General features: G+C 29.6%; 14 protein-coding genes and 1 pseudogene across 26 annotated transcripts; 5 read left to right on the forward strand and 10 right to left on the reverse strand.

Moving 5' to 3' along the window:
- Nucleotides 1–77,324: 77,324 nt before the first annotated feature.
- Nucleotides 77,325–119,828, forward strand: LOC103568812 (putative uncharacterized protein DDB_G0291812). Of its 3 annotated transcripts, XR_008403877.1 has the most exons (12): nt 77,325–80,344; nt 81,142–81,389; nt 81,481–81,658; nt 82,919–83,202; nt 83,282–83,739; nt 85,144–85,255; nt 86,909–87,091; nt 87,200–87,442; nt 88,244–88,467; nt 88,937–89,313; nt 89,420–89,665; nt 119,410–119,828. XR_008403877.1 is itself a non-coding variant. In XM_053739991.1 (9 exons), the coding sequence occupies exons 1-9, from the start codon at nt 77,599–77,601 to the stop codon at nt 88,322–88,324; spliced, it is 4,533 nt and encodes a 1,510-aa protein (XP_053595966.1). In that variant the 5' UTR covers nt 77,325–77,598; the 3' UTR covers nt 88,325–88,680. The 3 variants fall into 3 exon arrangements, 1 of the variants encoding a protein (XP_053595966.1); XR_008403878.1 differs by lacking the exons at nt 88,937–89,313; nt 89,420–89,665; nt 119,410–119,828 and adding an exon at nt 88,569–88,680 and having other exon boundaries at nt 88,244–88,486; XM_053739991.1 differs by lacking the exons at nt 88,937–89,313; nt 89,420–89,665; nt 119,410–119,828 and having other exon boundaries at nt 88,244–88,680.
- Nucleotides 119,829–119,963: 135 nt separating this feature from the next.
- Nucleotides 119,964–135,175, forward strand: LOC103568796 (protein qui-1). The gene is made up of 10 exons (XM_008545768.2): nt 119,964–120,223; nt 124,904–124,983; nt 125,487–125,609; nt 126,970–127,112; nt 127,911–128,068; nt 130,076–131,790; nt 131,875–132,133; nt 132,257–134,170; nt 134,728–134,994; nt 135,069–135,175. The coding sequence occupies exons 1-10, from the start codon at nt 120,115–120,117 to the stop codon at nt 135,080–135,082; spliced, it is 4,782 nt and encodes a 1,593-aa protein (XP_008543990.1). The 5' UTR covers nt 119,964–120,114; the 3' UTR covers nt 135,083–135,175.
- Nucleotides 135,176–137,200: 2,025 nt separating this feature from the next.
- LOC103568800 (ATP-binding cassette sub-family C member 4) lies at nt 137,201–147,750 on the reverse strand. Of its 2 annotated transcripts, XR_008403869.1 has the most exons (16): nt 147,405–147,750; nt 147,193–147,303; nt 145,667–146,183; nt 145,054–145,245; nt 144,677–144,985; nt 144,133–144,609; nt 143,745–144,050; nt 143,462–143,668; nt 142,888–143,395; nt 142,279–142,509; nt 141,936–142,172; nt 141,587–141,849; nt 141,070–141,509; nt 140,854–140,983; nt 140,507–140,772; nt 137,201–138,976 (listed from the first exon to the last, which is right to left on the reverse strand). XR_008403869.1 is itself a non-coding variant. In XM_008545774.3 (15 exons), exons 1-15 carry the CDS (start codon nt 147,479–147,481, stop codon nt 140,650–140,652), a joined length of 4,128 nt encoding a protein of 1,375 aa, XP_008543996.2. In that variant the 5' UTR covers nt 147,482–147,750; the 3' UTR covers nt 140,291–140,649. The 2 variants fall into 2 exon arrangements, 1 of the variants encoding a protein (XP_008543996.2); XM_008545774.3 differs by lacking the exon at nt 137,201–138,976 and having other exon boundaries at nt 140,291–140,772.
- Nucleotides 138,338–140,084, reverse strand: LOC103568802 (bifunctional 3'-phosphoadenosine 5'-phosphosulfate synthase 2). Its single transcript, XM_008545775.3, has 2 exons — nt 140,052–140,084; nt 138,338–138,976 (listed from the first exon to the last, which is right to left on the reverse strand). Exons 1-2 carry the CDS (start codon nt 140,082–140,084, stop codon nt 138,338–138,340), a joined length of 672 nt encoding a protein of 223 aa, XP_008543997.1.
- A 696-nt stretch (nt 147,751–148,446) lies between the features above and the next one.
- LOC128667267 (ATP-binding cassette subfamily C member 4-like) lies at nt 148,447–154,945 on the reverse strand. Of its 4 annotated transcripts, none has more exons than XM_053739948.1 (15): nt 154,821–154,945; nt 154,017–154,132; nt 153,840–153,950; nt 153,244–153,754; nt 152,965–153,156; nt 152,230–152,538; nt 151,689–152,165; nt 151,301–151,606; nt 150,990–151,232; nt 150,406–150,913; nt 150,098–150,328; nt 149,529–150,019; nt 149,012–149,451; nt 148,796–148,925; nt 148,447–148,714 (listed from the first exon to the last, which is right to left on the reverse strand). In XM_053739948.1, the coding sequence occupies exons 2-15, from the start codon at nt 154,094–154,096 to the stop codon at nt 148,490–148,492; spliced, it is 4,254 nt and encodes a 1,417-aa protein (XP_053595923.1). In that variant the 5' UTR covers nt 154,097–154,132; nt 154,821–154,945; the 3' UTR covers nt 148,447–148,489. The 4 variants fall into 4 exon arrangements, with proteins under 4 accessions (XP_053595923.1, XP_053595920.1, XP_053595921.1 ...); XM_053739945.1 differs by having other exon boundaries at nt 154,017–154,151; XM_053739946.1 differs by having other exon boundaries at nt 154,017–154,210; nt 154,758–154,827.
- A 345-nt stretch (nt 154,946–155,290) lies between these two features.
- Nucleotides 155,291–163,839, reverse strand: LOC103568798 (ATP-binding cassette sub-family C member 4). The gene is made up of 15 exons (XM_014439360.2): nt 163,127–163,839; nt 162,953–163,063; nt 161,486–161,996; nt 160,734–160,925; nt 160,367–160,675; nt 159,816–160,292; nt 159,428–159,733; nt 159,140–159,349; nt 158,566–159,073; nt 157,135–157,365; nt 156,828–157,064; nt 156,479–156,741; nt 155,962–156,401; nt 155,746–155,875; nt 155,291–155,664 (listed from the first exon to the last, which is right to left on the reverse strand). Exons 1-15 carry the CDS (start codon nt 163,192–163,194, stop codon nt 155,530–155,532), a joined length of 4,128 nt encoding a protein of 1,375 aa, XP_014294846.2. The 5' UTR covers nt 163,195–163,839; the 3' UTR covers nt 155,291–155,529.
- Nucleotides 163,840–164,217: 378 nt separating this feature from the next.
- LOC103568797 (ATP-binding cassette sub-family C member 4) lies at nt 164,218–170,302 on the reverse strand. Its single transcript, XM_014439358.2, has 15 exons — nt 169,674–170,302; nt 169,497–169,607; nt 168,895–169,411; nt 168,620–168,811; nt 168,198–168,509; nt 167,644–168,120; nt 167,256–167,561; nt 166,943–167,188; nt 166,360–166,867; nt 166,052–166,282; nt 165,722–165,958; nt 165,391–165,653; nt 164,874–165,313; nt 164,658–164,787; nt 164,218–164,576 (listed from the first exon to the last, which is right to left on the reverse strand). The coding sequence occupies exons 1-15, from the start codon at nt 169,751–169,753 to the stop codon at nt 164,352–164,354; spliced, it is 4,275 nt and encodes a 1,424-aa protein (XP_014294844.1). The 5' UTR covers nt 169,754–170,302; the 3' UTR covers nt 164,218–164,351.
- A 5,395-nt stretch (nt 170,303–175,697) lies between these two features.
- On the reverse strand, nt 175,698–178,725 carry LOC103568804 (major royal jelly protein 1). The gene is made up of 3 exons (XM_008545778.2): nt 178,191–178,725; nt 176,857–177,260; nt 175,698–176,233 (listed from the first exon to the last, which is right to left on the reverse strand). The coding sequence occupies exons 1-3, from the start codon at nt 178,554–178,556 to the stop codon at nt 175,747–175,749; spliced, it is 1,257 nt and encodes a 418-aa protein (XP_008544000.1). The 5' UTR covers nt 178,557–178,725; the 3' UTR covers nt 175,698–175,746.
- Nucleotides 178,726–183,365: 4,640 nt separating this feature from the next.
- Nucleotides 183,366–194,329, forward strand: LOC103568803 (uncharacterized). 3 transcript variants are annotated; one of them, XM_053739756.1, is made up of 6 exons: nt 183,366–184,218; nt 184,296–184,426; nt 184,528–184,649; nt 187,628–188,427; nt 188,520–188,805; nt 188,890–194,329. In XM_053739756.1, the coding sequence occupies exon 6, from the start codon at nt 190,954–190,956 to the stop codon at nt 193,438–193,440; it is 2,487 nt and encodes an 828-aa protein (XP_053595731.1). In that variant the 5' UTR covers nt 183,366–184,218; nt 184,296–184,426; nt 184,528–184,649; nt 187,628–188,427; nt 188,520–188,805; nt 188,890–190,953; the 3' UTR covers nt 193,441–194,329. The 3 variants fall into 3 exon arrangements, with proteins under 3 accessions (XP_053595731.1, XP_053595730.1, XP_053595732.1); XM_053739755.1 differs by having other exon boundaries at nt 188,520–194,329; XM_053739757.1 differs by lacking the exon at nt 187,628–188,427 and having other exon boundaries at nt 188,520–194,329.
- Nucleotides 194,330–212,008: 17,679 nt separating this feature from the next.
- LOC103575080 (putative ankyrin repeat protein RF_0381) lies at nt 212,009–213,785 on the reverse strand. Its single transcript, XM_008554698.3, has 2 exons — nt 213,620–213,785; nt 212,009–213,384 (listed from the first exon to the last, which is right to left on the reverse strand). Exon 2 carries the CDS (start codon nt 213,308–213,310, stop codon nt 212,102–212,104), a length of 1,209 nt encoding a protein of 402 aa, XP_008552920.1. The 5' UTR covers nt 213,311–213,384; nt 213,620–213,785; the 3' UTR covers nt 212,009–212,101.
- Nucleotides 213,786–217,728: 3,943 nt separating this feature from the next.
- LOC103575081 (putative uncharacterized protein DDB_G0282133) lies at nt 217,729–245,018 on the forward strand. Of its 4 annotated transcripts, none has more exons than XM_014439391.2 (17): nt 217,729–217,807; nt 218,151–218,263; nt 219,385–219,442; nt 222,148–222,205; nt 222,735–222,816; nt 223,698–223,798; nt 223,877–224,039; nt 224,711–224,886; nt 236,126–238,343; nt 238,972–239,175; nt 239,257–239,500; nt 240,305–240,859; nt 241,208–241,425; nt 242,290–242,492; nt 242,565–242,740; nt 243,284–243,448; nt 243,533–245,018. In XM_014439391.2, exons 1-17 carry the CDS (start codon nt 217,744–217,746, stop codon nt 244,021–244,023), a joined length of 5,289 nt encoding a protein of 1,762 aa, XP_014294877.1. In that variant the 5' UTR covers nt 217,729–217,743; the 3' UTR covers nt 244,024–245,018. The 4 variants fall into 4 exon arrangements, with proteins under 4 accessions (XP_014294877.1, XP_014294878.1, XP_008552926.1 ...); XM_014439392.2 differs by having other exon boundaries at nt 236,126–237,716; XM_008554704.2 differs by lacking the exons at nt 217,729–217,807; nt 218,151–218,263; nt 219,385–219,442; ... (3 more) ...; nt 223,877–224,039; nt 224,711–224,886 and adding an exon at nt 231,485–232,464.
- Nucleotides 245,019–249,433: 4,415 nt separating this feature from the next.
- On the forward strand, nt 249,434–250,768 carry LOC103575082 (poly [ADP-ribose] polymerase-like). The gene is made up of 3 exons (XM_014439422.2): nt 249,434–249,514; nt 249,608–250,625; nt 250,694–250,768. Exon 2 carries the CDS (start codon nt 249,638–249,640, stop codon nt 250,604–250,606), a length of 969 nt encoding a protein of 322 aa, XP_014294908.1. The 5' UTR covers nt 249,434–249,514; nt 249,608–249,637; the 3' UTR covers nt 250,607–250,625; nt 250,694–250,768.
- Nucleotides 250,602–252,183, reverse strand: LOC103575087 (lipase 1-like; annotated as a pseudogene).
- Nucleotides 252,184–253,903: 1,720 nt separating this feature from the next.
- Nucleotides 253,904–263,534, reverse strand: LOC103575083 (uncharacterized). 2 transcript variants are annotated; one of them, XM_008554707.3, is made up of 8 exons: nt 263,312–263,534; nt 261,442–262,208; nt 257,807–257,951; nt 257,582–257,719; nt 255,850–256,085; nt 255,278–255,483; nt 254,449–254,925; nt 253,904–254,357 (listed from the first exon to the last, which is right to left on the reverse strand). In XM_008554707.3, exons 2-8 carry the CDS (start codon nt 262,183–262,185, stop codon nt 254,057–254,059), a joined length of 2,247 nt encoding a protein of 748 aa, XP_008552929.1. In that variant the 5' UTR covers nt 262,186–262,208; nt 263,312–263,534; the 3' UTR covers nt 253,904–254,056. The 2 variants fall into 2 exon arrangements, with proteins under 2 accessions (XP_008552929.1, XP_008552930.1); XM_008554708.3 differs by lacking the exon at nt 263,312–263,534 and adding an exon at nt 262,950–263,295.
- Nucleotides 263,535–265,562: 2,028 nt separating this feature from the next.
- LOC103575084 (uncharacterized) lies at nt 265,563–271,433 on the reverse strand. The gene is made up of 8 exons (XM_053740125.1): nt 271,299–271,433; nt 270,432–271,194; nt 268,421–268,565; nt 268,206–268,343; nt 267,158–267,414; nt 266,871–267,076; nt 266,160–266,606; nt 265,563–266,071 (listed from the first exon to the last, which is right to left on the reverse strand). The coding sequence occupies exons 2-8, from the start codon at nt 271,164–271,166 to the stop codon at nt 265,726–265,728; spliced, it is 2,274 nt and encodes a 757-aa protein (XP_053596100.1). The 5' UTR covers nt 271,167–271,194; nt 271,299–271,433; the 3' UTR covers nt 265,563–265,725.
- Nucleotides 271,434–280,038: the final 8,605 nt, after the last annotated feature.

Consider the following 280,038-nt stretch of genomic DNA (forward strand, 5'->3'; position numbering starts at 1 on the left):
TATTATGCTCCGGATGAGTTTCTGTGACCCAATCTCTTAATTTTTTTTCCTATATGAAAAAACTAACTTCCTTCTCACTAAATAGGTAAGAAATTCAAATTTTTTATTTTCGATATGGTTACTGACTTTTTTTTTACGCTTTCGATGGTTAAGCCTTTGCAACGGTGAGTTTTATTACTACACCCGATGTAATTGAATTATAGTATTTTTCAAGTTAAAAATAAATATATCTGAAAGCTTTAAAATCTCTGTAAATTAGTTCTCCATTTTATGGCCTTAAACAACACTAAAATTTTTTTTCCGCCAACAAAAGAAAAAAAATTGAAAAATATTATCGGCATAAAAATTTGAACGTTATTTTAATATTTACAGAGTAATGTAACTGTCCAGTAAGATTTGCAGTTTACTCAGTGTGGCATCGGGCCATCTCAGATGTAATATACGAGTCAAGGAGAGAATACTCCAGCAAGGTAGAACGAACGAATCGCGCAAGCACTAGAGAGCGGATTTATCGCATCCGTCGGAGCATAAACGACAGAGATAGAGTGCGAATGAAAAAGCGCCAACGCGTGTGACACACTGAGATAAAAAAATAAAATTACAATATATATATATATGGTAGAGTGGAATAAAATGAGACAGCAGTTTTTAATAAAAAAAAATTGTTTTTGTAAATTTTTATCTCAACGCTAGAAAAATTATGGGGTAAGTTCGTCACTCCAGCTAGTGTAACCATTTCGAAATTTTGACACAAAAAAATTTTTGTGTTTTTTCATCTAAATTATTTTATTACAGCGGTGTAGTGGAGCTACTTAGCGGTGTTATCTAATCAGTGTTAAAACGGTATATAGGGGAAGGGGGGGGGGGTGGACTCCTTAAGAAAAAAGTTTTAATGTATGGTTTTTTTTTACGCTTTTACATTTTCTAGTCTTTTGCCATGTATTCGTAATCAATATGCTCCGAAAATAAAAAATTAAAATTTGAGGCAAAATGGGCCCTCTAAAAAATCTACTAAAATTCGACTATTATTTTATTTCATTTTAATAGTATGTCACACATCAAGGGAGGAAAGTAGGACATTCCAAACCGAGTGTATAATCACCAACCCGAGTCGAAGGCAAAGATCGCAAACACTCGGATTGGGATTTCCTACTTTTCGCTGTGGTGTATACGATTTTTTACTTAATCTGCACCTGCAAGTTTAACATTTTGTCCCTGTTTTGTGGGAAGAATGGCGCATGTACTGTTGTTTATCATTTGCTTTCTCATAAAAGCAAATAACGACTTTCTTCTCTTTAAACAGGACAAGAATTTAAACTTTCGGTGTAGGTATGGTGAAAAATTTTTTTTTACAAAATTTCGGAAGCACCCTGTTTTGGCCCTATCCTGCTTCCTATATATCAATATACATATACGAAACAAAAAATACGATAATACAAATTTCAATATATGAGAATGGAATTCTCTTGCTGACGTATGTCGTATTTGAGCGGAGAAAATAAAAAGATGTCTATTTTCTATGATGCATCTACAAAGTAGAAGAAGGATTGAAAGAGTTTGAGATGCTGTAGAGAAAGAGTGAATGAGTGGATTGAGGTAAAATCACGGTTGGACGCCTCACAGAGCAATTCGTTTAAAAGCGACCTTTCGATTCACAAAAATCTCAATGTCGGTTGAGTTCTCAAGAGAATGAGATAGTGAGAGATGATCTGAAGGACATACACCAGATGCCAATGGCATATAACACAGTGATGGCATTTATTTTTTTTTTATTTTTATTCCAACTCTTTCCGATTCTATCTCGAAAACTTTCTTCTGTCAGACTCATTTTATTTTTTATTTAAAAAAATTTTTTTTTTCATTTTTATTTTCTATCGATGAAAAGAGGACTGTCGTGCATTTTTATTTCGCCCGCATCTATATATATCCAGATGAGAGTAAAGCTGAGGATGAGAATCTCCCGTGGGCCAGGCGAGAAATTGTCTAGGGGACACTGACGCTCATCGACATTCCATTTCCTTTCAATTCTCAATTCGATAATCCCCAAATGCGATAATATCATTTTTTTGCTTTACTTTACTCGAGATTAATTTAAAAAAAAAAAAATATCATTGCTATTTTTAATTTTAATTTCTGTCTAGTATCAGTTTTTTAAAATTTATCCTGAGCTTTTTTTAAAGCCGATTGGTAATTAATACACTGTAAAAAATCGAGAGTAAATCCGGATTGTATTTCAATTCGAATTCACTCCGTCACTCAAAGTTCCGAAGTTTTAAAAAAAATTTCATCGCATACGAAGTGAATAGAAATAAAAAAATCCAGTTAGCGATAACTCCCACTCGGAGTGAATTTCACTCCGCAGGAGAGTGAGTAAATAAAAATGCATTCACTCCGAAAATTTTTTACAGTCTAATGTCGACAATTATTCAAGTAATTATTTTCATATGTGTAAATATTATCGAAGTAGAAACTGCTACCTAAAGTCATTTAAGTTAAAATTTTGGCATACAAAATTTATTTTTAATTTTTATAAATATAAATTTAATTAAAAGAAACAAAAGCAATAGAAATAAATGTCAAATTTTTAATTTAATAAATAGTCATTATTATTTGAATTATTTTTTTTTTTTTTATACGAAAGTTTGAAAGCTTTTACTCTCAATGAAATAATAAAAAAAGATGATAATCCTTGTAGACAAGATTTATAATATAAATATATATATGTATATATATATATATATATATATATATATATATATATATATATATATATATATATATATATATATATATATATATATATTTATTTCCGTTGTTGCGTTTTGTTACTTAAGTTTATTAGATTTCCACGTCAATGTTGTCTTGAAGCTTTTATTCTGTAATTGTATCTAAGAACAAGACAATTAAATTTTCGAACTGTATTTTCAGTGTCTATAGAACATGACTTTGAAATAAATAGAATTAGAAACATTCTTTCTATTTTTATTTAATTACCACGAACATTTTTTTTATTTGTTTCATTTATATTCCATTGTCTCACAATATTTAATTAAATTATGAAACATGATCTGTATTTATATATTAGGGTGCCTCGTTTCCGGCGAAAGTATTTTTTTTGTTGCTCATCAAGCAAAATATTGTTTTTTATGCTAAAACAAAAATTCCTGACAAGTTTGAGCTCTTAATTCCAATCCTAAGTACTTTCCATTTGATTTCAAAGATTTCCCATTTAAAATACACGTAAATTAAATTGATTTTTCTTTAACTTTCTAATACTCAGTAGCATTTTATGATATTGACGCGGCTTTGGTCGCAAATTGTAAGGCATTTTATGTTCTTCAAAAGTGCCCATAGTACCTTAGCTGTAATTTCAGCTGTTTCACTGATGTCCGCTGAGGAAGTCATTTTTCGTATCAAATTAACCTTTATTGGCTTGCAGAACGTAAACCAATGAATGCACACCAAAAATGTAAATGAGAATTTTATAGGAAATTTTATTCCCTTCAAAAATAGCCCTGTGAGTCAAGTCGCTAGAGTCCATAGTTTCCGAGTTATAGGAGCTTTAATAATTTAAAAAATAAAATAGCAATTGTCATTTTTTTTAACATTGAATATTTTGAATTATTAAAACTCCTATAACTCGGAAACTATGGACTCTAGCGACTTGACTCACAGGGCTATTTTTGAAGGGAATAAAATTTCCTATAAAATTCCCATTTACATTTTTGGTGTGCATTCATTGGTTTACGTTCTGCAAGCCAATAAAGGTTAATTTGATACGAAAAATGACTTCCGCAGCGGACGTCAGTGAAACAGCTGGAATTACAGCTAAGATACTATGGGCACTTTTGAAGAACACTAAATGCCTTACAATTTGCGACCAAAACCTGGTCGACATTATAAAACGCAGCTGAGTATTAGAAAGTTAAAAAAAATTAATTTAATTTACGTGTATTTTAAATGGGAAGTCTTTGAAATCAAATGGAAAGTACTTAGGATTGGAATTAAGAGCTCAAACTTGGCAGGAATTTTTGTTTTAGCATAAAAAACAATATTTTGCTTGATGAGCAACAAAAAAAAATACTTTCCCCGGAAATGAAGCACCCTAATATATATATTTATATATATATGTACTGTAAAAAATTTTGACTTCGGCTGTAGTGTGAATGATTTGGTGTTAAAGTTTTTAACATTGACAATGCAACCTATATATTATTTGATATTTTTTTATGACATTATATTATTTGACAATAATTGAGGTAATAACACCAAACGGTGTGAAAGAAAACATACATACTGTGTTAAAAGTACACGGCTTGATATTTCACTCCGAGCAAACCGTGTAAAGTTCTCGGTGACCATTTTCACACAAAAATTATTATTTTATAACATGACATACCCATTAACCAGTTTATGGTTTTAAACCGTTTAAAATTTTTTGTATAGAAGTTAGCGATATTTTAAAAAAATTAAAATTACATATGATCATCGGTAAACATATGATTTTTTCTTCCCTTACTATATCCAACTTTCATAAAAAATTTTTTTTAAACAATTAAAATTTAAAGAAACCTTATCTCTATTTCTTTAATTGCGTAATCTATTTAACAGGGGTTTGCACTTTTATCTCTACTACACTCAAGTCCACGAACGGTACTATCTTTGTTGGACTTTTGCAGTAAATGGAAACTTTGGCCGAGTCGTTCTTTTAAATAAACGAATATTATCAAACAATTAAAGCGCACTTCGTTAGATTAGACAGTAGTCCATCAATCTACAGTCTGTAGTTGGTAGTTAGAGATTTTATTTCCGAAAAAAATTCAGCCGAAAATATCTGATGACCCCCGTTAAGAAATAAAAATATCTTCAACCCAGACTTAACCTCGTTTTTTTTTTTTTCAATAATGTACAGAAAATTATCCCCGTTATATTCTACTAAAGAGCGATTAATAAGAAAGTCACTCACCCTGAATTTACTTGGTAGATTTTCTCGGAGTATAAATTCAAAAAAAGACATGGAAATAAATAAATAAAATTTAAAAAAGCTGCATCGATGTATAAAATAATAAATCATAGATGAAATGACTCTTAACGTTGTCGGTGGAATCTCTTCTTATAGACTTGCCATATTTATTCATAGCTCTGGGTTATACCTTAGAGTATAAAAGGTCACAAAATGACCTCCTACATTCTCTTTCACATCCACATCTACTCTTGCTCCTCCTTGTTCTTGTTCTTGTTCTTGCACTCGATCTCAGTTTCTCAAACACACTATAACCCATTCTCTCCCTTCCTCTTACCTCCCCTTCGCCCCTTCCTCTATTCTCATTCCTTTCCTCTGTTTCTCATAAACTTCCGTTCCCATTGCCTGGCGGAAGAAACTTTCCCTAAAGTCCGATCTGATAAAGACAGTGTCTACTACTGTGTCACCAAGAATAACTACATCAAATGCCGGAAAGTAACCTCTTTGAAGATCAAACTTTTCTCAAACATTTACTTTATCTTCTACTCCTACTCATTGTTTTTATTTCTTATTTTTATACTCGATATTATTTTACTTATTTTGTCACTTTATTGTATATTCTTTTTTTCCCCATCGATTAACGTCAAGCTTTGTTTTTATCTTGTTGTTCAACGTTTACATTGACGGATGAACATCATATTAAATACTGAGAAAGTTGTCTCTTATTTACTTTTTTTTTATTTAGCGACAAAAAATATTGATGACGTGTAATAAAAGTTTTTGTTTAAAGTTCTCGTTGTTTAGTTTTCTTAAAATAAAAAACAAAAGGAGATTTATTGCTTAGAGCAGCGGTGTCCCGGTTATGAGATGAAAATTTTGCAGGTAATCTGATATATGGAAGATTTTTTTTTTTTTTTAAATAATCTGAGATGAAAATGAAAAAAATAAAATTTAGAGTCTTCAAGGATATGTAGGATATTTTTTTCGGAATTTTTCTCTTAATAATTAATATATATATTAATAAAATACGGGGAGAGTGGGCCAAAATGAGAGAAATTATTTTAGAAAAATATTTTTTTTTTTTTGTCAATATTCATATATAGTCTCAAAAAAAAAAAATATGGGGTAAGTTGACCACCAAAAAATGTAACCGTTTTAAAATTTTGACTAAAAGAAAAAATTCTGGTATCTCTTAAAATTGAAAATAATATTCTTGTAATGTTTGCATAAAAAATAAAAAAATTTTTTAATTTAGTGGAAAAGTTAAAAATAATGTTAAATAAATTAAATATTAATCTTCAAGTCATATAAATAATAAAATAATTTTTTCTTTATCAAAATTTTGAAATCGTACTATTTTGGGTGACCAACTTATCCGATATTTTTTCTAGAGACTGCAGATAAATATTGACAAAAAAAAATTTTTTAAACGCAATAAAATTACAGCTAATAGAGATAATAATAGCTATTAAAATTGTAAACCAGCTCACGATAATACTTGGAAGTCGAATTAGATTACTGGGTTACTCAAGGGAACAAAGGAAATGGCGTGTTTAGATAAATAGAAACAATTCTTAAGTTTAAGTAGATGTTATAGATGATGGTCAGAAGATATGAAAGTCACTTGAGTGGAAACTTGGATAAAGTGTAATATGATCAGACGTACAATGCATCATACAGTATCTCCAGTAGATACGCCAGAGTATGAGCGGACATGTGACCGAACGGTTTTTAATTATACAACATTTTTTTTTCCTTTCTGTTCCTGAGCAATTTATCGAGTTTTCTCCTCCTTTATAATTTCCGATAGCTTAACTTTCATTTTTGACGTACTGATTTATTAAATTATAAAATTGTAGTTAAAAATTTTCTTGCGGGAAAAATAAAAATTCGCACAGTGATTAAAAAATTTTCCAGTAATAGAAAATTACATTAAAATAAAATGGAATTTTCTCTGTTTGTTAAGTTGCAATTTTGCTCCCAGACTGAAAATTTTTCTAAATTTCTCATCAACAAAAATATTTTTTCCGTTATTTAAACTCCAAGAGTGTACACAGAAAAAAAATTCTTGGCTGAAAGTAAATATTCTTGACTTCAAAATTTTTTTTTTGAAAACCTCAATTTTCGCGGACAAAATAAAAATCTTCTCTGGTCAAGACAAATTCTTATGACTCAAGAAAATGTTGATTTGGTTCTCGAAAAACATTTGCGTTCAAAAATACTTTTTTGACAAAATTACTTTTTTTTCTGTGTAGGGGTGATTTAACACGAGTAAATTAGTCGGAAGAAATCATTTCGATCGTAAGGCATACACAGCGTGTTCGCGCTTGAGGTGTGCAATAATTAACACAATTTTTTTTTGCAAACGGGCAATTCATAATTTTTAATTCTTGAGAGATTAACTGATCAAAAAAATAATAATAAAAGTTTTATTTATTGGTACAAAAGGAATGAAAATAAGATGATAAGAATAGTGAAAATAAATAAGAAAAAATAAATTATATCTCAGAGTAACTATCCGTTTTATTAACTTCCCGACTCAATTTTTTTTTTTTTTATTATTATACTTAATACCCAACCATTTATAACGGCACGTCGACTTGTTAGCTGTTACAAATGTCCAATTAAAGTCGCAATAATTTATTATATATATGAATCATAGCAAATATAATAGCTTTATTCCAAAAGTAATGTCACCCGGAACAAAATAATTTACATCTACGTAGATCTATAATACATATTAGTAAGAGGTAATAATAATCTTTTAAAAATTTATTCTCTCTATGGTCTGACTAATTATTATCTGGGCAATTATTCTAGCTCGTTATCTGACCGCAGAGTGTTAACGAGATAACCGATAAGAAAATAGTGGTCACGTCGATGGCCGCAAATATATAGTCTAACGTATATATAGTGAGAGCTTAACGAGTTAAGTCTAACGGAGTAATTTTGTACGAATTAACAAAAAACCGATCGTTAAAGCTAACAATGTCCATTTGTTAATATTAGTATTGTATTATAAGATTTTTTTTTTTTTGAGGATCAAATAATTATTTTATGTCTTTTCTTGTCATACGTATACTGTGAAAAAAAAACTGGTGTAAGTTCACGCTATCTCGGTGTTAGGGTTATCGATGTTACATTTAACCCCGAAAACGGTTTCATAATAATATGATACTGAAATTATAAGAGAAAAAGTATTTTTAAAAAATTGCACCTGTAGTTTTTTTAATTTCCTTTATGTGCATTTTTTTTTTATTATTTTTTTTTTCTCTAAACTGAACTGTTAAAAAAGAAATTTGAAAATTATCAATTGTCTGCTAACTTCAGGGTCATAAAATAACACCAGTTATAATATTAAAATTTTCCCAGTGTTTAAGTGGTTTTAAAAAAAGCAGTTTTATTTTTAAGTGTCAAAAGTCAAATTTTATTTCACATGCAAAAAAAAATTTTTGGTTAAAAAATTAATGATACGACAGAATCGCCGTTAAATAGCATCGCTTTATTGGTGTCAGTTCATTTTAACGCCGCTTTTTGTATAGTGTATAATATACGGTAAACCGAGTTATACGAGACACCATTTTTTGACAAAATTTTTTTTTCGTAATAGTTTATCTTGGGCCTTTACAAAAAATATCGAGTGAGTTGGTCACCCTTAATAGTGCGATTGTTTTGAAATTTTGACCAAAAAAAATTTTTTCCGTGATTATTTTAAAATGGTGACCCTTCTCGAGTTGACCAAATCACCCACTTTGTTTCGAGGTCATACATAAACATTTACAAAAACAAATATTCTCGAAAAAATGTAAACCATTTTGCCCCAGTCTTCTCTATATGAGACAAAATTTTTAAATAATCCTTAACCCGTCAGCACTTCCGTTATGAGGATTTAGCTCACAGGACATTATTCAAATTATAGGATGTTGCTGTAGTGCAAGCGAAACACTAAAAAACCCGGGATCGCTGGGTTATAAAAATTAACTCTACAAGTCACCCCAATACTTTTCGCCCTAAACTCACTTCAGAAGAATTCATTCAAAAAATCTTCCAAATCGTTCATTTTATTCAAGAGTTTACTTTTCAACAATAGAATAATTTAAACAAACCCTTAAAAAAAGAAAGAATTTACTTAATATATTGGATTGGTTTAAATACCCACCCTGACCAACTTTATCTAAAAACCATAACCAAGTATTTTTGAATTTTTACTCGACTCGTGATCATAAGTCACAATATAAATGGGCAATATATATGTCAGTCTGATAGATTCTGCTAAAAATAGTGCATTTTTCATGCCAAAATTCTTAATACATTTCTGTGCGACTCTCTCATAAGTGAAAGATACTTTCTTATGTAAAGACAGAAATGTTTAAAGAAATCAGAATAGTAATTCTGATCAAATTGGAATAGTGACACAGTATAATTTATATCTTAATTTTACATCTCATCCGTCTGTGACGTGTTATCATCCATTATTAGATATTCCACAATCCTTCGGTGATGTTCCGCCGTGACATACTGCTAAATTTATATATGTATATATCGGTCAACCTAGTATGTTAATGCTATTTCAAAAATCACTCATATACTATGTGGTGAAGTAATATATCATGTAAAAATGACATTTAGGTATTAATATATTATAGCTCTTCTTTATTTTATAATTTTATTTTATTATTTATTATAATGGATATACGATGATCAAGCATTTTTCTTGTTATTCAACGGTAATATGGACATTTACTTTGGTAATACCGCGATAATCCATCTTATGTAATTTATTGCATTAATATAAATGAATTGTGATGTGTGGAAAAATTTCTTTCTTTAAATTTATAATTTATGGATTTTGCTAGGAAATAGAAATTGAGGAAATGGATCATTTTTTTAAATATTTCGTAATTATGGAAGTTTGTATCGATAAAAAAATGACTGACGATGGTTTGAAAAATTGAATTCAAAGCGGAAAATCTTTAATATGAAGTTTTTTTGTTCTTTAGTGACGTCTAGTAGAAAAATAACCTCAAAAATTTGTGAGAAACTTATTTTTTTGTCAATAGATCTGCGCAGAAGGCACACGACCATGTGTATATATTTTCATGAAGAACAGCCTGTAGATTTTCTCCTTATGGGAGTAACTCTATACAGTATTCATTTTTTTTTTGTTTTTTATAATATCCTCTAGTAGGAAAAACCTAAAAAAGAACCATGAAACCTTTTTTTTTGAGTTATGACCATGCGTATGACGAGGAAGGATCGGAGGACGCATTTTTACGAGTAGTGGCTCGTAGACTTTTCTTTATGGGAAATATCTCTACATAATAAAAACATTTTTTGTTCTTCACGATGTTGTCAAGTAGAACAAACTCTAGAAAATCCTGAGAAAAATTTGTATTTGACATTTGAGCATGAGGAGGATGACACTGTGTGAATATTTTTTTAAAAAAAAGCTCGCAGATTTAATTGTGTTGGGAATAGCTTAACACAATATAGATATTTTTTGTTCTTTATAGTATCCTTTAATAGAAAAACTCGAAAAGTTCGAAAAAGGACGTCTGTATTAAAGAAATAAATTTTTTTTTGTTACAGATCTAAATTAGAAGATCTCTTTCTTCAATAAAATTCAATTTATTGGAGCAAAGCCACCGATTAATCAACAGAACCATAGTTTGGACACAGTTTGATTTTGAACGCAGTAGTCAATAGGATACCGATCGACCGCGAAGAATCGAGTTCGCGAGAGAATGGTATAAAAAGAAAGAATTGCTCGCGAGTATTTTGATCGTAAAAATTTCAGTGCCACAGATTGCAAGTACCCAATTTTATCTCTCTCTCTCTCTCTCTCTCTTCCTCACTTGCTCTGCCATTCTTTCTATTCCTAACTCACGGACATACAAATACTCATTCCACAACTCGTTATTCTTGTTTTATTTTTTTATCCTATTTTATTTTATTTCATTGTCTTCGTCATACACACGTTACTCCCTCTATTTTCGTTATATACCAAAAGCTTATACAAAAGCGCCGGCAATAGCGATAGTGACGATGTTGCAAGAGTGAGACACGATAGAATAAAAAACAAAAAATGGTGTACAAATGTTGGACACTAGAAAATTGGTCACAGCAAAAATGCGCTGTCGTGAATTGTGTGAAAGCACTACGACAATTAAATGCCGTAGAAAAAATTTACTAGTTTAACTTGCACCGCTTTAGTACAGTGACGCTGCTACCAGGCGGCAGTAGCAGTTACGGCTGATCATAAAGAAGGAGAACAAAAAAAAAATAAATAGATATAAATAGTAAATGCCAACGAATAACATTTTCCGATAAAGAAAAAAAATAAAAATAAGTAAAAATGATCAACTGTCAAACGTGATAGTGAATAATGTGATAAGCTTATATATAGATTTACGAGTGCATGACAACAGTCGGTGGATAATTTGATAAACGAGAGTCATGGATCATATTCAGATGAAAACGAAATTTGTAACGCGTAGTAATTCAAGCAAAATGGCGTGTGAGAAAGCGTCAAAGAGACTGAGAACTACATTGTTCAAAGCCACGAGGTTGGGTATTACTACAACCGAGGTGGCGGGACTTGCATCCGCAAAAAGACTCATACCACAACGGGATCACGGTTGGAGGTTAGCTGTGTTTATGATACTGATGTTTGGTGGCGGTGTTGTCGTTGCACTGGTCTGCATGGCAAAAAATGGATGCTCAAGATTAGAAGACATTGTAAGTTATATTTATAGAATATGCATTAATATATGGGGAGAATTATCTGATAAGTTTTACTCGTTAATTGTGAGTAAAACTGGGTCTGGATAAATAATTACTCTTTCGTTTCTAGATAGTGTTCAATTATGGGAAAAGCCCTTTTTCGAGTCATTTTTAAATAAAAAAAGACTGAAGAATAAAACAAAAGAAATCAGTTTTTATTCTTTCCGTATTTATTTTGTTTTTGATCCAGGTTTATTCTTAATTATATAATAGGGTCAATTTTATTAAAAAATGCTCTCCGGGTGTACACTCTAAAAAAACCGGCTAGTTTGCACTATTCCGGTGTTAAAATCACACTGGTTGCGATCTTTAAATTTTTCCCGGTATTAAAAAAAAATTGTTATATTTTTGAAGTATCAGAAATCGAACTCTACTTCAAATATAAAAAAAATTTTTTTTTTTTTATTAAAAAATTAATGATACGACAAAATTACCAATTTATAGAGAAATCCAAAGAATATTTGTCCACAATAACATATTAATGTTATTGTACAAAATATAGGAAACAGATTTTTATGATTTAAGTCTCTCTGCAAATTAAATCACCAAGATAAATACAATTGAATTATCAATAATTATTTTATCATCTTTAAATCAGTTATTAGTTCATAAAAAACATCAGAGTTATAATATGGTTACTTTAAAATTACTTTTAAATATTTAATTTGATAAGTGATAAACAATTTATGCAATTTGCTCAGTTCAATAAAAGTGGCATTGCTAATTTCATAAGTAATCACATTTTTTTTTTATCTCAATTAATAATAATTTCGTTATTTTAACGAAATGTCATTATTATTATTTTTTCCAGTTTTGTAGACCTTAAAACATTTATACAGTCGGACCTCGTTATAAGACTTGATGGAGGCTGTCGTTCGCGTCCAATCTCGCTATAAGACTATCGCCGATTTGCGTTTTATTGATGCCTTCGGTTCAACTCTACTCTATTATACAGTGAATCGACTTTATGTATAATTATAAATGAACAGAATTTTATCGTTCTTTTCTCTTAATTAATTATGTGAAACCACGAAATTGTAAGTATTCTTTATGAAAATAAATTACTCAATCTACAATCTATGAGTATGTACATTTTATCTCAATTTTAATGGTAATATTCGTTAGTCTTATAACGAGATTTCGGCGCAACATTGTCATTGAGTTATCAGTGGGATAAGCGTTCCGAACGAGTTCTAACAAATTGAGGGGAAGCATCTTATAACGAGTAGTCATATAACGAGGTCTGACTGTACTTACACTCTCATACTCTGATCAAAATTAATTGACTTCTTATGTATACCGTTTTAAAACCGGTTGGATAACACCGCTTTGTTTATCGTGTACTTTTTATTTTATAAATTTTTCCGAAAGAATTTCCAATACCCCGATGATGAAAGTATTGGCATAGTAATGCCTAGTCGTAGATTTATTCAGCGGATGTACGCTATTGGAATTTCAGTATTAGGAAAAAATGTTATGAAAAATTACTCTTATATTACATAGAAGTTTAGGCTAAAAAAAGAGTTAAAATTTTTACGGATGTAGGTCACTGAAAAGAAGCCTTTATTCAAACGATGGCTCTATTTCCACCCTTTAGTTTTTCTCAAAATGTGAAAATAACCTGAATTATCACATGATCGATCAAATCTCTTTTTTTATTTTCAAACCACTGACTTCGAAAGAAAATAATTTCCCACTATAATCTTCAACTATCGTAATCCCTGATGCATGATACTGTACGTTATTGAAATATAAATCTGCGTCAATGAGCATAACTAAAAAAAAAAAAAAATGCGAAGAGCGAGTAGCACGAAATAGAGCAAACCATAAAACATGTATAATCAAAAGCCACTTTTGGAATAATATCGTAGAGTTCACTGATGTATGAACACATTCACTTGGCGAATTCAATGGCAGTAAAAGCTCAGGCTGCTAGCTAGCTCTCTTTAGATCGTTAGATACATGTAGAGGTGGTTGTAGTATTGGCCATCGGTAAAGCTCACTTCCCGTTATGTCTGTGAGCCTCGTTCGTAACCAGCCGCAGGGCACATGGATTAACGCTCTCGTCTGTTCTCAACTATCCCCCTGACTCATCATCATTATCATCATCATCAGCACCATCCTAGCGTCATAGCATCAAACCATTCTACATCCCTCACTCATCCCTCTTAAACCCGTCCACGCCACTTCCATTCTCCACTAACACATCCTATAAACCATGACCGCTAATCGTTTATAGCCTCCTGACACAACCTACCCCCTTTATATACTCACCCGGAAGCGTAATAATTGCTCAGAAAGCCCTTGATACGATACTTCGTAGATCGTTCAATTCAAGTATTGTAAATGCCTCCAACAGAGCACCATCAAAACCAGGGTCAAACTATCTCAAGTATATTTACATAGTAGTTTATAACTTATTATCGTACCATCTATATTGTTAGTTATTCTACAATTCGAACTATATCTTCTATAGATATGATGAAAATTTACTTGTCTAAACTAATTAGTACACGGAGAAATTATTCTTGTTTAAAATACTATGGTATGATAGTAATGTCGGCTTACGTTGGCCATCTGACGGAAATTGAAGTAAACACATACAAAAATTACTATGGCCATAGTAGAATTTACAATATTTACAGTAAATCGTGATACAGTTATTAGAAATTTTACTATGCTCTTAGTAATTTTTGCATGAGTTTATTTCAATTTCCGTCAGATGGCCAACATGGTCCGGCATTGCTATGACACCATAGTATTTCAGATGAAAATAATATCTCCGTGTATAGTAGGGGTGTATGAATGGTGTTTGAATAGAATCGAAATTCAAATTTTTGAATTTGGTAAATTCAAAGTATTCGTAAATTACGAATTAATCAAACTGATTGACTTGTCCGCTAGTTTGCGAATTACTCACAAATTTTCACATTATTCGATTCAATTCCAAATATTCGATTCGAGCTTCGAATGTAAAATTCTTATCTAAGTTATGACATGTTTCAAAAATTGATCATTCTATTCGAATTTCGAATCGTATGTTACTATTCGATTTGACACAAATAATTCGTAGGTTCAAATTATTCGCTTACCTCTTATATCTATATGGAAGTAAGCGACTTTTATCTGGTGGCTATCGATAAAGCCTCATGTATAATTGAAAAACGTCGATAGTTATACTTACTGAGAGCCTTTGGCTATTGTATTAGATTATATCAGTAATTCTAGGTAATATAAGATGCATCAGATTACGTAGCTCGTCTTTGTTTTATTAACTATAGTTATGATGAACTCTAAGCTATAGACTAAAATTTTAAAAAAAATGGGAACGAAATCAAAGTTAATTTTTAGTCCGCAAATTATGGAATTTTTATAAGTCATTCTGGGTATAAAATATAAAAAAACTGGTCTAAGGTCGAAAAGTGAAGTGATTTGAAATTTTTTTTACAATACTGGGTATTAATGGTTATTAGAAATAGTGAGTTTGGTCAGATGCAATTGACATGTTCGTAAATTATGGCCGAATGGACTCGAAACTGTAGAGTTACTTGACCAATAAAAAGCCAAATGTGTACTTTATTGATAATTAACAATTAATACTTAACCTATTTTGTGAACAAAATAACAAAGGTCGTGAATTTGTTTACAAAAAAATTTTTGATTATTAGTTAAAATAAATGCCATTATAAATATTCCCTGTAGCAAATTAAAATCCTAGTTTTCTTCATATTATACAGTTTTGGAATACCAACCCACACAAAAAAATATGTATGTGACATATATATGCATCAATGCATTGGCTATATGGGACATATATATTATTTATATATTTTTTTGTACGAGAAGTAAATTATAATAAAGGCTTGTCGGGTTAAGAAATGCGATAATTTTATAAAAATAAAATCTCTAAGCTCTTTTAGCTTCATCGTCAGCAGTTATGTTTATACTTAAGCTGGACCGTATTAAGAACTGCCGTAAAAATGAATGACGTCTAATTAATACAAAGCTCGATCAAATTACTAGTGTGTTATTAAAGCTAATCCGATTAATACCAGATTCATTTCAAATCAGGATTTAGAGCTGCTTATTAGAATTATTGTCGATAAGAGGCTTTTGGATACAAAACTAAAAAATCAAAAACGGTTGATCCTGTGGGTCAATCCTAAAACTTCCAGCAATTTTCGAGCTCAGAGAGCTCGAAAACGTTAGTATCGGTAAACTCTTGTGCTTTTCGAGTTCAAAAAACGGTTGGACAGAAAAGTTTATACATTTCGCTGAAAAAAAGTAATTTTTGTCCGATGTTATCTTCGGGTCGAATCGACCGATTTGAATGTGCTTTGCAGCTATCGAAAGGCTTTTTGAGATTTAGATCTGTTTAAACTTAGAAACAAAGTGGTTTAGCAATTTACGAGTTATGCAATCATAACCTAAAAAAAAATTTTTTCATTTCAATTTTCGTATAACTTGTAAGCTACTCGACCGATCGTCTTCAAAATTTAATCAGTTTTAAGTCTTCGTGAGCCCTTTCGATTGTCACCAATAACTTTCAAATCGGTTAATTCGTTCTAGAGGTATGGTCTGACACAAAAAGTTTACACACACACACGAGCGTTCATCCGAAAATGGTCAGAACAGCTTCCTAGGATTTCAAAACTACTTCAAAATTACTATTTTGAAAATGATTCAACTAATGGAAACAACTTAAAAAAAAAATTAATACGAAATCAAAGATTTTAAAATTGTACACGAAATCAAAAACTGGCTTCAACTGTTCAGTGCCGGAATCAACCTTATGCTCTGAGCGACTAAAATCGTGAATATTTCTGTAAGAATCCGAACTAAATCTGAACCTTGGGGCGTGATTCTACTCTCAACACCACCTTTCATCTTACGGCACTAAATAAATTAATATTAAATGAGATTTTAGTGTTCAATAATTCCTGTAGCTTATTTCCAGATCTTTAAAAAAAAAAAAAAAACCCGATCGTGAATTCCGATATAGCTTTAAATAAAAAAAATCTGAGCGTCGGTTGACCCTGCGGGCCAGCCCCAAAACTTCCCGCTGTTTTCGACCTCAAAGAGCGATTTTTTTGTTGATAATATGATGTAAACTAAAAACCAAGTTCGATGACATTATATGATCAAAAGTAACCATAAAAAAGATGAGTTGGTATTATCATACCAGGCACATTTTAGTACTTTATATTATGATTTATCCGGAAAAAATAACATAAAATGTTATTTTTTTAACTTTTTGACGCTGATATCTTTTGAACTAATCAATCGATTTTGATAGTTGACGTGGCAATCGGCGCGTTTTATCGAGTACTAGAGCTGATTAGATTTCGAAGTCGATCGTATTAGTCGTTTTTGAGAAATCAATAAAAAACTAAGAAACAATTTTTTTTTTTTTCGTAATTCGCAAATATTTTCGAGTCTATTCGATCAAATAATCTGAAATTTTCAGGAAAGTTGATGGCCAACAAGCTCTTTCGATTGCCACCTCAACCATCCAAATCGATTCATTAGTTCAAAAGTTACAAAGAGTTTACATACACACACACACACACACACACACACACACACACACACACACACACACACACACACACACACACACGCACGCACACACACACACACACACACACACACACACACACACACACACACACGCACACACACATACATACATACATACATACATACATACATACATACATACATACATACATACATACACACACTCGGACATCATTCTGAAAATAGTCAGAATAGCTTCCTAGGACCTCAAAACGTCGACATCTAATGAAAACTCGATTTTCGAAAATCGGGGTGAAAACAATAACTTCCCGAAATTTTTGAAAATCGTCGATTTTCTTAGCGGGAAGTTAAAAATATCTAGATACTTTTAGAGTAAAAATCGCTTTCATTCCGCCCAATTATGAAATAATATAATAAACAACGAACTATACATGTCATAGGGTTTATACACATACAATATTCCTATTATATAAACCGAAATTACAGTAAAATATTAACTAAACCAACATAACTATTCATTTAATTACCACTTCGGAATAACAATTTATACCCACATAACTGACGTTATTCCGTTAGTGTAAGTTATTTGGTATTATAGATCTACAAATGAATTAATAATATAGAGTGAGCTGTAACTATAAAACGTCAGTTGGTAAAATATATATTCTCGACATATGACGAGCGTATCTGGAAATGCATCTGTCCTCTACCAGTATTATCACCAAAATTATACGAAAATTATAATGCAAACCTGTCAGAATATTCTAACACGCTTGCATTAATATGTCTCCCTTGCTCTTACACAAAATTTTCCATCTCGCTTTCATCATATATATATATATATATGAATGAACGGGTAGAGACAAGGAACGAAGTGAATTGCGAATGCGACAAGTAACCCACTGAGGTCACCATCATCGCGTCAGGTTATGGACATTAACCGTGAAAGGATGCCTATGTCGTTATAATGTTGCACAGCATGACGCTTGGAATATAACATTCCATAGCATACCATGAGTATCAACATCAACATCAACATCAGCATCACCACCAGCATCAGCATTGCTCGAGATATGAGAACCAACTGTTGTATATGTAAGAGAAAGATACTAAAAGTCCAAGGGACATTTTGTGTAACCGACACCACGAGTTGAGAGATAAAATTTATGCGACAATCGTGCCGTAGTCTCAAATACGGATTTTAGGAGTATGCTTGTTACCTAGTACACGGTTATGTATACAGAGAGCCCTTTTGGTATCAAGTTTGAATTCAAATCAAGTAAGGATTTATATAGTCATCATGAAAATTTTAAGGATTACATTTCGACGCTTATACGTTTAATACTTTGGTATTTTTTTTTAATATGGGGTTTAGTGGTTATGTTAGCGGAATACCTTTCTTTGTTTTTTCATCAATTTATACGATGGGAATTAAAATGTGGAAGGGAATTATGACGATTTCGGAGAAACTCAAAAGTGGGATTTAATGTGAAAAGCTGAATTTATTTTAATAATGTTTTGAGGAAAATAAATGTATTTGGCTGCTATTTCGTTAGTCTTATGAACTGATAATATATGGCGTGCCAAGGGATGAAACAAGACGATTTCAGACGAGGGTGAAATTGACTGCTCAAGGACTGAGATATCATCTGAAGGCTGAAATCGTCTTTTCTCACGAGTCACCCATTATATTTTTAGTATTACTAACATGAATACTAGGACACTTTAAAATCTGGAGCAGGTCATACAGCTCATGTTATTTTTAAAATTTTCTGAACACAACTGTCAGTTTAGTCGGTTATTAGAATACTATATACATTTAGAGATTTACACTAAACATGCGGGGTTCTGGCGGGGATGAAATCAAATCAGAAACTAGTTTACCGGAAAGAAACTAATTAATGTTTTCTCTAGGGAAGAAATTGATCAGTTTCTGTCTGTTAAATCTTATTAGTCTGAAATTGGCTTGTTTCAACTAACAAAACAGACATTGAAACTCGCGCTTTCAATTCAGGGAATATAAAAAATAGTATATTACATACTTAGAGGAAAAAGTAGGACATTCAAACCTAAGCGTATAATTGTCTACCCGACCCGAAGGAGTTTATGAGAGAATGGCGCATGCGTTAATTTTTATCATTTGTATTCTTACATTAAAAAGTACGACTTTATTCCCGCTAAATAGAGCAGGAATTTAAACTTCCAATGCAGGTATTGTGAAAAGTTATTATTTTTTTTTTTGCAGAATTTTTTGAACGGAATAGTAATTCAAAACAAAAAAATATGTATGATATTTAAGTGGGAGTGCAGTTGTCAATATTTGATTTTTCCAGACATCAGCATCGATTATTCAATCGAAGTAGATATTTTTAGAAAATTTTAACTTCATTCATACTTAATGCGATCATATCACAATTAAGCTGTGAAATCGGTATCAATATTATAAACTCACTTTGAATTAATTATAAGTTGTCTTGATTCTATTTGAATTATAGATTGAATTATCTATAAATGACTATAACTCTGTTAATTCTACTGAGCAAATTAACTAGACACAATGATGTCAATATTTATAAATTATATCGAAATTAAATGATCATCCATAAAATTGTAAAAAACCGACAGTTGATTAATTATTACATATCTGGGGTCTGCGAATAGTTTGTACTTACAAATTATTCATATCGAATTGAATTGAACTATTCGATTCGTTCTTAAAATCGAAAAATTCCAAAATTTTTCTTTGAACGAATTAAAATTGTAATATTTCTTCCAATAATACAAATTTTTGTCAGAGATAAATAGAACTCAGACTCGAAATTACTACAAAAAAATTTTATAGAATTTTTTTATTCGAATTTTGAGTCGAATCTTTATGTTTGATTCGAACACGATTCTCATACTCCTATCAATTAATAATAGACGTGTCTTAAAGTAAAAAAAAAAGGTATAATTTTTTTTCGAAAATTGTAATAAATTTACATACGAACACAAATGATGCAAAATTATAAAATAAAAAAGTATTGATGCATAGTGAATAGACATCAAAATATTCAATTTGATATTCAGGGTTTGAATAAGCCGCAATATATGAATATGTGATGGACGTAGATTACACACTATATAAAATCAACAATAATATTTGGTGCTTTGATGGAAAACTAGTAACGAGCAAACACATTGTCGTTCATGTTGACTGCTGACTGATGATTGCAGAACCATCTACTCTCATTTTTTCACTATCTATCTTCCCTTCTAAACACTAAATAATTTATTATCAAAGTTGATATATAATCAATAAGAATAACATTAATATATATTCAACTGAAATTTATGATCCGTGTGATATGATTAATACTGTTTACATTTTATTAGCATAGGAAAATTTAAATGCACCCGAGCTTCAACAATAAAAATAATACTTTTATTCCACGTAAATTACTGTCTCCATAATCTTTATCCAGAAAACTTAAATTTTCAAATTACCATAAATATCAAGGATTCAATAAAAAAGTTTTTCCACGCTTGATTATTATTTAAATTCAATGTCTATAATATCTGTTGTATATATATATATATATATATATATATATTTAATATAATAAAAGTATAAAGCTATAAAAATACCATAAACGGGCTTGTGGGAATTTTTATCTTAATTTTTTATATGATAATATATTTTCATGACATACATTTTCTATATATATGAGAAAATGAAGTAAAATGAGACACAATTTGAGAAAAAAAAATTTTGCTTCGTAAATGTTTATATATAGTACCTAGAAAAACTGTGAGGTAAGTTGATCACCTTGAGCTCTATGACCATTTTAAGATAAACACAAAAAAAACTTTTTTTTTTTTTTCAGAATTTCAAAGTGGTCATGGCAATAATGTACAAAAAAAATTGTTGAAAAAAGGCTCAAAAAGTGTTGACTATTCTAAATTTTAAAACGTGACACAATGACAAACTTTTTTCTAAATTTTTGAAAATTCAAGAGAAATATCAAAAAATATCTCGATATTATTAAGATATGCTTGAACAAAATCGTTCAGAAATAGTTCAAAATCTGATTTTTCTGAATATATTTTGCACTGAAAAATATTATGAAACTTAGCACTTTTAATGAAGCGTCAAAAAAAATTTACAAATGAGTCAAAAACAATAATTTGTAGTATTAAGTTGTTGTAGTTGGTGTAGTATTAATGTAATTCTTTTTTTCTTTGTATTTTCAGAAGTTTAAAAAGGCTGCTTCTTGGCATTAGGTTAATTGTCATGTTATTGTTTAAAAATCGTTAAAAAAATTTTTTCATTGTGTCAGATTTTGAAGTTTAAAATAGTCAACACTTTCTCAACAATTTTTTTCTAAAAGGGTTTTGGGTGACCAACTTAAACCATATTTTTTCTAGATTGTAGAAAATAATTTACAATGATATTTTTTTTTTTATTCAAAAGTAGTCTCATTTTTCCCCGATTTCACGTACATTTGGAAGCATCACGTTGATGTAAATCAACATAAATAATATTGAGGCATCAGATTTAAAGATCAATGAATAAGAGAAAATCGTAAGAAAGAGACTAAGAGAGAAAATACTTCCGACATTGTGCCCATGATATAGGGTGTGTTTTAAGGGTGGAAACTAGGAAGTAACAGATCGATTAGGTCTCGGAAGTTGAGCGATAAACATGACCTACGGTCACGCTCCACTTCGTTACCAACTTGGAAACCTTTACTTCCTATCTTTACTTGTAAATGTTGAAATATTGTTCATATATATATAGAGATCATGTGTACATATATCTATATGTATATGTATATATCTTTTAGTTTTATAACTACTATATCGTCTTCTTTGTCTACTTTTTCTTCAACTCTTCGTGTCATTCCATTATATTTTTATTTAATTTTTTATGGAAAAATAAAATTCAACACTAGACATAGAATTTATAAATCTTGAGAAATTACACTTCCACAAACTTTTTTAGGTGAAAGAGTCGAGAAGTTAGCGTTTCTCTCATCAAAATTTTCTTTTGTATTTTATTATATTACCGTTTGTTTTTTTTTTTTTTTTTGTTTAGTAACTTTCGTAAAATAAGTTTTATAATGTGATTTAAAATTTATTTAATAAGACAATATTACTTTAATGATTAATGACCGTAATTTATTAATTAATTCATTTTCCATAATGAGCTTGATATTTTATTGGAATTGAATTTCTAAAAATATAATTTTTTTTTTTTTAATTTAATTAAAAAAAAAAAAAAGGAATTTTTTGAGACTTTACACTTGAGAATTTTATATAAAATTATATATTAAGACCTTGTAGATTTGAAATTCAAAATATTAAGTCTAGGTTGATAATCAAATTTTTTTGGATTTGGATTTTTTTTTTTTTTTTTTTTTTTTTGTATATAACAATAATCATGATTGAGAAAAAAAATTGAAACATTTTCTAATTCAATGTTCTTACATATTACTCAACTTACTTTGTAACAAAAAAAAAAAAAAAAAAAAAAAAAAAAAAAATTCAGAGTGATATCTTGAACTGAAAAACATCACGATGCCCGTATCATTTAAGTAGGTATAGCGTAAAAGGATCGTGTTGAAAATGCTCTTGTGCACGTTTCAAACGGTAATGTTTACTATCCCGCATAAAAGTGTCAGTAATGTGAAGTAAAGAATAAAATTTAAAACGACTAGGAATTTTCGTTAAGCAAATTCAGATAAAAAAATCTTGTATGCAAACAAAATAAAGCGGCAACTAAAAAAAATAAGAAATATAAAACGTATTTTTAACTCTACTTTTATTTCTGAAATAGTAATTTTCAAAGAAGAAATACATAGTTCGATCCGGATCGATAAAAATAATACAGTACGCAAAATATTGAGTTTTATTTGTGAAATTACTATCTGATGTTCAAACGTTCATAGAAAAATTTTTGAAAGTATAAAAAAAAAAAAAAATAGGTTAGAGATAATATTTAGATGATGAGTTGTGAGCATCAGAGCCAAATCAATAACTATGCGGAAATGAAACCGGAAATGGGAATAAAAAGGACGGTTAGAGCTTTGCGCCCAAAAACCGAGTGAACTCTGAATTTACTCTAGCGGATCAATTGCATCTACTGGCAGCCCAATGAACACGAATATTTACTATTTTAGATGTGTGCATAATATATATGTATATATGAGATTATTAGATAGAACTACATCCAAGTATTTTAGTACCCGACGAAACTCAAGCCTCAGCCAAATCAGTTGGTGAAATGCCGATATAAATGTTTTTCAATGTTAGTTTATTTAAATTTTAGAAGTTTATACTAGACTAGAAATTCCAATTCGTTTTTTGTTAAGCCCGAATTAGGTATACTAAATTCCGAGTTTATCGAAAATGGCATTCTGCCAAATTTTAAATTCTTATTTCAAATCCATAATTTTTATCAAATAATTAATAAAATTACAAATTAATTTCTTTCAAAATCACTTATTTATTTCAAAAATTTTTATATTTTTAAATTGATAATTTTTCCGCCATTAGAATCAAAATTGTAAATAGTAGATTAGATACCTAAGGAAGAAAATAGGACATTCCAACCTTCGTGTGTAATTGCTTACCCGAGCTGAAGGTGTGCATACAATTTTTCACTAAATCTGCATCTGAAAGTTTAAATTTTTGCCTCTGATTAAGGGGAGCATAGCGCATGCGTTAATTTTTATCATTTGTTTTCTCATAAAAGAAAAGAACAACTTTCTTCTCTCTTAATAGAGCAGGAATTTAAACTTTCAAGTGCAGGTCTGGTGAAAACTCGTATACACACCACGGAGGAAGATAGGAGTTCCCAACCCGCGTGTTTGCCACCACTGCCTGGCTCGGGTAGCCAATTATACACGTGGTTTGAAATGTCCTACTTTTCTTGCTTGGTGTGTAATATACTATTTTTGGCCAAAAATGGTTAATTGGGTTTTGAAGAAAAAAACAGAGTAAATCGATCAGCTCGGAGCTAGCGGAAGCTTATATGATTGTAAAACTATTAATATGTTAAAATAATAATAACAAAACTCAATATTTGATTGATTCTGCAGAGTAGCTCTAAGACTTCTACTCAGATGTAAGGTTTCTGGTGTTATTATTTCATTCGTACAAGTCAATATATTTTTAAGCTTTCTAGATTTTCTATCATATCAAAGTATATATAGAAGGGACCGAGGTATATCGTACCACCTAAGGCTCAATGGATCTTAAAAATTTGTGAAAAAATTTTGAAGATGAAATTATGACAAATTTATTTGAAATAAATAAAAAAAAAAAATTGTATTCGATGCTATTTATATTGAAAAAAATATAATGCTTTTGTATATGATACTAATGAAGGAGTATTTGATAAAAAAAATAAAAAATAAAATCGGAAATTTTCAATTTGTTATGGTGACCAATAGTAACCACTACAACCACGATTGGATAAACGAAACCCACGAAATCCACATTTACCAGACCACGATTAAACGAGGTCAAATAGAACTCTATACCAATATGTTGAAGCCATCTATAAGTTTTTATTTCATCAATTGGTAACCACAATTCGTGTGTCATCTAACTACTTCTGCTTTTATATATATATATATATATATATATATATATATATATATATATATATACTTGCAATGAAATGCATTCAATACTTTATCAAACTTTATTTACGTCAATGATCCAGTGGTTCTACCCCAAAAACAATTGTATAAAATAGTCAATAGCAAATGTATAGCTTTTCAATCATTCCATGTGTTTCAACATTTGAAGTAGACTATTATATGTGACATAAAATCAAATTCTATATAACAAAATAAATTGTCATTCAATTCATCCATAATACTTTTTCACTCAGATGTCAATATTTAAACTAAAAATTGGACTAGTCGTAAAAAATGAAATTTTATTAGCGGCCGAAATTGATATTTCTGATTAATAGTAAATATGTAACAAAGAAAATTATTTTTTATTTTTAAAAAGTATAACCACACTTTAATTATAATTTGATTTATTAAAACCATAAAAATTCATGTCGTCCTTCTGGAATATATAGCATAGTTTAAATACAACCAGAAAATTAAATTTATATCTGCATTAACCTACGATAGGTTTACGGAGATCTGATTTTTCTAAAAATGAGACCTACTTTTTACAGATCTACGGAATTTGAAGTAGATCATAGTTTTTAGGGATTTTTTAACTTCCCGCTATAAAAATTGACGATTTTCTAAAAATGCGGGAAGTTATTATTTTCACCCCGATTTTCGAAAATCGAGTTTCCATATAGATCTACAATCATCGATAATTCGGGATCATTGAAGATCTTTAGAGATCACCATAGGCCTAAAATTATTAACAAATTGCCAAAATCATCACAGATTTTTTAAGATCTGTTCCAAGTTTTAGATTAACGTAGATCTACGAAGACCTAATTTTTTCCAAAAGTAGATCTCATAATTGCCAGGGATTTTTTTTTTCAATAAATATAAAAAGATTCGTAGAAAGTTACGAAAATCGTCGGATATCATCGACGACCTCTGTAACTCTAATAAAAAAAAATTTATTTTTATAACGTGTCGATCTGAATAAATTTAAATATATCACCACTGATATTACTGTTAAATCTTGAAAGATCTGGTGAAATCAGTAAAGATCTTCAATGATTCAGAGTCATTGAAAATCTTTATAGATCACTATAATTATAAAATTATTAACAATTTCCCGAAATCATCACAGATTTTCCGACATTTATTCCAAATTTCAGATCTACGTAAAGTACCCACAGGTAATAAGGCCTAAGTAACAGAAACCATATTTAAAATAATCGCCTCCGCTAAAGGCTACTCTAGTAGAAGGGTCTTACATAGAGATGTTACGACAAATTTATAGAGTCCCGATACCACTTTCCCTGTCTTCTATATTTCATCATCCGTCATATGCTGTCGTAGCTCAGAAGAAATTATTAAAAAAAATCTAGTCTTCTGACTTTTAAAAAAGATACTGATAGTTTTAAGTGCTGTTGAGCAAAGCAATCTAGTCTTCTGATTCTTAAAAAGTATTGTTGCTAAATTTAAGTGATGATTCATCTCTAATACCAATTTTATTAAGTAGAGTTAAACTATTTCAGTTTGTTTAACTCGAAGGCCTTATTACCCTATCGTAGTAAAATAAGGCCTATTTGTATGGTTTTTGTAAAAGTATAATTTTTTGTTTGTTTATGGTAGAAATTACCATTACTTCATTACATTTTATGGCTAATGTATTGAAATAAAGATTAATGATGCATTTCGATAATTAAATGCAATATTTTCGATCCTATTCAAAATCTCTCTTAGCTCGGCCTTATTACCCGCTGGTACCTTAGCTCCACGAAAATCTAAATTTGTTTCCGGGTATAGAATAGCTGAAAAGTTGAGTCAGGTCTATGTAAAAATGTTTTGTATCAACATAAATAAAATCTATTGTGACTACACTCGCTTTTTTTATAGCTATCACTTCTTTTTCTTCGTATATTTTTACAAAACATAGATATATATAGATATACAAAAATAGCTTGTAAATGTAATGCAGTCCGTAAATATAAGTTGGTCCCTTGGACGATAACCTTTCATGTCGGATAAAAATATACAAACGATAGTAGCGTGTATAGGGTAGTTTTGTATCTAAGTCGAATAAGGAAATTCGCATTGGTAAATTGAGCTTGCGACTACTCCCGCTATTAAAGTTATATCTGTACATACAAATACCTAGAATGAACTCCATACTGTACAACATACACTCTATACTATACACTCGATCGAAGTGTAATTACATGCGTGGTATAAACGAAATTGGACTTGAATATAAACCATATAACCACCAGCTAACACGCGATATAAATTTTTTATTTAGTTTTTTTTTTGTTAACTTTTATAAATCCGTAATAACTATCAATAAACACTTTTTTTATTGTCTCATATTCATTGTTATTTGCTCAGTATTTTTTTTTGTGGGTCTAGAAAAAAATTATCTGTCATTTATTATTTATTTATTTTTTATATTTTGCTTTGAGTTGGGGATAAAAAAAATTAATGGAAAATAAACAGATTTATCAGCTTTATGATTGGTGGAATAATGAATGGGTAGAAAAGATTTGCAACAGACAACTGGGACATTTGATAGAGGAGATAGCTCGTTAGTAAAAAAAACAGCCAGCTGAATGAGTTTGAATGAGTTTTTAGCTGTAGCTGCTGTAGTTTCAATCCTCGAATTGAAAACTCAATGTAAAGAGCAGAACCTGACAGTAGAAAAAATAAGCAAAAAAAGAAAAATAACGGCGAAATGTAACGAAAAATTTAAAAAAGTAATAGATAAAGTCAGAAAAAATCAGACAGTAAAAATCGTACGATTGGAAGTTTTAAGAATATAAAATTTAAAATTTTTTAAATCTATTGATTTTAACAATTTTTTTTTATCACAATATTTGTAAATTCTATAGAGATGTCTGACTTTAGGGTAAAAAGCAATTCGGCAGCCGAAATGAAAGGTAGATTTAAAAAAAAAAAATTCAAACCTCTGTATGAACTTTAATTGTGAAACGATGAATGTTTTAAAAAATCGTAAAAATTTTAAACAGCCACAACTTCTAAAGTAATTGACCGACTTACCCCATCTAAAAATTTTATTAAAGTAATCTCTAGAATAAGAGTAGAAAATTTCATTAAGATCCGATATGAATTGAAGGCACTATGCTACATGTAAAAAAAAAAGTTGCTGCAATAAGATCAAAAAACTTCTCGACAAATGATGATCGATTATGACAAAATTCTTTGAATTGAAAAATCCTTCATAACGAAAAATGTGATGGATTTCTATGAAATTTACTGAATAATGTACGGAGTCAATGCAGATTGTGTGTGGAACAGATTATGTTTTATTGCATTAATTATCTCAGAGTAAAGCTTGGACTATAATTAAATCACACATCGCACTTAGGATCTTTGACCCCCACTTTTTTTACGTAACCGATCTTATCAAATTATAAGAGCCCCCACCGCCTACATTTTACGCAATTTTTTTATCTTTGAAAATCGAGCGACAAATAAAATTAAAACTCTTGTTATTAATTATCATAAGAATTCGTAATGCCCGATAACTTTATGTATTTGGATATTTATATTTAACAATAGGGACAAGATTATTGCCTTAATTTTGAAATGAATGGTTTAAATGTTTAATATTACGGCGAAAATATTGGTCTTATAAAAAAAATTTTTAAACAAAAGTTGTAGGAAATTTATTTTTATAAAAAAAATGTCTCTTATGATTTTTTTATAAGACCAATATTTTCACCGTAATTCGAAAATTAAGATTCATAATGAATGATTCAAATCTTTGTTAATTATGGAAATCTTAATTTTGAAATTACAATAAAAATATTGGTCGTATAAGAAAGTCATAAGACACATTTTTTCTAGAAATTAAATTTCTTGTAACTTTCGTTTGAGAAATTTTTTTATACAGCTAATATTTTCACCGCAATTATAAAATTCAGATTCATAATGAATGATTCAAATTTTTGTTAATTATGAAAATCTTAGTTTTGAAATTACGGCTTTCGAATTAGTCCTAAGTAAAAATTATAAGATACATTTTTTTTTATGAAATTAAATTTTAAACAACTTTTATAAAAAAAATTTTTATATACGGCCTATATTGCCATCGTAATTCCAAAATTTGACACCATTATTTATTAATTGTTATTTTTAAATAAAAGCAAAAATCCTGGTCCTATTTATCAATATAATATACAAATATGTAGTTTATATAGCATTAACTGAAATTAATTAATTGAAAAAATCACAGCGTCTTCTGGGCTTGAACCACCCAGTCAAACTTCGCACGTGGGTATGCGATGGTAATCGTATATTTATTTTGATATTAAATCTTGCACGCCATGACATTCACGCACTCGCACACTATGATATTAACTAAGAATTTGTCATTAGATATAGGGGTTCTGTTGATATCCAATTATAAAAAAATTTTTTTCCTTTGTACCTTAAAAAGTAGTAACGAACTGGTTTGAATCGCCCGTGCCTTAAATTTGTTACGTAATTTGAGTGTGGGTCCAAATGTTCATCTGTAACGGGGTAAAATTTAATTTATCATCAAGGAAAATCGTGGTTTCCCACGGCTGGTCAGTCACCCAAGTCGAAATCCCAAATAAGTACCCGTTAGAGTTTTTCGACTTGTTGCCGGGTGCGCTAATTGAAGAAGCTCGGGCTTCTGTCCCAAAATTAATTAAGTGGGGAGGCCATTTTCCGGAAGTTGCCGAAAATGGCCGAGCTGAAAATATATAACCACAGGACAGCAGCAAAATCGGGGGAGTCGGTCGAGCCGACAAGCCTAACGGACGTCCATCTGCTGTGAGCCTTATCCAGAAGACCGGAAACCAAGGAAAGACCAAGGGAAGCTAGATAGACGCCAATGGTATCATCCGGTGAATAAGTGCAAAGTTTAGTGTTAATGTCGAAGTGCTGTGCGTAAATTAATTCTCGGCAGGTAAGCCAGAATTATTAAATTAATTAACATCGAGAATAAAGTCATCAGAAGTGTTAACAACTTTGCGTCTTCAATAAAGCAAATTCTCGGCGGGGGAAGCCAGAATTTAATGTAAAGAAATAAAATAATAATTAACCACGTGTTTGGTCAAATAATTTTCGGCAGCGAGGCCAGAATTTATTAATCATTAATTGTAAATTAAGGAGTAAAATTTCTCGGCAGGAGGCTAGAAATTATAATAGTTATTAAGTCATTGTTATATAATAAATTAATCGGTAATTTAATAAGATAAAATTTACAAGACTGAAAATCAAGTGCTGTGAAAATCGTGATAAACGATTGAGATTTTAATTAATTAAAATTGAGAGTAATAAGTTGATGTCCGTAAATTGTTAAAAGAAATTAAAATTGAATGCAAAGAAAAAACAACACGAAATAGAGAGAGATAGACTGAGACGCGCGAAGTAGAGAGAGATAGCCTCGGTCGCTCGAGTCAGTAAAATCTATCACTTGATGAAAAAATGTTAAATACTGGGAAATTTTTGTGAATTAAAGTAAATGATTATAAACAAAGGAAAAATTAGTAGTCACTAAATTTAACTGTTAAAATCAGAATTTGTAATTTGGCAAATTTAAATTGTGTGTGTTAGTGTGTGTGAGTTAAGTCCAGTGGACAGTAAATTGATTAAATAAAAACGTGTGTGTGTGTGCGATATAAAATGATTCCAGGGGAATTTTTAATCAATTATTTCGAAATAATTAGATCCAGGAGATCTGGCAAATTGCCGATTTTGTTTTAATATAGATCCAGGGGATCAGGCCGTTGGCCATTATAAATAAAGTCCAGGGGACTCAGTGTTAAATAGATCCAGGGGATCAGGCCAGTGGCCAATCAAATATTTTAATTCATAAAGTCCAGAAGACTAATTAATCAATGTAATAAAGTCCGGTGGACTCCGTTAGTTAATAAAATAATTATAAGTGAAGTAAAACCCGGTGGGTAAAATTGTTTTGTGATAAATAAAATTGTTAATTATATTAAATAAAATATTGTGTAATACATTTAATTCCTCATCCTTCCTCACTCTTGTAAAATTCAACGACCCTGAATTTTCTAAAATTAACATCTCCGGTTCTGGAAGGCCGAGTCTTATCTTCCAGTGGCGCCCTTATTAAGATCAATTAATGAAGGGGCCAAATTTAGCAAGGTTGGAAATTACCCTGCTACACATCAATACGTTTTGAAATTAAATGTAACGGAAATTGATTAATTAACATGAAATATAAAATAAATAATTAATCCTGAGACTGTGTACAAAATTTGTTAATTAAATTGCGCTCATCTGCTCGAGAGTATACTCGTTATCAGTTCAATTATACTCAGGTCTATCGTATCTGAATTAGATCATGGTACCGTGCTACTCGCTATTGTTATACTATTACTATTGCATTATATATATATGCTATATTAGCACACTACAGAGTATAATCTGTGCGTTGAATAATTCGCATATGGCCTCCTAATTATATTCAATGATTCTAATTATTATTTTTTTTTTTTTTCAAGTTTTTAGACAAATATCAATTATTTGTTTCTCATAAATTCAATTTTATAAAATTAAAAAAAAAATTTAACGCCAGGTAATCGTCAAAGTTAGATTTCCGACGACGATGCAACAGCGAACCTCTGACGTCTCTAGAGAATAGTATTCGCATTGAAAACTTTAGCCAAAAGGTTGCTTAACTTCTTAAAAACTAAAGTCCTAAGTTTTATAACAAAATTCTCACAAATTCTAAACTTTTATTTTTACAAAATAGTGAACAAAATAATTTTATTTTTCTTTATACTTGTTTAATGTTTTTAAATGGATATTCTATAAGTTGTAAAAAATTAAACTCGTAAATCCAAATTTAATAAAAGTTTTTTTTTTTGTTTTTAAATATTCATCTGGAAAATATCATATCAGTTTTTCATTTATAATAATTTTGTAAAATTTCTCAAAAATTGAATGAAAAAAAATTAAATTAAATTAAACTCAACACTTTGTCAATTGCATTTATTGATTGGCAAGAAACTTTTCAAAACTAATAAAAAAGTAATCCGATATCAATAAATCCCTAATAGAACACAGGATTCAAAATTAATATGAAATTCGTGCCCTGAGCGATATCAAAAACACAAAGACTCAAAGGGAGTAGTAAAACCCATCATTTGATGTCAACAATAAACATGATATCGAACATTCATATTTATTAATAATCTTTAGAAGTAATATTTAAACTTTAATAAAATTTTATTTTCGAATATTTCACTCTTTATTTGCTCTAATTCTGTGAATAATAATAATAAGTATTCAACATCTAATTGCTTTTTTTTTAATTAAATTTTAACCGGATATAAAAAGAAAAAGAATTTCCATGAAAATAATTAAGAGCAATTAAATAAATGTATTAATTAAATTGGTTTTAATTTCAATAGTTATTTAAGTATCCTCAAAAAGTAATGAAGACACTCTTGAACATTTTCTTCAATAATCAGGCTATTAAGGGTTGACTGGTACTCATGGGGGTTGTCTAGTTACCGCGAGCAGCTTCTCATCGTCCTCACTTCTCGACAATTACTTCAAGTGGTACTCGTCGTAAATGAAAGCCCAGACCATCATCTAGACATCCTCAAACCAAGAGTCTATTTTCAATTCCTACCTTGATATAGGTTGACATTTTGACATTGGACATAAGATATCTATTTTCATGTCATTCGGTGGTTATCATTAAACATGATTAGCATTTTTTTAATTTCTTTATTGATAATATTTATTTATTTACTTAAAAAAAATATGTTTAATATGATTTGCTTCTGAGAATTCGACAATATTTAAAATTAGAATTTTAACGATTATTTTTATATCCAACTTGCCCCGGTCAGTGAACTTGGCCACATTAGACCGTTTAATTTCTAATGAGCATTAGGCAAAGAAAACTATTTTTTTAAATTTTTTGAAGGGAAGCGATTCCAGAATAGTCGACTATTTGACCCTCTCTCCTCTTGAGCATATTGAGCAATTCGATTGTTTAAGGGCGATTTAAGGGGTGGTTCTGAAGGTGGGGGGTGGCCTAAGATTTTCAGCTGATAAACCAGCATCTATATGCGAAACATGTGAAAAATTTAGTTATCCAGTAGATTTTTTTCTTTCCAATTTTTCTATTCGTTGCGTGAAAAACGTTTCGAGCTTCAGAAACATCATATCCTCATTATTGGCGTTACTCTAGAATCGATGATCAGATCAAAGATCCTTTTGCGTGTGGGTGCCGACCCAGCAACCACTATGAGTCTAAACCCAATGGATCCTAAGCATTCGATTTCCCTTATGCCGGCTTGGAGAGGATTCGCCTATAGTACCAATTTCATGTATTGGTCGACATACTACATTGGTCAAGAGGGGACGTTTTTCATCAATAAAAAAAAACATACTCAATCTATCTCAGTAAATGTTTTCACCCCGATTTGCAAAAATCGAAATTCCAACAGATGTCGACGTTTTGAGGTTTTAGAAAGCTATTCTAATTAAATTCAAGATGATGTCCGAGTGTATGTATGTACACGTACGTACGTACGTATGTAAATATTCTCTAACTTTGACTAAGACGAATCCAAAATTCTAGGAATTAAAATGGTAGAAGTACCTCTTATTTTTACTAGAAGGCGTGGTTTAAAAACAGTGAGTCAGTCGAAACGACCCACGAGTTTTTAAATTTTAAAGGTTAGGTTTTTTCCAAAATTAATATGTCAATTTCATTGTTGTTAAACTTCTCAAATAGAAAATCAATTTTTTCAGTGAAACTCATTTTCCATCACGTAAAAAGTTTTTTTTCTTTTTTAATGATTTTCACAATATTAAAGCTTATTTAACTTAAATGTTTATTTACGTACACAAATTTAGGGTTAGAATACTCAGTTTATGCGCAACGCCTATACGCAGAACCGCACTTTGCCTTTGCGCATGTACAGTTGAGTGATAGTGGGAGAACACTTCCCCTGCTGTCGGAGGAGAAATTAAGGGAAGTCAAAGTTACAGAACGAAAAAGTTATAGAGACTCTACTGTATAAGCACTGAAAATTTGAGCTTAATCGGTAGGGTACGTTCGGAAATATTTTAAAAATAAATTTTTTTCAAAAATGTTTTTTTAGAATAACTTTTAATTCGCTCGATGGATTGATTCCAAAATCTACTCAGCTCTAAAGGTTTGTAAGTCGCGTCGAATGCCACCTCAACCATCAAAATCGGTTCATTCGTTCAAGAGAAATCGTTAACGAAATAATTAAAGAAAAATTTTTTTCAGTTTTTCTGAAATTTCTCAAGAATGTCTTGATAAATCAATTTTAAAATTTTATCAACTCTAGAACTCAATAAAACGCGTTGATTGCCACCTCAACCGTCGCAATCAGTGAATTCGTTCGAGAGATATCGTTGTAGAAAAAATGGTAAAAAACGTTATTTTTCGAAAACAAAGCCATACAAAAGTATTTTCGAGCTCGAAAAGCTCGATTATGTATTCTCAACAATGATTTCGAGCTCAAGGAGCTTGAAAGCAGCGGAAAGTTTTGGGGCTGGCCCGCAGGGTCAACTGACAGACCGATTTTTTTTTTGTCGCGATCTAATACTTTATATTTTAAAAATAATTACTGTCTATAAAATTTTTAAAATTTTTACCAGTCCATTTTCGGTATTAAGTTTTATAAAATTTTATGAAATTGGTAAAATTTTTTAAAAAGATTTTTTCACGGGTTGTTTAAGCAATGTCATCAATAATAATGGTAAATTAATAGCTAACATCAATGCAATGTTAATAATTTATTATTTTAAATGAAGTTGCATACGTTAATGATCAGTTTAACCGTTTCCATGGTAAACGAGAATTCTTGCCTATTAGGAATATATAGATGTATGAAATGTATATTAGTAAAGGACAGTAGAAGCTATTGGATATTAGTCAACATACAGATGTTAGTATTCAAATTTATAACCACATATGTGTCCATTTTGGCATTTATGTTGTACTACTGTACTATATATAGTTAGTATCCTATTCTGTAGCGTATTATATTGAAGCCCTTTAGCGCATATATATATATATATATATATATATATATATATATATATATATAGATTCTATAGGCTTCAGTAGAGAATCGAGTAGTTGTGTTGAAGAGAAGGACATGAGAGAATTGACTAGAGGAATATTTAGGGCATGGTAGTTAGAGGCACCTACAATCATTTAGCAATTAGCAGCTGATTGCGTACACCCGCAATCAAATGTTCACTTGAAACACATCAGTAGCACACAAATTTAAATTTATTTATCACTTTTAATCATTATTGCACTTTTATCTGTGCTACTACACATTTACACCCGCATACCAGTTTAAAATGTCAGAGAAAACCACTAAAGTACTCGTTAGGAATAAAATGGTATTTACACTTTTACTATTTTTTTCTTTTTCTTTATTTTTGTGAAAAAAACAAATCCACTGCCGTAATAATAAAACAATGGTTGTATAATCACAGTTCTTTATAAAACTCATAGAAATTCATTGATCAAATTTATGAGAATCTATGGAACATTAGATTATTTAGAAGTATAGTCAAAAAATGCCATAGAAATTAATCGAAATTTATAAGACTCCATAGAAATCCATTAGAATTTCCATTTCCGGCTGATAATATCATAGGAGTCAACGAAATTCATAGGAAGCCATAAAAGTCTATAAAATACTAGATTATTTAGGAGTTTAGTCTAAAATGCCATAGAAATTCATCGAAATCCATAAGACCGCATAGAAATCCATTAGGATTTTTATTTCCGGCTGATAATATCATAAGAATCAATGAAATTCATAGGAAGCCATAAAAGTCTATAAAATACTAGATTATTTAGGAGTATAGTCTAAAATGCCATAGAAATTCATCGAAATCCATAAGACCGCATAGAAATCCATTAGGATTTTTATTTCCGGCTGATAATATCATAAGAATCAATGAAATTCATAGGAAGCCATAAAAGTCTATAAAATACTAGATTATTTAGGAGTATAGTCTAAAATGCCATAGAAATTCATCGAAATCCATAAGACCGCATAGAAATCCATTAGGATTTTTATTTCCGGCTGATAATATCATAAGAATCAATGAAATTCATAGGAAGCCATAAAAGTCTATAAAATACTAGATTATTTAGGAGTATAGTCTAAAATGCCATAGAAATTCATCAAAATCCATAAGACCGCATAGAAATCCATTAGGATTTTTATTTCCGGCTGATAATATCATAGGAATCAATGAAAACCCATAGAAATCTATACGTCTTAAAAGATTGACCAATGCCGCTACAGGCCCCCATGGAAATCCACCGAAATCCTTCAGATTCTCTAGGAGTTCATGTAAAAATATAAAAGGAAACCCATACCTATTTCAAAATGGATTCTCATATAAATTTATTGAGAGTGTTATTTCATTACATTATGATATTTTTGTCATCATGTATATTTGTATTCATTTATATTTACATGAAATCATTGAATCAACGAACTCTATATTTATTGAAAACATCAAATAAAAAAATAAATAAAATATTTGACCCGAGTAAAATGAGATTAAAAATGCAATATTGCATATAAATAATAATAAACTCATTAAATATTTTATCGTGAATACAATATACATCTCTAATTACACAATGCATAATTATTTTTCATAGCATTGTTATCAATAATAATCAATAACCAGCAGTGTATACTGATATTAACACCGTCATAGTACTTTCAGTAAAAATGTTTGTTGTTACATAGATATCCATTAAAAAATTTGAATTGAAGGCGCGATGAAAATAACAAAATAATAGTTGTTATTATTATTCAATAAAAATAATTAAAACCGAATTGGTTTATTTTATTTCTTCCCCATTTGTACAGGTCAGGTTGAAATTTAAAAAAAAAAATGTAGTTAGTGTGAACAAAGTTTAGATTGCAAATTACCTAGGCAGATGGCGCCATAAATCTTTTGGATTGCTATAAAGATAACGATCTTATGAATGCGGGTCATTCCTTTATAGCAGATAAAGCTCACCCCCCAGTGTGACTCTTCTCGACTGATGTCGTTTTACTCCTTTCTCTGAAAATACTAAAATCCTTACTCTCACCCCCTTCGACCTCACTCTCACCTTCACCCTTAACTTTACCCCTACTACACGAATTCACTGTCGCCAATCTTCGTTATCCATTGTTCCATCTTGATTGTTCCCGCTCACTCGACTAAACCGTGAACTTCCGGACGTGAGGAAAGCCTGTAGCAGTTGTAGTCGGTACAAAAAGGGTAAGGGTGAAAACAGTTAAAGAGGAAACAATGAGAAAAATAGTAAAATAAAACAAACAGAAGCTCATGGGTTACAAAGAACAAGAATTTAAAAAAGTAAATAAAGTAAAATAGTTAAACATTTTTTTAAAACTGCTGGCATCAAGTTAACAAAAGGCGGGAGTACATCAATGATGATTTTTAGTCGTTACAGAGATAGTATATTATGGAAGAGTGGGGCAAAATGAGACAAAATTTTTTATTGTCAATCGTTATCTACAGTATGGTAAAATATGGGGTAAGTTGGTCGGCCCAACTAGTGCGACTATTTTAAAATTTTGACCCGAAAAAATTATTTCGTAGTTACTGTATGAGTTTTTTTCTATTTTTTATAAAAATACTACAATTTAACTATTTTCAATTTTAGTAAACACGAAATTTTTTTCAGTCGAATTTTCAAAATGCTCACACTACACAGTGACTAATTCAACCCATACTTTTTTTGAAGAGCATTTATAAAATATTACAGAAAAAAATGTTATTAAAAAATTGTGTTTCATTTTGCCCTACTCACCCCTGTAATATTTTCATGTCTCCATTGTCTTATTGATCAAAATTTTATATCTTTGGGACTCTAAATTTTATTATTAAGAATAACCGGGACAGGTTGGCCATTGAATTTAGAAACAAAACAAAGTATTCGGGGTAAAATGGGACTACCGAATTTTGAATAAAGTTATTTTTTATTCATAAATTTTCCATTTATTCATCATAAATATTTCTTAATAGATGAAAAACTAATGAAATCTTGTCTTTTGACTGCGAATTTCAAAAATCTATTTATAGAAATTCATAAAGTATTAATTTTCTAACCAATATTAATGATTGGTATTTATTATTTGTTTCAGACACTAGCGACATAGCTGGAGACTTGAGCGATGAGATAATCAACTGAAAATAACTCAATAGCTTAAAAGTCTAGTCGTACAGAATATTAAGATATATATGTATATACGAAAGGATGTAAAGACGGTCGGAAGTGATGTCAAGTCTAAAGTCACCTCAAGAAACTGACTCGACAAACGGGACCGCAAGACATCTTAGTGTCTTCAATTCGGTCAACTACCGATATCACCACCAGCCTGATAGGGTTTGACTTGGGTCGGCTGAGTTTCTGTACAACTGTCTGAGGTTCTTTTGACACGTATACCTCCCAAAAATATAAATAACGTCAGACTGATCAATAAACGTGGAATTATAAAATAGAAACTACACTGAATTCGTAACTGTAAAATTAAACATAAATGAAGCCGGATGAAATTGAATGTCATAAGTCATAACGCTAATGAGTATCGTTAATCATTTATCCCAATTAGTCAAAAGATTGACGTCAACAATTATCGTGGCATTGTATGATATGAGTGACTGACTGATGGATGGTTAATTTTTAAGTGAAACTTAAACTTGGCAACATGCCCAATCCGTCCACTATCAATTTTCAATCCATTTACCATCTGACTAATTATATCTACGTTTCTTTGAGATTTTTTTTTTACTTTTTAATAATTGAAAATTTGATAAGTGAGCAATCTGGAGCATGACATTTTAAATACGGAGAAATAATTATTTTATATATAAAATGGTGTTCTGCTTAATGAAATTTTGTATCTGCAGCTGATGCATTTAGATGAAAATTAATTAAATTGGACCGTGGCGACAAATTTAATGGACATGGGTTCATATAACAATTAGAGAATTCAAATTTATTGCATTATCGCGAAAAAAAATAATTTAGATCTATAGAGATCTGATTTTTCTTGAAATTAGATCTATGTTACTTCTAGCAGATCTACGGAGATAAAAATAGATCTTATACTTGTGTGAGGGTTTTTTTAAGATCTACGAAGATTTGCGGAAATTCAGGAAAACTGCCGATCTTCGGGGACCTCTAGAACCCTAATAAGAAAATTGATGCTTATAAATTGTCGATCTTCGTAGATCTCCATGAATCTAAGTAGATCTCTATTGATATTATTGAGAAATTTCGGAAGATCATTAAAAGTCTTTTAAGATCACCATCGATTTAAAATTATTAAAAATTTTAGATCATTGAAGATCTTTAGACAACCCCGAAGATCTAAAATTATTGACAATTTGCCAAAATCAATAGAGATCTGAGATCTATTTCAAAGATGAGATCTACGTAGATCTAAATTATTAAATTCACATTACAGATATAAAATTTCGAAAATTATATATAACGAATAAAAATTTACTGAATTTACTTTTTCAAAAAAAATCATACAGTAATTTAATAATTTTTTATATCATTACGTATTGTTAATAATTATATTAAAATAAATTTTTCTCAGTATTTAAAATAGAGATAAGTTTATGAATAAATATAAATATATAACTTAGAAAAAAAGTTCTGAACTTAGCTCAAAAAAAATTTTTTTCTTTTAATAATAACAATAAATAATTAAATTTATTGACAACGAATTTTAGTGATTTAGCTTATAAATGATAAACATTATTAAAGTAAAAAAAATTTTGTAATTATAACTACGAAAAACTTAAAATACAGTCATATCGATAATAATTAAATAATTATAGGAAAATATTATAACACAATATATGATAAAAAAATGAAAAAATTTTGAAATTTTTATCTCATCTTGAATATATTGCACTGATATCGTATTCATAATTCGTACGGTGAACTCAAAGGAAACTGAGCGATACTACACCTCAAAAGGACTTCTTGTATTAAAGTGAAAACGAATCTCTCTCTCTCTCTCTATATATATATATATATACATATATATATATATATATACATATATATATATATACAGAGAATAATAGTATAAAGCTATGCTGCTGTATAGTAGGTATTATTGCGATCCCTTTTGCTCGAGGGGAATTTAATATGTAAGCGTTTAGTGTGCGTTCTAAATAGCAACATTCCACTTTGGCTTTATCATTTTTTTATTTCATTGTAAATACTTATATATATATATATATAGGGCAAGGGGGCAAAACGGGGTACTTAAGGAAATACTAAGTTTTCGAGGACTCAAATACGTACATCCTTTCTTTAGTAATATTCAAAGTGAATAGAAATAATTTTCAGCTCTTTTTAAAAAAAAAATTTATTGTTGTGGGTAAAATGGGGATCCCCTAAAAAAAGGGGAAAAAAAAAATTCTGGAAATTAAATAAAATTGGTTAAATTGAATTTTTTTATAAGTAATTTACATTTAAAAAAATTAAGTTTAGTATTAAAAGTTAATTAAATTTAAAAATTATAAAAATTTTCAAGATGATTATTTAAATATTTCGAATATAATTTGACACTGGAGTTTTTTTATTGTACATTGATAAGAAAATAAATCTATTTTATTTCATATAATTTAAAAAAAAAAAATTTTCAAAAACAATAAAAAATAAATTCAAAATAATACTTAATTATATTTACAAAATTGATTTAAAAAAATGAATGTAATGTTTAAAAAATAAGCTTTTTTTATATTTCGTGGTTACCCATTTTGCCCCGCCCTTCTCTTACCCTGTTTTGCCCCTCTCTCTCCTATATATATATATATATATATATATATATATATATATTAAGTGATTAAAAAAAAATGTTTGATATTTGTGAAAATTATGACGAAGGTATATAATTAATTAATTCTAAATGAATAAACATTTATGAATAATTGCATTCAATTGAAAATAACTGAGTTAGCTTGAGCTTGTAATTGATTAAGAATTTATTAATTTTGTGGTTGGATTTAATTAAATTAAATCCCATTCTATATCAAATCAGAATTTTTTGAACACTTATTTTTTGTTCATTTTTAAATTTTTTCTGTACACTCGATATTGAATTTTCTTCTACATTAAGTCGATTGAATACTGACAACGAGCTTGAAAAAAATAAATACTACGAAAAAAAAAATTGTAATTCAAAGTGAATAATATATTTAATTTCTAAGAGATTACCGTAATCATATATATTTAAATTAGCTTAATCAATGTGTTTAATTATAATTAATTGAATTTTTTTGTACTTAATGTTTTATGTAAAATGAATTGAAATTTATTAGGAATTAAATTTTCCTATTGAATAATAATTAAATCTAGTTCTGTATAAATTTGTAATAAAAATATTTTCATGTACCTTAAGGACGGACCGTTTTTTGCGCAACGAAAATAAAAAATTTATGTAATTTGACTACTTAAATGGGTAGTTAAGGCCTGCAATTTGCGGCTAACATACTTGCGCATGTGCGAAATATTCAAAAAATCTAGATCCAGTGAATTTTTTACTTTTCATTTTCGTTTCGCGAAAAATTTCTGATCTTCAGGTAAAATAAAAGACCTACTACCCGATCACTATGAATTCTTATATCTATATCTACTAAATTTCATTAAATATAAATATACAAACATATGAGAGATTGAGCTTTAGTTCCCCGATCGGATACTAGGTCTCTTATCTTACATGAATTGTTAAATGATAGTTAATTATGCAACAAGTGGAGAAAGTGATTATTTATAAATCTCGATTATCGTAAGCTTAAAGTTAATAGCAGAGTGGTTTTGATGTAAGCGTGGCTTAAACTTTTGAACAAAATTCCGTAAAAAATACTCCGTCATTTTTTTTATCTGACCAGATTATATCTGAGTAATAATTTTTCTTGAGTCAAGTATACGGAAACACAAACATAACTAATTTCTCCCAATGTTTCATAAAATTTTTTTTATCAAATCGTCATTTTCTTTACAAAATAAATATTTTAGTGAAGAGGTTTTACTAAAAATATTTACCTCATAATATTCTATAAAAAAAAAAAATTAATTACGAATTAACGGATCCACGTTATCGACCACCTCATTAACTATTGATAACATATTTGCATACATTACCAACGTAAAAATATGCGAAAAAAATAAATCACATCATCTACATGCGCATCATAATTTAGTTACTTTATCTTCATAAAATCAGACAACTTACTTTGTATTTCCCATATTGCAATGGAATAATTCTGTTCCCATTACATGAAAATTAATAAAAGAAAAAAAAAGCTTGTAATTGTGGTAACGAATACATAAAACACAGGGTAAACATTATCGGGACCACCATAAAGGAATAGAGGGTAAAAGGGTTTCGAAATGGGAAATTCTATATAATTCCAACACGTTGAGTTAACCTCATTAATTATTCATCACAGTATGTTGGTAATAAATACTACAATGTGGAATTATATTTCTCAGGCTATGCTCTGTTATAATCACTAACAAACCTACTATCGCAACTACTACCACAACCACTACCACTACTACTATTATAACTATATTATTACATTACAATACTTTACTACACCTTTATATATATATATATATATATATATATATATATATATATATATATATATATATATATATATATATATATATATATATATATATATATATATATATATATATATATTCTCTTATATAACGTTTTACAAACGTAAACCCCTTTCCTAGACTTAATCACCTTGACACTCGGTTTAGTTAGAATACCCAGCCGTGGAATACTAATTTACTTTGAAATGACCAAATTAACTAACGCGTACAGATAAACTTTTCATTATACTTCCTATATATGAATATATATGAATATATATATATATATATATATATATATATATATATATATATATATATATATATATATATATACATATATATATAAAGAAGTGTTGGGCAAAACATGACTCCATTTAATAACAAGATACTTTTTTTTTATAGTAATTCTATATAGTCTCTGAAAAAATTATGGGGTAAGTTGGTCACTGAGTAGTGTGATGATTTTGTAATTTAAAAAAAAAAAAAGTTTTTTCGTATTGACTAAAATTAAAAATAGTATTCTAGTAATGCTGATATAAAAATAGAAGAAAATTTTTTAATTCTTTAGAAAATTTAAATAGAATGGTGTTCAATTAGTTAAATATCAATATTGCAGTCATACACGGAAAACAAAAATAGTAGTGGCTACTGTCTGGGATAGTACTGAGTGCTTTCTGTAAAAAAAAAATTTTAGACAGTACTGTATGCTATCAAAACTGTATCTACTACTATCTAGACTATACTCAGTACTATCCCGAGACAAGTGAATATATTCTAGATAGCATACAGTACTGTCTGAAAATTTTTTTTTTTTTCAGAAAGTACTCCTTACTATCCCAGAAAGTAACCACTACTATTTTTTTTCCGTGTAGCTGACATAGAATATTTATTTTTAAAATTTATCAAAAAATTAAATAGAAAAAAAGGTTATTTAAAGCTTATTTTATTTCAAGATTGTTGCCCGTTTTGTAATAAAATTACAAAAACTAAATATAAAATAATTTTTTTTGTCAAAATTTCGAATTGGTCGTACTAGTCGGCTGACCAACTTACCACATATTTTTTAGAGTGTAGAAAAAAAAATGTTTTAGTTAAAAAGTGGTGTCCAATTTTACCCTTCTTTTTTTTCATTAAAAATGAGCTTTGGTTTTTTTTATTTTTAAATTGATGATTTCACATCAGGAATGACAAAATAACAAAAAAACTGCAGAGAAAAAAGTTTTTTTTTTTCAAGTCAGTTAAAAATGAATATGAAACGATTAACATTGATAGTCAATTGTTAATTAAAAAAATTAATATTAAGATAAAGAAAATAATTAACTAGTAAATTAATCAGTATTATAATGTAGATTAAGTTAATTTAAATGTCATTTTTTCAATAATTATGTATCATTAATAAATAACGATTGTAAATAAAATTTCATAATTTAATAAATGTTTTTTATTTGAAAAAAAAATGTCATTAACCCGTTGCCTGTACTAGTGATATAAATATATAAAAAAGATATAAATATAAATATATATCATATGGATGTCTAATATTATTAATCATGATACTAAAGTTAGTTAACGCCTAATAATTTTGATTTTTTTTAAAACGATAAATTACATTTAAAAAAAAATTGCACCTATAGTTTTTTTAATTTTCTACATGCTTATTTTTTTTTTTTAATTTGAAATTTTTCAGTTAGAAGATAATGATATATGACTAGATTATATATTTTCATGTATAACAACTTTTGAATTGACATGTGATAAATGTTACGATAAAATAATGATATTTATTAAGTATTTGTATATACTGAAAGATTCCTTGGCAAATATATTTGTATACATAAACTATATGACAGCTAGTTTATGTAAATATGAAAATTCCTTCTCTCGATTGCCCGTTCATAATTTACCGGATCCAGGGTTCGACCTTAGGATAAAGGAAGATATATATAATTATATAAATTGGAGGGATTTGTTTGTTTTAGGGACTGAACGATGTTATTTACATAAATTTGACTCAAATACTCTATATTTATTTAGGGTGAGCCATTTTTTTCGGTCGGATTTTATTACTAGGGCAGCTAAATTGACTTGTCATTCAACTATTCGGAAACTAATTCCAAATATGTATCATATTATTTATAATTTTAATTTTTTTTAACTAATTCGACCCCCAGGAATAAGAATCAACAATTAAAGAAAATATAACTGCCTAAAAACTCGGTTATTGCCACCACTCTGAAGGCCCATTCGCATTCCAGGACAACAGAATGGACTCATATTATTTGACGATTCGAAAATCAATTTAAATTTTTTTGAAATTCAATTCAAATGTACTTATAATTAAAATAAATAATTTATTATTTAAATATAAATTACTTTTGGCGCCAAATTTGTTTTTTCAAATTTTTGACGTAAATAAAATATATAGTTACAAGTAATGAATGAATATAATTAAAAGTCATAAATAATCACTTAATTTTTTAAATATAATATATGATTTTTAAATAAAAAAAATTAAAAACTCACATTTTGCTGCTTTTTGATGACTCTATTGTACTTCGACTTAAAAACATAGTTGACACAATCAAATAATTACTGGCAATAACTCATGGGCCACCATTTTTATTTAAAAACAATAAAAAATAACACAAGTATATTTTTAAAAATGATACTGAAGTATGAATGTAAATGTAGCAGACATCAGACAAATTTAATATTATAAATAGATAGAGTAAATAATTTAAAAAATAATATTTATAAAAAATGCAGTTATTAATTTCAAAATTTTTTAAATGCGCATTTTTTTCAAATATTATTTTATTAATTATTTACTTTATTTATTAATAATTTTAAATTTGTCTAATGTCTGCTACATTGGAAACTTCATAAACTATACGTGCAATTTTTCAAAATTTTTTTTTAATATTTACTTTTTTGATAAGAAAAAATCAAACAATTTTCAAATGTCTACTAACTTTATTGTCATTCTGCTACATTGACACTCATTACTCTAGCTAGCCAACGTCTAATAATTTTTAGATTTTTTTAAGAACGATAAACTAAAAAAAAAAAACAATATTTTAAAAAATTGCACCCACAGCATTTATAATTTTCTACATGTGCATATTTTTAGTTTTTTTTTTTTTTTTTATAATGTTTTGTTTCTAAACGAATTTAAAAATTATTAATTATCTGCTAACTTCAGGATCACTTTTAAAAAATGGCAGCACAAAAAAAAAAAAAAATGTTTTCACAAATCACTTGATAAAAAAAAACTTTTCACTCACACAAAAAAACTCACTGATAAATTTTAAATACTTTTTCATATAAATAATAACTACCAAAATTAATTTTCACTGAATTTAAAACTTAAATTTTAAATCAACAAAACGAATGACAACGAACACCGGTCGCATTACCATAAAAACAATGATACGGTTTATTTAAATTAATTGTTTTACTACTTATATTCCATATACCGACTGCATTATTATCATAAAATGTTCATTGGCTGTCAATTAATATTTAAAGTCACTTGTTTTAATTAATTTAATTGTAAAACTAAATTATTTATTTATTTAATTACGAGCGAGACAAGCTCTGAGTTATTACGATGGCGACGCTATGAAGTTGGTCGCGGAACTTGCGCAGTTGCGGGAGCAGTTGGAACGCCATGCGCAGTACAAATAAAATCGAGGTACGCGTGCGCAGAAGCATTCTGGGTGCTGGGTCAGTCCGTCTCCCGCTTGATACTCACTCATTGTCGTTGGCATTTTATTCCGTTAAAATAATTTATTTAATTATTATGGCACTCGGTTATAAGTGTTCTGTTAATTTTAAATAATTTTTTATCAAGTGATGAACATTTTGTGATTTTAATTTACGTGTGTTAGTGAGTGTAAGTTTTCAAATAAATTAAATTCAGTGTCGGCTTAGCTCTCGGGGCTCTCGGGTTATTCCAGCACCATGTTTGTTGCCGGAATTTTAACACGGGAATAAAAAAATTTAAATGTGTGTTTTTTTTCATTATTTATAAATAAATAATATAATTAAGTGATTGTGATAAGTCGGTGATTAATTAGTTGTGATAATTAAATTGTGTTAGTGAGTGCTTGTGTGGTTAATTTATTTATGACTTGCTGGTAATGTACTAGCACTGGCAGCTGAAAATAAAAATGGCGGGAAGAGTGAGTAAATTTAAAAAAAAATTTATTGGTTAAAGTTTTTTATTTACTGATTTTAATTATGGACCGGCATTCTCAGAATTATAATATTGATTTTTAAAAATTAAAAAATTTTTTTTTATATTAATATATTTTATTAATTTAATTGAAAAATTAAATTTTAAATCCTCCCGCGTAGTTTTAAAGAGGGTGCTCTATTCAATATGGCGACATTGTAAACAAATCTGACTCGTTTGTTTATTTTTTTAATTTAAGGATTATAAATTTATTCAAAAATATGAATCAATGGAAATAATAAAATATAAATAATTTATATTTATTTACAAGGATTGATACTAAAGATTCATGAAAAATTATGTGAAAAAATTAGCGACCATTATTACTTATTTAATTACTGAAAATTAAAATAATAATTGATGAATTTTGAGTAAGTTATTATTTAAATTAAAGTAAGTATATAAATAATGATACGAAAGCTAGCTGACGTCTAATAATTTTTTATTTTTTTTTTCAGAATAATAAATTATTAAAAAAATATTTCAAATAATTGCACTCATAGTTCTTCTAATTTTCTACACGTGCATATTTTTAGTTTTTTTTTTTTGTAATTAATTGAAAAAAAAAATTCAAAAATTTGTAATCGTCTGCTAAATTAGGATCATTAGGATAGTAAATATTACGATCACTTTATAATTAATGAAAAATTCTTAACAATAATAATTTTAATAATTAATGTCTATCATATATTTTTATATAAACTTTGCAACTAATTGCTTTTGAACATGTAAATTACTCAAAAATTCAATGCCCTTTAATACGAGTACCAACATGGCATATATATTTTTCATATTGTAAAAGATATACATATATTTTATTTAATGCAAATAAAAATATATGTGCATGTTTAAAATTACCAAAAATGTCATGTCGGTACTCATTTGACAGAGCTTTCAATACTTTTGAAAAGGAAATGTTCATTAAATTTTCATAATTTAAATAATAAATTATACATACATATCTTTTTATAAATAATTAATTAATAACTTTTGAACATGTAGTTTTATAGGAAATTGAAAGCCCTGTCGAATAAGTACCGACATTACATACTTATTTTTAACAATTTAATAGATACTCATATATTTTTATTCCCCAAATGAATTGTAATATATATGTCTTTTAAATTATTTAAAACTAGTATGTGATGTAGGTACTCATTTTAACAAGCTTTTAATTTTTTATTAAAAAACTTCTACTCTGATTATTTTTATCTATTTATTCTGAGAAATATTATCGTTACAATTATAAAGTGATTAAAATTTTTTTAATTTAATAATAACTTACTTTAAATTTAAGATATCGAATCTACTGTCACTCATAAAGAATCTAGATATAAATTTAATATCTAACAAATTTCAAAAAATATATAAGTTTGTAAAAATCTATTTAGTCATCAAAATTTATGACGATTAATTAATTTACTTTAAATTTCAACGAGTTTAAAATTTGTCTCCAATATCAACCGGTTTTAAATTTTTTTTCTAGATTAAAATTAAAAAAAAATTATTTTGACTGATCGGTCATCGTGTCCCAGTATATTTTTAACCCCAGCAATTATTATATTTACCTCAAGTACTCAGAAATATATATATATATATCTTTATATATAGCAGCAATAAAAATCAATTATTAAAGTTACAAGTGGTTTGTAAGGTGTCATAAAATCATGACGTAATATAACGACTCATAAAATATAATGGTCTAGGAAAGTAGCTAGGTAATTACTTAGACCTGATATCTCTATATATACACACAGTATATATGTATATGTACAAATGCATATACAGAGCTCAAGTCTAAGCTCTATTCGTTCGTCCAGACAGTAAATGAAATCTTACATTTGCTTAAGATAGTGATAAACGTTTCTCACCCCTATATATAATACAGTAACCTCTATCTATATACCCACGATAGTTATATATAAGGAGAACCGAGAAAGTGTAGAGTCTCTTGTAAGAGCTATTACATGCTTAAGACTGTAACAAGAGGTCTTCTGACAACGACAGCTCGCTTTAAGTTACTGCTGTATATTTGAGTAATAGTTTGAATTAATTCACTACGACTATACTAACTAATTAATTTCACACCGTGATGACTTATAGTTATATCCAATATGTTTTATTTAATATTTATGTTCAAATATAATTATTAATTATTACTGATTTTATTTAATCGTTTACTTTACCGGAAAAATTTTGTCAAGTAATCGCGAGTTATAGACAGAGTAGATCATTTTTTATTAAATCCCCTCGGAGTAAAGTTTGCTCTGAAGATAAATTTTACTTATACTATCAGAGAAAAATTTTTTTCTCTATATCGGTATTTCATTTTTATATTAATCATGGATTCATCAATTGTGCATTAAATCAATAAGTTTATTAATATAAATAAATGAACAGTATATTGATAAAGGATTTAATTAACTCTCGAAATATAATTGAATTAAAATTTAAAAATTAGTAACTGAAAATAAATAAATCGTTGAATATTTCGATAAATTATTTATATACTCGTATTTTGATTCCGCTTTTCTGTTTGACTTCACTCTATCCCGGTAAATATATTAACGGTAATAAAATATTACATAAAAAAAAATTAATAGCAACGAGTTCGGATGTGTAATTTAATTACCACGTAATTTGAAATTAAATTAAATTTATCATTTAAAATTTAATTTGATACTTACTTGTGTGAGTTATGATATTTAATTTATATAAATTTTATATTAAATATAAAATAATATGAGATTGCTTGTTTCGAAATTTTTCGAATAAAATTTATTCGACCATTTAGAGAAACATAAACACGAAGGTAAATATCAATTTTACAGTGTAAATAATTTTATGTCATTACATATAGGTATATGGCAAGAGTTAACTTCTTGAAAATGATTGAATTCCGTGTGTAATTTGAAATTCGCTAACGAAATCGTATCTTGTTACTTAACAAGAGCAACATGACTTTGGTGTAACCGAAATCCGAGACTAAAACGACGACGTGAGGGTTCTGACGGAGAAATGTCCAAGAAACTGATTACAGTCTGGAAATTCGCCAGTAGCATAAAGTTTTCGGTCTTTGATTGTCGAGTACTCTCAGACCTTCTGATCCTTTGATAAACCTACCATTCAATAAATCCAGGAAATATATATATATATATATATATATATATATATATATATATATATCTATAAGTGATTAAAAAAAAAAATTTTTCATTTTTTACTTTTACTTTCATGCTCGAAAATTTTAAAGTCACTCAATTAATTCGAAATTTTTTAAATTTTGATATTTTTCAGCAGCCATTAAAAATTTATATTCAATAATAATTTATTCAATTTTTAAAAAAATTGACAACTTGTTAACGGGTTTGCTAAAAAATTTAAAAACTTTTTAAGAGTTAATTTTAATTCAAACAAAAGAGTTAATTTTAATTCCAAAAAATAGTTTCCTTGAGAGTGAATTTCACTTCGAAGGGATTAAATGAATAGATAGTCATCCACTTCACATTTACTTCGGATTTAAACCGCGTTCACTTAGAAAATTTTTAAAAGTATATAGATTTAAAATTACAAAATATCAATTTTATCACACGTTCAAAATTTATGAATATGACACTATAAATTAACCGTTGAATTTTCAAAATATTCATATACTCTAACTACTTTCCAATAAAAGTGCCATATATACATTTATAAGTAGAGAAAACTGTTGAAGCTGCTTAAATGAACCAAAATCCCAAGTTGAATTGAAAATTTAAAGCTGCTGTAGAATTGTAGACTCGAAGGATTAACGTTCTCGACTATTCCACAATCCAACAGTTACTTGAAGCTACTCTTTGCGTGGATACATACAATAAACTTACTAACACTAAAGACATACTCATACGTTTGCAGATTGGTTTGTGTGTGTGTGTGTGTGTGTGTGTGTGTGTGTGTGTGTGTGTGTGTGTGTGTGTGTGTGTGTGTGTGTGTGTGTGTGTGTGTGTGTGTGTGTGTGTGTGTGTGTGTGTGTGTGTGTGTGTGCTATTTGTTCCATCTCACACAATTTCAATTCTGTTATAGAGTCAGGAACGTGATTTTCACACAGCGACACAGCCATTCTAGTGTTCTACGTGCTTTGTCAAGACGTGAAATTCTCATCAAAAGTAGATTTAACATTTAATATTTACGCAGGAAATATTTAATCTTAGTAATAACAAATATTAAATTCGGATTTGATTTATTTATTTATTTGGTACCAATTACTGGTTATTGCTGCAAATAAATCTTACCTTCATAAATAGATTGTGTTACCCCGTTGCTCAAAAATCTTTTTAAATTATTTTACGTCGATTTATTGTGAGTAGAAAGTAGTTAAAAAAAAAAAAAAAATTAAGAGACGTGTTCAGAAAATTAGTTTTGGAATAGTAGTAATTTATAGAAGCAATGAAATTCAAAAAATTTAGACTTTTTAAGTGAAGCTTCCCTTACTTTTTTGTAAGTCCTCATAATTTTCTTCTAAATAATATTCCTGATGACCCTAAAAAATAGATGTGGTCATTCCTTCGTCGTGCTACGTCACGTTTTCTGGGACCTCCCTATCAATATTGCGTCACAAATGATAGACCTCCCCCCTCCATTATGACGGAAATATAAAGATAAAAATATTTATACATTTATAAAATAAAACAAGTGACACTTTATATCGTGACAAAAAAAAATAAAATTTCAAAAAACCGTGGGAAAAATTTGAAAAATTGTTTAATGAACTGCGAACGTTGTGTTTTCTTAGATCCTTCGACTCCCCTTATGATATCTTATCACAGTGAGCGAAACCCTCTTCTCCCCTATAAGTGTGAACGTATTTTGTGAACGGCCCCTATTCTGATACAAAAAAATTTTTTTTTTGTCTCGAATTATATCAATTTCTTCTAAGTAATATTTCTGATATTCCTGAAGGATGAAAATGGTCACCCACCCAAGATTTTATTTCTAAGCGGATTCCATGACAACTGATCCCCGACGATTGATCCCACAGACAACTAATCTCACAGACTAGATCCAACTGACAACTGATCTTCTAATTTATCAGTTTCATCAAGATTTTCATAAATTTAATTATCATCATCTTTAAAATCTTTATCTTCATAATTTTCAATCGAATTTCCATGGGATCAGATGTCAGTGGGATCACTTGTCGTGGTATAAAATTATTGGGATCAGTTGACAGCACACCTTCGAGGTGTGACCGTCTTCCAAGAAAATCGATCGAAAATCCATAGAAATACATAGTGCAAAAAGAGGTTAATTTGCAGTAGGATTCACTATTTTATTTTTATAAAGGATATATAGCTATATTTTATTAAGCTATAATGGACTTGTATAAATTTTGAATGATACTAAATTCTTAATCCCATTCGACTAAAGTATTTCACTGGATATAACTCTTGTATAAATAAACTAAACAAAATAACATAAATAACCCACGAGATGGTCACGCGGATAGGCATTTAACTTTAGCAGGCTGTTAGGTCAGATATCTTCATGCCGCAGGCGATGTTTTCTTTTCATTTGTAGTAAATTTATCGGCTGGCGAGTGCTCACTGGCATTTACCACATCCACGTTTCGGGAAATGCAAGTATGGTGAAAAAATAAATAAATAAACAACCATAAACGAGCAAGTAAAAGAGAAAGACCGGCTGCAGAGCAGGACGCAGAGATAAAAAAAAATAAGTAGTACACGGAAAAGTGTTTGAAAGGTGGGGAAAAGAAACGGAAGCTGCTGAGAAAAAGCTTATTCGAAAAGAAGAGAAGCAATAAAGAATAAAGAGCAACTGGATACGGGTACATGTCTTGTACTCTGTTTCCCTTTTGTTTCAACCACTCATTTATTTATTGTCTTTTTTTTTTATTTATTTTATGCTGTTTTTAGCTTTTTCCTCCTCTAGCACTCACGGATGTTTCTAGTAAACCGCAAATCCCCAATTTTCGTGAAAGTCGAACCGATGAGTGGTGAAATAAATAAAATACCAAGATTGCTATTTTATATCCAATCGGATCTTTTTATATTTTACGATGTTTTTTTTAATCACGCTACACATTAAAAAATTGACATACACATACAGGAAAATAATTTTTCGTTATTTTCATTGTAATTAATCTTATAGCTTTAATTAAGCTTATAATATTATAGGACATTATTTGAAGTCTTCTCTTCGGAGTCGTGAAATAATTCTACTATTTAAATATATATTTTATGCACTATCGAGACAGATTAATGTGAGCAACCCGGGTTAAAAATAAAGCTTCATTTAGACTTGGTTTATTTAATCGAAATTTAGAGCCGTTTTTTACGAGACAAACTCGACTTTTTTTACAGAAATATCAAATGCATTGAGTTTTTGCCTTGGATTGGACTTGACTGGCTCACTTAGTCACGATTTCAAACGAAAAAGTCAAAATCATCTCGAAATTGACTGGGTTTAGACTTATTTAGCTTAAATTATAAGGCGAAAAAGTCAAAACTAAGTTGAAACTTGCTTGCTTTTGACTTGATTGAGTAAAATAAGTCAAAGCGAGCCTGAATCAAGTTTTATTTTTGACCCGGGTGGCAAGTGAGATTTACCTTGATCTCTTTAGATCTTCTTTACATCAACGTGGATCTTAATTTTTTTTTCCGGGTGTAGACTAACGATTAATGATTTCTGACCCATTTCCTTACCTTGATGCCTTAATTTTAGTCAAGTTCATCGTCTAAGAAATTCTGTAGAAAGTCTAGACTCAGGGTTCGGTGCCGGAAAAAAAATTTTTCCTTCATTTCTATGTGCTATCGTTGATCCATATTTACATGCACACATACCGACATCTCTCTGAAAATTTTCGAATAGCATCCTAGGACTTTGAAACGTCGACATCTGCTTAAAACTCGGATTCTGAAGATCGGGTTGAAACCAATACCTTCCCGAATTTTTCGAAAATTGTCGATTTTCTTAGCGGGAAGTTAAAAAGTTTGTTTAGTGAAAAACGGCTTTAAATTTCGACTTGGTAAACCAAGTTTTATTTTTCACCCGGGCAGGACTTTTTTTTCTAAAGATCGATGAAGACTTGTTGTAATTCACGGAAATTTTTAAAAATTTGCGGTAACCTCTGTAGCCCTAATAAGAAACATTAATTGAAGATCTTTAGATCTAAATTATTTTTTCCTTTATTTTATTATTTTTATTCCTTATTTGGGTTTATTAGTGAAAATTCAGTAATTTTGTAGTCTGACTGGCTAAAGAAATCGAACTATTTGGTCTAAACATCGTTTGAGTTAATTGAAAGACTATTTCAAATAATTTTTTTTTTTACTATTGTCAATGTTTTATTGATTTGCTGAATCGTGTAATTTAATTAAAAAAAAAATAACTGATAAGAAACAAAAGCATCGAATGTCGAATAGAAATAAGTAAAAACAAAACGGCGAACAACGAAGGACAATAACGAAAACAAAGATGCCGGGCTAAAAAAATAAAAATTGTGAGATCCGACGAGCATGTCGTGTCGCATAATAACACTTGCCCCCGGGTTTTCTTCGTGGCATTTACCTCCGGAAACAATTTTCTAACCAATGACTAGACTGTTTCCATAGGACGACGATATTACTTTTTCTCAGTATCGATCGTAGTGAGGCAAGTGATGCGTGTCTTCAATGTTGAGTAAAGACAGCTGTCTTTTTTAATATTTTCTTTGATTTTCATCTTTAGTAATTCTTATTTTCAAATTGCATCATATCACTGGATCGTTAAATTTATAACTCTAATAAATTAACTGATAAAAAATAGAGACGGGAAAAAAGGGAAAAAAAAATATTAAAATGTTATTTTATGATATTATATTAAACTTATTCATTGAAAATAAAATTTCTTATCTTATTATTATTATTAAAGATAAAACTGTTTTACTAGACTTTGAAGTAATTCAAGAGGATTACCCCGGGGTCATTCACAATATAGCCAGCAGGTTCGTTAATATAATTTTGTAAATTCCTCTATCAAACAAAGACGCTTAGATTTAATTGCGCTAGTACTTTGCTGGAGATATAAGAGCATGACTTGTTTACAGAAATAATATTATTTAACCGTATTACAAATATTTATTCAGCTCCAATAAATTTAAAAGTCATAGAATAAAAAAAATATACGAATATTTGTAAAAAAAAAACAAAATAAAAAAAAATGTTAGCTCAAAATTCCACAGCTCAAGTGCTCATATATTTGTAAGAACTGGGACAAAATAAGATGAGTTGAAAAAAAAAATTATTTTTGTTTATGTTTATTTCTAGTTGCTAGAAAAAATATGGGGTAAGTTGGTCATCGATTATTTTAGTTTTTATCAAAATAAAATTTTGTTCATGTTAACTAAAATTTTAAAAAGTCTCTTTGAGATGTTTTTGTAAAAAATTAGAATTCGGCGGAAAAATTTAAAAAAATTGTGTTCAATAAATTAGATATTAATATTCAAGTCGAAGCTGACAGTTATAAAATATTTATTGTAAAAATTTACCAAAATTGAATGAAAAAAAATTTTTTTTTTAAAGTTCATTTTACCCCGTCAGATTTTTAGCCGATTTATAATAGAAGATAATAATCACAAAGTAATATTTTTTAGTCGAAATTTCGAGAATTTCTCGCTCACCAATTCACCTTATCTTTTTTTCAAAACTAGATAAACATATAGAAAAAAAAAATCATTTTCATTCCTGTACATTTATATGCAGTCTCTAGAAATATATGGGGTAAGTTGGTCATCGTGTGGTCCGACCATTTTAAAATTTTGACCAAAAAAAATTTCTCTTAATTATAACAGTAGGATATTTATTTTAAAAATTTACCAAAAAACTAAATGAAAAATTTTTTAAAAAATTCACCTGTATTTTACCCCCGTGAGCTTTTTCGCCGAGTTGTTATAAAATAATTTAAATAATTAATACAAAATAATTTCTTTCTCACTTAAATTCTGAAGTGGTCTAGTTCGATTGACCGACTCATCCCGTATTTTTTCCAGCGACTGCATATAAACATTTACAAAAAAAAAAAAATTTTTTTTCAACTTGTCTTTTTTTGTTCCTAATAAATTTATTATTACAGTAAAATTTTTTCTATTAAAATATATATTTACTTTTCAATCCATGAAACCCCTCCGGCCGTAAAAAGCATTAATTAATTAATTAAAATCCCGTCTATTGGTCAGTATATTTCTACTATACATAGGTAATATTCATCTGCTAAATTTTCTCCCTGCAATATGGGTTATAATCCACAAATTCATGAAAATTTTTCGTATTTATAATACAAATTATAAAATGATCAACAAGAAAGTCTCGTTCAAGCCATCAATCTGCCACATTGGAGACACCCATCGAATGATATAGGGTATACCATACGGTTTGTGTTTGTACACGCGGTTTCAAGCCTCTATGGTACCGTTAAATAACCAATAAAGTTGCCGGCACCAGTACCAGCCATAATTCATATGCAAATATACGAGTTTAATGTATAGCAGCAGTGTGCCATATATAGTACACTACACTACAGTATAGCTGGGTTTACTGCGTGTGATGCTCAACGCCTAGGGAAAAGGTATTCAGTTCGAGGAAACAACAGTTATACCCCTGGTGAATCGTTTCCACGGACTCGAATAAAAAAATAATATAAATGTATGAACCTAGACACGTGTTTTTATTTTATTATATATTTTTCAATTGATTGCATCAGATAGTAGAAAAAAAATATCAATAACATTATTATTCACTATTATTATGATCAATTTAACTCGCGCGCTTTCGCACAATCAAAATAGCTAATTAGCGAGATATTTTTAGGTGGATAAGTTAATGAGGACATATAATGGCTGATAGGGCTAATTTACAATGGTATATGATACAAATCAAAGCTCCATAGTATATCTCTCTTCAAAGACATGAAGTACGAGTATAGTGTAGAGTCGATAGAGAAATCCTTTCGTTATCACGAATAGCAAACTGATCCTACCTCTGATCCTACCGTCAGACAACCAGACCCATAACTCTTAGTGCCTGCCTACCAGTTGGCTGCTCTCCATAAACAGATATATATATAGATATATAGATGTATAGATATACCGTATCGTTGTATAGTAATACAACTATGGAACTTTAGTAGTATTGTAGAAGAGTCTTGGCTCCAGCTTCAGTGTCGAGAAATACCCCACGGGTTATAGAATAAACAAATAGGGATTTACATGAGCTATTTTCAACTTGCGTATATATTTTGTGAATAAATGCTAAATGGGTATATAAGAAAAACAGATAGTTTATTTTAAATTTATTTCTTCTGTTATTTATTGGAAATAAATTAACTCTTCAATAAATAATTAGGGGAAAGTGAGACAAAATAAGACATCACATTTTCTAAAGAGCAAAAATAAGACAGCATTTTAACAAAAAAAAATTTGGGAAATGATTATATTTAGTCGCTAGAATAAATATGGGATAAGTTGGTCAGCCCAACTATAGCATAACCATTTCGAAGTTTTGACTAGAAAAAATTAATTAGTTTTTATTATCTGAATTATTTTATTGTTATTTGGCTAAAAAACCGAAGATGACAAAATGAACTTTTTTTTTATCCAATTTTTTGATAAATTTTCAAAATGAATATTTTATGACACAGCTGTGACTTGAATATTGATATTTAATTTATTTAACATATTTATTTTTAATTTTACCACAAAATTTAAAAGTCGTTTTCTATTTTTTATAGGAGCATTTCTATTCAACTTTTTGTAATTTCAGTAAATAGTGAAAGTATTTTTTAGTAAAAATTTTAAAATTGTCGCAATGCTCGGTGACCAACTTACCCCATACTTTTTCGAGAGACTACTTATAAATATTTGAAATTAAAATTTTTATCACATGTTGCCACCGCCACCTATGGTTTAAAAACTCTGCTAATTCATTTTCAGAGAGGGCGCGAAAATAAATATCGTGCACCTGCAAAGGAACGATGTGTGTTAATAATTCAGTGTTAATTATTTTTTATTAAATCAACACATTCTACTTCATTATAAATTGGTAGTGAATTCGCAGTGGATAAGGATTTTATTTCAATCCGAATTCACTCCGAAGCGGAATTTCAATATTGAATTAAACTTTCCTTAGGATTGAATTTTACTCCAAGGAAATTAAATGAATAAACAGTCATCTGCACTGCATTTACTCCGGATTTACTCCACTAATTTTTTACAGTGTACTGTTACACTAAGTTAATAAGTTATTAAGTATTTTAATAGTAAATCGATCTACAATTTTCAGTAACAGTTTTGTAAAAAATTAGCGGAGTAAATGCGGAGTAAATCCGGAGTGACTGTAGTGCAGATGACTGTTTATTTATTTAATCTCCTTGGAGTAAAATTCACCCCGAAGAAAAGTTTAACTTAATATTGAAATTCCGCTTTGGAGTGAATTCGGATTGAAATAAAATCCGTAACTACTCCGAATTCACTACCAATTTATAATGAAGTAGAATGTGTTGATTTAATAAAAAATAATTAACACTGAATTATTTTCACGCATCGTTCCTTCGTAGGTACACGGTATTTATTATCGCACACTCACTGAAAATAAATTTGTGGTGTTTTTAAATCGTAGGTGACGGTGGCAAAATGTGATAAAAAATTTTATTGCAAATATTTATATGTAGTCTCTCGAAAAAGTATGGGGTAAGTTGGTCACCGAGCATTGCGACAATTTTAGAATTTTTATCAAAAAACATTTTCCCTATTTACCAAAATTACAAAAGGTAATTATTAATAATAAGTAACGAAATTAAAAAATGAATGAAGTATTTGTATTAAAAAAAAAAAAAAATTCACCTGAATTAACTCATAAATTCAAATTTATTAGTACAAGCTTTTGTTGAGATTAAAAGCTAAAACTTAAGCGAAATTTTAAAAAATGATTTGAGACCGGAAAGCATAAAAATTAAAAAAGGGCTATAAAAAAAACCACTTGAGTACATTTTCCTCTTCTCTTCATTTTCTCTCATTCCACTTTCACACATATATAATCTCCAGTTCTTGTTCACTCCAATGAGTTGGCGTGTGCCATTCGTCATTGCTTCCTTCATCCACACTACCTTCTATCGCTACAACTCCCCTTTCCCTTTCCCTGTTTCTCTTTCTCATACACACTTGAGTAATTTCAATCTGTACGTTAATTCTCCCATGAGAACAAAAGTTAGATATAATTATTTGAGAAAAAAAAAAACACTTGTCCTAAATTAATATCACAGTAAATTAAATAAATGTTTTGATATCGATGATAATATTTCAGTGACATGTCTGATTAAACATTTATCTTGACTACTTCGTAAATATATACTGCGATATAAACAGATTCAATCTGTACAAAAAAAATCAGCTATTTATGTATTTATTTACTTACTTCAATTACAGAATTTATTTATGTAGTTAATCGATAATAATTAAGTGGTCTAGTAAATTCTAGATAATTTTAAACTCCATATTTCTGTACTTATTTTAACAAATATGAGATTAACCTGGGGAAAAATAATTCAGATATAGAAGAGAGAGGAGCAAAAAGGAGTATTCCCAAAATTTTATGAAAAAAATGTTTTTTTTAATCATTTCAAAAATTTTGATTTTGTAAAAAAACAGTCTGAAATAAATTTGATATTTTTTTTAACATTCCGCTAAGAAAATAGAGAATTTTCAAAAAAAATTAAGTTCATTGGTTTCGGTCCGATTTTTGAAAACCGACTTTTGGATAGATGACGGCTAGAGGGCTAACGAAGATATTCTGACTATTTTCAAAATGATGTCCGAGTGTATGTATGTGTACGTACTTGTGTATGTAAATATTCTGGAGCTTTTGAACGAATGAACCGATTTGGTTTTTTTTAGATAGCGTTTGAAACGGTTGATTAATTCCAAAAATTTGTGAGAAATAACTTGTAATGTATTCGATGGATTGATTCCAAAATCTAGTCAGCTCTAAAACTTTATAAGTTGCGTTGAATGCCACCTCAACCATCAAAATCGGTTTATTTGTTCAAAAAAAAAATCGTAGTCAAAAGAAATTCGAAACAGTGTTTTTTTTCAATAAAATCCAAATCTTTGAATTAATTGATGACAGTTTTTTTTAATGTTAATGGTCATGAAATTGCATTAAATACTTTTTTGAACGTCAAAATCGGTTCAATACTTTCAAAGATATTGCTGATATAAAATTAAAAAAACCACGATGTACTTCATTACTTTTTTTTTTTGTTTCCCAGGTCAAAACATCTAGCCTCATCGAACCTCAATCCAGCCTCACAGTAAATAAAGCATTTTGAGCTTCAAATAATGCTCACAGAGCCTCAATGTGCCTTAAATGATGCTCAAAGATCCTCAATAAGTCTCGATGAACCTGAAATGAACCTAGTCTTGACTATATAATTTAAATTCGATTAGTATTATTTGAGGCTCTTTGATTACCATTTGAGGCACATTGAAGCTCTATGGGCATTATTTGAGGCTTTTTGAATGTCAATTGAGGCTCAATATGCTTTTTTTACCGTGAGAATAGATTGAAGCTTAATTGGGTTAGATTGAGGCTAGATAGTTTGACCCGGGTTATTACTTGAATTTTCGCTATAGAAATTGCAAGATTACTATCTTGGAGCTTGACGAGCTCAAAAATGTATTAACAATAGTAGTTTCTAGCTCTTGAGCTCAAAAATAGTGGGAAGTTCTAGGGCTGCTCCACAGGGTCAGGAGATTTTCAAATTTTTTGCTTATCAATTCCCAGGTCAAAAGTAAAAAATTGAAAATTTTTAGTTACGGTTCTCAAAACAAATGTGGGGCAAGGTGGTCAGCTGAAACAATGCGTTGACTACGATTTTTATTAAGAAAAAAAAATTTATTATTTTATTGAGAACTGCAAAAAGCTCAAGTTGAGGTAAAATGGCCCAGTATAAAAAGAATAAAACAACTGTTTAAATTTTTCGTATTTAATCCATAAAAAAATTACGAAATGAACAAACTGAATGAATTTATTCTGAAATAAACGGTATTAAAAATGGTCTGCAAGGTTTGAAATATATTTAACGGACTCACGAATCCCTTAGATGTACGAGAAGCTGTACAATAGACGATCCAACGACGGTATACGACGTTTTATCCAAGTTGGATAATTTATGCATCGCGTAGTCGGTGGTACCGGCGACACGAATGAATTTCAGCGTAAGTTTAAACGCTTTCCCAGTTGTTGTAGTTCGAGCAGTAGCAGAAGCAGTAGCAGTAGCAGTAGTACTAGCAGTAGTAGTAAAGGTATAAGTAGTCAAACGAATAGTTAGAAGTTAAGTTAGACAGATGCTTCAGGTTTTGGCACGCGAAGTTACTCGAAATGTACTTTAGTTTACTGAAAATTTGTTAAATGTTTTTTTAGTTATTCAAATTGTTTTGTAGGTCGGTTTCTTCAATATTCGAATGAATCCTTACGCACGAATTTATCGAGTCAATATCTCGATCTGGTTTTAAAATAAATAAAATTAGTCAACTCGATTGGAAATATTGGCTATTTGAAATTTTCCGACTGAAGGAAAATTAACTTTTATTTATAAACTTAGAAATATTTATGGATATTTATATATATATATATATATATATATATATATGGGACTGAGGCACGATGATCCCCCAAAGGCGTTAATTATTATTTATAGCTTTTGAGCATCAGGTACAAGGTGTTTCGATTTACTTCGATCAAATTCATTATAATTTTGCTATAATTAAAAAAAAAAATTCCGGGGGACAACAGTCCTCCTTTCCGAAAAATGATAAAAAAAAAATTTTTGTAATGTTTTTTTTAACTAACCGCTTAGAAAATCGATAATTTTCAAAAATTTCGGGAAGTTATTGTTTTCACCCCGATTTTCGAATATCGAGTTTTCATCCGATGTCGACGTTTTGAGGTCCTAAAAAGCCATTCTGTTCGAGTCATCGGAGCAAAAACTTAGAAAAATTTTTGTCCTTTACTTTTATAAGCCAGCGATATTTCAGAAAATTTGTCTAGAGCTTCCACAGAAAAAAAACACTCAGCACGTAAACATTCCATACTCACCACATAAACAATTCATACTCAGCACGTAAACAATCCATACTCGGAGCTCAGTGTTGGGAAAAAAAAATTATGTTCCTTCACTTTCATATTATAGAAATCTCACCCTGGAGAAAACTATGAAAAATTGATATGCCAGCGTTACTGAGAAATTTTCTCTGAATCCTAGAGAAATCCTAGACTCATCCTTGAGAAAACTTAGAAAAATTGATGTGCAAGCGTTACTGAGAAGTTTTCTCTGAATCCTAGAGAAATCCTAGACTCACCCTAGAGAAAACTTAGAAAAATTGATGTGCAAGCGTTACTGAGAAGTTTTCTCTGAATTCTAGAGTCACCTCTAGGCATGTTCGTAAACAGGACAAAAGTAAAACCACGTGACCTCCCTGCGAAATGTCAAGCTGCCGCATTTCCAATTATACACAGAATAAAAGAAATATTTGTCCCAAATAAATCAATTTATTTGTGACTTTTTAAAATATTTCTTAATGATAAATAAATATATTTGATACAACTAATGTGACATCCGATTCAAATAATTTTATTATTTGATGAAAACATATCATTTATTTGTGGTAAGTAATTGATATATTATTGGTAAAGATATTAAATTTGTGACAAATAACCTAAAATTTGGTGATACTATACATATATTTGAAGCCCTTATTTATTTGTAGCAATTGAATCATTTCTTTACCACAAATAAATCATTTATTTCACGCAATTAAACTACTCATATATATTTTATCTTTCTCACAATTAAATATTTATTTGGCCATATCCAAATATACGATATCTTTGGCTCAAATGAATCTCAGTTGGTTCAAATAAATCTTTTTTTCAGTGTAGGCTGATATTCTCTATCATAATTAAAGTGTTTTGAACAATAATAGGGCAATTAAATGCTGTATTATCGATTATAAAGTAAAATTGTTTTTTTTTGGGGGGGGGGGGTGATAAAAAAAAATTTGTTTGTTTTTTGACAAATTTCTAAGTGAATCCGTTTTGCCTCAGTCTCTTCTACTATTGTCATAAAAATATTTCTCCATTTTTTATTGATGTAAATTGCGATATAATATCATGCAACCACTATTATATACATACATATGCATATATATAGTTATATTTTTTCAATGCAGTTATTCATGCAAAAATGCAACATAATAGATTAAATATCAAAATGAGTTTCATTTTTCCAGTCGAGTACTCGGAAAATCACTGAGTCAACGGTTATACAGGCCAAGTAGATGGTCGTAGTAGGAGTAGTCAGGACCTAAGTGACGTTAAATTGAATTTTCTTTGTTGTTTATTTTTTGCTCGAAATCATAATTTGTTTTTTAAATTTTTTCAATACGTATTAAACCTTTCTTCTTATATATTTGTAATTAAATTTTAATAAAAACTAGACATTGAAGTGAAAAAACATTCGAGTAGTCACGGAGTTTGCAAATAGGTGGTAATTTTACTATTCATAATTCACACATTTATTTTTATAAAGTGATTGTTAAATATTTCGAGAGATTGATAACTCAATTATATTTTTACAGCAAAAAATAATATCATTTGCAGAAAAAAATTCATTAATTTCATAATCACGTTAATTATAATTATTATAGCCATTATAAATCATATTTTATTATTATTATTTGTAAGTAAATGTTGTAAAGAATAATTACAAGCACTTTATCGAGTTAAATGGCTTTACTAAAACCACCAAGTATTTCAATCAATTATCACATCCTCGTTTGACATTATGCTACACTACACACTACATATATTATTTATCGATCGAGCCACCTACTGTTGAACATGCTCTTATAAATAATCATAATCCATGCATAAATAATGGAAAAAAAAATATCTAACGAAATATTTAAAAAATTATTTTATATAAATAAAGATAATTCAATTTTATTGGTATTTTCATAATTCTAAATTCATCAGAGAAAAAAATATAAAAAAAAGGAGGGAGGAGTTGACCCAAAATTCCAAATTATTCTTTAGCAAAAAAAAAATTTTTTTTTTAAGTATTTTCAAATAGTCTGAAAAAAAAAAAAAAGCAGATCTATAGAGATCTACAGTGGGTCTACAGAGATCTGATCGTTTAAAAATCAAATTACGTTACACGGAAAGAAAATTATGGGAATGGTTCTTATAATTTTGTGAAATTTCATCCTATACCAGTATAGGAATGACGACCATAAATTATGGAAGCAGTTCCTATAATTATGGGAATGATACCTATACCATTATGGGAATACTTCCTATAATATTATGGGAATCATTCCCATAATATATAGGAGTGATTCCTATAATACAATTGGAATATTTTCTATATCATTATGGGAATCATTCCCATAATATCATAGAAATCGTTCCTACACCATTATGGGAAACATTCCTATAATATTATGGGAATGGTTCCCATACTATCATGAAAATATTAATTCAACGAAAAGTGTGAAAATTATTTCTACATGCTGACCAACTGACCCAATGTGTTTTTTAATTGTCCATAAATATTTCTAAAGAATTTTTTTTTTTTATTAAAAGCGGTAACTCATTTTTCTCTATATATTCAAATAAAAATTAACTCCGGAATACTTCCATTAACTTTTTTTTATTTCTGACATATTTACAAACTTTATTATTTTTACTCCATCGTAACTTTTAACCAGTGTAATTAATCGGTTTTTTTACAAAGTGGTTATTTCCGCGCTTTATTAAGCTTACATTTTATTGGTTATACGGTTGGTTAGTAGAACAAAGAAAAGGATAATAAAAAAAAACTCAGCCAACGCAAAATATCGTTGAGAAGTTAAAGCTTTTGCGATGGGATTTTATTCAAGTTGTATGAGTTTAAATAAAAAAAACCAATAGAGAGAAATAAAGAGTAGACCGGTGATGAAGGAGGGTGGGAGAAAGCCAACGAAAGTGTAAAAAAAAAATGTGTATAGTGCCCTAGAATGAGTAAAGGGGGTAAGCAATAGACTTGGTAAACGGGACGTTCGAGGAGTTTCCGGTTAGAAAGCCCCAGTAGAGTTAAAGTTGAAAGCGTCTACTGACCACTGGGATTTTTCTCGCTTCAAGTAATTCTGCTGAGCGTACAAGAACTCGCTGGTTATATACATGTTATATATATGACCGTTTAGTTCATATAACTTTTTTTCTAACGTTTTTCATTCCATGAACAAATATATACTTTATTCTTTATAATTACAGGTGTTTGGGAACAAATTTACATTTTTTTTTGTGTAAGAACAAATTTCAGTACAAGATATTAACACATTTAGTAAAAAAAAAAAAATTATTTTTATCGAACTGTTGAAATTGAAAGTTTCAGATTGACAGTTTCCGCAATGTGAAAATAACATTTTCAACTTTGTATAATTGACATATTTGAGTTGACACCAGTAAGTCTGTAAATTTGACAGAGTTTTTTCTGTGCGGTTGATTTTTTCCACCCCTTCTCTGTATAGGACATAATTATACGAACAATGAATAATTTTTTGTTGTCGAGATATTAAAAAAAAATTACAGTATCCATTGGAGTGAAGAGCAATCGAAAGTTTTTTCAATTCAGTTTTACTTATTCTCATAAGCCGGATACTCATGAAAGCATATTGCAGATCCGGCTATGGTTTACATATTGCATTCTCTTAATAATTGGATTGGAAATCGATCAAATGGCAATTTGAATTGTTTGAAGGACTTGGCGATGAAAAATCTTTCCTTTTTGTATTTTATACAATATTATACTATTATGATCATCTTCAGTTTTTCTATTATCTCCAATATCACAGTAACATTCGAAAGCTCAAATCCGTAAAAATAAATTCTGATATTTCAGTATTCGTCTAAATTCATATATATAGATGCAAATAGAGCTTTAACTTGGACATTTTGTTTCTTTCGTCGACCGTAAAAATAATAATCCTACTATATTTGCAAACTTCATTTTATTTTACAGTAACGAAAATAATATTACAGTTTGACAAACCTATAAAGTTAAAGACCTAGTTGCTGATCAGGGAACTAGCAACTGATCACTCCATGTATTTGTATATTTATATAATTAGTAAAATTTGGTAAATATAGGTATATCATATATATGAGTGATCGGGTACTAGTTTCCTGATCGAGTACTCGGTCTCTTACTTCAAATAAGTAAAAATAAAATCAATTTGCCATAATTTTAATTTTTCTTTTTCAAGGCAGTCATTAATAATCGTTAAGTGCAACAGAAATAATCAACTGCAGCTAGCGCTTATTTTTTAATCGTGTAGAGGGCACTACACTGTAAAAAAAAACCGGCGTAAGTCCACGCAGTGTAAGTATTAAAATATTCGGTGTTACATTTCAATACCGAAAGCGGTGCTAATATAACACCGTTTTCAGTGTAAATGTTCTTTACCGGCGTTAAAATATTTTTCGGTGTTGAAAATATTTTACTCTGTGAATATTAGTACTTATTCGACCACTGTTATTTTATTTTAACACCGCGTGATGTTAAATTGAGTCCATTTTTAACACTGCTCTTTTTACAGTATAGTGAACAGACTGAATTTGATTGATTTCAGTTAAATTAGCATAAAAATCATACATTAATCGCCTCTTTAACTTCAAATACATATTTTACAAACATAAATACTAATTATACAAAAATCCAAAATAGGATTTAATAAATCATCCTTAAATATTTTACTGACAGGTGGCATTATTTTTTATTTCTTATCAAAAAATAGCTTTATTGATAATTTGAAAAAAATATATGTATTTATAGCACACGATATTTAACATCATTAAGCTTATCACTTATTGCTACGGAAACAAAATTTTTAACGCCAATTATAAATATTATTCGAGATTTAATTTTTCTTCGTTCGTTATAAATAAAAAAAAAATACATTCGATTACCTGAAATTGTTATTGACAGTATTTTGATCTTTATTCTCGATCTAGCATTCCATTAGTTGCTTTCTAATGACACACAGAAAATATCAAATAAAGGCAGAAAATAAAAAAAAAGTTGATCACTTATTTATTAATTACTATATATTTTGCTTCTAAAAAACTTATAATTATTAGAGAAATAAATTCTTAAATAATTCAATAGCATAATAAAATATTTTGAAATATTACTTATTATCACAATTTTTTAATAATTTAATTATATTTTATATTAATTTATTACAAATTTATATTTTAATCAAATATATTTACAATGATTTAAAAATAACTATTAAATAAATATATCACATCCTACAATATATGATTTTAATCAGAAATATTTCCATTGTTTGGATGTTGATATTTGACATCCCGCCGAGCGTTTGATCATTCCTATAAATAATCACACAAATAAATTAATTAAATTTTAATAGATTGATATTAAATTAAAAATTTTATTAATTAGAATAGTATTTATTTTAAATTAATGAATAATAAAATTATTTTTGTGGAAAAATACTTTGATAAAATGAAAGCAGGAACGGAAATTTAATCGAAAGTATTCTTCTTCGACTAAGAAAAATAAACGGGAGGAAAAATTTGATTTAATTGTAATCTGATATATATATTTTTTTAACTCTTCAATCTATTTTTGAACTTTTATAAAAATTTTATACTAAGTTTAGTCTGTACCCTGATGGAAAATAATTCCATTATAAAATGACAAAATAAGCTCTAATGACGAGTAATTTTTCTGATTTTTTTTGGTTCCCCGGAAAAATTTAATCGAGATCTACTTTGATCTGCCGTGGGTCTACGGATATTTGATTTTTCCAAAACGTAGATTTTCGTTACTTTAAGCAGATCTATGGAGATCAATATTAATCTCTGTTTCTAGGACATTTTTCCGAGAGATGTACGATAATTTGTGGAAATTCAAGAAAGTTCTCGGAGATCTCCGCTGGGTTCTGTCGCCCAAATGAAAAAAATCGATTTTCATTTGTCGATCTGCGTAAATTTGCATAAGTCTAAATAGATCTCCATTTATACTATTGTGAAATCTTGGAAGATCTGGTGAGATCAAAAGAGATATTTTTAAATCACCATAGATCTGAAAAATCTATGATATCTTCAAAAATTACCATAGATTTTAAATCATTGACGATCCGCTGAAATTATCAAAGATCTGAGACCCATTATAAATTTTAGATCTACGTTGCCCTACAGTAGATCTGAGATCTGATTTTTCCTACAATTAGGTCTACGTTATTTCTAGCAGATCTATGGGGATCTAGACAGATTTCATAGTTACTAGGCTTTTTTTCCAAGAGGTCTATGAAGATTTGTGGAAAATTACAAAAATCATCGGATGATATATATATAAATAAATACATATATATAACGCCAATTTTAGATTAAGCCTAACCCCTTCCACATTTTTCTAAATAAGGAATTTAATCGATTTTGGATATATTCCACTACTTTTAATTGCTGACTTATCACCTTTCCGTTAATTAGTCTCTTGTAACCCGTATTAAAAACACGACCTGTTTTTTTGTCGTTTATTTATAGTACACTAAAAATATAATTTAACTATTTATAGCCAGTTACCGTCGTTAAGTAATTTTTTTATCACTTCACGACAATTACTATTTTAATAAATTCAATTAATTTTTTATCATTTTAATTTTGAAATCATTAGTTATTTTTAAGATTATCATGCATTAATTTAGCTGAATTATTGAGATCATATATGCTACCAAGTATTTTTTAACATATCTCAATTTTTCGAAATTTCGTGGTAGGATTTCTACTTATCACTAAAATATGATAACCGACTACAAATCCAATTTTTCCTCCAGAGAAAGGATAAAGGAGCATCTAATAAAATCAACAACAAAATTTGATAATAAATTTTTTCAAATTTTTTTTTTTAAAAAAGATTATCAATAGTGAGCATGAAAAAAAATTTTTCAATTCTATAAACTATATTAAATATATTATTAATTTATTTACCTGATTTATTGGCTACAATTAGGGACAATATTCTAGTAAATCAAAAATCGAACATGTATGATCACAGCATTCGTCCGCAATACCATTATAGACAGTCTTCTTTTTTGAGACATCATCCAGGACAAGATTTGAAGTCTCAACAATGATTTGTAAATTACATATTTGATCGAGAAAATCTGATAATCTTCTACCGCATATTTGAACACGATAATTAGGAATTGACTTCATCTCAATTACTGCTACAGCAACCATCAAAGTTATCAAAATACAATAATACTTATTAACACCAATCATTATCACAAAATAATGTAAATTTATAAATCTAAAATTATAATTATTATATATTTTTAAATTATTTGAATAAACTTTCGGAGTTATTCAAAAATATTGAACGGCACGTGTGTAGTTCTTGAGTGACCGAATGCTTAAGAATTCGAGTTTTCGATCAATTCATTATGAAGTATAGATCTATACTGCCGTTATTTGGATTATTACAGATAGTTATATCTTTATCAAATAATAACGTATTTTTTGGGAATTTTATTACCTACTCGAATTTTATAGATAACAATTATCTTGCAGTAAAAAAACATTCCTTCGATACTATTTTATTATGTTCAACAAAAAAAATCTTTTTACTGCTAAAAAATCGTACAGCAATTAATTGATATTTTAATGAAACTTACTAGACCTGATAGTAGGCTATGTTATTAAGCAGAACTCGTTTTTTTAGACCAGATAACATTGAGGTCCGCTAAGATCAAATTAGTTAGGTTTCTGTGGTAATTTCTAACCACATGAGATTTGCAAGTCAAGATGGAATATTACATTGCGTGGCAAAGGGTGAAACAAGACCATTTTATACGAGGGTGAAGCTGACTGCCTGAAGGCTGACATCTGAAGTCTGAAATGTTCTTTTATCTCGTGCCACGCACTATATTTTTCAATACTTGCATGGATATTGTGACGTTACAATGTCTGGGGTCAGCTGAAACATGCTAATTTCTGACCAATAATGCAGAAAAAATAGTCCTGTATTTTAAATATGAAAATTTAAGTAATTTAATAGAGAAAACAATGTCTTTTTATTAATTTAATAATTCTTTTTATCAGAACTCATAGAGTCATGTGGGCAAGTGTGCGCAAATTCATTATGGACTAAAATGCATTGGTTTGCGCACCCTTACCCGTTGCGCACACATGCCCCACATGATTCTATTATTTTCAAAATTTTCCAACATATAACTGTCAGTTTGAATGATTACTAGAATGTCTTGGATAATTAGAGGTCGACAATAAATAAATATGATTCTGATAATGATGTAATCAAGTCAGAAATTGATTTACGGGGCAGAAACTAATCAATTTTTTCTCCAGGGAAGAAACTGATCAGTTTCTGGTTTTTAAAGCCTTATTAGTCTGAAATTGGTTTGTTTCAACTGGCAAAACAGGCATGAAAACTCGTAGTTCCAATGCAGAGAATATGAAAAATAGTATATTATACACCAAGGGGAAAAATAGAACATTATGCGTAGCCGAGCCGAAGGTAGAAGTAGTAAACATATGAATTGGACCCTCTTACCTTCTTTTGTTGTGTGTATACTATTTTTCACCAGATCTGCATCTGAAAGTTAAAATTTTTATTTCTGTTTGCGGAAAAAATGGCGCATGTGTTAATTTTTCTCATTTGCTTTCTCACAAAAAAAAAAGTACGACTTTGTTCAGCCTACAAAGAGCAGAAGTTTAAATTTTCGGTTCAGATATAGTGAAAAATAATTATTCGACTAGTTGAACTTGGTAATTTGAGACAAAGTCGAACTTTTTCGAGCTTAAGTGATAGGCCATAGGCCCGGGTAGCTCAACTGGTAGAACACTCGGCGCGTAACCAACATGGTCTGGGTTCGATTCCGAGTTCGGACAATCCGATAATTTTTATCAATTTATCTATAAACTATCCATAGTAATGGTTCCTTTCTTATCTTTCCCAATCCCCTCCTATCTTGATTCTCCTTCTTCAATACGAGAATGTTGGAACGCTAGACTATATATTCCCGAATGTATGTGTGCATGCACACATACTTTTCTGCTTTACAGCGTTGCTTAATGTATTTTTAATAAATCCCCTGTTTTCAATACTAAAGTTTTTCAACAGTTCAATAAAATTTGAAATTTCTAAATTTACAAGTTCGATTAATCGAGTTTTTTTTAATTTCTTCGTTTAATGACGAATATTAAAATTTTATTTATTTTAACAATCACGTGAGCGTAGGATGTGTTCACTCTTGGATTTACCATTTTTTTTTTTTTTAATTATAATTAAATGATCAAACATAAATTGACATTTTTTTAGGAATTTCACTATTACCATGCAGTTTAAATACCTTATATTTATGTATGTAAAAATTCAATAATTATTTATACGACGGTATATACTATTTATTTTTAAATTTAATTATATTGAATAAATAATTAAATATACATTAATTAACAGTTGAAAGACCTATTATATAATAATGTGAATTATAAAATTTATTTTTTCACACGTTATAGTTTTAACTCAAGTAATAAAAATACATATAAAATTTTCAATTTATTTTTTTAGACCGATTAAATAAAAAATATCATTATCTAAAATATATATTATTTAATTTTATTATATTATATAAAACTAATTCTTTTCCATTTCTTCGAATTTTTTTTTTTTAAGATCTATCGAATTTTTTATGTTTGAATTTCAAAAAAACATTGACAAAATGAAAAAATAAAAAAAGTTATATCTGCAGATATACATGCATATACACATGTATAATTACTTCTACAATTATACAATCATGATAGATTTTTGAAAAAAGATTTTTTGACGAGTATAATTTTGAAATATAAACATTTTGGTCAAAGACATGAAAAAAAAATCTGAAAAACAGTTGACTCTGCGGGCTTCGAAACTTGCTGCTGTGTCCGAGCTTGAGAAGCTACTCTGTAAACATGAATAAGTGAAATAGGTAAATATTCACTAATTCTAAGTGCCAATTGAACCACTTTTTAAAATAAGTGGTTCGGTTTGCACTTAAAATTAGTGAATATTCACCAAATTCTCTTATTCATGTTTACAGAGTATAGAAAACATTGTGGTCGACACATGTTCAAGCTCTTTGAGCTCATCAACAGTTTTGAATACCATAGTGTTTTCAAGCCCTCCAAGCTCGAAAAAAGTGACATTTCCTATTAATCTCAGAGAATTCGAAAAATTAAAAATAATCAACGAGCATCGTTTTTTAATGTTCCGCTCACGATTATATATGCTTGATAAATTCAATGTTTTTGAACAGAAATTAATAGGAATAATGAAAATGAATAATTACTTGAACTTTAAATTAAACCAGTGAGTCACTATATGAAACATCGGAAAAAAATGATGAGAATTGTTATTTTTAACTAAAAATTTTTTGGAAACCGCATGAAAATACCATATATGATAAACATATATTGAAAAATATATAATCAATATGGGACCACATAAGTGGCCAAAAACGATATATATTTTCTTATATATAATATACTAAGTTTTAATATAATTAATTATATACGTAAGTTTATAAGTTAATACATGTATTATATATATTTATAATCATATATGTAAACTTATAAGTTAGCACATATATGTATTACATATATTGATAATTATATATCTAAATTTGTAAGCTAGCACACATATATATATATATTTTGAACACAATGTTTGAATCTTATAACAGAGAGAGAAAGACAGAAAAGAATAGATTTTATTTATTCTTACATATATGGGGAGACTTATATGCTTCTAGATATCGAAAAATATACAAAAATTTATAAAGTTAAATGCATGGTACATATATCATGGCATATAATGATGAATTATATATGTATTCTTATTTGTTTCCATATATAAATAACATTTATTTTTAAATATATTAAATTATAAGTTTTCAAATATATAAATAATATATTGAAGTTATACGGAAATATATGAAATCATATAAGAGAAAACATATATAGAAATATAATAAAATCGGCCAAAATCTATATATAGCTATACATAAGATGTCATGTTTTGTCACCTATATAATTATATCTGTAACATATATTTTTTAATATATGTTTACCATATATGATATTTTCATGCGGGAAGTAATCAATTAAACTTATAGATTTATATACTCTATAGAGTATTAAAGCTGGTAAGATTTTGAAATCAATTCATGGAGTGAGTTAGAAGTTATTTGAAGAAATCATTTTTACAAAAATTTTATTTTTCAAATAACTCCGAACATACTGTACTGATTGAGCTAAATTTCTCATAGATTGTAGGAGTTAATAAGCCGCTTTAATTCCCATCCCAACGAACTAAATCCGTTAATCCAAAAGTTATATAATATTTACACACATACATTCCCTTGAACATCGTCTCAAAATTAGTCAAAACGACTTCCTAGGTCCTCAAAACGTCGAAATATATTGAAAACTCAGTTTTCGAAAATTTGGCTAAAACCAATGACTTCCCTTTTATTTTATTTTATTTTTTTTTTTTTTTTTTTTTTGAAAACTTTCTATTTTCTTAACGGGAAGTTGAAAAGTATTCATATACGGGAAAAATTTTTTGATAAGAATTACTCTGTAATTTCAAGTAATCCTGGGCCGTTACAAAAAATTGGTATTTTTTGTTTTAAATTTAAATTTTTTGTTTAAATATTAACATTGCTAGACTATGTTTTACTTTATTATTGAGTAATTTTTTAAAAGTCTTATATTTAATCGATTATTGTGAATATCTCATCTTAATCTATTAATTTTTACTCCTCAATATACCATTCTTTTAAACCCATTAATTTTTTGATAAAAAACTGCTTCTAACTTGAAGAAATTTTCTAATCTATGGAAGTAATTTTTACTCTAAACTGCAGAGTCATATTTCAGCAGTCTCCGTTAATCTTCGGTTAATATCGGCTTCGATGAAATGTCTTTTACTTTGCTCGCGACAACTGACATGTTACGCACACAAATGTAGACTTAGAAAAAAAGATGATCTCTGTATCTCTCTATAACTTAATGTTTATTTAAAAATTAAAAAAAAATTTTTAACTTTTCTTTTTCAACACAATACAAGTAATTTTTTTTTTTTTATTCTTTTTTAAAATATTTATATTAATTCATATTCTAAGGCAATTAGATGGTTTTATAATTTTTTATGGAAATTTCAGCCTATTCATTGTAATTTTTATTGTAATTCAATATAAATTTTATAAATTGAATTATCAACTTTTTATCATAACCGACGAGTAAAAATTGAACTAGAGAGAATTTATTTAGACAGCCGCTAGGAGTAATTTTTACTCGTAAGTATGAGTAAAAATTAATCTGATTGTTTTTTACTCACTGAAAGAGTAAAATTTCGTAATTCAAAAGTTAAAAGTCGTAATGGCCCAAGAGTAGTCGATTTAGAGTAATTTTTAGAATAAATTACATGGCAATATTCATACGGAAATTCTTTCCGTGTATTGAGTTACAATTGTTATATATATATATATATATATATATATATATATATATATATATATATATATATATGTAATTGATAATGATCAATGAAATTTTTTTATAATGCTATATATATTAAAATATATAACAATGGTTATTTTGAAATACATATTTAATTTAATGTCTGCACTATCTTAAAGGCGAGTTTGATAAGAGTAACTAATTACTTAAAATAAAAAAAAATAACTTTATTAATTTATCTTTATGACTGACATTTATTTTGATAATCGCCAATTAATGATTTATAAATCGTCGTGTTATTTCAAATCAAATTTATTAATTGCATTTAATGACTGGTTTTTAACACGTTGTAAAACGTGTCCGACGAGAAAAAAATGTGTGATAAATCCATTAAAAATCTTATCTATAATTATCATTGTTACTATGAATTTGGTCGAGCCCACTTGGAATCAAAATTTAGATCTACGACGTTGTACAGTAAATCGTTGAAAATCGAGATAGATCTCACAATTACCAGGTTTTTTTTAGGAGATTTACGAAAGTTTCTGTAAATTTACGGAAATCGTCGAAAATCGACGATCTCTATATCCCTAAAAAAAAAAAACAATGATGTTTATAACTTGTCGATCAAAGTTGATTTCCATAAATTTAAATAAATCTCTATTGATGTAATTGAGAAATCTTGGTAGAATTAATGAGATCTTTTAAGATCACAATAGATCTAGAATCATTGAACATTCGAGATTATTGGAGATCTTTAAAGGTGACGATAAATCTAAATTATTTTTTCCAATTCAATACAAAGTGAGAAAAAAAAAATTTGTCCAAAATTGATGTTTAAAATAATTTTAGAATTTACATTAAATATAATGAGCAAATTGAAGTCTCAATAACACTCAATATACTTTTTTTCTATTATGCCTAGATTGTGATAAAAAAAAAATTTATATCCCTTAGTAAAAAAAAAAAAAAAAAAGAAATATGTTCAAGAAATCGATTTTTTTTCTGTAATAAAGTGCATAAAATACCCATGATAATACGAAGCAGACATTATACTTTTTATGATATTTTTTTTTTAGTGAACAATCTAAAACTGTCTCGAAAGAAAACCGTTATTTTTATTTCGTTTAATTTTTTTTTCTTTTTCTATAGACATTTTTTATTTTCCTTTAATGTTTTACTTCATTCTGCAGATTTTTATTATTTATTTTTATTCACTGTTTCAGTGTAAAGTCTTTATTATGAATAGAGAATTTTTTCAGTTCTTACGATAAAAAAAAACCGTCGCGTTAGCTGAGTGTTAAGTGATTCATAATTAGGTGCAATGAGGTGACAATTAAAAAAATTAAATATACTCTTTGAAAACTGTTCTAGTACATAGGCGACATTTTATCACTATAGAGTAGACCGGGACATGACGGGCCACTTCTAAGAATTAAAAAAAATTTTTTTGTTTTACAATCTATTTTCGTTCAATTTAATTACACTCTATATTTTAATGTCAATTACATTAATCAAATTTCCGACGATGTATCAATTTTTCCTACTAGAAATTTTTTTTTTCTTCTGATTTTTTAGGTTGTTCATTTTACCCTGACAAATTTGATTTGCTCTGAAATTGATAATTAATAGTAGACGACGGAATTTGCCAAATAATTGTCTGGTTTTTTTTTCTAAATACATTATCTAAAGTGATTTGTAAGAAGTTTTATCGATAATAACTTTTTAAAAAAAATTGAATGGCATTTTGTTGGTGCGCAATTCAATCTACGCAGAAATAATTCAATAAAAATGTTATCTATATATTTTATTCTCATCATTGAATGTGCTTATCTATATAGTTCTCTTAGTATATTGTTTTTATTTTATTTGTTTTTTTTTCTTTCGATCCATAAATCTAAATATCGTTAACTCGAACAAACAATTGATGTTTTTGCAAATACTTTGAAGTGATGCTAGATGCTCTATTTTCAAACTGCAATATTTACTTTTCTGAGTAAGCAACCGAGATACTAGTGGCATCTCGGAGTAAATACAAGAATAATTTACCGAGGTTACTTCATGAACTCGTTGCTCTCAAGATATTTACCCTACACATTTTTTTAATTTTTTCACACCGAAATATAAAAACGTTTATATTTACTATTGATCCTTCATATTCAATTATCTTTTGAATGCATATCAATAATTTAAATTAATAAGTTTACTTCTACACAATGGGTTCATATTATTCACATATAATCATATATGATCACATATGACATATATGATCATTGATCATACATGATTATTTATGATCATATATGTAAACCATATACAATCGTATATGAATCAGATATGAGCACATGTGACTCATATGATCATAAATTATTCGTATATGAGCATACATGTGAACCCTATTCAATCATATGTAAATATGATGTCACATACGATTCATACATAGTCATATACGAATTTTTTTCCGCTTTCGACATCATATTTTTTGAATATTCAAATAATAACACATTTATTAACGCATTTAGTCTATGATGATAAATAATAAGTATAAAATTATCATATTATTAAAATCTGTCCTGTAGTTGGGGCATCGGCTTAATTAGGAAATTATTTGTATTTAATACTTTTTTGTCAAATTTATATATCAATTTTTTGAAATTAATAATTAAATCTATCTATATATATATGTATATAAACACGTGTGGTTTCTTCTTACATCGTTTTAAAGTAAGTCGAACATTAAAATAACTTAACGGGGTATGAGGAAAGGGGACATCTAATAATAAAGTCTCCAACAAACTCGACTAACTCTCTGGTATCTTTGTCGTGACTTCAGTATAAACCCTCGTACATTGAAAAAACTATCATATATTGTATTTAATTATTAACCAAACTATATTATTTATTCATAAATAATTAATTACAATTTTAAATAAACAAAAATAAATTTAAACTCAATAATAAAATTGATTTCAAAGCAAAATAGAAAAATAAAATATTTAACTTATTGTAAAACAATAAAAAAATTGAAAAAAGTGTTTCTATATAAAGATCAATCCAAAAAGGATAAAACAGCCGTCAGTAGATGATGGTGGGGTTGTCTAAGGAAAGTAGGAACAAAGAATAACGAGAGGATGGTAGAACATAGTGAATCAGGTTGTGAAGAAGCACAAAGTGTTAAAAATCAACAAGATGTTGCTAATTTATTCAAAGCTTCAAACCATAGCAATAATTACAATAACGAAACAATAAAAAATTTAAATCGTTTCTCATTATTCAAGTGGTTCAAACCCAAAGCCAACGAAAAAATTGAATCACATGATTCGAGTGCTTGTTCCAGTACATCAAGTGTCGATACACTGTACAGTACCACAACAGTACGTAGTTTTGCATTTCATTCCGGTTCAAAAAATAAAAATGTTGAAACAGTGACTCTCGATTTACTCAAACACAATAATCAAGATTTGGGACCTTTTGGCTCTGGTGCTTCGAAAATAGTTCATAAAAATAATAATGATCATTTAGATCCATCTTTAGATGTCACACGGACGTTACCAGCTCACGTTTTATCACAAAAACGTGATATAACAACACGCTATTCATTGCAAACTTGTTCAACAAATTTTGGTTCTTGTGACAATATCACTCAAGCTCACAATTTAATCGACAATAATTATTCACTGAACAAAAATTATGTAAGAAAAAGATTACATGTGAAAGGTAAAAGACGTGCACCTCAACCCCCAAGACCGAAAAGTGTTTGTGATAGTATAAGTAATAGTGCCGAAAGACGTAAACGTCAAGCACCAAAACCACCAGGTTGGAACAAAATTGATCTGATGGACAAAAAAAATTTTGGAAAAGATAATCATTCGAATCATAAATGTAGTGATCAAATTGATGCCAGACAAGAAGTAATGATGAATAAAGAAGTCAATTATGACAAAAAATACCAGCAAAATCAATCATCAATAAGCAATGACACCCTGGTATTACGCGGCGGTGTTTTGGTAGCAAAGAAAGAAAATCTGTTGAACAAAACAACAAGTCCGATAAAAATAACAGCAACACCAAAGCCTTGGTACAAACGTAGTGTATTTGAGACGAAAAAAATTGATAGAGATAGCAGTAGTTTTGATGACAATGATCCATTGACAACAAAAATAAATTTTTTTTATCGTGATAAAACAGAAATTAAAGACGATAAGCGTAAAGATAAGGATAAAGACACTAAAAGAAAATCTGGATTGTGTATATTGACAAATATAAGTGAACTAGACAAAGAAGCTGCGGCAATCGTTCAAGAAGAACAAGCTAAGACACGTGCTGCGATACGCCAACAGCAATTTAATGGGTCGGATAATATTGATAAGTATAATGATAATCAAGAAGAAATAGTTCAAGATATTGTTACATCTTCTATTGAAAACTCACCGAAACGTGGCACACGTGCTTTGATTTCAAAGTTTAATGCCATTGGTAATATAACCAAAGTTACCGTTAATTCAAATTTTTTTAATAAAAATTTGCCGTCACCAAAATTAGATCGTAATTGGAATTCCGCAGGATCATCTGCGAATAAAGATCGCGTTGAACCACCAGATTTATCACGTTATTTTCCGGATAAAAATAAAACCAAGACCACCCAAAGTGCTATCAATGCTTCTCGTACGTCATTTTTGCAAAGTACGCTAACGGTTAATACTCCGGATCAAAAAATAACGGAACCGCATAAATTGATAAATGACGTTACTAATAGATTAACTGCATTGCAAAGTATTGTTGCGACAAACTCATCAAAAGAAAGTACAATGAGGACTCACAGTCCTATTTTTTACCGTCGTGATAAAAAAGTTTTAGATGAACAAATAATTGATTACAAAAGTTCACCAAAAGTTTATCGCGCTCATGATAAAACCAAAAGTAAAGATATACAAAATGAATTTAGTGATTTGTTTAAAGAAATTGATCGTCAACTAAATTTCGATATTAAAAATGAAGAATCGCACATGAAGACGACAAATGATTCAAATAATTCAGCCGCGTCAAAAGTAAGTAAAGTTTTAGATATTTTAGTCGAAGCTGAAGGAATTAAAAATAAAACGGATGGTGATCATAAGAGATTTGATAAAAATAGTAAAGCTGTTACGAATATATGTGATGACAAAGTTACTGATTTAAAGGAAATGCTTAAAGAAATGAAACATTCACTACCTAAGCGGCCTAAGGCGAGAAATAAAACCAGAGAATTTAGTAAAAATTTGGAAACGACGAATTTGTGTGACTCGATTATTATTTCAAACCCGCCGGTTATTCAAATCGGCCCTTCAACATCGATATCGGCGTCAGCGTCGGTGTCGATGACGTCGTCATCATCATCATTTGGAAATAAAGATGAGAGAAATCAAGAAACGGACAAAGGCAAAGTATCGTCGGGTGTTCAAACTAGTGGCAATTTACGGAGAGTAACTAATAATTCAGTATTAACTGCGGTACCGTCGACCTCACAACAATGGAAAAATGATGTTATTTATCGTACAAATGGTAGATCATCGAAGAACAGGGGATTAGTTAAAAATAGATTTCAATTAATGCGCCCGCGGGAATTCGCGGCCATCGAAGCCATTAAAACAATGAAAATAACTAATCAATCAAAGAGTGAGGATGATGATAATAATACGTATGCTAATGTTATGGAACAATCGCTTTACGCAAATGCTTTGGTATTACCGTCAAGAAATCATCAGATTATTTCTAATAGTAGAATAATTATTGATGGTAATGATAGGGATGATTTTATAAAAAAAAAAGATAAAATTCCAGTACCTGATTTTACAAGTGATGATAATAAATATCCAGTGGAATTTTTGGAGGCCTCTGGTAAGTTCATTGTACGTTTTTAAAGTGATTCACAGTCCACGGTCTATTTATAATATTTATGAATCAGTTTCTTTAGCTTTTTAGCGTTACTTATAATCATTTTTGTTACTGTTTGTGGTTTTAATTTTAACGGAATAATATTTTCAGATTTGATACTATTTTTTTGGGAATTGCGAATAATTTGTACTTATTAATTATTTTTATCGAATTTTTTATTGTTGGAACTTAAAATTTTAATCTGGTAATAAGTAAATTTAAATCATTCGTCAGATTCGGGATTTTATCAGATTAAGAATTTTGATCAGATTTTTAATCATTCACCGAATTTAGAATTTTTATCAGATTTCGCGTCATTTGACAGTTTTAGAATTATCCGTCAGACTCAGAGCCATTCGTCAGATTTAGAAGTTTTATTATATTCATAATTTTTATTAGATTTTGAATCATTCATCAGATTTGAAATTTTTACCAGATTTCGCGTCATCTGACAGATTGAGAATTATCCGTCAGATTTTGAATTTTGATTAGATTTATAATTTCTATCGAATTTTTAATCATTCAAAAGACTTTTAATCATCGTCGAATCTTGAACTATACATTAGATTTTTAAATTTTATCATATATCATTGTAATCCGTCGGAATTATAATTATTATCAAATTTGGGATCATTAGATAGATTTAGAATCTTATTAAATTTTTAACTATTCGACAGATCAAAATTTTTCCGATAGATTTAGAATTTGAAACAGATTATTTGTTACTCGTCAGATTTCGAACTTCAGAATTTTTTTTTTAGGAAGTAAAGATAATGAAGAAGAAATAACACAAAATATGAATACGTTGGCTGTTAATCGTTTATTAAAGAAATTAGAAGGTGCAATAGCATCAGGTAATCACCAAAAAGCCGCTGGATTCGCCAAAGAACTAGCACATCTCAAAATTCAGTGTTCAGTAGTAAGACAACGACCTAAAATCGATGATTTATTAAACGTCGACATGTACATCGAAGATAGATTAGCCCACCAAGGACCAATACCACTTCAGGTAATTGAATAATACAAAAAAAAAATTCTACAATAAAGTTTCGTTATGCAAAATTAAACTTATAATTTATTCATTTTTTATCGACTCGCAGCTTCCGATAACCATGACGGTAAGACAATTGAAAGTTAAAATTTTCAATGAGTTTGAAATACCAGCAAATGTACAAAGATGGATTATTGGAAAAACTTTAGCAGAAAACGACGACGCAACGCTTGAGGATCTTAAAGCTATTGAAGGAACTCCTGTTTTTCTTTATCTCGTCGCTCCAGGTAATTAATAATTTATTTATTTTTTTCTCCATGATTTTTTTAGACGTATATTAACGTGGCCCTTATAAAGGGAATTTATTTTTTTCAATTATGAATTGAAGACTTTTTTTATGAGTTTTATTAATGAAATAGTTTTATTAGGGGTCGCTTCATATGAAATTTAAGAGCTGAAAATTTACGGAAATTTTTTTTTAATTATTCAGAAGAGTTTTGGAAGGTGAGATGATGAAAATTTAAAAATTACCTTTATAAAGACCACCCTAATATATATGTATATATTAGGGTGGCCAAAAAAAAACCGACTATTTTTTTTTCGAGCCTCTTATGAAAATTTGTTGGTTTACGATGTTTTAAGAAGCCTCTCCAAAAATCAGCTCGATAAAAAATTTCCAAGAGGTCGCTCACAAATTTTGAAAATATCAAAAATGATCGAAATTTGAATTTTTTATTTCAAATTTTTTTCTTTCTCTTGGCAGCAATAGTTTATATTTGTGAAATCATGACTACACTGAAAATATAAGCCCAAAATTTAAATATTTAAACCTCGCTCAAGAATTTTGAATGTTTCCGAGTGCTGTCTTTTGAACGTTTTCGAGTGACCCTTGAATATTGATAATAAAGCTTCTCGATTTTTTCACCATCAATTTGCATCAGAATGAAAGGAAATATCCCGAGAAATAGAAATAATAAGTTTATACATACTTTTTTATTTTTTAATTCAATTTTTAGGTTTTTTTGCTTATTCGAAACTTAACAAATTTTATTGTTTAAGACTGTTCTATATATTTTTGGTTATGCAAAAATTATATTTTAGTGAAATGACAATAATTGAGTTATAAATAAATACAAAAACTAATTCAAACTATTAGTTATATATTATCAGTTAATATTCAAAATTCTTGAGCGCCGTTTAAATATTTAAATTTTAGGCTGCAATTTTCAGCATAGATATGATTTTACTTATTTAAACTATTGCTGCCACGAGAAAGAAAAAATTTAGAAGTAAAAAATCCGAATTTTAATCATTTTTGATATTTTCAAAATTCGTGAGCGACCTTTTGAAAATTTTTTATCGGGCTGATTTTTGGAGAACCTTCTTAAAACATGGTAAGCCAGCAAATTTTCATGCGACATCGAAAAAAAAATAGCCGGTTTTTTTGGGCCAACCTAGTGTATATATTTTTTTTAATTTTGCAAAACATTTAATGATTATTGAGCCGATAAGCATGATTTTAAAATTGATGGTTAATAAATTTTTAGATTTACAGATCGCTGACATAAATAATAAACAATTTAATAAGGTATTGGATCAAAACCATTTAACTGAACGACTTCTGACCATTGATAATTATAGTAATAATAATAATGATGATAGTGATAATGATAAGATTAAACATAAGAAAAAAATAAGTCAATTAGACATAGAAAAAAAAGATAATCATCAAATTAATTTGACAGACGAAAAAAATAAGGAAAAATATTTATCGAAGTCAGTTGACCCAGTAAAAAAAAGTTCACTAATTTTCAATGTCAAAAAATCTGAGGTAATCTTGCGTTCATAAATCAAATTCATATTCAATTTTAATTATCAGTTATTGATAAATTAATATTTTAAATGTGTAGGCGGTAGATGATGATGATGATGAACGGAAGAAAATTGACAATTTTTTAGAAACTAATAAAAAAATAGAGTTAAAAAATATGAACGAAGTTTGTTTGGTAAACAAACAAGTGGAGGCGGGTCTGGAAGAGGGTAAAATTATTTTTGATAATCAAGTTATTGAAGGAGCAGCAGCTTTACCAAAAAATAATATTAATAATAATAATAATAATAATAATAATAATAATAATAATAATAATAATAATAATAATAATAATAATAATAATAATAATAATAATAATAATAATAATAATAATAATAATAATAATAACAATAGAATGGAACAGTACACACAATTGATGATGCTTGAAAATTGTGAAATTGTTTTAAATGTTGAGCCTATCGAGTGCCCAATTTGTTTTGTTGTTTATGATCCACTTGAAGGTGTGGTACTCAGAGATTGTTTGCATTCATTTTGCAGGTATAGTATATTCATATAATCATACATATATTTTTATCTTTTAAATTAGATATATAATGATAGGGCTACCGTAATATTATATGAAAATATAAATTTTAATCGTAACCCAATATGCTCAAGCTTTTCTATACGGAACAGTATTTTTATAGGAGAGAGTGAGGCAAAATAAGACTCCAATGAAAAAAAATCAAAAAAAAATTTTGATTAATATTTGAATAAAGTCTTTGAAAAAGTAGAGGCTAGGTTGGTCACGGAGTAGTATAACCATTTTAGAAATTAGACCGAAAAAAAAAAAATAAGTTAAACATCAATATTCGAGCATTAGATGACTAAGGGTAAAAATACTGTTTTTGGCCACTTTAGGGCCAGTTTTAGACACCAATAATTTAAATGAATCAATTTGTAAAAGATGCAATGACATAATTAATTTTTGAAATGAGTAAAAAGATACTTTTATCACACTATTACAGTGGAAATTTTACTTTATACTTTTTCATTAATTAAAATAAAGTATTGATTGTCCAAAAATGGAGCATTAGCCACAAATGAGACTTCTACCCTATAGAAAATTTATTTAAAAAATTTACAAAAAAACAAAATGAAAAAAAAAAGTGTGGGGGGGGGGAATTAAAAATGTCCTGAGACTTTTCAGAGAGATGCCCAGATACATCTTAATGTGAAGCTTTTGGGACCAAAAAAATTTTGTTGCCTCAGTATTTTTTATCATTTTATACTGGACAACCCTAAGAATACTGTGGGATAATTACCCAGGTAAAAAAAATTATATGTAATTATATACAGTCGCATATAATTTCACACAATTACTTATAACTACATTGGGTCATTTTCTATGTATAATTATATATAATCAGATATGAATTGCATATAATGGTATATGATCGTATATAATTATATATAATTTTTTTTACTCGAGAATAAGTAGGCAGAATTTAAAAAATGATAAACTGCTCGACTCGGAGAGATCCCAGAGACAAATAAATGTCAAAATTCCAAAATGGTTGGACTATGGGTGACCAACTCACTCCATATTTTTTCTAGACACTATAGATCTCATTTACAAAAAAATTTTCTTTTTAAAAATAGTGTTTCATTTTGCCCCGTTCCCTCCAATACATTTCTATACCGTTTAGTATTAAGTTGTAACAAATATAATTTTAAAAAAACATCTCAATTTTATCTCGATAGGCGGATGTAATTTTTTATATTTATTACTATTATAAATATATATATATATATTTTTTTTCCCCTTACCTTTATTGTATCACCCCACTGGAATGTATGTTTAATTTAAATTTATATGTTGCTTGCTGGATTTTATTTAAATTATAATTATTATAACCATTATTTTTATTGGTTTATATTTACATTCATTTTATATCTTAGGGGATGTATTGAAAACACAATTAAATATTGCAATGAAGCGGAAGTAAAATGTCCATATCGAGACTCTGAATATACCTGCGAATCGACGCTGCAGGAGCGTGAGATAAAAGCTGTAATAAATATATTTTTTTTTCATATGACTAAAAAAAAAGTATATAAATAAAAATAAGGGTGAATAGAGGTGCTGTTTTGCTCCAGCTGTGTTATCAATTTTTTATTTTTATTTTTTCAATAATGATAATAATAATAATTAAACGCCGGCTATCGACTCACATGTTTTTTTTTTATTAATTAAAATTATTTACAATTTTTTTTTTTTTGTTTAATAATCAACATAAATTTTCACAGGCTTTCAATTAATCACTTGTGTAAATGAATGGAAAAATGTAACTTTTGATATTTTTATCGAAACTTTTTTTCTTCTTGTTAAATATTTATAAAAAATATTTTTACTTTGTTAATATTTACGGCGACAATAAGTAAATATTTGTTCATTAATATTCATAAAATAAAAATTAGTCAATCAAATATTCATTGAAAATGCAAAATAACTTGATAATTAAACAATTCAACGCCAGTAAAATGAGAGAGAAAAATAAAAAATGATGCATGTTCATAATAATTAATTCGTTAATTACCTAGAGGTAAATTTAACAGACGTCGTAATTATCATGAGTAATTTATGTTTTAAACTAAATTTTCATTTGCGAAAAAATAAATATGCTGGGAAAATGAAATTTTGGTGTATGTGTATTTACGTAGATTTAAAATTTTGAATAAATCTCAAAAAATCGATAATTTCAGAAGATCGTCAATAATTTCAGATCTACGGTCATCTCAAATGCTCTCTACTGATCTCACCAGATTTTTCAAAATTTCACAGTTATATTAATGGAGATCTATTGAGATTTATGATCTACGCAAATCCATAAGTTATAAGCATCAATTTTTTTCATTAGGGCTACAAAGATCACTGGAAATCTCCAACTATTTCCGTGAATTTTAAAAAATTTTCACAGACCTCTTGAAAAAATAAGCCCTAGTAACTTGGAGATCTATCTTGATCTTCGTAGATCTGTCAAGAGGAATGAAGGTCTAATTTTTGGGAAGATAGCGATCTTTGTAGATCTATTGTAGATCAACATAAACCTAAATAATTTTTTCTCGGGTGTATTGTTGGTATTGTTATTAAATAATTAAAAAAAAAATATAATTAGAAATTTATTTATTTGTTTACGAAAATTTTGTGGCAAATTAAATTTTCACATTTAATTTGAAATTTCATTTTATTAAAAGATAAACTTGTTGGGCAAAACAGTTACCGAGGTAAGATGGCTACCTCAAAATTTCAGGCAAAAAATTATTTTTAAAATTTATGTTACAAACAATATTTACCTAAAAATTTTCAGTGAAAATTTTCATGAAGTAAATTAATAATACAATTTCAAAGTATTGAGAAAAAAATTTTTCATCAAAATTTTGAGTTGATCATCTTTTCCTACGTCACTCTATAAATTCTATCATTTATTTAAATAAAAAAAAAAATTGTTTTGAACAAGATCATGGATTTTTTTTTTTACTGTCACGATAATAATTGACAGTCAATTTTTTTTTCAATTTTCTACACAGAAAAAAAGGAGTTTTCAATTCATAGTGCAAAAAAATTCTTAAGGCATGTAAAAGTTTTTTGCGCCAAAAACTTGTTTTTTTCTGTGTACAAAAAAAAGTTATTAATTGTCATATTAACATTTTTTTTAATTTTCAGCTGGTGAATCCGCAAACTTATGAACAACATTTAGCTAAATCAGTAGCACAGGCTGAAAATAATGCCGGACATAATGCATTTCATTGTAAGACACCCGATTGTCCAGGCTGGTGTATTTATGACGATAATGTTAATAACTTTTTGTGCCCTGTGTGCAATAAAAATAATTGCTTAACATGTCGGGTAATGAAAAAGAAAAAAATTAAACAATATTGAGACCCACAATTTTTTCAATTACTTTAACTTGATTAAAAATTAAATAATAGCAATAATAAATAATTAATTTGATAGGTAATACATGAAGGCAAAAATTGCTTTGAATACCAAGATGACGTAAGAATATCTAAAGAAAGTGATCAGGAATCAAAACGTACTGCAGCAATGTTAGCTGAAATGTTGAGACGTGGCGAAGCAATGGCATGTCCAACTTGTGATGTTGTGTTGATGAAAAAAATGGGATGCGATTGGCTGAGATGTTCAATGTGTAAAACTGAAATTTGTTGGGTTACTAAAGGACCACGTTGGGGACCTGCTGTAATTATAAATTTATTATTTATTTATTATGGGTGTGGAAATGATTCGAAACATTCGAAAAATTTGAATTTTTTGTAAATTTTTGAATTGTTCGTTTTACTTTTCGAATAATTTGAAATATTCAAAGTAATCGCTTTAATTTTCGAATAATTTCAAACATTTGAATCAGTTGAAAATTTGAATTGTTTGAAAATTTTCTAATCATTTTAAGAATTCGAAGTATTCGTTAATTTCTCGAATACTTTAAAATATTCGAATTAATCAAAGAATTTGAATTATTCGCTTTAATTTTTATATAATTTCAAACATTCGGATGTCAAAAAATTTGAATTATTTGAAACTTTTCGAATCATTTTAAACATTCGACGTATTCGTGAATTTTCCAATAATTTAAAATATGCAAATCATTCGAAAAACTTGAATCATTTAAAAAATTCGATGTATTCATTAATTTTCGAATAATTAAAAATTTCCTAATTATTCGAAAAATTGAAAGTATTCGTGAATTTTTGAGGATTTTGAAAAATCTGAATTACTTATAAATTTTTTTATAATTCATTACGTGTAAGTCAAAAATTTTATTTTAGAATTTCTAACCAAATATTCAGAATTTAATCGAATCATGAAAAAATTTACCAATAATTCGAAAACTGATAACTACTCTAAATCATGTAATTTTATTTGATTAGAGCATTATTCACACACATAATCTATAGTATTAAGAGTAAACACTCAATACTCCTCTCTCTCCCTCTCGTCTCTCCACAATTAATTTTTACAAATTTACTTGTGATCTTAAAGGGCAATGGTGATACGTCAGGAGGATGTCGATGTGGACAAAACGGAATAAAATGTCATCCTTGCTGCAATTACTGTCATTAAATAATTGATTATTTATTTTTTACTTACAAAGTTATCATTTTTCACTACAATTTAATGTACATTAAATATTTATACATATTTAACACCACTTTATTATTATACATATATAATATAAGTCAATCAGTGATGTCAATAATACACAAGTAAGAAATCCAGGAAAAAGTTAAGTAACTTAATAATAACTAGACTAATTTTTTTATCATTACTTTATAATAAAGTAAAATGAATTTTTTAAATATTTTAGTGGGCGTTGTATGAAAATAAATAATTGACAAGAAAATAAATTTTGTTGCATTTATTTTCATTGTCCTGATAGCAAGACTTTCTGGTCAGAAAGTTGATGTCAATTAGTTGACATCAAGTTGACGACAACTTTCAGCTTTTGTTACTGTTGACTACAAGTTGTTACCAATTTTTCCAGAAAGTTGCCGACAATCGACTGTCGCCAACTGTCTGAGAAAATTGAAGGCAACTTTTCGTCAACTAATAGAATGTCAACTTCGCATTCAACTTGGCAACAACTTGCAGCAGAAGGTTGTCGCTAACTTTCTGTCAGCTTAACTATAAAGGGTCTATTGATAAGATACGTCTTATTTAACGTCGGTACTACAGGATTTCTGATGTATTTGGTGATGTTATCATCCGGCTCTACCTATTCAAGCATTGGACAATTGATGGAGAAACTAGTTTAACATCTGTATAAAGTTGAGCTGATTGTTCATAAGAGGGAAATTTATAATGAAGCTCTTTACATCCATAGAAAATGATGGAATATTGCTGAATTAATCAGAAAAAGGCAATGTAAGGTCTACTGAAACATAGTTTATTATCCATTGCATATAAATAGATCTACTGTATCAAGAAGCTATTCCGTCGGCGTGGAAGAAATTGGACAGGGTATTTAATGCTTTTGATCTCATTGTATTAACGCTTCGACCGTAACAGGGAACAGTTGAATCAGCAAAGTCAATATCACGTTGGGACGAAAGGTAATTCCGAGAGTAAACATAGCAAGCCAACCAGATTTGAATTTTGACATTCAGACACTGGGAAAACTAGCGAACCAACTACATTTCAATTCTGATGATTTACTAGATTTTACCCCAATGAACCGGAGAACAGTAATATGATCTGTCATCACCCGGAAGAAATGACCGTCGACACGTCAAAGCCTTCTCTTTATCAAAACATTAGAAGTAAAATTGAATACAAGAACAATCGACTACCTTTGATGATCTAACTGGACTCACTCTACATTGATCCGACCTGGAAAAATTTTAATGCGTTCGTGTCCGACTGAAGTTTTTTGTCTCCAGGAAGTTGAGAAATTGCGTATATTGAGTGAGTAGACGTTGATTAATAGCTAAATCTAATGAAGAGTCTGATGGTAGAACGATACCTTCACTTTTGATAATTTGAAATTTTTTTTAAGTAATACTTTATTACATCTTCAAATAGAATTATTTATAATAATATATTTAGACACGAAAACGCTGGTTTTTTAAAATCAAAATGAATAATTATATATATATTAGGGTGCGTCTTCTCAGAGCAATATTTTTTTTTTATTCAAGTGCACGGAGAAAAACTTCAAGTAAATATTTCTGTGTGATTCAAAAGCATAGCAGACATTAGTTTATCAGTTTAGTAATGATTACATTACATTACAATGTAACTATGCAGCTGTGCACATATTTATTTTGATGATGTACAGCTGTATAGTTGCATTGTAATGTAATGCAATCATTACTTAGCTAGTAAAGTAATTTCTGCTATTTTTTTATGTACCTGAAGATCGGAACGTTCTTCGCGGAACGAAAAAAAAAAAAATTGGAAAGTAAAAAATTTACTGGATGACTAGATTTCTGAAATGTTTCGCATATAGATGCTGGTATCTCAGCCGAAAATCTTAGGCCACCCCTGATTTCTGGAATTACCTCTTAAGTAGTCAAATTACGTAATTTTTTTCCTTTTCGTTGCACGAAAAACGTTCCGATCTTCAGGCACATATTTTTTTGAAATCACATTAGGAATATTTACTTAAAATTTTTCTCCGTGAGTTTGTGAAAAAAATGATTGTTCACTACAGAAGAAAAATTTTCGCGCGAGAAAAAAAATTCTATCTCGATTACAGATCTATTTCATCAAAAAATTCAATTTCCCATTTAAATAACACTGGAAAATTTTTGACTTCCCGCTAAGAAAATCGATGATTTTCAAAAATTTCGGGAAGTTATTGTTTTCACCCCGATTTGCGAAAATCGAAATTCCAACAGATGTCGACGTTTTGAGGTTCTAGGAAGTTATTTTGACTAAATTCAAAATGATGTCCGCGTGTATGTATGTATGTACGTATGTAAATATTTTGTAACTTTTGAACGGATGAACCGATTTTGATCGTTGGGGTGTCATTCGACGCGGCTTATTATTTACTATAAATACTCAAAATTTGAGCTTACTCGGTAGAGTACGTTCAGAGATATTTCCAAAATAAAATTTTTTCAAAAATGTTTTTTTGGAATAACTTTTAATTCGCTCGATGGATTGATTCCAAAATCTAGCAATGATTTCGAGCTCAAGTAGCTCGAAAACAGCGGGAAGTTTTGGGGCTGGCCCGCAGGGTCAACTGACAGACCGATTTTTTTATACTTTGACGATTCGTTTTTTACTGGGTACTTATTCAAGAAATAATCACAGATTGATAATATTTACTTTAGCTAAACAATTTTTTTGAATAACGGGAACATTTTTATCAAAGTTCGGTCAAATATATATAAATCTATTACAATAATTTACGAATAATTCAGGTTTTTCAAATAATTCGAAAATTTCGAAATTAATCGATTGGAATTTCGAATCCAATATTACTGTTACATCCGACACGAATAATTTCCTAAGTTAGAATTATCTGCACACCCTAAATGTCTCTATACATAAGAAGGGATGAAAATATAATATATATGTATATATTCAGATAAATTTGAAATGCGCACGCGTTAGAATAGAGACGCGGTTTGATTTTGTTGTCAGTAGCTCCTGATACGGGCTCTGACAAAGTCATAACGATTCCTTACAATTATTTAAGCACGATTTTAAAAAAACTTTAACAAAAAATTTATCGTAAATAATATTTTAATAGTGTTACATTCCGTTAAAAATTTAAATCGACAAACTTAATCACACAAAATGTAAGTTATATTTATAAAAGTAATTTTTCTTATATTATTATTATCATTCAGTATCAATTTATTATTATAATTTTTTTAACTAATGCAATAAATTTGTTTATTTATTTATTTTTTTTTTTTTAATATTGAATACTAAACAGTGACAAAAAAAAATTTTATTAACGATTATTTTAATCAATTTACTCGATTAATAATTAATCAGAGGGTAAATTATTACGAACGTGTTTAATCAATAGTTATTTAACAGACCAATTACTAAATAAGACAATTGATGTTATTAAACTATTGTTTCGTAAGAATAACAGTTTTTTTTTTTTTTTTTTTTTTTTTTTGTGACAAATTAAAAGTTTACTCGGAAAATAATAAAATTGTTTTTGGTAAAAAGTAATTTATTTTGATCTAAAACATTGGAATTTAAATTAACATTGGGTTATTTTGATTAAATTCATTCGTTGAATTATAAACCTTGAGTACTTAAAAAGTAAAAAAAAAAAAGTTTGAGATAAAATAAAACGAAAAGTTTCGAGGGTTTGAACTTCTGGATAAACTTATATAGCGTCTTGTAAAAAGCGTAAAGTGTCACTTACGTGGCACATCAATTTAAATTTTGTTAAATAGCTTTCGGATGGTCATTTATAAATCCCAAAGTACTTTCATTTATAGTTATTGATTTTTTTTTTTTTAAATTTTAAAAAACTTTCTCACAGTAGTTTTCAATATTTGCATGAAGAAAAGAATAGTGAAAAAATTAAATGTATCTCTAAGATTTATTGCTGTTTGAAATTCCGGCAAAGTCCCTCTACTGCGAAACTAAAAATTACATTATTTCTGAGTCGTAACAATTATTACAGTTTCATTCAAGACTTTTTTCAGTCTTCAATAGCAAAAAGGTTTTCAAGCTTTAAATTTTGGGGTAAAAAATATATCACATTGTATTTTTTCAAAACAATCGTTTTTTAGAAATTCCTTAAGCTCGGCTTGCGTTTAACTTAGTTGAATTCACTATTTCATATAAGTTACGTTTTACTCAAACAACAGAGTTCAAAAATTAAAGTTTAAGATGTGATAGTTCACAGAACATTTATCATTCTTGAAAATTAGTAGCTCACACTGTAAATTAAATTAACTACTAAAAGAATACATTAATTCTCATATAACAAAAATTACATTAGTAATAAATGACAATTTTCACAGTTTCTTCTACCAACTATAAACTTTTCAATTGAGAACAGTTGAAAAATAATACGTAACTGATAATTTTAAGTTTTATTCAACTAAAAATACATTAGAAACTGTAAAATTTGGTATGTATAATTGTAATTACTCTATTACAAATAGTCTCAATTGCACGACTCATAATGCAAAGAATTAGAAAATGTTTTACGATCGAAAATTATTTTTCGCCTCCTTTCTACAACTGTTTCTGTTATTATTGTCTTATTTTTATAGTGCAAACTATAATATTTGAAGTTTTTTATACTAGGGCCCTATTTTTACACTAAAAAATGTAATTATTCTACTGCTCTATTGTCCGTGGGTAAAAAATGAATCATATATTTGCCCATACATGGAGCATATATGAAAAATGGCTATATACGATTTATTTTTGACGACTATATATATGTTCAATAGTTAGAGGCACATGATTTTTTTGTACTTAATCTTATTTATTAGTACATGATAATTACAAAAAAAAATTGAGCAACTCCTGAAAAATAGTAAATGAGAAATTATCTGGGAAAAATGAATCATATATCGCTATATTTGAAAATCGGCTATATATAGTTCATAGATGACTCATATGCTTCATATATGACTCATATACTTCATATATGATTCATATACTTCATATATGACTCATATACTTCATATATGACTCATATACTTCATATATGACTCATGTACTTCATATATGACTCATATACTTCATATATGACTCATATACTTCATATATGACTCATGTACTTCATATATGACTCATATACTTCATATATGACTCATATGCTTCATATATGACTCATATACTTCATATATTACATATTGCTTCATATATAACATACATGCTTCATATGTGACATATATGCTTCATATATAGTTCATATGTGAGTCATGTATGCTTCATATGTGGCTCATATGTAAACTATACATGAAGCATTTATAAATCATATATGGCCGATTTCCATATATGATTCATATATAAGTATATGTGATTCATTTATGTCGAGTAAAAATAAAAAATTTGAATATATTCGAAACCTTTTAATTTAAACACACGAATAAATATACAAAAATAACTAAGTTTGCAAATATTGTTAGTATACAACAAAATTGTTTTTTTTTTTTTTTTGTATAAAAATTAGATACTAATTAATGAATATACAATGTAATTCAAAATTGATCTATATTTAATTAATTCGGTATTTATCCTCGGGCATCCAGGTAGTGACGGTGGGTTTTCTAGTAAATCTGTGCGCATAATAATAATAGGACTGATACAAAAACCAACATGTAATTCGTTTGGACTATTGTAATTGTTATATTCATTTACTCTACGAATTATTGAGTGCTTGTTTATCATAGAGATATATTAACAATCTATTCAATTGAAATTAATTTGTAACACTTGAGCAAAATTGATAATTTTATTTTTAAAAAAATTATTCGTAAAATAATTAAAAGAAAGTAAATGTAGAGTAGGTTTATGATTAACAATAGAACTTCATTGAACAAAATTTAGTGATGCGTAAATTTATGATAAGAATTTATGTGTAATGTAATGGAAAGATGGTTTCTTTCGATAGTCGGTTATGTTTTTATACATTTAGATACTTTGCTTACATTCTGATATTTGTCATTATTTGTTCTTCAATTATTAAAAAATTCAGAATTACATCAAATAGAAAATTGTACAAAATATTACATGTCGTTTTCAGCTGCAGAATTTCCAACTCCATAATTTTTGGAAAAATTAACTATTTTCATTTTCCCCAAACTATCGTCGTAATAAATACTTACGCCAAAAAAAATATTTCTTCCAAAAAGTGAACTAAAAAATTCGAGACAATAGTAAACATTGAGTCGGTAATTTTTCCAACTTTAAAAAAATTTTAACTAATTGATTTCTAGACAAATTTTTCATAATTCTTCAAGCTAAAATATTTTGGAAACTTTTCTGGTTTGAAAAACATTACAATAAAGGTTTCAAAACCAATTATCAACTATTTATAACTATTATCAGAATTTTTCAAGAACGAGTTCTAGATTGAAAATTTTTTTGAAGTTACGAAATGATCAACGCAAAGTTCAAAGCTGTCTCAAGTTTGCAAGTTCACTTTTGTAAGTTTTTTTGGATTATTTTAGGAACAATTTTTTTTACGTCGGTATTATTTATACTTGGAACACATTTATTGCAAAATGAAAACTTAGATTAGAAGATCCGGAAAAATAAATTGTCAATCTTTGAATTAATTACAAAAAAATTTGCTATAAAATTTATGAATTACAATAATTTGTAAAAACGAAAAATTTTCCTTAAAAAAAAAAAAAAAAAAGGCGATTTTGAATTGAACTGTCAATTTAAAAAAAGTCTGAATTTTTTTGCATATTCGTGAATTATCTTAGTCATGTATGTCCTCGATATCTATAAATTTTTTTTGTGAAAAGGACTAGTACGCTCCGAGGCACGCTGTAATCACTAGCTCTGCAAAAAAAAATTCAAAAAAAAAATCCAAATTACTCCCAACTTCCAGGGTTTAATTTCTCTCTGTTTTTATTTTCATTTATTTACTTTTTTTTTCTCTTGATCGCTTTAAACGTTTTGTTTCTCTTTTCACAACGTACGCCTATTCACTGTATTGATTAAACGAGTCAATGCTTAATTAGAGACAATAAATTATCCTATAATTACTATTTCTGTAGAATCAGAAAAAAAAAAAAATAAAGCAGTAATTTATTTTTCTCAATCTAAAGAAAAAAAATTTTCATGGACTTAATATTATTATTTTGTAAACTGCTGATCATTATATTTTTAAAATATGTAACATTATAAGAGGAATCATGAAAGAGAAAAAAAAAACTTCTTTGTGTTACTAACTCGATCTTTGTTGTCATCAAAGAATGCATAATTTTGTATAATTCATGAATTTTTTTTTAACACTTAAGCACTTGCATATTCATCAACTCTTTACACATGGAAATTTTGTATCATACATGTACAGTATAACGATGCATTGAATTTCTATGATGAATATGTTAAAAAAATTAATAATGGTAACAATGAAAAACATTTATGGTAAAGGAATTTTTCAACTAAATTAATTATGGAATTTAATGATTTTGACTTCTTTTAATTTTATGGAAAAAAAAACAATATTTTTAATCAATCTATTATTTGTTCAAATTGACCATACTGTCACAAGATAAAATTTGAATTATTTCTATTTTTTTCATGAAAATTATAAGACGAGTCCAGTTAAGGGGGATCGTCGCTGTGACGGCTGAAAAAATAAGTGATTTTCGGGAATTTTTTTGACAGGGAGAATTGAGGAATATAGAGATTGGTTTTTTTTTTTATTTCATTATGTGTAAATTTATTGTCGTTTTTGTAAATTTTTATTAGGAAATATCAAATAACTAAAAACTTAACAGCGTTGCTGTAGAAAATTAAAAAAAAATTCCCCTTCACGGTTGACATGATTTCTCGAAAACAGGTTATTCGAAATAAAAAAAAAAAATTTAATATAAATTTTGATTTTTTTAAAGATGGCGACCGAATGGAAATTTTTTCATGTTTTCGCCTTTTTTTTTGTATTCAAGCAGTCTTGAAAAATAGTAAAAAGCAAAATAAAAAAAATCGGCTACGTTTAACCTTACACTGTGAAAAATTCCCATTAAATTTTACTATGGGTGCATTGTAACCCCGGACCATAAGAAAACTGATACAAAATTTACAAGTTTCCCATAGTAAACGTATGCGCATAGGTCCCAATTGTGTCGTCTGCGCATACTGTTTACTATGGGATACTTGTAAATTTTGTACGTTGTCTTATGGTCCGGTATTGCAATACGCCCATAGTAAAATTTGTTGGAAATTTTTCACAGTATAGTTGTTGCAAAGGCGAATAAAACAAAAAAAAATTGAAAATCGGTTGATAATTGTTCGAGTTATCGATGCAACCAGTTCGAAAAACATAATTTTGAGTAAAACGCATTGCAAGTTTTTAGTTCATTTCTCTTACTGTAAGATCATGTTCTAAAATTTATATACTTCCATCAATAACTGTAACTCAGTCAATTCTCAGAATTTTGACTCAAAATTTTCTATACATATTTTCGAATTTATAAATTTTAAATTAAAACAAAAAAAAAAATTTTAACTGAATTTTTCATTTTTACTGTTAACTTTTTTTTTTTTTTTTTTTTTTTCTTAATAATAGAATAATAAGAAATTTCGGAAAACTTTAATGCTTAAAGAAAAAAAGAATAGTTTTTTTTTAGGGTAACTCAGATAAATTCAACTGACTGATGTTTAGAATCACATTGAGGTTAACCCAACCCAATTCAGTGACAAATATCTTTAGCCTTAAAGGTTTTTTATTAACAGTCTCGAAAGCTGTAAAGTGCCGTGTTCTAAAGTTATCAATAAAAGAAAATCCGTTTTTGCCTTAAAAAATTCCGTCTGACAATATATATCTGAAATAAGCCTTGAAATCTCGATAGCGCACGTTACTTTCAATGGATCGCAATGAAATCTTATTCACTGATTCCTTGGGCACATATATCTTAATAAAATTCAAAGATAAACAAGATCGGTCAACTAGTTTAGAAATAGTGACCATTTTTTTTTCTTATCTTAAAAAATTGAATTCTATAAATTTACTTCGAAATACCCAAAAGCTACAGACAAACTTTAAAAAATTTATCGCTCCTATCATACCAAAAAAAAAAAATATATCTATAGTTGTTACTTTTTTTTGGCGCCCATTTGCTTTTCAATTTTTATCATCTTCCGAAAAAAAAGTCTATACAAATAATTGAAACACTGAATTCACTAAAGGAATTATTTCACAAGAGGCTAGACAGACATTGAGACTTAAATTTTCAATCTAAGTAATAGCATAGTTCATATTTTTTTCTATTTTTTGTAGAAACGTCAAATCTAGACAAATCAATTGAGTTAATCAGACAAAAAAAAATAAAAAAGATTTATCAAATTTAGTAGCATTATTTTCTGTTTTTATTTCCTAAGGGTATTGATTTATCAACATTCTCAAAACAAGTGTGCTATTCTAACACATCTAAGTGTGTTTTTTCCTTAAAATATATTTGCTTGGATAGTCTCCACACATATCTTTTGTTTTCATTCAAGCCGATGTATTTACTAAACAAGCAAATCATGTGTTTTTAGATAAAACGTGAAAAAAGGTTAAAGAAAATCAAGTATCCAATGTTTTTTTTTACCACAATTTATTACTTCCGTTAACCATAAAAAAAAACTTTTATATTACCGATTCGTCTGTAAGTATCTATCGTACGATCGACGCTAGTGACAGAGTCTGTTTGATGCAGAATTGATACGCCGTCAGCTAGGGTTCGAATCTTGGTTTGGGCTTTTTCACCTCAAAAAAAAAAAAAAGAAGGGGGGAGGGTAGCTTCAGGGAAATCAACAATAAGGTAACCAACTATACCGGCTGGATTTTCTGAGGCTACTGATGCGAATCTGACTGGTCAAGTCATTTTTTACCGTCACATCATGGTTACAAGACCGTCAGCGAATCGTTTACGAATTTTTTTTTTTTTATTTTTATTAGAAAAATATAAAAGAGGTACAATAGGCCTTGGGAGCTCTCAATCTAGCCAGTTTACAAAATCATGGACCGACACAATTGTGGTGACATCTTATAAATGCTTTAATAACGGTTACATAAATCAAAATTTTTAAACCCCTATTTTCTTAAAAATACGAGATAAAAATACAAAGGGAAAAATAAATTTTTCAATAATTTAAAAAAAAAGATTGCGTCCAATCATCTAGTCGGTTGTGACCGAAAAAATTCTTGACTAGACGTTAATTTGTGACCAAAAATTTAATGATGGTCATAAATCATCTAGCTAGATGTTACTGACCACATGTGTGACAATAAATTTTTGACGGTTCGAAATGACGGACTCTGACTGGAAAATTTGTGACGATCATTTCGCATTTGAATAAGGCACGTAATTTAGGATCGTCGGTCACAAGATCGTCAGCATACTGTCTTGTGACCGAAACTCAAAATGACGATCATTCCGTATAACTATCTGAGGCTTAGAGCATCGTTGGGAATAAACTATTGCACCCCCCCCCATCCCGACGGGGGGGGGTCGTTACAGAAGTGCCTCAAAAAAGATCTATCATACATGTGAGTTAAGTTTGACCAAATTTGGATATTAATAATTATATTGCGGCGTGCATACATTTATGTAATTTAAAAAATTGAAACCACTTGTTCGGCAATTATTATTTATTTTTAAAAATTCAGCCAGCAGCTGGTTGGGATTTATTAATAACGCATTTTTCACTCAACGCATTTATATTAATAATTCCGACACCCACAAAATATATGATTTTTAATCCTTGTTATACATTACACATATATGTTTAATACCATACAGTTTACACACATCCGGGAATAGTTTGGCTCGTAAATCTATACAGCTTCGGCTCGACAAGGAAAACTATGATTAATAGTGGATTTTATTGAACATTTTTTCTACTTCTCATACATTTATTATTATATACCACATTTGATGCCTATAAATCCATTACATAAAGTTTATCAAATTATTTTATATATATATCTATATTAGGGTGATTCAAAAAATAACAAATTTTTTTTTTCTTCGCTCAAACAGGTTCAAAAGCTTCATTTAGATATAAAAAGACGCCTGTGAAAATTAGAGCTCTTAATATTAACATTAAGAGGTTCCGCATTGCACTTTTCTATTTTCCATAAGAATAACATGGAAAAATTTTTTTTTGCATGTTCTGATTTTTATAACTAGTTAACGATGCATCATAGAAAGAATCAACAGGCATGTTTTTGTAGGAAATTGAATGCTCTCCAAAAAAAGTTTCTTATCATTTTTTGATAGATCCATTTGTTCAAAAGTTATTCGAGGTTGAAGTTGAATTTACATTAAATTTTGAGATCTTTTTACTTTTCCGGTGAAACTATCAGACTTATCACAAAATATCATAGGACTTTTTGTGTAGACATTTTTATTTTCTACAAATTATTACTCATAAAGTTTTTTCGAATTTCTGATTGTTTTCTAGTTATTTTCATTTTAATCTCAAAAGTTCTTAAAATCGATCAGAAGATTATTTTTTTTATGAGCTTGAGATTAAAATAGAAATAACTAGAAAACAATGCGGAATTCGAAAAAACTTCATTGCTACTAATTTGTAGGAAATAAAAAAGTCTACAAAAAAAGTCCTATGATATTTTGTGATAAGCCTGATAGTTTCACCGGAAAAGTAAAAAGATCTCAAAATTTAATATAAATTTAACTTCAACCTCGAATAACTTTTGAACAAATGAATTTATCAAAAAATGATAAGAGACTTTTTTTGTAGAGCATTCAATTTCCTACAAAAATATGCCTGTTGATTCTTTCTATGATGCATCGTTAACTAGTTATAAAAATCAGAACATGCAAAAAAAAATTTTTCCATGTTATTCTTATGGAAAATAGAAAAGTGCAATGCGGAACCTCTTAATGTTAATATTGAGAGCTCTAATTTTCACAGGCGTCTTTTTATATCTAAATGAAACTTTTAAACCTGTTTGAGAGAAAAAAAAAAAATTGTTATTTTTTGAATCACCCTAATCTATATATATATATTTATATGAACAATTATTTATTTTTGTACTTCTTTCCAAGTATTTTTTGTTTTTTGAAATTGATTTTCTATCACGAGAAAAAGAATTTATTTATTAAAGTGAAAAGTCAGATCTCCGTAAACCTGCTGTCGATCATCGTAGATCTAATTTTTTTTTTTTCCCAAGTTGAGAAAAGTCAAATAAAATTTATAATAATAATAATGCTAGAAAAAGAAAATAAACTAACTTTATATTCAAGTTTGGGATAGAAAACAATAAGACAATATTTATTATATTTTGTCTTTTATGTTCAAGTAGTTTATTTGTTGTTTCTATCTTTTACTTGAGGTTATTTATCCTTTTCGTTGTTACTTTTTTTTTTATACTTCACCCTTAACCGTAATGGTGACCTTCAACTTGCCAGTGAGGAGCCTAAGGCGAAATGCCTTTTATACGGGTATGGGTGTGGCTCAATCTCTATTTAGAATTGGAAGCATATATGTCGAGAATAATAATACAGCTGAGAAATAGTATCCGTATAAAAAATCAACGATCACGTTTAAATGTAAAGCCGATTATTTTTTTTTTTATTTACTTTCAATAACTTCAAGTGCTTTTGCTTTCATCGAATTCGCTCATATTTATTTATGAATTTTTATTAAAAAAAATTTAATAACATTTGCAGTCAATAGATATTCAATTTTCAAAGAAATTAAAACTACTTCTAATCTCAATGACTAATTAAATTTTTTCATATTTTTATAAAGAATGTAAATATATAAAGAAAATTTTTATAGAAAAATATATTTATGGGGGCAAGTTAAGGAAAATGAGACACCATTTTTCAACAAAAATTTTTTTTCTAAAGTTCATTTGAATCGTTCATTCGAGAAACCCCATAAGTCAAGAAAACAAAATTTTTCAGGAAACACAAAAAACATTTTTCAAGAAAAACTTGCCATTGAAATAGTAAACAAATAATCGAAGAGAATAATGTTTGCGTCTCTGAAAAATATTCAAACAAAAAAAATTCAATTTTTTAATTGAAACTACTTAAAAGAATTATTTAAAGTTGATTGACTTATGGGGTTTCTCAACCAAACGGAAGAAAAAGTTATAAAATCATTGTTTTTTCATTTTTTTCCACTCAGATAATTTATTAAACTGACAAAATGAAGTATATAATTACAAAAAATAATAATTAATTTAAGTATTTTAATTAGTCATATTATTTTTTTTTCCAAAAAAAGCGCGAATTTTAAATAAAAAAGAAAAAATTATTTCTATAAAACTAAAACTGTATGTTTATTTAAAAAACCCCATAAGTCATTGACTTATGGGGTTTTTCAAATAAAATGAAATTTTTGTCATCCCGTTAATTGTTTTTTAAAAACTGATTTGATGGATATTTTTATCAATTTCTGTAGAGGGACATTTAAAGAACCCAAAAATGCAAAAAACCCAATTTTGAAAAAACATGACTTATGAAGTTTCTCAAATAAACGATTCATTTTACCCTTTACTTTCTAAAAACAAATTAGTGAAAATCACGTCACATTCACTATTTGGAAGTGAATACTCCTTTACTGCCAGTGAAAAGTATACCACTATTTGAATTAGTGACATACTTTTCACTAGTAAACAGTGAATAGTCACTATTTTCACTATTTCAAATTTAAGAGAGTAAGTCACTTTTTTTTTCTACATATAGTTTAGATAATAAACAGAAGTTAATTTGTTTAAGTCAAGTTCCGAAATGGTCGGACCATTTGGGTCGACTTGAGAGTGAGCTGTTCATCCCATATTTTTTCTAGACTGTAAATAAGCATTCACAAAAAAAAAAAAAAAAAAACTTTTTTATTTAAAAGTGATGTCTTATTTCATATATCCGTAAAAATTCATCATTTTTGCATCTGCTGTCGATTTAAATTTCTAACAACTTAACATGACTTATTTTATTTTACACATTTCAAGTACGAAGCATAAGTGTGCTTTGCTCTAACCTATAAACTTTTGACTGACGCTAGCATTTAATTTTATTTCCAGAATTTATAACCTCCATTTAAATAGAATAACCAGTATTACTATCTATTAATCAATTCTAATCAACAAGTGATGCTATTTTATGTCAATTAACTTTGGAAAAAAAGCTAATATAACTTTTAATTACTTTTCTTCGTGCATATATATATACGTGTGTATTTATAGTCACGATAACTTTCGCTACGTAATAAATCAACTTAAATCTTTTGGCAATACCTCGAAATAGTTTTCAATACAATAGACTTTTCATTAAATAGATCCATTTCTATATAATTAATTCAAACAAAATTATGATAAATAAATTAACGGTTACTAGTGTACTAATAGGTTAATTACACAGGTTATACTCATATATAGTCTCGTAACCAAACATACGCAACCCTCCAACTGCATGTCGATCAAAACAATTAAAATTAAATGTAGATGACATTAATAGTAATGTTCTGTGGACAATATCCTTATGCATGAATGGAAACTAGATGAAAATGTAATGCATTAGAATTTGTATTCAAAAAGGAATAATAGAGATAGATATTCTCGTATTACCATGTAAATAATTTAGTGTCCGTGTTTCATGTTAACATACGTGTCATACATAGGATTAATTTGCGATTTTAATACTAAATGAGTATGCTAAAAATAATCAATGTATATATGGAAAGAGTGAACAAAATGGGCCAACCCAGAAATTTGGTAACTTTTTTTTTATCCAAAATTGTCATACACGACTTTTTCCATCACTTTACTACAACTTTTAGTATCCCATATTTTTTTGTTTTAATTGCTGTTCAGGAATTTTTTAGTAGATTCAATATATCGATACTGCCATTCTCATATGTCGTATCCCACATTTCGGAAATTTTTCAGGAGACGATAAAAACGTTTCACGGTCGGCAAAGAAAAATTATTTGTATTATGTTTACATTGGTATAACCTACTAATTTATTTTCATGTTTTCATAAAATACATGCATTTGTAGTGAATAAATAATTTTGAATTATATGCTGTAAGAAGAGTAAAAAATTATACATCATTATCTTCTTACTCGTGTCGTTAATTGTTTCCTTAAAATTAACTTAAAATTGAAAATGTTAAGCGTGACTAAGCCTATACGATTGTGGGATACGACATATTAGAATGCGCGAAAGTCTGCGTGTGGGATACGACATATTAGCATATTTATTTAAATATACTAAATAAACAATTTGACCTCTAAAATTTTGACATATGCTGCACATTGTTACAATGACTCTATTTTTCAAAAAAAGTGAAAATGTCAAATTTTGTGGGATGCGACGTATTAGAATGCCAGCATCGATATGTTGTTGGCCACAAGAAATACATACGGTTTCTTCTTCGCTATATTCAAATTTTATATAAGTTATTTTAAACTTTTTTTTATTCAACTATTTTTTTTTCGGTATCTTTACGCTATAAAAAATTAGGAGTTAATGCAAAGTGATTACGAATTTTATTTACATCCAAATTCAATCCAATACTCGAAATCATATAATAAAAAAAAAATCATTCTACGTACGGAGTAAATAGGGAGTTAATTTTTCTAGCGGAGTTATTTCGGGGTGTTCTGAATTCTATTCCAATCCGCATTAAATTCGATTCAGAGTTTTAATATTAAAATAAACTTCCCTTCGCAGTTAATGTAATCCACTCTGCATTCACTTCGGATTTCATCCGCGTTCACTCGGCAAATTTTTTACAGAGTACTTACTAACAGTATTGCAATTTTTTTTTTCACTCAGGTTAGATATAAAAAATTTAATCATAGTCATTTTTTTCAAATAAAAAATAGTTTTTTATTTTTTTCGGGTTAGTCCGGTTTGCCCGTCCGGGAAAAAAAATGTTTTCAATGGCAACAGGAAATTTGGTTTAATGAATTCAAATGGAAGTCAAAAAAGAAATTCATATAATTCGAATCTCATTCACTCAAAAAAAATAAATTTGGTTTACTTTAAAACATAACTATATACATATTCATAAGTAATATTTGTGTTAAGGTTGAATATCCTAAAAGCTGTAAGTACTTTAGGGCGCGTTGCTATACTTGATACATTCCATTTGAAAGGCATAACTGAGTAATACAGCGATCGAATATTCACTTCCAGAGTTTCTGCTTTACGCTCGATTCTCTACTCTCTATAAGAGCCAGGTTAGTCGGTGAACTTTTGACCCAGCTGCGCCTGTCTCTTGTAAAACGACCTTTTGCGCACTATTACGAGCTTAGTACCTCAAAATTATTATCCTTATAAAAAATTTACATGAGTAATTTCTTCATCTTCTTTTTTTTTTGCTAACGATACTTAATCTTTGTGTTATAAGTTTTTTTTTCTTTGCTTTTTAAACTCTTACACCGAAATATAAACTTAACACCTAGTACTTTTATTTTATATTACTTTGTTGTTTCAATATGCTTCTTATTAACTTTATCTTACCTTGATACTAAGCTAAAAAAAAAAATTGATGTGCTATTTATAAAGTGTGATTCCGAGGAGAAATACTTAATGAATGTGATCGATGATAAGGCTATTAATACTACCGGGTATCGATAAGGGACGACGGGATATTCCGAAAAGTTTAACTTTCGCGGCAGTAGAAGTTTTGCGTGAAAAAAAATATTTAAAAAACTTTTTAACTTCCCGCTAAAAAATTGAAAATTTTCAAAAATTCGGGGTCTTTTTTTTACCCCGAATTTCAAAAATCAAGTTTTCATCAGGTGTTGACGTTTGAAGGTTCTAGGAAGCTATTCTGACATTTTCAGAGAGATCTCTATTAAAAAAATCCATGGGGGATTGTATCGGAACCCATTGGAATCCATATAGAAAAGTATGGATTTATGTAAGAATCCATAGGAATTAATATAGGAGTGTATGGATTAATATAAAAGTCCATGTAGAAAACCATGGGTTTCCGAATCCCTATATATATGGGAAATCTACGTATGAAACTGTAGGTAGCTGAATTTCTATATACAAACTTGGATATATGGATTTCTTTATGGGAAATTCAAATAGGACTCTGGGTTTCTGTATAAATAATTTCTAGAGAATCCGGGGTATCTGGATTTCTTTGGCTATCGTCTATTGATACAAGTAGAAGAAGGGGGGGGGGGGGGGGCACTCCCAAAATTTTATAACACAAAAATTGTGTTTTTAAATGTTTTTTAAACATTCCAAAATCGCTTTTGTAAACATAATTGACTATTATTTTAAATAGTTTTTGTTAAACTTTTTCAATAATTGAGTGTCAGTCGATAAATGTTGATGGCTTTTGATTTATGATAAAAACCAGTAAAATTTTTTTTTTATTCTTTTGCATGCAAAATGTAATGTTTCGTTATTTAAATTGATCAGAAAAAAATTTAATTTGATCAATTTTATTTAATATGCAGAAATTTTTTTTTTCGCCTTTTTTAGGGGACACCCCATTTTGTCCGCCAAAGTGAAAATTTTTTCGTTTCAACAATCTATGCTGGATTTCTATAAGAAACCATATGGAAATCCATCCGAAAACGCCATGTGGGAACCCACATAGGAATCTAGGCTAGATTCCCATATGGATTTTTTTGATAGAAATGTCTGTGTGAATATATGTGTGTGTGGATGTAAACCTCATATAGAAAAAAAAAATATATTTTTTGTTTATCTTGAATATTTAAAAAATTGTTCGATCGATCAATTTCAAAATCTGAGCAGCTTTAGAAATTTCAAGTAAAAAAAAGCTTCTATAATTTCTATAAAAAAAAAAAAGAAGATAGTAAATAACTGACATTCTTGAAAAGTTTTTATAAAATAATAAATTAAATTTTAGTTCCATACTGTCTCTGGGTATAATAATTAATAGGTTTTTTTTTTTGACTACCGGCGCACATTAGTCTTTGGCAACAGAATACTTTACTGAAGCTTTTCTCCTCTATATTTTATTTAGTAATCCTTTGAGTGTCAGAAGCACAAGCATGTGAGAGAAAAAATTCTGGTGCAAAGTATTGTCCTAATGAACCTGTTACTGATATATACGAGGTAAAGAATATATTTTTTATTTTGGATTTTTTGATACCCTCGAGTTTATTAAAAGAAGAAGTATTTAAATTTAACTTGAAACTGAAATTTAATAATAATACTTTTGAAAATTTTAAATACCCGACGATTTTTTTTACTTCGTATCACAGGATTTAATCAGTCTAAAAGTAGCCACTAATATCGTTAATTAAAATACGTATACTATTACAAGGAAGCTTTGAAATTTTTTTTTTATTGATAAAGTTATGAAGTATTTGGTCATAAACGTTAATAACTGTAATACTAAGGTCAATTTAACGATAACTGCTGTGTATTTATCAGATTATTAAAAATTTGTCGTTTGTTTCAAGTGTTTTAATTAGCGAGGAGCTTTTGATTTAAAATTACCCCCGTTGTTGTAGATATTTGGTGGCTAAACCGAACAGAAACGTAATGTGAGGAGCAAGTTGAGGTTTCCCGAAAATTATCATTAGTCACCCGCCGATTACTATGTGACTTAGGGTAAAAACAGCTTCTGATCCGATAGTTTGACATAAATAACAAGTAATTATACTAAAAAATAATGTTTACCAATTAAATAGTATCAAGGGTAAAAGTTAATTGTTTGAATAGAACATACGACATTTAGATTAAATATTTCCTACATATTGTCATAATAAAAATAGCCACGTAGTATATATATATATATATATTACGGCAGTATTTTTTTTTAATCAAAGTAGGCTAGACAATGGAAGGAAAAAGTAGTGATTTATTATCCAACTGCGATATCTCTGGTCTATTTTTATTAAGGTAATTTTTAGTAAAAAATATTATCTGTCTTCGTAAAGTCAAATTTAATCATGCTCCTAAGTTCAGTTTTGTTTGATGAAAAAAAGTTATAAAAATAAAGTTTAAATTAATTCTTGAATTCTCACAACACAGTATACATACATAAGACTATAAATATCAAAGTTATTAAATTATATGTAAGGGTAAAATGATCGTGCGCTGGATCCTGGGTAAATTAAACTCTTTATGGAAATAAGTGAAACTTCATCCCGAGTGAACTAAACTTTAACATAAATATAACTTGGTGTCAAATATAGGGGAGGGTAGACAAAACAGGACCGGGTGGGCAAAACGGACTGCTCAAAAAATTTTGTAAATAATTTTTTTTAAAATTGTTTTTAATGTCATTGAGTATCCCTGAATTTTGTTTTTATCATTTTTTCAATAGGCTTAATATTTATCTTCAATTTTGTTTTTTCGCCATCTTTATTTACTAACAATATTACGAATTTATTTTTTAATTTAGACTAGATATAAATAATTTTGGAACAGTCATTTTTTAAAATAAAAGTAAAAATGTTTTTACTTTTTTTAGGGCTGGTCCGATTTTACCGCCCGGGAAAAACATTTTTTTTCTACAGTAACTGGAAACTTGGTTTAATTATTTCAAACAGAAGTAAAAAAAAAAGAAATCACCGTATCCACATGCACAAAAATTCACTGCCCCATTTCGCCCACCCCCTTTACAATCTTTTAATTCTTTGCAGTAAATATAGTAGCTGTTCTGATAAAATAATAATGAAAAATTGTCGACTCGGGCCTGATTAAAATGTCGAAATAAATATATATGAGTTAATGTTGTATACAAAAGTTTTATCATGATTTTCTTCAAGGGCCGAGTCTTTTATATTTTATTGATCTATTTCAATGCTCCTTGTTCGGATGATAACGGAATTTCCACTGAATTCAATATATATTCATATATATCATTTTTCGTACTTAACAATTTTTTATATAAATTTAACTGAATCTTAACATAAAAAAAGTTATATAGTAATAATTCTACTCTAGAAATTATTCCGTAGCAAAAAAAAAGTTTCAAATTTACCCTAGTGCTTTAGAGGTAGAATTTTTAAATTACAATATCTCTTTACAAAAATCTTCTGTTGGTTTTTAAAGCAAGCGCATGATAAGACAATTTGTAAAAATATGACATCATTAAGTGTCGAAAATTTTTTTTTAGTAAATTTTATTCTCATGGCGCACATAAAGTTCTCTAGCACTTCTAAGTCGAGATTATAGAGCACTTATGCTAACATATAGGGTCGTATAATATGCATTAACGTCGGAATTATTTATGGAAAAATTAAAATACCCAGTGCTCTAAGATAATTATTTTTGAATAACCATATCACTAAGTTGACTTGGAAATTACTTTGACACGAGTATTTAATTCGTTTACTTAGACGGAGGAAAAAATATGGGTTGCGAACTACCGTTAGTTCACTTAAACGAAACGTTTTTCACCCAAATAATCGACGTCGTCGAGCCAACGGTGACTGTGATCAGAGGACTAAATTTATTTTGCAGTGGATATTTTTTTTCTCAGTGTGATGTTAATTTTAAAATGTCGATATAATATAAAACGATAATATTAGAAGATATAGAACCAAATAAAATATATGCTTAAATATAACAAAGAAAATATATGGTGTCATATATAATATAAATTATATGCTACCATATATTTCATTTCCTATAAAAAATTTATATTATTTGAATATAAATGTAAATATATCAATACAAAATATTATAAGGTATATGTAAATGAATATATAGCTTAATATAAAAAATATATAAGTTACGTATATGGAATACATATATTCACTACTATATATAATTTTATATTAAATCAGCCAAAATCTCTATATGATTTTTTATAACATACAATATAATATATCATATTTTTTTGTTGCAAACATATATGATTTTATATATTTTAACCATATATTGCTTTTTCATACGGGTGCGGTCATTATAAAATTGTTACAATAAAGCTTTTTTGTGTTTACTAACATTAAAAATAGTCAAATAGCAATGCGTGAATAAAAAATAGAAAAAATTTTTTTTAAAGTTCATTTTATCCAGTCAGCTTTGTTGCGGATTTGTAATAAAATAGCAGAAAATAAACACGAAATAATTTTTTTTAGCGTGAAATTTTAAAATCTTTGTACTGTTTGCAGAGACCAACTCACCCCATGTTTTTTTGTAGGTAGACAAAAAAAATTTCATTGTTAAAAAGTAAAAAAAAATTTGAAAAAAAAATCAAACAGCGAAAACATTTAACTGTAGAATCAATTCAAGTTTTATAAATTGCTATTTTTCAATAGCTCGAGCTTTGCAATAAATTTCTTTATTTTTGTTCAGAATACGATCAACGATCACTTTGAAGTAGGTTACTCGATATCAAAGATACTGTGATAAGCTATATATGTATATATGTATATACATATAGTTTTTTCTCTTGATGTCATATAAAAGAGTAAAAAACTGATTGAAGCTCGATAGTAAAGGATCTTATTGTTAAATTAATTTATATTCAACTGAATATCAAATATACTGTAATTGTGTTTCGTGTCATGGTTACATTTAATATCAGCCAGTGGTCAATCTTGTAGAAAGTCCCACGAAGCTGTGCATTAGTTAAATTTCCTAAGAGAATTACGTTATGTGTTTCTATCAGACAAAGTTCAAGTTACTGTTTAATTTAATTTCAGTATATATTTAAACTTTTTGTGGTCGGGCATGGCTATTAGGAAAATTGAATCAATAAAACGTTACTTTATTAAACTTATGTATTATTAATTACACTTTTATATTTTCCATTAATTTATTTTTTATTTTCATTTAATATTAATTTATCATACATCAATTGGTTCATGTTATATGAAATCCTTGTGGAATAATGGCCTATGAATAGTCAAAAGCACTTGAAATTATCGTAACAATCGCTCTTTGATCAGCACTGATAATGATTAAAGCCACAGGTTTCGTAACTGGAGATTTTTTTTTATTTACTTAAACAAATCAGTGGTACTCAATACGAGCTACTTCATACATTTTAAATAAATTACAAGAACACTTTATTTCACTCCGCAATGATTTTTTTTTATTATTCTTAAAAATGCCCCCCTCCCCTTAAAGTAAACTTTACTAGGAAGAGATTGAATAGATAAAAAATAATCTGTTCCATACTTAAGCCGTACTCACAACACGTGATATTAGCATTCAATCCGCACTGTACACATTTCGCATATGCTCTGCATAAAATCCACATTTATTCAGAACTAATATGCATTCACTCCACATGAAATCAGTGTCAAATTCACACTAGACTCATACGATTCCACATATAATCCACATTAATTTCGATCTAATACGAATTTACTATGAAATCGTTCCCTGATTAGCACTTGACCTACATTCCGCATTTACTAAGGGCTAATACGCATTCACTCCGCATGAAATCAGCGTCAAATCCACACTGAACTCATGTTCCGCATACGTTCCACATACGATCCGCATACAATCCGCATTAATTCCGAGCTAATACGCATTTACTCAGTATGGAATTGTCCCCCAACCCACATTCCACATTTACTCAGGGCTAATCCACATTCACTCCGCATGAAATCAGCGTCAAATCCACACTAGACTCACATTCCGCATACGTTCCACATACGATCCGCATACAATCCACATTAATTCCGAGCTAATACGCATTTACTCAGTATGAAATCGTCCCCCGACTTACATTCCGCATTTACTAAGGGCTAATACGCATTTACTATACATGAAATCGACACCGATCCGCATTAGATCCACATTCCGCATATGATCCGCATTAAATCCACATTTATTCAGGATTAATACGCATTCACTCCGCATGAAATCAGCGTCCAATCCACACAAGATCCACAATCTGTACGCGTTCCGCAGTAAATCCGCACTCGATCCACAAATTCTTCAAAACCTCACGTGGAAGCTTTTAGTAGTTAGTCATATCTTAGTATTTTTGTTAAATACAGAATAAACTATTGTGATTATACGATCAAATAAACTGATAATATTAGAATGGTATCAGTGTTAAAGTTCTCTGTTGAAGTTAAATAGATTGTCGAGATGGTGATGATAATAGTCGGTGATTTAACTGAGACATTTAGTGGTAATTTCTCAGCTACTTGCTGACCATTTGATAGCAGATTCGTGGTCTTGATAATTGCGGTCGATATAGTGATTGTTAGAGGATTTAGTGGTGATTGATCTACCCCGATATCTCACGTGATCGCAATACGTGCAAACTTGCTATTAACATTTCATTAAAATTTATTTCACGCTTATTCTCAATTACTATAATTAGTAACACACAAACTTTTTTTTAATTTTTATTTTTCTATGGGTTTCTATAGGATCCCGAAATTTTCAATAAATTTTCGGCATATAGAAATTTTTATTACAATTAATAAAATGGCTATTCAGCAAAATAGACGAACGAAAGTAAATAATAAGCTAAATTTAATATATGTCGATGCGTATTATATAACTTATATGAGCTTAATAGAAGTTAGGTAAATAATTTTAACTTTCTGGTCACGTAATATTTTCAAAAGTCTTCGACTCAAAGATGTTATAACACGTTTAAATTCGTTTTCTAACCTCGTAACTTCTTATTACTTATGTTATAGATGGCTCAATAGTCCCGGAGGGATTTAAAAAATTACTTCTTATTTTCTTATATTTTTACTTTGATCTCACAAGAGTAATATCGATGCCGTTAAATTATTAAGTCACTATTTTATTGTAATTTCTTATATTTCATGTCAATTATTTGTATTTTGTTTTGCATAAAAATAAAATACACAGGAAAATAATTTAGATCTATGGAGATCGAAATAAGTCTCTATTGATGTTATTGAGAAATATTCGAAGATCTAGTGAAATTAGATGTTTTTCAAAATTACGATAGATTTGAAATCTTTGACGATCTGCCGAAATTATCTGAGATCAATTTCAAATTTTAGATCTGCGTAGATCTATAGTAGATCCAGGGAGATCTGATTGTTCCAAAAATTAGGTCTACGTTACTCCTTGCAGATCTATGGAGATCAAGATAGATCTCATAGTTTCCAGGACTTTTTTTTTTCAAAAGATCTATGAAAATTTACGAAATTCACGAAAATCGTCGGAGATCTCCGGTGACCTTTGCAGTACCAACAAGAAAAATTGATGTTTATAATTTGATGATCTGCGCAGATCTGCATAAATCTAAATAGATCTCTATTGATTTTATTGTGAAATCTTGGAAGATCAAGTGAAATTAGTGTGATTTTTTTTTTTTTTCAAAATCACCACAGATCTAAAATTGTTGACGATCTGCCGAAATCGTCAGAGATCTTTTAAGATCCATCTCAAATATTAGATATACATAGATCTTTGGTAAATCTAGAGAGATCTAATTTTTCTGAAAATTGGGTCTACATTACTGCCAGCAGATCTATGGAGATAAAAATAGATCTTATAGTTGCCAGGGCTTTTTTTTTTCAAGAGATCTACGAAAATTTGAGGAAATTCGCGGAAATTGTTGGAGATCTTCATACCTTTGTAACCCTAATGAGAAAAATTGATGCTTATAACTTATCGATCCACGTAATCACCGTCAGTAGATCTGATAAGATACCATAAAATTAAAATCACTGAAGATCTTCTGAAATCTTTTATAAATTTTAGATTTATGTCGATCTAAATAATTTTTCTGAGAGTATGTCAGTAAATTTAATAAAATTTTAATATAAATAGAAATACATTTTTCATAAATTTATAGTAAGTGAATATATAAATATATATATGATAAAAAATGGTATATATTTATAAAAAAATTTATAAATATAAATTTCTTCTAAAAAAAAAAGTATAAAAAGGACAAATAAAATCTGTTGAAAAAATTTTTACTTCAAAATCGTGATTTATTGATGTTTTATGTATTTTTTATAAAAATTCGCTAACAAGTACATACATTTTTATGAACGTCATGCCACTGATATTTACACAGCAGAGAAAACTTTCACCGTTGCTATTTTTTTTTATTTTTCATTATTTTCTTCTTCAGTAATATTTTAAATTTTTCTTTTATTCATTTCATTTTTTAATTGGAATTGCTGAATAGCGATCGAGAAATAAACTTTTTATTTAAAATTTTTAACGAGTTTTTTTATGCTGACTCAATTTATAATTAGTGTTATTATTTTATTATAATGCACACTATGTATGTTTAAGTTTAATATGCGGGTTAATATTTTTCGTTAGTATTTATTATTAATTATTATTATATTATAATGGGAAGATTGTCGGTGCCGATAATATATAACATGGTAATGCATGATAGAAAGGCTAGATTGGATAAACTTATAATAGCGACGCTGGAAATTATTAATGCAGTAAATAAGGCCAACAATATTTTTTAAATAAAAAATTTACAATTATCGTATGAATTACGATGCTTACATTAGAACTGAGAACTAAAATTTAATTATAAAGAATTATCACTGGGTTCTGTTAGTTCAGTGGAAAAACTCTAGGCATGATGCCAAAACGTTCTGGGTTCGAATCCCAGCTTGGGTCGTTCGATTATTTTTCTCAATTTAATTACAATTTACTCATTTGAAAAATCTCTTTCTCATACTTCCACCCCCCCCCCCCCTCGAGTTATTAAATTCAAAAAATGATATTTTATCCACTTGAACTTTTCATGATATTACGACAGTTATATATATATATTTATACACGGAAAAATTATTCTTACTTGAAATGCTATGGTGTCATAGTAGGCCGGACCACGTTAGCCACTTGTCGGAAATGGAAATCAACACATGTGAAAATTACTAAGGCCATAGGAAAACCAACAACAATTATATCACAAATTACTGTAACCATCGTAAATTTTACTATGGTCACAGTAATATTTGCATGTATATAAAATAATAAAATTCAAAAAGTACAAGCCTTCCGTACCCAGATTAAAGAAACGATTCAAAACAATTAGAAATAATTCAAAACAATTCGATTTAAATACTATATAGATATACATTCATCTTTGAGTAAATCGTTTTCTTTAATCAGGGTAATGATAATTAATTGTATTGATGGCAATATTTAAGTAAGAAAAAAAAAATTTACTTTAATTCCGTACAAAACGATGAAATTTTATAAAACTAATAACTCATACAACACCATTGATTAACAATAGACTACTCTATTTTGATTAGAAAAAAAAAAAGAAAAAAAAATTTCGTTTCATTCTTTCCACTATCAATACAAACATTCATATACATTTGCTTCTTCATTCACATAATATATATGTATTTATGTATGTTTACATTTATAAGCTAACATATATCGAGTGCAGTATAATTACATACAAAACATCCATTTCATTTGCACATATATATATATGTATATATCATACATTTTGAAAGATACGAAAATTTTGTCTATACATTTAAACGTATATATGTCTATACATATATATATATAACCTATTATATATCTGTGTAACCCATTTTCTGTCGTCACGTCGTGTTTTCTATCGATCCATACGCTGTGTATTTTCGGTTCAAACCTGAGCTTTAAATATAATATTTATTTTTGTGTTTTTTTTTTTTTTCCACTTTAATCTCTATTTTTCAACTCTATTTATAAAACAATTCCAAACTTTATATTTGTCAATTAATTTTAATTTAAAATTTTATTAAACTTAATTGTTGTCGGAGTAAATAAAACAAGTTTCTCTAAATTAATAAGAAAAGAAAAGTATTATATTTCGAAAAAGAAACTTATTAACTTCTAAACACAGAAAGCTATCGTGTATCAAGCTGATGGACAAGGAGCTTTTTTTGTACGTTTTTTTTACTCTGCATGATAGAATATAAGAAATAAGAGTTAGAAAAAAAAGTAATGAAGAAAGAAAAAAAAATGACAGAAGCACTTACCTACGCAAAAGCATTAGATTTCTCGTTACTTAGCCGTCACGTCGCAGTAAATTCACAGGAACTATATTTTTCTATCTCGTGTAACAGACAACTGCTGGTTTTTTCACTAGAGTAAAAAAAATTTATGCTATTATATAAGAAATTTATTCCGTTTTGTTATTGTTATTATTTTTTTATAATTTGTTTTCTTATCTTCTATTATTTCAATTTGCCATTTTTTTTTTTTTTTTTTTTTTTCATATGAAGAGCTAGTCAATGAGAATCAATTTACCAAACTTTTATTTTTTGAATGACGCAGCGTATTTCAAATTGATGGAAATTTTTTTTACTTCTGCTTCAGTTAAAAGGTATTGGAGCAGAGTGACAAATGACTCTATTGTTTAATATTGATAAATTTACTTTTAATTTTTATGTTATCAATCATTTTCGTTGAAATTAATATAAAAATTGTGAAGAATAAAAATAATTTATGAGACTATCGATTTTATTTTTTTTTAGCTTATAGTCAGAACGCTGATATTAAGAAAAACTAATAAAAAAATATAGGGGATGTCGAATATTGTTCGAATCAAATATTTCTTTACTGTAAAAAATCGGAAGTGAATTCGAAGTGATTATGGATTTTTTTTTAAATTCTGCATTCACTTCGTTTCAGAGTTTCAATATACTGTAAATAATTTACGGAAAAAACGCGGATTAAATCTGGAGTGATTGTGGATCGGATGACTGTATATTTATTTCCATATTATGAAATTCACTCCGAAGGGGAGTTTATTTTAACATTAAAACTCTGAATCGGAGTGAATATGGATTAAAATAAAATCCAGATTCCTCCGAAAGTCTGAGTGACGGAGTAAATTCGAATTGAAATCTATAATCACTCTGAATTCACTCCTGATTTTTTATAGTGCATGAAAACAAACTCCCTTTAGAAGTTAGTTTCACTTCGAACTGGAGTTTCAAAATTATAATACTCCTCTTCGGAGTAAATTTGGCTCCAAGGACATTAACTAAATACACAGTCATTCGCTCCACATTTACTCCACATTTAATCTGGTTTTACTCTGCAAATTTTGCACAATGTATAGGGTACCGGCGAGTAATAAGGCCTAGCTAAGGGAGATTGAATAGAATCGAAAATATTGCATTTAATTATCGAAATGTATCATTAATCTTTATTTTAATACATTAGCCATAAAATTTAATGAAGTAATGGTAATTTTTACCATAAACAAACAAAAAATTATACTTTTACAAAAACCATACGAATAGGCCTTATTTTACTGCGGTAGGGTAATAAGGCCTACGAGTTAAACAAACTGGAATAGTTTAACTCGACTTAATGAAATTGGTATTAGAGATGAATCATCACTTAAATTTAGCAACAATACTTTTTAAGAGTCAGAAGACTAGATTGTTTTGCTCAACTGCACTTAAAATTATCGGTATTCTTTTTAAGAGTAAGAAGACTAGATTGTTTTTATAATTTCTCCTGCGCTATGACAGCATGAGACGGATGATGAAATATAGAAGACAGAGAACGTGGTATCGGGACTATATAAATTTGTCGGAACATCTCTGTGTAAGACCCTTCTTCTGGAGTTGCCTTTAGCGGAGATGGTTATTTTAAATATCATTTCTGTCACTTAGGCCTTATTATCCGACAATTCTTATTACCCGCGGGTACCTTACTATTTAAAATTTGGATAATTTGAAAAAATTCAACTTATTCGTTAATTTTTTTCTTATTCGTAAGTTTTCGAATTATTTAGGGGAAGGGGGTGGCTCAAAAGGAGGTAGGGTAGGTATAACGGGGCACCTCCAAAATTTTATTAAAAAAAAAATTCATATTTTAAATGTTTTTTAAACATTCCAAATTCACTTTTGTAAACATAATTGAGTATTATTTTGAATATTTTTTGTTAAACGATTTCAAAAATCGAGTCACAGTCAAAAAATGTTGATGGCTTTTGATTTATGATAAAAACCAGTGAAAATTTTTTTTTTCTTCTTCTGCATCCAATAATTGTGTAAAATTTAATGTTTCTTTATGTAAATTGCTCAGAAAAAAATTTAATTTAATCAATTTTATTTAAAATGCAGAAATTTTTTTTTTTCGCCTTTTTTAGGGGATATCCCATTTTGCCCGCCAAAATAAAAATTTTTTTTATCAACGGCAACTTAAATTTATGTTTATTTACTTCGCATATCATTAAAAACAAAAAGATTTAGGGTATTTGAGTCCTCGGGATCATAGTAATTCCTTAAGTACCCCACTCTGCCCCCCTCCCTTTCCTCTATAAATTTTTGAATAATTTGTAAATATTAGAATTATTGTAAATTTTTGAATAATTAAAAAAAATCGAACTATTCGTAAATTTTCATACTATTCAATTAGAATTCAAATGTTCGATTCGAAGTTTGAACATAAAATTTTCATCTAAAATGAATAAATTATAAAATATTAATAGCAATAATTTACGAATAATTCTGAACTTTCGAATAATTCGGAACCTTATGAATAATTCAAAATAAAACACTTTTAGAAAATATATTTTTATTTATCGTCTTAGAAGATAAACTATGAAAATATTATTTTCTTTTTTTTCCAATAAATAAATGTCATAAATTTTATATAAATTATTAGCCAGCACAGGAAATTAATAAAACGTTCCACTTTTTTCCAAAGCGGAAAGCAAATGTCAATAAAATATATGTTTACTGAAACACAGAATGATAAATAAAAATGAAATTATTAAATTTTTTTTTAAAAATTGTTGACCTTCATTTAAATATTTGTCAAATTTCCTTGGCCTAATCTACAATTCAGATGAAATGAAAATATTTAATTGTCAAAGTTTACTAAAAAAAAAAAAAACAAACTCAAATAATAAGAGAAGCTAAAACTCAAACAAAAGCATAAATTATAAATTCATGTGGATTGTTATTGTAATTATAATCACAAGGTTTTACTCAGAATAAATTTACGGATTAATCTGTAATGTATTAAATCCACTGGCAATATTGATCATCTATGTAGATAAGTTTACACATCACACATCTTTCGTACACACACACACACATATATACATATATATATATATATATATATATATATATCCTATTCATACATATTTAGTAGTAGGTTAAACAAATTCAATAAATCGATAGAACAGAAGGGGTAAGCCAAAGCCCAAACTATTAGCACACTAAAAGGCGAGACAACCCAGACATTCTATAATACATGTTATCAATTTTATTGATCCTTCATTATCCGGAATTTCAAATTGTCTGTTATAATGTCAAAAGAGAAGCTTAATCGAGTCAAATACAATAGGGCTGCCTTAATTAAATTCTGTGGGATTTATATGGATGTAGTCCACGTATCTTTTTGATCATAATTTAATATGAAGATCTCGATTGAGACAGTTTTTGAAAAAAATTTTTTTTCATTTCAAGTCGTTGATATCTGAGTTCTTTGCTGAGAAGTAGAATAAAGTTGTTGAGAAGAGGTGATAAAATAGTTCATAATTGTAAAAAAATTTAGTAATTATTTGGAACTGGAGCTCACCCAATTTTTGACGTAAAAAAAGAAATTAAATTTTGATTTTTTTTTTTTTTTAAAATCTATTTAAAAAAAGATCAAAAATATGATGAAAAATTCTTTCAATTTTTTGCATTCAAAATAATTTCATGTCTTTAATTAAAATTTTTTTAGTGTTCTAATATTTTTTTAAAAATTAGGGAAGGACCAGCAAGAAAAAAATTTTATATCATTGTTTTGGATTTTTTATAGGCAAAAATGATTTGAGCCCTACAAATAATTGCCAAACTTTTAAATTATTCACACTGATCAACTTGCCCCTCTCTTTTTTTTGGACCGTAACTAAGCATTTCTAAGCAAAAAAAAAAAAATTTTTTTTCGTCTCATTTTACGCCAAGCAAAAAATAAGTCGACTCAAAAATTTGATAAATTTGTTTATTGCTTTATTATATTACCCTTTACTATATTGTGACTCAAATTTTTTACTGGGCTCACATTTAAAAAATTTTTTTTTTAATTTCCATTTTATGCAGAGGGTGGTGGCATGAATACTTTCAATGATAATTAATCTCAATATTATAATTTTTATGTTACAGATTCAATTAAATGGAGATAAAAATTGAAGTAGAGCCTGACGTAGCTCAATATCCAGCTACGTCAAGGCACAATTAATAATTAAATTTTATAAATTTTATTTAAAAATTTTTTTAAAACCTATCAATAGATAATCATCAACTTAAACCATTTCCAAAAATTATCTAAATGCGATAGCGTAAATTTTGAAAGTCCAAATAATCATATTTTTTTTTTAACTAAGAAACGCACAGTATTTATAAGCATTTAATTACGAAGACAATCTTTACCAAAGCTACCTAATTAAAGTAAGATGATTTTTTTTTTGTTGAATAATCAATAACCGAGGCCAATATTTATAAAAATGATTGTATAGATGTATACTAATATAGAAAAATTACATTGTTGACTGTCTATTGTATTAACATATTCACGTTTGAATATTCATAAATATATATTTTATTGTTGTAAAAAAACAATCACGTTTATTTGAATAATAATGATAGTTACTATTGTTATTGTGAATTAATACAACTCGTAATTAAATGATCTTGATATAAATATTTTTTTATTTAAAATTTTTAAACTAAAAAAACGAAATTTTAAAAATAAGATATAAATTTTTGATGGGCATGAATAATTTGAACAAATTTACATAATTAATATATAACGAGAGTTTAAAAATACAAGTACATAAGTAGAGTATTGATAAAATAGAGTAAGTTAAGATGAATCTTGAAGTGGAATTAATAGCGGGAGTTGTCAAGGGTGGACCACCTCCAGCACATTTACCGGCCCCACGACTTATCAAGATATTTATTGCTGGGGAACGTGACGGTAAGTTCTTTTTTTTTCCTTTCTGTCTTTTTTACTTATCACGGAGACGACTTTTCAGTTTATATGTATATACATTAGGGTGATTCATTTCCAGTAATTTTTTTTTTACACTCACCAAGCAAAATATTGCTGTATATGTTGCAACAAAAATTCCCTCAAAATTTGGCTATACTTTCCAATACTAGACCTCACCGATTTGGCTGAAAATTTGTGAATACCTTCTATTTGGTGTTAAAACACTATTCCAGGGATTCATTTCTTCCGATTTGAAATTTTTTTTTTTTCTAATAATTTTTTTTTTTTTTAATTATTGTTTTTTTTTTTTATTTTTATTTTTTTCATGATGAAAATGAAAAAATCCTGTTGTAGCAACAGGATTAATACTGTTGTTGCGACTTAATAGAAAAATATAGTTACACAGTAAAAAATTTTACGTCATTGCTTAAAAAGACTTTGTGTTAATATTTAATAGTTTTATGTGTACATTTAACATTTATTCTGTTAAGTCAACACAAAAAAGTGTTAAATATTTAACACAAAAATTTCTAACACTAATTTTTTTGACGCAATGACGCAAAATTTTTTATTGTGTGACTATATTTTATTATTAAGTCGCAACAACAGTATTAATCCTGTAGCTACAACAGGATTTTTTCCCGTTGCTGCAACATGTCTGCCTCCTGTTGCAGCAACAGGAAATTTTTTTCCGTGTGAAATGCAATTTTTACTAACAACATGGTAAAAATTCAGTTACTTACTAGATGTCCTTACACCTTAAATTATGAATTATAAATTAAATAATTAATTATATATTATAAATTAAATTCAAAATTACTTCAAATTCGAGAAAGTCTGATACGTCATAATTGTTGACCTATTATTACATTATGCTAATTAAATCCCACCCTTTTGGGATAACAATAACTTAGATGAATTTTCACGGACCTTGAGTACGAAAATTTACTTAGCGCGCGCTGGAATAACTACTTTTGCGATAACAGTTTTTGTTCAAGGTGATGGTTAAAAATTTCTAACTCGTTTGATCAAATTAATGTATTTAAATTTATTCCTATGTGGTAAATATCAATTTGGTGACTATATCATTTGAATAAATAATTTATTTAATTTGAAAATGAAATAATAGTTTAACTGAGCATTTAAAAAATAATGAGTGATTAAAATACGTATACTATCACAAAAAAGCTTTGAAATTTTTTTTTTATTGATAAAGTTATGAAATATTTGGTCATAAACGTTGATAACTGTAATACTAAGGTCAATTTAAGGATAACTGCTGTGTATTTATCAGATTATTTGTTTAGTTTTGGAAAAATTCGTCGTTTGTTTCAAGTGTTTTAATTAGCGAGGAGCTTTTGATTCAAAATTACCCGCGTTGTTGTAGATATTTGGTGGCTAAACCGAACAGAAACGTAATGTGAGGAGCAAGTTGAGGTTTCCCGAAAATTATCATTAGTCACCCGCCGATTACTATGTGACTTGGGGTAAAAACAACTTCTGATCCGATAGTTTGATATAAATAACAAGTAATTATACTACAAAACAATGTTTATCAATTAAATAGTATCAAGGGTGAAAATTAATTGTTTGAATAAAGCATACGACATTTAGATTTAATATTACCTGGACATCGTCAGAAATAAAAAAAGCAACGTAATATATATTCATATATATGACGACAGTATATTTTTTTTTCAACCAAAGAAGACTTGACAGTGGACGAAAAAAGTAATTTTTTATCTAACGCTAAAAAATCTCAGGACTACTCCAAATCGTCGAGTAATTTTTTACACGAAAAATTCTCTGCGCTGATAAAAAAATATTCGATACACGAAAAAGTCAATGAATAAATGTAGACAGCGACAAGTGTGCTGATGAATAATGAGGTAGATATAGTTTTTTTGTCTTATAACTAGGTGGATTTATGATAAAACAAAACGATTAGCATATTTCATATACATATTTATATACTCTCTTGTTATAATGGTAATAATAATCATGATAATACAAATTTTTTTATACAAATAAAAAAGTAACGAGTATAAAATTGAACGACGCAGTCAAATAAAAGCAATCTACTTTTTTTTTGCAGGTTCACTTTATTTTCAATCAATAACTTTGATATATATATTTATAATAATGGGAATAATAATTATTGAACGAACCATTGTCAAGTTATTGTAGTTGAGTTTTCATTCTGTTAATTAATAATAATTCATATACATACATATATATATATATATATATATATATTTGATTTTTTTTTTATTTTATAGCTGCAGTAAAAGGTTAAATTTAAATTTGACAAAAAACTGAATCTTGATCTTTCTTTTTGCTCAAAAAATATGAAAACATTTTTTTACTTCAAGAAAATTTTTCTATGAGTTGATATTTTTTTTTTTTCTTTGAAAATAAATATTTCTAGAATTTAAAATCATATTTTAGATAATCAAATTTTCGAACAGAGTACAAATTGCTATAAGTCAAATTTTTCTTTCGCCCTTAGAGAATTTTTCAAAGTTGATAAATACAAAATTTCCACATAATTTTTTTTTTTTTTTTTATTTTATGCATCGACTCTCGTGTATTTTAAAATTCTACTAATCTGTCCAATAATAGTATTTTTATAAAAGTAAACGATCTTAATATCTATAGATCAAATGAAATGTAAATATTTGAATCATAAAAATTTACTGCTCTATAAATAGTAGATTACAATAAGAAAAAAAACATCCCTCATTATATTCTTGTTACGACACCAAAACTCTGAAATATATAATCTGTCATTAAAACTTAGAGAAAATTATAAAAAATTTATTTGTACACTGAAAAAGTTTTCTAAACTTTTTTAATTATCTTCAAAATTAATTCGAGTTCATTTTCCCTTCCTGCGAAAATATTAAATGTACGTAACTTTAGTTCATTAAGTCTGTAATTAATCAAAAAATGAATATTATAATATAAGATTGAATATATTACGAAGCCCATGTTTTATTTAAAAAATATAGTTTATATTATTTTTATAAGACACTGAATTGCTTGAATAATTGTTTTTCTAGCTTACTTGAAAGAAAAATATTTCATTTAAATCTTCATTCCACAGTTTATGATTTAATAACAGCTGAATCTGTTATTTTACGAGCAGTTAAAAAAGTATGTGTAGTTTTGTTTTTTAAATAAACTCTACAACTGAATAATTACCATAATAACTGCGTTAATCTGTATAAAGTATGAGATTGAGTTCACTGATCATTTATTTTATTTTTTTTTAAAATTAAAGCAGAGATAAGGATGGTTAGATTTTTTTTTTATAAATCGTATTTTTGGTGTCAGTACTTTTTTTTATTTTATATTGAAAGAGTCTTTGAAATATCGGGAATGATAATCAGTAGGCAGAGCAAAAAAAACATTGACCGATCGACATACAGACGAGATACCCTGAGACTTTTCCTTTTCTGTCCCTTTTTTTTAGTGTTCATTTTAACCCAAGTCAGTTTTTTTGCCGCTTCGTAATAAAATAGCTTAGATAATAAACACGAAAATAATTTTTTTTTGGGTAAAATTTCGAAACGGTCATACTATTTTGAGTAATCAACTTACCTTACATTTGTTAGAGATTATAAATAAATATTTACAACAAAGAAAATCTTCCGCTGTTTTCGAGCTCAAAAAATGGCAAGACCAACATTATGTAATTATTACACACACACAGACACACACACAGACACACACACACATACACACACACACGCGCACACACACACACACATACGCGGCCGGACGTCTATCCAAAGATAGTCAGAATAGCTTCGTAGTACCTAAAAATTTTGAGATCTGATAAAAATTCAATTTTCGAAAATCAGATCGAAATCAATAACATCCTTTTTTTTGAAAATTTTGACAGCGGGAAGTTAAAAAGTAATTCGATATTGACCTACTTTTCTTTATATATATATATATATATATATATATATATATATATATATATATATATATATATATATATATATATATATATGAAATTTTTTTCTAATTTTTAATATAGTGTAGATCTTAATAAATCTAAAAAATTATTTTTCTTTATTAAAATAATTACTACGATTCCATGATTCCTGTGAGATAGCATATAAAATAACATAATATTTGAGTAAATATGACCCTAGAAACATTATAAAATGCAATTAATATAGATCATAAGTTTACGGAAACTTAAGTTCTCCTAGCAACTGAAGTTTAAATTAATCTCTGAAATACTAGAGACGTTAATCAAGCGCTGGACTTCATTATTCAATGTAAATCACACCAACTTGTAGCACTTAACTTTATGTATATATATCTGTATTAAAATGCGGTACAGTCCAATGTAATTTCGTATTTTAATTATCGCTGCCATACTTCAGTTTTTTTTTTTTCCGTGACTATTTTTCCGCTCAACAATGAAATAGAGGTCAACGATTCGTTTAATTGGAATATTCATAAGGATTAAGTGGAATAAATAAACAAACGAATCGAAGTCAAAATAGTGAAAAAAAAAATTTTTTTTTAAATGTATTAATCAAGAATTGTGGTTATATCGCATTACATTCATTAAAAAAAAAATAATTAAAATTATTATTATTTTTTTTTTCTGACGTATTAATGATGTTCTCATATATTTTTTAGAATTTCCTGAAGAACGGAAGCAACTACTGGAATCGATTGGACCAGAACTTCAATCTATTTACGATGACATGGGAATTGAAGTATGCTTTGATACTTTTTCTTTATTCTTATATTATATATATATATATATATATTTTTTTTATATTTCACATTTTAAATCTTTTCAAGCATACACTTTCATCCTTGTGAAATTCGAGAATAAAAATTCCATTACTCTGTATTTAGGTCACCGATGATGTCAAATCTTTGAGACAAAAAATTTTATTCTTATGCTCGAAAATATAAATCGCATAAAATATTCTGTTTTCACTTTAATAATTTACATTACCATTTTTTTTAAAATCTTCATTTTCATGTTTTTCACATTTATAAATAACCGCTCTGTTCAAATTTAGAATACTGAAAATAAAAATAATTATTATTATTTATTGTACTGCGAACAATAAGTCAACAGTTAGTTAAAATTGTTTTTTATTAATTTTCAATGGAAATGAATTTTTTGCGCTCGAAAAAATTTAATATTAAATTTATTTTCATAGAACTAAGTACTGAAAACTTATTAAATTTGTAATTTATCTGGTAGGTATTATTGGTCGATATGCAATTTGGCACAAGTAGGAATCCTGATAGCGATCCGTACTTAGCTGAATTATTTCTTGAAGAGATCAGAGCATCGTTCCGCCACTCACGCGGATGTTTTCTACTTGTAAGTTTATTCAACTGACAAAAAATAATAAATTGTTTTTAATCAAATTATTATTTTTTTTACCAACGATCGCAAAGTAATCAACGATTTTTTTTTTCGTCTTTTCATACAAAAATTTATCAAATTACGAATTAAAAATCCTGATTCAAAATTGAAATTTTATCATGTCACTGAAAAACTTTTAAAAATCATAAAATCATTGAATAATAGAATTTTAATTTTTAAAAATTTCTTTATGTTGCAAAAAAAATTTAAATAAATAAAAAGTATATAATTTCTGAAAAATTTCATTTCAATTGAACTTTTAAAGTTCACTAAAAAAATTCGAGTAATCTTCAAATATTAAAGTTAAGGTTTTTATTATCATTATTTTTTCACTATCGTCTTACATGATTGTGAACCAGACTGGAATACGAGATAAAAGAAAATCAATATAAAAATATATCACATTACTAATTCCAAAGGAACAATTTTGCATACCTTTTTGGCTGTAAGAAGCTTTTAAACGCAAAAAGAGTGTACATTTTTATTTTCATTGCGAATGGCTACTTCGGATTTATTTTAAAGCTAAACATTTTTTTTCACCATACCTGCACCGGAAATTTAAATTTCTGTCCTGTTTAGAGGGAAGAAAGTCGATCTTTTCTGTTATGAGAAAACAAGTGATCAAAATTAGCGCATGCGCCATTCTACCCACAAAGAGGCGATAGTATATTACATACCTATGGAGGAAAGTAGGGCATTCTAACCCTTGTGTATAATTGCCTGCCCGAGCCGAAGGCGAATCCTATCGTTCGTGGTGTGCATACGATTTTCCACCAGACCTGCATCTGAAAGTTTAAATTTTTGCTTCTATTTGTGGAAAAATGGCACATGCGCTGATTTTCTAGAAAAGAACGACATTATTTTCACTAAACAGGGCAAGAATTTAAACTTTCAGGAGCAGGTCGGATGAAAAATCGTATACATACGCCCTATTTTCCTCCCTTGGTGTGTAATTTACTATTTTTAATTTTTAGCTTGAAAATAAGTCTTCAAAACGTTTAGTAGTAGAAAAAAAACTACATAGCTTTTTTGCTTTTAAAAGCTTCTTAAAACTAAAAGAGCGTATAAAATTATGCCTTTTTAAAATTAGTAACTCGATATTGCCGGTAGCCTCAATATTTATATCAAAAAGTTGCTTGATATTTTTTTAAATTCTAAAGCGATTTATAAAAATTTTTATACTGCGTGAAATTTAAAACTTTTTAAATGAGATTAAAAAAAAGTCGATTTCTTGCGCCCATATACATACAACAAAAAAAAAGTTTAACTTGAGCTTTAATAATACAGATTAACTTTTTTCGTTAACTTTTTATAGCTTCTAGTGGGTACGGATTACAGTACTGGTTGGATTCCAACGAAATTTAAAGAGGAAATTTTTCGTACTCTCGTCACAAATTCACCCGAGCTTAATGACTATTACGAGTACAAAGAGCATTGTTATGTTTTAAAGGCCACTAGGTGAGACCTATTCATTATTATAGTGCTTTAATTTTTATTACCTTTTTTTTAGCGTTTTATACTTTTTTCATCATCTTATTGCCTGAAATTAGCGTAACCTCAAATACCTAAGTAGATATTTACTTGTCGTTTATTTCCAACTGAAGATAGAAATTAAGTTTTATCATAATTACTGTCACTAAACATTAAAAACATTGTTCATTTTATTCCAGTCAATCTTTTACTTTTTGACGAGGTCATATTGCCACCAAATATTTGCCACATTTTGAATTTTTATATTTTTAAACTTGGGTCACTTGGAGACTACTTGGGACTAAAAAAAATTTTAACTAAAAAAAAAATTTACACTTTTAAATCTTCATATATATCTTTACAAAAAAAGAGCCCTGGTAACTATGAAATCTACTTAGATCTCTGCAGATCTGCAAGAAGTAATTTAGATCTAATTTTAGAAAAATCAGATCTCCTTTTAGATTTAAATGATTTTTCTCAGCTCAATAAAAAAATATCACATTAATGAAGAAAAAAAAATGTATCCTGGATTTAAAATTGTAAGGATTAAATTTATCAATTTATTACTTATAAACTGTCAGAAGAACTTTTGTTCTTGACTTAACTACTCGATAGTTACTTATTTTAAAACTCAATCCATCACATAAAATCATGATCCACTCTATCACTCGTCTTCTAATTTTTTCCAAGCTATTCTTAAACTTACCCAACAAGAAAAAAAATGTTCAAGCTATGATAAAAAAAAAAAAAAAAAAACTATAAAGGGTGGTCTTTCTAATCTTTCAGAGAGGAAACAGTTAAAGATGATTGGCAAACAAAAGGAACGCAGCTTTCAGAAATGCTTAGAGCTGCTGCCGAATCAGCATTAATAAACGATCCAAACAATATTGATTTACAGTACGTGTTAAAATCAACATCCGAACGTCAATTAGATTATGGATTAAGTAAGCTCATTACCTATTTAGCTTAAAATTATAAAATTTATCTAATTATTTTATTTATTAGACTGTAAAAAAAACCGGATGAGCCCAGGCGGTGAAGGTGTTAAAATTTTCGGTGTTAAATTTCAACACCGAAAGCGGTTTAAAATAACAACGCCCCTGGCATAATTAAGGTACCGACGAGTAATAAGGCCTAGCTAAGGGAGATTTTGAATAGAATCGAAAATATTGCATTTAATTATCGAAATGTATCATTAATCTTTATTTTAATACATTAGCCATAAAATGTGATGAACTTATGGTGATTTTTACCATAAACAAACAAAAAATTATACTTTTACAAAAACCATACGAATAGGCCTTATTTTACTGCGGTAGGGTAATAAGGCCTTCGAGTTAAACAAACTGGAATAGTTTAACTATACTTAATAAAATTGGTATTAGAGATGAATCATCACTTAAATTTAGCAACAATACTTTTTAAAAGTCAGAAGACTAGATTGTTTTGCTCAACTGCACTTAAAATTATCGGTATTCTTTTTAAGAGTTAGAAGACTAGATTGTTTTTATAATTTCTCCTGCGCTATGACAGCATGAGACGGATGATGAAATATATAAGACAGGGAAAGTGGTATCGGAACTCTACAAATTTGTCGTAACATCTCTATGCAAGACCCTTCTTCTAGAGTGGCTTTTAGCGGAGGCGATTATTTTAAATTTCATTTCTTTCACTTAGGCCTTATTATCTGCGGGTACCTTATTCTTTACCAGTGTTAAAATATTTTTTGGTGTTGAAAATATTTTACTTTATGAATATTTTTACTTACTCAATCACTACAGTTACCCTCTAGAAATGAATTAGTGAAATTTACTGCAAATCAGTGGATAGTCACTATTTCTACACGGAGAGAAAATTATGTTAACAGTTACAATATATTATGGGAATGGTTCCCATAATGCATGGTAACCGGTTTTTTTGAAATGTTGATTATAGGAACGGCACCCATATATATTATGGTAATCATTCCTATAGTTATGGGTATAATTCCCATATGGTATTGGAATAGTTCCTATAGAATTATGGTAATCGTTACCATGTGACTATGATAATGGTTACCATAATATTATGGTAATCATTGCCATAATATTTAGAAGTTATAATAAATTTTTTTTTGTAATAAGCGTTTTTTTGTATACTTAAAATTTTGTAATAAACAAAAAAAAGGTTTCTTACAAAAAAATAAAATTATTGTAATTTCTAAATATTATGGGAATTATTACCATAATATATAGGGCTTATTCCTATATACACGTAGGAACCATTACAATGTGGTTATAGGATTGGTTTCTATTTGCTTATGGGAACTATTCCTATGAGTATGGTAATCATTACTATGATTCTTTCACATGCGATATGGGAACTGTTACCATAATGATAGGAATTGTTCCCATACTTATGGGAATTTTTCCCGGAAAGTATGGGTCTATATCCCATAATCCCAAGTAATCATTACCATAACGGTATGGGATAATATTTCATAGACGTACTAGGTACAGTTACCATGATTTTTTCTCCGTGTACAGTTATAAGTATATCACTAATTTAACCAATAGTGTACTTGTAGCTGGTTCCCAGTGAATATTTTCTAATTTGAGGTGAATTCTACCGATTTATTTTTAGAGAGCTAGCATTTTTTTTATTGATGAATTAAATTAATAGCGATTGGAATGGTGGGCATAAAATTGTGTAATTTTCAAATAAATTACGTATAACATAAATAATAATTTAAATAAGTAAATAGCGAATTGAAATTTCCTCCAGATAATATTCATTAAATTTTTGTATTTTTTATACATGTAACATATTTTTGTTCTAATTTCTATGCGTGGAATTTTTTTTACACCGATCCAACATCACCTACACCGATGTTATTTCATCTTAAGACCGCGTATTTTACAGTGTATTACTTGAAGCCAACTATCAAAATTAATAAAAATATACTTTTACAGATTTAGATAATGAAGGAAATGGAATAATTGGTATTATTCGTAACTGGACTAATAAAGGTCCATTATCATCACCAGCATGTCAAAAGCTCAAAACAAAATTACATTCTCATTTACCTAAAGGCAACGTTTTAAATTTCGATGTTAACTATAATGACACTGGTATTATTGATCCCGACATAAATAGTCATGATAATTATTTGACAAAACTACGTAGCCAAGTATTGGATAGAATCCAAAGCTTAGTAAATGCATCCGTAGAATCAGCTCCAGAAATAAAAAGCCGTAAAAAAATGGTTCAAGAAATTTACGCGGAAAGTCTTGCTCACCAATCATTATTACGCGAAATAAAAGATTTGTCTGAAAACGACGATATCGTACAACGAGTCAAAAAACTTTTACAAATGGGTATGACCCAAAAACATGGCCCTATAATAATACGAGGTAATCGTTGTACAGGAAAGTCTTCAATATTGTCAACAATTTACAAAAAAATAGATAATTGGTTCATTAACAAAACAACGATGAAAATAGTGCGTTTGTGCACAGCAACACCTAAATCGGCCTATAATTTAGAATTATTAAGATTATTGTGCCAGCATATTGGTTTTATAACCGGTAACAATGATGGCAATTTACCCCGAGATGCTTCTTTTCATCCATTGTATTTAAATAATTGGTTCAATGAAATAATATGTGGCATTGAAGAAAAACCATCTAATGGTAATGACAACCAATTGATTATTTTGATCGATGACATTAGTCGTCTGCATCCCTTGGAGACAGATATTGTTACTGCGTTGTCATGGTTACCATTGCAATTACCACCGGGTTTGCATTTTGTTATTACAACGCAATTGCCATTGGAAATGCTGAAGTTGACACCATTGCAAAAAGAGAGATTCAAAAGTACGGATATACTTATCGAGTTGCCGGAAACATGCCATCGAATTCCGAACATCGAAAGGGAGTTCGATAGTTTGGAGAGACTCATCGGTAGTAAAGCAGCTAATCGTATTGGTTCGTTGTTAGCGTGTACGGAATATGGGCTATCGGAAACGGAATTACTTGAATTAATAATGCCTACAACAGATGATAGCCCATTGTTATTAACGTCAGGTCAATTTAATTTTTCAACTTGGTGTTTGGTTCGTAGAAATTTCGATCATTTATTGAGAGTAAGAGTTATGAGCGGAAGGTTACTGTTTTCATGGCATTGGATTACGCAAGATATAGCACGTAAACGTTATCTACCAACGCAATTTATATCACGGCCTTGTCATGCTGAATTAGCGGGACTGTTTTTTTCGGAAGATTGTGAAGATAGTGAACGCTCACCAGTCAATGAACAAGATCCTGATACACCACCAAATAAAGAAACCCCTTTTCAAAGCTTACCACAATCACAAGACATAACTTATACATTGAGGCACGTTGAAGAAGCATGGCTTCACTTATTACGAGCTGGAGACGCTGAGAAAATAAAAAAATTTTCTGTTTGCGCTTTTGATTTTTTGTTGGCCGCCGTTCAGATGATAAGCGTCAGTTATTTACGCTGTGTTCTGGAACATGCGAGACGCTATTTGCTGGAACGGGATTTGGAGTTGGTTTATTATACGATCAGAAACTCAAGTGATGCTTTGACAAGAGATCCGCTGCAATTGGGCGCCCAATTGATATCTTGGCTTAGGCCCGTTGTGGGCGATGGTGGTGATTTGGTACGATTTCGCTTTGATTATTGCTCCTATTTGTTTCTCTTTGATGATGATGATGAGTAATTCCTGGTGGTTTCCTTTCGATAGGTTAATTCTGGGGATCAAGTCAGCAGGATGATCACTGCAGCAATGGCTTGGTGTGACGGTTACGCAGCGCCACTATTGGTACCACTGAATGGTTGGCTGCAGTCTCCTTTGCCACTGCAAATAAAAACACTGACTTGCCCTCAAAATGTTAAGTTTGTGGAACCTGCACCAACAGGCCAACATGTTATTATTGTCCCTGATCAAGGAGATGCTCAACTATGGCATGTTATGTCTGGCCAACTTGTTCATACATTCAAAGGTAAGTTTAGTTTTATAACCCTAGCGGATCCAAATTACAGTAATTTACTGTAATTTGGATCCGCCAGGGAAATTTCAATGAAAATAACAAGAATTTTTTTTTGATCGTCTGATATCAATGTAGGCCACTCAAACCCGATTTCCTGCATTACTGTCACCCAACAATCACAATATCTGCTGACCGGCTCTGAAGATACATCGATAATAGTCTGGGATATGAAAGAATTGACACTAAAGCGACGTATCTGTGAGCATATCGCCCCAGTATTGACAGTAACCCCGGCGCTTAACAATTCAGTGATTGTAAGCGGAGGTGAAGATTCGCGTATCATTGCAACGAGTCTTCTAACTGGTGAAGTCCTGATGAAAGTCGACCATCACCGCGGACCCGTGACAACTGTAAAAATAGATACCGCTGGTGACATATTGATATCCGGATCAGCAGATGCGACCGTCTGCTTATGGTCACTTGAAAATTTTCAATTACTCAATAGTATAACATTACCCTCACCCGTAGCAATGCTCGACGTATCAATAGATTCAGTATTTTTGCTAGCCGTCTGCGAAGATAACAAACTATACTTACGTTCACTGGCAACTGGTACTGAGATTCATTCACTCAGAGGACATCAAGGCCCGGTAAAAAGTTTGTCATTAGCAAAAGACTGCCGAAGAGCAGTAGCTGGTGGTGTTGACGGCCATGTATCAATTTTCGATATGCACAGTGGAAAATTAATAAAACCACTGTCGACAAATTCATCAGCCGACGTATCATTCGTCAAAGTTACTGATAAAGACGATTTTCTCATAACGGCAAGTGGCAATCGCGTAACATTCTGGAGTTTCCGTGGTAACGAAAACAATAATTTTAAATCACTAGGATCTAAATCTGGCAAACACGAATCGTTACAACCGCATACATCGGCAATATCATGCTTAGATATATCACGCGATGGTGCAACTGCAGTAACAGGTGGCACTGATTCCCTAGTTAATTTATGGCAATTAAACACCCATGAGCTTATTATGACGCTGGAGGGACACATTGCAAGTATCACGTGCGTTGCATTTTCAGCCTCGGGGTTGTTTGTTGCTTCGGGATCAGAAGATAAAACAGTACGCGTTTGGGGATTAACATTGGGTTTAGTTGTCGCAACATTTCGTCATATGGCTCCAGTTACTGCAGTAATTGCTATGCTGGATGGCAGACGAGTCGTTAGTTCTGATCGCGGTGGTACCATTAGAGTCTGGGCAGCTGACACTGGTACGCTGATACAATCGGTATGCGGACCGGGTTGTTGTATCGCAGTAACATCGGATATGAGGTACGCAATCTGTGGTACTGGTGACAATCAATTGCGTATACTGAGTTTGGGTGCTGGTCCAGAAGAAAAACATCAAATTTCACACTCACAGGATATTACGTGTTTAGTCGTAACACCTGACTCGCAATCGCTGATCACTGGATCACGTGATATGAGTCTCAAAGTTTGGCAATTGGCTGGCGGCAAATTGTCCCAGGTACTGGTAGGTCACACTGATCACGTGACGTGCGTTGCAGTTGCTGTTACTGACAAAAGTATCGTTGTTTCGGGATCGCGTGACGCTAATTTGATTGTCTGGGACATAAACACGGGAGCAGACTTGCATACTCTTATTGGGCATCTTGGTTATGTCACTTGCGTGCGTTTATCTGGTGATGGAACTCTGGCTGTAAGCGGAAGCGAAGATAAAAGTTTGTTTATTTGGGACACCAAGAAGGGAATCGCATTGAGCTCAATTGTTCTTCATGTAACTATACTTGGGGTTGAAATGTCAACTGATTGTTCACGAATGGGAATTCATCTACTGGAACAAAGTCGCATGCCAATACTTTGTTTACACAACACACCTGCTCAATATGTTAAGTTACCGTCTTATGTTGCGCCTCGGGATTTACGACCGCCTGGGCCTAAACGACCTGCCAGGAGATTGTTGAAAAAAGAAGTTTCGTTGGACACTTACACATGGCAAAGGAAATATGGTCATTTGACATCAGGTAATTTTATTTAAAATTTGATAGTCTTCTTTTGCAGACTGAGGTTAGTTTGCTAATAATAGAACTATGCGTGCGCACATCTCGTGGTTTGCACAACTTAATCGCGAAGCAATGAGATGTGTTCTGCTACCACTTACTCACGTAAAAATTATATTTATACATGTTAAAATATTCTCAATTACACTTAAATTCTTACACTTAATTATTACATATACACTTACACCTAAATTCTTAAATAGGAAAACTCTTTTGAAAATCACTATCCAGATATTTTTGGTTTGATTATAGTCAACAAAAACTTAAAACTGGTGATTCATGAAAAATATACCGGAAATGACGTTATTTTACCGCAAAATACGGTAATTATTTTGAATACCGTAAATTACGATAAATTACCGATGAGTACCGTTTTTTTCTTTCAATATTTTCTTGCATATAAAAGCGCTATCGGTTGATAGTTTTTTTGAATGAGCAAGTGAGCTCTGCATGTTTGGATTTTCCAACTTTTTTTTTTAATATATATCATTAGTATAAGTTTGATGATTTGTTTGATGCAGGAATAATGGTCGCTGCTGTTGAAGACAGATTGAAACGGCGTTTCAGTGTTAGCGCGTCAATGGAAGAAATAAGCAAAGCTGGTTTAGCAAACTCACAATCAAGTCTCGGACGCGAGCAAGCTGCATTAGCACAATCACAACACTTTGATCAACTTGAGGCATTATGGAATAAACAATCACCACCTCCTAAACCACGTGGATTTGGACGTACATTATCCAAACAGAGTTCACTCCAAGGAACCCGAATATCGGATTCTGATGAAGAAGGTTAATAATTATTGTTTTTTTTTGTATTAAGTAAATATTGTAATTTATTTTAATGAGAGCAAATTTTATTACAGATGTACCAGATTAAATATCGCTGAGATAAGTATAAAATTTATGATACTTATGGTAAATTTTAATGAAAAAAATAAATTCCTCTCTATCTAAATATATATATTTTTGACTGAACTATTATTAAATTACTATATATATATTATTTTTTCAATGTAATAAATAACTTAATGTTAAGTATTTTATTTGAACAAAAACAATTTTTATTTGTTTTTTTTAAATAACTTTTTTTTTTTTTTTTATTGTTGATATTTATTTATAAGTTGATAAAATCCAAAGATCTAGTCAGTATGATCAAATGTTATAGGCAAATACAATTAATATATATATGAAAGATATAAAATTATAATTGAAATAAAATATTACGCTTGCGTTAAGTAATTATTAAGTATTATTATATGAGTTAATTCTAAGATCTCATTAAAAAAATACATTACTCGAAAAAATAGTCAAATATGATCATATATGATCAGATAGTCAAAAATGATTGAATATATGCCCAAATACGATCAAATGTGCTTATTAATGATCTGATATGATCACATATGAGTCGCTTTATAATCAGATATGATCATAAAGGGTCACACCCACTAATGAGTGACTAGATAGAATCATATGTACATTTAGAATCATATGTGATCAGAAATGGTCATAATGGATCGAATTTGATCACATACTAGTTTATGTATGATCAGATATGATCATAAATGGACATGTAGAAGCATGATTGATCAGATACGAATACATTGACAATCGTATATGATCAGAGATGATCATATAAAATCATTAATGGCCATGCATGATCGTGTATGGTCATGGATGATAAGATACGAGTATATTTGTAATCACGTATTATCAGAAGTGATCATACAAGGTCATATTTGATCACATATTAGCTTACATATGATCAGATATGATCATAAATTGGCATGTAGGATCATGGGTGATCATGTACGAATACATTGACATTCGTATATGATCAGAGATGATCATATATAATCATGAGTGGCCATGTATGGTCATGGATGATATAATACGAGTACATTTGTAATCATATATTATCAGAAGTGATCATACAAGGTCATATTTGGTCACATATTAGCTTACATATGATCAGATATGATCATAAATTGACATGTAGGATCATGGGTGATCAGATATGAATACATTGACAATCATATATGATCATATATAATTAGAGATAATCATATGTGATTAAATATAATCGTATATGATTAAATATAATCATGAACGATCATTTATGGTCATGGATGATCAGATACGAATACATTTATGATCTAAAATGATCCTATATGATCATGAAGAGCCATGTATGATCAGATATAAGCTCATATACGATCATCTTTGATAAGATAAGTTTATATATGATATATACTTAAATATTTGGGTTCTTGGCTTAAATTTCTACCGGTAACATAAAAAATAAAAAAAAAATAACTAATGAAAAAATTACGCTACAAATAATATATAAAGTTTTATTTTGAATCCTTTTATCTCGAAATATCTTCCATAGTATATTTAATAAAAAAAACCTTTTAGTATAAACTAAAAAAATTTCTAAAAGTGAAACAATGAAACAATTCATTATAATAATTTTTAATTTATAAAAAAATCAAAGTTCCAATCTATTATAAAACTTCCATTTCTTATAACTAATTATCTAGTCAATGAACTACGTTATTAAATTATTTTTATTTATCTTCAAGCAAAGTATTATGAGTGTATTATTTATAATTGTAGTAAAATCAATGAATCGTACAAATTGTTATCTATATAGTTGATGTTACAAACCTTCCAAATAATGAATAACAGAAAGTAAATATATGACGACATACAATAATATATATATATATAAATCTATTCTCAAAAAAAAAAAAAGAAAAAATAGAAACAAATGTATAGTTTTAATAAATTACAATTATTTTCGTCGTTATACATATGTATGAGAACAATAAAAAAAACGTTATCTTTATGATTAAAATAATATGATATAAATAATAAAAATGAAATGTCACAAATATAAAAGTTGAAAAATCTGTCCTTGTTATAAAATAAAACCTGTGTTGTAAAAAGATAATTAATAATGTTCAATATTAAAAATACTTTTTTTTTGCTCCTTCAAATATGTGCTCCTAAAAATATTCTTTAAATAACCAATAAAAGAACATTTAAAATCAAATATCGAAAATTAAATTAATGTTGTAATGATTAAATGATTATTAATTTTTTTTTTAATGACGAATTAAAATTTAATAAATTTAAAAATTTCCAACCCTGTGTACATATTTGTTTTGGATTACAGACCATTGATCTTTAGAAGCTCAGTGATTATCAACTACTGTTTAAATAATACCTTTTTGGAAGCTATTTTGTTAATACAGTCGAACTCTATTAACTCAGACAGTTCGTCTACAGAGGAGCGGAATTTTCTTCGAATTTCCGAGTTATTGGATGCCCCTTCTTCTTTAAAAAGTGAACTGCACGCATGCGCTGTTACATCTACATGAATAATGACATTTAAATATACGCAGGCACTTACAAACGTATATTATTGGGTGGGAGACAGTGCAGCTGGTAGTGGGGATCAAGATTCAGGGGAAGTCACGAGATAATGTAATCCCAGTTAATTGAGTTCGACTGTATCTCGGAATTTCCCCTCAATCTTGACCCCACTACCAGCTAAGCTATCGCCCACTAATGCTATACGTTTGTATGTGTCCGCATATATTTATATGTCATCATTCATGTAGATGCGAGAAGGTATGCGTGTAGTTTACTGTTTTTTAAGGAGAAGGGGCATCCGTTAACTTGGAAATTTCAAGAAATTTTCGCTTTTTCGTAGAGTACCTCTCCGAGTTAATGAAATTCGACTATAGTACGATTCCTAAATACAAATTTATGACACTAAATTCGTAGGACGATCTGCACACTCGATTCTTGTCCCATTTTAGTAACACTAAGCCCTAAAATAATCTATTGTTCAATATTTATAAATTGTTATATTTTTTGTGGTTATTCATTGAAAAAATAAATTATTTCTAATGTCAACTTTGCATTAAACAATTTTTATATTTCAGCATAAAAATTGACTGAAAAAAAATTTTAATCAACGAATTTTTATGTGAAAATTAAAAAATTAGTAAAAGTACATTTTTGTGTTTCTAGTTTTTTTCAAAGCCTAAAATTTATATACTTCTAGATAAAAATTATAATCCAGTAGCTCAAAAAACGTTTTTAATATCCCTAATGTTGATTAATTTTGTTTTCGTAATGTCGGCAAAATTTTTTTGTCCTCAAGAAATTTAATTAAAGTTGTTGTTGATTGCTCTAGTGTTTGTTTTTCGGTATCTAAAACTAAATCAGGATTAATTGGTACCTGATAATCTTGACCAATGCCCGTAAAACTATTAATTATACCATCACGTGCTTTTTTATAAAGCCCTTTAACGTCACGGGATTCGCAAACATCCAAAGATGCATTAATAAATATTTCAAAAAATGTTAATCCAACCTCCTGATGAAGTTTACGCGCCAGAAAACGATCATCACTAAAAGGTGATACAAAACTACAAATCGTTATATGACCACTGTCAGCGAATAATTTAGCGACTTCAGCAGATCTTCGTATATTTTCTTTACGATCTTCTTTGCTAAAGTTTAAATTTTTGTTCAATCCAGATCTCATATTATCACCGTCCAAACAATAAGCAGGAATACCGTTTTTTATTAAATAATTTTCTAGGTTAAATGCAATGGATGTTTTTCCAGCCCCAGAGAGTCCTGTTAGCCATAACGTGCAACCGCGGAATCCATTGAATTTGCCAAATATTTTACCACGCATTTCTCGGGATACATGCTTACTTTGTACTGTTACGTTATTTGATCGATTAATCTGGAAAAATAAATTTTAAATTAAATGAAAACCCGATTTTTAAAAATAAAAATAAAAAACAATTATAATAAAGTCATGTGGGGTAAGTGTGCGCTGTGGGTAAGCGTACGCACACTCATTCATATTGGACTAAATTGCATGGGTTTGCGCACACTTGTCCATATGACTTTAACTTCCATTTTAACTTCCGCTAAGAAAATTGGAAATTTTTAAAAATTCGGGAAGTTATTGTTTTCTGTCCGATTTTCGAAAACCGAATTTCTATCAGATCTTGACGTTTTGAGGTCCGAAGAAGCCATTCTAACTATTTTCAAAATGATGTTCGAGTGTATGTATATGCGTATGTACGTATGTGTGTAGATAAAAATTATAATGTTTGAACAAATCAACCGATTTAGATTTTTGAGGTGTCATTTGAAGCGGCTTATCAACTCCTACAATCTAATAAGAATTAAGCTTAATCAGTACACTATGTTCGAAAATTAAAAAATTGAAATTTTTGAAAAAATGTTTGTTTCGAATATTTTTTAACTCACTGCATAGATTAATTCAAAAATTTATCAAGCTCTAAAACTTTTTTAGCACCGTCGAATGCCACCTCAACCATCAAAATTCAATTACTTGTTCAAGAGATATCGTTAGCGAAAAAATTTCAAAAAAGTGTTTTTTTTCGAATAAAATCAAAAACGTTTAATTGATTATTTCCAAAAAATTTTCAGTGTTAGAGACTAAAAAACTGTGTCGAATGTCACCTTAAACGTCAAAATTTCTCTTTAAATTCGAAAGATATCGGCGATGAAACATTTAAAAAATAACAATTCTTCTCATTTTTTCAGCGTAATGTAAAATTTTTTTGATCAGCCGACTTTTAAGCTTGAAGAGCTCAAAAAGTTACCAGTAATAATGTTTTTGAGCATTCCGAGTCCACAGGGTTGACCGCTTTTCAGATTTTTTTAAAAATATTCTAGCGGGAAGTTAAAAATAATTTTAAAAAATAATCATTTATTTTAAACTTTATTTGCTATTGTCTCGATAGGGTCATGTAATAATCATTTAAATTGTTTGATTACTTTACCTGATTATCATCGTCTTGCAAGTAAATTCCCATTATTAATTGAAGTTTATGGTTTAAAACTATTTAGTTGAATAATTAATAGAGAAGGTAAGAGGTTCTTGCGAATAATATTTTTATAAAACAGACAGCATGAGAGCACAGAGGAAACTGTTGAATGGATAATAATATATGTAAGTATATATGACGATGTTGGATCACGAGAAAGTTAAAAGAAAGTTGTGTTTATTATATACCTATACATGCTGCAGTTATTTCACGCATGTTGCAAATAAATTTATTATTAAATCATATCTTGTATTACTTTTACTTGAAAATTTACAGAATTCGGTCATGTGTTATTTTTTTATATTTATATTTATAAAACTCACACTTATAAAAAAAATATGAATATTTTTAGCTGGAGAATGTTTATTAATTTAAAAATTTATTTTCTCATTAATTGTTTTGTAAGATACCTAAAGGAAATGATGGATGACCGTGAAGTAGTGAGTGATGAAATAGTTTATTGATTTCGCTAAAATCTTGAAATAGACAAAGAATCGTCTGCAGAAGTATTTTTATCCGGAGAATGGGTATCCCTGAGTTGGGATGCTTGATTTTAATGTAATTCTACCACTTCCTGTATTATTTTAGCTGCCATTGTTGGTCCGGTTTGTTGAACCATTTTAGAGAATATACTATCTGGTTTCTTCAACAGTAGTTCGTGGGGGGTGTCGAACTCCTGTTGGGTAAATGACATTTGATAATTTAGCCTCGATTAGTATATAAATAATAATGAAATAAGATTTGAAAGATGACTTACCGCAACACAACCATTGTCCATAACTAGAACTCTGTCGCTGTTTATGATCGTGTTTAATCGGTGAGCTATTGTTATAACGGTGCAGTCTGCGAATTTAGATCGAATCGCTCGCTGAATTAATGCATCAGTTCTATCATACAATAAAATAACAATCATGATAAATTATACATTTTGCCGGGAATTCCTGTCACTAACAGCAAAAGAGTTTATACGTACCGAGAATCGATATTGGCGGTGGCTTCATCGAGAACAAGAATACGATTATTTCTTAACAGAGCTCGGGCGAGACAAATGAGTTGACGTTGACCGACACTGAAATTGGTTCCACCCTCGGTGACCCATTGATCGAGGGCCAAATCACTCAATTCAACTTCTCTCAAAGCATCCCAAATGTCTTTATCGGTGTACTTGTCGAAGGGATCGAGATTATATCGCAAAGTTTCAGAAAATAAAACAGGCTCTTGTGGAATTATCGATATACTTGATCGTAAGTCCTGGAGACCAATTGTTTTCGTGTCAATGTCATCAATTATTATTTGCCCCTTAAGTCCATCATCTACAAGTCGGAAGAGCGCTGATATCAAAGAAGACTTTCCAGCCCCAGTTCTTCCGACAACTCCCACTTTCCAGCCCGGCTCTATCATCAGGTCAATATTCTGATTAACAATAAATGTTTCTTATGAAAAAATTATCAATTTTCAGTATAAACGAGACAAAGTAAACACTTTCATACCTTCAAAACAGGAGGATCACCTTCTTTGTAAGAGAGGTAGACATTTTTCCACTGCATCCGTCCCTTTGAAGGCCAGTTTTTTGGCAACGGCTTCGATGACTCTATTGGACCTTCTTTTGGTAAATCAGTATACTGAATGATTCTTTCAACTGCCGTCATTTGCGATTGTACTTCTGTAGCTTGCTTTACACCATATTGCAGCATACCCGTCAATGATAATGACTGAGATATCGCTAAGCCAACTGACGCTCCAAAAGTGTTTGCTGACAAAATGTCCAAGTACAATCTCTACACTGACCAACCTCAACACAGTCATATCATTATACAAAAATAAAAAACAAATACTTACCAGGGTCGATCAGGATTAATGAAAAGCTTAATATAGAAATAAAAATACTAGTAATCAAATCGATACTAAAACCATACGCCGATACAGCTCCTATCAATAAATACCATGCTCCGGAATTAACATCTTGGTATTCATCGAACTTATTGCGTAACATAATTTCGACATCTTTACCCCGACTTCGGATTGTCGTTAGACCATTCAAAGTTGTATTTACATGTGTATACACAGGACTTTTTGCTGTAAACCATTAGGCAGATCATGCAAAACATAAATTATTATTACATACAACTTTTCACAATAAATATGCATAAGATTTGTCGATAGATATTCAGAACATTCTTACTTGTTCCCTCCAATCGCTTGGCATCTTGAGCAGTTATAAGGTAGTAAACAGTCACTACATAAAAAACAAAACCAGCAATCGCAGTAAGAATAATCATCCAGGGATTGACAATAATGATATTGATGATAGTGCCAACACAATCAAAAAGTATTAGAAAGGCTTGAAGCATAAACGGCAGAAGCAACTCGTCCATTGCGCCAACATCTTTTGAGAATCTGTTCAATAGTCTGCCTAATATTGAATGAAATCCAGAATAACTTTGATTTTATCTATGAGCAAGTATAATCAATGCTTCCCCTATCAAAAGAATTCATTTGAGAATCTAGCCTAGATTCCTATGTAGATTCTGACATGGCGTCTTCGGATGAATTGTCATATGGTTTTCTGTAGGAATATTAATCTGTTCTCTTGTTTATAATCGCGTGTCAATAGATAATAGTCATAGAAGTTCAGATGCCTCGAGTTCTATAGACATTACTTACATAAAAATCAAGATTTCTACGGTTTTCTACATGGATTTTTACATAAATCCATACTTTTTTCTATGGATTTCTATGCAATATCCCATAAATTCTTTTGATAGAGTCTATATCATTAGATGATAGTTACCAGAAGGATTTGTGTTGAAGAAGTACATGGTTGCTTGGAGAATATTAGTAAACATTAGATTGTGGAGCTTTCGTGCTGCTCTCATGCCAATCAATATGAGATAGTGGCACCTTAATATCGATAGCACAATAAAAACGATCAGCAACGCCACGTAAATGTAGATCGCGGATGCGGTAGGTAACAGCCCGTCACTATCTAGCAACTTTATAAATACTGTGTTATTCACGAGAGCCTTTGATTCGTCCCCAAAGTTGTGGCATCCACTGCCCGTGGCATGAATGCACGGCCTGAATGTTTCCAATGTAGTCCAGTAAGTCATCCATTGGTCGACACCAATAGAGGCAGCTTGTGTTACAATAAATATCACGACAAGCAGAATAACGCCAATGATTCCGCCACCTTCTCGAAAGTAACGAAAGTAAACCTCTTTGGAAATGAACCCTGTGCCTAAAACTTCACCGGGGATTTCATTTTTCGAATCGGGGTCTTCATACTCTTCAATAACTGTCTGTAGGATAAATTGCATTGGCATTAATGAGGCTTAATAAGGAAATATTAATTGAAAATTACTGACGGATCGGTGACTGTCTTGAGATCGAATAGAAACTTGAGACACTCTTCTGGCCTCTCGAACGAAATGACTCTTTTTTTGAGCACTCGGAATAACTTCCACGTCTTCAGTTACGTTTTTCTTATCAGTATTCAAACTGTTGAGCATATTTACGAATTCCGAATCAGACTCAGCCAAGACATCAAAAGTTCCATGATGCTTTATGGTTCCCTAATGAAAAGAGAAAGTTAAGCAAGGGCTATTGGTGATTTATAATTTAATTAGTATAATGTGAGTGAATAGTTACGCGTTCCAGCTCGACAATAGTGTCAGCTTGCTTGAGATAATTTAGCTGATGGGTGACGAGAATCCGCGTTTTGCCTTTCAGGTAGCCGAGAATACAATCCTGGAAGAGACGTCGAGCGACACGCGCATCTACGGCACTGAGTGGATCATCTAGTAGGTATAAGTCTGCTTGTCTGTAAATTGCCCTGGCCAGATTGACTCTCGCTCGTTGACCACCAGACAGTGAAGCTCCGCGTTCGCCAACGATTGTCTTTTCACCATCAGGCAGTTGTTTGAAATCTCGCAGTAATGAACAAACTTTCGTTACCTACGATCATCATTAACAATCACCATAAAGACAATGATCAACAATCATACTTTAAAAAACAAAGAAATTATTTGTAACCAACTTCTTCATAACGCGCTTTGTCATAATCCTGCCCAAAGAGGATATTCTCTCTCACAGTTCCCGTAAAAAGCCATGGATCTTGACTTGCATACGATATTTTCATCTCTGGATTGTCCTGTATAAATCCAGATTTAGATCTGGCATCAGCTGACTCTTCACGAGGGAACTGAAAGAGCCCAACTGTTCCCGCGCCAACTGGCAGCTCCTGCAGCAGCAAATTAAGCAAAGAACTTTTGCCCGAACCAACTGGACCTACAAGAGTACAAAGTTCTCCGCCGTTGATCTTCAGAGTTACGTCACAAAGTGTCGGAGGTAACTGCCCAAATTTCCAATTGGCTGAAACTTTATTCAGTTCAACAACTACAGCTTCAGGAATGGATTTTTTCTCTTTCTCAACATTTACTTCCGACACCTTAAACTCATTGCTATTCAAAGAAACTTTCGTACTCTCAGTAACTTCTTCAAGCAGCAAAAATTCCTGTGATATATAAAATTTCATCCAATTTAATGTTATGTAGAAAGTATGCGGTGATCACTGTTTATACCTCAATCCTCTTAATAGCGACAACCGATTGAATGAATATAATTATCGCCATTGGATAACAAAGCGCCATATGTATTTGAAGATTATTATAATAAACAGCAATTTGAAACGTGACCCGCGGATCTAACAAATTTCCATCATACATAAATGTCACTAGTGTTGCAAAAACCATTATCTTCTGACTGATTCCTGATAAAATTGAATACATTCCCCTTATATTATTTGAACGATGTATTTGTTTTATTTCATTCAGCCGAGTTAGTGTGACAATTTTGTTAAAGGGTTTTTCCCATGCATACATTTTGACTACCTGTTAAAATTCGAAAATCAAAAATTTAATTACTATAAATCTACATCTACTGAATATCATTATTGTACCTGAATACCAGCAATCAATTCACTCATTAGTTGGACACGTCTATCGGTCAATTTGGCCGTCAAATTTCTAAGCTTTCCAGTGATTATTCCAACATAGCTTTGCATTGGAATTGTTATTATGAATAACACTCCATACCCAACCAGTGTATAAACTCCAATATTACGCCAAATTATATATCCGACCACAAAAATCTGGTAATGATTCAAAAATATTTTCCTTCAATTCCAATTGCTAATAATGCATGCACCCATGATAAATGAATCATATATGGTCGTATATAAAAATTAGCCATCTATGCAGTATATATGGTTCCTATATTCGTCACATAATATGTGGCCTAAAGTCTTTTTTTTTTTCAGAATTTTTGGCCGGCCAATTTTTCCATAGATATGCGTAAGGCTAAAAATGTGCAAATATATCGAATTTATGGTAATAAGAACAAAACCAGAAAAAAAAATTTTGATTAAATTTCTGGAGGGGGTCTTCATGCCCCTCCGACCCTATATGACCAATTTTTATACATACTCGGTATATGGATGATATATAATTCATTTTTCATAAGCATTTAAAAGTAACATTTTAATGCCTAAGGTTTAATTACGCTGGACTTACTTGGAAAGGCGTTATCCAAAGAAAATTGATAAACAATGGAAGCAAATCAAAACGGCTGACATCATTACTAAGAAGATTTATAATCTGGCCAGCTGGAGTTTTATCCAATGCGGGCTTACTTAATTTCAAGCTTTTTCGGTAAATCAACGAGCAGCAGGCAACTCGGAATCTCATTCCTATTATTAGACTGTAGTAATTCAGTTGATGCATTGTGAATGTCAGTAACAGCGCAACTGTCGTCAGTGCACCAGCATAACCGAGTGCTGAATTTTTAGTTGTTGAATTGTTATTATCAACATCAAAATACTGTATTATCCAGTTTTGAATAATTGGTTGTAAGTTAAACAGAATAACATTTAGTATCATTTGAAATATACCAAATATTAAAAGTTGCAGCCCAAATGACCTGACGACTGCTCGGAGTAAACTTGGTTTAGATTGTTTACTATTAAGTGTATCATTATTTTTTTTATTACTATCATTGTTTTCCAGTTTCTTCAATTCCTTATTCCATTCCCTAGAGTAAAATTATCAATTCTCATTAATTTTACATAAATAACCATGTCCCAATCGTATCAAAATATTAACCCTCCTTTCTGCCTTTTATATTGTATACTGAGCCATAAAATAACTATTTACGATATAAGTCGGATAAGTAATAGATTATGGCATAGGTTAGTTCCAGAATGAGCCAACAGGTTGCGCTGTGTTACAAGAGAACGATTGAGAATCTTAGCACCCGAGTGAAGCGAGAAAAATATGAAAATTGGCCATATATGAAGTATATATTCATGATATATATATCATACATAGATCATAAATGCTTCAGGTTTTAATCATATATAGAGTGTAGATCAAAATTGGTCATTTAGAAGACATATATCGATATCATAAGCATATATGGATCATATTTGTTCTACATTTGATCATATCTGGAGTACTAACGAAAATTGGCCATATCTGAAGCACATATGAGCCATATATGTTCCAAATTTTGATTATATATGAAATATAGATGAAAATTGACGCATTGAGGTATATATGACGTAAATCGAAGTATATATGCGGCATATATGGATCATATTCGCTCTATATATGGAGTCTATGCATCATATATACCCACATATATGGCCAATTTTCATACATGGCCATGTATGATTAATTTTTCACAGTATTGTCACCAGTAATACGAACATTGAATTGGAAAAGATTAATTGATATGATAAATGGTAATAACACAATGTACAAAACTGGTTTTACTCTTCCGTACCCTTGAATTCGTTACGTAATTTAAGTACAACCCCTCAGTGTTTCAGACAATTTAACGATTGAAACAAAAATTCATACTTTTAAACTGAGTCTTTTAAGGTGTCTATGGAAAGCATTTAAATTCAATGTTTCAAGTTTACGTGCTCGAAATTATGATTAAAACTAAAATACGAAAAAAGGGGTGCTGAATTCACTCAGTGAGGGAAAAAAATGTATACCATTAAATAATCATCATAAAATAACATAAAAATAAATACCGTTCCAAATTGTCTGTCAGTGTCTCCGATTTATCAGAAGCTAACGGAGTGTAAAGATCATCTGCCGTAATTCCATCTCGGGCTCCTTTCTTAAATAATGTAATAGTCCACCTATCGACAGAACATTAAGCAGCAATAAATGAAACAACGTGAAAAAAAATATATACATATAAATAAATATATATATATATACATAATAATATATCACAAACCAAAAAAATAAGCGGCTGATGAGATTAGCCTTCGCAATAGGATTTTTCATCAACTTTTTTGTTGTAATTTTTTCCATGTCTACAATCCTCGATCAGCCTGAGCCAACTGTCAGCTCGATGAGTTACTTTTATCTATACTTATAAGTAAGCCAATCACTTATTTCACGCGATCCTCATCATAAACTTTATTGCCGACAATTAAAAACTTTTAACTTCCTCTCCCAACTCTTATATGTTTAAAAAAACATATTTAGGGTTTCATAATATCTAAGAAATACTTGATTAGCATAACCGGTCAATGTTACACTCGATTTTAAAATTATAAAATTTTGACTTAAAAATATTATTTGACATTGACTAAGGAATGTCTAAATAAAGACTGACGAAAGGTTCATCTATTATAATTTATAAAGCTTTAGAATTATCATGCAAATATATCCTATTGTAAAACGGTATCTTGATAGATACGACTAATAAAAAAAATTTTATTGCGTCAATTGAAGTAAAATTGAGTTAATGCCAGTGTGACTGTAAACACAGCAAACTGAGATACGCTAGATTATTATGTAATCGCTGAATAGATTTGAAGAATTTCATTCATTAAATTTAATTGCTTGATTTATTAGAGTCAATAGTACAAATATATACATATATATTAGTATATTTGTTTATAGTTGTTAAGTATTTGTAATTTAAAAAATATTGTAGCTAATAATTTATTTCTAATAAAACGATAGTGTTAGAAATAATTAATAGCAAGAGATAAATTGATAGATTTTAATAATTATGTGGTTTGATATTAATACGTTCAAGTGAAAGAGGAGTTTAGATAATTCACAATGATTATATTATACTTGCATATGAATTTTAATTTCAATTATTTACAAAGATAATAATTGTACACAAATATTAATTTAACAAAGTGGTAAAAATATATTTGGTAACTTTGTACAACACTTACTAATAGAATAAAATGACACTTTTTTTTTTAATACTTAATAGGTAAAGAAATTAAAATGTATAAATAAAATAATGTGGACATTCGATAATGGAGCGATAAATATGAGATGTTTTTATTAATTATTTTAAAGTTTTGTATCATAGAACGATGACACGTGACTGAGAGAATTTTTATGTGGAAGATTGGAATCGTCTGTTTCTGCTGATGGAAGTATATCGGTTTGCTGTGGATGCAATTTCATCACTTCCTGCGTTATTTTAGCTGCCATTGTTGGTCCGGTTTGTTGAACCATTTTAGAGAATATACTATCTGGTTTCTTCAACAGTAGTTCGTGGGGGGTGTCAAACTCCTGTTGGGTAAATGACATTTGATAATTTAGCCTCGATTAGTAAATAAATAATAATGAAATAGGATTTAAGAGATGACTTACCGCAACACAACCATTGTCCATAACTAGAACTCTGTCGCTGTTTATGATCGTGTTTAATCGGTGAGCTATTGTTATAACGGTGCAGTCTGCGAATTTAGATCGAATCGCTCGCTGAATTAATGCATCAGTTCTATCATACAACAAAATAACAATTTTAATGAATTATACATTTTGCCGGGAATTCCTGTCACTAACAGCAAAAGAGTTTATACGTACCGAGAATCGATATTGGCGGTGGCTTCATCGAGAATAAGAATACGATTATTTCTTAACAGAGCTCGGGCGAGACAAATGAGTTGACGTTGACCGACACTGAAATTGGTTCCACCCTCGGTGACCCATTGATCGAGGGCCAAATCACTCAATTCAACTTCTCTCAAAGCATCCCAAATGTCTTTATCGGTGTACTTGTCGAAGGGATCGAGATTATATCGCAAAGTTTCAGAAAATAAAACAGGCTCTTGAGGAATTATTGATATACTTGATCGTAAGTCCTGAAGACCAATTGTTTTCGTGTCAATGTCATCAATTATTATTTGCCCCTTAAGTCCATCATCTACAAGTCGGAAGAGCGCTGATATCAAAGAAGACTTTCCAGCCCCAGTTCTTCCGACAACTCCCACTTTCCAGCCCGGCTCTATCATCAGGTCAATATTCTGATAAATAATAAAAGTATCTTGTAAACACACTATCAATTTTCAATATAAACAAGAAAAAGTAGACACTTTCATACCTTTAAAACAGGAGGATCACCTTCTTTGTAAGAGAGGTAGACATTTTTCCACTGCATCCGTCCCTTTGAAGGCCAGTTTTCTGGCAACGGCTTCGATGACTCTATTGGACCTTCCTTTGGTAGATCAGTATACTGAATAATTCTTTCAACTGCTGTCATTTGCGACTGTACTTTGGTAGCTTGTTTCACACCATGTTGAAGCATACCCGTTAGTGACAAAGATTGTGATATTGCTAACCCGGCAGATGGTCCATCAACATTAAAAATAATCAACAGAAAACTTAAGACAGCGATGAAAAAACAAGCCATCAAATCGATACCCAGGCCAAAGGCTGACCCAGTTGCTATCATCAAATACCATGCTCTCGTATGATCATCTTGATACCGGTCAAAGTTATTGCGTAACATTATTTTCTCGGCATTGTCCCTGCTTCTTATTGTCGGCAGACCATCGAAACTTGTGGATACATGACTTAACACTCGGCTTTTTACTAGAAAATATTTTCGAAATTTTTATTGATAATTTCTGAAATTTTCTAAAAAAAAAAAAAACATGAACTTTATTTTACTTGCACTCTCTAGTCGTTTCACATCTTGAGCCGTTTTCAAGTAAAATTTTATTGAAAAGTAATATAAAATTCCTACAATCAAAGCTAGTATCATCATCCATGGATTGACTATAATGATATTTATAAGCGTCGCCATAGCTGCTGAAAGAATAATCGCGGCTTGTAAAATATCCGGCAGAAGACTATCATCCATCGTTCCAACGTCCTTTGAAAATCTGTTTAATAATCGACCTACAACAGACATAGTGCTATATTTTTTTTATAATTTAGTGGAGTTTAGAACCAATCTCTTGATGACAAAAAGTTACCTGAAGGATTCGTATTGAAAAAGTACATTGTCGCTCTAAGAACGTTGGCGAACATGAGATTGTGAAGTCGGCGCGCAGCTCTCATCCCAATCAGGATAAGGAAATAGCACCTTGACATGGAGAGCGTGACAAAAGTGATAAGAAGCGCTAAGTAGATGTAGACTGCCATGTTTGCGGGTAACAAACCGTCAGCATCAAGAAGTGGATCGAATATTGTGTTATTGACGAGAGAATTGGATTCATGTTTAGCGCCCTGGGAAAAACCGCCTGAGGAATGAATACACGACCTGAATGTTTCCAATGTTGTCCAATAAGCCATCCACTGGTCGACGCCAATAGAAGCAGCTGTTGTAACAATGAACATTAAAGCAAGCAGAGTGACGCCAATGGTTCCACCACCTTCCCGGAAATATCTAAAGTAAATCTCTTTAGAAATGAATCCCGAGCCAATTACTTCATCGGGGACATCGTCTTTTGCATTTGGGTCCTGGAACTTTCCAACGGTCATCTGCGAAAAAGAATTGCTACATTATAAATATCACTGACAATAAATTATAGGTACTACGTATTACAAAAATTCTGACCAACTTGTAGCTATCTTGCGATTTGATAGAAACTTGGGACATTCTTGCTTTGAGTCGTCGGAAGAAATCATTTTTTTCTGTGGCACATTCTATTGCAGAAGCTGGAGGACTTACGTCATCATCATGTTCAATGACTATGTTTGATACTTTATTTTTGTTCTCTGTCAACGCATTAACCATGTTGTTAAAAGTAGGACTCACAGTTGTTAAAGTATTCATAGTGTCCTGATGTGTAATCGATCCCTAGTAAAACAGTAAGACCTGGTTATAATTTATTAATACGTAATGCCGACAAAGAATTCAATTCTTACGCATTCCAGAACTGCAATCGTGTCAACTTGCTCAAGATAATCCAGTTGATGTGTAACGAGAATCCTTGTTTTGCCTTTCAGGTAGCCGAGAATACAATCCTGGAAGAGACGTCGAGCGACACGCGCATCCACGGCACTGAGTGGATCATCTAGTAGGTATAAGTCCGCTGGTCTGTAAATTGCTCTGGCCAAATTGACTCTCGCTCGTTGACCACCAGACAGTGAAGCTCCGCGTTCTCCAACGATTGTCTTGTCACCATCAGGCAGTTGTTTAAAGTCTCGCAGTAATGAACAAACTTTCGTTACCTACGATCATCATTAACAGTCACCATAAAGATAATGATCAACAATCATACTTTAAAAAACAAAGAAATTATTTGTAATCAACTTCTTCATAACGCGCTTTGTCATAATCCTGCCCAAAGAGGATATTCTCTCTCACAGTTCCCGTAAAAAGCCATGGATCTTGACTTGCATACGATATTTTCATCTCTGGATTGTCCTGTATAAATCCAGATTTAGATCTGGCATCAGCTGACTCTTCACGAGGGAACTGAAAGAGCCCAACTGTTCCCGCGCCAACTGGCAGCTCCTGCAGCAACAAATTAAGCAAAGAACTTTTGCCCGAACCAACTGGACCTACAAGCGTACAAAGTTCTCCGCCGTTGATCTTCAGAGTTACGTCACAAAGTGTCGGAGGTAACTGCCCAAATTTCCAATTGGCTGAAACTTTATTCAGTTCAACAACTACAGCTCCAGGAATGGATTTTTTCTCTTTCTCAACATTTACTTCCGACACCTTAAACTCATTGCTATTCAAAGAAACTTTCGTACTTTCAGTAACTTCTTCAAGCAGCAAAAATTTCTGTAATCAAGGAAATGGAGTCACTCTAAAATAGTAATAGCTGTACTATATTTATAATAAGTACCTCAATCCTCTGGACCACAATAAAAGTTTGTATTGATATAAGTATAGACATAGGAAAAAGAATAGTCATAAGAACTTGCAACGTATTATAGTAAATCGGAATCTGAAAAGCGATCCTTATCGGTAATTGATTTCCATTTAAAATGAACATCGCAATGGTCGTAAACGTCATTATTTTTTGAGTCAATTCCCATAAATTTGAATATAACCCTTTAATGTTATTAGAATGAAGGATTTGTTTCATCTCCTTTGCCCTGGCTTTCATGGCCATTTCTTCAAATGGTTTTTCCCATACGTACATTTTTATGACCTTCAGAAAAGTATAGTAAGCATTTAAAATCAAGAAAGACAAAATCTATAAATTATATAGAAAATTCACTTTGATATCCCATAATAATAGCTCCATATACACTGAGAGAAAAAAAACCTTTTCGAATCATTTTGTATATTCTTACCACAAGAAATTATACTTTTAAAAATTTTCAATCTTATATATTTTTGGTGTAAAGATTTGAAGACTTCATTAGAAATAATTTTCTTAATCGAAGAAACCCAAGTTGATGTCAAGATAATTTGAATTTTTTTTTTTTGCAGTAGTACATCTAAATTTTGATTTTCTTCTATCAAGAAAATGATTTTTTTTCTCAATGTAGATTTCATTTTTTCGCTATTTAGATCTACTAGATCTCTTTCGTCTACCTCGATCCAATCAGATTTCGTCTGATGAAGTACTTACTTGTATACCGAAAATTATTTCATTTATAAGTTGAACACGTCGATCGGTTAATTTTGCAGTAGTATTTCTTAGTTTTCCCGTCACTGCTCCCACATAGCCTTGCATTGGAATAGTTATTAAAAATAACACTCCGTACCCGACTAGGGTGTAAATTCCAATTCTGCGCCAAACAATGTAACCAATCACAACAATCTGGGGGTACCAAAAAATACAATTCGGGTTAAAATGAAAATTTGAATACTCTTGTTATTGATCTATCAAAAATAGAGCAGATCATACCTGAATCGGTGTTATCCATAGGTAGTTAAAAAAAAGAGGCTGTAAATCAAAACGATTGGCATCATTACTAAGGAGATTTACAGCCTGACCAACTGAAGTTTGATCTAATGCTGGCTTACTTAATTTCAGACTTTTTCGATAAATTAACGAACAACAGGCAACTCTTATTCTCATTCCCAATATCTGAGCGAAAAAATGTGTATGCTGCATAATAAATATACTACCAAGAGTAACAGTAATAAGAGCTGCCGCCCAACTCAATACTTCTTTTTTAGTCATTGAATTATCATTTTCAAAATAATCTATTAATTTGCTTAGAATAACTGGTTGCAAATTAAATAGAATAACTTGTTCAATGATTTGGAACACTCCAATAATCGCATACTTGAGCCAAAATGTCTTAATTATTGCGCGAAGCAAACTTGGTTTCGGCGATTTCGCGTTACGATTATCGACATTATTCTGATTATTTTCATTGACCTCCAATTTCTTTAGCTCATCATTCCATGCCCTGCAGTAAAACCATTTATTATTATTAATAAAATTCATAAATTTTGATAAACTATAACTATAATATATAATCAATATATATATACCGTTCCAAATCGTCTGTCAGTGTCTCCGATTTATCAGAAGCTAACGGAGTATAAAGATCATCTGCCGTAATTCCATTTTGTGCTCCTTTTTTAAATAACCCCAGTGTCCACCTGAGGAAAAGTTAATCAACAATAAGAATAAATTACCTCAAACAATAAACAATATATAACACAAACCAAAAAAATAATCGGCTGAGAAGATTGGCCTTTTCAATGGGATTTCTTCTCAACTTTTCCTCAGTTATTTTCTCCGCCATATCCTTAAGGACTTTTTTAGAATCCTAATTTTCCCACTGTATTTTATAGTTAAAACTGTGATTAAATTAATAATTTACTCATTTCTTCGCATATTTTATTGTGAATAATTTACACTGCAAAAAATCGGGAGTGAATTCGGAGTGATGATGAATTTTATTTAAATTCGAATTCACTCCGACACTCGGAGTTCCAGAGTTTGAGAAAAAATCACTCCGTATACAGAGTAAATGGGGAATTTGTTTTTTTGAAGTGAATCGGATTTCATTTAAATCCAGATTCACTCCGATTCAGAATTCCAATATTAAAATGAACTTCTCTCCATAGATAATTTCACTTGGAGGGAATTCATTAAGTTGCGTCACTAATTCCAAAAGGACATATATTCCTATGCCCTTTTGGCTTTAGTCACTAAGTCTAAAGCCAAAAAGGTGTATAAATTTTTTTTTATTGCTACTCATATTTTAGACTTATTCTAAAGCTGAAAATTTTTTTATTAAATTTTTGTAGCTGTTATATACGTCAACAAAACGATTGACATTGAAAAAATAAATCGTACGCCTTTTTAGCTTTAGAGCGTTTCCTAAAGCCCAAAGAGCGTATAAAAATGTCCTCTTGGAATTAGTAAAACGAAATAACCAGTAATGCACTTCGCATCCACACCGGATTTAATCCACGTTCACTCCACAAATTTTTTACAGTGTAACACTTACAGTTTTAACTTACTTCACGTGGATTCAACTCGCTACCATGCTACAACTCTACTGTAAGCTTGTGTACGTGAGTATTTAACATATTTCTAGACTAAAATTTTCGGTAAGCGAAAATCCAGGTCTAAGCCCGACGCTGTATTGACGTCAATGGTTTTCGCACGTAATGAGATAGTAATTTCAGTAAAACTATCATTTTTGGATTACTGACAAACTTATCCACAGACTATAAGTGTTTTCAATTATAAAACGTACATTCACTTACGATACTTTGTACACTTATCGTTGTTATCAACAATTCATTGCTTTTACTTACTACGTACGTCTTTTCATGTAAAACTTTACAATAAACTTATGTCACACGTAAGAATTTAATTTTATATTTGGAATTATAAGAAAGTAAATGGATATGGACTATTTTTTTTTTTAATTGTTTTTATTTAATAGAATTATTATATATCATATTTATGAATGAACAATTATCAGATGAATATATGATTACTAGGGTGATTGATTTATGATGTAAGCGTGTTATGGTCATGGTAAAAAATAAATAAGTATATTTTTTAGAGAAGTATAGGAGAAGAAAATAGATTCTTTGCAGCTAAAGCTCAAAACGTTAATTGTGAAATTTAATTCAAATCATTCGTTGAATTGCTTGCCAATTTATTGGCGTCAATGAGTCTTCTGTAGAACCCACGATTGTATGGATTCAAAATGTATAACTATGTTGATTGAAGCTGTAGTTCTAACACTTCTTGTATTATTTTAGCGGTCATTGTTGGTCCGGTCTGCTTCACCATTGTAGCGAAGACACTATCTGGTTTTTGCATCAGCAGTTCATAGGGGGTGTCGAACTCCTAGTGGGCAAATGGCACTTGATAATTTAGCCTCGATTAGTAAATAATTAATAATGAAATAGGATTTGAGAGATGACTTACCGCAACACAACCATTGTCCATAACTAGAACTCTGTCGCTGTTTATGATCGTGTTTAATCGGTGAGCTATTGTTATAACGGTACAGCCTGCGAATTTAGAGCGAATCGCTCGCTGAATTAATGCATCAGTTCTATCATACAACAAAATAACGATCATAATAAATTATACATTATGCCGGGAATTCCTGTCACTAACAGAAAAAGAGTTTATACGTACCGAGAATCGATATTGGCGGTGGCTTCATCGAGAACAAGAATACGATTGTTTCTTAACAGAGCTCGGGCGAGACAAATAAGTTGACGCTGACCGACACTGAAATTGGTTCCACCCTCGGTGACCCATTGATCGAGTGCCAAATCACTCAATTCAACTTCTCTCAAAGCATCCCAAATGTCTTTATCGGTGTACTTGTCGAAGGGATCGAGATTATATCGCAAAGTTTCAGAAAATAAAACAGGCTCTTGTGGAATTATTGATATACTTGATCGTAAGTCTTGAAGACCAATTGTTTTCGTGTCAATGTCATCAATTATTATTTGCCCCTTAAGTCCATCATCTACAAGTCGGAAGAGCGCTGATATCAAAGAAGACTTTCCAGCCCCAGTTCTTCCGACAACTCCCACTTTCCAGCCCGGCTCTATCATCAGGTCAATATTCTAATAAATAATAAAAGTATCTTGTAAACACACTATCAATTTTCAGTGTAAACAAGAAAAAGTAGACACTTTCATACCTTTAAAACAGGAGGATCACCTTCTTTGTAAGAGAGGTACACATTTTTCCATTGCATCCGTCCTTTTGACGGCCAGTTTTCTGGCAACGGCTTCGATGACTCTATTGGACCTTCCTTTGGTAGATCAGTATACTGAATAATTCTTTCAACTGCCGTCATTTGCGACTGTACCTCCATAGCTTGTTTTATACCCCATTGCAACATATTTGTCAACGTCAAAGACTGAGATATCGCTAAACCTATAGACGCTCCATAATTGTTGTCTACAAACATATCAAATTTCTATAACTCAATCACATCTCTCTTCTCACAACCGAGTTTTCCCACTATAGTATCAAAATTTCATTACCAGGATTAATTAAGATTAATGAAAAACATAGAATGGCAATAAAAATACACGCAATTATATCGATAATGAAACCATACGCTGATCCTGTTCCTATCAACAAATACCATGCCCCAGAATTAATGTCTTGGCATTCATCGAAATCATTCCGTAACATCCTTTGAACCTCTCTGCCACGACTCCGGATTGTCGTTAAACCATTAAACGTAGTGCTTACTTGTGTATAGATAGGACTTTTAGCTACAAAACATCCAATTCATATTATAGGTTGTTATGATGTAAAAATGCGTGAATTATATGTATTTCGTACTTATTCCTTCTACTCGTTTAGCATCTTGAGCTGTTACCAGGTAACAAATTGTTACGAAATAAAAAACCACGCCAGCAACTACCGTCAATATTATCATCCAGGGATTGACTATGAAGATATTGACTAGAGTCCCTGCTGAGTTAAAAAGTATCAACGAAGCTTGAAGCATTAATGGCAGAAGTAACTCGTCCATTGCACCAACGTCTTTTGAAAATCTATTTAATAATCGACCTAAAAGAAATGTTTTTCATACTCATATTTATTTAATTTACAAAATTAGATTATTTGCAACACATTAAATTTTTTTAAGGACTTGAGGTAAATAGTCAAGTTTTAAATAAGCAAATGATTTATGATCATTGTGTTTGTTGTTTAACCAGCAATAATGTAGAAGAGTCTCTTGAGAGATTAAATTTATTTAATGATAACATTGAGAGATACAGACTCGAGGGAAACTTTTTCAGCTTATATTGTCTTGATTATTTATTAACTGATACCAATGACCGACAAGATTGTGATAGCAATCTTGTATCTATAGATTGGACTGGAAAAGGTTTGATTTCTATATATAACTCGAGGACAAGTGAATCATGACTAACTTCCGAATAACGAAAAGTTTATGAATAATTATCTCGTACTACATAAAAATAGGAAATTATTAACGAAGAATTTAAGTTTTGAAATTCTATACCCAGATAGCAAAATGACGTCTTGATCTCTGAATGAGTTCCTATTTATGATTTGGACGTCTCATCAACATCTTAAAGAAGTCTTTAAGAAGTTCTCAAGATGTCGGATGAGTCACCTGGCGAACCCAGTAAGACTTCATAAAAACAGTTCTTTTTTTTCTGACTTCGCAAATAAGACTTCAGTATGAATTTACCATGACGTCTTAAGGAGCTCCTAATTTTGACTTCATAGAGAAGTTTAAAGAAGAATACATTTCGACGTCACAAAACTGACATCTTATTTATGGACCCTTCGAAATTTCTCACTTAAGGGTTCTTAAAAATGAAATCTTTATAAAGACGTCATAAAATCAAATTTAGGAGCTCCTTAAGACGTCACGGTAAATTCATACTGAAGCCTTATTCGCGAAGTCATAAAAAAGAACTATTTTTAAAGACGTTTTACTGAGGTCGCTAGGTGACTCATTCGACATCTTGAGAACTTCTTAAAGACTTCTTTAAGGTGTTGATGAGACGTGTAAATTATATATAGGAACTCATTCAGAACTCATCAAGATGCCATTTTGCTATTTGGGAATGGTAAATGACAAACAAGGCGCCCTTTTTTTTACACGGAAAAAAATGTCAAGTGAATATGCTTGTACTGCACAGTAATGTAATTATTACTGTGCTGCATAGGCATATTTATTTGACATTTCTATCCGAGTACAAAATTAGCCAAAATTATGTAAAACTAGTTTACCAGAAGGATTTGTACTGAAAAAGTACATGGTTGCTTGAAGAATGTTGGCCAACATGAGATCATGGAGTTTACGCGCAGCTCTCATTCCAACCAGGATAAGGAAATAGCACCTTGACATTGAGAGCGTGACAAAAGTGATAAGAAGTGTCAAGTAGATATAGACTGCCGTGTTCGCAGGTAACAAACCGTCAGCATCAAGAAGTGGAGCGAATATTGTGTTATTGACGAGAGAATTGGATTCATGTTTAGCACCCTGGCAAAAACCGCCTGAGGAATGAATACACGGCCTGAATGTTTCCAATGTTGTCCAATAAGTCATCCACTGGTCGACACCAATGCTTGCGACTTGGGTTACAATGAACAAAATTAATAGTAGAATGACACCAATTATTCCGGCTCCTTTTTGGAAAAAACGGAAGTAAATTTCTTTAGAAATGAACCCTGTGCCCATGACTTCATCAGGGAGTGTAGTTTTTTCATTAGTGCCAAGGTAATCTTCATTTATTGTCTATAAAATAGATAGATGAGTATTATTATAAACTACAGACTTAATTATTGAAATAAAATAACTCACAGGTTCATAACTGCTTTCAGTTCTTAAGGAAATTTTAGATTCATGGTTAGTCTCTTCGAGGAAAATGTTTCTCTTCTTGGTATTTTGAAGGACTTCTGTTGCATCAGTTAAAGTTTTTTTATCATTACTATTTATATTTCTAAACGTGCTTATGAATTCCGTATCTGATTTGGCTAAAGTATTAAAAGCGCCGTGATGTGTAATAGTGCCCTGATACAATACCAAGATGTGTGATTAGATAATGATTTTTCGTAAATTACGACGGTTATTTTGTAGTTAAATATTTACGCGCTCCAGAATTGCGATGGTGTCAGCTTGCTTGAGATAATTTAGCTGATGGGTGACGAGAATCCGCGTTTTGCCTTTCAGGTAGCCGAGAATACAATCCTGAAAGAGACATCGAGCGACACGCGCATCCACGGCACTGAGTGGATCATCTAGTAGGTATAAGTCTGCTTGTCTGTAAATTGCCCTGGCCAGATTGACTCTCGCTCGTTGACCACCAGACAGTGAAGCTCCGCGTTCGCCAACGATTGTCTTGTCACCATCAGGCAGTTGTTTAAAGTCTCGCAGTAATGAACAAACTTTCGTTACCTACGATCATCATTAACAATCACCATAAAGACAATGATCAACAATCGTACTTTAAAAAACAAAGAAATTATTTGTAACCAACTTCTTCATAACGCGCTTTGTCATAATCCTGCCCAAAGAGGATATTCTGTCTCACAGTTCCCGTAAAAAGCCATGGATCTTGACTTACATATGATATTTTCATCTCTGGATTGTCCTGTATAAATCCAGATTTAGATCTGGCATCAGCTGACTCTTCACGAGGGAACTGAAAGAGCCCAACTGTTCCCGCGCCAACTGGCAGCTCCTGCAGCAGCAAATTAAGCAAAGAACTTTTGCCCGAACCAACTGGACCTACAATAGTACAAAGTTCTCCGCCGTTGATCTTCAGAGTTACGTCACAAAGTGTCGGAGGTAACTGCCCAAATTTCCAATTGGCTGAAACTTTATTCAGTTCAACAACTACAGCTCCAGGAATGGATTTTTTCTCTTTTCCATCATTAACTCCCGAAATCTCAGACTCTTTGACATTCAAACAAGCTCTAGTATTTTCTTTAACTTCCTCTAATCTCAAGAATTCCTACAACAATCAAATCACAAGTATACAACCATGTCCAATTTCTAACATACAAACAAGAAACCATAAATCAATACTTCAATTCTTTTAACCGTAACCATAGTCTGACCAATCAGAACGATGGCTACGGGGAAGACGTCTGCCATATGTATTTGAAGGGTGTTAAAGTAAATAGCGATTTGAAAAGTAATCTGTGGATCTATTATACTTCCACTGTACATCAAAACTACCAGTGTTAGGAAAACCATTATCTTTTGGCTAATCCCCGACAATATCGTAGACAATACTTGTAAATTATTTGAGCAATGAATTGTTTTTATTTCATTAAATCTTATCTGCTTGACTATTTTATTGAACGGCATTTCCCATGCATACATTTTTATCACCTAGAATACATCATTTAAATTACGATCAATATTTATTTACAGAATATCTCTTTCATACCTGAATTCCTGCTATTAATTCACTCATAAACTGCACACGTCGATCGGTTAATTTAGCAGTCAAATTTCTAAGCTTTCCTGTTCTTACTCCAACATAGCCTTGCATTGGAATAGTTATCAATAATAATACTCCGTAGCCAATCAGAGTATAAATTCCTATACTTCGCCAGATGAGGTATCCGATCACAATAACCTGATGTATACAGAAACAAAACTCTATTATTTTGTATTACTTATTGCTTATACGCTGTAAAAAATTTTGAGTCCGTGGTGTAGCGTAAATGATTTGGTGTGAAAATTTTGAACACTGCTGGTGTTTAAGTTATACGAAGCACATTGTTAAATTTTTGAGTAATCTATTAGTCATGTATCAGTTATCTCGATGGAAAATCTACAGAAAATTTATAAAAAGTATCTGGAAAGTGTATGAAAATTCTAAGTATTCCAATGAAATTAGATCCAAATTTTGACGCTTGCGGAACACTTTCGGATCCATTTGATCAAATACCTGTCAAAAAGTTGTCAAAAACACTAATTTCACATGATAAAAAATTTCGATTAATAATAATATAATTATATTTTTTTAAAGAAAACACTCATACTGTGTTAAAAGTACAGCTTGACATTTCACACCATCAACTCTCACCGAGGAAACCGTGTTAAGTCCTCGAGGACCATTTTACATCAAAAATTTTTTACAGTGTAACAAATGATGATTTTGTTAATTTTACTAGAACAGAATAATAGAATTACCTGAAGTGGTGATATCCATAGATAATTAATATAAACCATAACAGAATCAAAGCGATTGACGTCATTACTCAGAAGATTTATCACCTGACCAACTGGAGTTTCATCCAAAGCCGGTTTACTTAATCTTAAACTTTTTCGATAAATTAACGAACAACAGGCAACTCTTATTCTCATTCCTAACATTCGACTCAAAAATATATATTGTTGAGTTATGCATATCATTGCAAAAGTTAAAACCGCAAGTATCCCGGCATATAGCAGCGCATTATTTTGGGACGTCTTATTATTTTTATTTTCAAAGAAATCGATTATCCAGTTCTGAATAATCGGTTGTAAATTTGTTAAAATAACATTCATGAATATTTGAAGTATTCCAATGATCAAAGATTCAAGCCAAAATGTTTTGATAATCGCGCGTAGTAAACTAGGTTTCAGAGATTTATTTCCATATCCATTTTTATTCACACTCCATTCGTTAGTTTCAGATTTTTTAAGTTCTTCAGCCCAAGCTCTGTAGAATTATTAATCGTAATTTTTATTAATGCCCCTAGCAAATCTCAATTACCGTATTTTACATGAATGTACTGTAGAGTGCTAGAAGTCACGGTTATAACTATAGTTACGGAATCTAAGGTAAATCTTGAAATTAAAAAAAAGTTACGATACCGTAACATAAATTATAAAATTTGACCATAAAATTTGGTACTCAGAAAAAGTACAGTAACGTCTTGTAAAGTTACAATACCATGCAGTTGCGGAAACATTTTTTTACCATAAAATACAATGCCCGTGGTAAAAATGAATCGATGAGTGAGCTAGCGTTTCGTTAAAATCGATGCTGATGGCAGATGACAAACGTGGCAGCCCTAGTTTATTTTACTAAGTATGAAACCACAAATATGGTGAAATATCGTAGATCTCAGAGAAAAGGATTAGATCTACTTTGATATACAGTAGGTCTACGGAGATCTGATTTTTCCAGAAATGAAATCTACGTTACTTTTGGCAATAAGTCTACGGAGATCAAGATAGATCTACATAGATCTACTACTGTAGATGTACATAGATCTATAGTTATAGAATTACGTAGATCTACAATAGTAGAACAGTACGGATCTATAGTTGTAGATCTACAGTTATAGGTATACTGTGGTACATCTAGATAGATACACTATGGCAGATCTACATTAACCTACTACTGTAAATTTACAATAGTAGAGTTACATATATCTACAGTTGTAGATCTACAGTATTATAGATCTACTACTGAAGATGTACATAGTTCTACTACTATGATCTACATAGTTCTACTACTGTAGTAAATCTACATAGATCTATAGTAGTAGATCTACCTAGATCTAAATTATTTTTTTTCAGGATTTATCATGAAACACCGCAATATACCGAAAATTATCGTAAATGAAGATCCGCTAGGGCGCAATAAAAAAATAATGAGAAGAAGTATACCTTTCTAAGTAGTCAGTCAAAGATTTTGATTTATCTGAAGCTAACGGTGGGAAAAGATCATTTTTTGTAATCCCATGTCGCGATCCTTTTTTGAACAATTCCACTGTCCACCTATCAATAAACCGTTTATTAAAACACATTTAAATTATGAACGAATAACAATTATATACAAACCAAAAAAATAATCGGCTGATAGAGTTTGCCTTTTCAAGAGGATTTTGTCTTAACTTTTCAGCTGTCATTTTTTAATGATCGTTTCTTACAATCATTAACCATTAATCAACAACACAACTATTCACTTATCCACTGTAATTTTCATGTCATCACTTGTGTTAATTTTTTTTAAAATGAGCCCGTATACAGTTATCAAGCTTTAACTTGTCTTGTAAAAAATCTACAATTCTCTTAAATAAAACCAACACACGTAATTCAGAGTGTACACATTCGAGATTGAAAATATTTATGAATACGGTTTGGTGAATCGTTAATGTAGAATGATTTATAACAGCGAAAACGTAATATATTATTTTAAAAAAGTTGGAACAGACAGTGTTTAAATATTATTTAAACATTTAGCAAATATTTTTTGAAGATATTGTTAATGATTCCCAATATTATAATCATTTTCAGAACTTTATGACGTTGAAGACAAATATTTTCTTTAAAATCATTTTATTGAATATTTTTGATCATTTGAATAACCCAAGCATCGGCCGTGGTCCAGCTTCAGACTTTTGGCTAATTTAAAAAATTTTAAAAACTGAAATTATGGATTTTTTTAACGAATAAAAAACTGTTATATGCAAGTTATAAATATGATCAATTAAAAGACTATCATCGAATACGGATATGGCAAAATAAATAATTTCTATGAGCCAACAATCTAGTTATCGAATATATTTATTTAACGTTTTCACTGAATAGGTTCTCTCGATGATAGATATAAATTATTCGCTATGGTATCATATAAGAGATTAGATAAAAATTATTTGATTGACCATTTATTTAATTCATCAGTATTCTGATCAGAATATATGTAGATCATATTGTAGGAATAGAAAAAAATTAGATAGGAGTAGAATTAAGTTTTTGATCATGTGAATATTATTTGCTGTTGATGGTTTTTTTAGGGATTTATTTGGGGACTGATAAAAAGCAGAACTGGCCAAACAAATAAATTGATATATATTTTCTGAAGAAGCCCATTTTGTGCAGATTAACATTACAATTTATAGGGTTATAAGAGAACGAATAATCATAAAATGTAATATTTAAAAAATATATTTATTTAAATTTAGTACATCATTGAGAAAATTCAATGAGATTTGTAGTATATATAAGTGATAATAAATTAAAATAATGAGGTAATAAGTGAGAAAATCTAACTTAGTTTGTTTATCTAAAGTTTCGTATTATCGGACAATGACTCGTGAGTGGGTGAATTATTATCTGGAGGATTGGTATCGTCCACTTGAGCTGATGGAGGTATATCTGTTTGCTGTTGATGCGATTCCATCACTTCCTGTATTATTTTGGCGGTCATTGTTGGGCCGGTTTGTTCAACCATTTTAGCGAATATACTATCTGGTCTTTTCAATAGTAGTTCGTAAGGAGTGTCGAACTCCTGTTGGGTAAATGACATTTGATAATTTAGCCTCGATTAGTATATAAATAGTAATTAAATAGGATTTGAAAGATGACTTACCGCAACACAACCATTGTCCATAACTAGAACTCTGTCGCTATTTATGATCGTGTTTAATCGGTGAGCTATTGTTATAACGGTGCAGTCTGCGAATTTAGACCGAATCGCTCGCTGAATTAATGCATCAGTTCTATCATACAACAAAATAACAATCATAATAAATTATACATTTTGCCGGGAATTCCTGTCACTAACAACAAAAGAGTTTATACGTACCGAGAGTCAATATTGGCGGTGGCTTCATCGAGGACAAGAATACGATTGTTTCTTAACAGAGCTCGGGCAAGACAAATGAGTTGACGTTGACCGACACTGAAATTGGTTCCACCCTCGGTGACCCATTGATCAAGAGCCAAATCACTCAATTCAACTTCTCTCAAAGCATCCCAAATGTCTTTATCGGTGTACTTGTCGAAGGGATCGAGATTATACCGCAAAGTTTCAGAAAATAAAACAGGCTCTTGTGGAATTATCGATATACTTGATCGTAAGTCCTGGAGACCAATTGTTTTCGTGTCAATGTCATCAATTATTATTTGCCCCTTAAGTCCATCATCTACAAGTCGGAAGAGCGCTGATATCAAAGAAGACTTTCCAGCCCCAGTTCTTCCGACAACTCCCACTTTCCAGCCCGGCTCTATCATCAGGTCAATATTCTGATAAATAATAAAAGTATCTTGTAAACACACTATCAATTTTCAATGTAAACAAGAAAAAGTAGACACTTTCATACCTTTAAAACAGGAGGATCACCTTCTTTGTAAGAGAGGTACACATTTTTCCATTGCATCCGTCCTTTTGACGGCCAGTTTTCTGGCAACGGCTTCGATGACTCTATTGGACCTTCCTTTGGTAGATCAGTATACTGAATAATTCTTTCAACTGCCGTCATTTGCGATTGTACTTGAGTAGCTTGCTTTACTCCATGTTGAAGCATACCAGTTAACGCTAATGATTGAGATATTGCCAAGCCAACAGATGCTCCGAAAGTATTCTCTGTAATTTATACTCAAATTCTTTATCCAACTTCGAATATAATTAATCACAAACAAGTATGTTATTACCAGGATTTATAAGGATCAGTAAGAAACACAGAACAGCAATAAAAGTACAAGCGATCAGATCGATACTGAATCCAAAAGCAGTCCCAGATGCTATTACTAGGTACCACGCCCCGGTATGTTCGTCTTGATACCGATCAAATTCTTTACGCAGCATCACTTGTACGTCTTTGCCACGACTTCTGATTGTCGTCAGACCGTTCAATGTTGTGCATACATGAGAAAACACTGGACTTCTTGCTATAAATCACAGAGAATATCTGTAGTTATTTATAGTAGCAAGTAATAATTATCTATCAACGATCGTTCGATTAAAAATTCATAAATATTTACCGATTCCTTCCAGTCGCTTGACATCCTGGGCAGATTTTAGATAGAATATCATTAAGAAATAGAATATAATTCCAACAATTGCGGTAAGTACTATCATCCAATAATTAACTGAAATGATATTTATTAATATACCCATGACTTCCATCAAAATTAGAAATGCTTCAATTATAAACTGTAGAAGTAAATCATCCATTGCACCAACGTCCTTTGAAAATCTGTTTAATAATCGACCTACAACAGACATAGTGTTATAATTTTTTTTAAATTCAGTGGAATTTAAAACCAATCTCTTGATGACGAAAAGTTACCTGAAGGATTCGTATTGAAAAAGTACATTGTCGCTCTAAGAACGTTGGCGAACATGAGATTGTGAAGTCGGCGCGCAGCTCTCATTCCAACCAGGATAAGGAAATAGCACCTTGACATTGAGAGCGTGATAAAAGTGATAAGAAGTGTCAAGTAGATATAGACTGCCGTGTTCGCAGGTAACAAACCGTCAGCATCAAGAAGTGGAGTGAATATTGTGTTATTGACGAGGGAATTGGATTCATGTTTAGCACCCTGGCAAAAACCGCCTGAGGAATGAATACACGGCCTGAATGTTTCCAATGTTGTCCAATAAGCCATCCACTGGTCGACGCCAATAGAGGCAGCTGTTGTTACAATGAACATAAAAGCAAGTAGAGTGACGCCAATGACTCCACCACCTTCTCGGAAATATCTGAAGTAAATCTCCTTAGAAATGAATCCTCTGCCCATGACTTCATCGGGGAGTGCAGTTTTTGCATTCACGTCCTCGATATCTTCATTCACCATCTAAACAGTAATAGGAGTAATGAAAATACTGACAAATCGTAGTTTGGATTTCTGAAAATGTCAAAAAATACGAACAAATTTATAACTGTCTTGTGATCTGATAGAAATTTGAGACATCCTCGTCTTGATTCGACGGAAGAAATTGCCGTTCTCGGAAGCATTTTCAGTGTCTGAAGTTTCAAGAGCCTTTTTCGAGGGACTTATAACAGCTATTTCTGTTTTTTCTTCTTCTTCATTTTTCTTTAGAGCCTTGAGCATGTTGTTTAAGACAGAACTGGTTTTAGTCAGAGCATCGAAAGAACCTTGATGTTTAATGGAACCCTAGAAAGAGAAGCAGATTTATTTATAATTGATCATTATTCATTGCAAATGAAGAGATGAACCTTACACGCTCCAATACTGCAATTGTGTCAGCCTGTTTGAGATAATTGAGCTGATGGGTGACAAGAATCCGCGTTTTGCCTTTCAAATATTCGAGTATACAGTCTTTGAATAGACGTCGAGCGACACGCGCATCTACGGCACTGAGTGGATCATCTAGTAGGTATAAGTCTGCTTGTCTGTAAATTGCCCTGGCCAGATTGACTCTCGCTCGTTGACCACCAGACAGTGAAGCTCCGCGTTCGCCAACGATTGTCTTGTCACCATCAGGCAGTTGTTTGAAATCTCGCAGTAATGAACAAACTTTCGTTACCTACGATCATCATTAACAATCACCATAAAGACAATGATCAACAATCATACTTTAAAAAACAAAGAAATTATTTGTAACCAACTTCTTCATAACGCGCTTTGTCATAATCCTGCCCAAAGAGGATATTCTCTCTCACAGTTCCCGTAAAAAGCCATGGATCTTGACTTGCATACGATATTTTCATCTCTGGATTGTCCTGTATAAATCCAGATTTAGATCTGGCATCAGCTGACTCTTCACGAGGGAACTGAAAGAGCCCAACTGTTCCCGCGCCAACTGGCAGCTCCTGCAGCAGCAAATTAAGCAAAGAACTTTTGCCCGAACCAACTGGACCTACAAGAGTACAAAGTTCTCCGCCGTTGATCTTCAGAGTTACGTCACAAAGTGTCGGAGGTAACTGCCCAAATTTCCAATTGGCTGAAACTTTATTCAGTTCAACAACTACAGCTCCAGTCGGGGATTTTTTCTCTTTTCCATCATTAACTTCAGTTTTATTGGACTCTTCCATTTTCAAACTCGCGTTTGCATTTCCTTTAACTTCTTCCAAAAGAAGGAATTCCTAAAAAGAATATGATTCAATCAAATCCAATGCAGCTCAAATATTGTTAGTAATTTTGAATCTCTAGTAACCTATACCTCAATCCTTTTAACAGCAACAATTGCTTGTATCAACGATATTATTGATATCGGAAAGAAAATTGTCATGAGCAATTGCAGCGTACTGAAGTAAATCGAAATTTGAAACGTGATTCCTGGAGATATTGGATTGTCATCGACCATTATGAAAATAACAAGAGTCATAAAGAGCATCGCTTTCTGCGTGAATTCCGACAGACTTGAGTATAATCCCCGAATATTATTCGCACGGTGGATTTGTTTGATTTCATTCAATCTGGTTTGAGTGACTATTTTATTAAATGGAATTTCCCATGCGTACATCTTTACAACCTGATTCGTAAAATTCAAATAATATACTCATTATACTTATTCGAAAAGAACATCAACAACTACACAAAAGCCTGCAATAACGTTAATTAATTCAAGAAATATTAGCATACTTGAATACCAGCTATCAATTCGCTCATAAGTTGAACGCGTCGGTCGGTTAATTTAGCAGTCAAATTTCTAAGTTTTCCTGTTACCACTCCCACATAGCCTTGCATTGGAATAGTTATTAAAAACAACACTCCGTACCCGACTAGAGTGTAAATTCCAATACTGCGCCAAATAATGTAACCAATCACAACAATCTGGGGGTACCAAAAAATACAATTCGGGTTAAAATAAAAATTTGAATACTCCTGTAATTGATCGAAAATAAAACAGATCATACCTGAATCGGAGTTATCCATAGATAATTAACAAAAACAGGCTGTAAATCGAAGCGATTGACGTCATTACTAAGAAGATTTACAACTTGACCAGCTGGAGTTTCATCTAACGCTGGCTTACTTAATTTCAAACTTTTTCGATAAATTAACGAACAACATGCAACTCTTATTCTCATTCCCAATATTTGACCGAAAAAGTTCATATGATGCAATGAGAAAGTGATTCCCAAAGTCACAACTATGAGAGCTGTAGCCCAACTCAATGCCTCACTTTGTGTCATTGAATTTTGATTTTTGCTACCAAAAAATGATATAACCCATCCTTGGATAATTGGTTGCAAATTAAATAGAATAACTTGTTCGATGATTTGGAACACTCCAATAATCGCATACTTGAGCCAAAATGTCTTAATTATTGCGCGAAGCAAACTTGGTTTCGGCGATTTCGCGTTACGATTATCGACATTATTCTGATTATTTTCATTGACCTCCAATTTCTTTAGCTCATCATTCCATGCCCTGCAGTAAAACCATTTATTATTATTAATAAAATTCATAAATTTTGATAAACTATAACTATAATATATAATCAATATATATATACCGTTCCAAATCGTCTGTCAGTGTCTCCGATTTATCAGAAGCTAACGGAGTATAAAGATCATCTGCTGTAATTCCATTTCGTGCTCCTTTTTTAAATAACCCCAGTGTCCACCTGAGGAAATGTTAATCAACAATAAGAATAAATTACCTCAAACAATAAACAATATATAACACAAACCAAAAAAATAATCGGCTGAGAGGATTGGCCTTTTCAATGGGATTTCTTCTCAACTTTTCCTCAGTTATTTTCTCCGCCATATCGCTTACACTTCTCAATCAACCCAACGCAACTGAATTGCCACAACGACTCATTTACTGTACTTAATAATTAATCGCCCACTTATTTCACCCAATAATAATAAATTACTCAGTTACAATCAATTAAACCCGACGCACTTAGTTTTATTAAAAATTGTCCATTAAAACACCACGTGTTGTAACAACGACACACTTTATTTTATTCTGTCTACAATGAAATCCCTGTCTGATAATAGTATCAGAGTCTCACATTTTTAATGAATATAAAGATTGATAAGTTAAACACACTAGATATAATACAATATCACTAATTATGACTTTTAATTTTGTTTACTTAAAAATAATAGATTAAGATATACAAAAGATTTTTTTATCGTCACAATTTTGTTTACTCAAATAATTAAATACAATATTAAATATTTTATAAATATATAAATCTATATATATGTGTTAAATTATTTTTCTACCACGTGGTTCAAAATTATACACGTGCGATATAACTTAATATACATTCGAATATAAAGCACATCCGTATCCGCGTATTGGGTGTTAGAGACTGTAGACATTCACTAAAGATCGTGTTCTTGAAACCTAACAACGAATGAAATTCAAATAATCTTGTCTGTTCTGAGAATTTATAAGACTAGTCGAGTAATAGAATAAAATATGAATAATTTTAAATTCAAATTTAATGCAGTAATTAAATATTTTTTTTGAACATTGACATTTATTTAAATAATACAGATTATTGTTGTATTTTATTTTTTTTAAATCAATAATCATATGGACGGTTTATTAATTATGATTAATTAATTTATGCTAATAATATTTTAATTTTAATGGTAATTTTACTTATATGTATATCATATTGATATATTTTTTTTTTCTTTTTATCTAAGGACGGAAAAAATTACAAGGACGATTGTGGTTTTATCATAAATTTAAATTATTAAACATATATATATATATATATATATATATATATATATATATATATATATATATATATATATGCATGTGTGATTAATGATTTAACGCCTGAATGATTTCCATTCTTCATCATGATAAGAAACAAATCAGTTTTATTGTTATTTTAAACTCAAAATGATTTAGTTTCATACAATAAAAGAATTTTAAAAAAAAGTGATTTATTCATATTTTTAATAGTAATTTTTTCATTATAACCATAAATATAATTACTATCTACGTATGTATTTATAAAACTTATCGTCTGATAAAAAAAAACTTTTTATTCTAATTGAGTAACAGTAAAATTCTTAAGATCCTTGTTACGGAAGGTCAATTTTTTAAATTGAATATATACTTTTTTCTTTTCTTTTTCTTAATTACATAATTTGTAAAAAATATTTACTTTTTGTGTCAACATGTGTAATTAAGTACATGAAAAAAATAATAATTTTAGTTGTTATCATTATTATATTAATCAGTGTACAAATACAGAAAGATTAATAAATTATGTTTAATTAGTAATTTTCAATAAAAATAATAATAAAAATAGATATGTATGAGGTGTGTTACATATTGCATCAGTTTGATTATATCACCATTTATTTACATTAGAAGGGACAGATTAAAATAGTTTTATATTGTATGTTATTTGGTTGAGTCATAATTTAGGAATGTGGATATGTGAACAAGATATTTCGAGTATAATAAATTTCGCTTATTATTTTATAAAAACAAATAAAATGTTTTGAAGGATTATAAATTATGCATATTAATAATTAGTAGAAGCATTGTTTGAAATATGTATTATTATTTATCACATATTTTGAAGAATCAAATTACTATTTTATCTACAAGAATAATAAATGACATATAATGACTATTGATAAGTAAAATATTTCTCTTATCGACTGGGATGACTGAGAATATCCTGAGATAACGAGAGGGCGCTTTGATAGCCAAGCTGACGGTAAGCTAGCGACAACCTTCCCTAATAGCCAAGGTGGCGAGAAACTGGCGTCCAACCAACAGCCGCAACTAGACGCCAAGTTGGTACTTCCAAAGTTGATAGACACTTTCTGAAAAAGTTGGTTGCAAAAGTTGGCAATCATAAGTTGACGGAAAGCTGCCTTCAATTTTCTCAGAAACCTGCTTGCGAATTGCGGCCCTTCCCTGGCTGGCGTCAACTTTCCCAGAAAGTTGGCGGTAACTTATAGCCAAAAGTTGCAAAAGTAGAGTTGTCGATGTCGATTACTTGTCGTCAAGTTGGTCGCGAACTAAAGAATACCAACTTTTTGACGAGCAACACGTGCTATCAGGGTTCTGATCAGGAAGCTGGCAACAATCTACTGCCGCAACTTGTCACCAACTTTCTCAGAAAATTGAAGGCAAAACTTTCCGTCAACTAATGAAATGCCAATTTTTGCCACCAACTTTCGTAGAAAGTTACTATCAACTTATGGAAATGCAAATTTTTGCAGCCAACTTGGCAACAGATTGCAGCAGTAGATTGTCACCAGCTTGCTGCCAACGATTGACGTCACTATCGCTAAATTCACTACTATTATTTTTAAATTTAATTGCCATTTCTGTGATAATTTAATATTATCCAAAAAATTAATCTAAAATGTAACTAAAAAATTTTTTACGTCATTTATCTCTTAGTTTCTTTTAATCTGACAAAAAAATTACGGATCATTACATTTTGTAAACAACAAAGAATTAAAAATATCAGAAAAATTTTTAATTTTCATTAAGTTTGAAGTTAATTTAATAGACCACAAAATAAAGTGCAGACAAAGATTAAAATTTTCACAGATTCAGATTGTTTTTTTTTCACCTTCTAAAAACAAGATACAGAATTAAAGTAGCATTTACGAAATCTCGGATTAAAGATTTCATTTTGTAGTACAGTATCTTCATGATTTTCTAATGCAAATGATTCATGTGCTAAATTAATGGTATCATTCAAACTTTCCTACAACACAAAAAAAAAAATTCATGACTGTTCGGCAATAAAAGAATTTCACTGCTCATATATTTTTTTGTTACACAAAAGAAAAATTTACACTTGCTCCAAGTAATTTTTTTGCATTATGAATTAAAAAAAAAAAAAAAAGAAAATTCTTGAGGCAAGAAAAAAATTTTTGGGCGAGAAAAAAATCCCTGAAGTACGGATTCTTTTTTTTTTCTTTTGTGTAGGCAATAAAAATATGTGAATTACATCTATTTTTACTTTCGCATAAATGTATAATAAATAATAAATACTTACATCAGTAAACGATACATCAAACATTGAATATAATTCACTTTCTGAAAGCCTTGAATTTTCATTTATAATTTTATTTCTAATAATTGGTAATGAACATGTAATAGTTATCAGTGCAACAAATAGTAATATAAATGTGTAATGAGACATTATGTCGAAAAAAATAATTTGATACTGCAATGTCAACTTCAATTTTATAATTAAAAGCAATTTGCCGATGAGACTGAATTACGATGGCAAATGATGTCGTTGACTTTTTTTTCCAAGTTTCGAAAGAACGTCTGGCTTGAATAGAATAACTTTAACGAAATTTACTTGTTTAACGTAATCAATTATTATCACTGAATATTAATGTTAATATATTATAATTAATAATTAAACACTTGATTTAATTAAATTAGACTGCAGCAAAAATCATCGAAGTCGATTTACATGACAATATATGAATCAAAAGTAATATAAAAAAAATTTTTTTTGGTTCTTTTAAAGATATCTGTGAAAAGATATAAACCGATGAGATATAGTCGAATCTGATCGGTTCAATTGATATCTGATCAGAAATTAAATTTGGATCTGATTGTATATGAAAATATTTTGTCAGATCTAAGAATATCTGCTAAATTTCTACCGATAAAAATGAATCATATATAGGTATATATATATACTTATATATGGATCATATATCAAAATTTGTAATTACAAAAATGTAATGCTATATTTATTAATGAACTTTTACGCCATTGATGACAAAAATTTTCACATAAAATTGTTTACACCATGCCAGTGACTATGAATATTCAAAAGTGTAATAGACAAAGTGGTAATAAATTCTAATTTATAAGTAAATTTTTCTTATCTTTAATTAAAATATTATCGAATAAATTGTTAATGATAATTAGTATTCATCCATTGATAAAATATAGGAAAGTCACATTTCAATAAGTCAATATATTATCAACTGATAATTTATTCACACAATTTATTTAGTCAAGTGACATACTCTTGTAGACTAATCATGTAACTTTTTTTTTTGTATTATAGGAAAGTTTTTATGGTGTTGTTAAAATTTCTTCAAACGCGATACGTACAAGTTTTCATAATTGATCCTTAAAAACAGAGGGAGCTTCAATTATGCTGCATAAATGAAACCTGTAATTCTTATTTTCAAGCCTATTACAGCCTATTGGCAGTATTTACGAAAATACAGTAAAAACACACTACACGGAAAATAATAATAATAAATTCGGCAGCCGAAATGAAAGGTAGATTTCTCACTTAATCTATCGAAGAAGTTAATTTCGTACATAAATATCTTGTGATACATGTTAGTGTGTAGACATGGTATTAAATTTCTCGGCGAACTTCAGATACCCATACAAAGTCACCGTTAATGGAAAAAATGCCGTAGATCGGCCGATGTCTGCCGTCACTCGCCCTGATAGCACAAGTTGATCGTGAAAAAGTTGGTCATTCATTAGTTTCCGACCAACTTGACGACAAGTTGTCAACAACTTTAGATTTTGCAACTTTTGGCTACAAGTTACCGCCAACTTTCTGAGAAAGTTGGCGCCAGTATGGAGCCGCAACTGGTATGCAAGTTTTTGAGGAAATTGAAAGTAAACTTACCGTCAACTTATGATCACCAACTTTTGCAAGCAACTTTTGCCACCAACTTTCTCAGAAAGTGTTCGTCAACTTATTGGATTTCCAACTTTTGCCACCAACTTTCTCTGAAAATGTCTATCAACCATTGGAGGTACCAACTGTTGGTGGTCAACTTAGTGTCCAGTTGCGGCTGCAAGTTTCTCGTCAGTTTCTCGCCAACTTGGCTATCAGGGCGGCCAAGCATTGGCAATAGTAATAGCCCAAGCATGGTTAGTTACCAGCAGCCGTTTAATATTTTAAACGACGCTGCCGATGGCTGGCCAAAGAATGACTACTTATGACTAGTATCTAGATCATTCAAAAGTGTCAGCTCAACATTAGCAGTTTCGTCCAGTAGCCATTGTTCGGACCCAGCAATCAGAAAGACGGCAGTTCGCGCCCAGAGCCCAGCAGAATTTTCGCCGAGTTTTTTTCACATCATTTACCCTACGTAAATAGTTTAAACGTTACGATCATGAATTCTATTAGGTTAATAAAAAAAAAAAAATTTTTTCTTATTTAAATTCATTTACATGCTTGGCTGATTGCCGGCTGCCAATAATCGGCCGATAGTCGAGCGCCATTAATGGGCCGGGGTTATCATTTGTATATTCAGCCGTTCATGGGCCATTAAAAATTGTCAATGACCGGCCGTTCATCATCATACTTCGCCCGGCGATGGGCCATCCAAGGGCCAGTTTCCAAATTTTGTATCGGAAGAGCTCAAAAGTTTACCAATAATAGGATTTTCGAGCTAGAAAACAGCGGGAAGTTTTGGAAATAGCTCACAGGGTCAACCGTTTCTCAGATTTTTTTATGTGGGGAATTCGAGGAATTTTTTCTAGCAAATCCCTAATTTGAATTTTTTAAGTAAATGCCTACAGACAAGTTACTATCGGTCGCCAATCATTGCCAAACTACCGCTATGGAGATCGCTACAGTGTTTTAGCTCCGGTCGTACTCGTATAGAGATGGCCGTAGAGACAAATTTAAATTAATACTATTTGAGGGGTAAAAAATTATTACAAAACATTTTTACTAATATTTATGTGGTTTATACAAAAATTTCCTAATGTTCTTAAATAGTATAGAGTATTATAATATTTAAAAATTTTCAGTATATTCTTCGCCAAGTTGAAACATCTGGGTACTGATTACGTAAGCCAGTGGGTTCACATTTAGTACCTCTAATTATATCTTTAACAATACCGACGATAACTCGGAAATTAACTTCCGTGGGTTTTCGTGTCTTATTTATGGTTTTCTGCAGTCTGTTAGTATTCAACCATAATTCTTCAACACCTTCAGCATTCGTTGTAACCTTAATACCACTGACATATTGCAGCGCTTCTTCGTCAAGTGATATTATTTCAATGTTATCTGTAGTAAATGGCCGTTCGATATTCCAACAGGCTACGGCTGTGTATTCAACAAGTTGGAAAAATAGTACACCTTCTTTAGATGTGGCTTGTACTCCAGCTTGACTTGGCCGCTTGATAATTGATTCGTACATTAATGGCTGATAATATCCTGGCATTTTTAAACTGTCTGTACTCATGAATTTTTGTTTGTAACTCGATAATGCATTGAAGTATAAATATCTATTAAATATAAGTATTAATGTAAATTAATTATTTATATAAATTATTAGCAGACATATATGATAACATGCATCATCATAAATTATCATGCGCGATCATACATTATAGTGCATGGTAACATGTATGACGATGTATGATCATACACGGCATCATGCGTGATCACATGTGACAACAAAATACCGTATATGATCCTGCATGGTCATGTGTGGACATGCATGGTATCGTGCATGTCTACATATAACCATGTTTGACGTCACCCATGTCTATATATCATCATCACGCATGATCATGTATGAAGAACAAGATACCATATATGACACTGCATGGTCACGCATGGTCATACATGGTATTATACTTTGACACACATCATTGTGCATATCATGTATCATTATGCATGGTGTCACCCATAACCATATATCACCATGCATGATCATATGTGAAAAACAAGATATCATTTATGGTCATGCATGGTCACATGTAGTCATACATGATTATACATCATCATCATGCATAGTGCCATGCTTGATCATATATTATCATACATGGTCATATAAAGTCATGTAAGAAAATTAAGTGAGACCAATCAGGATTTAAATGGTACGAAAAGATAAATGAAACAATACCTTTGCTTAAAAAATCCAGGTGGCGATAATGACATTCCTAAAATACCATCAGTAAGATCAAACCATTCACCAACAATGGTAATATTCATAGCATCCGCATCAGGACCAAATGCATTCCCATATGTATTATTTATTCTCCATGATATATCGTGTTGTAAATTATAAACAACTATACCATTTTCAGCAACATCGCCAATATAGAGATGAGCGTCACTACACGATGAGCTGATATCAACAATTGGTGTTACCAATGAAGCCATGCCAAATGTTTGACTACTTGGAATAATATATTTGTGAATCAACCGATCCGTAAATAAATCAAATATCATTATTTTCATCGGACAAATTCTTTTATCGGAAATACGGCCCACATCTACGATCCACAGTCTATTGCACTCATCGATCTGTTATACAAAAAAATAAGTTTACTAAACTAAAACAATGACTTATTTTTAAATACATTAAATATTATTCATAAATTACGTCGTAGTTTTTTAATTTTAATATCACGTCTAAATATAGATCTCCAGTTAATAATTTCAGAATAAGCTAGTGATGAGTATTTGCCCAGTTAGTGAAAGGTCACTGGTTTGATCCCACTTCAAGGTCTTTTTTTTGTAAAGCTTAATTTAAATTTTCACACATATCAAAACTTGTGACAGACACTATTACGTAATAGTTGTCTTGAGCCTTCATATATATATATATATATATATATATATATATATATATATATATATTTGACTGGGCCAAAAAAATCGACTCTTTCTTTTTTTCGATATTGTGAAAATATTATTCCTAATGAACAAAAAAAATTTTTGTGCAAATTTGAGCCCTCAATAATGATATTAAGAGGTGTATCGTTACGACTGTTAGTTTTCTGACAGAAATTTCATTTTTTACCCAAAACTTGTAAATCATCTATCTGAAAAATTTGAGCAATGTATATTCTTAAAGGAAATTGAATTCCCTACAAAAAATGTCTCTTAGTAAATCGACGTAAAACGAGCCGTTTCCTTGTAACCATACCTTAAACATTGATTTGTTTTTTGAATTCTTTGTTTCTATTTTGGATTTTTGTAACTACTAGAAATATTAAAATTTTTTTCAGTCAAGATACATGTCCTTGAAGGAAATTTAATGCTCTACAAAAAAGGTCTCTGAACATTTTTTGCTAAATTCACTCCTTCGAAAGTTACTCAGGTTATCGAAGTCGTTTTGACTCAAATTCAACTTTGAAATTTTGATAATTTCCAGTTAACATTCTTTGGGGTCGAACTTTTGCATCTTAATAAAAGTATTCTATAAAAACAATCATAATAAATAAATCTTACCGCAATACGATAAACAGAAATAAGCTTATCGCAGTCTGTAAGCGTGTGCCATGACCAATGTGGATAAGGGGTCAACAAAGGACCGCCAGGACCCTTTAAATCCGTAACAACGGACAACGTTATTGGTGTCCCTTCTAACCACTGCGGAGTAGTAACAAACACTCGCCCACTCAGATCAACATCAACATCTTGCGTAAATGGATTTTCAATAATATGATTTTTTTCAGTCAACAATACATTTGGCCAAACCCAATCTACATATTTCCACTGATACACTATTCCCAATCGTCCTTGCTGACTAATCACTAAATTCACTTGATTTATCGTTATCAATAATAATAACAATGATAACTTATCAACAGTCATATTTGTGTTTTTCTTTTAATTTTTAATTTGATTTATTTTTTTAATTATCAACTAATATATCTTTTGTCGCGTGTCTTATGTTTGCTGTAATCAGTGCACAACTGCATTCTCGTGAAAAGAATTGTAAATGATATAAGTGGATATACATAAGATATTTCTACTCCCTCTTCTTGTCCCAAACATATTCCTTTCTAATTTAACTTTAACAATATTTTATTATATATATATATATATATATATATATATATATATGTTTTTATGATAATTATTGCTACATCATATGTTAATTTCTAATTCTATTTAAAGTAACACATGCAAAACTTTTTGTTTGATTCATATTTATTAAAGATAATTATGAAATATATTTGAATTGTATCAAGTGCTATATAAATAGTATATATATTAATTTAAGTAGTATATGATGTAAGCTAAATTTTTTTATTTAAATCAAGAAATGGAATAAATTCTAAAAAATTATTACCAGGCAGTTACTGGAAAGAAAGTTGATTCTGTAATTTTTTATTAAATGTATAAATATATGCATTTATTTTGTCATTAAAGCTAAAACCAGATTTCTAGCTTCCATGTTCAAAATGCTGATTGACTTTAAAGGCAATTTATTGTCTGATTGATTTACTAGCTATTCTAGCTGCACACGAAGACATTTCGTTTGCCAGCATAAGCTCTTCACTGACTTTTAAATTAAGTAACTGCTGCTGGACGGTTGACAACTTTTATTTTTACGCGACAAGAAGTAATGGATTTTATACTTTACGATAATTTCTCTTGTTTATTCTATGTTGAGAAAGAAATAACACAAAGAGAACAATATTTGTGGTAATGTAAAGTATATGGTCTTACTTATTTTCGGAGATTGAAACATAAATAATAAATACGCGGTTTTTCCTGACGGACTTATAGGAAATTGGTGCAGAAATTTGAATTTTTTTTTTTTTTGTATTAATATACTTATGCCAGAGACGCACGCATGTTATATAACTCAAAGATTCTCACACGTGTGTAATATAACAATGACGCCACATAATAGCTAGCACAAAAAATATGACATAATTTAAGCATGGTTACTTTCGTAAATCTTCGAAATTGATGCATGCTTGTTCATCTATGATTTAATATTATTGAATAAAATTTAAATTGTGCACAAAAAAAACTTTTCATACATTAAAACGATTTACTCAATAATGAATGTATAGATTATAGGTATATACATTTATCATTCATCTATAGAGTACTAAAATTGAATCATTTCTAATCGTTTTGAATCGTTTTTTAAGGAATTTTGATAAAGAAAGAAAATAACGCCTAATTCATGAAAAAACATGCATTCAAATTCACGAATAAGTTATGATTATGCAATCACATTCAATCATGCATGATTGATGTAAAGTCACATTCAATTATGTATGATTTATGTAAAGGCATATTTTAATCATGCATGACCAAACATGAACACGTTTAAGATCATGCATGATCAGACCTGATCATTTTTCTGAGTAAGTTATGGTGTCATGATAATGATGTACTATTTTAGCCACACAACACAAATAATAATTTACTCCCAGTTAAATTATTTCTATGAAATTGATAAAATATACATTTAGTGGGAAAACCAATTGTTTGTTTATAATATTATAATTTATAATAATTGAATAATTTACTCTACTTTATGTATAATTTATGTATCTATCATCTGCAATGCCGTACTGTAGATAATATGGGTCGTATTTACAAATATGATAACATCATTTTCTCATCATAGAAATATGAATAATATGAAACTTATATATATATATATATATATATATATATATATATATATATATATATATATATATATATACGAACAAAATAGCTTAAAGTTATTCCAGCTTCATAAACTTATAACGTCCTTGCAAAAATGGAAAAATAAAAAATATAGATATATAATAAAAATCCTTGGATGAAACGTAGTCATAAATGGTCTCACCATGATTGCTACTTACATAAATGAATTATATTATTAACACTTTGTAAAACTATAATGTAGGTCTATACGGTAATTATAAGTAACTATTTTCACTGAGTGTATTCTTTTTTTTTTTAATTCACGGCTCAGCATTATTTATTATGGACTTTAGAAAACCAATATATTTATAAAAATAAGTTTATATACTTTTAAGTCTCTTAAAAAAATTAATAACCAATTATAGAATATAATACTAAGTGATATTAGCAAAAAGAAAGTCCCGTTAAACAACCGAAGAATTAATCATTGAATCGTAAAACTGATTGGCATGAGGCGAAAAAAATATTACATATGATATTACATCGAAATGTGATTGCTACGAGATATAAAAGAGAATTGTAGTTTCATTTTTCATACACACGTGGAGCACGTTCGATTTCACATTTAACTGGCCCAACGGGAAGTAATCATAACTCATTATAATTATTATTGTTTTATAAGCCGTTAATTGATGTTTGTTTCACGAGTTTTTTCGAGTTTAAATAAATGGATATAATTATTTTTAATTTCTTCTAGTTTCCCACTGAAAAACAGCGACAAATTTCAACGCTGGCTTGCAAGTTCTTACCTTTTGCCATAAAAAAATATGTCAAAAATTTTAGGCCCTCATAAAAGCAGTAAAAGCCATTATAATATGAAAATCAAAATAAATTATAAAGATTCACGATAAAATTTTTATCGGTGTATAACGCAGACTTTACGCATGCTGACGAAAGCGCTTATAAAACAAAAGATATATTTATCAATTGTTATAATTTGTTATAATAGTTATGTTATTTGTACCATATTTCATCAGCTACAATATATATATATATTTTTTTTTCGATCAATTTTTCCGTACAAAAACACGTAGATTTTTATATTATGTTATTTGATTTTTCAGATATAAGTTCTGTATTCTATCTTGTATAAGTATTTTTCAAATATAAATTAAAATTATATATTTCCTACACTGTAATGAATGAAATTTGTTCCGTTTATGTAGATGTTTCATAGGATAATGGTTCGTGATGTGCAGAAGTAATTTTAAGACCTTAAAATACGATGATATGTTACATATTAGTCATGAGAATCATAATTATGATTACATTTCACTGAAAGAAAAAAAAATTACTATAATATGTAAATCATATTACTATATAGTGAATAGTTACTGAACTCTGTATTTCCATTAATTTTAAATAAAATATTTATATAAAAAAATACCTATTATGACTCCATATTTAGTCAGTAAGATTTGCGCTTATCTTATTTGATGTAATTATCAAAAGATGATTATGATGGATTTCTTAAAAGAAGTTTTAAAATTTTTTGACTCTCATGAAAGCAGTAAAAGTCATTATAAAATCAAAATCAAAATAAGTTAACGATTATTTGCTATAAAATTCTTATCGATGTATAACGCAAACTTGACACATGCTGATACAAGCGCTTATAAAACAAAGGGCATATGTGTCAATTATGTTATAATAGTAATATTTTTTGCATCGCATTTCATAAGTTACAATAAACATATAACACATTTTTATTATGCTATATTATTCAAAAGTTGTCTGAGGTTAAAGCCGTGAAAATTTACTTTCTCTAGTTTTTCGAAGTTTTCAATGTCATTCCACATATATAAATATCTTTGCAATAATAAGATAAGTAGCAAAATTAAAAACTTCTTAAACAATGATTAAGATGCTTTGAATACAAATAGGCTATAACGTTTGATTTAGAGGTTGTTTATAAAGAAATTGTACGTTGCCGAAAACTAAAATTTTTTTTTTTTCATGAATGCTAATAATGAACAATGTAATTTCAAATACTATCTACATCGAGAGAAGATTATGATAAATTACAGAAAGTTTGATAAATATCAACCTATAACGTTACGGCAATAATTTTTCTAGGAAAAGTTTCTTTAACTATACGGGAACAATTCCTATGATTATAGTAAGAATCCTTACGTCGTATGGCAACTGAATTATGGTAAATATTTCCATACTCATAGAAATAGTTAACCTTATACATCATAGTAATTGTTTCCATACTATTATGGAACCCGTTTTTATACTACTATGATAATTGTTCCTATACTGTTGTGATGAACGTTACCCCTGATAACCAGACTTTCTGATCAGAAAGTTAGCGCACATTAGTTGCGACCAACTTGACGACAAATTGTCGACAACTTTCTGAGAAAATTGAAAGCAACTTTTAGTCAACTAATGGAATGCTAATTTTTGCCACCAACTTTCTCAGAAAGTTGACATAAACTTACGGAAACGTCAATTTTTACAGCCAACTTGATGACAAGTACCTACAGTAGGTTGTCATCAACTTGCTGCCAGCTTGGCAATTAGGAACCATATATTATAGTAATGATTCCCGTAATGTATAGGAATCGTTACCATAATGTTATAGTAATCATTATCATCATATTATTATAATTACTACCAAAATATATGGTAATTATACTATTATACCAACCCCCACAATATGTTATAGTAATGTCGCGACCGAAACTGTTTCCTCCCAATAATGTAATCCTTATTTTTACAACTGTCAGTATAGAAGATAATCATTTATCTAACAATCCTTATACATATACCCATATTAGACATTCCGTCCGCAACTTTTACATAGGAGTCGAGTCGCGATATGAGTCCGTCGACCATGAAGAATAGATAACAGGAGACCGAACGGTATAGGCGATTCGTCCGTTTCTACGTCCTCAAAAAAGTGAAGAGATCATAGTTCTTATTTCCGCCACTAGCAGCAGTGCGAACTCCAACGTACTGAATTATTATTATTATTTCAGATTAAAACTGATAGTTGATAATTTCTGTTATTGTTTAATGTGTGCTCTAAAAATTGTTTCTTTTTATAAATAATTACAATAATGGGACGGTGTTGTGTAGTAAATGGTTGTTTAAGTGGTCGTAAAGTGCAAAAAGACAAAAATATTTTACATTTACGAAAACATTGCTTATTCAAAGTGCCAAGGGTAACCTCAAAAAAAAAAATTAAGCCAATTAATTTTCAATTATTTTGTTAATTATTTTTTCTGAAAAAAAGAAGCCAGACTTACTGGAAAAATGAAGCACAGCCATTGGCTAAGAGTTGAAATCAACAAACTGTGTTTGTGATTTACATTTTAAAAGAACAGATATTATTAAGTCAGACAGCACAACGTTACCGGATGGAAATGTTTTTGTATCTGACAGATGCAGAGCTACAATAAAGCCAGGTGCAATACCTCACTTAAATGTAAATCAATGTTATGATACTGGCTGCGATAATGATAATTTATCTGTTATCAATTCTATGAACATTGTTGATGACGAAGTCAGCGTTGACGTCCTTCAAGAAAATAATTCTTTATTAATACAGTCTGTTGTCAATAATTTAGAAAATGTAAACGCTAAAAATCATGCTGATCTTTCTGGAAATTGTGATGTAGAACCTAAAAATAAAAATGATCAGCAGTTATCTGTGCATGATATTTATAATGCATTAAAAGTGAAACCTTTACCAAGGAATTGGAGTTGGACGTTTGATCATGATCAAACTATAATACTATCGTATTTAGATTCAACTTGTTTCAAACTTAAATATCATCTAAAAATAAAAAACGATTTAACAGTTACAGTAAGTTATTTCAATTTATTATTGAAAAATTTAAAACAGCCGTATTATTTTACTAACTTTCATAATTTATTTTGTAGATTGTAAATGCATGTACAGACGTATGTATCGATTTATCTGAAGACATTCGACAAGTCGATACTGTTTGGGGCCTTTTAAATAAAACTGCAACTTATTATTTTTGCAGTGGCACTGGATATAATGAAAACAAGTAATCTTATTTATTATTTAAGAAATTTTAATTTAATTGATTCATTATGAAATACAGCCTAGTATTAAAGCCATTAAATAAAATATTTTTTAATTTTTAAGAGTTTCATCTGGTTGTAAAGGTCTTCTGTCATCTGATGAATATAAGAAGAAAATGCCACTATACCGATGCATCGCTTGTCGACAAGCAAGACAAAATATACAAAATTGGAATAATAAACAAAGTAAATATTTTAAAGAATTATATAATTGTAAAAAGATTGAATTGGTCTTAGAGAAAAAAATCTGGGCGTCGGTTGACCCTGCGGGCCAGTCCCAAAACTTCCCGCTGTTTTCGACCTCAAAGAGCTCGAAAACATTAGTGTAGATATATTTTCGAGCTCGAAAATGCTATCACATGCAATTGTTTTTTTACGATCTTTTCAAGCTCTAACAAGTTACCTGTTATGCTGAAGTTTGAATATTTAAGAATCGAAAATCATCAATGAAGCGGTTTTTAAAATTTTGTTCCTGATTATGTTCAGTAAAATAAGTGTATTGAGGCAGAAATCAATGTCAGGGATCAAAATCAACATTTAAATAAGTTCTGACTCATGTAACAAACAATAAAATATGAAATATCCGATAAAAATATTAAAAACTACGTTTTATCGATTTTTTTTGTTGATAATATGATTTAAACTAAAAACCAAGTTCGATGACATTATATGATCAAAAGAAACCATAAAAAAGATGAGTTGGTATGATATCAGGCACATTTTAATACGTTATATTATGATTTATCCGGAAAAAATAACATAAAATGTTATTTCTTTAACTTTTCAACGCCGATATCTTTTGAACTAATCAATCGATTTTGATAGTTGACGTGGCAATCGGCGCTTTGTATTGAATTCTAGAGCTGATTAAAATTTGAAATCGATCGCGTCAGTCGTTTCGAAAATGTTTAGAAAAAACCGTTTTTCACCATTTCTTTCTCCCGCGATAACTCTCGAACGAATTATCCGATTTCGATGTTTGAGCTGGCAATCGACGCGTTTTATTGAGTACTAGAGCTGATTAGATTTTGAAGTCAATCATATAAGTTGTTTTTGAGAAATCAATAAAAAACTAAAAAAAAAATTTTTTTTTTTTCGTAATTTGCAAATATTTTCGAGTCTATTCGATCAAATAATCTGAAATTTTCAGGAAAGTTGATGGCCAACAAGCTCTTTCGATTGCCACCTCAACCATCCAAATCGATTCATTAGTTCAAAAGTTACAAAGAGTTTACACACACACACACACACACACACACACACACACACACACACACACACACACACACACACACACACACACACACACACACACACACACACACACACACACACACACACACACACACACACACACACACACACACACACACACACACACACACGGACATCATTCTGAAAATAGCCAGAATAGCTTCCTAGGACCTCAAAACGTCGACATCTGATGAAAACTCGATTTTCGAAAATCGGGGTGAAAACAATAACTTCCCGAAATTTTTGAAAATCATCGATTTTCTTAGCGGGAAGTTAAAAAAAATACGACGTCTCAGTGAAAAAGTATACCAATATTTTTTATTTGTCTCATTAATATTATGTTTAAATGTTAATTTCCAAGAAATAGATATTTTTTTAATCTGAAAACATCTTGGAACCAAAATTTTATTGCTATTGATTTCGCAGGCGTTAAAATCTTCTATTGATAATTACTTTTGGCTTAATTGTTTTTTATAAATCATAATTAAAAACTTCAGAGTCTTAAGAAATTTGTATGAATAATTATAAGTTATTTAACATCTAAATTTGATATTGCTATAATATCTATATCAATTTATATCCAAATATTTTAATAACAATAATTTTTCTTTCATTACAATCTTTCATTATAATCTTTTGTGTCTCACTTCATCATATAATTCTTTAATTGTCGTTGTATTTAAAGTGTTTTAAGTTTTTTATACTCTTCTATCTAATGTTTTTCTTAAACAAAATACACAACACTGCAACTTCATTATACATGTTATTGGTAATCATTTCGTAAAAAGTTCACATAGAAGATTCAATATTTATCAGAAATGTCGATTGTAAATTCAAAATATTGTCGCAAATATAAACGAATTTTAATGTCAAACGGAAAATAAGTAGCATATTTCAGCTTTTTTAGTTAAACTTGATCATGTGCCCTATTTTTTTTTACCATTGATATTTTATAATAACATTGTTATTGATAAAAATTTGAGCATTATTTAAGTTTTATAATTCGTTAATGTTTGGTTGTTAAGGTACTTGACTTTTATTAATTTAGAATGAAACTTTAAAAAGTAATCTTTTGAAAATGAAAGACGATTGTGCCGCTTTAGAAGAAACAACATTATTAAAAAAAATTTCGGATTTACCACCTCTACGGCAAGAAGCTGTACGTACTTGTTTCAATGCGGCGAAAGCGACTAATGCTAAACAGGGCCGATATTCGACTGAGTGGGTATATGAATGTCTCTTAATGCGAATTAAAGGCAGTGCATTATATGATCAGATTCGAAAAAAAGAAATTCTTCCGCTTCCTTGTAAAGACACTTTGAATCGGTATATTCAAAAACTAGATAGCGCGTTCGGTTTCCCTAAAGCCATCTTCGACACATTAGGATTTAAAGGTTCACGTATGGAAGAGTATCAAAAACGGGGTATTATAGCCATCACATTACACAAAACTCATGCGGGATTGTATCTAACAAATATCTTCACCATATCGTTTTAAGTATTACTAACCACAGTTTGATAATTGATTAGTAGTCATTTTATAAACAAAATAGGCGTTTACCATTAAAAAACAATATTTCCTAAAGTATCACACATCTCCTCTTCTTTACTTTCTTGTGCTTTACTTAATCAATGCATTCTTTCTCGTGCTGATGTTTCTCTTATAATTCGAAAATATTTATTGATTAATATTTTCTTCTTCATACTAAAGCTTAAACTGACTTTTATGTTATATAAATTTTCATTTAAAAGCTTGTAAACTTACACTAAATTTATGTTACTTATGAGTCAGTAAACGGTAGAAACCTCTCCTCATTTAAATATTGCTTATCAAAATTTGCAATAAATGAGTGCTTAAATTGCTACAGTGTTTAGATTTGTCATGTATTAACCTAATATTGTTTTCTCAGGATCTTTGTTGCTCGATAAAATTAGTTTGAGTGAAGAAATTGCATTAAATCGCAAAACACTGAAATTAGATGGCTTTGTGCATTTAGGAGATTATACTCCAGATCATCTTAAAAGCACCCCAGCTGACCATGCACTAGTATTTATGTTCCAACCTTTTCAAGGTGACTGGGTCCAAGTCGTCGGCAATTTTTTAGCAAAAATGCTGTGACTGGTGATATTCTGCACAAATTGATTATTGAGTGTGTGATATTGCTCGAAAAAGCTGGTTATTATATTGATGCAATTATTTGTGACGGAGCCCAATGGAATCGTGTTGCGTAGAAATTATTCGGAATATCTGATGGTCAATGTAGTTGTGAGCATTCATATGATTTTGGACGTCGGCTTTGGTTTATTTCCGATTTTCCACATTTACTGAAGTGTCTTCGAAATAAAATTTTGGAAAAATTACAATTTTGGGTTGGATAGCAAAATGATCGCTTGCAGCCATCGATTTTTAATCGATAAATACAATAGAAAACAATTGCTAGCAGCTAGCGATTTTTTTTTTCAGTGGTTTAATAATTGAACTTTAACAAAATTTAATGTTATATTCAACATTAATTTACCTAAATTTATGTGAAAGATATTTCTCGTAAAAAAAATATGAAAACCGCCTGACAATTTTCTTAGCAGGAAGTTAAAAATTTCTTTCTTTTGTATAAAGTGTGATTTATCAAAATAAATTAATTCAAATAAAAAAAACTAAATTTCATAATTTGATAAATGCTGGAATAACAATTAACTAATAATTAAAACGGTAAAATTAATATATAAATAAGTTTTTTTGCTAATTTCATAATACATAAACATAATTATTGAGTAATTGATATTATTTTTTTAATTTTGTAGGCAATCGTTGAGTTTATAATTTATTTACGTACATGGCAGTCAAAAGCAACAGAAGAAAATGAAAAACAGAAATTAAAAGTCAAAATTGAAAAACAAAAGAAAAGAAAAAGTCAAATGACAAATGATTTCGATGATATGAATTCCGATGATTTTTTTTTTTTGTAATTACCGCCAGTACTTTGTCAGGACTCTTAATCTCATTACAGTCGACTTTAGAACTATTAGATTTTCTACATGACAAGTGTGGTTACAGTTATTTAATAACAGCTCGTGTGACGCAAGATATGTTAGAGGCATATATAAAAATTATAATACTAATTTTCTTTTAAATAAATGTATCGAGTTTTTAATATTGACATTTATTTTATAGAAGTTTTTTTGGATAATCCGTAGTGCGTGTGGCAGTAATGACCATCCAGACCCCATTCCATTCAGACAAGTATTGCGCTTACTTTGTTCTTATTCGTTGGCAACTCCACCTAAAGGTTCTAATGTTACTGCTGGTGAACTACTTGAGTCATTAATCCAAACCAAAGAATCTTTAGCTGCTGATGTTGCTTCTAAAAAAGATTGGTTGCAAAAAATTGACGAAATAATTGAAAACGGTTGTTCTGACGAGATATGCGCTGCTGGAAATGAAGCTGGAAGCTTAAGAGACATTGATAGCATCACTGGTAATGATTGCTCTATGAATTATGACTACTTATTCACTGATGATGACGATGATGATGATAATAATAACGATGAAGAAACAGAAAAAGATGCCAAAAAAAAGGAAATTGAACATGACCATTTATCAGATCCTCGATTGCAACACGATTATGACGTAGCTTATAGCAGCGAGTATGTACTTTCTTATATTGCTGGATATATAGCTAGAAAAATGAACAGATTTTCCAAATGTTTTGATTGTGTTCAATGTATGCAATCGAATAACCCATGTGAGCGTGATAAATATATCAAAATTATGAGTGATGGCTACTTGATTTATCCTAGTGAGAATCTATTTGCTGTGATAGAACATTTAGAGCGAATAGTATTAACCACTGTTGGTACTAAGACCATTACTATTAATATTATGTATCAAATTGCTAATGATCTTTCAAAATTAAAAATTCCTGCTTTAGTAGGATGTGATGAACATACAAAAAATTTACTAGGACCATTATTAATAATTTTTTGATTATGCGTGGACACTTTTTGGCTAAATCCTTTAATAACAGAAATTGTGATAAAAAAATGAAACCCAAAAAAAATAGAAAAAATGCCAAATTACTCTAGCTCAATAAATTTTTACTTTTCTTATTAATTTTATTCATAAATTTGTAATTGTTCTAAAATGTTAAAATAAAAATTTCGGTCCTTATATGTGACTTCACTCTGTGTGAATAATTTAAGTTTCGTTGTAAATTAAATAATACAAACAGTAATGATTTTTTTCTTTTTCGTTACTAATTTCTCTTTAGTAAAATTTAAAACCGATGTACTTTAAATGAACTAAAAGTAATTAGCTTTGATTTATCATTATTTTCAAGTACATTTAGCTTATTCTTATGAAATATGAGAGATTATAATTTTACTGTAATGAGTAATTTTTTACTGATACTTTAAATAAATGTTTTATGTGATCAATTACTTATTAATTACCGATTGTTTAATTTATTTATTTTGAATTTCGTAAGTGATAGAGCTTAGGTTTTGATGTAATACTTAGGTGGGAGCTTAATGCCATACTCTATAATCTAACAATCTATTTTTTTATTTCTTAAATAATTTTCATTTGTTGAAGAGAAATTCAAGTACAAAATTTACGTTTACTGTGCACATGCAACAAAAATAGTACTGTTTGATATTTCAGTGCTAAAGGAAAAAGGTACAACTGCTCTGATACATTATTATTTGTTATCAAATAGTGTTTTATAATTATTTGAAATAATTTATAATTATTTCAATTATATAATTATATCTAATTCATCGATGACATTTTCCATTTATTGGAAATTTTATTTCTCTAACAATTAATCTAATCGATCTGTGATCTGGCGCCAACGTTTGAATTCAGTACACAGCTGATAGAAGCGCTGCCTAGTACTGAAAAATAGTTACATCAATTTATGGACACTCATTTAACATTACGTTCAGTCTCCTGTTATCTATTCTTCATGTTATGGACACTCATTTAACATTACGTTCGGTCTCCTGTTATCTATTCTTCATGTGAAAAACATTTAATATGCCAATCTCCCACCAACTTTTCTACCATTCATTTAATCTCTGCGACATATTCTATCGACAGTCGCATTAACACTATTGTAAGTGTGTCACGTAAACAACTTCTAGTTTAAAATCAGTTCAAATTTTTTACATAATATTGTGAAACATCCGCGTGTTTTTCGGTTTATTACTAACCTAGCATAAAATATTAACAGTGAAAATGGTTAATTATTTTATTTACGCAAAAGATTTTTCAATTTCAACGAGAGACGAAAAATATTATCATGAAAATGGATTAAAAACTCTTGAAGAATTCAAAAGTGATGTTGAAAAAATAAAAACAAATTTATTAATCGAGGACAAATCAGCAGCAACCAATTCAAGATCAGTTTATTTACATTGGGGACACGAGTGTGTTGAAGTTCCTGAGAATACAATATTCTATGAATATAAAAGATTATATGCAACTGGTGAAGATACATTACCGGAAACAATTCTTGAATGGATTATAAAAAATATCGATATTAATGATAAAAATAATAAAATAAAATTAATGTACATAATAACAGATGGTATTATGAGAGTAACTCGTGTGAATAAATGCTTGACATTGACTGAAAATTTACATTTTGAAAATCTTGTTTTTCATGCTTTCAATCAACGCTTGGATCGTATAGATCTTTCAGTTGCGTCATCATTTTTGAAAGGACAGTGCAGTATTTATCGTAACTATGAACTAATTGATGATATAAATATTGGTGAAGAATTTGATTATGAAACGATAACGATTGATAATTTCACTGATGAAAAAGAGAAACTAAAGTCTTATATTAAATTAAAATATATAAATTCGCGTAAAAATAATGAAACTGCTTTATCTGAAATCAATAAATTGAAACGATTACGAGATCGATTATTTGATAATTTATCATCAAAATCACACGAATCTAAAGTCAATTTAAATCCCCAAGATAAAAATAAATTTTTAAGTGAATTTGTCAATACAAATTGGTATAAAAATCTTAACAATCCATCGTATGACTTGAAAATAGATATCGAAAAATCAGTTTCTACGATGATAAATTATATTGTCAGCGATAAAAAATCTTACGCATTTGATGCATTGAAATTCGATAAAAAATTTAATGTTGGCGTTACCGAAGAGCCAATTGTTGATGTCAATTTTTCATTAGAACAAGAAATTGAATTTCCTGATATTATTTTAGATGAAGATAAAGGTATTCCGGTAATATTATTAACGGAATTGAATTTATTAGATAAAATTATTTTTCATTCAACTGAAAAATCATCTGAAAAGTTACTGGCAAGTTTCAACAAATTCAAATCAACAATGGAATGCCCATTATTCTTAATAAATGATGTGGATATTAAGGAATCGATTGGCTATTTTTATACTTTAAATGTTTACAAACAATTATTAGAAAAAACTTCAAGAACAGAACCACGTACACGCAAGCCATTTAATGGTGGTATAGTTTTGATCGATACCCCAGATTTTGATAAATATAATGATTATATATTATCCGCAACGTACTTTAATTATAAAAAAATAAACTACAATATTGGTTTATTTTATTATGTTTTGTATAAAATTTGTGAAAGTAAACAATGGATGGATAAAAATGTTATTGATCAACTTAAAAAATATGTTATAAGACGCATTAAGATGACAACATGTAAAATAGGATTATCATCGTTACCACTTGACCCTCAGGAAATCACATCATTACCGACTGCACTATGGTACTGCGTTGAATTGTCTTCATATCTATTTAAAGATGATCCCAATAATTTTATGCACGAAAGATTGAGAATGTATCATGGAGTTGCGCATCATATGATTGAAATATTGAAACATTTAAATTATAATTTAGATACTGAATTTATTAATAAACGTAGTGATTTAATTAGACATGTTATGATTTTAAAAAGAATTCCGACGACTAACGATAAGATTTATTATTTGTTAGAAAAAATATTTAAGAAAAAAAATGGATTTTTAGTTTGTGAAATCGCTAATCCTTCTAATTTACATAAACTCAATTTCTTAAAATTATATCATAAAGGAATGTTAAATGACGATATAATTGAAGAAAAAATTCATTTAAATGATTATGTTAATTTACTTTATTATGACGACAATTCGAAAAATATGATGGATAATTTGGATATTAAAATTTGTGAAAAAACTTTTCGACCTTATTTTGTAATTGCCAAAAATAAATCATTTTATACGGAACTATTAAATGTCAGTAGGAAAGTAGTAATTAATAATGATGATGATGAAGAAAAAATAAATATTAGTTATAGTGACGTAGATTCATTGAAATTTTCTAAAATATTGTCTCTTTATAATTTATTTATACGGTGTGTTGATGATTTTGGTAAATTTCCTACTTTAGACGAATACACAGACTATATTCTGCGAAAAAAAAAATTTAGTAAAGAATTGGTAACTATATTTCCAGTTTATGTCTATAAAGGAATTGAAAAAGTTTTTTTGTCTTATGAGAATGTTACTAAAAATGTTGATGTTTGTGAATTTATTCGGGTGTCTCGTAAAAATGTTGAACGGATTCATCGCATCAAAGAAGAGGGAATCATTCAATTTGATTCTGATAACGAAATAAGTAAATTTATTCATGAAGAAGAGAGTAAAGTTTTCTTTACGGGTCGACCACACTAAAACATAAATAACAAACCATTGTGCACACGTCAAAAATGTAATACATGAAAAATGATGTTAAAAAAAAGTGGCGGGGCATTTAAAAAATTCTAAATAATAAAAAGTTAAAGATTCAAAGTACAAAAATAAAATTTATAACTTATAAGATAAGTAAAAATTAATAATAAAAAAAAAAATAAATGCAATGAGTAAAAATTGAAATGATAGTTATTATGAACAATTGAGGTGTGCATTTTTGGGCTTTTCTTTTTTGATTAAAAATCATGACTATAATTAATATGTTTTTTTCTAAACCGAGTAAAAAAATAAATTTACAATACAGTTAATAAATAACAAAAAGAAGATAAATAAAAGTAAGTTCTAGTACCCGATCACTCATGTATTTGTATATCTATATTTTTATATTTTCCTAAATATAGGTATACAAATTCATGATCGAGTACTAGTTCTCTGATCGGGTACTACGTCTTTTACCTTGCACTGAAAAATTCCCGAAAAAAATAATAAAAAATACAATTTTTTAGAAAAAATTCTGATGCATTTAAACTTATACAAAAATAAGGATAAAATTCGTACATCTCGAAAAACACCAATTTGAAAAAATAATTTTATTATTAAATTTTTGAAGTGGTCCGTTTCGCTCGCCCTTTCTCTATATCTTTCTTTTTTTTTTATTTTATGAAAATTTTTTTTCGTATGAAACCTCGCAGATTTTTGTATTGTGTTATTTTATGTTTTTAAGAAATTAATTTTATTTTATGTACTTTATTTCGTATAAGTATGTTCGAAATATATAACATTTCAAATTATGTATAACCAACACCGATGAATGAAATTCGTTACATTTATGTACATGTTTTGAAAATATGATATGTTATAAATTATTCACAAGAATTAGAATTGATTACATTTTACTGAGAAAAAAAAATTACAATCATATGTAAGCTATATTGCTATATAATTGATTGTTACTAAAGTCTGTATTTTTTATAATTTTAAATAAAATATTTATATAAAAAAATACTTATATTTTCATTCCAAATTTAGTCAATAAGATTCACGTTCATCTCATTTGATATGATTATATGTATGTAGATTGTCGTATACCTTTAACAATCATTTCCTCATTAGTAATGAACAGTATTTATAAACATAGCTGAAAAACTCTGTTTATTTGTCATTGTCGAGATAAAAAACTGGCCAAGAATGCGAGACAAAACACGAAAAGAAGAAGATAATCAGAATAAGACTGACGAAAGTAAAAACAAGGTAAGTGATATTTAGTTGCTCGACCAGCAAAAATTTTCAGTTCGAATTAATCACTATTGAAAGCAAATTGTATTCAAGGGGAAAATGAATAAAAATTATATTGATTAAAACTGGTGTTCAATTTTTTCATTTTCTACTGATTCAGGTACTTGACATAGTTCTTTTTTTCAATTGTATTTAGATTTTTATATGATTATTCAAATATAATTATAATTAATTAATTTTAACAAAAATATTCAGAATTCTTTTGACTGAATTTTCAGGTTGGAAAATGGGAATAATTAACGATTTTTCAATCACAACATATCTAATAGTTTTATTGACTATCATAATAGTAATAAAATCTTCGGACGAACGAAAATTGGGAAAGGATTGTGAAAAATTTGATCATTGTAAAAGTATCTTAAATGCGAAATGCTCGGAAAATAATACCTGTGTCTGTAAAAATAACGCTGTTGAGTGGAATGACACAGTATGTTTAGAAAATAATATCATGTTAAATAAAAGCTATGAGTTTATACGTCAGTACACTTGCGATAGCACAAACTGTTTCTTGAAGGCAAATTATACTTCACAAACGGGAAAACAAAGAGTATCGAGTAAGTTATAAACAATATTCATAAATACTGTCATCAAATAGTTCCAATAAAACTTAAAAAGCAGTAAATTTTGATATTTGTCATTGTTCCATGTAATTTTATAACAAACTATTTGATTTTCTAGAATTGTATGTGAAACTTTCTTCCCCATAGCTATTATTTGTTCAACCCGTTCTACACGGAGAAAAATAGGCTTAAGAAATTTACGAATTTTCATTATGCTGTCGACCAAACTTGAAACAGAAAGTTGAGTCGCCAAAAAACTATTATGCTACACTACAAACATTATTATACACCTAAAACTTAGGACCAGTTTTTCAAACTGGGCTTATTTTTAATTCGGGTTTAAATTATTATTACTGGTATATCTGTATATTATTAATCTATAGATATACTAACAACATCATTTTAAACCCAAATAAAAATCGACCTGGTTAAAGAAACTGGCCCTTATTGGTAAATTGTAATTAATATTATTTGTCTGAATTAGGAGTTATAGTGAAAAATAAAAAATTTCTGAGGGCTAACAATACACTGAAAAAAAGAAATATTTGTCCCAAATAAATCAATTTATTGGTGGCATTTTTTGAATATTTCTTAATGACAAATATATATATTTGGTACATAATTAAATATGACAGCTGATTCAAATAATTTTATAATCTGACTGAAATATTGAAATATATAATTTATTGGTAGTAAGTAAATGATATATTTGCAGTAAAAATATAAAATTTGTGACGAATAACGGAAAGTTTAGTGATAACATATATTTAAAGCACATGGTCCAACTATTATTTATTTGCAGCAATTGGATCATTTCTTCACCACAAACAAATTATTTATTTCACGCAATTAAATTGTTTTAATATATTATATCTTTCTTACAATTGAATATTAACTTGGTCAAATCCAAATATACAGTATCTTTGGCTAAAATAAATCTTAGTAAGCTTGATTACAGTCACGTTAGGAACCCGTTTACAGGGGTGTAGGGGAAAATAATTCTACGAATTCCTGTACCCCCACTTCTGTTAGTAATCGACCGTTGTAACTCACACTTACAGTGTAATGATTATAGTGCAGCACAGTTATTTGATGACTCAAATTTCTGTTTCAAGTTTGATCGACAGCATAATAAAAATCTGTACATTTTTTGTCTCCATTTTTCTTTTTGTACGGGAGTTTGTAAATATGATTTAAGAGATTAATAAATAATTTTTAATCTTTCAGAATCAATGTATGGTGAAATATGTTCAGATGAAAATGACTGTAAAAATTATGGTTTGACATTAGTAGGTTGTGTTGATGGTGAATGCAAATGTAAAAAAGCCAAACAATTTTCTCAGAAGAAATTAACATGCTTGAATAGTTCAAAAGGTATTAAGTTAATATAGTATTAAGATTTTTAGTACTATATTGCGCTGCATGCAAATTGTTGTCATTTTCATTTATGTTCGTCATTTTTTGTGAATTTAATCAGCAAGAAAAAAAACATGAAAAATGTAAAATTTTAACTCGTACATGCAAATCACATCACATGCACATCTGACAATAGAAAAATGTTATTATAACAGAAAAAAGTAATATATTGTTAGTTTTTAAATAAAATTGAATTAATTACACAAACGGATAGCACATACTCAATAAACACGGGAAATTTTATCATTTTTTCAATACTCATATATTACACATGTCATATATTAGAGAACACATCATCGTAATTCTGGTGCCTAATAACATAATTTATGGGAATCATTCCTATAATATAATGGTAACCGTTCCAATAAATTATAGAAAAGGTTTCTATACATTGTGAGAATAGAGGAAGTATAAAGATATTATTTCCAAAAAACACTTCAATATTTCCATAATAAACAGGAATGATATCCATTCGCGAGTAAAAACAAATAAATAAAAAAATCTAATATGAAATCTTTGAGTTACAATATATGTTTGGATTTTAGGTTTGGCTAAACCGTGTTCAAGAACACAAACATGCGAAGCCAAGAATTCAAAATGTAACGATTTTAATGTATGTAGGTGTACAAAAAATAGTTACTATGTATCATCAAAAGATAAATGCAAAACAGGTAATAACGAAAAATTAAAATTGAAAACGCATGAAGAAATTTATTATAGCTATACTTAACAGATCCGAATTACAATTAATTACAGTATTTACCTATTTTACGGCAAATTTTCCATATTTTGAAGTAATTTGCAGCAAATTACAGTGGAATGGAGCTAAATGCAATAAAATATGGCAGATACGAAACGATATCGCAATTTGCGGCATTTTTACCGTAACACAGTGCGATCCTGGACTTAAAATACCTTAAAATACCTAGACGTAAAATACCGTAATTTTATAGTAAATCGTCACTTTTACCTAAAATACTGCAGGATTGCCAAAAATCTACGGCGAATTACCGTAACTTTACCGTAAAACATGCCATAAGCTGCGATAATACAGTATTTTCCAAATACCGCAATTGTCCGTAATTCGGATCCACCAGGAATAAGTTCGATAAACTTTTATGATTTCTTTTAGATTCAAGTCATAAGTGTTCTATCAATTCATATTTTGATACAATAAATGAAACCTGCATACCATATACAAAGAGTAAGCTACATAATAAGATAATAACTTTAGAAGACTCATGTTATTTTTATAATTTTTAAATAACACATTATTGATATTTCAGCAATAGGTGGGCATTGTACGGAAGAAGAATCCTGTGAAAATCTTAGGCATACAGAATGTAAAAACAATAAATGCCAATGTGTGGACAAGTATTTTGAAGAAGATTCAAAATGTGTACCTGGAATCGACGCAGCTTGTCCTGAGAATGAGGATTGTCAAGTTGAATTTTCGGTTTGTACAAGTGAAAACATTTGTCGATGTAAAGATAATTACATTGCTGTGGGTGTCAATCGCTGCCTAAAGAGTAAATAAATACCTATCGATTAGATAGAATTATAAATCAACATAAAACAGTGATATTATTAATTTTTCTATTTTATTTTAAGAATCAGCATATGGAGAAAAGTGTGATCACCAAAACCAGTGTACTTGGAAACATGAAAAGAATATGACGCTTAATGACATGTATGTTGATCTAGATTGCATCGAAAAACAATGTCTATGTCCAAAAGGAACAACCTTTAATTCAAGTTTAACATTATGCAATGTAAATCTTGGTAAAATTGGTGACGACTGCAAAGTTGATGAAAATTGTAACATGCGAAATGGTTTAACTTGTCAGAAGAATAAATGTACATGCAAAAGCAGTTCGTTTCTGAAAGACGGGGTATGTGTTTTGAAAATTGGCGAATCTTGCAGTGCTATAAAGAAATGCGAAATTGAAAATTCGGAATGCACAAGTACACGATGCGAGTGTAAAAAAAATTACTATTCAGCAACAAATATGACGATGTGTCTGAAGAAAGCTAAGCGTAAGTAACAAAGGTCAAAAGATTTTAAAAGGTCGGGTTTTTTTTCTCTCTCGAACTCAACTCAATTTACAGTAATTGCCTTGTTAAACTTCAAAAAATAAAAGACAAGAACTTGAAAAGCAGTTAATTTCAGGAATTGGATTAAAAACTTTTTATCGTCTCCAAATTTGTAAAGCTTATGAAGCCGGGCTTTTAAAGCTAAATTTCGACATCGTGTTTCCTACCTGGGCAGTTTTTCGGCATTTTTGGCCAAGAAAAAAAAAATATTTTTCTAGTTTCAAATAATTTCACCCAGAACAGTGAACTCAATTTTGATAGATTTAGACATCAATATTGACTACGGTATAATTACAAAATCCCTTTTCATATATACATAAGAAATGAATAATTCAAAACCATGTTTAGAATTGATTTTACATTTTTGCTCACATAGAATTTTACTTAGCCGAGGACTGTCATAAAACTTACATCAATGATACCGAGAGCAACAATTTTATATTGTACCAAAATATAAACTATTTCCATAAAAATAATATCACTATAACTATTAAATTATTGAATATTTTCACTATATCTTATATAAAATTATAACTTAGGGAACGACTAAAAAACATTTTATTAATAAAAGAAAATATTTTTCTCAATATTTTGAAATATATTTTTGTGTTCCACGACTAAAAAATTATTTATGTTCTATTTTGAGATGGATGAAATTTTTTTAGTACGGTACTTTCATTTGAGAAAAAAAAAATATTACAGCCCACAACAAGCCGATTCTGATGTCTGCCAAATATCGGCCAATTTTCGACCTCTCTAAGAACCATTAAAATTTTTTTAACAAATTGCACCTAGTTAATAAAGTTAAAATTTTTCGACGTGTTTTGACTCAACTTCCAATAAAATTTTACAATTTCAGCATGATTTCGACCAAATTGAGCGGTTTGTCCGCTTTTTCAAATAATGTCGGCCAAATATAATCTCCTGAGAAATAGCCATTAAGAATGTATTTTATGAAACATACGTTACTGATAACTATTTGGTATAAAAATACTAATTGATAGACTAAAAGTGAAAAGTGATATTTTAAAACGCAGGTCCTGGCGATATCTGCGAAAATGATGGAGGGTGCAACGACATCAAACATACGAGATGTGGAGTAGACAAAAAGTGCGTATGTGAAGAAACATATCGGTTGCAAGGAGAATCATGCAAAGGCATGCCGAACGCGACATGTACTAATCAATCAGACTGCTTAGAAAATTCACGATGCGATGACAACGTCTGTCGATGTGATGGCCACTACTCAAACACCCTGAAGGAATGTCATAAATATGCTGAAAGTAAGAATTATTTAATCTAACGTTACTTTTTACGTCTGCAGCCACTTCACATATGATATGTTTAGACGCCAGAGATTCATGCACGGATAACGATGATTGTCAGCATCTACACTTAATGCGATGTATCGGAAATAAATGTCAGTGTCCACTCGAGTACAAGCTGGAAGGGAACCGCTGTTTTGGTCTGCCGAACGCGACATGTACTAATCAATCAGACTGCTTAGAAAATTCACGATGCGATGACAACGTCTGTCGATGTGATGGCCACTACTCAAACACCCTGAAGGAATGTCATAAATATGCTGAAAGTAAGAATTATTTAATCTAACGTTACTTTTTACGTCTGCAGCCACTTCACATATGATATGTTTAGACGCCAGAGATTCATGCACGGATAACGATGATTGTCAGCATCTACACTTAATGCGATGTATCGGAAATAAATGTCAGTGTCCACTCGAGTACAAGCTGGAAGGGAACCGCTGTTTTGGTCTGCCGAACGCGACATGTACTAATCAATCAGACTGCTTAGAAAATTCACGATGCGATGACAACGTCTGTCGATGTGATGGCCACTACTCAAACACCCTGAAGGAATGTCATAAATATGCTGAAAGTAAGAATTATTTAATCTAACGTTACTTTTTACGTCTGCAGCCACTTCACATATGATATGTTTAGACGCCAGAGATTCATGCACGGATAACGATGATTGTCAGCATCTACACTTAATGCGATGTATCGGAAATAAATGTCAGTGTCCACTCGAGTACAAGCTGGAAGGGAACCGCTGTTTTGGTCTGCCGAACGCGACATGTACTAATCAATCAGACTGCTTAGAAAATTCACGATGCGATGACAACGTCTGTCGATGTGATGGCCACTACTCAAACACCCTGAAGGAATGTCATAAATATGCTGAAAGTAAGAATTATTTAATCTAACGTTACTTTTTACGTCTGCAGCCACTTCACATATGATATGTTTAGACGCCAGAGATTCATGCACGGATAACGATGATTGTCAGCATCTACACTTAATGCGATGTATCGGAAATAAATGTCAGTGTCCACTCGAGTACAAGCTGGAAGGGAACCGCTGTTTTGGTCTGCCGAACGCGACATGTACTAATCAATCAGACTGCTTAGAAAATTCACGATGCGATGACAACGTCTGTCGATGTGATGGCCACTACTCAAACACCCTGAAGGAATGTCATAAATATGCTGAAAGTAAGAATTATTTAATCTAACGTTACTTTTTACGTCTGCAGCCACTTCACATATGATATGTTTAGACGCCAGAGATTCATGCACGGATAACGATGATTGTCAGCATCTACACTTAATGCGATGTATCGGAAATAAATGTCAGTGTCCACTCGAGTACAAGCTGGAAGGGAACCGCTGTTTTGGTCTGCCGAACGCGACATGTACTAATCAATCAGACTGCTTAGAAAATTCACGATGCGATGACAACGTCTGTCGATGTGATGGCCACTACTCAAACACCCTGAAGGAATGTCATAAATATGCTGAAAGTAAGAATTATTTAATCTAACGTTACTTTTTACGTCTGCAGCCACTTCACATATGATATGTTTAGACGCCAGAGATTCATGCACGGATAACGATGATTGTCAGCATCTACACTTAATGCGATGTATCGGAAATAAATGTCAGTGTCCACTCGAGTACAAGCTGGAAGGGAACCGCTGTTTTGGTCTGCCGAACGCGACATGTACTAATCAATCAGACTGCTTAGAAAATTCACGATGCGATGACAACGTCTGTCGATGTGATGGCCACTACTCAAACACCCTGAAGGAATGTCATAAATATGCTGAAAGTAAGAATTATTTAATCTAACGTTACTTTTTACGTCTGCAGCCACTTCACATATGATTTGTTTAGACGCCAGAGATTCATGCACGGATAACGATGATTGTCAGCATCTACACTTAATGCGATGTATCGGAAATAAATGTCAGTGTCCACTCGAGTACAAGCTGGAAGGGAACCGCTGTTTTGGTCTGCCGAACGCGACATGTACTAATCAATCAGACTGCTTAGAAAATTCACGATGCGATGACAACGTCTGTCGATGTGATGGCCACTACTCAAACACCCTGAAGGAATGTCATAAATATGCTGAAAGTAAGAATTATTTAATCTAACGTTACTTTTTACGTCTGCAGCCACTTCACATATGATATGTTTAGACGCCAGAGATTCATGCACGGATAACGATGATTGTCAGCATCTACACTTAATGCGATGTATCGGAAATAAATGTCAGTGTCCACTCGAGTACAAGCTGGAAGGGAACCGCTGTTTTGGTCTGCCGAACGCGACATGTACTAATCAATCAGACTGCTTAGAAAATTCACGATGCGATGACAACGTCTGTCGATGTGATGGCCACTACTCAAACACCCTGAAGGAATGTCATAAATATGCTGAAAGTAAGAATTATTTAATCTAACGTTACTTTTTACGTCTGCAGCCACTTCACATATGATATGTTTAGACGCCAGAGATTCATGCACGGATAACGATGATTGTCAGCATCTACACTTAATGCGATGTATCGGAAATAAATGTCAGTGTCCACTCGAGTACAAGCTGGAAGGGAACCGCTGTTTTGGTCTGCCGAACGCGACATGTACTAATCAATCAGACTGCTTAGAAAATTCACGATGCGATGACAACGTCTGTCGATGTGATGGCCACTACTCAAACACCCTAAAGGAATGTCATAAATATGCTGAAAGTAAGAATTATTTAATCTAACGTTACTTTTTACGTCTGCAGCCACTTCACATATGATATGTTTAGACGCCAGAGATTCATGCACGGATAACGATGATTGTCAGCATCTACACTTAATGCGATGTATCGGAAATAAATGTCAGTGTCCACTCGAGTACAAGCTGGAAGGGAACCGCTGTTTTGGTCTGCCGAACGCGACATGTACTAATCAATCAGACTGCTTAGAAAATTCACGATGCGATGACAACGTCTGTCGATGTGATGGCCACTACTCAAACACCCTGAAGGAATGTCATAAATATGCTGAAAGTAAGAATTATTTAATCTAACGTTACTTTTTACGTCTGCAGCCACTTCACATATGATATGTTTAGACGCCAGAGATTCATGCACGGATAACGATGATTGTCAGCATCTACACTTAATGCGATGTATCGGAAATAAATGTCAGTGTCCACTCGAGTACAAGCTGGAAGGGAACCGCTGTTTTGGTCTGCCGAACGCGACATGTACTAATCAATCAGACTGCTTAGAAAATTCACGATGCGATGACAACGTCTGTCGATGTGATGGCCACTACTCAAACACCCTGAAGGAATGTCATAAATATGCTGAAAGTAAGAATTATTTAATCTAACGTTACTTTTTACGTCTGCAGCCACTTCACATATGATTTGTTTAGACGCCAGAGATTCATGCACGGATAACGATGATTGTCAGCATCTACACTTAATGCGATGTATCGGAAATAAATGTCAGTGTCCACTCGAGTACAAGCTGGAAGGGAACCGCTGTTTTGGTCTGCCGAACGCGACATGTACTAATCAATCAGACTGCTTAGAAAATTCACGATGCGATGACAACGTCTGTCGATGTGATGGCCACTACTCAAACACCCTGAAGGAATGTCATAAATATGCTGAAAGTAAGAATTATTTAATCTAACGTTACTTTTTACGTCTGCAGCCACTTCACATATGATATGTTTAGACGCCAGAGATTCATGCACGGATAACGATGATTGTCAGCATCTACACTTAATGCGATGTATCGGAAATAAATGTCAGTGTCCACTCGAGTACAAGCTGGAAGGGAACCGCTGTTTTGGTCTGCCGAACGCGACATGTACTAATCAATCAGACTGCTTAGAAAATTCACGATGCGATGACAACGTCTGTCGATGTGATGGCCACTACTCAAACACCCTGAAGGAATGTCATAAATATGCTGAAAGTAAGAATTATTTAATCTAACGTTACTTTTTACGTCTGCAGCCACTTCACATATGATATGTTTAGACGCCAGAGATTCATGCACGGATAACGATGATTGTCAGCATCTACACTTAATGCGATGTATCGGAAATAAATGTCAGTGTCCACTCGAGTACAAGCTGGAAGGGAACCGCTGTTTTGGTCTGCCGAACGCGACATGTACTAATCAATCAGACTGCTTAGAAAATTCACGATGCGATGACAACGTCTGTCGATGTGATGGCCACTACTCAAACACCCTGAAGGAATGTCATAAATATGCTGAAAGTAAGAATTATTTAATCTAACGTTACTTTTTACGTCTGCAGCCACTTCACATATGATATGTTTAGACGCCAGAGATTCATGCACGGATAACGATGATTGTCAGCATCTACACTTAATGCGATGTATCGGAAATAAATGTCAGTGTCCACTCGAGTACAAGCTGGAAGGGAACCGCTGTTTTGGTCTGCCGAACGCGACATGTACTAATCAATCAGACTGCTTAGAAAATTCACGATGCGATGACAACGTCTGTCGATGTGATGGCCACTACTCAAACACCCTGAAGGAATGTCATAAATATGCTGAAAGTAAGAATTATTTAATCTAACGTTACTTTTTACGTCTGCAGCCACTTCACATATGATATGTTTAGACGCCAGAGATTCATGCACGGATAACGATGATTGTCAGCATCTACACTTAATGCGATGTATCGGAAATAAATGTCAGTGTCCACTCGAGTACAAGCTGGAAGGGAACCGCTGTTTTGGTCTGCCGAACGCGACATGTACTAATCAATCAGACTGCTTAGAAAATTCACGATGCGATGACAACGTCTGTCGATGTGATGGCCACTACTCAAACACCCTAAAGGAATGTCATAAATATGCTGAAAGTAAGAATTATTTAATCTAACGTTACTTTTTACGTCTGCAGCCACTTCACATATGATATGTTTAGACGCCAGAGATTCATGCACGGATAACGATGATTGTCAGCATCTACACTTAATGCGATGTATCGGAAATAAATGTCAGTGTCCACTCGAGTACAAGCTGGAAGGGAACCGCTGTTTTGGTCTGCCGAACGCGACATGTACTAATCAATCAGACTGCTTAGAAAATTCACGATGCGATGACAACGTCTGTCGATGTGATGGCCACTACTCAAACACCCTGAAGGAATGTCATAAATATGCTGAAAGTAAGAATTATTTAATCTAACGTTACTTTTTACGTCTGCAGCCACTTCACATATGATATGTTTAGACGCCAGAGATTCATGCACGGATAACGATGATTGTCAGCATCTACACTTAATGCGATGTATCGGAAATAAATGTCAGTGTCCACTCGAGTACAAGCTGGAAGGGAACCGCTGTTTTGGTCTGCCGAACGCGACATGTACTAATCAATCAGACTGCTTAGAAAATTCACGATGCGATGACAACGTCTGTCGATGTGATGGCCACTACTCAAACACCCTGAAGGAATGTCATAAATATGCTGAAAGTAAGAATTATTTAATCTAACGTTACTTTTTACGTCTGCAGCCACTTCACATATGATATGTTTAGACGCCAGAGATTCATGCACGGATAACGATGATTGTCAGCATCTACACTTAATGCGATGTATCGGAAATAAATGTCAGTGTCCACTCGAGTACAAGCTGGAAGGGAACCGCTGTTTTGGTCTGCCGAACGCGACATGTACTAATCAATCAGACTGCTTAGAAAATTCACGATGCGATGACAACGTCTGTCGATGTGATGGCCACTACTCAAACACCCTGAAGGAATGTCATAAATATGCTGAAAGTAAGAATTATTTAATCTAACGTTACTTTTTACGTCTGCAGCCACTTCACATATGATATGTTTAGACGCCAGAGATTCATGCACGGATAACGATGATTGTCAGCATCTACACTTAATGCGATGTATCGGAAATAAATGTCAGTGTCCACTCGAGTACAAGCTGGAAGGGAACCGCTGTTTTGGTCTGCCGAACGCGACATGTACTAATCAATCAGACTGCTTAGAAAATTCACGATGCGATGACAACGTCTGTCGATGTGATGGCCACTACTCAAACACCCTAAAGGAATGTCATAAATATGCTGAAAGTAAGAATTATTTAATCTAACGTTACTTTTTACGTCTGCAGCCACTTCACATATGATATGTTTAGACGCCAGAGATTCATGCACGGATAACGATGATTGTCAGCATCTACACTTAATGCGATGTATCGGAAATAAATGTCAGTGTCCACTCGAGTACAAGCTGGAAGGGAACCGCTGTTTTGGTCTGCCGAACGCGACATGTACTAATCAATCAGACTGCTTAGAAAATTCACGATGCGATGACAACGTCTGTCGATGTGATGGCCACTACTCAAACACCCTGAAGGAATGTCATAAATATGCTGAAAGTAAGAATTATTTAATCTAACGTTACTTTTTACGTCTGCAGCCACTTCACATATGATATGTTTAGACGCCAGAGATTCATGCACGGATAACGATGATTGTCAGCATCTACACTTAATGCGATGTATCGGAAATAAATGTCAGTGTCCACTCGAGTACAAGCTGGAAGGGAACCGCTGTTTTGGTCTGCCGAACGCGACATGTACTAATCAATCAGACTGCTTAGAAAATTCACGATGCGATGACAACGTCTGTCGATGTGATGGCCACTACTCAAACACCCTGAAGGAATGTCATAAATATGCTGAAAGTAAGAATTATTTAATCTAACGTTACTTTTTACGTCTGCAGCCACTTCACATATGATTTGTTTAGACGCCAGAGATTCATGCACGGATAACGATGATTGTCAGCATCTACACTTAATGCGATGTATCGGAAATAAATGTCAGTGTCCACTCGAGTACAAGCTGGAAGGGAACCGCTGTTTTGGTCTGCCGAACGCGACATGTACTAATCAATCAGACTGCTTAGAAAATTCACGATGCGATGACAACGTCTGTCGATGTGATGGCCACTACTCAAACACCCTGAAGGAATGTCATAAATATGCTGAAAGTAAGAATTATTTAATCTAACGTTACTTTTTACGTCTGCAGCCACTTCACATATGATATGTTTAGACGCCAGAGATTCATGCACGGATAACGATGATTGTCAGCATCTACACTTAATGCGATGTATCGGAAATAAATGTCAGTGTCCACTCGAGTACAAGCTGGAAGGGAACCGCTGTTTTGGTCTGCCGAACGCGACATGTACTAATCAATCAGACTGCTTAGAAAATTCACGATGCGATGACAACGTCTGTCGATGTGATGGCCACTACTCAAACACCCTGAAGGAATGTCATAAATATGCTGAAAGTAAGAATTATTTAATCTAACGTTACTTTTTACGTCTGCAGCCACTTCACATATGATATGTTTAGACGCCAGAGATTCATGCACGGATAACGATGATTGTCAGCATCTACACTTAATGCGATGTATCGGAAATAAATGTCAGTGTCCACTCGAGTACAAGCTGGAAGGGAACCGCTGTTTTGGTCTGCCGAACGCGACATGTACTAATCAATCAGACTGCTTAGAAAATTCACGATGCGATGACAACGTCTGTCGATGTGATGGCCACTACTCAAACACCCTGAAGGAATGTCATAAATATGCTGAAAGTAAGAATTATTTAATCTAACGTTACTTTTTACGTCTGCAGCCACTTCACATATGATATGTTTAGACGCCAGAGATTCATGCACGGATAACGATGATTGTCAGCATCTACACTTAATGCGATGTATCGGAAATAAATGTCAGTGTCCACTCGAGTACAAGCTGGAAGGGAACCGCTGTTTTGGTCTGCCGAACGCGACATGTACTAATCAATCAGACTGCTTAGAAAATTCACGATGCGATGACAACGTCTGTCGATGTGATGGCCACTACTCAAACACCCTAAAGGAATGTCATAAATATGCTGAAAGTAAGAATTATTTAATCTAACGTTACTTTTTACGTCTGCAGCCACTTCACATATGATATGTTTAGACGCCAGAGATTCATGCACGGATAACGATGATTGTCAGCATCTACACTTAATGCGATGTATCGGAAATAAATGTCAGTGTCCACTCGAGTACAAGCTGGAAGGGAACCGCTGTTTTGGTCTGCCGAACGCGACATGTACTAATCAATCAGACTGCTTAGAAAATTCACGATGCGATGACAACGTCTGTCGATGTGATGGCCACTACTCAAACACCCTGAAGGAATGTCATAAATATGCTGAAAGTAAGAATTATTTAATCTAACGTTACTTTTTACGTCTGCAGCCACTTCACATATGATATGTTTAGACGCCAGAGATTCATGCACGGATAACGATGATTGTCAGCATCTACACTTAATGCGATGTATCGGAAATAAATGTCAGTGTCCACTCGAGTACAAGCTGGAAGGGAACCGCTGTTTTGGTCTGCCGAACGCGACATGTACTAATCAATCAGACTGCTTAGAAAATTCACGATGCGATGACAACGTCTGTCGATGTGATGGCCACTACTCAAACACCCTGAAGGAATGTCATAAATATGCTGAAAGTAAGAATTATTTAATCTAACGTTACTTTTTACGTCTGCAGCCACTTCACATATGATATGTTTAGACGCCAGAGATTCATGCACGGATAACGATGATTGTCAGCATCTACACTTAATGCGATGTATCGGAAATAAATGTCAGTGTCCACTCGAGTACAAGCTGGAAGGGAACCGCTGTTTTGGTCTGCCGAACGCGACATGTACTAATCAATCAGACTGCTTAGAAAATTCACGATGCGATGACAACGTCTGTCGATGTGATGGCCACTACTCAAACACCCTGAAGGAATGTCATAAATATGCTGAAAGTAAGAATTATTTAATCTAACGTTACTTTTTACGTCTGCAGCCACTTCACATATGATATGTTTAGACGCCAGAGATTCATGCACGGATAACGATGATTGTCAGCATCTACACTTAATGCGATGTATCGGAAATAAATGTCAGTGTCCACTCGAGTACAAGCTGGAAGGGAACCGCTGTTTTGGTCTGCCGAACGCGACATGTACTAATCAATCAGACTGCTTAGAAAATTCACGATGCGATGACAACGTCTGTCGATGTGATGGCCACTACTCAAACACCCTGAAGGAATGTCATAAATATGCTGAAAGTAAGAATTATTTAATCTAACGTTACTTTTTACGTCTGCAGCCACTTCACATATGATATGTTTAGACGCCAGAGATTCATGCACGGATAACGATGATTGTCAGCATCTACACTTAATGCGATGTATCGGAAATAAATGTCAGTGTCCACTCGAGTACAAGCTGGAAGGGAACCGCTGTTTTGGTCTGCCGAACGCGACATGTACTAATCAATCAGACTGCTTAGAAAATTCACGATGCGATGACAACGTCTGTCGATGTGATGGCCACTACTCAAACACCCTGAAGGAATGTCATAAATATGCTGAAAGTAAGAATTATTTAATCTAACGTTACTTTTTACGTCTGCAGCCACTTCACATATGATATGTTTAGACGCCAGAGATTCATGCACGGATAACGATGATTGTCAGCATCTACACTTAATGCGATGTATCGGAAATAAATGTCAGTGTCCACTCGAGTACAAGCTGGAAGGGAACCGCTGTTTTGGTCTGCCGAACGCGACATGTACTAATCAATCAGACTGCTTAGAAAATTCACGATGCGATGACAACGTCTGTCGATGTGATGGCCACTACTCAAACACCCTAAAGGAATGTCATAAATATGCTGAAAGTAAGAATTATTTAATCTAACGTTACTTTTTACGTCTGCAGCCACTTCACATATGATATGTTTAGACGCCAGAGATTCATGCACGGATAACGATGATTGTCAGCATCTACACTTAATGCGATGTATCGGAAATAAATGTCAGTGTCCACTCGAGTACAAGCTGGAAGGGAACCGCTGTTTTGGTCTGCCGAACGCGACATGTACTAATCAATCAGACTGCTTAGAAAATTCACGATGCGATGACAACGTCTGTCGATGTGATGGCCACTACTCAAACACCCTGAAGGAATGTCATAAATATGCTGAAAGTAAGAATTATTTAATCTAACGTTACTTTTTACGTCTGCAGCCACTTCACATATGATTTGTTTAGACGCCAGAGATTCATGCACGGATAACGATGATTGTCAGCATCTACACTTAATGCGATGTATCGGAAATAAATGTCAGTGTCCACTCGAGTACAAGCTGGAAGGGAACCGCTGTTTTGGTCTGCCGAACGCGACATGTACTAATCAATCAGACTGCTTAGAAAATTCACGATGCGATGACAACGTCTGTCGATGTGATGGCCACTACTCAAACACCCTGAAGGAATGTCATAAATATGCTGAAAGTAAGAATTATTTAATCTAACGTTACTTTTTACGTCTGCAGCCACTTCACATATGATATGTTTAGACGCCAGAGATTCATGCACGGATAACGATGATTGTCAGCATCTACACTTAATGCGATGTATCGGAAATAAATGTCAGTGTCCACTCGAGTACAAGCTGGAAGGGAACCGCTGTTTTGGTCTGCCGAACGCGACATGTACTAATCAATCAGACTGCTTAGAAAATTCACGATGCGATGACAACGTCTGTCGATGTGATGGCCACTACTCAAACACCCTGAAGGAATGTCATAAATATGCTGAAAGTAAGAATTATTTAATCTAACGTTACTTTTTACGTCTGCAGCCACTTCACATATGATATGTTTAGACGCCAGAGATTCATGCACGGATAACGATGATTGTCAGCATCTACACTTAATGCGATGTATCGGAAATAAATGTCAGTGTCCACTCGAGTACAAGCTGGAAGGGAACCGCTGTTTTGGTCTGCCGAACGCGACATGTACTAATCAATCAGACTGCTTAGAATATTCACGATGCGATGACAACGTCTGTCGATGTGATGGCCACTACTCAAACACCCTGAAGGAATGTCATAAATATGCTGAAAGTAAGAATTATTTAATCTAACGTTACTTTTTACGTCTGCAGCCACTTCACATATGATATGTTTAGACGCCAGAGATTCATGCACGGATGACGATGATTGTCAGCATCTACACTTAATGCGATGTATCGGAAATAAATGTCAGTGTCCACTCGAATACAAGCTGAAAGTGGACCGCTGTTTTGGTCTGCCGAACGCGACATGTACCAATCAATCAGACTGCTTAGAAAATTCACGATGCGATGACAACGTCTGTCGATGTGATGGCCACTACTCAAACACCCTGAAGGAATGTCATAAATATGCTGAAAGTAAGAATTATTCAATCTAACGTTATTGTTCACTTCAGTGTTAACGTAATTTGTCTATTTTTCCGCGTTATTGTCAATTTCGTTTACTTTGTTTTGTATCCTTGTACAAAGTCTTTGATCGAGTCATATATTTTATTTTTCATTGCGCTGTAATATGTGCTCCTAATAACGATTTATCATTGCGGCGTAATTGATACCATTTTGTTTTTTTGTTGTAGCATTTGCAGATTTGATTACTGGCATCGGTAAAAATTTACACCAATTCAAAATGATTCTTCTTAATGCTTTTCAATGGTTGTATTCTGTTGTATCTAATTAGTCAATTTAAATATACCTAAGAAATGTTATGTGAAAATAATTCAGTATTCTGAATATCTAATATTAAGTGAAACTAAAAATAATTGAAATTTTTTGTCTCACTATTTAATTGTTTAAGTGATTTTCATTATTCGGGTTTTTTTTTTCTATCGATTAATCGAAAGACACACACATGAAAGTAAACAGTTTCAATACTTTGCGATTCTTATTGAAATTTATTTTTATTGAACTAACATACATACAAAATCATAATCACTTAACCCTTAATATCAATAAACGCTTATTTTTTACCAATTTTATTTAAACGTCTTACTAATAGATTAGCATACAAAGGAAATTTTTCAACAATTGTTTTCTTGGGAATCATCGATATCTCATCAAAATTTTTATTTGATACTGACAATTTACCCTTGATATCATTTAATAGTTCATAAAATGTTAAACCCGTCCCAATTTCAGTAGTTTTTAGTTTTTCGATTTCCTGAAGACATTCAAATCGTAAATTTTTCAACTCTGCATCTTTAAGTATAACATCTATATTTTTTTTATGTATAAATATTTTAGCTGTTTTCAATTTAACAATATGTTCTTTAAGTAATTTACACGTTGATTCATCATCGCAATAGTCAAACGCTATCTTATTTTCACGATTAAAGTTATTAACATCTATACCAGCGTTTAATAATTCTTCGACAATTCCATCGTCGGGATGTAAAACAGCAAGATGAAGCGCAGTATCAGCTTGATCCGTGATAGCATCAACATTGGCACCATTTTGTAATAAGATTTTCACAGCTTGGCGATGTTTAAACGTAACGGCAATTAGAAGTGATGTAAACTGATAATACGGAGAGTCTTTATCGTCAACGGGCAAATTAATATCAGCACCATGTTTAATAAGACTTTTAATTATTTCGGAGTTTCCAAGTGTTGAAGCAGAAAAAATTGGCGAACCAAATAACTTCATTGTAGCATTAACATCAACATTTTTTTTCATAAGTAATTTGACTATCTCTTCATTATTTGTTTCAATCGCAAGATGTAAGGGTGTGCAACCGGTTCTTATCTCATCATCACAAGCAGCGTTTACGTCAGCACCTTTATCTATTAATAATTTGATCGCTTCAGTATTAAGATTTTCTATCGCTGTATGTAACGGTGTCCAAACAAAGGAACCTCTTGGACTATTTATATCCGCGCCATTTTCGATCAACCTTTTGACAATTTTAATATTTTCACGAGTCACAGCAATGTGAAGGGGAGTACCCCAGTCATCATTGTTGATATTTAAGTTTGCTTTTTTTTTTAATAAGTAATCTAACAATTCTTCATCAGAAGTATCAGCAGCTATATGAACGAAAGTCCAACCTTTTTCTTCGCAATAAGTTAGAACAGAGTTAACATCAATGGCTTTTTTTTCTATCCAACCTTTGATTGCTTTAAGATTTAGATCTTTGCCAAAAGTTAATTTTTTTTTTTCTTGACTCATGGTTCTACTCAATAAATTATTTTATATTATTTCGATAGTTAAGGTAAAATTATGTAGTCAAAGATGGTCATTTGCTGAAACAAAGTTTTTTTTAATTACGTCTTGAGCAATAGAAGGATAGCACCGTTAAGTGTTAAGTTATGAACAAATACTGAAATTATTATTTTCAGTTAAATTTTCGGAAATAGATTTGCACGAGTGATTAAGTGGCTTTGGTACTTTGGAATGGATTTTATTGGAATTTCAAGATATGATCTTTACGATATAATATAAATTAAAAATCTTAGGTTTTCTTATAAGATTACTTACTTGATAATTCAAATCTATATTATCACATAATATTACAAAATGATACATTTATAGAAAGATCAAATGCTCACGTGGTTACAACTTTACAATTGCAAACTCTAAATCAAGTCAATTATTAATTTCTATGTCATTTGCGATATCTCACTCCGATCGAGATCTATTATAATGACATCTATATTACCAATCGGAAACCATCAGGCGTAATTGTCTATTCATACAACGGATGGTAATAATGAAATTACATAGAATGTCGCCCATCTACAGTAGAAGGATCCCTGTACTTTACCATCTCGAACCCTGATAGCACGAGTTGATCGTGAAAAAGTTGGTCATTCATTAGTTTTTGACCAACTTGACGACAAGTTGTCAACAACTTTAGATTTTGCAACTTTTGGCTACAAGTTACCGCCAACTTTCTCAGAAAGTTGGCGCCAGTATGGAGCCGCAACTGGAATGCAAGTTTTTGAGGAAATTGAAAGTAAACTTACCGTCAACTTATGATCACCAACTTTTGCAAGCAACTTTTGCCACTAACTTTTTCAGAAAGTGTTCGTCAACTTATTGAATTTCCAACTTTTGCCACCAACTTTCTCAGAAAATGTCTATCAACTATTGGAGGTACCAACTGTTGGTGGTCAACTTAGTGTCCAGTTGCGGCTGCAAGTTTCTCGTCAGTTTCTCGCCAACTTGGCTATCAGGGAAAACTATAAAAATCCCGTTTCGCATTTTTACCATCATTGAAGGATATTAAGTAAGATATCCCTAATAGCCAAGTTGGCGAGAAACTGAAGAGAAACTTGCAGCAGCAACTGGACACCAAGTTGACCGCCAACAGTTGGTACCTCCAATAGTTGATAGACATTTTCTGAGAAAGTTGGTGGCAAAAGTTGGAAATTCAATAAGTTGACGAACACTTTCTGAGAAAGTTGGTCGGAAACTAATGAATGACCAACTTTTTCACGATCAACTCGTGCTATCAGGGTAATGAATGACCAACTTTTTCACGATCAACTCGTGTTATCAGGGTATGTGCAATATTATTTCCTGCGATATCGTGTGTAAGTAATACAAAAATCTTCACTAAATTTTTCAAATATCTTGCAACATATCTATAGGTATATACAAACGTAGACTCGTGAGAGTTTTCCGTAAGACAGTTTTACAAAATTAACACAAGACTGCTACTAAATTGTTTTTTGTATTGTCTATGAAAAGGTTTTAGGGATCAGTGTCTTGACCAGTAACTTGTAACAAAAGCTATTATGAGGGATATTATTCATTTTAGTTATATAATTTTAATACCTGCAATCAAATCGATAAAAATTTTCAATTGATTCAAAATTAAACCGCGCCTGAGACTTAACACGGAATTAAAAAAAAAATAATCGACAGAAAAATTTTAATTGATACGCATGCGTATAATTTTAGTTCAACTGCGCAAACTCAAATATATTTTATTTTACACCCCCATATGTACATAGGGGTTTGTATTGTATGTACCGTAATATTGTAGTGTATAGAAAAGTATCAAAAAGGGATGATACTGACTATTAATAATTTTTTTCATCTTATCCCGGGGTGTTCAGTGGCAACCGTGGTGCCTTTTCGGTTTGTGCAAGCTTACACATGAATATGATCATTACTAATATTAATAGTAATAACAATAATAATATCTATTCGAACGATAATATAAATATATGTCATAATATTTACAATAATTACAATAAGAAAAATAACATTATTAATTTAAGAGTGATGTTATGATAAAATGGAACGTGAATTTATATTTAAAATAAATTAATAAATAATGTGCCAAAATAAGTGGACATATATATTTATTAAATAATAAATAATGTGCCGAAATATCATCGAGTTTTATTTGTTATCTTATAAATGATGATTAATATTAATATTAATTGGTAAAGTTGATAAAAGATTATATTTAGGAAAAAATTTATTCGGATAAATAATTTATGAGAATAAATTTAATATGTGGTTGTGAAATATATCTATTAAATATAGATCAATAAGTTTATTATATATTCAAGGATTCTATTCCTGATATGAAAATATTATTTTTAATAAATATATATACGAATTTATAGTTCTTTTATTAAAGAAATTATTTGTTATTACAAAATTATTATTAATAAATTTTTAAAAATGTATTTTAGATAAGTTATAAAATTTTAATATTTAGAATACGATCTATAAAAATTTCGTCCTTTTTTTTTAGGTATAGGAATGTTTTAAAAATTATTTTTATAAAAAACCAGAAACAATACTCAGATTCGATCAAGTTTGAGAAATGATCATATATGATCACATATGATGCTATGGAATCATATCTATGTATACATAGTGATGAATGATGATCTATAATCATGCATAATCATGTGATTATAATTCATCATATAATCATGCATAGTTATTTATGATTATAGAAATACTTGATTAAGTATGATCATAAACGGCCATGCATGGTTAAACATGATCACAAATAATTATGCATTATCAAATATGTTTATATTTGACATGCATGCTCATTTGTGATCATATATGATTAAACATGATAAAATATGGTTATGCAGAGTTAAATGTGATTAAATATGCTCATGCATGGTTAAACGTGGCCACAAACAATCATGCATCATCAAATATGCTTATATTTGACCTGCATGGTCATTTGTGATCATATATGATTAAACATGATGAAGTATGATCATGCAGGGTTGTACGTAGTGAATTATGCTCATGCATGACCATGCAAGGTTAAACGATCATGAATAATCATGCATTTTCAAATGTGATCATTTCTAAGTATTTTGTTTCTAGGAGTTTACAAATATATAAAATCAAGTAATTCACTAATAAATTCAGATCTACATAAAACAATTTTAAAATTCGAATAAAAATAAATTTTACTCCACATGTCCATATAAATCCATAATTCATAGTTTGTTTTTATATTAATAACATCTCAGTCAATCAAATATTTAATAAAATAAAAAATAATCCAGAAATTCATTTTAAAAAATAAATAAAATAAAATTGATAGTATTATTAATGATTATTATTAGTAATATATCCGTATATATATTTATATATCAATAGCTTAGACAATTTAACATATTCAGTGATTCGCGGTTTTTTTTATACTAACATAAAAGAAGTAAACAATTGTGCGTCGTCGTGAAAGCGCGCGCATCTCGTTGCCCAATTGTCTATCCACTGTGGTCGTTATCGTCGTTATTGCTCTACTCCTATCGTCTATAAATGAGGGATGGACTATAAACTACAAATAGGGCTATAGGGCACATAGGGTATATACATACGCCACATATATAAACATACATACATACGGATATATACGTATCTATCTTCCTATACATAGATTCATACACTAGGCTACAGAACACAGAATCATACAGTCCACTGTCCGCACATCAATCATAAATTTTCGTAAACCAATTAAACATCCCAATAATTTTATTTAAAAAAATAAAAAAATAATTTAACTGAAATGTTACACTTTTCATTTTCTTTTAAATTTTTAATAATAAAATTTTTTTATTTTTAGATTCAATTAATTCTTAAAATATAATAGACGTCTTCCATGACGCCTTCCAATTAAATCTCACATATAAGACTTATTGATAATTCATAATTTTTATATTTAAAAAATATATTAAAATGATTATTATTGTGATAAGTGAGTGGTGGACACGAGGATTTTTATCAAATATTTATTGTGAAAATACTTAAATTATTTATTTAAATATAAATTATTTTATTAGTGTTTTTATTAATTCAATTATTTATTTTATTATTTATCAACCAACAAATATATACATATATGTATATATAAATCTATTGAATAATACATGGATGAGAAATAATACTTTCGAAAGTGTATCTATCCCATTGGGGTGGAGTTATAGGCAAGGGTTAATCGAGTGCTCTTTTAATCTCAAGTGTACGCGTGGATTTTCTCGTAACTGTTAAGTAACAAAAGAAAATAATTATCGTTTCTTTTTTATTTTCACAACTTAAGAATAATTTGAAAATAGTTTTTTTCCTGTCATTTTTTAAAAAATTATTTTTGAGTGAAAATATTTACAAAAATGGTTGATCTCAGTGGATATATTATCATACTTATTAATGATAATGGAAAAATTAAATTATATGGTAAGAATAATATTATTATTTTTAAATTGATTATTTTTTAATAGTAATTGTTAAAGAATTAAATAGGTCATAAATTAATAATACTCGACGTAACGTGAGTTTTTTTTTTACGCTAGAGTGATAGTGGATGTTAAAATTTCATCCTTGAATTATTTTGTCGTACGTTTTAATTATTTTTTTATATTTATAGTTTTTAAATTATATTTTTATTTCGTCTTTCTATATATTTACAGAAAAAGTTTTAACTGAAAAAAATTTTTTTTTTGAGTACTAACAATTATTATTATTATTAATAATATTTTTTATTTTTTGTTAATTTACTAAATGGTTTTTGAATTAATAGGATCGTCAGCTGACAATGCTGAATATCCGGAAGTTAGTGACGAAATTTTGGAGGTCAATGGACGGACGTTGGAAAATGCTACTGATGCAGAAGTTAGTCAGCATATTCATCAGGTTAATAATTTTTTAAATTATTTAATATATAAATTTATCGGTGCCCTAGTTTATGATAATTTATAACTTATATTTTAAATCGATGAATTTTTTATAATAAAAGTATAAAGTAAATAATTTTATGCATTTAGAATATACGAGTCAATTCTTTTCTAAGTATAATTATTTTACTCATTTTGAATTTAAAAAATGTTCCCGCCAAAGAAATTTTCGTAATTTTAAATTTCTGAACTGCCCAAATTATATAAACACTACACAAAGAATTGTAGTTACTATTGTGTTTTGGATGTAATTATTACCATCGTAGTTTCTAATTTTTATCATGATTATTTACTAACAATGACAGTACGCATTGCTGTCCTTATTAAGTGCAATAATAGTAATCGTTACCGCCTTACGATATTAATATTCGCAATGATATAGTTATTGCTTTGAATGGCAACTAAAATAATAAAAATTGCTGCATAATAATTATAATTATATACACGTAACGGTTGCTATTACTCAAGAATAGTAAATATTACCAGTTTTCATTATCGAGCCACGATAATTTTGAATTTTTACCCAACTAAAAGCTACTGAGTATTTACAATTATTACTAATAGAATAGTAATATTTACTTGTCAAAAGTAAAAATTATCGTGTTCCATTCACAATTTCACTGGCTATCTATTTCACAGTAGCTATTACTCTATAATAGTATGTTTTATCATTTTTTCTCCACTGAAGCACAATAATTTTTACTTTTGACAACAGTAAAATTTACTGTTCTATAAATAAAAACTTCTGTTATAAATTGAAGATTACTGGGTAGTAATAACTTTTACTCATAGAACAATAATCTTGACTTGTCAAAAGTTTCAGCGGTTCAAGTTTATTTTAAACACAGTAATTATTACTGAATTTTAAACTCGATTTTTTAATGCAACTTTATTTTGCATTAAAAAAAAATATTAATTTTCAAAAATTATGGAATTTATTTTTCTAACTGAACTTTAAAAAAGAACTAATTATTAATTCCTAATTATTAATGAAATTATAAATATCCATCTGGAAAACAATAAAAACCTACTTCTAAATAAAAACATTAAAAAAATCTATATACAACATTTTAATTACAGTGCATTAGATCAGGAACAATTAGTCTTCAGGTTACTCGAAGATCTGGTCATAAAATGAGTAAGTTCATAATTGCACAATATAAATTTTTAAAAACAGTTAATAAAAAAAAACTATTCCAAAAAAAAAAATTATTTCCGTCATAACTCGGTACTGTTCGTGAACCATTCGAGTGTTTCCGCATATCCACGAGTAGGTCCGTCTAAATTCGGTACAACTCGGTCGTTATTCACGATCATTCGTTAGTTCCCGTAAGTCACGATTCCAGGTAAATAGCTCACGAGTTTTCAGGTGAAAATAAAAATTACTCTATACTACTGTACATTCTTACTAGCTTAGTAAATGTATCTGTTGTTGTATTATACATTAAATAAAGATAATAAATAAATATAAATAATACAAGGATGACAAGGATAATAAATCATAGGTAAATTTGTATTGAACAGTGAATAAATACCGGTAATGCGGGAATGCAACCTTCGAATATTATATACCTATATATATGTATACATACATATATGTTAACAATATATATTTATCTACTGTAGTATGGACTTTCATGTTTCACGATGTACAATTACATTAAATCAGTTGCTGTGATTCATTCATTACAAAATTTGATTTTAAAAACATTCCAACTATTTAATAATTATTTAATTATCTAAATTATAATTCAAAATATTTATTTATTATTAAATAGTGTTAAGAATTTAATTATTTATTAAGGTGAGAGTTTATCATCACATATATTTAAGAAATGCTATTAAGTTTTAAATATTTTTTTTTTTAACATATGCAGGTTTTTTTTCTGTTTCATCTTAAATATATTTCTAATTAGTAATTATATATACCGTGACTATCCACGCTTTTTAACACATTTAGAACAACATATGGATTTTTATATAATTTTTTTTTTTTTTTTTTTTTTTTTTTTTCATAATAATAATAATTATTATGCGCGGAAAAAATAATAATTTTTGCGCGGATTTTTCTGTAGCAAAATTTATTCTGGTTTTGAGTAGAATAAATTTTGTAAAAATAAATTTAAAAAAATGTTTATATATTTTTGTGTATATATTTAAAATGAATGGTTACAACGTGTGATAAATTGTACAGTTAGGAAACTGGTTTTTGAGGACCAAATATAATTTAATGGCGAATTGTTTGTGACGTATTATTATTTTTTAATATATATGTATGTATATATTTTTTTGAATATAAGGTCATAATAATTTTTGTGTCATTGGAATTTGAATAATTATTAAATTAACTGTTGTTATGTTTTGTTTTGTTTTCAAGTTAAAGGGACGGAATTTACTTTCACTTTTTGTTTAAAAAAAAAATGATATTGATTATTTATAATAACCATGTAGAGTGATTTGAGTTCGCGATTTTATCAGAAATTATTCATTGAAGTTAAAATAAAAAATTTATAAGCAAGTAGTTTAATAAAAAAGTATTTTTTTTATGGAAGATTGTATTTCTTTAATTTCCAATGAAAATTTTGGCAAAATTATTGAGAGTGATAAAGGACATTTTTTTTTAGGAAATTAAATTTTCTATCAAAAAGATATTTATAATTTTTATCAAAATTACGGTTTTTGTTCATAATTTTGAATTTTGGCTATACTATCAAAAATATGACTAAAGTATGCAAGTATTCTTCTGTAGGAAATTTTATTCTTTACAAATAATTATCTAATATTTTTTTTCTAAATCTCATAATTTCAATGCTGGCAAATTTTTAATGATAAATATATATCAAATTTTTTATAATAATTTATTCATTAATCATTTTAATTAAAATATTACGATTGCATTAAAAATGCTCTAAACTAATCTGTAGATAATTAAATTCTGCAACAAAAAATCCTTTTAGCTTTTTAAAAAATTCTTTACTTTAACTATAAATTCAAAAATTTAATATAAAACAAAAAAAAAATTCGTTTGCTTCTATAATTTATTAATTAAATATTAAAGTCTTTACAATCAACATCCATAAAATTAACCCTATTCCCCAATCGTTAAATAAATCTTTTGATAAATAAATAATTTTTTAAAAAATGTCCAATAAAAAAAAAGTTCAATAAAACTCTTTTGCGATATTTATAATTCGTGTATATTTTTTTTTTAATTTATTTTTTCCTATTCTAATTATTATCTTCAAGCTTTTCTTTTCTTATTCTTTATCATCTCGTCTTTTCACTCTCGAGACTTAAAATTCTTTTTTTGTTTCTTATACTTTTTTTTTATCATCAAAAAAAGAATCATCGCGATGGTTCCAAATATAAATGGGCTCTTCTTTGCTCAACCTAGTTCATACAGTCTCAATCTAAAATACAGTCTACTGTAAAATATCCCTCATATATAAACTAAATATATATAAAACAGCACAATAATAATAAATCAATAATAATAAATATGAATAAACATAATAATTTATGGCAAAATAATTTATTTAAAAAGTTAATTTGTTGTATAAAAAATAATGATAATAATAATATTAAAAAAAATAATAATAATTTATTATATGATAATAATGATAAAGAATTTATAATAAATGATGATACTGATACTAATTGCCGTAATAGTTTATTTTTTGATATCGATAATATTAAATTTATTGATGATGATGAGGAAAACTATATATCTGGTAATTTTTTTTTTTTTTTTTTTTTTTTAATGGATTAGTTTTTAAAAAAATTTTTTTTTGTAATCAATTTTCATCGTGAAATATTAATAACACTTTTGACTGTCGTTAGAAGAATTGGATGGTCCAAATGCTGATCGAATACGCGATGCCTGGGTAATAGCATTAGAAAGGTAAAAAAATATATATATACATATATTTTTAACACAAATATTTCGTATGATGTAAAAGTTAGACTATTAACAATTTTCAGATGTCTTTTTTTCAAAAAATCAATTACAAAAAAAAAACTAAAAATATGCACATGTAGAAAATTTAATAGACTATAAGTGCAATTTTTTAAAATATTTTTTTTTATTGATCGTTTTAAAAAAAATCAATAAAACATTAGACGTTGACTAACTTAGTATCATACATTCTGTTTTCGAAAATAAAATTATTAATATTTATTTTATTGTACTATGTTATATTTATATATCAGTATATAATTAATATGAGAAAATCTAAATGAGAATAATAAATATTAACTCTATTTATTTTTACTAATTAATAATAATATAGCTAATAATTATTTTTGATCACTAAGTTTACTGAAAAAAATGAATAAATAGTATAAAAAAAAAAAAAAAAAAAAAAAAAAATTAATCTCTTCATGCATGCATTACCATGATAATGAATTTACTATTGCTATTGTTGTTCCAGAGGAGCAAGAGAACGTTTACAAAAATTACCAGCATTGAAAAAAATAAAACCACGTGATATCCAGGCAATATTACATCAACAGGTAATACTATTCATGAAAAAGTTTTTTTTTTATCTATTTTCGTTTTTTTAATTTTGTATAATTCAATTAAGCGATATAAAATTATTTATAAATTCAATAGGCTAATTGTTGAAATTATTTCTTTATTTAACTAGCCTACTATTAGTAAATTATGCTTATAAAACCATTAATTGTTTATGAAACAAAAAAAAAATTAACATTTAAGTTGAAACTCAATTGCGGTTTTAACTATTGACACAGTAATTTATACATATATATATATATATATATATATATATATGTGATTATTGCTTATCTTTATCTCTTAATCTCTTTCCATATATATTCATATATGACATATATACGTTGCGGTGTAATTATATCGCATACCACGATAATTAAATCTGTGGATCGAAACGTCATTATTGCATAATATATATATATATATATATATATATATATATATATATATATATATATATATATATATATATATATATATTTTTTTTTTGTTTTCTAAATGTAATGTATATGTAGTAGAAAATATATATAAAAATAGGTAAAATAAAAAATGTACCAATTAATGCAAATAACATTTAATTAAAGTAACGTTAATTTCTATTATCTTGAAACAATGCGCGGATTTTTTTTTCTTATACAAAAAAGAATTTGTAAATTAAGTTTTTTAAGTTAGTTATTATCAAGTGTATTATTATAATATCAACATGATATATTTAATAAATTTTTAATTCTGGAGAGTGAAATTTCGCTCATTACTACGGCATAATTTCTGTTTTAATAAAAAGGGGCAAAGTGGACTGCGGAGAAGATAACATTGATTAGCCAACAAATACATTATTATTAGTACGATATATCAATTGTATGAATATTTTTTTTTGTAGATTAATGAAGAAATATCAGCATCAACGAGTAAAATAGAAACACCAATAATTAAAGACTCTAATAATACAAATAGTCATATAACGGTAACACTTGCTGATGGGTAAATATTTATTTTTAAAATTGAATTTCAAAAAATTTATTATTACGTTATTATTAAAATTGAATTAATTATTAAAAGACAACCAGTTAATCGTACTCCACCGAAACTAAGTAATGGAACAGTGCCAAAAAGTATAAGTAACGATGATAATAATGACTTATTAATAAACAAAGATGACCATTATATTAACAAAGAAGTATTAGAAAAACAACGAAATCATTCAGAAGAACTCAAATTATTGGTAATTATTTTATTTTAATTTTATAATTCAAATAATATTCGAAAATCGGGTCATGATATTACACAAGAGTATTCGGTATAAAAATTAAATTACGTATCCCGGGAAAAAGTCATCGGCCTGATTATGCATGATCACTTGTTAATTTTGTCCATGATCATTCCTGATAATTAGCCAGCCATGAGCAAGTACGAGCATGCATGAGTATTCGTATAATCATGCTTGACCAATTAGTGCCCATAGTTGGAAAATATTTTGGCTTTTCATGAATCATGCATCATAAAGCATGATTTTAAAAGAGTAATGCATTCTCTTCTATAATTGAATATAACTTTGTATAATCAGGCATGAACATATGCATGATCCAAACATGATTCATGGTTGGTCATGTCTAAACATATGTCAGCCTCGGGCAAGCATGGTCATGCACAAGCAAGCATAATCATACCTGACCAAGTTTTCCTACGGATGTACAAACATTCAGACTTTGCATGATTCATGCGAGATCAGGCATGATTTTGCATTGTTCATGCCTGAACCATGCGTACTGATTTTTTTCTGGAATTATATTTAAAATATTTAATATTTTTTAGAATACTTATTGATAATTAATTCCGCTTTTTTAAATTTTGTATTTATTTTTAACATTATATCTTTTTCTTTTCGGATAATAGCATCCATCAGTCACAGCAAAATTAGGTGAAAGACGTTCGAGTAGTCCATTCCAAAATGGTAGAACAGAAGTATTAATCGGTGAACCAGAAGGTGGACCAAGATCACCACGTGGTTCGACATCATCAGCTATCAATGAAAATTTTTTGAGTACCGACAATCCAGAACCTATTTGCAGGTAATTATTATTATCGTGAAAAAAAATTACTAAATACTTAATGAAACTTTTGTATAACTCGATTGCGAAGCAATGAAACGTGTTCTGCTAACGCTTACTTGGTCCCAAATGATTCACTCATGCAAAAATCATATTTACCATTGAAAATCGTACCATTTGAAAGATAATTTATTAACGAATACAACAAACACAATTTAAAGTTGTTTTTTTTAAAATAATAATTGAAAAAAAAATGTAAAAAAATCCTGCGATGTCCGTCAGTATGTACGGATGTGGATAAACGCAAGTTTAAAAATACGCAAACAATTGATCTGTTTTATTTTTTATTAGATTTTAATTCTTAAATAGAAGAACTCTTTTGAAAATCACTATTCAAATCTTTTTGGATTAATTATAATTGAGAATTAATCAAAACTTAAAACTGGCAATTCATGAAAAAATTTAGCTGCCATTTTTTTATCGTTATTATTTTTTTATTTTTAATACTTTCTTGCGTATAGGAGCGTCATCTATTGATCATTTTATCAATGAGCGAGTTGTGCACGTTTGGATTTTCCAACTATTTGATATTTACTATCAAATATTTAACGTCCAAGTATTTTTAATGTTAGAAAGAATTCACCCTCAAGCTATCTGAGCTTTTATTATACTTTTTCTTAAAACTTTTCATGATAAAAAAAAGGAAAAAAAAATGTTTACTTGTATTTATTACATATTCATACTTACATAATGGGCATGGCCTCTGTTGTTGACAAAAAGATAATGTGAAATATGTATGTATATATGTACTGGGGTGCTTCGTTTCCGACGAAAGTATTATTTTTTGTTGCTCATCAAGCAAAATATTGTTTTTTATGCTAAAACAAAAATTTCTACCAAGTTTGAGCTTTCAGTTCCAATCCTAAGTACTTTCCATTTTATTTCCAAGATTTCCCATTTAAAATACACGTAAATTAAATTAATTTTTTTTAACTTTCTAATACTCAGCCGCGTTTTATGATATCGACGCGGTTTTGGTCGCAAATTGTAGGGCATTTGGTGTTCTTCAAAAGTGCCCATAGTATCTTAGCTGTAATTCCAACTGTTTCACTCATGTCCGCTGAGGAAATCATTTTTCGTATCAAATTGACCTTTATTGGCTTGCAGAACGTAAATCAATAAATGCACACAAAAAATGAGTGTGGGAATTTTATAGAAAATTTAATTCCCTTCAAAAAATGCCCTATAAGTCAAGTCGCTAAAGTCCATAGTTTCCGAGTTATAGGAATTTTAATAATTTACAAAATTAAATAGAAATTGTCATTTTCTTTTGCACGCCTCAAATTTTAATATTATATTTTTTAAATCATTAAATCTCCTATAACTAATAGGGCTTTTTTTTTAAGGGAATGAAATTTCTTATAAAATTCCCATTTACATTTACGAAACAGCTGGAATTACAGCTAAGATACTATGGGCACTTTTGAAGAATACCAAATGCCCTACAATTTGCGACCAAAACTGCGTCGATATCATAAAACGCAGCTGAGTATTAGAAAGTTAAAAAAAAATTAATTTAATTTACGTGTATTTTAAATGGGAAATCTTGCAAATAAAATGGAAAGTACTTAGCATTGGAATTGAAAGCTCAAACTTGGCAGGAATTTTTGTTTTAGCATAAAGAACAATATTTTGCTTGATGAGCAACAAAAAAAATACTTTCGTCGGAAACAAAGCACCCTAATATGTACATATATACGAATATAGGTCTTTGTACTTAATACTTTTTTTTTTAATTTTACTCGTTCTTTATCGTCGCTTACGGTAATAAAAGACACTTTTTTTCAAACGATTGTCTCCCTTTTAATGTACGGGATTGAAAATTTTTTAATCATCAATGTTGAGATATTTTTTTTTGTAAAAAAAAAAAAATATTCATATCTACTATTATTTTTAGATACGGCGAAAAAAATATTTATTTTACGAAATTAATTTGTAATCTTTAAATTGAGGCCATGAGTTAATCGAACTCAAATATAAATATATATTATCAAAATATTATCAGAGCAATATGGTATGTGATTCATGAAAAAAAACATGTGTTTTAAGTATCTAATAGCTACTGCTGATAAATTCTTATATTTTTTACATGATTAGTTTATATAGGCTTTGTTAAAAATATATAATAAGTAACTATATGAATATCATTGAACTTTTTTTTTTTAAATAATTAGTTGTAATTTTATATATATATTCATATATATATATATATATATATATATAGTAAAAAAGGATTTCTTGACGCAAGAAAGATTTTTCATAATGAATTGAAAACAAAAATTTTCTTAAGGCTTGAACAAATCTTTTGCGCTAAGAAATTTGATCTCGTTCCAAAAAATTTTTTTTGCCTCAAGAAAATTTTTTCTCTCCCTAAGAAATTTTTTTTTTTCCAATTCATGTTACATAAAATTTCTAGGAACAAGTAAAAATTTTCTTGGAGCGAATAAAAATTTTTGGCGCCAAAAAATCCTTTTTTTCTATGTATATATTTCTCAAAATTTTTCAATAAGTAAATATAAAACCGCCGACTAAAGACCGCTAAAAAGAATTTACTACTAAATAAAAAAAAAAAATAAAATAACCAATTTTAACTAAAAAATCTCCAAGATCTTATGGATACAAAGCATAGATAAAATAATTTATACTTAGGGTAGATTTTGAATTTCAAACTCCCTTATTCTATAAAGTATTTTCACCTGCGTTACCAAACTAAAGAGACACCAGCATTGATAGTCATTGGAGCTAGAGTTTGTCATAAAAAAAAAGTAAATCCACCTGACAACCGGAAACCCGAATACGGTTGTCGACCCTCTTACTTAATGTATGGTGCAGTACTACAGTACAAGAGAGCTCAGCTAGTACCTATACAAACTACCATACACCTCAAAGCCCCTTTATATTTTTCAACACCTATAGACACATATACTAACAGCAACTGAACTATAACGTACAATAACTTCTTTTCACTAGCCATAACTTTCAACCTGCTCTGTTTGGTTCCCCTAACATAATGTTTTTCTTTACATTAGGGGTCTTAAGGCCCCCGCCCAACTTGCCGAGGATGACTCACCCGAAGGATACGACTTTAGGGTAAATCCTGCAAACATGTGTTCACATTACATATATACATATTCATATAAATCTATAAATTTTTTATTACAATCGTTAATATTAACTACCTACGTTTCATATTTTATTGCATGTTATTGAGTTATTATTATACTGGATACAGTAGTTAAGACTTTTTTTTTATTATATTTTTAATGTTTTACGAACTTAAGACTTAGGTGAAATACCTTTTGAAAACAGTTAATAAAACGTTTGGGTAATCGGTGAGTTATAGCGACCAATGAAGAAATTTTAGCAATTATACAGTAAAAAAAAAAAAAAATTCATGAGTCAATAAATTATTCGTTTCTTAACTCAAAGAAATACATTTTTTATATAAAGAAAGTTCTCAATTTGAATTTATGCTCAGGAAAAAAAGATTTCTTGACGCAAAAAATTTTTTGTGTCCTAAGAAATTTTTAATAAATTAATTCATCGCCATAATGATGTTTTTTTTTTTTTTCAAAAAAATTATATTTTGTCAGTGTGGCTATTAATTGAGTTCAATAAATTTTTGTATTTTTATCTAATAGTTTAACATTGAATAATACTAATCCATAATACTCTTTCGAGTACTTGGTTTCATTCTGAGGGGGTTAAATAAGTTAAAAATAATCCTTGCACATTCACTTCACAGTGAATCCGCATAGATTCCACATTTATTCCGTACATTTTTTAAATCTAGCTCATATATACGTCAAATTACACCAAAAGATTGAAATAATTTATTTTCTCCATAATTTTGATGCCGTCTTTTTCTGCAAAATATCCGCTCTAATTGAAAATTTTTCTACACCCAAGAAAAAATCTAAATGCGCCGAAAATTTCAACTTAACTTTCACATCTACTTAAAACCATTCTTATAAATTTTTGAATTTGTACTAAAATTATCATATATATTTTAAAACGTAATAGCATTTGCTCTATTTGCTTTATACTTTTAATGTTATAATAAAAAAATAATTAGCAAACTTGATACAACAATAAAAAAAGTGTTATAAAACAATGAAAGCATACGTACATATTTCCGGTACAATTTTATAAATAAATGAAATTGTTTTGTAAAAATAATTTATAAAAAAATTTTTTGTTACTCGAGTTCAAATTTACTTTAAATGCATAATTTTTTTTCGAAAAAAGTTATAGAAATTAATTACTTTTTTAAATATTTATAATTATTTCCAATCAATTAAAAAAATTTTTGCTGTAAATTTAATAAAGCGGCCTACAAAAAGTAACTTGTTAATTTGATATTAAATATTTATATTATTAAACATACAATGTGTTAAAATACATACATTTATACATCTAAATATAAACATATATTATATGTAGATATATATATGTATATGTATATTTATATATGTGTGTGTATGTACGTATGTATATACAAGTGAAACATTAGATAAGAAGTATCAGGTGCCCGAATGATAAATGACATTCCATCTTTTAATTTTATTTATCATTGTCTCGAACTGTTTTTAACGCAGTGCGCAGTATTTTTTTTTTTTACAACAATTTAATCCTTAATAACTAATTAAATTTTTAATTATTATTTTCAATTCTATTTCCGTAGTACCTATACATCCATACATTTGTAAATATATACATATATATATATATGTAAATACATATATTCAGGTGCTTGTGTGCAATATAAATAACTATATAAAATGTAAAAAGTGTATGTGAACCAAACGTACAGTTTTTTATTTTAAATTCTATGGATTTAACATCAAAGTATAATGCCGGTTATTCGTAGAAACAGTCCTTGGGAATAAAAAAAAATATATGTGAAGCTTTGTAACTTAAAACTCAGTGTGTTAACTTTTTTTAGAAAAAAAAATTTTTCTAAAAACATATTTTTTAAAAAAAATAATTGATTTCAGTATTTGAATAATTTTTTTTCTACATTTTAAGAAAATAAATCCATTTTTCTTATTGCCACTAAGTAAAATGATACTTAAAAATATAACAATTGACGTCATAAGTTTAAAAATAAATTTATTGATTAATAAGTTTCTTGACTGATTTTTGTACTTTATATATTTAAATATATGTGTATATCTATTTATATTAATAGAAAAATATAGTATATAAAATGTACGGATTGATTTTCAAGAAAATTTAAAAATTAAAACAGCTAGAGGTCGATGTTGAATGAAATTGTGTAAAGTTGGTGTAGTACTGGCACAAACTGACAGCAACACTTTTAAAACCGAGGGTAAAAAACGTGCTTGGTCCACTGGTCCTTTTCTTGACCTTTCTATATTTATATCCTTATTCTCGATACAGGACTTAAAATTCACAACATCTGGTACTTAAATATTTTATAATACCAATAGCCAATATTTCTACGAATACTGAAATAGTTTCTCTTTTATTTGAGATGAGGGTTTTTAAAATTTTGTCTATTGTAACTTTCTTTTTTTAAATATTGCTATGTCATTGAAAAAATACCGCAAATACCACCAGAAGATCTAGAAAATTTTAACTATTTTTTTTTTCTTCAAATTTAGTTTTTGAAATTTATTCAGCTAAAGGCGCGAAATTTCAAATTTAAATTTTGGTTTGAATGTTTTTTTAAAAATTTATTCCAGAACTATCACTAAATTCGGTTAAAAAATTTAGAGTTAAAGTTAAAAAAAAAATATATCAAAATATATCAAAGAAGTAGTCTCAAAATTATTTTTAAAAATTTCTGTTATTGACAAATTTTCAAATTTAAATAAATAAAATTCATCACCATAAAATAGTTTCATTAATTTTCACTAAATCAATATAAAAAAAAAAAAAAAAAAAGTTTATGAATCAGCAAGAATCTAATTACAATCGTAGTAAAACAAGTAAGCGTAAAGGAAGATCATAAATAAAAAAAGTAAGGATCACTTTGCAAACAGGAATACAAAACTTTATATCAGTAATCATTATATCTCGTATGTTTTTTTCCCATGACCATGAAGATCACTACATACATTCACACACACACCAATGCACACTCACACAAACACACACCAATTCATATGTACATTCATATATATTCATCATAGCTAAACGTCATAATTTGAAAAAGACAGTAACATTACAGTGACTTTAATGCTTTAAAAGAAAGATTCATAATATTTTTTAAAAATAATAATTATATTTACTAGTTATATTTTAAATCAAGACGCTCCCCCTAGATGGCGTTTTTTCACATTTTTAAATTTGTATTTTGCTACATTTATAATTCTTACACTTATACATATATATTTTTAAATGTATATGTAATATATATATATATATATATTTGTAAGACAGGTAAATGCATTAAGCCTTTACCTCAATGCATTTCTGCATTCTTTTATGTAGTAGGGATAATATATATATACATGAATATATGTACATGTATGTGTATTTGTAAAAGTAGGGGCCACCTTCATCCGGGAAGTCGTGGCCGAGGGGACTGGCAAACGAACGAAGCCAACAAACTCAGTTTAAAACTGTCCGAGCGTCACTGCACACCTTTACATATATATAAATGTTTTCAAATATATATACATATGTATTTATAAATTTTTATATTATGAATAATATTATATAGTAAATAAATAAATATTTACAGCAAATGTAGACTTCGTAAAGATTTCGATTAATTTTGGAATAAGAAAGAAGATATATATATTTAAAATGTGATAAATACTATGAATTGTTTTAGTGGAGATTGACATGAAGTTCCAAGTGATTCATAATTTTTAATTTTCAACCTGACTCGGTATTTGTGTGTAGTTTGTAGTTGTGTGGGAACAAAACAGGTTGTTTGGAATGTGATGACGTAATATAATGAAAAATATTTTTTTTAGTGATAAATGTGTGTTTTGTGGAAAAAAAAATATATATATATATATTATTTTATATTATGAATTTAATTTAAAGAAATTCAATTTAAATTGTGCGAGTGCAAAAATGGCGTTCGCTTGAAATAATTATTTTTTTACGCGGAAAAATTTTTTTGAAAAAAATAAAAAATAATTTTACTTTGTTACAAGTTTTGGAGTAACATAAAAAGTCGCCGGTTTAAAGACCGGTAAGAACATTTATTTATGTCTAATTACATAAAGGCTAAGAAACTTTAATGACAATGTTAAAATGCTCATGATTCATGACTAACAAACTCATTAATTATTAAATAATTAATATAATGGAGGATTTAAGCCGAGCAAGGACAATTGGAATTGATAATTCACGTCTGGTTTGACAGTTTAGATTTTTTTTTTAAATAAATAAATAAATAAAAGATACGACTGCACCCATAAGAGGCGCCCACGTACATAAAACGCACGTTGAGAATAGAATTAAAGTATAATTAAATTTCATTGTGTTGCATTTAATTTAATCGTGAGATTATATATTTAAAAGCCACAACATGAGGATCCTTAAAACATTGCATTGGTAGGTTTAAATTTAATTTTAAATTGACATTTTATTTTAAATACTTCAATTATATTCCTAAGGATTTAAATTACTTTGAATAAATTTAAATTTTTAGTCTTAATTTAAATGAAATTGTTTAATAAATTAACTTTTGTTATTATTATTGCACACCTCGAACGCGAAGCGCTCTATTGTCACCAAATCAAAAAATTGTGATTCACTCCCTTTAAATTTTGAATTATTATTTATAGTTTTGTTAATTATTTAAACGTATTTTTAAACTAAAATTCAAAATACTTGACTAATCTAATTAAATATTAATATAATAATTAATTAGGAATTTCAAATTATTATTAGTTAAAATGAATTACAATATTTTTTTTTGGAAATTAAAATTCTTCAATCTAATTCTTTAATTGTAAGATCCAATAATTAATATTTTTTAATTAATAAAAATTACGTAAAAATTTATATTTTAATAACAAAAATAAAAATAATTTAATACGTAGTAATTATTGTCCAATTTTACCAGTGGTGTCATAGTTCAACCCCTAATTACAACACAGTAAAAAAAGATTTTTGGGCACAAGAAATTTTTTGAATTTTAAATTGAAAACGACAAATTTTTTCTTGTCTCAGGATTTTTTTTTCCAACAAATCAATTGAAAAAAAAAAAAAAAAACTAAAAATATGCACATGTAGAAAATTAAAAAATCTATAAGAGCAATTTTTTAAAATAATTTTTTTTTATGATTTATCATTTAAAAAAAAAATTCAAAAATTATTAGGCGTTGGCTAATTTCAGTTTCATCAAATTTTTTGCGTCAAGAAATTCTTTTTTTCTGTGAATAATTTATAGTCAAGTTACAATTAGTTTTAAAAAATATTGATTAAGCATTTTTTTTTCTTAATTTCCTTCATTTCAATATTCATTTAAATATATTTGCATATATAAATATGTATCTATATCAATTTTTCCACGAAAGAACAATGTACTCTAATATATACTTCACTTTACATCCATATTACTTGACTTATCACTTGTCTTTCAAGTGGAAACTTATAAATTTTTTTCATTTTTTTCTAAGCTCATACTTATTTTTTATACAACATATATAATATACTTGTTAACTTATAAGTGCCTTAGTTGTATTGTTATTTTGTCCTCTTGTCCTTCGCTTCAAGAACTTGACTCGAATAGTTTATTTGATACTTCAAGGGGATTCACATCTATCCTCGTACTTCATAATCACGGCTCATAAATTATTTATGTATTGTATTAAAAAAGTATATATATAAATACATACATGTATACACACATAGATTTTTTCCTTTGATTTTAATCCTTAGATACTCATCATATAATCAGATAGATATGTCCATTTGGAGGATTATATACATATATCGTTAATATTTATTGAAAAATTAAAAGTCTAAAGGGATCGTCATTCTTTAAAAGATTAGTTTCTTTTTTTTATTTTTAAGGTGTGGTAATGATTCTACAAATATATGTATGAACTTAAACTAGTAGCTGAATAGATTAGTCAAAAAAATGATCACCAAATTGACTGATTTTTTTTATTTTTTTTTTTAAATTTTCGTATGAAAAAAAAACTTTCGTGGACTCCCATTATTTTTTATTCGTGTGGTTCTGGATAATCATTGACTCCTATATATATATACAGATATCTATGAAAATAATGTTTGCATTTTGAATTCAAAGTCAAGCTGTCAATAAAATAATTTTTATTGGCTTTTAAAAATATTTAAATATTTAAAGTGTCAGGGTGACAATAAAAATTTATTACATTTTTTATTTGAATTTGTGTCATAAAAATATACCAATTCTTATCGAAAGTCGACATAAATTTTAAATTATCATTCTTAGAGGTCACTCTGAATTTTAAAAATTATTTTTTTTCATAGAAAAATACAATACATTTTTGAAAGTCAGTGCAAGTGTTAATTTTAGTGAAAAAAATTATTCATATTAATAATTTATATATTGACATTATGGGCAACTTTATTCCAAAAACCCAAGATCTCGTATTTATTTAAAAATATTTTCCTTAAAAATTTTAAAAATGACATTGGTATTATCATTATAATTATTACCCTAATGCCCAATGAGTAATATCCTTTAAAATAAATAAAAAAAAAATATCTAAAACTATTTTTTCTTTAGAAATCGTTTCAGTTGCTTTGGTGACTCAACGATGTGTAAAAACATTTTTCCTCATTAAGTTATTGCTAATTCCAATGATGATAAAAGAAAAGAGAAACTTTGATGATACTTTAACGACCAATAGTGTTCAATGATTACATACATTAGTGTGCGTAAATTATCATAACACACACCTTGAAAAAAAAAAAAAAAAACTAACTGAGAAAAAAATTTTTATTGGAATTTTTTTCCATCCCAACAGAAAAGAATTAAAAAATCACAACGATTTTTAGATGAATAAAAGTGACGGTTGGAGATTTAATAAAGTTGGTATGCGTGTTTAGAGGATAATGAAAAACTTAAAAATTGTTGAATGCAAGTTATTTGATCAACGGTTGGCGCGTAACCGCATTGGTTGTACAAGCACAGTGTATTATTGCTCATTGCTGGGTATTGTCCTCAGGTTGCTTTTGTTTAATTTCTTTGTTCATCGTAATACAAAAACAACTATCTATATATATTATATGCGTGTTCGTTTACATGTGTTAATCGATATTGCGGACTAAATAAAAAAAATACAAAAGAATTTCAAAAAATAGACTACTGGTGTTTTTAAAATTATTTATTGTAAATTGAAATATTTCGTAACGGATTTATTTTATGCTCTAGATCACTTTAATTATTGAGTTAAAGTTTATTAAAAATGACACTGAGTAATGAATTTTAACTCCGCCTATCTCCATTAAATCACCTGATGAAAATTTAAAATCATCAATTATTTTAACATTAATGCGAGTAATTTTTTAATTATAAAGATACCTTTCAAACGAATACCAACAAGTTATACTTTAAATTTAATCCTCATAAAAATTTTAATTTTTCACAAAACTAATTTCAAGTAAAAACGGTCTTCGAGCTTGAATAAATTTTTTTCCGATAATTATAATTGATTTTTGATTGCTCCGGAACCGTGTATATAAAAAAATTTAAAGACCAGATCAGAAACTAGACACTTGAAGCTACAGTCTGCCTTTTTATTTTTGTTGTACGACCATTTTCCTTAGGGTTACATACTGTTGTAACTTACTAAAAAATTTGAAATTTTTTTTAGTATCCCTTAATTTTTGTAACCAGTGTATTTTGAATTTATTTGAATCGTAAAATTTCTAATTAAATATTTTAACTTACACATTTTTGGTATGGAATAATCCAAAGTAGGCAATATTAATTTATCTTATTGCCATTTTTTATGGTTTCGCGAATGATTTAATTATTGAAAATGAAAACATAATAAAAACTTTGAATATCTAAATGATACGAATAAAATTTCTAAATCAGGGAAAAATATGAAAAACTTTACTGGAAAACCGTGAAATATCAGAGAATTTTGAAATCATTTCTTTGTGACCACCCTGTTCTTGAAAATAAACAAATTATAATGTTAATTATAAAATTTTCTCTGAAAAGAGTCCCAACAAGTGGTACTTAAAAAAATAAATAATGATATTGTTTCAGGTCTCGTAGACGTAGCGGAAGTGGCGTTACTGACATCCACCTGCAGCAGACCCAGCTGCAGGACAACAATAATTCCCTTTCATTACGTGAATCAAAAGATTCACGTAACCCAAACGTTAATCCAGATGAGATGTGGGTCCCGGGGGTAACCCCGGGTCACCACCGCGAGTTACCAGTCGACGTACCCGACACCCTACTTCAACAAGCATACGCTAACAATAAGGTAATCTTACCATCAACATTACCACCACCCCCACCACCACCACTACCAATAACCGACTCTTCAGTATCAGTATATCCACCAACAAACTACAACATCAACAATATCAATAACAACAACAACAACAACAACCAACGTCTTAATAGCGCTAGTGTTAATAAAGTTGACTTATCACCGCTTTGTGAATTACGCGAGCTAACCCTAAACATTAAAAACGATTCATCCCATCAGCATAATCACAAAAATAATCATCACCATAATAACCCGCGTTCAAATAATCACAATTTATCAAATCTTAACTTAGACAGTTCTGATCAAGTTGATGACCTGTCAAACTTAACTCAACGTATAATTGAAATAACCATCGACAAAAATTCCGATAACGACTCAAGTAACGATTCAACAACAAAGTCACCAATCCTATCGATATTCGACGAAATAGACAGTCCGATCAGCAATCACCTTCACCATCTTAAAATAAAGGAATCAAACGTCGACATTGACGACGATTATCCATTCGCTAAGGAAGACTATCCCACCATGTTGAAGACCTGCAGCGACGATTCAGCGAGTCCGCGATCTTCATCAGGACGTTCCGATTCAACGACCGCTTTGGATACCAGTCTTATAATTCCTGGCAAAGAGTCACCTCTCTATGACGCAAGAAGAATTGATCTAGGTTCCCCCTGTCGCACTATTCCAGATCTGAGTATCTACGGAATGACACGTGACACAACTTCATTTGATAATCCCGCTTACGGATTGGATCTTCACCACGATCTACACCAAGGTCTCCTCATCCGATCAGACGAGGTTTTAGATCTTCGTATTATTGGTGACAACGGCAAAAACTGTGAAATAATTCCTATTGGCAAACCAGAAAAACCATTGGGAAAAAAAAAGAAACCTAAGAACACATCTAGCTTTGATGTTGATCTAATAGGAGCTAAATCAACAGATGATTTACTTGCAGCAGATTTAACTGGTTTTGTAACTCGCACAAGTATTAAAAAACCAATTAAAAAAAATAATCTACCATTATTACCAACTCCAGCGCCATTACCACCCCAAGTACCGACAATTAATGGATACTCAACATTAAGAAATGACAATAATCATAAAAGCTCATTACGAAGTTATCGTGAAGTTGCTGTTGATTGTCCTCCGGATTTTATACCGGTTACTAAAAGCCATCCAATTTATCCACCGCCTAATAAAATTGATGGCCGTAAAGATATTAAAAATGGTGATAATAGTAATAATAATAGTAATAATATTAATATTGTTAATAATAATAAATTATTAATAAATGATAGGACGAAATCAAATGAAAGTATTGGTGGATTGGATGATAATGATGATGGACATAAGGTAAGATTAAAGCGTCTAATGCACCCGGGTACGCTTTTAACACCACCACGTCCACTATATTTATTATCTAACACACTTCCTAACAAATTATTTTATAAAAATCGTAAAAGAAATTTACCTATTTCTTATAAATTGTCATCGATTGATGACAATCATAATCAATCAATAAATTATTCACTGATGATTGATGATGATGATTCATGTGTTGGATTATCATTTTCACGACTTTATAGTTTTCGTAATGAAAATAGTGATAATAAAAAAAATAATATTAAATCATTTGTTGATAATGATATTATTGATGATCATAATGATTCAAAAGTAAATATTTATTTAGATAATGCTGAAAATACGGCATTATTTAATGCATATGAATCCTTATCGCTTCCCTCTTACGCTTCTACTGCTTCTTCTTCATATTCTTCACTATCATTGACAAGTAATAATGATAATAATATTAATAATCACTCGTTAAATGTAAACACAAATGACGCTTGTTTAATGCTTAAATCACCACACGGTTATCGTAATACTGTTGATAATGATTTTGATAGTAATAATATTATAAGTGTAAATGATGATACACAACGGGATGTAGAAGCAGTAGATAGTCATCAAGATCACAAGGTAATTTGGGATGGATTAATTTTTTTTTTTTTTTTTTTTTTAATTACTAATTGAAAATCTGGTGATGGGATTTGCATGTAAGGTATTGGAAGCTTTGATTTATTGATTGATTTTATTGGGAAGACGGTATTGATAAATGAAAACAATTCTTTATTATTGCAAAAGTAATTCAAAAAAATGAGATAATTATTAAGTTTTTTTGTGATATATTTATATATATTATTCATGTCGGATGATTTGAATTTCCGAATTATTTATACGTTTCAAAATTAATCAAAAATTCAAATTATTTCAAAAAATTTTTAATAATTTCTTACAAATGACATACAAATTTTATAATAAAAAATTGACGATAATTACAAAATTTATTATAGTCAAAAAATTTCCAAATACTTCTAATTTGCAAACCAATTATTTCATTAAAAAATGTAACGGTTTTAATTATTAATTAATTGAGAATAGATTACACTCAATACTTCGCGCTTGAAGTATGAAATTATTTTTGCAACATTGACTAAATAAAAAATTGATTTCATAATTTCAAATACAGCAGTCGTCTTAACCGAACTGTCAATTGTCTTAACTGATTAATAAACAAGTCGTTTTGTTCTGATTCATATTTTTGAAGGGTAATGGAGTTAAACCATTATTACCACCGAGAGATCAAAAACGTGCACCAGCTCGTCCACCGAAAGATAATCTACGTTTATCAACGCGAAATAATAATATTAATGATATTAATAATGACAATACTAGTAGTAATACGGGAATAGAATCTTCAATAGTATCACAACCGACACCACAGCAATTACATTCGATCAAAAAATATCAGGTAATTTTGTTATTTTTTCTTGTAATTAAGTGGGTGATTGTTCAATGGACTATTGAGTTAACTGATTTTTTTAAATTTAAGGAACAATTGAGGCTGCGAAAAGATCATGAAGAGAGGCGCGAATTTCTCAATCAATCTTTACGGGGTTCACAAAAACTTCATGCGCTTGAAAGTCATGCAAAACAACTTGCCGGACAGGAAAACCCGGCTTATACGCAAGATGAGATTACTACGACAAGCAATTTACGAAAAGAAAAAGAGCAAACTTCAGGACGAGCTAGTCCAAAAGTTGCTGAAGAATTACCAGAGGATCCAAAAATGTTATGTGAGTTATTTTATTTTATTTAAGATTTTTTTTAACTTCTTCATGACTTAAATCAAAAAAATATGGCCCATCTTATAAATTTTTATGCCCGAAAAAAATTGAAAGGGATATTTTTCAAAAACGAATTGATCTTCTAGAAAAAAATCCCGAAAAATGGAAATGAATTGGAAATTTTTTTGATTTGCTACCAATTTTGTGTAAAATAATTTTTATAATGAGATTCGTTGCATCAAAAATAACTTTTTTATAGCTCATTTTATTCGCAGAAGTATCTACTTTAATATCAAATTATTATTATTTACTAATAATTTCGTTTTCATTAAAAAAATCCTAAAAAACTAAGCTGATTTGTATTATCGAAAAATTCAATCCTATCAATTCCTGAAATCAATAACCTGTTTAATTCCCTTCCTGTGCCTAAAATACTTTCATGGCAGCTTACTTTACCCGTGAAAGTATCTACTTTTACACAGATACATTATCTTTAATTAATATTATCCTTTTAGTAAAAAAAATCTTTGTCCTTTGTTTAAAACTTTTCAATTCTCTTCAAAACTCGAAAATTCAGAATTTTTTTGGACTCGCAAACTTTAATAATTTGTATCATTTACTGCCTGTCATCAAAAATAACTTCAATACAGCTGATTTTACTCGCAAAAGTGTAAGCTTGAATAAAAAAATTTAATAATTATCAAATATTTCAATTTTCACAAAAAAAATCCCAAAAAACTAAATGTATTTTGTTGTCTTTTCGTTATGGCGCGAAAAAAAATTCCTAATTATAAAATGCTAATAAATTTTCAGCGTATGGAGAAGTTGTGGCAACACTGGAAAGATTACAATTACAATTAAGGAATCTAACAGGTGCCTTAGGACCAGGTGTAGAAGCTGAATTAGAAGCAGTACGTTCATTAGTACATGAGCGACGTTTTGCCACCGCCCTTGCAACTCATCATTTTGTAAAAACAAAATTACGTACTGGGAAATTACAAAAGCCATATATTGATGACGCATCAAATTTAGCACGTGATTGTATTGAATTATTTGAAGAATGTCAAACAACACAAGCAGTTAAATCACCCGAGACGATTGCGATAATTGAAGAATTAACTGGTTTATTGACGAGTTATGAAATGGAAGGATTATTATTTGCACACGACACCATTATTTCATATTGCGATGGAATACAATTAAAAGATGGTCCATTGTCATCATCAGCTAGTGAACAATCATTGAGTCGTCATTCAAGCTTACGTGATTCATTACGTAACACAGATAATATTAAAATAATTAAAATTGAAAAAACTAATGAACCACTTGGTGCTACTGTACGTAATGAAGGAGATGCTGTTATCATTGGTAATTTTTTTTTTACGCCTAATCGATAATTATTAAGCGAGATAAAATGGTCTGATTGAATAAAAGACCGTAAATTAAAATAAGCTTTTTTTTTGCTTTAATTTTTATAAACAAATTATTTATAATTTTGTTTCTTAAAAATTTTTGAAATTAAAAAGCTAATATGATTTTTTGTTAACAAAAATATCGTAATTTTAAACTTTATATTTTTATAAATTCTTAGTAAGAAAAGAAAATGGTTTAATTTAAATTTATTTTAAGATTTTTTGAATTCTGAGCGGACATTGCTGCTCTAATATTAATTAATTAATAAATAAATATTTATGATGTTCTTTGAATATTAATAAGGTCGAGTCGTACGCGGTGGTGCTGCAGATAAATCAGGATTATTTAATGAAGGGGACGAAGTACTTGAAGTTAATGGAGTTGAAATGCGAGGAAAAAGTGTTAATGAAGTATGCGATATATTAGCCAGCATGCAAGGTAGTTTAACATTTATAGTATTACCAGCTTCATCAACGATTAATCGTAATAACATTGATACGTCACACGAAGATAATAATTTGGTAAATTTATAATTTATTTATTAGTTTTAAAAATATTATTTTTTTCATATTTACATTTTTACACTGTAAAAAATTTACGGAGTAAACGGCGGAGTAGATGAATTTTTATTTATTCACTCCCCTGCAGAATGAAATTCACTCCGGGTGGGAGTTTCGGAAAAAATTAATTATAAAAAAAATTACTAATACATAAAGCTTAGGTCTATGATATTTTGACATTTATATTGAGTACATAAATAATTACAAGCTCCCTATCCATATATTCACGCGAAATGATTTTCAAAAATTTTAAGCAGCTGATAATAACTTTCAAAAATATAATTCTACTGAGTCACAAACTGTCATATGACTTACGTCAACCATACCAGAGATAATAACATTTCATATATTTTATCGAAATATCAAATATTCCCATAAAAACTATGTCACTATAGCTATTCAATAATTTAATATTTTTACTATGTATTATATATGTGAAATTGTAATTTAGTGAGTTACTAAAACGTTTTATAAATTAAAAGTATAATATTTTAAGTCTAATTAATAATATCTGGATAAATTATTTATTGAAATAATTATGTTTCTAATTAACAGCTGTTTTTATTAAATATAAATTTATTTAAGTTAAAACTCTGGACCTGAATGAATGCGAATTGAAATGAAATCCGGATTCACTCCCGATTTTTTACAATGTAATTAAAAAACTTCGATTGAAAATTTTTAATTTGATAAAAGATCTGCAAAGGCACTTTCGATAAAATTGAATCTGATCAAATTTCAATCGGAGTTTTTAATCAGGGACATTTATCAAATTTATTTATGAGTTTATTTATTTACTTTTGTTTTTGTTTTAATATTGAATAGATACATCATGTAAGAGCACACTTTGACTATGACCCAGAAGAAGATCCTTATATACCATGTCGTGAATTGGGTATAAGTTTTCAAAAAGGCGATGTATTGCATGTAATATCGCAAGATGATTGTAATTGGTGGCAAGCTTATCGTGAAGGGGAGGAAGATCAAACTTTAGCTGGATTGATACCTAGCAAAGCGTTTCAGCATCAGTAAGTTTTATTTATTATTTTAATATTAAATAAATTGTGGTTTAATTTTAACCGTTTATTTTTTTTTTTAAGACGTGAATCGATGAAACAAACGATTACTGGGGGGAAAACAACATTGCGTGGATCTAAAAAATCAAGTACGTTGTTGTGTACACGTAAAAACCCAAAGAAAAAGAAAAAGAGGGCCAAGTTTGGTGGGAGTATAAATGATGATGGTTATCCTAGTTATTCAACGACGACAATTGATGGTAATTATTATTTTTAACAATTTAATAAATAGGCTTCAAAAGATTCAATGAATATTCATCTTTTCAGCTATTTTGTATTTTTTTTTACACAAAAAAAAAAAGATTTCTTGGCGAAGGAAATATTTTTTATCATAAAATGAAAACAAGAATTTTCTTAGGACTGGGAAAAATTTCTTGGCTCAATAAATTTTTTCTTGCCTCAAGAAAATTTTTGTTTTCAATCCATTATTCAAAATTTCTTGGCGTGAATAAAAATATTTTGCATCAAGAAATCCTTTTTTTTGTGAGTATGAAAAGTTTTAAAAAATTTGAATTATTTATGAAATTTGAATTATTCATCATTAATCAAAAGTAATATAAAAATTACAAATTCGAATTCTCCCAAAAAAATTTATCAAAAATTTTACTTGTCTGCTGTTTTATTTAATTACTTTATCACTGCATATAATTATTTTAGCTCTCATCTAGAGATTATACTGCTTTTTTACTCTATTGTTTAATTAAAATTTATAAGATTTATAATTATTTAAAATGAATTTATAGATTATGATAGCGAAGAAGTGCTAACTTACGAAGAAGTAGCTCTTTATTACCCTCGCGCAAGTCATAAAAGGCCAATAGTACTTATAGGACCGCCAAATATTGGACGCCATGAACTAAGGCAACGTCTTATGCAAGACAGCGAACGTTTTGCTGCTGCTATACCCCGTAAGTAATAAACAAATAAATAAATAAATCAATTAATTAATTAATTAATAAACTAATTAATCAATTAATTATTAAAACAAATAGATACAAGTAGACCACGGAAAGGTTCAGAAGTTGATGGTCAAGATTATCATTTCATAACACGCCAACAATTTGAAACAGATATTGTCGGCCGTAAATTTGTCGAACATGGAGAGTATGAAAAAGCATACTATGGTACATCTATTGAAGCAATACGTAGTGTTGTTAATTCTGGTAAAATATGTGTATTAAATCTACATCCACAAAGTTTAAAAATATTACGTAATTCGGATTTAAAACCGTACGTAGTGTTTGTCGCGCCACCTAGCTTAGAAAAATTACGACAAAAACGCATTAAAAATAACGAAAATTACAAAGAAGATGAACTTAAAGATATTATTGAAAAGGCACGCGATATGGAAGACAAATATGGACATTTATTTGATATGATTATTATTAACAATGATACCGATCGTGCTTACAATCAATTATTAACCGAAATAAATTCATTGGAAAGAGAACCTCAGTGGGTACCGGCTACTTGGGTTCAGTGATACACGATTGATATTAATTATAATAATGTTAAATAATTAATTAATTAATTAAGTAATTCATTATTATTTTAATTAATCACAAATATTATATTATTAACAATAGTATTTCTTATTAACTTTTTATTTTATTGATAGTTGCTGCTTAATGCCAAATTTTTTTAGAAACAAAAAATAATTAGCGATCATTTTATTAAGAGATGAAAATTTGGAAAAATTTTTTTAATTATTACAACAAATTTTATTTTTTTTCAATGGCATTTTTACTTAATTAAATTTTATTGTTTTTTTATAAGGAAGTATTAAAAAAAATAAAGATAATTTCTATTAATTAGAAATGTAATTTTATGGATTAAGTAGTCATTAATTTAAAAAAAAAATTTCTTAAATTTGAAGTATCAAAAACATAAAATGAAGAATTCTAAATTTAAAAATTTTAAAAACAGATATTTAATATTTCAAATAATTTTTTACAATAAAATAAATCCAAAAGAAATTATCAAAATAAAACCATATATAAATATAAATTTTTAAAAAATATATATATATATATATATAGATAGATAATATATATTATTTGAAAATTTTTTATTTCTGTTAACAATTTTTTATTAAAAACAATAAATAAGGGAATGGGGACAAAATGGGTACCCAAGGTAAAATGGGCCTTAAAGATGAATTGGGTCCCTGTCGTAAACTAGATATCTGAGGTAAATTAGGCCTCGAAGTTAAATGGGTCAAAGGTAAAATGGGACTTCGGGGCAAAATGGACTCTAGAGGTAAATTGGGCCCTATAAATTCGAAAAAAAATTTTTATTTTAATAATTTAATTAAAATTTTCAAAAAACTTAAGTCTAGAATTAGTTAAATTATTTTTTAACAAAAAATAATATTTAACATAACAGACCTAATTTCGAGACTTTATTATTTTAATTAACTTCCGGTAACATCTTTAAAGTTCTTTACATACAAATATGACATTTCGGAAATTTGCTAATTTTTATATTAGCCCATTTTACCCCACATTACAAATTTTTTATAACCGGTTTATATTCTCAAATACTTTGTCTGAAAGAAAGTTTAATTAAAAAAAAAATTACTCTTAAATTTTTTGCGCTTCACTTTGCCCCTTTTCCCTTGTATATTTTTTTTGTGGAATGAATTTAAAATATATATAAAACCGAGTATCACAAAAACAAAACATATTTAAACGAAAACATAAACAAAAACATAAACAATCATAATAAAATCGTCCAGAGTTATATAAAAAATAAATCTGTGCCAATATAAAAAAAAAAAATAATAATGAGTTACAATAAATAAAATGGCAGTTAAATTTTCTGTCTTTGTATGAAAAAAAAACAAATAAAATAAAATAAAAATATCAAATTGAGTAAAAAAAATTATCAAGCGCGAATAGTTATGTGACTAGTGTATTAAAATAAAATAAAACGACTATAGAGTATTAAACGCTCACTATCACTTAAAAATAAAAAATTGTGTATAATAAATTAATAAATAAATAAAATTTTAATCATAGAAAAAAAAACTAAAAAATCGTAAAGTAGAATCGATGTTTAGGAAACGTATTTCGAAGACTTAAATAATTAAATGAGAACAAGACAAAATATATATATACAAATATATATATATGATAAACAAATAAATAAAAAATTTTGGCATTTATAATTGATATTATTTTAAATTATTGAATGATAATTAATTTTTTTAAATTGTATTAATAATTTATAAATTATTGTAAAGCTTAAAAAATTGTTAATAACAAAACTACACGTCCGTTGTTGTAAATAATTGTGCAATTGTATAGAAATAATACTAATTAATTATGAATGAGTGAGTGATCTTAAAAATAATTATTAAGAAAATAAATTTTTATTATTAAGTTTAACAAATAATGTAATTTTTTTTTATTGATTATTGTAATTATTATACTATACTTGTTTTATTAATTATTATTATTGATTATTAATTGATATTGTCATTAAATCATGATCATTAATCATTAATCATTTATTGTTATTCATGTTTACTTAATGTTAATTAAATAAAAAGTTAAAGAAAATAAATTTTTATGTTTAATTATTTAATTTAAATTAATTATTAGTGGTATATATTTATAAGTATCATATTTATTGTAAAGTTACAGGTTAGATTATTATTTTATGCCTCAGTAAATTTTTTGATTTGAATATTATAAAAATAAATTATTAGGAATTGGACAAAACTAAAAATCGTACGTCAAAATAAAATGGCGGCAGAATATGATAGATAAATATTTTAAAAATAAAAGAAAAAACACGCAAGTGTTTGAACAAACCTTGGTGGAGAAATAATATGCAGAAGGGTGTCCTAATACACTTGGAGATTTGATTTAAATTGCACCAAGTGTACTGCAGCTAAAAAACGTCACTTAACTGCTATTTCCCACCAGACGATGCCAGATGATTGGGCTCAGGAACTTGGAAGTTATCAGCATCAGCAATCCGCAACACTTTACACTAGCACTGAACACTCAACACTTCACGACACAACAGACACTTTGCACAATTTAAATTTTACAAACACTGCACGTTTTAATTAAACAATTACTATGAGAAATAAATTTGATGGATAATTTCGCGAATTAAATGCAATACTATGTTTTAATTCAAACGTAAAGAAAGATCTAGACTATTGCTGCCATTGTCGTAGATACTGACTGCCGCTATTAGACCGCTAGCTGGTACACAGCAATCAACTTTGCGATTTGATTTTCCTACCCCCACTTTAGCAAAAATTTGAACGTTGAATACAGTAACGCGCAGTAGCGCCAACGGCGCGAAATTGCAAAATTGAAATTTAATAATTTTTTAAAAATGTATTAGTGTCAATAATTATATTAATTAAACTAAAAAGTATGCTTGAAATTTTTTATTTTCATCAATAATTTATTAACTATTCTTATTACTTGCGTGGTAAATTTAGATATTCGAAAAATAACTTATTAGAAATGAAAGAAAAATTAAAAATCGTGATTCTAAATAAAATGGCCGCAGAATATGATAGACCCTAAATTAATGATTAAAATAAAAAATTTCGAGTATACTTTATAATCTAATTAACATAATTATTAACACAAATAAATTTAAATAAAATTATTCAATTTCAATTTTGAAATTTCGCGTTACGATGGCGCTACCGCGCGTTGCTGTGTGGCGGATCTGAACCCCCCAGTCACGCCTCTTGAGACCGGAATTAAAACTAGAGCGACTAACACGCCGCTCTATAGTCAAATCCTGAAAAGAACAAACCAGCGCCAACGGGATAAAAACAAATCAGGAGATTCACGCTACAGCTCTGGCAAAGGATACGCATAAAAAATACATACGATAAAACCAAAGTGCTAATATATTTGTTTAAATATTATTTAATAAATAAAGTTTATATTTTTCATACTTTCGTTCACTTGTAATTATTTAACTAGTGGATTAAGTTAATGATAAGTCCACAGCTGTAATCAACGTTCAAATTTTTGCTAAAGTGGGAGTGGGAGAATCGAATCGCAAATTCGATTGCTGTGTACCAGCTAGCGGTCTAACAGCGGCAGTCAGTATCTTCGACAATGGCAGCAATAGTCTAGATCTTTCTTTACGTTTGAATTAAAACATAGTATTGCATTTAATTCGCGGAATTATCCATCAAGTTTATTTCTCATAGTAATTGTTTAATTAAAACGTGCAGTGTTTGTAAAATTTAAATTGTGCAAAGTATCTGTGGTGTCGTGAAGTGTTGAGTGTTCAGTGCTAGTGTAAAGTGTTGCGAATTGCTGATGCTGATAACTTCCAAGTTCCTGAGCCCAATCATCTGGCATCGTCTGGTGGGAAATAGCAGTTAAGTGACGTTTTTTAGCTGCAATACACTTGGAGCAATTTAAATCAAATCTCCAAGTGTATTAGGACACCCTTCTGCATATTATTTCTCCACCAAGGTTTGTTCAAACACTTGCGTGTTTTTTCTTTTATTTTTAAATTATTTATCTATCATATTCTGCCGCCATTTTATTTTGACGTACGATTTTTAGTTTTGTCCAATTCCTAATAATTTATTTTTATAATATTATAATATCATATAATTATAGTAATTAAAAAGAGTATAATTTTTGTAATAATAATCTGTTCGGTACTTGATTTACAAATAGAAAAGAAAAATCATTTAATTAAATCAGATCATTTTTTCATTTTCAAAGTACTGGTGCTCGTCGTAATTCGTTTTATCGACTTGAAATCCAGGTAAATAAATCTTATTAATTATTTTTTACGTCTCAGTGTTTAAAAAATTCACATTTTTAGCCTTTGCACTGTAAAAAATCAGGTAATATTGAAGACAGCTAATGATTTCTGAATTTTTTCAAAAGGATAAATTATAAAAAACAAAAAATATATAAAAAAAAAATTGCCCTCATAGTTTTTTCCATTTAATACATGTGCAATTTTTTAGTATTTTTTTTTTTTTTTGTAATTGAGTTATTGAAATAAACATTAGAAAATTATTAATGGTCTACTAACTTCAAGATCATACAATTAGCGGAATGAACACGCTGTTAATGCGAAGCAGATGACTGTTTATTTATTGAATCCTCTCAAAATGAAATTAACTCTCAAAGGGAGTTCAATTTAATGTTGAAAATTCGATTCCAAGTGAAATTCACTCCCAGTAAGAGTTTATTTTAATAATAAAACTATGAATCGGAATGAATTTGAATTGAAATAAAATCCAGGTGACCCCAAAATCACTCCACTGATAAAACAAACTCCCTATTTACTCCTCATGCAAAGAAATTTTTTTAAACTTCGTAACTCCAAGTGACAGAGTGAATTCGGATTAAAATAAACGCCGTAATCGCTCCGATTCACTCCCAATTTTTTACGGAGTGGATATATTACTATTTCAAAAAAATAAAATCCTTCAAACGAGACCAACATTTTTTTTCTCCGCATAAGTCAGTGCTCTCTAAAAATTAATTAGTAAAATTTACTGCGAATTAGTTAATATGCGCTATTTCTCCAGCTACAAATATACCACTGTTTGGATTATTGGTATACTCATAGCTGGATAAATAGTGACTATCTACTGATTCATATTGAATGCCATTAATTCATTTTTAAAGAATGAGTCCAGATTTTCCATATTTTTTCCATGCCTTTTCTCGACAAGCGAAAAAACTACAGCCGTGATCAAAATATAAATAATGAAATAATAAACAAGTCCGTCTATTTTACCCATAGAAAAATAAATAACGATTTCTGATACACAAAATTGTTATCTTTCGCTCCGGGGCACATTTATTTTTTTTCCTACTCCAAGTCTATCAACGTCTTTTTTATATTCACCTCATACTCTAGTTATAATTAAACTGCGATACCAACAAGTATTTAAAACGTTATTTAAGTATCTATTAACGTTTCCAAATCTCAAATCAAAACAATATTTTCATGTAAGTTAAAAAATTATTAATTCCGACTAAAGGTAAAATATAAGAAATTATATTTTTACTTTTCTAATAATTATTTATCTATTTTATGAACAGATAAAAAAATCAAAGTAACTTTTAATTAAAATGGTGAAATCAACGCTTTCATTACCTGTTCAAAATTTAATAAAATTAATTTTTGATATTAAAATGTTAAAAGAGATTATGGATAATTACGAACTGGATAGCAAAAATAAAAAAATTTTTAATAAAAAATTAAATAAATATCGTGACCATAAGAAATTGTACGCATCTTACTATAGACATCGCTCGTCATTTCACCTCACCAATGAAGAAATTTTTAACGTCATGTATGAAATGATCCAAGAATTATTTGACTCAAGTACTGATAAATGCAACTTTGTGCATAGAATGTACAGTCAAACTGAAAATTTACTAGACATTTGTTACAACAAATTACACTCAGCTATCGAAGCCATCAGCGTCAATACTGACATATTTGAAGTAATTATCAGATACATCACAAATTCTCATTCGCGATTCCACGATCACTATACTATCAAAGTGGACAATATATTCTCTGTACAAAAGCAAGATGATAATAAGAACCTGAAAAATTATGATAATAAAATATTACTTTGGTATGGAACCGAGGTTCATAATATTGCCGCCATTTTGTGTAAAGGCTGGAATAACTCAGGATCAAATGGCCGCAGTTCTGATTTCGATAACAGCATTAGGTTTACAAATATTGTATCAAAGGCTGCTAACAATTGCGGTACTTATGGTAAAAATAAAAATGGTATCTTGTTGTTGTGTGAAGTTGCCCTAGGCAATGTAATGGAATGCCACCAAACTGATAACGATAACCGGAAATTAGTTGTTGGTAAGCATTCGATTTTAAGAAGAGGATTTTTATCACCGAATAATAATATTGTTGAAAAAATAGACCGTGATGTTAAAGTTCCTAGTGGACCACTTGTTGAAAATTTTAATAGAACAAATTTACGTCATGATGAATTTTTTGTTTATAATTCCGATCGAATTAAAATTCGCTATATTGTAACTGTTAAATTCAAATACTGCACGCGGTAATAATGACTCAAAATTCAAAGTATTTACTTTTGTTAATAAATTATTTTTTCATATTATAATATAAATATATATAGTAATTTTTTTCAGTTAATCATTATCACTAAATTTTTTAACAAGTTCAATAACGTGATCATAAACTAATGTTTTGGCGTCTTTGGCCCATATAAAGTCCATGTGGGTAAAATTCGGATATCTCACTTTATATTTGTCGACTATATTTGGCATTAATTTAGACAGTGCTTCTACATCCTGGTAGATAATGATTATTAATTATAAATTTTACGAAAAGTATTTAATAATCGTGATTAAAAATTCCGATCAGATTCAATTGGTCAATGAGAAGGCGTTCGAAGCGCCCTCGGGCTTCAATTGACTTAATCGATTTTGATCAAAGATTTTAATTAGGATATTAATAGCCGTCCTGGCGAATCTGAATTACGGAAAGTTACAGAATTTACCGAATTTTGCCGTAATTTATCAGAAAATACAGTAATTTTATGGCGAAACTGCCGTATTTCACGTAATTTATGGCAATTTACGGTTATTTGTGGAATTTTACTTCAGTGTACGGTATTTTACGGCAATTTACAGTAAGTACCTTATGCTTCTTTTATTTTTACAGTCTTACAGTGTAATACTTCACTTTACGGTAAAATACCTCAAACTTGCCGCAAGTTTACGGTAAAATACAGCAAGCTTTTCGCGAATTAGCAGTAAAAATGTCGTACTTTTGCAGTAAAGTGCCGTACGTTGACCGTAAAATTCGTATTTTACCGTAAAAAATCATAATTCAGATCTGTCAGTGCAATCCTATGTATTTACCGTTTGATCTGTAGCAAAATCAGCGTCAGAATATATTAAAGCAACTGGAGAAGCAACTCTCGATAAATTATACTCTGGTGATTTTGTCGAATTATAAATTTCCAAATTTTCATTTTTACCGTAATTATGTTTAGCAAAACGTTTTGATGTTATTCCTTTTGTGTAAAATGAAATAAATTTTTGGATGATGTTCCTGCTGGGAAGTGAGATAAAACTTGTGAAAAAATACTCTGAAAAAATAAATATAACTAATTAGTAATTACACAAACAACAAGTATGACTGTTGCTAATTAGTTATAATCACATTATTAAACTGATTATTAGATGCGAGAATAGTAAAATATATATTACGATATAAAGCCATTTGAATTTTTGACAGTCTGCATCCAAGTGAGTAAATAAATTTATATAATGGACTTTGAACTCCAAAAGAATTCATAATTCCTAGTTTACGGTAAACCTATAAAATAATTATCTTTAGATTTATTTTGTTACAATAATTTGTTAAAAAAATTACTTACTCTTCCGAACAACGTCATGAAAGGGCCGACAATTCTTACTCTTTTGTTAATGTGTTTCAAAAATGCAACCGGCGCAAGGCAAATTAACGCTTTTACATTTTTAGCCATTTCCGGGCGTTCAGACTTCATTATAAAACTAATCATTGTTCCTTGTGAATGGCCAATAATAATGACGTTATCATTTGTTATGTTCTTAATATAATTAATTGTTGCGGGTAAATCATAAATACCCATTTCATTAAAGCTAAAAGTAAAAGTACAAGGTCTTGAGTAGTATGTACTTCATTACTAGCTCCCTTAAGTTGGCGGGGGGAATTCAATGTTTGGCAAATTTTTTCTAGCAATTCGTTTGTTCGATGATTGTTCGTAAATGTTCGCTATAAATAATTATTTGTTCTTTTTTTTGTTTTTTTAATTAAATTTTTAAAAATTCATTTGAAATTAGCGACCGTTCAGCACTTACTGCTAAAATGCACCGAGTTCGAGCCTCAGCGTGAGGTGCTCCATAGCATAGAAAGGTGGGTCGCGGAGTGGCCACAAATCGGGCGGGTTCTTGCCGCATCCCCAGACTCCTTTAAAATTTTTAATGGTTTCAGCAAAGATTGTCTCCACCACAAGCTCAGAAGCCAGTTCCAGCACCGAGAGGAAGGAGGAGAAGACTACTAGATAACGGTTCAACTGGCATCCACTCAGTTGTTGTCGGAGCTTCTGGGCATGGGTGTACAGAACTCACGATTTGTGAGGACTCTGTGCATCTTAGGTGTCAGTCCGAAGTTAGGTGTGTGTGCGAATGTGTTGAAGTATGGATGAGTGAATGGAAAAACAAACTGGGTGTCTTCTCAGGAAGGCAGGGGAAAAAACCACGTCCCCTCTTGACCAACTGTGGTATGTCGACCAATACATGAAATTGGTACTATGGGGGGCCCATTCCAAGCCCCACTTCGACCAAGAGTCTCTTTATTTCCTGAGACGGTAGGAGTGCATGGGCCCATTTGCGGTCGGACTCGTAGTGGCTGTTGGTTCGGCACCCACATGCAAAGGATCTCTGATCCTAAGGGTTATAACATCCGCCAATATTGAGCTTGCTCAATGTTTCGCTTTTATAATATTATAGTGGAAAATAGGGGATTTGCGCAGCGCGAGTATGCCCAAAAGGGCGAGGTACCGGCTTCCGGATGGCGGAGGTGAACTTAGGTTCCGTTACATTAATTAATTAATTGTTCGTTTGTTTTTATATTTATAATTAATTATTAAAATTTTAATTATGCCCGTTGATCTAATAGTGTTGCGCATGCGCAAGTGTCTGCTCTAGGTTTTAAATTTTTTATTGTTTTCATTATTATTTATGTTTTAATTAAATGAGTAATCTTATCAAGTCATCATCAAATCCTGTTGATCATTTAGCACATCATAAGGGTATTCAGGTATTTTCCGGAGAGTAATGTCAATCAGCCACAATAAATTTTATTTGAAAAATTTAAAACCTAGAGTAGATATTTGCGCATACGCACAACTACTATTAGAACAACAGGCATAATTAAAATTTTAATAATTAATTATAAATATAAAAACAAACGAACAAACGCTATTTTTGGTGGGATATTAACAAACAAATCAAGATAAATGGACAAAAAATAAAAGGGATTGAAAATGAGTATAGTCACCGCTAACTTCGAATAAATGTTTAAAAATTTATTTAAAAAAAAATAAAAAACGAACAAATAATTATTTATAGCGAACATTTACGAACAAACAAATTACTAAAAAACATTTGCCAAAAATTAAATCCCCCCCCCCCCCACCAACTTAAGGGAGCTCAGGTTCACCAGTAGTATGCACCATAGTGACAAGTGATGCCCATGAAAAGTAAAAATTAATGGAAAATTTTCACAGTGTAGAGTCGGACTATCGGAGATAACTCCCTGATCATTTAAATAAACAACAACATCAATAATAAAATTTCCATTTCTCTTTATTAACAATATGATTCCAAAATTCCATGACATTTATAATAAATATTTTTTTAAAAACATTTACTAATACAAGTCAATATAACTCAATTGAATATTGTCAATCATTAAATTTTTATTTATACACAACATCGCCCTTAGTATAGTCTTGGCAGGTTAGTCGATTTCGACTCAACGTATTGCGAATGATCGATACCAATTAATTTAGGGGCTATGAATCCTCCATAATTTCTAGCTCCACGATGGAAAATTCCAACACCACTCAGTGGTATGAAGCTCGAGCTAGCGGCAGGACGTGAATCAAAGTAAGGGATTGTCAATTGACCTAATTCGCTTTTACTCGATCTTCTAAATGAAATTTCTTGGTTGGGATGAGAAATCTCTTCATTTTTCGAACTTTTCAAAGGATCTTGGCCGTTCGTAAGTTTTACTGTACTCCTAGAAAAATAAAATGATCATTTGAAATAAAAATAGAAAAAATATCATATAATATCTGACACCATAATTATTAATGTAATATATAAATTACCTTCCTGTTCCATAATATCGTTTACCCTTTTGCGTTTTTTCGTCAGCGACAATTGCCTTGAACGGTTCGTTCTTGTCTGGAGTCAATATGCCGTTTTGATAGTCAAACCTTGTCGCCATTACTTCCAACTGTATTGGGCTTGAATTCCACGAACCATCGGCATTATTTGCTTTCGAGTTACGGAACCGAACGCCAGTAACAATGTAATCTTTTTCTACGGCAACATCATCAAGGAATAAGGTTTTACGGTTGTGACGCAGATAAGTGTAATCCTCATCGTAAACAAGTCCAATTTTTTTGCCGTCTTTTATTTTCCAGAATGCACCTTCTGGTACGTTTTGGCTGTATACTAATTTATCTAGGGGTACCCAAGAAGAGTTGTCACGGTCTATCGTGCCACCAGGTCTTAGAGGAGCTTGCTCTATTTGAATTTGCACAACGTTGTCCTTTTTACGAAGTCTTACATTTGAGACGACCCTGATAAATTATTATTATTATTTAATATTTTATTTAGCGACCATAATTATAGTTCATATAAATTTTATTTAGCACCAAATCGGTCGAAAGCAATATTTATTCTATCTATAATTTATTCTTTCTTGATAATAAAATCTATATAATCCTAGATTAATTTATAAGTTAGTTACCCCCCTATTCGTTTTTAGATCTATCCTTTTAAATACTCAAACATTTTCTTTCACAGACTGGTATCGCATCAAACAATTTAAATATTTTATCAATCGGAGCTTAGTAATACACAAGCCCCCCCCCACCTAAATCAAACTGCATAATTATAAACCAAAATACCAATAGAAACAATATATCTTACATATTATTCTTAATATCAGCATATTGTGGCATCAAACTAAATGTACGTGTTGCCGTTGATTCAGCACCTTCTTCAGCACACTCACACATACATTCTACACATGCTGATCCGCTCATCGTATCAACAAATCGTCCATCGCAGGATTTACGGCGCTCTTGATTCACTGACTTCTCTATCCACCAATATCTACGTCCTGTTCCTTCATTCTATTGAATATTTATACTGATATTATTATTATTATTATTATTATTATTATTATTATTATTATTTTTATTATTATTATAGAAAACGCATCTCCAAAACAACTTTACAAAACGATGAAATTCATAGGAAGGTAGATATAAATAAGCAAATCCAGAATTCACTTAAGATCATAAATTGTTTTTAGTTGTTGGAAAAGTCTCAATAAAAAACGAAACGTTCAAATTATGATCTACTACAGTAAATTATGACTTGACTTATCAATGTCCTCTTCCCTGTGCATTTGATCATTTTATTATTGTTATCATCATTTTTATTATAATAACTATAATAATTACTTATAGCTACCGTTTCAAAAGTAAACTACTTACAGCTTCACAAAATTGGTATGAGTTTTTGATCTTGCAGCTGTGTAGCCTGCCATAGCATGGTCGCTTTGGACAATAACTACGGACATTCACATCTGCATACTGTTTAAGATCTGTTTTACATGCTATTTTATTAATTGTATTGATATCCTCGCATTTATCACTACATCTCATACCAATTTGATCAGTACTTACATAGTACGATCCAAGAAAATATGTCAATGAAAAAGAGTTAACATCTATAAATAGAAAAGAAAATAAAAAACTTTACAAAAATTGAGCGTGTCAGTACTCAAAATTACTTAGATGAAATTAATAATTTTCAATCCTTGTAATATTTTAATGTTTTCATATTGTTAAAGGACGGGCAAAACAGGACCAACCCGGGTCAAAAATAAAACTTGATTTAGACTTGGTTTACCAAGTCGAAATTTGAAGCCATTTTTCACGAGAAACTCAACTTTTTTTTACGGAGATATGAAATACAATGAGTTTTCGCCTTGGTTTAGACTTAACTGGCTTACTTAGTCACTATTTAAGACAAAAAAGTCAAGATCAAGTTGAAATTGACTTGGTTTAGACTTATTCGACTTAAAATTTAAGGCGAAAAAGTCAAAACTAAAGTGAAATAATTTTTATATATTAAGGCGAAATAAGTAAGGCGAATAAATAACTTTTTCTCGACTTGGTTTAGCAAGTCAAAAGTAAGGTGAATGACTATCGTGCTTAAAGTAAAGATGAATAAGTTCAAACTTAGACCAAAAAATATAAATAAGTTGAAACTAAGATGAAAAAAATTTAATTTAAGTTGAAAAAGTCGAGATCTCATCGAAAAATCGTCGGCAAATCGATAACTTCAAAAGAAAATGAGGCGAAGTGAGCCTGAATCAAGTTTTATTTTTGACCCGAGAAAGTAACAAAAGCGATTTTTTAGTACTGTTAGTATATAGATGCCGAAAAAACGAATTTATTGAAGATAAATAACGTACACTGTAAAAAATTTGAGTCCATGGTTGGGTGTGAAATTTTCAATACCGTCGGTATGAAAGTTACACGATGCACTCTGTTAAATTTTTGGCTGTGTGAATTAAAAAGACCACACCACCATCGGTGTAAATGTTAAATACTTATGTTAATAGAATCATCAACTTATCAACTTCTAAGCATAGAATAGTTTATAATGATCATATAAATTATCAATGGCAAAGATTTGTATGTATATATATGGGGCATCCCACTCCAAATCGGACGGTTTCGAAAATTGTTGTTTTTGATTATCTTAATTTTTCGATATTTTTTTAATACCTCCCAAAAAAGGCTTCCTAATAAATTTAGAGATTTATTTCATCAATTATTCAAAAAATATCGACTTTTCAAAAAAACGCTCTTTTTATGGTTTTTTAATTATTACTTTCTTAATGATGGTCGAAATTCAATTTTTTTTTTTTTTTTTCAAAATTTTTGTTTCTCAATAGCCTTTACATAAAAATATGTCAAACAAATATTCCCGGGTCATTTTAAGTCGAATAAGTCTAAACCAAAACAATACATTCGACTGAAAAATTTATAACAAAAAATTTTGGGACCCTAATAAGTGTAAAAAAATGTTCAGAGTCATAAATGACGTTAAAAAAAAAATAGAAATTATCAAATTTTCAAGGTGCCTCGTTTTACCCACTCAGATCCATTTTGCCCGTCCTTCCCCTATATTATATATATATTTAGAAGTAATTACCTAATAAAGCTTGAGGAGGATCACACCTCATTATTTCAGTCGATGCGTGTGCCATAGCAGTTTTCATTGCGCTCAAATATTTTGAATTCCGCTCAACATACCCGTTATATATTCTTTCAAGATCATTGTGTGCGCTTTCTAATGGAATAAAAATAAAGATTTAAACATTATTAATAATATGGTATAATGTTAATTAAAGATAAAGTAAATATTTAATGTTCATACGTCCTGTTTTAACTTCATCTTGAAGAGTGGCAACTGTTAGCATAACTAATGCACGATATTCGGAAATAGAAATCATGTTGTAAATTCTCTTCAATTGATCTTGATATGTATCAGGAACATCACACTTATCTGAGAATGAGTCCAACTGGAAAATAAATAACGAATAAATTTAGTATGTGTTAAATTAATTCAATTTTTTCAATAAAAGTACGCGACTAGATTCGAATGCGCGACTGCTTGTCGATTGAGTGCTGTGACGTGCATCTAAGGACTGAGTATAATTATTTACAATGTGGAATTATTAATGTAAATAATTATTATTTTTATAAAATATACGGACAGGACAAATTTATCAACTTAACACCTTGTGGTATATGAATAAGGCCCCGTAAAACTCATAAACTCTTGTACTTTGTTTACTTTTTTCAACGTTTCTACACTTGCAGTAACTACACTCAAGAGTTATTCATTATTATTCTCAATAAATAATCATTTAATTAATAATTTCAATATATTGATGTCATCAATAATTGTTATTAGGTGTACAAAAAAAGTTCTACCCGTTTTTCAAAGATGGAGTTATCTAACAGCTATTTATAGGTTAGCTATGAATACGTATATGTACATGCACAGCTGTTTGTACTCTTTAAATTCATCAAACTTTTAATATATTAATCTTCGATATATATATTTTTTTATTAAGTTAAAAATGGAAGTAAGTAATGAGCATATCCGTCATTGTCTTTTATATGAATTTCATCAAGGAAAAAGTGCTGCTGAAGCTCAAAGAATAATCTGTGCAACTTATGGTGACAGTGTTATTGATGACAGTACTTGTCGAAGATGGTTTCGGAAATTCACAAACGGAGATTTTAATTTAAATGATAAACCACGCTCTGGAAGACCTTCAACAATCAGTGACGAGAAATTGGAAGAATTACTGAATCAAGATTCTGCACAAACACAACAAGAACTTGCGAAAAAGTTAAACGTTACTCAACAAGCTATTTCTGAAAGATTACATGCTTTAGGTAAGATTCAAAAAGAAGGAAAATGGGTACCTCATGAATTAACTCCAGAACAACGAGAGAGACGAGTTGACACCTGCCTGTCGTTGCTTTCACGACATAAAAAAAAAAGTTTTTTGTGGAAACTTGTAACAGGGGAGGAAAAGTGGGTTTACTATGAGAATCCTAAACGTCGAAAACATTGGGTAGACCCAGGACAACCAACGACATCAACACCAAAACGTAATGTTTTTGGGAAAAAAATATTGCTTTGTATTTGGTGGGATGAGTGGGGCGTGCTATATTATGAGTTACTCAAACCAGGAGAAACCGTTACTGGAGAACGCTACAGTTGTCAATTAAAAAAATTAGCAGATGAAATCAACAATAAAAGACGATTTGCGGGACAAAAACCTCGACCAGTGATACTGCAGCATGATAACGCCAGGCCTCATAGAAGTTCAATCGTCCACCACACTATAAATGATTTACAGTGGGAAGTTTTACCGCACCCGGCGTATTCACCAGACCTTGCACCGTGTGGTTTTCACCTATTCCGTTCATTGCAAAATTACTTGGCTGACAAACACTTACAAAATGAAAACGAAATGCAAAAAACAATAGATGATTTCATTTCGACAAAAGATCAAGCCTTTTATCGCCGTGGGATCCATCAGTTGCCTGAGCGTTGGCAAAGGGTAGTAGATGCTGATGGTGGTTATTTTGATTAAAATTTGTATTTTATTTAAAATTTTTAAATATATTTTTTTTTGACAAAAAACGGGTAGAACTTTTTTGTACACCTAATAATTATTTATTTAATGGTGATAATCTGTACTACTTAATAAACTTTAAAAGTATTTCAAAAAATTATTAACGCAATAACTATATTAATTGATACATTTTTAAAATATAAAAATGTACAATTTTTTAGATAATTGAACATTGCTCCTTATTATTTAATATAAGTACTCCACAATGGTATTTAATTTAATTGTTTAAAATTTTAATTGATTAAAAAATTCATTTATTTATTATTATATTATTAAGAGAACTTTTTTATTATCAATCATTGAGAAAAATCGATTTATCTGTATCATTCGAATTACATTTAAATTACTCGAGAAAAAATGCGATCGTAATTATTTTCTTTAAATAAATTAATATTTTAATTATTCTGTCACTAAATATGACTGAATGTCACCGAATATATACTATATTATTTATATCGCGTTACTTATTCCAAAATTACAAAGTTTTATATTTCCATTTGGTTTTAGGAAGCTTCTCAAAGCCAAAAAAGTGTGCATAGAAAAAAAAAGAATTTATTGACACAAAAAATCTTTACTCGCCTAAAGAAAATTTTTACTTGCCCTAAGAAATTTTTCACATTGTGAATTAAAACCAAAAAGTTATTTAGAACTAGAAAAATTTTTTTGTGCAAGGAATCATTTCTTGACCAAAATAATCTTTTCTCGCCCCAAGAAAATTTTGATATTGAATTTATCATGCATAAAATTTCTTGGTGCAAATAAAATTTTTTGAGGCAAGAAATCGTTTTCTTCTGAGTATTTTATAAAATCAGTACACGGAAACAAAATTATGGGAATGGTTCTTATAATTTTGTGAAATTTCATCCTATACCAGTATAGGAATGACGACCATAAATTATGGGAGCAGTTGCTATAATTATAGGAACGATTCCTATAAGTTATAGGAACCATTCCTATAATATTATGGGAACCATTCTTATAATGTTATGGGAATGGTTCTCATACTACTATGAAAATATTAATTTAAAGAAAACTTTGGAAATCACGTCTACAATCCACAGAAATATAATAATATTTAATAAATAATGTTTAATAAAACATAAAAACAAAAATTCACAGAATAAAAAACAAATTCGTATTTGGCAAAAAACGTTAAAATTTTTAACAGGAATTTTTTTGTCAGCACAGAACATTCAAGAAAATTCAAATTTTCGAAATTGAATTTTTAATTTCAATAAAATCTCAAATTTGGAAAAAAACTCGAACTTTAAAAAAAGCTTCATTTGAATCTTTACATATCATGAGGAAAATTTCTACACTATTTTGCGAAAAAAAAAATTTTATGATGCAATAGGAATGGTTCTCATAAAATTATGGGAATAGTTCCCATAATATTATAGGAATAGTTCCTATACTAATATGGGAACCATTCCCATAATAGTTTGAGAATAGTTCTCATACCATTATGGGAATGGTTCCCATAATGATATGGGAATAGCTCCCATAATATTATGGGAATGGCTCCCATATTAGTATAAGAACTATGCCCGTGTCATTATGGGAACGGTTGCCATAATAGTATAGGAACTATTCCTATACTATTATAGGGATGGTTCTCATAATATATAGGAACTATTCCTATAATAGTATGGGTACAATTCCTATACCATTATGGGAAACATTCCCATAGTACATAGGAATACTTTCCATAATTTTCTTTCCGTGTAGTGATATTTGGACAGTCACTCAGTGACTGCAGGTTGCTCGTTTATATAATTTAGATAATTGTTGATGTTCAATTTCAATTTATCGTTTAATACATTTCAATTTAAAATAATAATAATAATAATCTTACCTGTTCTTTGAAAGCGAAAAATTTGAGGAATCCATCATAAAGAAAGGCTGTTTTTTGACCAGGAGTTACTAAAAGTAACATTTGGTTAAGAGTATCTGGTATTGATCTTTTTTCTTGTGACAATGCTGTAGTATAAAATATCTCATATGTCTCGGGTGTGAATGAATATGATGTATTACGAATTGTGTTGAACCGACCCCACAGAAAATCTATGCGTTGAGTATGCTTTGCTAATTGCGCAGAAGCTTCCTGGTATTGTTGATCATTTTCTAGCGTTTTAAAAAAATTTTGCACCATTTCCGACATCATGTCTTTAATGGATTCAGTCAATAAGGGCAATGTTTGAATAATGTGATCAGACTTAACCAAAACTTTGTTCAATTTAACTTCTGTTCGGTCGGCTAACGACAGTTTGTCTAAAACGTCATTATCTAATGCGAATATATCTAAACCTACTTTCTCTAATTTAGTATTTATATTATGAACCAATCCAATGTTTTTTTCATAAATGGAACCTTGTTCACGTATCATATTTTTTATTTCCTGGATTGTCTTCTGGGTTTCGTTACTTTGCGCAAACGGGTCTTTGTATTTATTATGACCCGGTGCTATGGACTCCGTTATTGAGCCGATCATTCCTCTAGCGGCACTGGCCATTGCTGAAATATCCATAAGTGGAACAGCATTGGTCTCGTAACTTATTAAAGATGCAACCATCAAAAACAAAAATGGTAACTTGCCCATTTTTGTTATTCGTTACTTTTTACCTATAAGAGATAATTATTTTTAGTGTCAACAAGTAAGAAGATAACTGCCATACTTTCATGCTACGAGTAATAATTGATTTAAGATAACAGACAAGTTCGGTATATAGAATATTTCCTGACGGATATCGATTATGTATTCAACTTGAATGACTAAGTTTATTTTCCTGATAATTTGTATTTTTAAACTTAGACACGATTTAAGACGAAAAAGTCGAAATTGATTTGGTTTAGACTTATTCGGCTTCAATTATAAGGCGAAAAGTCAAAACTAAGGTGAAACGCGAAAACACATTTTGCACTAAAAAATACAACTTGCTTTTGACTTGGTTGATCAAGTCTAAAGTAAGGCGAATAAATAACTTTTCATCGTCTTGGTTCAGCAAATCAAAAGTAAAGTGAATACTGTCGTGCTCGAAGTGGAGACGAATAAGTTTAAATTAAAATGAAAAAAGCTCTAAAAGTTAACAAAAATTTAATTTAGATCGAAAAAGTCGAGATCTTATCGTAAAATCGTCAGCAAATTGTTAACTTGTAAAGAAAATAAAGTGAAGCGAGTCAAATTTTTTTTTTTGACTCGGGTTTTTACTAATTTTTTTTTTTGTCACAAACTGTTTAAAATTTCTCGAAATGTTTAAATGAAAAATTATTTTTAAATGTTTATCGGATTTAAATAATGATATTAAAATATCAAGAGACAGCACATCGTGTACATAAATAATTACAAGAAAACTAAACTCTTACTTGGATTTGTGATAAGTATAATTTAAATACTTTTTATCAAGTCAGCATGTGAATAGAAAATACTGTGACTGACTCCCGCTTTGAGAAGTTACCTCATCACTACACTTTTTTTTATTTTTAAACTTTTTTGTACTCACAATAAAAAGTTTAAACTTCGAGTCGCGTGTCTAGAGTTCATATGGAGCACCAAGATTATAATTTAAATTTCCACTATTGATTATCATTTCAATTATTTAAACAAAGTACGCCAATTATCTTTATAATTGCAATTTGTAAATAAATTTTTTAAATATATTGCAATACTGACAATTATTACTCAGTTTACTATTGATGTTATTGTTATAATTATTAAATAGACGTACCTGAGAATGGGTATGTGGATGATAATACGTGGCAGACGCGTATAAACAGTGATTGGACACGACGACCAATGCGAGTTTATATATTTTAATAATTATTGAGTCCACTCAACACACACTTAGGCTACTCGTTAATTACTCAAAAAATGATAAGCCATCAGTCATTATAAAAACTAATAGTAATAATAATGATAGTAATAGTTATTGGAGAACAAAGACGACAATGTTGCAAACAAGTGCGTCATACGAATTACCTCTTGAAATATACAAATTCTTCTAATCATTTATTTTTAAATTATTCAGTCAATTTATAAATTACTTCTACCAAACCCTAAATTTTGAAATTTATTTTCAGTTTATACTCAATATCTGTTAAATGATTAATAGTTATAGAATATAATTTAACAAAGAAAATAAATATTCAAAAATTATAAAAAATAAAGAAATGGAGTAGATGAGTCGAGTCTTGTTAATCGAGGCATTAAATAATTTAAATATTTATAAATTATAGATTATTTTATCGCCAATTGAAATAACGTTAAAAAATTCGGGAGGTACATTTAATATACTTTAGTAAGAGACACGAATGCAAATCAATAAATGCATAACTTTTACTATATTTTACGAAATGTGTAGTAGAAATCACAAAATTCTAGTTATAATGGATAAAAAGGAATTATTACATCTCACACTGTAATCTTTAAAATATATACATTAATTCCATTTGATGTTTCAGCAATCACGAAGTTTTACAATTTAAAATCTAAAATTTGTATCGCTCAATTTGTTTGTTTATTAATTATGATTTTATAAAATTTTCTTTATTCGTTGTTTATTTTCCTGTTATACAATTATTTTAAATATTTCTTAGTTCAGCTAAACAAAAGGTAATAGGGGAGATCGGGCAGGGGGTCCCATTTGATGAAATTTCGATTTTCGCAAATCGGGGTGAAAACAATAACTTCCCGAATTTTTCGAAAATCGCCGATTTTCTTAGCAGGAAGTTAAAAATTGTTTTATAATCAATTTTACAAATTAAAAAAAAAATGATAGTTTAAACAAATCGCACCATTTTATCTAAATTTTGACGAGCATATTTGTATTCAGCAGCTCAAACTACATGAGAAAAACATCACTTTTGCCATCGACCCCGAATTGCATACGGGTCTTATAGTCGGTCCCCGGACCAGTTATTTGTACAGTTTCGTTTGCGAAGCACTGCGTTACTATATTTTGAAATTTAATGAAATATTAGATACAAAGTCAATTATTCATGTTTTCTTTTTTCCATATAATTCATTCGTATTTTTTATTAATAGAACAACAATTCGTTAAACCAAGTCTACTCTCTTAAATCTGAAATAGTGAAAATAGTGACAATTCACTATTTGCTGGTCAAAAGTATATCACTAATTCAAATAGTGGTATACTTTGCACTAGCAATAAGTGACTATTCACTACCAAATAGTGATTTTCACTAATTCGTTTTTAGAGAGTAGATCAAGTTTTATTTTTGACTCAGGTACATAAATAATTAACAGCATTAACGTCAACATTATCTATATCAATGTAGGAAATATAATTAATTGGAATGACGTAACTATTAAAAAAAATTTTTATCTAATCCCTGGCATTAACAAAAAAAAAACGATATTATCGATGATTAAATAAAAAAAATCCATTATATTTAGCGATAATAAATATCGACAAAGATAATGAAGTTATTTCCAATAATTAATTGACGTCAGATACATGTGTGCACGTCATTTTAAAGTTAAAAACAAAAGGTGTTAATAATTAATTAGATAAAAATCAATTATTAAATGATATTGACGTGATTTTTTTTGTTGCTATTTATTTGTTTATAAAGTGAATCATCAAATACTTGGCTTGAGTAAAAAAAAAATTCGTAATTTTTACAAAATTAAAGGAGTAATTTTAGTCCTCATTAACCGTTAAAATAAAAAAATTTTATTTTTATTTTTACAAAACGTTAATAGAAAAAAATTAAAATTGAAAAGAACTTAAATATTAAATCCATCAAATTCGTCATTTTCAATAGGATCTAATTGTAAAATAATAGCAATATTATTCAGTCGTTAATTGAAAAAAATTTTTTCACGGGACAAAATGGGCTTCCCTAAAAAATATTCCAAAAGCTACGGCATTGAATTCTTTGTACAATAAAGTAACTAATAAATAAAAAAAACTTAAAATTAAATATTAGAACAGGTTAATAAATTTAAGAAAAAAGTAATAGTGGAATTCTTTATTTATTATCAATCAATAATCAACATTATACTATAAAATCATATAAATATTGATAAATTCAAATGTTATTTAAATTATTAAGTAAAACGTATAGATAAAAACATCTTACATATATATTTAAGAATTTAAATATCATTTATTTAACATTATTGAAAAGAATTATGTCTTGCTCTCTGATAAGAAGGTTTGTATGAATTAATTTTATCTTGCGAAATTTCCTGTTGCAAGTATTTCGAATGATCCAGCCCGATAAGTTTAGGAGCCAAAAATCCTCCGTAGCCTCTAGCCCCGCGATGGAATATCCCAACACCAGTTAGCGCCGTATGACCCGTTATACCAGCTGGACGAGCATCAATAAAGGGAATAACTATTTGTCCAGAAGTTTTTGTGAAATCACCTACTTGGAATTTAATCAATTGATTAGGTTTTGACATTACTTCATTTTTCAAATTTTTCAAGGGGTCATCGCAGTTTGATAGATTTATTTCCGATCTAAAATTAAAATAATAATAATAATAATAATAATAACAACAAAATAATAATATTTGAAGTTAAATAAATAATTGAAAAATTAACGAACCTAATTTTATAATATTCTTTGTTATTAAAGGACATCCGAAGAGGATTTATCCATTCATTAGAGTTTTCGTTTGCGACTAACTCACCGGTGAAATAGTCGAATTTTGTTGGATAGACCTCGATAGTTATTGCCTCAGATGATCTTATATGACTAAATTTAACACCAGTGACGACGTAACCTCTGTCAACTATTACATCGTCTAACCAAATAGTTCTGTCATTGTAATTCAAAAAGGTGTAATCAGTCTTAAGAACCAGAGGGACTTCGTCGTCTTTTGTCAGCTTGACAAATGATCCCTCGGGAGTATTTTTTCTGTATTCTAAGTCATCTAGTTTAACCCATCGTAGAGTGCTACGGTTCACTCTACCTTCTGATAAAAGTTTACCCTCTTGAATTTGTATGTGCATCATGTTATCTTTTTTTTGGAAACGAACGTTTGTAACGACCCTGAAAAATATAATTTGTATTTCAATTTTTTAAAATAAAACTACGGGACTGAATTCAGATATTATTGATAATTGTTGATTGTTTATTTAATGATAATAATCTGTACCATTGAATAAGCTTTAAATATATTTTGAAAAATTATAAACGACATCAATAACTATATTAAAATTCTTGATGAATTTCAATACTGAGTTTTCATTTAAATTTATTATTTAAAAATTGTTTCAATTTAAAACAATAATAACAGTAATTAAAAATTCTTACATATTGTTTTTGACATCAGAAAACTGCGGTATAAAACTAATAGCCCGTGTTGCAACAGATTCAGCACCTTCTTCAGAACATTGACAGATACAACTAGAGCAGGGCATCTGAGTAAACGTGTTGATGTAAGTACCATCGCATTCTTGTATCATGTCGTTATTAACACTCCTTTTAATCCATTTATAACGACTTTCCTTTTCAATGCGCTACAAATAAATAATTTATTTAGAAAAATAATAGTTATTGGTTACAATTGAGTATGTCTGATGATAAAATTATAAACTTACCGCTTCACACAAGTGATTGTTATTGCTTGTTCGACAATTATGCAGTCTTCCATGACATTGGAATCGTGGACAGTAAGAAGGAGTTGTAGAGAACTTATCATGATCATTAATGTTAGACTTTTCACGATCAAAGTTGAGACACTCAAGTTGACGTTTAGTATCGATACTTCCACATGAATCTGAACACTTGTTATCCAACTGAGCGACGTTCATATAATAACTTCCAAACAAAAGCGTCATTTCGAAACTGGTCTCGTCTTTAATAGAATATATATTTGAATAATTATTAATCTGATAGAAAACGTGTACTTTAATAATTAATAAAATAACAAAGTTGATTAAATAAATATAAGGGATATAACACTAGGAGAATTTAGTGAACTATAATTTTGAAATAAACCGCCGATTTTTAAATTTCTTTTGTTAACTCTCTCAGTTTGGATGAGACTTTACTTATTATTTTATTTATTGAGAGACCGTTTGGTGTAAAGTAGACTGCTTTTATTCAAACGATAAATCTAAATATATTTAAAGATTTTAAATATTTATAAATAAAAATATTACTGGCGTCTGTTTTGGTCCGTGATGAGGATTATTGTAAATATGAACACGAGGAAGTTAATTTTTATTATAAATAAATAAAATGACTAGGTCATCATTTTGCTGGTAATTAGTTTTTTTTATTTACCGGTCTATTGACTTATCCTTTAACATAAATCCTATAGCCTTTTATAAAACTTTTTTTTTCATTTCACTTTCATCCCACTTTCTCTCTCTCTCTCTCTTTTCCCAATCGGTGTTTGATTGTTTTTTCGATACTGACAGCTCCCATTTTCTTTTTTTTATCATATACGCGAGCAAGTAAATGAAATTTATTCAAGATAAAATAATAAAACTGTAACCGTAGATGGTACAATAAGTTTTACTTTGGCTACCCTTGGGTTTTTGTCACTTGCTTTCTACTGACAATTATTGTTATAAAACTTTATGTTCAATTAATTCATGTATGTTGTTAAAACAATATTAATGTTTGTAACATTTTACTTACCTTTAATATGTCTAGCCGGATCACAACGCATTAATTCAGACGGTATAGATGCCAGGGCATTTTTCATAGCCGATAAATATCTACGTGATCTATCCATGAACATTTGAACAGCGACATCAGTTTCGTTTTTATAATACACTAATAATAAAGATATCGAAATTATTTAATTTGTTATTTTTCTCCTGATAAATTGAATGATTCAATCAGTAACTTACTTCTCTGTTCGAGTTCACTTTGCCTGTATGCAACAGTTATCATGAGGAATGCACGTAGTTCAGTAATCATAACCATATTGTATATTACTTTTAACTGGTCTTGGTATGTGGAAGTCAAGTCACATCGTTGTTGAAACGTAAGACTCTGAAAAAGTTAATTAACTGCTATTGATGATGTCATAAATTTATTTAAAAGAAAGAAATCATTTAGTTGAGGGGCCGAGCCTACAGATGATTTTTATATATTAAGAAATCATCTATATTATTAAGAGAATAAGGAAAATTTTCCTCCAGCCTGATTAAGAAAAATGATTTACTTTATGCTAAGTTTATATATACATATATATATATATATTAGTCTATTCAAATTGTTTTAAATCATTTCAAATTGTTTTGAATCATTTCAAATAATTTTTCTTAATCAATCATATCTCTATGATAAACCCGGGTCGAAAAATTTGATCTGATTTTAGTCTAACAAAACTGTATTTGGATTAATTGATCTGTATTTGAACTAGTTGATCTGTTTTTAAATTTTTATGAAAATTCAAAGTTGTTTTTGATCTAACGACTTCTATTTGTGCTTTTTCATAGTTTCAGATGTTTTTATGCATTAGTTAGTTCAATCCTTGGTTAAAAATACTGATTGAAAAGAATTAAGAAGCGGTCACTCCATGCAAATTATATATTAGGGTGGTTGTTAAAAATTAAATTTTCTCAGGCGCCCTATAAAAAACTTCTTTGTAATGAAAAAAAAATATGGGAGGAATTAAGTTTTTTCGTTTTAAGTAAAAAGAACACGTGCCGAAGAACGATCAAAGTTCATTTTTCGATACAATCGCAGTTCTTTCTAAATATCTCCATGAAATATGCAGATTAAAGGAAAAATCTATAGGAACAATTTTGTAGGAAATTAAATTTTTGACAAAAAAGGTTATTTTCATTTTTTCTAAAAAATGTGTATTCATGAAAATATTTTGAAAAAACTTTTTTCAGATCTGATGAATTGAGCGTTTTAAGGATTAAAAATTTTGAAAATAACATTTTTCTAGGTATACAGAAACTGTAACAAGTATTAATAATTGATATGTTACGAGCTGCGAAGTTGTCTATATTTATGAAAAAACGTTATTTTTAACATTCGTTATCCTTAAAATGCCAAATTGAAAAGATCAAGAAAAGTTTTTTTAAAATATCTTCATGAATACACGTTTTATAAGAAAAATGAACATGACCTTTTTTGTCTATAATTTAATTTCCTACAGAATTGTTTCTATGGTTTTTTTCTTTAATCTGCGTACTTCATGAGATATTTTAAAAAATCCACGATTGTATCGAAAAATGAACTTTGATCGTCCTGCGGCACTTGTTCTTTTTACTTAAAACGAAAAAACTAAATTCCTCACGTATTTTTTCACTAAAAAGAAGCTTTTTATGGGGCGCCTGAGAAAATTTCAATGACCACCCTACTTTATATTTATATATACTTTCAAAAGAATTGAAATTATTAAAAAGAATTCGAATTTCATCATTTTTAATTCGTTTCAATCAATATTTTTAAACAGGGATGTCAGTTGGGTTATACAATTATCGAAATCAATAAGCTTGCGAATTAACGACAGAATGTGTCTTACTAAAGTTCAATGATAAAAATAAACATAATAACTGAGAGTAAATTGGTAAGGCTCAAATAAACAATTAAATTCAAATCAAATTCAATAAATTTGGTAGTAAAATTGGGAGAGGAAATGATGGTAACCGCCATTAGTGCGTTTATGAAATATCAACCCATATAATGTTATGGTAATAATTATCTGGAATTATGGGATAAACGCCCGTAATTTCTGGGAAAAGTTTCTATCTAGTAAATTATGACGGCAGACATTCTATAAACTAAACTTTATCGTTATCTTAAATAAACAAGATTAAATCATGATTTGTAACCAGAATCGTACTCAAGATGTTGAATAAAATTGACACAAAAAAAAAGAAATATTTAAAAATAACTTACATTTTTATCTCTAACAAAGTAAGTGAGAATGCTGTCGGTCACATCAGATGATCTTTGAGGTGTAAAAAGATTGCACATTTGATCAAGAGTATCTAGAGGATTCTCTACTTTCAATGACGTTATAGTTCTTCTTAAACTTTGAAATGATTCATAATTGAGAACCTCATCGTTGTTAAAATGACTTATAAGCTTCTTATATAATTCGTCTATTCTATTAGTATACTGGACCAAACTATCTATTGCCCTGTTTAATTTAAAATTATTATCAATTTTTTTAGCGGCTTTTTTCAATCGGCTTTTCAGCTCATCGTGAACAGTGAAAGCTAATATGTCAACTTGTCTTATGACAGTGTCGAAGTTAGTAATCAGTTTTGCTATTTGCTTATCCTGTTCAGATGCTTCTCTGCCATATGAATTGAAATCAACTGATACTCTTTGTGTGCTAAGCTCTAATTCCAACATATTCAAGTCAGATTCGGTGAACTCTGATTTTACGTCAACTTCTACTTGGAATTCCTCCTTAAGTTCGCTGTGGAATTTTTCATAATCACGTGAATGATCAGGTGCCATTTCTTGCTCTATAAACATATTTGCAACGTCACAAACTATACCAACGACATCACTTATTATTGAACCGATATCGAATATACTGGCGAAACTTAAACCCTGTACTTCATGCTGATTATTTATTATTAGTAATGATAATAATAAAAATGATAACTTGTTCATTTTCATTTTTTTAGTTTTTCAAGTTTGGTTCAACCTGTAGCAAATGATAATATTTAAATTGTTAAAAAAAAAAAAAAATAATAATAATAATAATAATAATAACAATAATAATTGATTATAATTATTAAATAGACGTACCTGAGAATGAAAATAAGAATGATAATACGTGGCGGAAACGTATTAACAGTGATTGGACACAACGACCAATGCGAGTTTATATATTTTAATAATTATTGAGTCCACTCAGCACACACTTAAACCACTTGTTAATCACTCACAGGATGATAAGCCATCAGTCAATATAAAAACTAATAATAATAATGATAGTAATAAGTCGACAACGTAGCAAACAAGTGCGTCATACAATTCACCTCCTGAAATATACAAATTCTTCTAATCATTTATTTTTCAATTCTTATATATATATATATATATTTATATATTAGGGTGCTTCGTTTCCGGCGAAAGTATTTTTTTGGTTGCTCATCAAGCAAAATATTGTTTTTTATGCTAAAACAAAAATTCCTGTCGAGTTTGAGCTCTTCATTCCAATCCTAAGTACTTTCCACTTGATTTCAAAGATTTCCCATTTAAAATACACGTAAATTAAATTAATTTTTTTTAATTTTCTAATACTCAGCTGCATTGTATGATATCGGCGCGGGTTTGGTCCCAAATTGTAGGGCATTTGGTGTTCTTCAAAAGTGCCCATAGTATCTTAGCTGTAATTCCAGCTGTTTCACTGATGTCCGCTGAGGAAGTCATTTTTCGTGTCAAATTGACCTTTATTGGCTTGCAGAACGTAAACCAATAAATACACACAAAAAATGAGTGTGGGAATTTTATAGAAAATTTTATTCCTTTCAAAAAAGCCCTTTGAGTCAAGTCACTAAAGTTCATAGTTTCTGAGTTATAGGAGCTTTAATAATTTAAAAAATATAATATTAAAAAAAAAAAAAATGACAATTGCTATTTAATTTTTTAAATTATTAAAGCTTCTATAACTCAGAAATTATGGACTTTAGCGACTTGGCTCATAGAGCTTTTTCTTTAAAAATAAAATTTCCTATAAAATTCCCCTTAACATTTTTGATGTGCATTCATTGGCTTACGTTCTTCAAGCCAATAAAGGTCAATTTGACACGAAAAATGACATCCACAGTGGACATCAGTGAAACAGCTAGAATTACAGCTAAGTTACTATCGGCACTTAAAGAACACCAAATGCCCTACAATTTGCGACCAAACTCGCGTCGATATCATAAAACGCAGCTAAGTATTAGAAAGTTAAAAAAAAAAAAATTAATTTACGTGTATTTTAAATGGGAAATCTTTGAAATCAAATGGAAAGTACTTGGGATTGGAATTAAGAGCTCAAACTCGGCAGGAATTTTTGTTTTAGCATAAAAAACAATATTTTGCTTGATGAGCAACAAAAAATAATGCTTTCGCTGGAAACGAAGCACCCTAATATATATATATATATTAGGGTGCTCCAAAAAAAATCGATATTTTTTTTTTCTTTCGGCTATTGTAAAAAAAGTTTCTATACATCGAAAAAAAAATCCTGTCAAAAGGATGATTTTATATTTCAATTTTAAAAAGTGGCGCTCGCTCTTCGAATTTTCCCATGCAAATAGCATGGGAATTTTATTTTTGTCATAAAAAATCTCATAACTTCAATTGACATTGAGGAAAAACATTTGAATCGTGGATATATTTGTAGGAAATTTTAAGCTCTACAAAATTGTTCATCAGCTTATAAGCTCTAAAATGTATGTTTGTGATCATGTTTTTAACACAATTTTCACATAAATTGATGCTAGAAAAAGTGAAAAATATAATAATAATATAATAAATATGTTAAAATAACAATTTTGATCGTAGCTGAGTTTTATTCAAAGTAAATTTAGTAAAAACTTTTATTACTTTATGTCTCACAAGCAGAAAATAATCATTTCCATGAAAAAGTATTTATTAAACATATTAATTAATCATTAAGTACAAAATTTATATTGATGTTTTTGAAACTATTCTGTAATAAATGAAATTCGTTACAAAGCTTTTGTTTGATACTTTTTATGAGAGAAGCAGTTTTGGTATAAATACTGTTTGAACGAGGGTTTTCAAAGTCATCAACTTTAAATATCTGTAACTTTTGAACCGTACGTTTTAGAGCTTATGAGCTCATGAACAATTTTGTAGAGCATAAAATTTCCTACGAATTTATCCACGGTTCGAATTATTTCCTCAACGACAATTGAAGTTATGAGATTTTTTATAATAAAAGCAAAATTCCCATGCTATTAGCATGGAATATTCGAAGAGCGAGCGCCACTTTTAAAATTGAAATAAAAAACATCCTTTTGACGAGATTTTTTTTTCGATGTATAGAAACTTTTTTTACAACAGCCGAAAGAAAAAAAAATATCGATTTTTTTCGGAGCACCCTAATGTATATATATATATTAGACTGCTTAAAAAAAAACAACTATTTTTTTTTCTTCATTATATCGAAAATATTGTTGGAAATGACGAAAAAAAATCGGTCTGTCGGTTGACCCTGCGGGCCAGCCCCAAAACTTCCCGCTGTTTTCGACCTCAAAGAGCTCGAAAACATTAGTGTAGATATATTTTCGAGCTCGAAAATGCTATAACATGCAATTTTTTTTTTATGATCTTTTCAAGCTCTAACAAGTTACCTGTTATGCTGAAGTTTGAAAATTTAAGAATCGAAAATCATCAATGAAGCGGTTTTTAAAATTTAGTTCATAATTTTGTTCAGTAAAATAAGTGTATTGAGGCAGAAATCAATGTCGGGGATCAAAATCAAGATTTAAATAAATTTTGACTCATGTAAGAAACAATAAAATATGAAATATCCGATAAAAATATTAAAAACTACGTTTTATCGATTTTTTTGTTGATAATATGATTTAAACTAAAAACCAAGTTCGATGACATTATATGATCGAAAGAAACCATAAAAAAGATGAGTTGGTATGATATCAGGCACATTTTAGTACGTTATATTCTGATTTATCCGGAAAAAATAACATAAAATGTTATTTTTTTAACTTTTCAACGCCGATATCTTTTGAACTAATCAATCGATTTTGATAGTTGACGTGGCAATTGGCGCGTTTTATTGAGTTCTAGAGCTGATTAAAATTTGAAATCGATCGTATAAGTCGTTTTTGAGAAATCAATAAAAAACTAAAAAAAAAATTTTTTTTTTTTTCGTAATTCGCCAATATTTTCGAGTCTATTCGATCAAATAATCTGAAATTTTCAGGAAAGTTGAAGGCCAACAAGCTCTTTCGATTGCTACCTCAACCATCCAAATCGATTCATTAGTTCAAAAGTTACAAAGAGTTTACATACACACACACACACACACACACTCGGACATCATTCTGAAAATAGTCAGAATAGCTTCCTAGGACCTCAAAACGTCGACATCTGATGAAAACACGATTTTCGAAAATCGGGGTGAAAACAATAACTTCCCGAAATTTTTGAAAATCGTCGATTTTCTTAGCGGGAAGTTAAAAAATACTGTGAAAGTTTGAGCTCTTAATATTAATATTAACAACTGCCGCATCGCAATTTTCTATTTACCATTTAAATGGGATAATTTATTTTTTAAGCTTTGGAATTTTGTAGCTCATGGTGGGACCAATACTTTTAAATGTTCAAGACATGTCCTAATGGCAAATTTGACTCTCTACAAGAAAGGTCTCTTATAATTTTTCGATATTTTTATTTCTTCAAAAGTTAAAGTTAGATTGATGATAAATTTTTACATTTTTTAAATTTTTTGACGCAACCATCAAATTTATGGAAAAATTTTATAGGACATTTTTCGTAGAGCATTTTATTTCCTATAACTTATCTTAATGAAAATTTTCGAAATTTCTCACAAGTCGTAAGTTATTTCCAATTAACTGAAAATTTTCTTAAATAATCTAAATTTTGTTGCTTAAAATCAATTATATTATTCGAATTATTAGAATTTAAGTCAAAAATTTGTGTCCTATTATAATTCAATTAATTTTAATTGTTAAATTAAAAGATTTTCATGATACCAACTAATACCAGCATCGAAATTCGAAGTTTTAGTATCTCTACAGCCCGTCAAATTAAGCTAATTTCAGGCCAATGCTGCAAACAACTGCTAGCGAGTTCGTAATTCAAAAATCCCTTCACAACGGACAGAAACATGCGTGTATCTTCCCATGGGAATCCCATGGGAAGAAACACAATTGTTTCTGCCCTGTGCTAGATATATTTAATGTTCATTTGCAGCCTTATTAATCTCATTTGTTCACTTGTCACTTCAGTTTACTCATTTCATTTTTTAAGTGACAGTTTTAATTAACCAAATAAAATTACTAAAAAATAAGTTAAAATAATGTTTTTGTATTATTTACTATTTAATAAGTGACTGTAAATCACATATTTCTCATTCTTTAACAGTTCTCCGCATCATCGGCTTGAAATTAACTTGTTTCTTACTGGCTGCTGACACTGAATCTTCAAGTTCGGATGCAGGTAATCATGAAAAATATAGTGTGTGACTCAGGATAAAACACGATTTCAGACTAGGGTGAGGTTGGCAGCCCGAGCCACAGGCGAGAGCTGACATCACCCGCAGTCTGAAATTGTCTTGTTTCATCCCTTGTCACACAATATACTATTTATTACAGTTGGGAAATTTTTTTCTATATTCACTTATAACTAGCAATTAAGTTGAGAATAATTCCTTACAAGTATACGTCACTCACAGTAACTAAATGCTTAACAATGCGAAGATATTACACGCCGAGAATTTTACGGTATTTTTTACATCAAAAATTTATAGAAATATTACTATATCATAGTAGCATGAGGACAGTATGGAATTATTGAACAAATTTCCGATAACGTAGAAATTTTAAAAATACATCGAACAGAATATTCTACCCGCTGCATGAAAGTATTTGCGGATTACGAATTTGGTAGAAGTTATTTGCAGCATCGGCTTGAAATTAGCTTGTTTCGGCTGACTGTAGTGATACTGAAACTTTCAGTTTCGATGTAGGTATCATGAAAAAAAATTTTTTCAATTTTAATAAACAGGATCTTATAGAAAATTTAGGATCTTAAAAACATTAATGTTAATATATATCCGAGCTCTTTCAGCTCGACAATGCCTTTGAATGCTTTTGATGGTATTTTTGAGCTCGATAAAAGTTATGTTTCATATTAATTTCCGATGCTGTACGTTTGTATGTGTCTGTGTATTTATATATGCATCATTCATGTAGATATGAGCACATGCGTCATAGGTTACTTTTAAAGGGAGAAGGGAGATCTGTTAACTTGGAAATTCCAAGAAGTTTTCGCTACTGTGCAGGCTAACTTTCTGAGTTAATAGAATTTGACTGTATATTTATTCACAGACGTCTTTAGATGTATTTTGATAAGTAAATTTTTTCAATTGACGTCAAATCTACTAATTACTTTTTTACTGTAATCTTACTTTAACGTTCGTTTATTAATGACTTTAATTATTTTTATTTCTTATATTACACTGAGAAAAAAAAGTACTACAAAATATTTATTTTATTATTTTTAATTATTAATTTCTTGAGAAAAAAGCATCAAATTTATTTTTGTTATTATATGAATTTGATATTATACTACGAGTAAACAAAAGAATAGCTTTACTTGAATTGAATAAAAATTATTTCCTTCAATTCTACGAATTCTTGAGACAAAATAATATATTCTTGAAAATTATCAAGCATATATGTTCTTATATCAAGTAAATATTCTCATTAAAAGTATTTTTTTTCTCAGTGTATCATCTAAAAACGTTAACTTAACGATTTAAATGTATTTATTAGGATAAATCGAATATTTCAAATTTTTTTTTTTAACTTCCCGCTATGAAAATTGAAAACTTAAAAAAAAAGGGAAGTTATTGGTTTCGGTCCGATTTTCAAAAACGAAGTTTTTAGCGGATCTTGACATTCTGAGGTCCTGGGAAACTATTCTGACTATTTTCAAGATGATGTCTGAGTGTATGTATGTGTGTACATATACTTAACGAAAATTTATATTGACTCAGGAAATATTTTCTTGACTCAAGAATTTATTTCTAAAGAGAGCCAATTATCTTACTTCAAGAAATTATTGTCTTGATTTACCCTGATAGCCAAGTTGGTGAGAAACTGACAAGAAACTTGCAGCCGCAATTGGACACCAAGTTGGCCGCCAACAGTTGGTACCTCCAAAAGTTGATAGACATTTTCTGAGAAAGTTGGTGGCAAAAGTTGTAAATCCGAAAAGTTGACGGTCACTTTCTGAGAAAATTGGTGGCAAAAGTTGCTTGCAAAAGTTGGCAATCATAAGTTGACGGTAAGTTTCCTTTCAATTGTCTCAGAAACCTGCATTCCAGTTGCGGCTCCATACTGGCGCCAACTTTCTGAGAAAGTTGGCGGTAACTTGTAGCCAAAAGTTGCAAAAGCTGAAGTTGTCGATAACTTGTCGTCAAGTTGGTCGGAAACTAATGAATGACCAACTTTTTCACGATCAACTCGTGTTATCAGGGTAGATTTTCTTGACTCTAAAGATTTTATGTCTTCGATGGATAACTTCCATTTTTTGATCCGAAACTATATTATCTTCATTCGATACTATCGGATTCTTTAAGACCAGTTGTCTTCGACTAAAAATGTCGTATTTTCCCTGATAGCCAAGTTGGTGACAATGTACTGCCGTAATCTGTCGCTAAGTTGGCCGCAAAAGTTGGCATCTCCATGAGTTGATGGCAACTTTCTGAGAAAGTTGCCGACAATTTTCAGCTTTTGTAACTGTTGACTACAAGTTTCTCAGAAAGTTGTTAGTTTTTTTTGGTTCCTTTTTGGCTATCGTCCCTATTGGGCCACGTGCCACTCGGTCTGTTAGTTCCAAAGATATCGGCGATGAAATATTTAAAAAATAACAACTGTTCTCGATTCTCTAGAATAACTCATTATATAATTTATTAAATGTACCTGAAATTGAACCGAGTCTACACCTGATTTAGAAGTCTACTTTGAAATAATTCAAACACGATCCAAAACAATTCAAACTTGCTAAAATTGACTATATATAGGTATACACTCTAGCATGGATTAAATCATTCAAAATTAGATTTCTGAATCAGGGTACCACATTATAGTCTTTTTCGATTACTACAGATTTTATTACAATCGTTTCATTAGTTTGAGTAATATTATCGAAAAAATATTTTAAAAAATTACTGTTTTCTTACACTTTTCTCAGATATTTTATATATAAACGCTCTGATCTGATTCAAAACTCATTTAACTTTTGTTGGAGCTTGAAGAACTCATAAATACGAATGGATTAAAAGATATTGTCGAGCTCTTCGAGCTGGAATATGTATTTTGAAAAAAGTGTTTTCAGATTTTTTAAAAAAAATTTTTTTTCAAACCTCCCGCTGTCAAAATTATACATTTTCAGGGAAGTACGGTTTCTGTGGCGCCGTCAAATAACCGCGAATTCTCGTAGAACTTGACGAAATAAGATTTATTTTTAAATAGCTATAACTTTTTCAAAAATGGACAAATTCAGACTTTTTTTTCAAAATTTTCATCGTTAAATGTAGTTTTCCGAAAAAAATACAAAAAAATTAAGATATTAGAATCTATGAAATTTTCCACTTTTTTAAAAAAATCAAATTTTTCCCAAATTCCATTTTTTTCGAAAACTAAGCAAGATATCGAAAAGTTTTATTCTTTAAAAAATCTTATTTTGTTAAGTTCTATACGAATTGGCGGTCATTTAGCGGCGCCACGGAAACCGTAGAATCCCCGATTTTCAAAAAAAAAAAAAAATAAATAAAGAAGGAACTTATTGGTCTCAAATTAACTTTCGGAACTTAGCAAACGTTTCGGGGTTCTTTAGTTTTTTTTTCGTATCTTTTACTGTTATTAAGATTATTTTTAAGACCAAAAAATAATAAACTACAAGAGTAATAAGAAAAAATCGGTCTGTCGGTTGACCCTGCGGGCCAGCCCCAAAACTTCCCGCTGTTTTCGACCTCAAAGAGCTCGAAAACATTAGTGTAGATATATTTTCGAGCTCTTCGAGCTCGAAAATGCTATCACACGCAATTGTTTTTTTATGATTTTTTCAAGCTCTAACAAGTTACCTGTTATGCTGAAGTTTGAAAATTTAAGAATCGAAAATCATCAATGAAGCGGTTTTTAAAATTTAGTTCATAATTTTGTTCAGTAAAATAAGTGTATTGAGGCAGAAATCAATGTCGGGGATCAAAATCAAGATTTAAATAAATTTTGACTCATGTAAGAAATAAGAAAATATGAAATACCCGATAAAAATATTAAAAACTACGTTTTATCGATTTTTTTGTTGATAATATGATTTAAACTAAAAACCAAGTTCGATGACATTATATGATCGAAAGAAACCATAAAAAAGATGAGTTGGTATGATATCAGGCACATTTTAGTACGTTATATTCTGATTTATCCGGAAAAAATAACATAAAATGTTATTTTTTTAACTTTTCAACGCCGATATCTTTTGAACTAATCAATCGATTTTGATAGTTGACATGGCAATTGGCGCGTTTTATTGAGTTCTAGAGCTGATTAAAATTTGAAATCGATCGTATAAGTCGTTTTTGAGAAATCAATAAAAAACTAAAAAAAAAATTTTTTTTTTTTTCGTAATTCGCCAATATTTTCGAGTCTATTCGATCAAATAATCTGAAATTTTCAGGAAAGTTGAAGGCCAACAAGCTCTTTCGATTGCCACCTCAACCATCCAAATCGATTTATTAGTTCAAAAGTTACAAAGA

Source organism: Microplitis demolitor, chromosome 6, assembly GCF_026212275.2.
Source record: "Microplitis demolitor isolate Queensland-Clemson2020A chromosome 6, iyMicDemo2.1a, whole genome shotgun sequence".
Lineage (NCBI taxonomy): Eukaryota > Metazoa > Arthropoda > Insecta > Hymenoptera > Braconidae > Microplitis > Microplitis demolitor.

Bases quoted from the DNA above. Each gene is read 5' to 3' on its own strand.
- LOC103575083 (XM_008554707.3), bottom strand. From the start codon at position 262,185: ATGGGCAAGTTACCATTTTTGTTTTTGATGGTTGCATCTTTAATAAGT. The intron at 256,086-257,581 runs GTAATTACTTCT...TTCTATTTATAG, and splicing joins TCCTCCTCAAGCTTTATTAG to ATGTTAACTCTTTTTCATTG. The intron at 254,926-255,277 runs GTAAGATATATT...ATAATTTATCAG, and splicing joins GCTGATATTAAGAATAATAT to GGTCGTCTCAAATGTAAGAC.
- LOC103575082 (XM_014439422.2), top strand. From the start codon at position 249,638: ATGGTGAAATCAACGCTTTCATTACCTGTTCAAAATTTAATAAAATTA.
- LOC103568812 (XM_053739991.1), top strand. From the start codon at position 77,599: ATGGTAGAACATAGTGAATCAGGTTGTGAAGAAGCACAAAGTGTTAAA. The intron at 85,256-86,908 runs GTAATAAATATA...TTTAATTTTCAG, and splicing joins AGGAGCGTGAGATAAAAGCT to CTGGTGAATCCGCAAACTTA. The intron at 87,443-88,243 runs GTAATTATAAAT...GTGATCTTAAAG, and splicing joins GACCACGTTGGGGACCTGCT to GGCAATGGTGATACGTCAGG.
- LOC103575081 (XM_014439391.2), top strand. From the start codon at position 217,744: ATGGTTGATCTCAGTGGATATATTATCATACTTATTAATGATAATGGA. The intron at 217,808-218,150 runs GTAAGAATAATA...TTGAATTAATAG, and splicing joins TGGAAAAATTAAATTATATG to GATCGTCAGCTGACAATGCT. The intron at 224,887-236,125 runs GTAATTATTATT...ATATTGTTTCAG, and splicing joins AATCCAGAACCTATTTGCAG to GTCTCGTAGACGTAGCGGAA.
- LOC103575080 (XM_008554698.3), bottom strand. From the start codon at position 213,310: ATGAGTCAAGAAAAAAAAAAATTAACTTTTGGCAAAGATCTAAATCTT.
- LOC103568804 (XM_008545778.2), bottom strand. From the start codon at position 178,556: ATGACTGTTGATAAGTTATCATTGTTATTATTATTGATAACGATAAAT. The intron at 177,261-178,190 runs GTAAGATTTATT...TTTGTATAACAG, and splicing joins TTTCTGTTTATCGTATTGCG to ATCGATGAGTGCAATAGACT. The intron at 176,234-176,856 runs GTATTGTTTCAT...TATATTTAATAG, and splicing joins CCTGGATTTTTTAAGCAAAG to ATATTTATACTTCAATGCAT.
- LOC103568797 (XM_014439358.2), bottom strand. From the start codon at position 169,753: ATGGCGGAGAAAATAACTGAGGAAAAGTTGAGAAGAAATCCCATTGAA. The intron at 168,812-168,894 runs GTATGATCTGTT...TGGTACCCCCAG, and splicing joins TATGGATAACTCCGATTCAG to ATTGTTGTGATTGGTTACAT. The intron at 168,121-168,197 runs GTATAGGTTACT...TATTCTTTTTAG, and splicing joins TTGCTGTTAAAAGGATTGAG to GAATTCCTTCTTTTGGAAGA.
- LOC103575084 (XM_053740125.1), bottom strand. From the start codon at position 271,166: ATGAAAATGAACAAGTTATCATTTTTATTATTATCATTACTAATAATA. The intron at 268,566-270,431 runs GTAAGTTATTTT...TAACTTTTTCAG, and splicing joins ACTTTGTTAGAGATAAAAAT to AGTCTTACGTTTCAACAACG. The intron at 267,415-268,205 runs GTAAGTAAAATG...ATTCTATTAAAG, and splicing joins TCCGGCTAGACATATTAAAG to ACGAGACCAGTTTCGAAATG.
- LOC103568800 (XM_008545774.3), bottom strand. From the start codon at position 147,481: ATGGAAAAAATTACAACAAAAAAGTTGATGAAAAATCCTATTGCGAAG. The intron at 147,304-147,404 runs GTTTGTGATATA...TTCTGTCGATAG, and splicing joins ATCAGCCGCTTATTTTTTTG to GTGGACTATTACATTATTTA. The intron at 146,184-147,192 runs GTATTTATTTTT...ATTTTACTCTAG, and splicing joins CTGACAGACAATTTGGAACG to GGAATGGAATAAGGAATTGA.
- LOC103568803 (XM_053739755.1), top strand. From the start codon at position 190,954: ATGGTTAATTATTTTATTTACGCAAAAGATTTTTCAATTTCAACGAGA.
- LOC103568796 (XM_008545768.2), top strand. From the start codon at position 120,115: ATGAATCTTGAAGTGGAATTAATAGCGGGAGTTGTCAAGGGTGGACCA. The intron at 124,984-125,486 runs GTATGCTTTGAT...TTTATCTGGTAG, and splicing joins ACGATGACATGGGAATTGAA to GTATTATTGGTCGATATGCA. The intron at 134,171-134,727 runs GTAATTTTATTT...TGTTTGATGCAG, and splicing joins ATATGGTCATTTGACATCAG to GAATAATGGTCGCTGCTGTT.
- LOC128667267 (XM_053739948.1), bottom strand. From the start codon at position 154,096: ATGGCGGAGAAAATAACTGAGGAAAAGTTGAGAAGAAATCCCATTGAA. The intron at 152,539-152,964 runs GTAAGTACTTCA...ACTTTTCTGAAG, and splicing joins AAATAATTTTCGGTATACAA to GTCATAAAAATGTACGTATG. The intron at 150,914-150,989 runs GTCAGAATTTTT...TCTTTTTCGCAG, and splicing joins CGCAAGATAGCTACAAGTTG to ATGACCGTTGGAAAGTTCCA.
- LOC103568802 (XM_008545775.3), bottom strand. From the start codon at position 140,084: ATGGGAATTTACTTGCAAGACGATGATAATCAG. The intron at 138,977-140,051 runs GTAAAGTAATCA...TTATTTTTCCAG, and splicing joins TGCAAGACGATGATAATCAG to ATTAATCGATCAAATAACGT.
- LOC103568798 (XM_014439360.2), bottom strand. From the start codon at position 163,194: ATGACAGCTGAAAAGTTAAGACAAAATCCTCTTGAAAAGGCAAACTCT. The intron at 163,064-163,126 runs GTTTGTATATAA...GTTTATTGATAG, and splicing joins ATCAGCCGATTATTTTTTTG to GTGGACAGTGGAATTGTTCA. The intron at 157,065-157,134 runs GTACGAAATACA...GATGTTTTGTAG, and splicing joins TAAACGAGTAGAAGGAATAA to CTAAAAGTCCTATCTATACA.